Here is a 246,812-nt window from a genome sequence, read left to right on the forward strand (position 1 = left end):
GGAAGACCTCCTCATCGTCCGAGACCTGTACGAACCGATCGAAAATGCCGAGATACCCAAGGGGGTAATAGAGTCGGAGTGGAAGCTCCTGAACCGGAAAGCCGTAGCGACGATCCGGCAATATGTCGATGTAAGTGTTCTGCAGCATGTGGCGAACGATACGAACGCCTATGAGATGTGGCAGAAGCTGTCCGGACTGTATGAGAGGAAGAATGCTCTGACCCGGACCTCCCTGATGAGGAAGATAGTGAATCTTAAGTACCGGGACGGCGAGAGCATGGTCGAACACGTCAGCACGTTTATGGGATTCGTGAACCAGCTTGCGGCGATCAAGTTCCCGTTGGATGACGCAATGCAAGCCATCATGCTGATGTGTACCCTTCCGGAGAGCTGGGAGAACTTGGTAGTTACTCTCAGCACCTCCTGTAAGGAAGAGAACTTGTCTTTACAAACGGTAAAGACAAGTATTCTAAATGAAGAAGCGCGTCGGAGAGACAAAGAACCGGCCTCCGACTCGAAGGCGCTGCTTACCGAATCGGAACGGGGAAGACAACGGAACCGGAGTCCGCAAAGACGGGAGAAGTCGGGGACACGGTCACAGTCGAGGGGAAGACCTACATGCTTCTACTGTGGGAAGCCGGGGCACTTCCAGAAGAACTGTCGACATTTCCGGAAAGACAACGGAACCGACGGTACTGATTCGAAGAAGTCACCGGAGCGAAACGATGCATACCGGGGAGCCACGGACCGGAGAGGTCCGGATCGGCGAGGGCAGGACCGGAAAGGAACGACGGCACTCGCGGCAAGTGAAGAAGAGATAATGCTCATTACCGAAGAGAGGGAGCTGAACCTTGCCGGTGAAGAGATGACCTGGGTGGTCGATTCCGGAGCGTCGTTCCACCTGACCCCGGAGAAGAAATACTTCTCATCCTACACAGCCGGTGAGCACGGCTGTGTCCGGATGGGAAATGAAGGTACATGCCGGATTGCCGGCATAGGAGACGTGTGGCTGATGACATCAACCGGATGCAAGATGCTGCCGAAGGATGTTCGACACGTTCCGGAGGTTCGATTGAACCTGATTTCGGCCGGGAGGCTAGACGATGAAGGCTACACGGGTAGCATCCGGAACGGTGTCATGAAGTTCAGCAAAGGGAGCCTGATAGTGGCTCGGGCCCGGAAGGTCAACACATTGTACCTGATGAATTCCCGGCTATGTCCGGAGGAGCTGAACGTGGCAGCCGACACTGCCGGTGAGCTGTGGCACAAGAGACTGTGCCACATGAGTGAGAAGGGGATGAAGAGGCTTGCAGAAGACAACCTTATTCCAGTGAAGCATGTGCACCTGGAGAAGTGCACCGATTGCCTGGCCGGTAAACAGAACCGAACCTCCTTCCACTCAAGGCCACCGACGAGACGTAGCGCACCATTGGAGCTGGTGCACACTGACGTGTGTCAAGTAGAAACGAAGTCACATGGCGGAGCCCAGTACTTCGTGACATTCATTGATGACCACAACCGGAAGCTGTGGACGGCACCGTTGAAGACAAAGGACCAAGTGTTGTGCGTCTTCAAAGAACTCCACGCAAGAGTGGAAAGGGAGTCCGGCAAGAAGCTGAAAGCGATACGAGCGGATAACGGAGGGGAATACCGGGGGCAGTTCAAGGAGTACTGTCGCTCGAAGGGAATCCGGCTCGAGTTTACTGTGCCGAAGACGCCGGAACTGAACGGGCTGGCCGAGAGGATGAACCGGACCATAATGGAGAGGGTCCGGAGTATGCTGGCGCATGCGAAATTTCCCAAGGGGTTTTGGGCTGAGGCAATGTCGACGGCGACATATGTGATAAATAGATCACCCTCAGTACCCCTGGATGGAGACACGCCACAGAGAGTGTGGACCGGTAAGGAAGTGTCCTACCGGCATCTGAAGGTGTTCGGGTGTCTCGCATACGTGCATGTGGCAAAGGACCGGAGAGGAAAGTTAGATCCAAAGACCCGGCCATGCATATTCCTCGGTTACGGCGACGACGAGTTCGGCTACCGAGTATGGGACCCGGTCGACAAGAAGATGTTCAGGAGTCGAGATATCATCTTCATGGAGGACAAGACACTCGCCGACTGGGAGTCGGAGAAGAAGATGAAGAGCTCCAAGTCAACCGGTGAGAATCAACTCTACGAGGAGCAGTCCCGACCGGCAAGGGACCGGTTAGCACTCGAGGATCCGGCCGAAGACGGTGAAGAAACAGAACCGGCCGAGGAAGATGAAACTGATACCGGAACCAGCCCCGATCCCGAAATGGATTCGGATGAAGAGGAAACGGAGGAGCCGGTTACCGAAGCTCCGGAACGGAGATATCCTCTAAGAGAGAGAAGGGCCCCCCGGAGATTTCCGGAACCAGAGCACGTGCTGCTAACCGACGAGGGGGAGCCGGAGAGCTTTGAAGAAGCAAAGCAAGACACCCATAGCCGTAGGTGGTTAAATGTCATGCAGGAGGAGATGGATTCCCTGCATGAGAACCACACATATGAACTTGTGGAGTTGCCGAAAGGAAAGAGGGCACTTTGAAACAAGTGGGTGTTCAAGCTGAAACCGGGAGATGCCGGAAACCCCCCGAGATACAAAGCCAGGATCGTGGTGAAGGGGTTCCAGCAGAAGAAGGGCGTCGACTTCGACGAGATATTCGCCCCGGTAGTGAAGATGACCTCCATCCGGACGGTGCTGAGCATAGCGGCAAGCATGGACCTCGAGGTAGAACAGATGGACGTGAAGACGGCATTCCTTCACGGTGACCTCGAAGAAGAGATCTACATGCAGCAACCGGAAGGATTCGAGAAGAAAGGGAAGGAGCACCTGGTATGCCGGTTGAAGAAGAGCCTTTACGGACTGAAGCAGGCTCCCCGGCAATGGTACCGGAAATTCGACTCTTTCATGACCAATGAAGGGTACCACAAAACGCAGTCCGATCACTGCGTGTTTGTGAAGAAGTTTGAAGGAGGAGACTTTCTAATACTCCTCCTGTACGTGGACGACATGTTGATCGTCGGACGGGACCAGGTCAAGATACGGATGCTGAAGAAAGCACTTCACCGAACCTTCTCAATGAAGGACCTGGGTCCGGCGAGGCAAATACTAGGGATGCACATCATCCGGGACCGGAAGAAGAAGCAGTTGTGGCTGTCACAGGAGAAGTACGTGACAAAGGTGCTTCACCGGTTCAACATGTCGGAAGCAAGACCGGTCGGATCAACCCTCCCTGCAAACTGCAAGTTGTCCAGCAAGCAAAGCCCCAAGACAAAGGCCGAGAAGGAGGACATGATGAAAGTACCATATGCCTCTGCCGTCGGAAGCTTGATATACGCAATGGTGTGTACAAGACCAGACATAGGATATGCAGTCGGAGTGGTGAGCCGGTACATGAGCAATCCCGACAAAGAGCACTGGAACGCGGTCAAGTGGATACTCCGATACCTGAAGGGCACGGCAAACGTGTGCCTCCGATTCGGCTCCGGTAAGCCCGAACTCGACGGCTTTACCGATTCGGATATGTCGGCTGATGCGGATACCAGCCGGTCCACATCAGGGTATGTGATGACGTATGCAGGGGGAGCTGTTTCGTGGCAGTCGAGACTGCAGAAGACGGTTGCGTTGTCAACCACAGAGGCGGAGTACATGGCGGCTGTTGAAGCCGGCAAGGAAATAATATGGATGAAGGATTTCATTAGAGAGCTCGGTATCCGGCAGGAGGAGTACCGACTTTACTGCGACAGTCAGAGTGCCATCCACCTTGCGAAGAACGCGGCCTATCACTCCCGGACGAAGCACATCCAGCGTAGATATCACTGGATCCGGGAAAGGATAGAAGACCAGGAGTTCGTGCTGACGAAGATCCACACGGACGAGAACGGGTCAGACATGCTGACCAAAGTGCTCACACCCGACAAGCTGGAAGCGTGCCGGAAGAGGGTCGGACTGGAAAGACATCCCATGCCGAAGTGAAGGGGGAGTTTGTTGGGATTGCGGTCCCTCCGGATGGGATGGTCGGATGTCCGGGAATCGGGAATGAAGACCCCGGCTACGGAGCCGGATGACGGATGTACCCGGAGAGAGATCCGGATGCGGGGACATATTTGTGAATATGTTTGCCAAGGGCCCTTGAGGCTATATTTGTAAATAGCCCGTAAGTCATATGTGTATACATATGACTTAGGGCAAACAGTTTTATGTTGTTGCTCATTTTTCCTGTTTGCGAAGTGAGAGCAGCCGAGAGAGAGAGAGAGAGAATGACGAAGAGGTCGTTGCCTCTGTGTATTACCGCCGCCTGTGGCGAAGACAGTGAGCTCAAGGTTGTTGCCTTGTAGCTTCACCATTGTACATCTCTGTTTATAGTGATAGTTGGAGTTTGAGGACTCCCGTGGTTTTTTCCCATTTAGGGTTTTCCACGTAAAACATCCCGTGTACTCTTCTCTCTATTGTCTTCGTGCATTTTGTATTTCCTGTTTTCTGTGAGTTGATCCTATTCCTCGGTGGTGGCCGAGCGCACTGTTTTCAACAGTATGATTATCCCTCGTAAGGATCAAGGGGGTACACATAAAGAAAACTTGTGTAATAAGGTCCAACGGGTCAATATTAGCCTCTATATGGACGTTGGAAGAAGAAGAAATGTATACTTATAAATTTGGAACCACAAGGAAGGCCACATTATTATTTCGATGCAAACAATATGTGCCTATATTTATTATCAACAACATATAGACTTTGCAAATGTCTTTAGGCACGTTGTTGTGATGATTTATCATCACTTGATAGTACTTTGTTCACATATTCTCCATATAGAGAAAACCTTGTTACATTATGCCTTCCCGTATTCCGCAGTTCCATCCTCGACGCTCGCACATCGTCCCTTCCTCCCCCTAATTTGAAGTTTTGATCATTTGTCATCGCCCACTTCAATTTTCATTATTTCCTTAATACTGCTCATGTTTTGCACTTTCAAATCATGGGTTCAAGTCGTCATTTTAGGCTCGTGCATCACAAACAATGGACTTGATCATTCACTGAAACACAACTAGATCACATACATGTTTTCAATCAACACGTTGCTCTCATGTATCCAATTAGTAATATTGATCAAGCCACCACATTTGATGTTAGCTTCATATAATTGAGAATTGTGATTTTACCAATAATATGCGTGAACGAAACTTGCACATTTTTACAGATGACAAACACTTGATTGGATACCTCTAGGCATTTCGAACATGATCCTTTTACAACTAGTGCAAACTCCAGTTGCCTCTATTTCCCCATGTGCTTGCCCTCAAATATTTTGGTCCACCATATTATCCCTTGATGATGATATTCAACTTGAACATCAAAATAATTTATCATATTCTTGGCAACGAGAACTTATTTAATGCCATGAATCACACGACCATTACTTCCTCGAAAAGGACGTATATTTGATGCAACAAATCATGATAATATTTGTAGAAGTGGCAAACCAAACCCATACTTATCCAGAGGAGGGAGCTAGCTAGCACGATTCTTGCATGTCAAAGTGTTACTGGCATCGTGAAAAAGAGAAGTCAAAGGCCATTTATTTGCATGTTACACCCACCATTGCCACATGATTTGATTGTAGAACCACTTTATCATTGCCCGATGAATCATCACAAGCAATTGGGCGATTGACTTGACATGGAACTTGCATGCAAGAGCATTTGGAGTTTCGATTGCATAGTTCATGAGCATGGAATCAAGCATATGATACAACGATGAAAAATAACGATAGTTGATGAGCGGAACTCATATGATCCTCGTGCATGAGCAAAGAAATAGCAGCCAAGGGGAGGGGAACCCTAAACCCTAAACCCTAAAACCCAACTTCAAGGCTCTTTTTAAAAGAAGAGAGAAAGAAACAAGCAAATTGAAATACCCCCCAAAAAAGAAGTTACAAGTGAATTGCTTTTTTGCTTTTTTTTGCATGGATGGCTTTCTTTTTCTTTTTCCATTTATTTACATAAATGGACCCATTAGGGCTCTTCCTCCTCCTCCTTTCTCTTCCGACAGCTCAATCTCTCTGTCTGTGTCTGTACGTTCATAGCTATGGCGATTTGTTCTTCTTCCTCGTTTCTGCACTTCCATGGCCTTCGAGCTTCAGACCGTTCTTACCCTTCACCAAATTCTTCTTCATCCTCTTCCTTCCTGGATTTCGGCGTCGCTACTTCTCATTTGTATCCACGCTCTGCTCCAGGTACTTCTTTTGTTCCTTCTTCAGGAAATATTTGGCTTTATTCTGAAGAATTATTACCATTAAACAAATAAGAAATAAATGCAGAAAAAAACGTAACAGAAAATCGAAATAAATAACGGAGGGAACCATCCTTCTATGATGATGATGAAAGGAAAGAAAAATACTTTTTTACGATAGAAAAAAATGAAATGAAAGGAAACAGAAGAAATAGAAAGACAGCGAGAAACAAAATCCATCCTCTTATCACAGGAAAAAAAAATGAAAACCAATATAGAAACAAACACGAGTTTACTTGATGCATTCATTTACATGCCTTTGGATATGGGAAAGAAAAGCATTTTTACCTAATCAAGGAAATCATGGTTTTAGGGTTTAGGGGCTAAAAGACATCGTATGATTATCTGATGCAAATAACTGGTTTGCAACATCACTGTTCTTTCTAATAGTTTATGGTTGGTCGTATTGTGCATTATGGATTCATAATGCATGCATGCATTAATGTAGTAATGGTGGTCATGTAATTATAATTGTGGAAGTTAACTGTGATTATTTTCCGGATGTTGACGTTCTAGGGAGTAATGCTATTATGATCACACGAGTTGAATGTGATTATATGCTTGATTTACGTAATGCAAAATATTCCTAATTTAGTATCCATCAAATCTCCATCAATCTGTGCATCAAACTATAAGTATCGTTTGCATTCATGTTTGCATGTGACTGAGTGCAAACCCAAGTGGATTTTAATAATACTGTACTTAAAGTGTGAGGTTTTGGTTCCACATGCATTAAAGATATGTAGGAGTGTAAATTTCGTTCACTCTCATATCTTCTGAAGGTCAGAGAACAAGGTTTCAAAATTTCCCCCATTCATGTGTATTTTTCCACAAATACACTTTCTCTCTACACACACATGGCCATACCCATACAGCTCCCCAACAACACACACGATAAATGGCTGAGAAGGAGAACTATGAACAATGCATGCTAGATACTCTCATAATTTTCTAGATACTGGTACATTTCTACTATAGTATCCCTCACTACACTCTGGCCGCCCCATGCAAGAGATGTCATGCAACCTGATATGCATGTCATATTTGGAATCTGGATGAATTCTTTATGTTATAGTCGGCACACATCCTCATAGAGAACTTTCATACATAAGTGTGCCTTAGAAATAAATGTAAAATTTGGCCTTCTCAATTGGCCTGTTTGATAATAAGATATAGTTATGCTCCTGATGATTAGGGCCTGTCTCGAGTTAGGCATTTTGCATTGTGGGAGTGTGAGAACAATCTGACAATTTATGACCCAAGTATATCAGGTCTTTTAAAATTCAAATTTGGTATCTGGGAGCCTAAATTTGTGTTTGTCATGTTCTTGTTTCCTTTGCGAAAGTGGTAAAGATGCTAATAAATCTACCCTTCCTCTGTCTCAGTGGCGATTATAATGATAAGAAATAGCAGAAACTATGAGTAATTGAAAGGAACATTGAACATTAGGATTTCAGCTGACAATAATAGGTTTACTGCTGAAGACCAAATGAATAAAATAAAGAGAAATGTTTAGAGTATATAAAGCCAAATTATGTAAGAGAACACATATATGTTGGCAATTATGATGGTGGAAGAGGAAGAAGGTGATGGCAGGACCAGACGCGGCTTAAAGTTGGAACTAGAATATTTTAGGTGTTTAGTCAATTCACAAATTGTAATGCCATGCTCATGTTGCGAAGCAGGTCAACAAGATGTTTTTGTACTTAATAGAAACAGAGACATTTTAAGAGGATAAGGACATTAACAGAGACAGTGCAACAGTTAACTTAGGTTTTGATACAATTGCGGCATGCAACAATGTTACATAAGCAAGATGCTTGCTAGCATTGATACCACTGATGCTATGATAGAATTGACGACTCCATGTGTTGGAGTGATTTTATGTTGAATTAAGTTTGCAATTGAAATCTATAATATAACATTATTTGTGTTTTATCCTTAGGTAGAAAGCTGGTGACAAGGGCTATGGTTGCATCTGCACCCAAGAGAGAGAAAGATGCCAAAAAGAGAGTTGTAATCACAGGAATGGGCCTAGTTTCTGTGTTTGGGAATGATGTGGATGCTTATTATGAGAAGCTATTAGAGGGACAGAGTGGCATTACACTTATTGATCGCTTTGATGCTTCAAAGTTCCCCACCAGGTTTGCAGGACAAATCAAAGATTTCTCCTCTGAAGGTTATATTGATGGGAAAAATGATCGTAGACTTGATGATTGCCTCCGATACTGCTTAGTTAGTGGCAAAAAAGCACTAGAGCATGCAAATCTTGGATCAGAAAAATTATCCAAGGTAGCTATTTGGCTTCAAAATTCCATTCCTGGTTTCCGTTTGTCTGATGTAGCTACATTTTGGGGTTATCATTTTAGGCAGGATATTGGTGAGTGGTGGTGCTGACTCATGAGCTCAATTAATAATGGGTATCATTATAGGCACAATGTTGATACTTGTAATTGTTTTCAGGTAGCCCTTTTACTTTTTGTTTGGGTTTGGCAACAGGTTGACAAGGGGAAGATAGGCGTACTTATTGGGTCTGGTATGGGTGGATTGACAGTATTTTCAGATGGTGTGCAAGCGCTAATTGAAAAGGGATACAAGAGAATAACTCCATTTTTCATTCCATATGCAATTACAAACATGGGCTCTGCATTGTTAGCCATTGATCTAGGGCTGATGGGACCCAATTATTCTATCTCCACAGCCTGTGCAACATCGAATTACTGTTTCTATGCAGCTGCAAACCATATCCGCAAAGGGGAAGCTGATATTATGGTGGCAGGTGGAACTGAAGCTGCTATAATTCCTGTGGGTGTAGGAGGTTTTATCGCTTGCAGGGCCCTTTCCCAGAGAAACAATGCACCTGAAACTGCATCTCGACCATGGGACAAGGACCGGGATGGATTTGTGATGGGTGAAGGTGCTGGCGTTCTGGTGAGGTCTTGGAAACCTTTATTTTCTATAATCATACCTTTAGTATTAAATTATCTTTTCTTTTTCATATTTTCCCCTTACATGAGAATTGTATGGCAAATGTGTAGACTTATGCCAAAATTTCCTTGTGTGGTAGCATATGTGACCCCTAAGATATGGGATGGATATGCACTGTACATGACGGTAAGATTCAATGTAAAATATGTCTGGAGATTTAGGATGTTTCATGGGACTGTTAACATTATGTTTTTGCTTTAAAACTTCAACCATCATCAATTTCAGTCATCTCTAAAAATTGAAACAGGAAAATGACTCTTTTGATTGAAAAAGAAAGTCTGATTTTAAAGTTTAGAATCGTTGTTTCATGTGTGATGCATATATTTTGTCCACATGACATTATACCTGTAAAGAAAATCTGATTTTAAAGTTTAGAATCGTTGTTTCATGCGCAATTCATATATTTTGTCCACATGACCGACATTATACTTGTTTGTCTGTAAACTGCACACAACACCAACATTATACTTGTTTGTATGTGGCACCTCAATCAGCTTCATTTCCTTAGCTATCACTAAAACTCGAAGCAGGAAAAGACTATTTTAAATGAAATACAAAGTTCAGTTTTGTAGTGTTTTCCTACGTGATGCATATGTTTTCCTACATGATGCATATGAAATATATATATATTGCAAGGTAATGGAAAGCCTAGAACATGCTTTGAAGCGAGGGGCTCCAATCATTGCTGAATACTTGGGTGGAGCTGTCACATGTGATGCTTACCACATGACTGATCCAAGAGCTGATGGCTTGGGTGTGTCGACATGCATCGAGAAGGCACTTGAGGACGCAGGAGTTTCTTCTCAAGAGGTTTGTTAAGTTTAGACATTTTATTTAACTTTATTTCAGGTCATTTAGCCTAAAATGTTAAAAGTGCTTGGGCTGTGTTCTTTTTTGTAGGTGAATTACATAAATGCTCATGCCACTTCAACACAAGTTGGTGACCTTGCAGAAGTGAATGCTTTGAAGAAGGTTTTTAAAGATACAAAAGAAATTAAAATAAACTCCACAAAGGTGATTTACCTTATGCAATGATAGAGGAAATTCTACTATTTTTGTATGAACAATTTATTTTCAACTAAAAATTCTGCAAATTCTGTGTGGCCAATTGCGCCAGCTAAAAACTTTTGTACTTTCTTTAGTCGATGATAGGACATTGCTTAGGTGCTGCTGGAGGACTCGAAGCCATAGCCACTATTAAAGCTGTGACTACTGGTTATGTCCATCCTACTATCAACCAATTTGTAAGTGTCCATATGTTACAATCGCAATTAGCGTGTACTTCTAGGAGTTGCAACTATCTCATGAAATTTTGATGAGTAAAATGAACATATGCCATATGCCGCATAGGCATGAAGCACCTCTCTTTAGAGTGAACTTGGGAAAAAGCCATCTTAAAGCTTGAATTGATTTTTGACTATATTTTTTCAGAACCTAGAACCTGCAGTAGAATTCGATACAGTGGCAAATGTTAAGCAGAAGCATGACATTAATGTTGGTAAGTGCTCTTTAAGTAAATATATTTTAGCTTTTATACATCTTAATTTGTCTAAATTCACACTGATTGCTATGTATGCTGTATGCAGCCATATCTAACTCATTTGGATTTGGAGGACATAATTCGGTGGTTGTTTTTGCGCCATTTAGTGAATGAATTTGAAGTAACATTGTCATTGTTTCTCTATTCAGCCAATTGGCCAAAATTCATCTTGGTTGCTGTAGCTGGGTCGGTTTTCCTGAACCAATTTCGAGTGAGATGATTAGAAATATCCCAATTTTTTCTAGTATGTTGTCATATGTTGTAAAAGGAATTTTTACATTCTGAGAAGCCAGATTCAAGATCTATCTTCTACTTTGTTTTGCTGAAGAGCATAATCAACATATCAAATTCCCAAGTCAAAAATTTGAAATGTAATGATGATATAACTTTAAAGGCTCACAAGTTTAATTTGTCAGGTTCTCTTGTGAGATTGAGGTAAGTGGTCGAAAAAGAACTTAATACTATTGGAGGTTGAAAGTTAAATTTCCAAACTGACTTTGCTATCAATACTCATACATGACAATGTGAAATATGTTGTGAAACAGTGTTTAATATAACTACTAAGAGTAAATGAATAGAAACACAATTGGATGGACATGAGCCATAGCTATTTAGGAGCACTCATACTTTTGTTTTGTGTCAAGTTGTTTTCTCTGCTACTTGGTTGATGTTGGATTTAGAGCACCACATCACAAACTCAAGATTTTCAGTGGATATGAACTTGAAAAATGATGGTAACCTCATTGTTGAAATGGTCTTATGCTAACAGCAGTTGGCATGCAGAAATTACATCTTAATTTTCTCTCTTACTATTTTCAATCCCATTTACTGAATCGGGAAGAAACTGAAGCTGCGAAAAGTTTGTATTATAACATACTGGATTCAGGCTTTGTGGTAATTTGAAACACCGTGGATTTTCCACCTACTTGGATGAAGACTGTAGGGCAGGGTAGTGTGGGTTGCTGGTTAGATCCATCATGGACAATAGTTGGAGTCAGCGGCTCTCCCAGGGCTACTCAATCCAATGCGTATCCCCAGGGAAGAGAATTGCGCTGGCCCTTGCAAACAGCCTGAATAGCGATTTTTGTATATGAAAGTTATTTATAGGTTGTATTGGTTGCAAAAGCTACTCAATAATCAAGGTGCATCTGTGGAACACCCTCGCAAGAAGAGGCTTGTATGGGCCACAGCATGTATAAAAGCATACAATAAATCAACATGAGCATTAATCTAGAAAATTTGCACTGTCAGCAGAAGAGAATCAATACACAATTATATTGTGGAGTAAAATAAAGCATATTAAAACATTATTACATTAGATGTGTTAGTTTTAGGAGTATGACTTAGAAAATTAGCACTATGTCAGCAGAAGAGAATCAATGCACAATTATATTGTGGAGTAAAATAATGCACATTAAAACATTAGATGTGTTAAAATTTTAGGAATATGACTTAGAAAATTAGCACTATGTCAGCAGAAGAGTATCAATAGACAATTATACTGTGGCGTAACATAATTAAATTTATTGCATTAGATGTGTTAACATTTTAGAAATATGACTTTTGCATTCACATGATGGAAGAATACTGAGCGTACCACATAAATGAGAGAGAGGATGCATATACATATACATTAGAAATAACATAATAATCTCTGTATGTTCTAGATACTCTACTAAGAGTGATATATATTTGTGCAACTGACAACCATAACCACAAAATTATATTTGTGCAACTGAAAGAATACATGTGCCACACGATTAAGGGGAAATTCCATCCACAATAGCAAGTTGATGAGCTATATCAAATACATTGAAAATGATCATTCCATTTTTACACGTGATCAAGCATGGATCTACCCTCCAATTGCATTCAAATTGCCAGCAAGATTACAATTAGGCCAGTCATGATAGTCTCTCGAATCTTTCCATGGACACTGAAAAGTAGCTCAACAAAATATGTTAGCAAGGTGGCCTACTGATAGAATTATGCTCTATAGTAGCAGCAAAAGAAAATTGTTGTAAAATGCTGTTAAAACATACCGTAAATCCAACTGCATAAGGGCATTTTCGATAAACATCAAAGCACACTCCTCGACAAGTCTTGATGATAGTATAGTTGACATATATAGTAGGGTGTAATTTAGTGCCATATATTGCATGTTCTACATCAAAGGGTCCAAGTGCTGATGCATGTAATGGTGGCGATGGAGTACATTGTGGAAAAGAAACCGCACATACCTTAGGAACACCAAAAAATTTAGAATTTTCGAATATAATTGTGATATGTGAAATTCAGAATCTTAGAACATATTTCTTATGAGAAATAGAACAATAGTTTAGGGGCAAAGAACATATGATATACATGGTGTATAAGTATGTTTTTTGCCTTACCCAATGTTTGTATGCATCCAAACAATCAGTGCATTGCCAGGTATGCCGGTCTCGACAATTCATGAAGGTCAAAAAATCCTTGCAATACGAGTTTGGTTAGTAAACTGCTGAAATTGGAAACTCCGAAACACATATTGAGCATTATATAGATAAAATGCAACACACATCAAAAGTTCAAATCCTGAATTGTTGCCTATGATTACACATACAATTTAAATACCAAAATAGGATAGTCTTAACAAATTAGAATCCATCTTTACTAATCACTGTACGCAATATACTCAATTCCACACCTAAATGGGTCAAGCATAGAAATTAACATTAAATACCTTGCTAATAACAAACATAGAGAAGAATATCTACATTGTGCATGCACGATCATGATCAAACAGATGTGATATCATGACCCTTTAGAATAACTAATTTGATCAAGGTTCAATGCAACAAAAATATTTTTTTACTTCATTGTGCCCATATTGAATGGAATTTTCATACCATATTATTTTAACAGACTCCAAAACTTACTTTCAATCTATTATAATGGCATTCAGCAAATCGGTCCTCCTTTTTTCCAGGGGGGAGTCCAGTATTTACTTCAACACGTGCTTGGTAACTGACAATTGATGCTGAAATTTAGAGGCAAACAGTTAATTCTGTAACATCAGAGTCTGGTACTCTTGCTAGCTTTATTTGGCACGACATACAGTATGCATACAACATGACGACAAAAACCATTGATATTTATCAACTACTTCATGGACAGAGGGAGATTATGCCATAAAAATGTGTACATAGGTGAAGTGCATAGACAATGAGATTTTATATTTCTCTATATAACTAAGCAGCGGACTAGGTTTATTCATACAGATATATAGCCATCATTGTCAATACAGGCTTGATACCCAAATTTGTAAATAAAATACACTTCTTTGAAAGGATGACAATTTGAACCCTTCACACCATAGAATTAAAATGAAAGTAGAATCACAATGATGTATCAAAAGAGAAAGAAAGTTACCATCACAAAACCATGGTTCAATGGTTGAGGTGGTGAATGGCGATTGTGTGTCTGTCCATGAGTAGGATGTACTTACAGGACTAATTGTTATGCATTGATGAGCATTACAATCTTCCTGAAATTCAAACACCTGTATTGGTTACAATCTTATTTCTCCCTGAAACAGGTAAATAGTGCATGACTCACTGGCACTGCCAGTGTAAAGATATAATCAAATCTAACCTGTACACATAAAGTTAGATATAATCGAAGGGAATATAAAATGGTCGGTTCCCTAATAAATTATTTTAGGAATTACCTTCAGTCTTCTTGCCTTGAGAAATTTCAATACTCCCACCCCACATGGAAAATGCCACTATTCAATTTAATAGAAACCATGAAACCATAAGTGAATGAAAAAGGAATGGGAAAAGAATACCAGGTAAGAGTCATATCTATACTCTCCATCTGAACCAACAGATGGGATAATGGTACAAGGTTGAGGTGTCAATGATGAACAGTCCGGTGATAACACTGGAGTCCAGGTCTGAGCCAAACAATGCCATGCTGTATGCAGCAAACAGCAATCAAAATAATCAGTAACCAACAGTGATTTTTCTTTTAAAGATATATATGCAACATATACATACATAAATGCATATAATATATATATGTACAGACACACATGCATTTATGTTATAAGCTACTTGTTTTAGATATATAAAATGCAGGGCAAAAATACGAAATACCAGACTTTTTCTTTGCTTCCCAGATGCCCTTTGCTTTCATCGCAAGAGCACTTAGATGCACTTCTTGATCAACTATATGATCATTTCATCCCCTTTTTCTTTCTTTAGAGTGTTGACAAAGTGCATTTGGGGAACAAAGAAAAATCAGGGGCATTTGGGAAATAAATAAAAATTCAGGGATATTCCCTTAACTGTGTATGCATAAAATGGCTAGTTAATCAAATACAATTCTATTATTACTACTATCATTACAATTATCATTGACTGCATTTTTCCTTTATATTTTCAAAATTCTCAGTCTTTTCTAGACATAATGATAAAAGAAACCCATTTTGAGAGCATATCCTTTGTAAAACCTCTTATTGTTTTACGTTTCAAAAAGGAAATGTAAGTGTTATTTTTATCTGAACATTCTTATGAAATTTTCTTCTTCCCATTTAAGAGAAAGGAAAAACTATAGAATCTCAAATATCCAATAATCACATAACACACAATTCAATTATTCTAGGAGGCTACATATTTTATTCCGTTGATGAAAATTCTCATTTTTCGTCCATACAAGACTAAAAATGGAAAGCTATAGTAGAATCTTACAATGCTTAATGATCACATAATACACAATCCATAAGGCACTTGTTCTTAACACCATCATCCTTTTCTTCCTTTAATCTCATAATAACCATCAACACATCTTGATTGGAAAGCACTAAGAACCTGCCATTAAAGTCAATATTTGTTTTCTTGTTTATGTTTTCTAATAAAAAATCTTCCAACATAGTTATTCTCTATTTTTCTTGCCTAAACTGAACCTTCCAGATAATTCAGTCTTTATTTTCCTAATTCATACAAAAACATCGTTCTGATTAGCAGGAAGTAAAGGAAATACCATTTTGAATGAATCTGTTTTGTACTTTTATTTTCTGCTTTTAGTGCAAGAAAGAGAGAGATAGAAACGAGAAGTAGATCTAGATATAGATACCTGAAAATGAGGACGAGGATAGTTAACTTGATTGCAGAAGAACAGAACAGAGCAGGCAAGGCAATGCAAGGCAAGGCACACACACGGTCGATCGATCGATAAACAGTTGGTTGTTTTTTAACAAATACAATATATATTTCTATTCTCCATTTCTAACTCCATCTTCATCAAATAATTACAAATATAGCCCTCTAATCCCCCAACCTTCCCCAAATAATTATATCTTGTCCTTCATCCAAGAGAAGTTTCACCCACGCCATTCACTCTACAATAAAGGCCAAAGGTCCATATTTTGAACCAAAGAGCCCTTGGTTGGATGATTATTTGATTATGGAAGTTCCAATGGCATTGAAAACTCCATTTCAATTTCAACGAGATGATGTTTGTAGAAGGATCTACTATAGAACTTTTAATGAAACTCATTAGGTGGGAATCCATTCATCATATATCATGCTCAGCAAGTCAAGTATAGCTATCCATTCTTTCTCAGCAAGATCATGTTTGCAAAAGGATCTACTATAGAACTTTTAATGAGACTCATTAGGTGGGAATCCATTCATCATATATTATGCTCAACAAGACTTATGTTAATGGTTGTTTTGAGAGTGGATTGCATTGCTGGTATGACTACCAGAATAACCTACTTACCACCAAATTCTTTATCAATTAGAGGAGTAGGTATCTATATTTCATCGGTCCCTTTCTATCTTCATTGGTTCATCAATCACTCTATCTTCCTTGGCAACACATATAACCTATATTCAAGTTTCTCTAAGCATTTCTCATACATTTGTTTCCTCCTAGCATGAACACTTAGCTTCCTTATATGTCTATTATTATAGCCAACATCAACAACAAACTTGTGCACCAAGCCATGTTCAAGATAAGTGGCACATTTCAACGAATATAATCAAAGACAATCAAATTGCACAATTCTTCTTCTAGACTAAACTTGAACATGTGCTATTTTGCCAAACTAACCATTTGATCTATAGCCTCAACCAACATATGGGGGAATCTTTAGCCTTATGAGAAAGGGAATAGGAATTAGGAAAAGGGCGTAAGAGTAAATTAGATGGTATGCTTATGCCATTATGCATGGATAGGTAGTCTATAACAAAGAATTTGTCTCATATTGGCCCTGGGGGAATCTTTAGCCTTATGAGAAAGGGAATAGGAATTAGGAAAGGGGTGTAAGAATAAATTAGATGGCATGCTTATGCCATTATGCATGGATAGGTAGTCTATAACAAAGAATTCGTCTCACATGCTTTCAAAGATACCACAACATTTCCTAGTGTTACCATTATATTACCAATACAAAATGTTTACAAAATGCAAATAAATATGCAATACCCTTGACAAATTCAACTAGTGACATAATCCGTCTTTCCTAGGTAATCTTTTACGAGACACAATCATACAATGGAGTCAATCAGGAGATACATCCAGTAGATTGGTAACAAGGGTCTTCACAATGGTCATTGAGATTACTATTAGCCCAAGGCCACAGACAAGCTCCAATGGCATTTCCACATGCCAAGAGCATTTCAATTGGAGCTGGATTAGATCCAATAACATGATGAACTTGATTAGACACAATTACAACTGCACAAGAATTTCAAAAAGATCAGAACATAGATGAAACCAGTTCATCAGATCTAATATATTAGCGTGAAAGTTGATGAAAAGAGCTGCTTTGCAACATTTCCATGGATATAATCAAAACATTAACTAGAAGGTTAATACTGGAAAACTGCTGATGATATGGCCCTAATTATTTTTATCATTTAGAAAACTTTACATCCACATTTACCAAGAAGGTAATTCATCTGTCACATGAATGCATCATGAAATCATGATTTTTCATCTGGGATTTACCAATTCACACTAACACTCGTTTCTTTTCCTAATATTCTGCCCTCAATAATAAATTGATCTATTAAGAGCATTACCATCCATTTATTCCGTTTGCATTGACAACATCAAAAACGCATTTCCGGGAGTAAAGAATAGGATCCATGTGGTGAATAAAATGAAGTTATGGTGAGCATAAGCTTAGAATTTAGAGCTTTCTCCTTCGAAAACCCTTCTAGTTCAGCATTTTCTAGTGTTTTCTTATACATTTCACATTTTTTTCGTTTTCCTCATGTGTTCTAGAAAGCTTCAGCCATTATCAGAAGAATCAGAGATGTCCATCCTGTGAAGGGATGAGCTCCTTTGCCCTTTCCTTCTGCAGCATTGTCATATTGTTCCCATAGATAACCACTCTCATAGTAGGAATTCACCACATTCCTTCCAGTGTGAAAAGAAACAAGATATGTAAGGCAAGTTTAATAACCTTCACATGTAACTGAAGTAGAAATGTATATATAATATCCGTACTAACCTCATTAAATTTTCTCGAAGTTTTGTATATATCTCTAATGCTTTACCCTTGTATGGTCCAGGTTCTGCCGATATCCATTCAATAATTGAGAAGAATAAAACCGTCATTCAAAAAGTAGTAAGAAGGAATGAGAGATACCTTGAGAATAATGATACAAGGATCGAAGAATTAGATAGTTTATGTTTATCCATACAGCACCCCTCCAGTATGGTGGATCATGCTCAGTATTATGCTTCATGTATAATGAACTGTGCACAATATATTGAAAGATAAACTGAATATATTGACATCCTAATGAGCCACTCCCCTGGATAACCAATACGTCTTGCTACATTAATGTTTTTCTATATTTACCTTGTGGTTGCAAGTGACCGTAAACCAAACCCTGTCCAAAGTAATTTGTCATCCTCTATAAGCCTCAAATGCTTTTCAACTATTGGGGAATCCTATATAACATAATAACCAAATGTTTCTCATTTATGAAGCTAGTTAAGCGTGGATAAAATTAGTGATTTTGATACTCACAGCTGGTAAAATCTTGATGATGAAAGGAAAGAGGCTAACATATCCGAAGTGAGGGACAAATTGGGGCCGGGGCCGTCCCTGGACAGCTCTTACTAGCTCCTGTCTCATGTATCCATCCTTTGAATCCTGCCAAACCTTCCAAGACAAGCTGACCTGCAAGAATGAAGTATATTTTCTTAATAGATGCTAATATTTACATATATTAGATCAAAAAATTGAATAACTGAATATAAGCACCTTTTCTGTATGGTTCCCATAGTCATAATAGCGGCCTGTTGCAGAATTATAATGCAACTTGCATTTCCAACAAAGAAAAAAGAAACTATATCAATCCTGTATGCAAATGATCCTTTACCCTACATACGTTGTGAGAATACCTTATTTAGAAGATCCACATCCCATAAAAGCTTGGTTATTGTTTCATACTCCTGCTCATAAAGAAATTCTCAATTCATTACTCTTTGAGAAATGATTGTAGTTCTATTTGCTGCATAAGCCAGGTGTAGGAGTTTCAAAGCGCCATTAAATGACTAGCAATGAAGTCTACAAAAAAACTAAAAATGAAGTCTTACATTGCCATGTTCATTTAGAATTGAGGAGATGGAGGCCATTGACTTTGCTGCTAAAGACATCCAGCACCTGAGATCCAGATGTCTTTCATCTTGACTGGGGTGAGAAGCGCGGGGATAATCATCCAGACCAGAAGAGAGTGACTGCAATTATTGAATGAATTGCAAATAACATTAACTAGCAAGTTAGTGCAACAGGTCTTTTGGCATAGTATAAATTAAGCTTAGCCGAACAAATTTTGACTCTCACAATGTTTACAGTTTTTCACCTTTGGGTTAAGTTCACGGTTTGTAGCTCCATTTCTTCCATGCCAAAAGTAGCTTCCATGGATCTTACCTAAAGATGGGAAAATATAAATTTTACTGATCATCAGTTACTAACAAAAGCTAAATGACATTCTGTAAAGCCTCAGAAAAGAAAATCAACACAATCTCTTCATATAAATGGGAATTATACTCTACCCAGCTATATATATATATTTTCCTGTTGTTTTAAGTGTGAAAGTGCCAAAAGAACCTGAACTCACCACCCTAAACCCGCAACCCAAAGAATCACCCACTAAGTTCATCATATTCTCTTGAATACATTGCTTAAATTAACAAAGTTGAACGATGGCCATGTCTGTCTGCATTTTCTACAATATCTGATCCTCTGCGTTTTCTGCCAAATCTGATCCTGTGAATTTTCTGCCAAGTCGGATCCTCTGTGTTTTCTGCAATGTCAGACTAATCTGTGTCCTCTTTGCCTAATCTCTACATTCCTGGTTTCTACATTGTTCCCTCTACCCTCCGTATTTCTGATTATACCCTGTACCTGCTGTCCTAAGACACCATGGATTCTAAATGGACAGAAAATGAAGGTATGGATCTCAAAACGCACAAAGAGAATCCAAATCCATGGAAGATCCCAAGAAGATACCACAGAAGCAAAGGACAAGATGGAAGCACCCTGAATACTGTTAGAAGGGCACACAACGTACCCAAAATGCAGGTTCCATTCGACATTCCATTTGATGTTGAAGATGGGAGACATGATCTATGAAAATTATGCAAGAGATTAATCTTATCAGAGAGGATACAGAAAGGGCATTAAAAGAGGAAATGAAAAGGAGATGGGGAAACATAAAACAGAGCTGTATAACTCTCTCAAGATTGAGTTATTAGAAGAGCTACGAAAAGGGGTCAATAAATCAGGTTAGGATTACATGACGCTATTAATACCATAAGGATGACATGTCAAGATTGAGTTAGTAGCTATACAAATCGATTTAGAAAAAGGACAAGAAGAAGTGGAAAAATGCATCTCTACTGTTAAAGCCAATGTAACTAACGAAACACAAAAATGGGCAGAGATGGCCAAAGATGCCACAGCTCAAGCTGATCATGCCTGACAAGATAAAGCAAAAAGGAGCATCAGTGGATAGGATGGAAATGATGAACAATATTAGAAGAAAAGCCAAGAGGAAAGCTCGTGCATTGCATGTACGAGTGGTTGGTTTAGCCCACAAGAAGATGCCAAGAATCTCGGAGCAAAGATTGGAGCATCAGATATTCCAATTTCTTCAGCGTGGTGGGTGGGAAGAGATGGATATGGACAAGAAAATAGGTTTTCTATCTAAAAGAAGGGCACTCAAGGGTTAGAAAATATACTTAGATGATGATCTCACTCCAGCTGAAATGGCACACCACAAAGAAAACATGCCACTAGTGCTCGACACAAGAAATGAATGTATATAGAGATGGTAAGATCATTATTACAGAGAGGAGAACCACATGATGATGTATGCCTATGCGACCCTACGCATGACTATGGAATTGCAATGGATCTCTACCAACAATAGCCGGATATTTTGAAGATACCTTCAAAAACACAAATATTGCTATGCATAGAGAGAACCAATGCATTGTTAGCAAACTAGCTGCTATACAAGGATATACATGGCAGTCAGTGTCGTCCCCAACCTCGGACACCGGGAAGCACTAGAGGTTTGGGAGGAGTGGCTGTGTTATAAAAAAAGAAGCTCCATGATAGCGTGCATGTTGTGCGTAAGGATGTAGATGCACGTTACATGTGGTTATGAATCAAACGAGGGGATCTTAGGGAACTATATATTGCAGTTTTATGGATCTTACGGAACTATGTTTGACACCAATGAGGCTGTTTATGGAGAAGTTATGGCAGAAGAGGTTGGTCTAAAGCAACAAGCTCAAGATATAGGTGCTATAACTGAATATGGCAAACACTTTCTAGTCTTGGGAAGTGCACATGGATTTGTGATATATAATGAATTGTCAAAATGGCCTGGATCGGATGCTTTGACAGGTTGGAGCCCAAAAGGCGGTGCAAGCACAATCAATTACTTGAAATAAGAGAGTTCACTATATCTGGTAGACCATTCATATCTACGCTTTGAGGTGAAGGATGGAAGGGATGTATATGCTAAGGAGAGTGGGCTGGCTAAGAATCAATTTACTCGAGAGACAATTGATGTGCACAGTTGTGGAGTATACAATGGCATGCTAGATTTGGATCCTTTCCCACCCCTAGATGGTTACCCAAGGATTGTCAAAATCATCGCATGAAGCAGCCACAAATGGCTTTCCTCACACAACAACCAATCCCCCCAAACTTGGTAGTCATATAAAATAGTTGGCATGATGAGGAATGTCGTGATACAAGGAGATGCTTGCAATATGAAATAACTCGAAACATTTATACACACAAACAAGCAAGAGCAACTTCCCAACGCCTCATAAGGAAGAAGAAGGGATCATATTTAGCTAAATTTGAAGAACATTTGCAACCTACCACATAAGTCACCTCACCTCAAGTGTGGCATGAATATGCAAAGGTTCTATATGATATCCCGGGGCAACCTCCTCTTCCCCACCCACTTGGCTCACGCACACATGAATCCACCTTTTTCACTCCAAAAAATGTAGGAAATGCCATTGATCGATTATAATTTAGGCAAGGCCCAAGATCACGATAGATTGGTTGGTGAGCACTTTATCTATGCCTGTGACATCTTGCTCCCATTGATTGCACACATCTTTAATAGAGCCATGTGTGAATGTTTCCATACTAGATGGACTCAGCATACCATTGTGCCAATCCTCAAGAGTGGTGACCCCATGATGCCAAACAACTATAGAGGAATCAAGATTGCCATTACTTGGCTTAATTCTATGGCTCAATTCTAGAGTTAGAATTGAATATATGGGCAGAGCGGAATGGCTGCCACTCAGCCGGACAGGCAGGCTTTCGGAAGGGGTTCACAACTTTCAATCACATATTGACCTTCTGAACCCTTATTGAGGAGGGGAGAGCCCACAATAAGGGTTCCTACAGATGCAATGATGACTCTATGCACTCTATGAATCCGTGTTAGGAAACATGCAGTCTTCCAAGTTTTTGTCAGAGGCGGTGGCTAGCACAATCAGAGTGAAGCAAGGATGCCCATTATCGGCCACTCTCTTCAGTCTCTATATAGATGACATATCACATTACAATGGGGGATTCAGAGGTTCGGGAGCATGCCTAACGGGTATAGCTGTACACATATTACTATATGCTAATGATATTGTGCTGATTTCTGACTCTCCAGAGGGACTACAACGACATCTAAGTGCCTTAAAACTATTTTGTACGGACAAAGATTTGTTGATAAACATGGATAAATCTAAGTGATGGTGTTTAGCAATATTCGAGCATGGGGAACAAGATCAGACCCAGAATTCTTCTTGGGGGAAGAAAAGGTGGAATACACATGCTCCTACACATACCTAGGAGTCACATTTATAGGGCCTAGGTTCTCCTTACGGGAGGTTGCTTGTGCCTGACTTTCTCATGGATATGTAGCCTTTGGTGCTCTCGAAAGACAATGTGCACATTTGCAGTGCCAAGAGCCATGAACTAGTTGTGGTTATCTGATATACTGGTCACATCAACTCTTCTCTATGGAATAGAAACGTGAGGACCGAGTCTTAACAAGGAAAATCATTGGAAAGATTTAGAGAGACCTTTTGAGTCAATGATTGCCCGCATGATAAGGACCAAAGCATCAGTGTCCCATGATATAATCCAGGCAGAGATGGGAGCAGCCCCTTGAAAGACCTTAATATATCTTTCTTTATTTCTTTCTTATACTCCCTAGTTCTTTCTCTTCTTCTTCTTTTGTAAGAAACCACACATTCCTGTGCACATATTCATAACTCAACAACAATATCCTTTTCAAGTAGCAGAGTGTTTTCAACACAAGGATCAGCTTCAAAACAATTCATATCCAAATAACTTATTAAAATCTAGCAGGATTCAGACCTGACAGCAGTTTTCTACAGATTTTAATTGTTTAGATGTTTATCTTACTAAAACACATTGCCCTGCATTAGCATGGACCACTACTTTTATCAGCATATTTTTATGTGCATATTGTAATGATGAACAAAATCTAAATACACTTATTATAAATGTTCTAAGAGTCTATCCATGTGATTGCCACTAATCTCGTTCATGCAAGACATACCACATTAAGCAACATGAAAAAGTTAACCCTTTTGTAATCACCTGCCTGACTGGTGTTAAACCAGTTAAACCATGCTTCTAATCTCGGAAAGAGTGACTTCAAGTATATATAGTCAACACTATCTCTCAATGGTATTGAATGTTCCAACCATGCTGACAAATATTCTGAGGGTAGCAAACAATACACACATGATAAGGTAAATAAAACATATTAATAAATACGAAATAATCAGAAAAAAGAGGATAAATTAAAAGCAAAATGCACATGAAACATCTCGGTGTTGAGGAGAAACAAAGTTTTCTATTATAAGATATGAATAATATTATACATAACCCTAATGTGGCCTTCTTACATTTGGATATACCTAAGTAACAAATACATCCGCTAGTACGTTTACATGTGTATAATCAGTCCTTCCTCAGAAATATATCATCAAGCAAGTTTACATGTCAGTCCATCTTCAACACCTTCATCTTCCTATGTCTCTATATGCTCAGCATAGAGTGAACATTCATATAGTACCTTTAAGCATTAAAACCTCCCTCACTGGGCCACAAACTATGGTGCTCACTACTCCACTAGAGGTAGTTAGACGGCAAACGAGAAGGAAAGAAAGAAAATTTAAGGTCTCGAAGAGGGGGCCAGAATGACATAAGAGCCAACAAGAGATTACATCTTGGAGAACTAAAGAAATGAGTAAAAACTGTCTATGGTATAGTAGCTATCACACAACCATTTCGCTGAGGGTATGACAAGTTGAGTGAAATGCATAGAGAGAGATACCTTGGATTACTAGGAATAGAGTTGGTGGGTTTCCATTGTTTGTGTGTTGCAGAATAAATTCATCTGGAACCTTGCTGTTGAAATGAAAAAACAAATTAGATGTATATTTTATTTTACATGGGTATATCATATAGCAAACTTACCTGCGAGCCTCCTTCCCGAGAATTTGCTCACGTGGAATCCATCCATTCACATTTATCAAATCAAGCCAATTGGCAATAATTTCCATGCTTATATTCTTATCCCATCGCCTGTGAAGAAGAGTAAAAAATACACACTACCATTCCATGAAAATTTTGGATGTGCAAAACTCTTGTGGGCTCGAAGAAATTGGCAATGCAATTGGAATCATAACCAGAACTCATATTAGCACATACATACAATATATTTTATCTGCAAATAGACTTTGTATATGTACTGCATCATGACCTTCAAATTGTTGTTTTATGGACGATTGTTTATGAGTCAAACCTTATAACCAGTTGATGAAATCCCTCATCCCAAAGAAAGCCACGTGGAAACATAGAACGGCTTGGAACAGCAGTGTACAGAGATGCAGGCCAATAAAGCCAATACTCCTCAGAATTGCTCGCCTGCAAATGTAGAATCCAGAATCATAAGCAATTGAGCCTCAGTTTTGAGCTATTTTTTGATTAATTTACATTCTCAACTATCTCCATTTTCCATCTGCCTCGTCGACGTTTTCTCGAAGTTTAGAGTATTAGAGATTTCTCAAAATTTTAGTCTATCTATGTTAAGCGTCTTAAGTTCTTGGATATGTGCATTATGTTTAGTGGTATCTATTTTTGTTTGATGTTCTCAAAGACAAGAAAACATTGTCAGATGTAATCTCTTGTTTGGTCCTATTGGTCATATAGGCCACGTTGGCCTCTAGAGGCCTTAATATAGCTTTCTTTCTTTCTTCTATGAGATCAATGGTGAAAGCAATATTATATAGAAATATCTTTGGCTATTTGTGTATATGTGATATCGATATATGATGTTACATAATATTTAATTATATATGAATTGATACTTGTTTGCTCACGTAAGCATGGTAATTGGACCTAGGTCCAGGGTCGAATACATGTTTACTTGAAGAAATGCCAGAAGTAATGACATAGTTAAATTTAATCATTGATAAATTTCCATCTTGATATCAATATCAATGGTGTTTGTTAACACCTCAAAGCAAGTAACCAAAGATAAATGTCTGCTAATCAAGCTTCTTAACACTAAAGCTTAAAATGTAATTATGAGTAACCAGAACTCAGGTTTCGTTCTACTGAAAGTGCCTGTCCTATGAAAAGATCCACAGTATCATCCAATATAGATGGCAGCAGTGATGTCCTGTACGAAGAGCAAATGCTCTAGTTGCTGTCACTCCTCTAAATCATAACTACACTTAGGTCATAATTTTTGCTTGTACATCACAAGAAATGTTCTCATAGTATCTGTGCTGAAAAAAACAGTAAAAGTTCTCTGCAACGTGGGTCAATTGGGGAATACAATTGTCTTTATTAGTTCTTACTAAACTAATACAGAAATGGATGAATCCTTACAGTTAACATCTCCCCATGATATTGATTTGGCCTAAAATATGGGTTAATTGAAGTTGCAAAACATCAATTTTTGGAACTAAACAGCTTTTCTTCCTTAAAGGAACTGCAAAAGCAGTTTCCTCCCAAATAAATTTGTGTCATGCTTATAATGGTAAAGGATACCTTGTTAACCATAATGCTGAAAGTCTGGTATAGACATAGGTGAGCTGAAGTTGTAACCTAAGAATAAGCATGTAAGACAAAGATCCAGTGCAGGACAGAATTTCATCTTGGGAAAGACATTCTCAAGTTGATATACAGGATAAATTTTATTAATTAACAGATAAGGTATTGTATGGTTAAAATAAAAGGACCCTACAACATAATTTCTTATCTTCTATTTCCCAGGATGCGATATATAAAAAGTAATTACAGGGACCATTGCATTACTTGGCCACGCAAGTCTATTTATCTAGGAATCTCAATTTTATGAAATGCAAAACACAGTGATATGTGCAAGACGCTTCAAACATCAACAATTGGCACTTTTGTTAGTGGCTCTGTCTCTGATAACTGGTATAGATTAAATCTTGCTATATAAAATGTTTGCAATCTTTACTTGAAAGTCCGAAGGAACTGCAATGCGTGATCGACCAAAAAAATAACCAATCCCACCAAATAAATTGCTTAGTGCAGCTTTTCCAACCTCAATATACCTGTCATCAAGAGCCTACACACATTTGATTTAATACCAAAGACACAACATGATCTGTAACATAGCATGTTTTCAGGACCATACTATGCCATCTTTGTTTTACCTTGTCTCTAAGTCCAAAGGTTCTTTCAAATCGTCGATTGAAAGAAACCTCTTTTTCTTCTATTTCATGACTAAGTTCAATTCCTACAAATGCAATCTAAAAAACATTAGAAATAAATTCCTGGATCTTAACATAAATATTATGAAAGCTCATGCAAACAGCTAAGTATTTTCATCATGTTGAAGATATTTCAGCAAGTATAGACATTGTAGATTGCTAGAGGTCCTAACCTGTTTCTGGTCTCCATTGAAATAGATAGGCATCCATGAAAATTTGAAAGTTGTTTTAAGTTTCACATGCCTAGCTAAAATGCAAGCATAGAAACATCATATTAAAGTAGTGTACCTGAAAGTTTTACCACTCGTGCTTGGATTTCACTAATATTTACACTGACAGTAGATACATATACAAAGTCTATAGTAAATGGTACCCTGCCGTTGAACTGAACAAAAGAACTGAATAAGTATGAAATTACAAGTAACCAAACACAATTGACTTTTATTACTACACTTCCTCATTAGGTAAATATAAAGAAGACAGATCCAGACCTGAAAAACTGCAACATTAGGCGATATTTGAGCAGCATCAGGAAGTTGTGGGTTCCCAGTTCTTCTCGCCTGTTGTAGAAATATACAGTCTAAATGTAAAAAGTCCATGATTATTCAGTAAACAAACAAAACAAATGCTTGATGTATCAAGCATAAAATGATTGGCAGAATCACGTTACTAGAGGTGAACATGTTAAACATATTATTTACCTGATGCTGCAGAGTTTGAGAAACTAATTCAGTCATGTTATGCATATGTAATGTTGAATAACCAGCAAAATGTATCTCTTCATCACTCTGTAAAATCATCACATGCCTTAAATTTCATTATAAAATGTTCAAGAGGATACCTAAAAAACATAAAATTGGTATAGTGATAGAAATTTAAAAAAATTTAAGGCATCAAATTTTCCACCCAGTTTTGTTAAGATATCATAAAAATTTAATCATTATTAAATTAATCATGTAACCTCTCAATCAAGCCATCTAGACCCTAATAGACACAGAGTGTAAATCATAATTAAAATTATGTAGAGGAAACAGTTTTGGAGTCAATTCCTAATTTATGATATAGATACTTTACTTCATACAATAATACCAGTTACAATAACATTGGAGGCAAATAGAATCTCACGAATTACTTCTCCATTTTTACAACGGCCTTCCATAAAAATGTCATGGGAAACTTGCTTTGCAAAATACACATGAAGAATAAACAATCTCACCACCCCTAATGCATAAAGAGCCCAATTGCCCACGCTCTTTTTCTTTCCTGCAACAAGGCTGCGCTGAGCTCCAAATGTCCAGTCTTTCGGCCAGAGATTTAATGGATTATCAGCTTCATCAGCCATATAGAACAGCAATGGTATTACTCTTTCAGGAGCATGTTGGTTGCTGTAACACAAGATAAATACAGATTACAATGCAATTCTGTAAAAGAAAAAAATAAACCAATCTCCAAGTGTATAGCATCAAAAGTCAACGAGTTTTGACTTAATGGAGGGGTAGGATGCAGCACATTCTTTTCATAAGGACTGTGATGGTGCATTGGATCAGCTTAAGCCTGAACATTTGTCAAATGCTGCACAGAATAATCTGAATAAGAAAGTGGTTGCATACATTAAAATTCTTGTATCATATGAAATTTGGACCTTAAATGTCTAACAAAGTTTATGATGTATGGAAAACGTTCAAAGGCCAAATATCAGAATACTATTCCAGTGGATCAAAGTGCTATTGATGAGGGAATTGAGGACAAAGCAATTGGAAGAATCAAAAAGTGGAACAGAACATATTGCTTCCTTCTTTAGCATCCTTTCACAATTGCAAGATTCTGTTCTACATGCCTTTGATGCCATATTTCTGTTGAAGACATTTCTTGATTCTTGGGAGTCATTGATTGTCTCACTTCAAAATAATCTTAATCTCACTTTTGATGGTACTAAGAGGTTCTATTTTTAATAACAGGATCAGAGGCGGGTTAGTGGAGAATGTGGTCGATCAGCCATGAAGATTTGACAGAAAGAAATATATATCAACATCTTTTAAGAGGCCAAAATAGCTGAGATTACACAGAATAGGAACGAACGCAAAGGTAAACAATGTGATGTGAACATGCTATCAATGTGGTATAAAGGTGACAAGAAAGCAGGTTGTAGGTATTTTAAGAGGGGGCAAGGTAAGATGCACATCACAATGCTATGGCGAAAGAAAGAGTAACCGTTACCTCCAATATAGTCATTGAGGATTGGTTGGATGATGACAATATACTATGCACAAGACAAGAGGATCGGTAGATATGACGTGATTGATGCATTGCTCAGTGTGAATGATGGTTTCTCACAAACATGGATAGTAGATTCTGATGCACTGTTTCATGTTACTCTTCCGAAAGAGTGTTTTACACTTTTTGTGCTGGCACATATGATACAGTTTTCTCTTGATAATAACCATGCATGTTCCATTGATGGAACTATTCACTTCGCCTTCCCTGATGCCCAAAAACTTGTATTGCATGATGTTAGATATGAACCTGGTATAAAAAAAAGTTTGCTTTCTGTGGGTCAACTTGATCTGCATGGTTATTGTAGTGCTTCTAGTGGTGGTTAATGGAATTTGACCAAAGCTACATTGTTGATTGTGAAAGATGTAAAAAAAGGGCATGTATTGTTTACATGGAAAAGCCTTGCCTGCCAGGTGTTTCCTATTGCTGAGATGATTCTCACTTCAATCTTTGGCATGAAAGGCTTGAACATATATATGCACAAAAAAGGGCACAGAATGAGATATTTGGAAGGGACTAGGCCTAAATGCTTATGGAAAAGGTTCTTTAGAATTGTAGGATTATTGTGATTTAGACATGGTATGCCGGATGACATTGATACTCATAAATCCATTAATGACAGGTGATGCTATTTCATGGTGCTCTAGACATCAAAGGATCGCAGCACTATCCACTATGAGGCTGAATATATTTCAGTTCCTGAGGCTTCAAAAGAACCTATATGTTTAGCACACATGTAATGAGCTTGGATTGCATACGCAAGTGCCTGTAATACGATATGATAGCCAAAGTTCCATATGTTTGGATAAGAATGCCATGTTTCATGCCACAGAAACCATAGTGGTGCAAGATATCATTCCATTCAACAAGTACTTAATAATGACCTAGTATCATTAACCAAAATTAGTACCCATGAGAACCCTGAAGATGTATTCAGTACAGGCCTATCAAAGGCACAACATGAGCATTTTATTCAAATGGTAGGAGTCACTTCGATCAAAAGAGGTTCCATAGTCCTTTAAGTGGGAGGTTGGCACCAACAAGTGTAAACCAGAACGCCGTGCACCAATGTTACTATAATCCTTAACTGTGTGGATGATGCATACAATCAGTCATATCTTTTGAATCGCCAAATGATGTTATTTGTTCTACTTTTCAGTAACACGGGCCTGGAAAGGAAACAGAAAAAGGACCAAACCCCAACACATCATAGATTCTAGAAGTCACCAAATGCCACTATGATGAAAATATATAGCCCAGATTAATGTAAAAATACAGCTTGTTCCATAATACATTTTATTCACATGCATCCAACAGCTTATCTGAAACTGGAAACCAGTCAATCTGACTAGCAATGGGCACGGTTCGGGTTCGGTTCGGTTCTCCAAACCATTAAACCATTAAAAAAAATTGGAACCAATAAACCGTTAAACCATGTCTTAACAGTTCGGTTCGGTTTGAGCCGAAACCGTGCCCATGGCTAAATCTGACATGGTATGAAACTTAAATTTTATTTAATGAACAGCATACATGCTTGTTATTGTTTTGGTTGAAAGCATACATTATATATTGGCCTAGAAGCTCCATCAGGAAATGAAATTTATTTCATGCAGAGATATAAGGATTTGTTATGGGACCAGGTACAAACCTGATGTCCTCAACAGAAATACGAACTGCCCAATCACCACCATATCCACTAGATGGAAACGCTTTCTTCACAAATGTAGTTTTCAGCAGTACACTTTTATCAAGAATTTCCTGCAGCATTAAAAAATATCCTCAATACAGAAATGTGGGTTTTATTGATCTATGGTTGCTAAATCAAAGAAAATGAATCAAGTCAAGTGGACTGGGCTAGGGTGTGCTCTCTCTAAATTCTAAATATACTAGACTAAGATGTTTTACCATAGGTCACATTTGACAGGCAACTCTCTCTCTCTCTCTCTCTCTCTCTCTCTCTCTCTCTCTCTCTCTCTCTCTCTCTCTCTCTCTCACACACACACACACACACACTATAGTGTCTTTTATCAAATCAGAGGGAGATACCATTGCCTCTTTAAACAAGGCTTTGGCCCACGCAAGGTAATGCAATGTGAGGACCAACAGTGCCTAGGACTTTTCTTGCTAGAGCTCAAGCAACATCAGGAAAAGTTGTTGAAGAATACAGCCACACAAGCTCATCCACAAAGAACAATCACAACTTTCTTTAGCCCCATCACTCCTACTAATGCTACAAGTCAATCACGGGATACACAAATGGGATCCCGACCAAGACATAACAAAGGGGTTACATTTGATCGAGCAATAGCAATTTGCCGTACACGTAGGCCCTGACCCCATGGACCACGACCTCAACACCCTTGTTATCGACAGATAAAAGCCATTATCTCCCGCCACCGCCGGTGCTTCCCTCACTTCAGAGACATTTCCATTCTGGAGCGACCTATGCTAGAGATCTTTCGGAGACAAAAGATACAATATATCTAACTTGAGAATCTGGCATGTGCCGAAAACCTTCTTCTTTTTTGTTGTTGTTCTCAAAGACGAGACAACACTTAAGATGTAATCTCTTGTTTGGTCTTATAGACCATTTTGGCCTCTTAAAAGACGTTAATATTTCTTTCTTTCTTTCTTTCTTTCTCTCTTTGGTTGTGTCTGCACTCTCTCTCTCTCTCTCTCTCTCCCTTTGATTTGTTCTCAAAGACGAGAAAACATTTAAGATGTAATCTCTTATTCGGTCTTATAGGCCATTTTGGCCTCTTAAAAGACGTTAATATATCTTTCTTTCTTTCTTTCTCTCTGCGTTTAGGGTTTATGCTCTGCGTTTAGGGTTTTGGCTCTGCGTTTAGGGTTTTGGCTCTGTCTGTCTTTTCTGAAATGTCTGTCCTCTGTGTTTTCTGCAATGCCTGATCCTGTGCATTCTCTTCCAAATCTGATTTCCTGTATCTTCATCTGTTCCTGTATTCTTTCTGCCCAGTAGTAATTTCTATTCTTTCTGCCCTCAACATCTGACACCATGGAGTCCGAAGGGACAGACACTGAAAAGATGGATCTTAACACGCATGACGAGGGTCCAGATCTATTGAAGACCACAAGAAGATATCATAGACGAAAAGGACGGAACCTGAATAGCGTCAAAAGGGCGCATAAGGAACCTAGAACGCAGGCCCCATCCGACATTCCATTCGATGTCGAAAATGGGAAACATGATCTTTTACGCCATTTGATTGCGCAAGAGATCAACCTTATTAGAGAAGATATCGAAATAGCACTAAAAGAAGAAATGAAAAAGGAGATAGAGAAACAGAAATTAGAATTGCACGCCTCTATCAAGGCTGAGTTATTAGAAGAGATGCGGAAAGACATAATAAGCCATGTGGAGAAATCACACTTAGAGCTCAAGGATGACATGACACAATACCTTAAGGATGAAATATCCTCAAGTAAGGTTGAGTTAGGAGCTATAAAAGTGGATTTCGAAAAAGGACAAGAAGCAGATGGGAGTCAATATGTCGCCCCCAACCTCGGACACGAGGAAGCACTAGAGGTTCGGGAGGAGTGGCTATGCTATACAAAGAGGAGCTCCATGATAGAGTGCATGTTATACATAAGGATGTGGATGCACGCTACATGTGGATATGCATAAAAAGAGGGGATCTTAGGGAGCTATATATTGCAATTTGCTACTTTCCACCTGCCTATTCAAGGTTTGCACCTCTAGGTGAATCACCATATCTACCATTATACGATGATATCATAAGATTTGCTACTATGGGGGATATAATACTATTAGGAGATTTTAATGCACGAACCAAGGATGAACAAACAACTATATTTAACACCGACGAGGCTGTCTATGGAGAAGTTATGGCGGAAGAGGTTGGTCTAAAGAGAAAAGCTCAAGATATGAGTACTATAACTGAATATGGAAAACACTTTCTAGCCTTGGGAAGCGCGCATGGACTTGTGATATATAATGGCTTGTCACAATGGCCTGGATCAAATGCTTTGACATGTTGGAACCCAAAAGGGGGTGCAAGCACAATCGATTATCTAATGGGATCTCCATCTCTTATACCTGAAATAAAAGTGTTCACTATATCGGGAAGACCTATTGGCTTGGCAGCTGATCATGCATATCTACGCTTTGAGGTAAAGGATGGATGCACAAGGGATGTATATGCTAAGGAGAGGGGGCTGGCTAGGTATCTATTCATTCGCGAGACAATTGATGTCTATAGTTGTGGTGTATACAATGGCATGCTAGATTTGGATCCTTTCGCACCCCTTGAAGAACTTACCCAAGGTTTATCCAAATCATTGCATAAAGCAGCCACAAAAGCCTTCCCTCACACAACGGCTAACCCCCCCAAACTCGGTAGAGTAATACAAAATAGTTTGTATGATGATGAATGTCATGATACAAGGAGATGCTTGCAACGTGATGTAACTCGGGGCATTTATACACACAACCAAGCGAGAGCAACCTTCCAACGCCTCGTAAGGAGGAAGAAGAGATTGTATTTGGCTAAATTTGAAGATCATTTGTATCGCTTGTTTCTAGGACGAGAGAGTAAAAGAGCATGGAAACTGTTTAATGAGAGGCAACCCACCACACAACTAACCTCACCTCAGGTGTGGCACGAATATGCAAAGGTCCTATATGATATCCCGAGGCAACCTCCTCTTCCCCACCCGAATGCCTCACACCCACATGAATCAACCTTCTTTACACCACAAAATGTAAGAAATACCATTGATAGGCTACAACTTGGGAAGGCCCAAGATCATGATGGATTGGTGGGTGAACACTTTATCTATGCCCGTGAAACCTTGCTCCCATTGCTAGCACACATCTTTAATAGAGCCATGTGCGAAGGTTTTCCTACTAGATGGACTCAGCATACCATTGTGCCAATCCTCAAGAGTGGAGACCCCATGATGCCAACCAACTATAGGACAATCATGATTGGCCATTACTTGGCCAAACTATATGGCTCGATTCTGGAATCAGAATTGAGTATATGGGCAGAGCAAAATGGCTGCCGCTCGATTGGACAGGCAGGCTTTCGGAAGGGTTTCACAACTTTGGATCAAATATTCACCCTCCGGGCCCTTATTGAGGAGGGCAGAGCCCACAATAAGAGGATTTATTGCTGCTTTGTGGATTTTCGAAAACCCTTTGACACTGTGCCACGTGCTCGGCTTATGCAGCAGCTAGAGGCCATTGGTGTTCCTATAGATATGCAATGGGGAATCTATGCACTCTATGAATCTGTTTCAAGAAAAGTTCGGTCTCCTAAGGGCTTGTCAGAGGCGGTGGCTAGCACAATTGGTCTCTATCCCCCACACTCTTTGGTCTCTATATAGATGAGGTATCACAGTACATAGAGAGATTTGGTGGTTCCGGAGCACACCTAGCAGGTATAGCTATACAGATATTACTATATGTTGATGATATTGTGCTGATTTCTAACTCTCCGGAGGGACTACAAAGACATCTAAATGCCTTAAAACTATTTTGTACGGACAAAGGTTTGTCAATCAACATGAATAAAACTAAAGTGATGGTGTTTAACACCACCCAAGCATGGGTAACAAGATCAGAACCAGAATTCTTCTTGGGAGAGGAAAAGGTGGAATACACACGCTCCTACACATACCTAGGAGTAACATTTACAGGACCTAGGTTCTCCTTACAAGAGGCCGCTTGTGCCCGACTTTCTCGTGGATATGCAGCCCTTGGTGCTCTCGAAAGACAATGTGCACATTTGCAGTTCCAAGAGCCACGGACTAAGCTATGGTTATTTGATACACTTGTCACACCAACTCTTCTCTATGGAGTGGAGACATGGGGACTGAGTCTTAACAAGGCAAATCATTGGAAAGATTTAGAGAGACCTTTAGTGTCAATGATTGCTCGCATGATAAGGAGCAAAGCATCGGTGCCCCACGATATTATCCGGGCAAAGATGGGAGCAGCACCTATAATAACCGAGGCATTGTTCCGATCAGTGACATTTATCCAACGTCTTTGGGAGCTCCCTAAACGAAGGTACCCAAGGTTGGCACTTATGTCATCAAGACAACTGGCTGAAAATGGAGACACTCATTGTTGGTATGCTGAAATGCAGCAATGGTTCGAGTCACATGGCATGAGTATAAATGCACTACCCCCGTTCCAATATAGCTTGGATTGTCCCCATCTCAATATGACCAAAGTGGAAAAGAATAGAGTGATCCGAACTGATATTATTAACTTAGAAAACAAGATAACATGGATCAGCCCCAAAATACCACTTGGTACAAAGATGGCCCACTATAAGACACACTTCTTACATACGTCGGAGGATGGATTTGTCATAAGGCCACCTTATATGGACATACATCTATCCTATGCGCTGCGTAGTGTGATAGGGCAGCTGCGAACTTCATCACATCAGCTACAGATTGAGGTGGGCAGATATACACGACTACCTCTAGAAGAGAGAATTTGCCAATTGTGTCATCAAGGAGTGGAATCCGAAGAACACTATGTTTGTCATTGTAGTGTCTTTTATGAAATCAGAGGGAGATACCATTGCCTCTTTAAACAAGGCTTTGGCCCACTACGCAAGGTAATGGAATATGAGGACCAAAGATGCCTAGGACTTTTCTTGCTCGAGCTCAAGAGACATCGGGAAAAGTTGTTGAAGAATACAGCCACACAAGCTCATCCACAAAGAACAATCACAACTTTCTTTAGCTCCATCACTCCTAATGCTAGAAGTCAACCCCAGGATACAGAAATGGGATCTAGACCAGGATATAACAAAGGGGTTACGATTGATCGGGCAATGGCAATTTGCCGTGCACGTAGGCCCCGGGACTTTTCTTGCTCGAGCTCAAGAGACATCGGGAAAAGTTGTTGAAGAATACAGCCACACAAGCTCATCCACAAAGAACAATCACAACTTTCTTTAGCTCCATCACTCCTAATGCTAGAAGTCAACCCCAGGATACAGAAATGGGATCCAGACCAGGATATAACAAAGGGGTTATGATTGATCGGGCAATGGCAATTTGCCGTGCACGTAGGCCCCGGCCCCATGGACCACGACCTCGACACCCTTGTCATCGACAAATAAAAGCCATTATCTCCCGCCATCGTAGGTGCTTCCCTCGCTTTGGAGACATTTCCATTCTGGATCGACCTATGATAGAGATCTTTTGGAGACAAAAACTACAATATACCTAACTTGAGAATCTCGCATGTGCCAAAAACCAGATTCTCTCGTCTCTTTTCTTTTCATCTTATTTACTTTTATATTTACTGTGTAATATTTACTTTATTTTGATTTGTTCTCAAAGACGAGAAAACATTTAAGATGTAATCTCTTATTCGGTCTTATAGGCCATTTTGGCCTCTTAAAAGACGTTAATATATCTTTCTTTCTTCTTTCTACTAATGTTACAAGTCAATCAAGGGATACACAAATGGGCTCCCGACTAGGACATAACAAAGGGGTTACGATAGATTTGGCAAAATAAGGTTTTATTATACGACCAAAATATCTAGCTACATTCTGATGAGAATTGACTAGCCACAACCGGTTTCACGTATGCATTCGGGTGCACAGAAACGAGTAAGGCAATGCACAGACAAAAACGAGTGACACAAGATATTTAATGTGGAAACCCGAACTGGGAAAATACCACGTGGAGTTCAAAAACTCCAAAACAAACCATTAAGATAGAGGAGAAGTACAATGAGAAACTCAGAGGCAACGACCTCAAGTTCTCCTTCGTCTGACAGACGGCTACAAAGTTACACTCTCACTCTCACTCACAGTTACAGAGGCAACTCCGTTGTTCTAACTATGTCACAATAATAATACATCACCCAATTCATAAGGTTTGCCCTAGTTGTATTTATACCAATACAACTTTCTGGCCTATTTACAGATATAGCCTATAAGGGGCACATTTAGACTATTTACAATTATAGTCTCCCGATTTCGGTTTCGGTTTTCGATCTCGGCCTCGGCCGAATTCCACCCAATTCAGCTTGTACTCTTCTTCCCATCTGGAGGGACCTGTTTTCCCAACACATTCTTACCAAATGCACTAAGGGTTGCCATTGGACAACTTAAGAGTATCATCCCACCAACTTGAGATTGAGAATGGTGGTGCAAATGAAGTCCCCATAGAGAAAGAATTTCTTCATATTCTTCATGCGTGATATTCTCAATATTTGAGAATACAAAATGGCCCCAAGAATATTATAGAACCATTCGTTTTGCAAAATAAATATACAAAATATTTATTTATTTATTTAATTTAAATAAATTTAATTCACTAAAAAGAGAACAATCATTCATTAATAGATTATAAAAATATGATTAGTATTAACTCTCCTTTATAGTGTCAAATAAAAAAAGGGGGTGAACCTTTATTTTAATTAATTAATTTTTTTAAAAATCGAATATTTTTATATTTATTATAGAAATATGATTAGTGTGAAGTCCAATTTTTAATGTCAAGATAAAAATAAAATATCCATAAATTTTGAGAGAATAAAAAGTGAGGAATTAATGACCCTTTATTTTATTTTATTTATTTATTAAAAATAAAACAAATACTTTTACATTTATTATAAAAATTTATTAGTGTCAAAGGGGGATCAACGAATACTTGACCATGCATTCGTATGCGTATTCGTTCGCATTCGAATGGGAAACCCCACGAATGCAAATATGTCAATCTATGGATGAGCCTTTTCTAATGTTGACCATATCTTCACACTTAAAATCTTTGACACATTTTCTCTTCCTCAAGAGTAGTGTTTAAAATATTTTCTTCTTTTATCTCTTCTTAAATGTTTCATTTCACTACATCTACCCATCCTGTTTTAGCTAGTTCCATGTCATTCTTAACTTGTTTAACTTTTATTATCTCTTCCTTAATTTCTTCTAAAGAGGATATTTCGTCATCTTCTCTGCATACCTCAAAGTTATTGATTTGTTTTGTAAGGTCGATGTTTTCTACATTTTAGTTTTTCCATCTCTACTTCAAGTAAGTCTTTTTCTTCCTAACTTTTTTCTTTTATGTTTCCACTATTTTCACCCATTTTTTCATGCTGTTCTCAATTATCATTAAAGATTAAAAACATCTAAAAAAAATTCCTTATTAATTACTTTATCATGTATCTCGTTAGGTTCTTTGAGTCGTTTAGAAGTCATTTTAATGTACAAGAAACAGTAATTACAAAATAGGGAGAAAGGAGAGAAAACTTCGCGAAGCTTCTGTGGATGACCCATTCACTTTGGTGAGCTCTCAAGCATTTTGTTGGTTACAGCTGAGTGCAAATGGGGAAGAAAGAGAACACAAAGTATGGCAGCAGCAGCCGAGAGAGAAATAGCGATGGGGGAGCGCAACTGAGCAGGAGAATGCAAAGTGGGATAATGGAGAGAGAGAGAGAGCACCCTAGCCCAACCCACTTTACTTGTTTCCTTTTCTTTGATTTAACAACCATACATGAATAAAAACCACATTTGACATAATGCGGATTGTATTGATGCAGGAAATTAAGAATAGCCCACAATAAAAAAAATATCAAGAATTCCCTTAAGGTCAATTAATCAAATAGCCATACATCAATAAAACCCACATTTTGACATAATGTGGCCATACCTTTTACATAACATTTATTTATATAAATATAATTACATCTTCAAAGCCCCATTAAGCTCTATGCATATGTTTCACTCACCTACAACATGTCACAACACTCATGAAAATTGAAGCACGACTAGAAAATTGCCATTAGTGCTAACCTGATACCCATAAGCCCTGCCATCATGCCTCAACCATCCATACTGTCTCAGATTATCTGAGGCTTCGCATGTATGATGAACTTTAGGCAAGCCATTGTTGTCTGTACTAACCCACATCAGCCCTGCAAGCAGTGATTTTGGAATCCTGTAATCAATTCAACAACCAATCAAAAGCATGGAAAGACTTTAATTTTTATTATGTAGTATTGTACGCAATGAAGGATATCTCAGAATGCTAAATACCTTGAACGTATTCCTAGATACAGATTTGGCCTATATGTTCCCCAAAATAAATCCTCTTGATGTTCTCCTTTAAACTGTGCAGATATCAACAACAATATTTATAAATCTATAAATATCTGTATCTAATATATGCAAGCAAGGTTCAAATTTTATTTCACAAAAACAAACTGGTATTTCTAAGACATATTTGGTTAAGAAAGTACACAATGAAATGAGGATAATGTATGTCATTTCATTGAAGCATGTCCATATATGATGTGCAATCTAATAAAAAGCAACATGTGCACAATCCTCATCGTTATCAATGTCTAGCTTGGGTGAGGAATCTCATATTGCCTTTATACATCAGATATAAAGCCTCCTTCAGGAGTTCCCATTATCTTCATGGGATTGAGGTGTTATTTAAACAGGTGACCAGTCACTATGCTCCATTTCTAATCTTATTACATGTATTCCAACACATAGCTTCTGTAATTGGTTGCTTACCTCCTCTGCCCCCATTGATAGAGCATAAACCCACAATTGCTCCACTATCTCAACTGACGCCTCTTTGATAAAGATCTATACATCTATTTTTCCAGTTTGACAAATGACTTTCTTTTTAGATCAATCAGCAATAGATGCTTGCATTGGAATCTAGCCACAATGAAAGAAATCATTGTCAAGCCGCAAAATTACTCCACTTAATCCTGTAAAACACTAGAGATGCACCTCTGCCAGCACAATTCATAGTCATGACATGGGTTTTCTTGCCAAGTATCCCGAACCATGTGGATTGTATCTCTACTATGCACATTGAATTTACTCAAATGAACCATTACATTGTGCAGTCATGGCAACAACTCATACAATGTTTACATTCAACCTCTATCCACACACTCCTGAATCTTTTCCATGGGTTTCCAAGGAAAAAAATGTCTATATAGACCAAACTCTTATCAAAGCAATCAGTTCCACGATTTGTCAATTACTTATGATGATACAATACCTTAGACATCACTTCAAAAAACCTGTTGGGCCCATACAAATATCCTTAACACATTCATCCTCACAAAAGACATGAACCCATTGCTGAATCTAGAAAATTAATGGCATCTTAGATGTGATGATAAAAAGCATGGGTTTTTCAAATAGCATCATGAATGATTAGCATGTAGGCACCTCAACATCAATAACATCCTTTGAATTCTTCTTAACACAATATTCAAACATCATACCGACAAAAGTCATTATCTGATCCCATTCCATAATCTTCCTCACACCAACGTCATCTTACTCAATTATGTGATAGCCTAATGAAGCTAAATATTCAGATATATTATACTTACTTTGCTCCATGTTTTTCTCGTATCCATGCATGCATTTGAGTTTCTAATGATTTCAAACATTACAGATACTTTGCATAAAAATAATAATGCTCCCTTTAAATAGAGAACCGCATTTTTCCTTGCGTTCACGCATAGGTTCGTGTTTGTCCATGTCCAATATGCAAGATATCCATACACTTATGAAAAAGTATACTCTTTTTAAGGAAAGTGTCATATTTTTCTTCATCTCCAATCAAGTTTTGCAAAATATATATTTCTGCACCTATTCGCGTTTTCCAAGAGTTCAAACATTATATATCTTGCCGGAAGAGATATACACTTTCTTGCAGGGAAGAGTTGCAATTTTCCTGAATTCTATGGCTAGATTCGAGCGAAAAAATACATGAAAATATATGTATACAAGTATGCTTTCTTTCAGAAATGAAAAGAAGAGAGAAGAGAAGCAGACACCTACCTGTGGAAGATCTGAGACTTTAGGGCCTGGAAATGGTGTTATATGTGAAGGAATATCTGATGAAGATTTCCATGGCCAAATCGAGTAGATAAGAAGAGATGATAACACGATCAGGAGGAGAGAAATGAAGAGGAATCTTGACTCGAGAAATCTGTTATATTTCTTGTCTTTAAGAGAAGACCTTGTTGGTATTCTCTTTGAAGCTTTCTTCTGAGAAGTAGGTACAGAAGCTTTGGATGGCCTTCGCTCTTGCAATGAAGCCATGGCTCCTGCTGCTGCTGTATCTCTCTCACTCATGTGACATAGTTAAAACCAAAGAGTTTTTAGAACAAATTTCACGTGTCTAAACCAAAATCCTCATTGCACTTAATTTCGCTCTAAAACACTAAGCTCTCTCCGGGAAAGAAGACTTGGACACAACTTAATTACACTCTAGTATAACAATTGGCAACGGTTCGGTTCGGTACGAGAGTGTCCAAGCCGAACCGGTTTGGAACCGAACCGTTTGGTAAACTTTTAAACCATTAAACCGCTAAGACCCCGGTTTCGTGGTTCGGTTTCAGACTTCAGTTTTGAACTTACGTCAAATTTTAAATTTTTTTATTTTTTCAAAATTTTAAAGATTTTTCCTAAAATGTGAGGCTTAAAAATAAAAAAGGTTGTTTAAAATATTTTAATTAATTTTTAATTTAATAATAATAATAAAACCATCAAACCGTTTAAACCACAATTTTTAACCATTAAAACTGAACCGAACCGAACCGTTTAAACCATTAGCCCCGGTTTCACGGTTTGGTTTGGTTTGGTTTGGTTTGGAACCGAACTGTTGTCGATTGTCACTATACTAGCTCTCGCATAACCACTTCCAATTCATAGGGCTCATATCGACACGAAGAAACAAACAGAACTCCTCGACTCTTAAGATTTCTTGGAGCTTATCCCATTGCCTCTCTTTTGGCTCCTCACAACCCGTTTGTACTAACACACTTTAGAGAAAACTCCAATGTCATCATAGTCTAGAGGGATGAGGATGGTGCTTCACATTTTCACACGTCGTGGGGATTGTAGAACATAGTAACTAACATAATTTATTGCCAATTATGAAACCTCTTATTTGGTTTCATACGCCATTTTGGCCTCTTAAAGAGGACGTTAATATTATTTTTTTTCTAAGTGTTGGGTACATAATAAGTGGTAAACCATCTTTGGACTTGTTGTATGTTCATTGAGTTTCTCAATACGATCTTCATGTCTCCACGATAGGAAGTAAGATCCTTTGAAAAGTGGCATACGAGCATTAGCCTCAGACTTGTATAGGTGCAAAAACCCACATTGCATTACAAAAAGTTTTTGACATTCGTGTTAGGGGAAAGGTGTTGTCTTTATTTGTTTACAAACACTGTACATTGATTCAACATTTATTTTTACCACCTTGGAATCTCACATTGATACACGAGTGACTAGTTGACCTCTGCCAAATGGAAAATATAATAAGCACACTTGCAACAACAATAGCCGACCTTTTTTTATGTAAACAAGTAAGTTCTAACACAAACAAACTTCAAAGAACACATATATTACACAAACCAGTTGTAGAACAACTCTTAGTATTCTAACATAAACAAACGAATGAAAAAAGATGACGAGCTTAACCCTCACTCTCTAATATCATATGAAGATCTTATGTAAGGTCTACATAGGACCTCAATACAAATTACAATTGAGAATTTTACAAAGATATGTATGTGTGTGCACAAAAAATGTGTGTATGCGAGAGGAGGAGAGATGAGAGGAATGCTTATAACAACCACAAAAACAATGAGTTTGTATTAATAGATCGAAGGTGAAAATGGTATTGTGGTACAAGACATGTTTATATTCAACGTCCTTTGTGTATTTTACGAAGAATAAATTGTAGCCATGCATGATGAGAGAACAAGGGGAATATTAGTCAAATTTAATTCACTTAATTCAATCCATTGAATGTTAAGAATATTATTGTAGCCCATCATAAACTTATTATAGAAGCTAACCTTTTTTTTTTGGGAAAAAAGAAAGTAACCATTTTGGAGGTTGAAAGTGCCACTAAGGTGTGCCATGTGTGGATGTCATGAATGGAGTAGTTGTCCACATGCAAAGAAACTCACGATGTTGAGCAGTTTTAGCATCAGAATCTCCAAGTATACCGTCCCATTGACCCTTCAAAGTATGAACTATGTCCAACCAAATATTTATAACCAGTTCTAGTGTTGCTTTATAACTTGCTAGTTGTTTCTTCCGCAGATCGCATAGACTTTGAAATATCGTAAAATGTTTACACTAATGAAAGGATATATTTTTTATGTATATAAAAACTTATTATAGAAACTAGACAGACACAACACGAGTTTTCGAACAAGAGTTATCACACACAGAAGGTGCAATTGGACATGACTTCTCAACACCCCTGTTTGACCATTGTCACATGAAGTTGGCCACTATGAACGTGAAGGTCTCTTGGTGTAATCATGTAATAATGTTGTTTCTTTTTTCTTGTTTTCCCTCAAGCAAATAAACATGGCACACAAACACCTGTGCCATAACATGCTCGATCACATACACATGAACACTTGAACGCGTGGATACACATACATGCATGATGCAGTATAGGTAAACACCAACATGCATACGACTTGATGTTACGTGGGGAGCCTAGTGAAAGCTTCCTCTACTTCATAGGAATATAAAAATCGAGGAACGATCTTACAAAGTTACAAGCATCACATTTGTACAATGTCATTCCAACAGGACAGAGGTCCTAGACTTGCCAACATTGCATACATACATAATTTGCCAACTTTGCATACATTCATACATTGGCCAACATTGCATACATGGAAATTGCCAGCATTGCATACATTCGTACATTGCCCAACATTGCTTACATGCATACATACATGTGTTTATGAACAAATATGATATGACTCGTATAATGTTAAAAGACAATGCAGACATACACACACATGCATTAACCTTTTTTGTAATGTTGTTGCACGTGCTGGTGTTGTGAGAACAAATTGTTTTGTTTTGTTTGTTAGGCCAAGCGACGCATACGAATCCAATGGAATTGCATGCAATGAGATGAGAAAAAGGATCGAATCGATGCGCCACTACAGTAGTGCTCTTCCTCCCTTCTACCTCATCCATTATTCCATTATTCATCATCAATTCATTATGATCTGCCACATACAGCCTATGATCTGTACGTACGTCTATTACTATATATTCGGCCACATCTCTTCATTTTGATCTGCAGTGGAGAGAACATCGCCCCCCATCAAACCCTATTATAATTTATTAGTGCTTCATTCCATGTTGAAATGCTTGCTTCTGAACAGGCATCCTGCAGACCCCCCAAAATCCACGCTTCATCGGGGGCGTGTCTCTCTCTTTTAACATGTGCCCTTCCTTGATTCTTCATGAAAAAGCTCCCGCATGCCAAGGTCTTGATCAGAGGAAATGGCTATGACCATAGCCGCGATGAGATCCCATCCCCTTACCATTCCATGATGAGCCCATGGCCACGATCCGACCATTGCCGTTGCGGTGGAGTCGATTCATGAACGATTATGGGTCGCTGTGGCTCCTCCAACCTGATCCCGCTGTTGTTCTCACCCCCCGCTATGTCATCGGCCTCCTCGCCTTCCTCATCTGCATCGACATGGTACGTGTTGTTTTCAGTGTTCTTCCTGCTTACCTTCCTCCTCCTCCCCCTCCTTATGAACTTTGTCATGATGTCTACCAAATAGGTGCTCCAAATCTCTCCTCCAACACACCTGGTCTGGATCCTAGGTCTGTCATTGATCCTTATCCTCGTTAGTTTGTCAGACAATGTGAAGTCATTGCCAACTCAAGGGACCTCATTCCACCCGTGATTGGTTTGAATTCATCATTCGACCATTCCTTTGTCTGGTGGCACTCACAACACCACAAACTTTCAACATGTATGCATCATATTACTTTCCATGCATATTGATCTTAGAAAGTCCTAAGACATTCAAGAAGAAAGGGTGTCTGTGATTGCAGGATGGATGCACATGGACATGCATGAAGGAAGGTTTTTTTGTGGTGGTCGATCATAGTACGTATTTACGAAATTCATGAAAGAAAGGGTTTTGTTGTTGATTGTAGACTATACTAAGGCCATCATGATTGGGGTTGTGATCAATATATTCGTCCTTGGCTGGTTCAATGACAATCATGATATCACCCATTGTGCAAGTTCTATAGAAATCATAGAGGCTGGGACATTGGAGAAGGAATTGGGAATTCTCCATGAGCCATGTATGGTTGGTTTGAGGCATGCTTAGTTTATCGTTGATCCAATGTGCAAGTATGAATGCGCTAAAATTCAAGAATGGGTCATCTCATTATTTGATGGAAGTAGTTAGATAAGGTACCAAGGGACAAATAAGGCATTCTTGTATAGGTACCTCTGGAGAATGGAATCAACTCATTCCCCTTCATGGGTGCACAATACATTTCTATTTGTTAATCTTGCAGCATTAAATACTGTTGTGGATGCGTAGCTCCAATCTTATCATTGGGCTCTCGTTGTTGAAAGCTTACATTCAGTCTTTTTTGTAATGTTCTAACCAGACGCAGGTTTTAGGAGTTTTGTGCTATCAACTATTCCTGGGGACATATTTTCCATGGCACTTGTATCCCTTGATGCTTAATCGGGCAATCGAACTCCTTGCCTTGCTTTGTTCAGATGGCCATGTTCCCTCCGTGGTATAATTCTTTCTCAACTTATAGTTGATTCATTATGTTGTTCACAAATAAGTTTTGTTCATGCCAAAGCTACGTTCGTACTCATGAAAATTGAAATATATATTGTTATTCATGCCAAAACATGCCATGTCTTCTAAGATTTAATTCAATGTATGACCATCAAGAGCACTTCAGATAGAAAGGTTTCATCAAATCATGACATAAGCGATGGCTATGTTGTTTGTAGACTTCCAAACACAGGAATGCTATGGTTATCAAAATTGAGCGATGTTTCTTTTATGTGAATTTCTATTTAGAAAAATTGACGTGGTTTCTCTTGATCACATGTGACATTCTGGTACGGTACCTACGCACAACTCATTGGCTGTGGGTGAGAAGAGAGATCAATACATGATTGTAAATTGCATTTATTTTGTCTCAATAGACATAGGCACAGGGTTCTTTTATAATGGTTTTTGTTAAACTATACCAAATATTTTGTTTATTGAATGCTGTGAGAGATGCATCTCAAACTAGACAATTTTTTTAAATCTACAAATTCTCATTTCTTGACATCATTTACATGAGAGGAGGAATTCATTGACAAGAGGTAGGCTGATCAACATGAGATTAGGGTATGTTCCTAACTACAGTTAAGTACCGATGTTTGCTGAATCTCATCACTACAATGACATTATATGCATTTGGCACTGGGAAAATGTTCCTTGTTGGGTCAATTGGAACAGATATGAACCAATTATAGTGAGATTGTGCATGTGATCCTAACAATTTAACCATGTAGCAATGTAGGTAGTAGGCGACAATATTTGCTTAGGTTGAATCCTAAGTATGTGTTGGCGATTAGGTGCATATGTTTGCTCACATTTTATGCTTGTAAATTCCAAATACAGTACTCAATGGCACAAGTCTTCTTGACAATATTATCAATGGTGATATGTATCCAAAAAGAGCCATGTGGGAGATTCAATTGTGTTGCAGTTTTGGTCCTTTATGGACTTCTTCTCTCTTATGAGGTAGGTGCATCACACACATAACCCAATCAACAAAACAAATTCTGAAGTGGCCTTCAAATCCTCTTTGTTTGATGTATTTATATATGGTTTTAATGCAGTAATTTCACCCCAATTCGATTGTTTTGAAGATATTCGTTGCGGCTATGGTGATCAAGATCTCTCATATCCCAATTCTTGGATTGGGTGATGAAGGCAACAGGAATAGAACTTGGTTACAAGATTTTGAAAGACAACGAACGGTAATTATTATTAAACAAGATTAGTTTGATTTTAGGAAATTACCAAACATTCCTGGTTTGAACAAAATTCCCAGGATACCCTCTCATTTCATAAACATGATGGGTTATATAGTCAAGGTAAGGTGCCAAATCACTAGGCAACTAATTATAGATAAGCTGCCTAAAAATATATAGTATGAAGAACACAAATTTCTTCAATCATGATGGTTCAAATTTAAGCACCAATTATTGGTTTGACTAACAACCAATGACATGTGGCATTATTTACGTGATGATGTAGACACACCAATCCATAAATGAAGAGAATGAAAACATGCTCAAGGATTATGACGATGTGATTGTTGCTGTCCAACAGCCTGATGGTGAAAAGGTGTGTATGTGTATGGACCATCACATCCTTACTACTACAAAGAGTTTGTTCTCTTGTTGCAAACATGTTTACCATTATACAATGTGTATGCGTGCCTATGTCTTGGAAATGATAAATACTTGTTAAGAGCTTTGAATAACCTTCTATGCATAGCAATGTCTTTGCATGTCTATAATCTCATTGATGCAAGGCTCAGATCCAAGATATCTTCTATCACTTAAGTGTTTTCATTTGTTGCAAGATGTATATAAAGCACACAGTTTTTGGTTGCAAAGAAATGTATGAAGGACCTAAACCCTATATACATGTTTGGCCATGCCTTAAAGGCTGAATATATATGTATACATCCATAATCACGTGTCAAAATGGTTATAAACATGTTGCAAAATGCTGAAAATTTCAGATATGATGCACAATTAACTGAAAACTACTTTGTTGTTGGTGTGGGGAGTTTAGTACGCCATTGCAAGATTGTGCAAAGAGATTGACACCTTTCCAAAAGAAATACACTATGCTGAGACGTCTTCGAGAGTAATGCAAAAAGTGCCACCTTACAAAGTAATACAAGAACCGTCACAAGGAAAGCAAAAAGAGGTAGCATCACAAATAACGCATGATCCAAGCACGGAAATTGAATCCAATACTAATATATATGAAATAGGAAGTAGCACCACCACTATACGTGATGGCTCTCAAGGACTACAATGTTTAGAAGGAAAACCTAATATAGAAACCAACATTCATCTATTGGAAGGTTCAACGAGCATGGTTTCATCCATTATACACAAAGATGAGTTCGAAGATGAAAAATTCTTGTTAAATCTGACTGCTGAGATCATCTCCCTTGTGTTAGAGGGAGGAACTTCTCATGAAAACATGAGAATTGAAAATAATAGAAAAGAAATATGATGCCTAACATATTTCTTTTCACAAGGTGTATTGTACTAATTATGATAGTATATTGTCTAGTAGAATATTATTAACTAGTTGCTATATTGTGGCAATTTCCTGATGCCTAGATAGAATTTTAGTTCATATTTGCAATGCATCTGAAAAACAATGAACCACCCATATGACATACATAATTATTAATCGGTATATTATTCGGACTAATGTCAATAGCACTACCTAGCACTTTGAAAACAATAAGTTTTCAATCATTGTTGGTAAATGTCGTGAATGACATCTCTCTCGTCTTTGCTATATAAATCATATTAGTTATGACTAGCTCTACAACTATAATTCAAGTGTTTATTCTTTTAGTGAAAATTACCATACATGCTCAATGTACAAGAATTGAGTTTACACTTCTGAAGTCAGATTGACATTTACTCAAAGCAACAAATGACACAAATTTTCTGAAGATATTTTAAGCATTAAATATCAGCAATTACAATGTATCACGAACAAAACCGCCCATAAAAATATATGTACAAAACTCTACACAAACCATCTTTATAATGGAAACAAAATGATTTTGGATAGGCTATATATGCCTATAGCTGCGCATGTCATCAAACTACATAATATATATAAGTAATGTCTGCATAGCAGTAAACATACCAAGCTGGTACGCAATTCCCTCTTACTCCATTATTTCACATCAATCATGAAAGCTTATCTGCATCGATTCTTTCTGGCCTGCATAAAATTTAAAACAGCATATGTTTTATTCTTTCAGAATACCAACCAGAGAAACCCATAAATAACTTTAACATGATTCATGCTCACAGGATTAAGCAAAAGAAGATGGCAAGACAATAAATACATAAAAAGAACCAATACAAAACAAATCATTCTGCATGTTGAGAATAGATGAGTTCAATTAACTATTATTTTCTTGCATTAAAACACATCTTAAAGGTTCTTTTTTACTTTAATAATCAATGTATCATAGATCGACATTCGGAACTTTCAACCTTACATCATTGCAAACAGTAAAATAGCCATGTTTCTGTAACTTTAGAAAAACTGATATAGCCTTCAATAAATCTCTTCATGTTGCCTTTAACACTTTCAATTTTGTTTATATTTTTCACTTCTTGAAAATATCTTAAGTTGATCAGCACACAAAGATATTAACAGAACATGCCTATATCAATCGTTTAGAGTCTAGACCAAATACTACCGTGCCTCTGTGAGGTAGATATAAAATCAGGGGCTGTGCCCTGTCTAGTCTTTGAATGTATATAAAATCAGGCGCTTCAAATTTAGATTCTGCTTTAGCAACTAGGCCAGCCAGATTTGTACCAAACATCCTTAACAATTCATCAACACTGGGTAAAAAAAAGGCCAATGATCTGTTAAATATATTACAAGCTAGTGAGTGGACAATGATTGCTATCCTATACGGGTGGATGAGGAGTCATATCATAAGGAGAGATGGTACTCTGCTCTTGTGAGTTTTTGGTGTGCTAAAGTTCCTTACTGTAAAAAAGATAGCAGCTAATCAATGATATGATAATTTCTAATGAATAATTTCACATGAAACAACAATCTTTTAAATGACCATCTTAACATTTTAGTGTGCATGTCTACAAGAGTATTATCATCTCCTCCCATCAAACATTAGTTCCTTTGCTGCTGCTGTGAGAGGGAACTGAGGACTGTTTTAGTTATACCTTGTCAGATCAACAAAATTGATAATGTGCTCAAGGTCAGTCACATACTTCTTTCTCAGCAAAAGAGTTCAATATCAAAATTCCTTCCTGATGAATTTGACTGATTGTACAAGTTGCGCATCGGATACCTAACTCCAGTTTCTGGTGGCTGAAGGATAGCAAAAGACTATTGTATTAGCATAACATACTTTTCCCTGGCCATCAAAATGAACACACTAATAGCCAGTTAAACCTATGATACAACATGGTTGAATCAATGGAGACTATTATATGAGGCTCAATTTTCCTACCTGCTCAAAATGTGTTAAAAAATACATGCTTATCTTCAACTGTTGTACATTCTAGAAGTTGACAATCATCACATATGCTGAACCATAGTTCTCATCAAATGCCATCATTTCATTAAAACAGCATTTTCCTAACACTAGAGGTTGAAACATATTGAAAGATTTCAGCCATTTCCTTCACTATATGTATTCTCATTACTCAACCTTTATCTGCATAAGCATCAGCATATAGGTTGGCCATCATCACAATACGTATCCACTTTAGTCATCATCTATCTGCATAATCATCAACGTATAGGTTGGAAATCATCATAATATGTATTCTCTTTACTCAACCTCTATCTGCATAAGCATCGGCATATAGATTTGACATCATCACATACGCCGAGCCATAGTTCTCATCAAATGCCATCACTTCATTAAAGCAGCGTTTTCCTAGTTTAACATTCCCGTATGTCCTACAATTCGTCAGCAATGATGTCCAATGTAAGATATTATACGAAAATGGCATTGCCTGAAGTAAGTCGGTTGCCTCACTCAAGCATCCTGACCGGCCCAGAATGTCGATTATGCAGTTATAGTGCCCCAGAACAGGGAAGTGTTCACAATCTGAAGTCATCAACTGAATATGTTGACAAGCAGCTTCAATGAGACCTAAACGACTGCACATTGACAAAAGACTGATCGACGTCACATAATCAGGCTTAACTCCTTGTTGCTGCATTTCTTTGTAGAAATTCAAGGCTAAAGCATATTCATCATGCAGTGCATATCCTGCCATCATGGCATTCCATGTTACAACATCCCCTTTGGACAGACTTCTAAATTCTTTATCCGCATCTTCACGACTCCCACACTTGGTGTACATATCTATAGTTGCACATTCAACAAATTCATCCATTTGATCACTTTCAATCGCATATGAATGAAATAACCTGCCTTGGTCAAGAGCTGTTATACTCGAACAAGCTTTCAAGACGCTTGCAAATGTTAGATTATCTGGCTCCATTCCATCTTCCTCCATGAAACAAAAAAGCTCAATGGCTTCCTCACCGTGCCCATGTTGTGCATATCCTGCAATAAGTGCATTCCAAGTCACAATGTCAGGCCTTTTTCCGGCTTGTTTCATTTTCATGAAGAGATGAAGAGCCATCTGATAATAGCACTGCTGGGCATAAGCAGAAATCATTGCATTCCAAGTCACATGGTCTCGAACAGATAGCTTTTCAAACACATGATGTGCTTCTTGAAGATTCCCACACTTTGCATACATATCTATCAATGTATTGCCAATAGATGCTTCTAACTCAAAACCACAAATGATTATGGAAGTGTGCACTGATTTCCCATTAGTTACATTTGCAAAGTTGGAACATGCTTTTAGGACACTAAGGAACGTTACAGAATCTGGTGGACTGTTCCCATCATTTATTAATTTCTGATAAAGTTCAAACGCTTCAGCATTGCAACCTTGTTGTACATACCCTGTGATCATGGCATTCCAAACTACCAAGTTTTTTACAGATAAACTATCAAATACTCGACGTGCATAGGATAAACAGCTATTTTTACAATACATATCAATGAGAGCACTTCCTATATACATATTCGAGAAAACACCACTTTCAAGGACATTGTTATGAATACATTTTCCTTGATTAAATGTTTGGTCAGTGGAACACGCTTTCAGTATGTTTACCAGTGTAACTGTATCTGGCTGTATGCTTTGATGCCACATTCGCTGAAATAAACAAAGAGCATCCAGCCCAAAACCATTCTGCGAATATCCTCCAATCATTGCATTCCAGGTTACCTTATCCTGTTTCAAAATTTTGTCATACACAGTTCTACCATCGTTGACATTCCCACACTTGCCATACATGTCGATAAGTGCATTCCCGATCACAGTATCTTCTAAGCCGTTTTCAATAATATGGCTATGGACTACCATCCCCAATGTTAGACCTTTGCAAATGACACATGCTTTTAAGATTGCCACAAAAATGTGTCCATCTGGTGTTCTCCCTGAATGCTGCATTTGAACATATAATTCAATCCCTGCGTCTGGTTTCCCATGATTGACATGTGCTGAAATGATTGCACTCCATGTGTAACAATTATGTCTCTTTAAATTGTCAAAAACTTCATTAGCTTCTATCAAACTACCACACTGATCAAACAATCGGATAAAATAGCTTCCAATGTATGCATTACACTGCAACCCCTTCAAATCAGTGAAGGCATAGGCTTTCCTGCCCATTTCCAAATCCTTTTTCTCTATACATCCTTGTAGAAAGCAACCCCATACACTATCTGGAATATTCTGATCCAAATACTGCAGAGCCCTAAATGCATCTACGAGGAGCCCTTGTTCACACAATTTTATCACAACATTTAAATCTGTGGACAATCTATCTCTATTTAATCTGCATTTAAGATTCATTGGGTTGTCATGATTCGTACCCACAGTATCACAACTCCACAATTCATGATCTTTCATTCTCGAGATTTTGCAGGACTATAAAACCTTTCACAATTCCTCCTTCGGGTGCTGTACCCATGATGCTCCATCAGTTATAACTGAGATTCTTTGAATAAGAGCATCACTCTCCATAGCTGTAAGTGTGTCTCTATTGTTAATAACTTCATTCTACTAATGTCATAATCCCTTGACACAGATGCTATCCTTTACAATGGTAGGTGATGCTTCATTATGTCCTGTGAATGCATGTATGTGCTGATCACCTCTATGTGTGGAATGGACCAGCATAAGCTTCTCACCATCTACGGCTTTGGCTTAGGTGATATGATTGGGTTCAACAAACAAGTCTCTGACGTCTACCACTTAAGTTTCTGTTTGATTCTATGATAAGAAGAGGTATTCCAAAATAAAAACTGCGGTTTTCCATGGTTCAGTACCTGTTTGTGTCTTCTGTAGAGTAGTATGGTCAATGTATGAAAAACTATGACTGAAACAATTATTTTTTGACAAAGTAAACAGTTTGTGTCCATTCTTCTATGGTACATTACTCAATCTTCGGAGGAACATTAATATTTTGATTCAGATAATCCTACCAAATTCCACAAAGCTAATTCGATATCCTATATCTATCAAGAACCATGCAACAAGAACAAAGGACAAGAAAATAAGAAGTGGTTCAAATATTTAGGATATAGAAACAAAAAACTTGTTTGAGATACTTCATTATTTCATTGTAAGACACAGTGATAGGATAAAACGTTGGTGGATTGGATGCAAATGAAATTCCTATAAAAAATAACAAAAATCCAACAAGTCAGAAGATGATATCCTATGTAACTAATATCACAGTCAGTTCCAAGAGGAAGCATTATCATATCACATTTGGATTCAACGATGGCATAGTCTCCTCCAACATTTGAATGTTCACAAAACATCAAGATGCTTGAGTTCATGGAGTGAGTATATCTTATCACCATTTCATGATGCATCAAGATGCTTGCCAACAATAACAGTAGTCTCCACTTTGTTTACATTCCAAACCTCAAAGGGTTTTTTTTCTGATTTCACCTCACAATCAAAGTTTTTTTCCAGATTTCCACCAGCAAAGATGCCAAATTTCCTTTGTTTTGGATAAGATGAAAACTACAAACTGAGTTGACCTTTGCAGAAAATGAGTAAATAACTCATAGTCAAGTTTATTATCAAAAGTTCTATGGAGTTTAGACCTTTTTAGAATCTGTCCGTATCCAAGAATTAAAATGAAAGACTATACCTAAAAACATAAAAACTGACACAGTGAAAATCAGTTGCAGTCTACTTACCTTTGAGGAGGATTGCTAGTATATAGACGAGAGAGTGACCGTGTGATTGGCTTTGGTTCCTTTGGTTTTCGATGCAATCCAAATATCTCTTGCACCAAGGGTATGTGAACTAAAACCAATTTCCATGCCAAAAACCACCCTGCATAGATAATCAACTTTGAGATCTTAACATTAGTATCTGAACAGCAATTCGACAACATCCTTTGAAACCTCTCTGAGTATTGCGCCAAAAAACACAGAGGTTCTACATCTATCTTTCTCTCCCTCTCTCTCTCTCATAGGTCATATTTGACCTCCGAAGACGATAATATAATCTATCTATCTATCTATCTATCTATCTATCTATCTATCTATCTATCTATCTATCTCTCAGACACACACACACATATAACCCCTGCCTAACCTACCATCACAACCATAAGTTCACACCTGGAGCACGATCGTTGTGTGCTTCAATTACCGAGTTTCCACAGACGCAAAAGAAACAGAAAAACATTTTTTTCTTACATCGATTGAAAGAGGAGGAGATTCGGGAGATTACCGAGTGTTATGCAGGCGACGACAAGCGCGAAAGCGAGCACGAATCGAAACCCTAAAATGAACTCGGAAGCCACCATAGCTTGTTAAAAAGCTGGTCCTCCTGGTTCATACTTCAACACAAGCTTTCTTTCTGTGTTTTCTGCATCGACCATATACATACCATGTTGAAGCCAGCGTTCGCATGTTCAAGAAACTCGAAAGAGACACAAATTGGCCGAAAAGCGTTCTAAAGGCCAGAAGCACAATTTGTTATGAGACAAAGACACATACCAAAACACGATCGATAGGACACACCCGACCCATTTCAACAATCAAATTTTGGTGTTCGGTCAACTTCGGTACACGTTCCGATGTAAGCCAACAACCAAAGAGCATATCATTTCAATGTGTAGTGTTGTGACATTTTCACATTATTGTGAACATCTTGTGCAACTGTTGGCTTCTAAATTTGAGAGAGATTAAAGGCAATGACTCGATGACATCTAAATGCACTAACCTTGTCTTGTGCCACAAAAACTTGTTATAACCCGATTCAATATGATTGAACTAGTGTTGGGAATCGGCATTGCACATCTTGGATTGTCCAACCAAATGGCTTTGATTTTGGCTAGAATTACTTGTTTAATATATCTTTTAGTTGGCTCCAATTTTCAAATCTATTGTTTTGGTCGAGCCCTTAGGCTAAATTGGATTACTAAAACTAATTGAAGAGTTAGAAATATGTTTACCCAAACTAGTCCTTTATCATGGAAGTTGATGCATCTAATTTTGCACTTGCATACCTTAAAGAACCTTGTACGGATTATAATAAGTTTAGTTGCAGGATATGATGGCTTGTTGTTTCATAATAGTCTTTTGTATTTTCTTGATGGCCCCCTCCATCTTTGAGTCTTGCGATAGTACCATGACATGTGTATTTTTGACAAGGACAATGTTTGCACTTGCAATATATGTCCTTGATCTAAGATACCTCAATATACTTTATATGGATAGTTGCAACTTGCAACCATTTCCATCTCTTGATGATCCATGGGAATTCATTTCTTTGGATTTCATTACAAATATCTCATCTTCCAAGGATTTCGATGTCATTCTCACAAGCTTTTTTACTTAGATGAGGCATTTCCTTCTATATGTACATTAAGACCATGAGTATTAAGGAAACATCAAATTCAGTTATGGGAAAGGTATCCATGGATCATGGTTTTGGCATAGACCTTCACCATTAGAATACCATGTGTAAAGCTAATGATATTATATTATATTTAGTCCATGCAATTGATCTCTATCCGCTTATAACCCTCTTGTCCCCCACCTCAGCTAAGTCCAGGTGGCCCTCAATCCACAGGAGCGATTGATCTCTATCCGCTTATAACCCTCTTGTCCCCCACCTCAGCCAAGTCCAGGTGGCCCTCAGTCCACAAGAGCGATTGATCTCTATTCGCCTATAGCTCTCCTGTCCCCCACCTCAGTTGGGTCCATGTGGCTCTCAGTCCACAGGAGCGATTGATCTTTATCCGCCAATTGCCACCTCGTACACGATAGCCCTCTTGTTCCCCACCTTAGCCAAGTCCAGGTGGCCCTCAGTCCACAAGAGCGATTGATCTTCATCTGCTGGTTGCTAGCTCGTTTTCCGTCACTAGCCCCGTCCAATTATCAGGGCCGACAGTTCTACGGGGATGTCCTCAACGTCATTGTAGCTCAACTCGGTGTCCAACAGATGTTTACGTCCCCATACAATCCTCAAACAAATGCCCTCACCAAACGCCTCAACAAGACCCTCAAGAAGGAGATTGCCGCTTACATCGATCCATGCCACAAAACCTAAGATCAAATCTTGCATTTCGTCACCCATGCCTACAATACATTCATACATGAGTCAACATGGATCAACCCTTTTCAAGCACTCTATTGGCATAACCTCACCTCCCACCAAAATCGTCCATTGATGTCCATTCGAAACTTGCCAACATGGATAATGCCACTTGGGAGCTCTATCTCCAACAGATGCTCCCCCTCCTTTGACAAGTCACTGCTCATGTTCCCGTTCCCGTTCCCGTTCCTGCTCCTCGGTCTATTGTTTCTCTCAGGGGGGAAATGTGGTGTGCATGTGTTCCTTTGTGCCACCCTTTTAGCACACCCTTTTTAGGATGCATGTACCTAAGCAGACCCACCCTTTTTAGCTAAGCCAACCCAAATGGGTACCTTTGTATGAACTATAAATTGAGTAAGAAATAAGAAGCTAACTAGGTTGGTTTTGATCTCTTATGTGCATTTCACAATATATTAGGCAATGACTTTAACGTCTTAGTAAAATGGCAAGTTTTGATTTTTCTATTTTTATTTAGCCTATCCCTTAGACAATACACGAAGACAATGAATATATCTCAAATGTTTTTATTTCCCTATGAGTTCAACTTTTTCTTTTTCCACGTTTCATGCACTCAACATGATTGTAATGGACTACATGTCAATGGTAGGGACGAGGAAAACAAGAATCAATGTGTTGAGACAATTTCCCCAATAAAGGAATCCTCCATTTCGGAGTGGTAGTGTATGTCACAACAATAAGTTGGAGCTCTAAATCAGTGGATCTTGGATATCTATGAATTTATTCATGACATAAAAGCTTATAAAAGATCACTAAAGAGGTTACGGATGCCAAGTAAGAACTTCTTGCTAATTAAAGATTCGTATACTACAATGATGCGGATAGGATACAAGTGAGAGGCATATTTTTTCATGACAAGTATAAATCTTGGAAGAGTTCCATGAAGGATACAAAGAGGACATTGACTAATTCATTATATGATAGAGAAAATATCGCAAAGGCATCTATATTGGTCAACAATGTAGAAGGATGCACATTTTCATGCAAAAGGGTAAATGTGAGATAATGGGACAATCAATTGAGCAACATGAGATGCTATAACAACCAACATTATCATAATCACCATAAATTATGTACAAAGTGGTGAAAGTAAATGTCTAGTCACAATAAACCAACATTAGACACAAAATTTCCTTACAAATTGTGTGATATTTTGTCAACTCGAATAGTCATGCGAAGGCTTTTTGGAACAAATTGCAATTTCATTGATGGCATAATCCGATAGTTAGAGAAAAATTTCATAATAACACAACCTATTACAAATATGTTTGTAGGATTACAAAAAAATTATGAAAAAAGATGGAGGTTGCTTAATAACATCTACTTTCTTTCATTGGTGAGACTCATTGCACTTAATCAAACAAGCCATCATGTTATAAATGATGATAAAAAAACATTGTCTTTTTCTTAAGTATGAACATGATGGCATATTGATCAAGCTTGTGGCCTTGCCTTGTATGGTTATACTCGAGCAAAGGTTTTGATGTCATGCTCACTATGTGGTTGAGGAAATAACTCAATACGATCACTATCCACAACAAAAAGCATTCCGATGTTTTTATGAATCGTAATGGATAACTTACATCGTTATGGTGGAAATGCACGTATTGATTACACAAGCACATATCCAAAAGTAAGGAACAACAAATGAAACATCGAATAGTGATATACTTTTCAATCACCCTAGATACTATATAGAAGCGGTATAGTGTAAAACCTTACATGTTTGTATGTGGCAAATTGATTAGAATGACGTTAGATATAGTTAATTAGAGACAATAAAAAACAATTTTAGTAAATGATGAAATAATCCAAGTGTGTCTCTCATGTTTAAAATTTAAAACACAAATGAAACATCATATAGTGATATTACTTTTCAATCACCCCAGATACTATATAGAAGCGATATTGTGAAAAACCTTACATGTTGTATGTGACAAATTGATTAGAATGAAGTTAGATATAGTTAATTAGAGATGATAAAAAACAATTTTAGTAAATGATGCAAGTGTCTCTCATGTTTAAAATTTAAAATGCTTTTATTTCAGCTTGGGCATCAGATCATCGGTCAAGTTTTTTTTTTAAAAGTCAAGATTCACCGTGGTATTAATGAAAAGTTGCCCAAAGGCTAAAAAGTATCCATACAATCTATTACAACCCTCCTACCCACATCATCGGTCAAGTTAATGCATGATCATGTGAATAAAACGTGAAAACATTTGGAAATGGGCATGATAAGCAGAACCTTATTTATAAATACAAAAAAGTCCTAAAAGCTATGTAAAGAAGTTTCTTAGAGTTAGCATATTCAAAGCAATCTTTGGATTTTCTTTTTCCTTAGAAAGTAAATGTTAATAATTAGGTAATTAACTAGGGTTAATTAGGGTTTAATTATGTGATTATTCATAAAGCAGCGGAAGATGATGTTATTTGTGTGTGTATGTGTGTGAGAGGAAGATACACTTATGAACAATAATATAAATGGGGGATGATTAACAAGAGTATAGTTAAAGACGTTTCTCTATATTAATAAGCATCAAAATACAACGATATCCACAATGTGGTATATATACAACTCATGTGCAAGGGTGCACATGTGTGAGGAGAATATAGGTACAAGGATGTAAGTCCTATATTCAATGAACTTGGTAGTGGAGGATTTAGAATGTATCCCACTCAAGTACAAAATCCTATTTAAGGATTTAAGGTCAATGCACTAACTAGATTCTATCTAGGTAATTACTAAGTTACATGGTTAACTAAATGGCTAAACTAAGTTGAGCTTGATATCTCAACAATAAGGAAATCTACAACAATTTTCCAATTAGAAGCAATTAATATAGTATATTTTATGTGGTAAAGTTCACGAAATTGCCGAGCTTGAATCCAGACAAGGTGGTTGGCCCAACTCATCTTAGGATGTTCTTACATACGCCAATAATATCACGTGGTGGTTGGTCAAACCATAGTTTACAATATCTCCTATACATCATGTTATGAGTTGGTCACCTTAACAAGGCGGGGCATGCAGAAGTCACATATTTCGTGTTAACAATATGTATGTAATTATATGGTACTTGATACTTGGTATACTTATTAGATGTTAATACATATATAAATCAAATAGTTGATAATTACAACTTCAATAAAATAATGGCTACTAGAAAATTGGTGCAATTCATGTGTCAAGCCAATGGAAAGAATGGTTAAAACATCATACATCACTTCACCTACGAGGTTGTCCCGACTCCGAGGTACCTGATCCACATGCACATGTTCTCCTCATAGCACATATGTGGCCAAATTCATTATTTGGGGGGGGGGGGGGGGGCATAGCTCATATGTATATTCAAATGCACATTATTGCATTTGGTCAGAAAAGCATTTCTCGTTTGGTACTATTATTTGAGACCCATATTTTGCTTTTATTATTAGGCGAATCTCTAGTAGTAATCAATTTAAGCTCCCCCAGCCAATTTATGGATCCATGTTTGTTTCACTAATGGTTAGTTTAAAATGAACAACACCTCATTTTATTCGTAAATAGATAGCTTAACAATTACAAAATAAACTTACACTTTTGTCAAAAGTTGTGAAATTTTATGTCTTTTAAAAAGGAACTAGATGTATGCATATATCTATCTATACATGTCTATATTTCTTCATTACAGTGATCAATTGAATGATCATCAAGAGAGCTACCCAATCATCAATACTACAATGATCATCAGAACGCTACTCGTTCTAAAACTCACTGCCACAATGATTTTCCTAGTTTTCCGACTTTACAGTTGCTCGCATCCCCCCTTGTATGACATGGAGAGATGGGCATATTACTCGGTGTAATCATCGATTGATCGATCAAGCAATCAAACAAGCAAGTATGCAGCCATTTGTATAATTACATTTTGTTTTCACCCTGATCAAATCTTGGTCTCTTGCCATTCAATCTCTTTGCCTCTGCCTCCCACTCCTTTTGCTCCATGTCTCCCATGATTTTCAAACTACTTACTGTCGACATATATGCCTGATTGCATGTAGATCTGCACTTCTCGAACAGTCTTTAGGGTCACACAATTGTATAATCTGTAACTAGCAATGCTCAAGAAATGTTTCCATTCAGTTGATGCTTGCTTCATATCGTAGGAATCACATCCAATCTAATTTTATTGTAAACATTGTTTTGTTTTCAAACAACGATTTCAAATACCTGGAACTACTCGAATATGATACCCCTACCATTATTTCCTTCTAATTTATCGCTCTAATTAAACAGCAAACCCAATCATTTCTGCATAATTATGGGAGGCATCCGATCCCTTGATCTAATTAAACACCAACTGAAAGGCAATTACTCACAATTAATCCATATCAGCTACTCTATTTAGAAAATCCCAAGGTTTTTTACTGTAATGATACTTTCGGTGGATAGTTCTGTGATTAATCATTCTAATTTATCGCTCTAATTAGACGCCCATATGCGATTTTTTTGATGATGAATACATTTTGAGAACTGTAACTAAATACCCAAATCCATCTCAATTACTAGAATTAGAATTTGTATTGGACATTTGAAAACATAGACATATGAACCATTCTTTGTGGAGAAGTCATTGTGCTCTCGAATAAACCATTGCATTTTCCCAGAGAGAACGTACCAATAATACCAATAATATGACCAGCAAAAATTCAAACTAACACCATGTGAACCAAGAACTTTGCCATATAGTTTTTAGCGTATGATAACATGGAAGGTTTAATAACGCTACTATTCCACACATGACAAGAAATAAACATCTACTAGAGTCAGATTAAATCAACGCACAAGAGAGGAACGATGATTTAAAATACAGGAACGATAATGAAACTAAAATAAAAGCTTGTGGATTTCCTAAACGTCCATGATAATGATGACCAAGACACATTAGGTGTCTTTGCAATCCACAATGCTTCAAGATTTACTATGTTAGTTGGTGTGCTGGATCTGAGAGTCAATGATGATATGCATTACGATTGCATCTCAATTTCCTGGGTGAGTCCTCTGACATGTTGTATGTAGAGTCTGTATATAGGGATGCAACTATGGAAGAAGTCAGTCATATGAGCAACTTCCTCATGCGTTATTAATGTTGTCCAATTGATCTTGTCACTGTTCGTCCATCGTGAATCCTGAATAAATATTCTACCATCACTAATGTTTAGGGAGTAGCTTCTCATATACGGAATTTCCCTACAATCCTCGTGCTCAATTGTTTGCTTCTACTATCAAGAGGTTGCCTTTCACTCAAAATTTTGAAAATGGACATTGTTGGAGTATCAAATCTCAAGTGATGGGACCGCCATAGAGGCACGTGTAGATGTACCCAATCAAGTATTCACCTACATAGGACACATGAGCAACAACAGCCTAATTACAACAAAGTGAACCATATTTTTGCCTACACAATAATCTACATTCTTGATATGTGTCAATATATATATATCTTTTTTGAATGTCCTTAATTTTCAAACAACTAGGTAAATCCCATGGTCTTCTCTACATTAACATTAATGTTGGTTTTCTATTCACACTGACAGTTCATAACAATGCATTCAAATAATAATAATAGTAATAAGATAAGATATCATATCATCAGCAAAATATGAGATATCATCATATAAAAATAATAATACCATGTTGATTACAAACTAGATGACGTGCTAGCTTGAATTGATCCATTGGTGTGTCTAATGGCCTAATATAACTTGAATTTGTCCTTGTGCAGATTGTATAAAAAGAGCAGAATGTCATTCAATAAATGAAAACGGTCAACAATTCTTCTAATTCAATTAATGGCTGATTAGATGTGTGAATCGAACCATAGTCATGTTAGATAGAGATTCCAAATACTGGAATCAAAACTACATTCATTGTAATGAAATCCTTCACTTCTTTTTCGACTTGATTTGGAATGCTTGTACAATTTGTCTCCATGACCTCAAGGCAACCAAGGATGGGATAACAACCCATATATTATTCATGAATATGTAGTAGAACCAGAAGTAGAAGGGTCCAACAGCATACTCCACATTATCCAATAAAGGAGTAACAAAATAGACAATACAGCCATAGAGCTGACTCAAGCATATGGACAGCTGAAGCGGATGTGCGTACGGTTTCTTGGTCGCTATAGCAAACCTGCATCAAAATGTTTCTTAACTCTCTCTCTCTCTCTCTCTAGCTGTTGTCTTGGTGGTTTACACCAGAGCATCAAAGTCATAAAATTCACAGAACCCTAGTTCAATCCTCTGTATGGGCAAAGCTCCATCTCATAGATCACAATCAGTCTTCTATGGAAGTTAAAGGATGTAAAAAGATGTTGGCTTTGTGGTTGACAGCATAAAATCGAAGTCAGAAATTTTGAGATAAAATTGAGAGAACCCAGGTTCGATCCTCACCACGAATCATATATGGCATCCATAGGCTGCACAAAACATATGGTCAAAGCTGTTTCTATCCATCTAAACCTTCTATATAAAGTTAGACCAAGGGGTATGATTGTAAACGCACACAAAAAATGTCTAAAGGCTCAGCTCAGTTCTATCTTGCAGAAAGGCATCCAGATCATGATAAGACGATCATTCAGACTCCATTGGCAAACATTCAACATAATTGAGCTAGTAGAAAACTATCAAAAAATAGGTAGAATGTTTCATAAGAAAACAAATGAAGGAAATAGAGAAGAGAAAAGGATGATTTACACTGCAAGAAGACATGCTGGACCTAGAAGAACTGCAGTAATGCCCTCAACTGCCACCACAGCAGAATCTCTTCCAGCATATCTTGAGTCTCCTTTGCTGTATTCTTTCCCTTTGAATTCATAAACATCGGTGGCTTCAATAAGCATGTTTAGAGTAAAATAACATAAAAAATTCATCGACAATGTTTACTTACAGACTTCTGCAAGATACACAGGTGTTTTCTTCTTGTAAAAGTCTGGAGTAAAGACAAAATATCCTTCAAGGATTATGTGAGTCAGTCCACTAAACGTCAACCAACAAATCACAAGCCGATCTGAAGACAGTATGCGAGCCTTGCCTGAAAGGTCAAACGTTAATATTGTTATTGATTCTCATCTCCAAATTATGGTGTCTGATTCCGGCTCAGAAACCCTAAATTTAACTCTCTATCAAAACTCTCTCTCTCTCTCTGTGTTTGTTTTACTAGAAATCGATTAGTGATTCAGATGAATGTAGTTTTTGTTTCATAGGTCACTTTAGCCCCTTGAAAACATTAACATAACATTGCACTTCATTCCCGTGACTCTCGTTGGGTCACCATATGAATATTTCCACGTCCATTCTCACAGACAAACCAAGGAAGATCACAATGGACTGATATGATACACATTCAATAACATGAGGGAAGGAAATTGGGATCTCATTCTACGCCTTGGTGCATTCCAGAACCTACTCGATGCCATGAAAACACTCACCACTGAGAGGGTAGCAGGAGTGAATACAACGCTAAGCCTGCATAGTAGCCATCAAAATCACCACCAATTTAATCTTATGAGCCTCACATCCAAATGCAAACTATCAAAGGATTCCCACCCACATGGGATACCCTCTCAGTAACAATGATGACCAGATATTTTATCTAGATTGGAAGAGACCAGACATTTCATCTCCCACCCAGCATTCCAAACATCCTTATACAGAGTATCAAGTCAGAACACCTCCACACAAAGCACATTTATGTTGTTGGCCAAGTGTTGTTCCTTTCAATAACAAAAACATCAAATGCTACATGAATTCCACCTCTTCAAACGCCGATGAGCTCATTCCCAACGAACTTGAGATGAACACAGAGGACCAAGAACTCAAAGAGGAGACACCATGTTCATTCAGAAGTCAAATGGCCAATCCTATATGGAGACAGAAGCCAAACCAAGCAATCATCCAAGAGTTCCAGACTCCCAAGTTTTGGTCCACACCCCATCCTCAGGCACCACAACCCTTAGTATTTGATCTTCTGCCTCTCATTTTTTATTGATTTGATCCCATTGGTCAAAATCGGCCTCCTCGTGGAGGATAAAAATATAACCATTCAATCATAGGGAGAATGATGTGCACGTTTTTTGGGTCCAAACAGGTAATGTCTCTTAACCACTGGAGGAGACAACAAATCATGATCATGATTATCCTCTCTCTCTCTCTCTCAACAGTAATACAATGTACCTATTGTGAACACTAATTCACATGAATCCAGAAATAACCGTTCATATCCCAAATAACTTTTCATATCTGTTCATATCTTGTATCTGACTATTTAATAGTTCCATACTCATTAATAAAATTAACACTTCTATCAAATTGCTATTAAGAGCGATCAAATCAACAACAATCAGAGCATTCAGCAGCACCAGAAACAAGAACAAAAGAACAGCAACCAGAAACGATGACAAAAGAAATCATCAACTTGACAAACTACTCACAATAAGAAACACTAAATTCATAAACTCAAATTTTACTCCACAAATAAAAGAAAACCAATCATGGCCACAGTCGAAAACCCAGACATGGTTGCTGCCTCAACACCATCCTCCACATCAGTATCCAGATCTATTCGAATTGACAGACTAACCAGAACCGCAAATTATCATCCATGGCAAATATGGATGAAAATGCATTTGCGCAGATTACACCTATGGCCATACATAGATGGAAGCAAAACCAAGCCTGTCAATAATGATCCAGAAACTCAAGTATGGCAAGATAAGGATTTTGAAGCACAATCCGAAATCCAATTTCATGTAGCAGATTCACTAATGTACCTCATTTCAAACCAAGAAACTGCCAAAGAAATGTGGGAATGTCTAAGCGAACAATATGAAAAGACTGACACAATTCATGCCATTGCTCTGTTTCGACAACTCACAACCTTCCACATGCAAGAAGATGATAATTTTGAAACATTTCTACAGTCATGGCACTCACTTCTAGAACAAGGCACCACCACAGGCCTTCAATTCACAGACAAACAACATGTAGTCATGCTATTAGCAGCACTACTACCAACCTGGCGACCTTTCATCACAACCAAATCCTATAAAACTCAACCATTGGCTGTCCTCATCAACAAAATGCGCCAAGAATATACCTTCTCCAAGCTAAGCAACAACAATCTTAACCAAGCAACAATTCAGATCGCAATGGCAACCACCATTCCCACACTGAACCAACACCAACAACAACCACATAGATTCAACAAATCTATCAGATACAACCATCAAAACAATTACAACCACCAAAATCAAAGAACATCTCTGTGTAATTACTGCAACAGACCAGGCCACTGGGAGAAAGACTGTAGAACCAAGCAAAGAAACACATCTAATTATCAAAACACCAAAGTAATGACATGCAATTATTGCAACAGACAAGGACACGTGGAAAAATAATGTCGAACAAAACAACGTGAAGTAGGCCAACGACCTCAAGCTAGGATGGCACAACTTCAACAAAATCCACCACCATCAGGTGAAGAAATGTATTTATTCAATACCAATTTAACCAACACAACAGTTTTAGGTACCTAGTACCGGTGCCACCCATCATATGACATTTGACAAACTGTACCTAACACAATATAAAAAGCTTACCACACCCCTAGACGTCCACCTTGGAGATAACAGCACTAGACATGCCCAAGGATATGGTACCTTCACCTTTAGTCTACCCAACAACAATCATCTACATATCCATAAAGTTTACTTTGTACCAGGACTTACATAGAACCTCTTATCAGTAAGTCAATCAACTGAATGCGGCTACAAACTCACCTTCAAAGGCAATTCTTGTCTCTTCCAATCTCAACTCTCAAATGGCACATCACATACAATTCCTTGTTTCAAAACACAAAACATATATCCAATTTCCATCACACCCATCAAAATATCAAATGCCACTCATCAAATCCATGACGCTGGAATTCAAAACATCCTCAAATGGCATCTTAGGTTAGGTCACCCACATCTTCAAGCCCTTCTTAAGATCCGAACACACAACCTTGCAGGTCCTTTCACCCAACTAACCTTTTGTGAAGGCTACCTCTTCGGAAAAATGACCTCCAATCCATATCCTCGTTCAACCCAATACACAACAAATCCCCTCCAACTCCTCCACACCGATCTATGTGAACCAATGCCGACTCCCTCCCTAACTGGAGCTCTTTACTTTCTCACATTTATTGATGACTACACACACTACACCATCATCACTTTCTTGAGAAAGAAATCTGACGCCCTACCCCATTTCTAAGCCTACAAAAATCTTGTTGAAAACCAATTAAATCAAAAAATCAAAATACTACGAAGTGATAATGGATGTGAATTCACTTAACATACTACAATGAAAAGGAATCCTGCATCAGACAACCATACCTCATCATTCTCAACAAAACGGAAAAGCAGAGAGAAAGAATCGAAAACTCATGGATGCTGCTCGATCAATGCTAAAAAGTGAAAACCTCCCAAACAACTTTTGGGAAGAAGCCGTGGCAACGGCTTGCTATTTATAAAATAGATTGCCTACGACAACACTCAGTTCTCAAACACCATCCCAAAAATGGTCAGGTATCAAACCCGATCTTTCTCACCTAAAGATCTTTAGCAGTACAGCATACTCATATGTACCCAATGCAACCAGAAATAAACTAGAAGATCGAGGAACCAAGCAAATTTTTATCGGCTATGGTGACCGCTTCGGCAAGAAAGAATGTTGTCTTGACAATCCTAAACATACTAAACATATTAACTACAAGTATTTTTATGTAAAAGAACTGATAGACGCAACCAAAGGAGATCAATCAATCCTCGTCATCAATTATACTCTTACAAATCAACAAGTCGCTGATTTTCTCACAAAGGCAGTACCTAAACCCAAATTTGACTTTTGCTGCAAAGCTATTGGACTTATTAATGTAGCTTCAAATAGAAATAGCCATAGCTTATAATTCTAGCAAAAAATAAGGAGAATGTGAACACTAATACACATGAATACAGAAATAAACGTTCATATCCCAAATAACTTTTCATATCTTGTATCTGACTATTTAATAGTACCATACTCATTAATAAAATTAATGCTTCTATCAAATTGCTATTACCAAACATACATTATCACGATTCACACCGATATCTCAACAAGATAGAAACAGAACATGACAGTGGATAAAAAGAAGAAGAAATTCTGGTTAGAGCAAAATTGAAAGACATTTTACTGCTTACCGGACAAGTACCACATCAGCAAGAGGACTGCAACGCTCCCGATTCCATAGACTGAGAGAATCTCGAGGATCGACAGGAAATTCGGTTCAAAGCCTTGAAGCTGCAGAGTTTGAGGAACATACGGATGTTGAACCATTGGTAAGAAAACCTGAGACAAAAAAAAGGGGTCTAAATCAGCAATGTGGATCCGTGTCTGCAGAGATGGAGTTCGAAAGAAGAAGAAGGAGCAGGGAGGGACCTAACCTTTAGAAGACCTTGGAAGCTATATATGTATCTTCTTCGTGTTTTTCTCGGTGATCTCAGGATGTTCCTCTGTGTTTTTTCAGATCTGTTCGGTTAGTTGGTTTATCCTGGGTATGGGTATCAGGGTATGGGTGCTAATGCTATGGTAAGCCCACACCTTTGTCTGTCCATCACGTTATTATCTGTCAACAACATATATATATATATATATATATATATATATTCACATGATTATATGTTATATACATCTGGCATTAGCTTTCTTTGCGATCGGGTCCCACTCTTGTGTGTTATGTAGTAGTTAATCGCTCAAACAATGGGAGCCGTGAAATGCAAAAATAGACCGATGTCCTTGAATGGAATGGTGTTGCATTAAACCACCATAAAGAGGCTAGTTAAGTATAATCAATGGGGTTATGGAATCACATTAAATGCTAGTGCAGCACTTGAACCCTAAGGGAATTAAATGCAAATAGCTGGTACACTGACTGCTAATATGACAATGTCACTCACCCTTTTCGTGAACTTATTTAAAGATATTTGTCATTGAAATGCCTTTGGGAGTTTGTGCCATTGAAATTAGACGATTCAAGAATGTATCTATTCTAAACACTTGCGGCAAAATGTTATGAAGATGGATGTATTCATGCAAGATCCGTGTGTCATCAAGTTGTTTCGAAACTGGTAGCAATTTGATTGGACATTAATGGCTCAGACCACTCACTTGCCCATGACCAAGGTTGTACCCCTTATAATGGTTTAGAACTTCCTTGTGCAATGAGGTCTAATTCAGATGGTTTGTGTGCTAGAATATGTAAATAATCATGTGAATTTATGATTAAGTGCTCACCTTATATGTGCGAGTTCCTAAGTACTAATGTAAGTTTAACTATATATAATGTATCAACGTAAGTATAGGAATGCATGTGTTTAGGATAATATATGTTTGCTTAAGCGTGTGTCCACTCATATCATATATACGTGTATGTGTATGTACATACGTGAATGCATGTGTGTGCATCTTTAATTAGGGTTTAGGGTAGCAATGTAGGAAATAGGTTTCCATGTAAGTTATTACTTTATTGGCAAATGAGGCGTATTTGGGGAATGTATGCTTTATTATTATTATATTTGAGTAATTATTCCCGAATATACTGGACATTGCCAGGTCGATCAAGCGTCGGATTTTCATAGACTAAGTATAGGAATATACATATTGTACATTGCTTTCTTAGTTTACGAATATGAATATAAGAATGAGTAAAGATGAGGAAAACTATGGATATGTATAGGAATGAGAATCGGGCCTTGCATGAGTAAAATTTGTTGTGAATGGGAAGAAATTCAGTTTAAATGACACTGTATCTCATCAACATATATCGATTATGGAGGAAAGCTGAAGAAGTATGTTTATAACTCTTTCCTTGTAACCAATAAATCTCAAGAGAAGGAGAAGACAAAGACTGAAAGAAGGAGAAGGCGAAATCAAAGCTTAATGCTAAATGTTGTGAGAAATCATCAGCTCCTAGAAAAGATATTAGTAAGGATATAGATGCAAGAAATCATCAGCTCCTGAAGATGTGAGCAATTCTTGCATAATTTTCAGTCTCTAAAGTTCATTGCCACGATGTCATTCAAAACTCCCCCAAACATGTCTAATATTGTTGGGTTTTTGAACTTCCACATTGGCAATTCTAGCCATGATGGTGCAAAGGAGTCATCACAAGAAAGACTTCTATCTATTGAATTTTATCGGAATGCTTTCCCTTACAGCATTACAATGTGATTCAGACCCGCAAAGCATGCGGAGTAAAAGTGAGGGTGGATTAAGATCGGCAGTTCAAAACTTGGAAGTTGCATTTATCGGATCACAAGTCTCAGTTTCAGCTTCCCAAAAGGGATTGTAAAGCCGCCAAAGACAGGTATTAAAACATCTCAATCCAGAAATCTCAAAAGGGTTTCTAGTTAGTCTTGTAAAGAGTCGAAATAAGCACCCCAAGAATGTGAGGTCGATCCTGCATAATTATGGTTTAAATTTTTCCTTGGGACTATGTTATGATTTAATTTTGTGAAGTGGTCATATTTCCGGAAGATTACATCAGATTCATCAAATATATTCAAGGGTTTACAAAAATATCCCCATTACATGGGGTTAGGATAGAGATGGAATTGAACTAAAAAACATGTTGGGAAGAAGATCATCGAGTTTCGACGTGATCAATTTACGATTGACCATTTATCAACTTTTGTTGTGAATCTCTCATGCGCCCTCGTAATTCACTGCCATGTAGTAACATTCCCTTTCCCGATGAAGAGTCCATTGTAGACTTTTGGGTTTATAGGACCTTGTGCATATTAAGGACAATGCAATCCTTGAACTCTAGGAATTGAATAAATAGATTTTTTTGGCCAAACTAACTAACCAAAGTCAAACATCATGAGGAAATGCTAGCAAGATGCAATCCATCCTAGTGCATTGCTCAAAGTCCTGTGGTATACTATTGGTAAGATTAGAAATGTTGAATGTAGGACACCCAAGGCTTGTGGACACATGACCATCTTCATGGATACCACGACCATACCTAAGTTCAACTTGGCTAGCAACTCTATTAGCCACAAGGATCCCCTAAGAATATCCCCAACCACTAGGACTCCACTCATAATCCTGTGACATAACACCAATAACAGAGATGATGGCTCCAATTACTTGTGTACATAACCTAGAATTGGTTGTCACTTTCATTGCATCCAAACATTGTTGACATTAGTGGCATATTCCTTTCCATGGTCATGTGTATGACAACGCTAAGTTGACCTAGATAAGTAATCTTGTATATTGTTTAGCGGGCACATGCGATGCTTTTGACCATATAGAAAGGTTCAAGAAAATTATGGGAGCTTATGGAGCACTCTCAACTAGGACAATAGCTACCACCTTTGGTCTAATAAGACCATGCTAGAGTTTAGTTCTACACATTTTTAGACAAAGTCTAGAATGATTTCTGTTACGTCAAGGAAGACTTTGTTACCAACTTCACGAGATGAGGGATGAGTTGGAACCCCATAGATTGTGACATCTATCATGTGTATACCCGCGAGCCGTGACCAAACCGGAGGCCCCTGTGGCCATATGCATAGACCTAAAATAAAATGTTATAATTGTGTGTGTCCCCACATGGTTGGCAAGTGTCCCACCAAACACCACTACGACACTCAAAACATGAGTTAGCCACATTATGCCATTGTAATGACCTAACAAACTGTTTAGGTCCTGTCAAGACATCGTGCAAGACTTAGTTGTCTGTTGCCAACAAGACAACACATGCCATGGTCCTGATCACTTAGTACCTAATAGCCAACAAATGAATGGGAAGGCAAGTGCAAAATTGTTGTTTGTTTTACCACTTAAAGTAGGCATGAGTATTCATGAGACCCCAACACAAAGCTCAAAACATTCAATGAGTGATATGAGTAGGCCATTCAAAAATAGTTAAAGGGAAGAGGAAACATTTAAAGCCAAACAAAATTAAAAAATCCTCTAAATATACAATGTTAATACATGATTCCTTGCCTACAATGATGAATCACCTCCAAAAGAATATGAAACCCAACCAGACACAACATTACCAGCCCACTTAGGAGCTTATTGCAAGCCAAGATAAGAAAAACCAAGCTTTCATGACTTCAATTGAAACAAGTGTCAATTATCTTCTCCTTTGATCTAATTCCTTGTTGTACAAGCTGGCACTTGGCACCTAAGAAGTTATTGTGGCTTGACTAGATTTTTCGAGAAAGTGGGAATGTGCAAAACATTTTTTTATGTCCTCTTGTTGTTAATTATTATTCTTTGTTGAACAAAACATCCTAACGTGTCGAATCATATGACATGTGGTGTGGCCTCCTACCTCAACTTAGTTGGGTCACTCAAGTGCTCATAGACCATGAAACTATTCATCGTGACTTGTTATGTGATTGGACACATCGTTTCCTTTGCTTGTGGTCACCTACATGGAATTGGCCTTGTAATGCTTTATTGTGAAAATGAAGTCGTAATAAGATATCGTAATTAGTTATTTGCTTACTATTGGTGGCTTCACTTTTCTTTGTCAATCCACCCTTGATGTTGTCGTGATGTGATGTGTGCGAAGGGACAAAAGCATAAAAAAATGAAGTTTTGCAATAGATCAAGACTCTTGTCAATGTGATCATGGGGAAGGAATAGCGAGGAGACAAAATTAATACGATAGTCTAACTAAAGTGGCAAGAACTAACCACGTGAATAATAATGTTAAGGGATCAAATTTTGTTTAGTGTAGTGTAGGAAAAAAGTAATGGCAAAGATGCAAGTAGGAAAATACGAACATCTCAGTGACCATTTTGTTGGCATTAGGTGTCCATGTGAGGTTAACAATCAATTGGTGTTGACATCTGGAATTGGTATAGATTTTCGCCCCATGTTTAGATTCTTGCGGGAAAAGTTTGGTTGCAATCCTTAATGAATGTTGAAGCACAAGGTGCAATCAAAACCCTTTTCCAAATATGCAAACCTAGTATGAGGAGATTACAAAAACTTACAATGTGTTAGGGGCATGACCATATAATATCCCGTGGTGAGAATTTATCGTAGTATTCTTTACACTCTCGTTTAACCCTCACACTTATCCACGTGTATAGAATACTATGGTAAATTCTCACCACGGGATATTATATGGTCATGCCCGTAACACAATGATCCTCAAAAGATTGTAGCAAGACACAAATGAGTCTAAAATCCTCACCCCCGTTACATGGGGTTAGGTATAAGGTATGGAATAATAAGATGATGAGAGATCAAGAAATCGAAAGAGTGTCAAGAGGAGATCCTTGAGTTTTGATATGTAACGAGTCTACGATCAATGACCACGTCACCTTTTGTTGTCATAGGCCTCCTATGTGTCCTCGTGACTTGCTATCCCATGATAATATGTTAGTTAACAAAGCTAGGTATATTCCTCAAAATCTCTTTTCCTAGTATATCTCTTCTCCGTCTTTTATAGGTTTGATGAGCCCACTACCAAAATAATAACTTCCTTCTGTTGCAAAAAACATGTCTCCTTTTTTATTTCTTTCATTACCTTTCTCTCTTTTGTTACTCTTAAGGGGATTTGGATTGTACACTTTACCATCCCAATAATAAGTTCTTTGCCAATTGAGCTATATATTATTTAGTTTAATCATTTTCTATTCAATTTCTAGTTCTTTGACGATTGCATTAGCTTACAATAAAAAACTTGGGTTTTAGGCAATTTTCTCACCCACATCTCAAGTGTGTTGTAAACTCCCAACCATGTGGCAGGCTTCACCAATGCCAAAGGCCAACTAGGCCAAATTGTCTTGGACATCTTGTATATTTTGTTATATATCTATTTGTGAATATGATAGCCATCTCTTAGTGTTCTTTGAATCGATTCTCTGTTGCCCATTTCTCTATCTTTGACTATAATCAATTGTGTCATTTTCATGATCTTGCCTTTGTGTATGTATAACATTATTCCCTCTCGTAGTGTTGTTATAGGTTCATTACATCAGGTCATACAATAGTTTAGTTTGTTAGCCAATCTAAACACAATTCAAGCTTATGATTCAACTGGAAGGGCTAGGATACAAGGAACTGGAGGAGAAAAATAAGATGAGTGTTGGAAGACATGACAGGCATAGGCGCAACCCAAGGGCATGTGGTGAGAGATGAGAGGAATGACAAGAAGATCAAAGGACTAGGCAAAGTAGTGAGATATATGACTGAACAAAAATTAGCATTAAAATAACATGACAATGAATTAATGTCCTGTAATTGGTATTAGTCTCGTTTGTACATTACGCATGTACAATCAATGAACTATGCTTGTGGCATCTCGATACTTTATATACATGCAATTCTCAATGGCTTTCCAATTTCACGAGCTAGGTGTTACAATACAATCCTACAATCTCCGATACCTACAACCTTACAATCCTCAACTAGTTGGTGGTCATTACAAGATAGTATTTATGACCCCATTCAAATCTCACATCTTTAAGGGGTAGCAATATTTAAATGTCTCAAAGATGATAACCCAATCATGAGAATATTCTTAATGCCCCTTAATAGGTTGATGATATATGTAAGAAGAGGAGCCCTCTAATAGTAATTTCAAACTTTTGTTGAAGTTGGAAATAGACAAATTAATATGAAGTGAATTATGGCATAAAAGTAAACAACGTGGATATAGGACTACAAATAGCTAGTTTAGACTTTAGAATACAATATTAGAATATCAAAGCTTTTTTCGAAGAAAAACTATAGTGAAGGAATGACATTTCACAACAACATAATTTGCATACATTATGAAGAGTGATGGCAACCAAGTTCAGAATTGTGATCTATGTATCAATGAAATAAGCCATCACATGAGATTCATTCATTTGAAAACTTGCAAGTTTCTTCAAAAGTGCTACTATATGAGACACTTTCAAATTTGATGGATCCCATTGAGATAAACAAATCGAGATGGCACACTTATCACCATTTAGATAAACTATTAAGGTGGCATACTTGTCATTATTGTTGTGGAGTATTGTTGAAGATTTATGTATTATATCTTCTCATATGACCATGCTAATATGTAGAGGATTTGTAATGATGAAAATTCTACATTTGTTTGAATCAAATGACCCGATGATGATTATGGCCTCAAGGTTTTCTTTATTCCCAAATGTTCATTATTTTTCATTATTTCCTAAAATGTTCTTAGTCAACTCCTAAAAGAGAGAAAAGGGGGCTGAATTGGCGATATAATTACTTAGATAACACACAATTGAGAAAAAATGGTTGTGGGGACACGACTCTTCAAATGGTGTACATCCAAAGATTGTGTACATATAATTTGATGATTATGATCACACTTTATGTGTCAACATTCTCAAATATCTTGCAATTACCAATCTAGTAATTGCGTATCTTGTTGGGGATGTAATTGCAAAATTTACAGGCTTCATAACTTAGAATGTTATTTGCTAAATGGAGATTATGTGGATATACATATTGAGTGTACCCCCCTTTTCTTTTGTTTGTGCTTTGTAGTCAAGTGAAAAGGAAAATTACAAAATTGAATGACATCAAAACTATTTTGAACCTTGACTGACTTGGGTCGTTACATGCTTCTTCTTCTTCTTTTAAGTCAAGATTCACCGTGGTATTAATGAAAAGATGCCTAAAGGCTACAAAGAATCCATACAATAAATTATAGCCCTCCTACCCACATCAATTAGCATGTCTAGTAGCGAAAACCCTCATGCATGGTCCTTTCAAGGCAGGGGGCGGAAAAAGCCATCTTGGTGGAGCACATCTCCACTTTATTTTATCCCCAAAAAAGGTGAAGACCTCTTCCTTTTTCCAAATTTCTCGAAATTGTTGTTGCTTGCGAAACACAACATCAGGCTCACCATGTATTGCCTCATATGGACCTCTTAGAGTATGCAGGAGCATCTACCATATTTCCTCGAGTAACTCAACCGCATTCAGTTTGACTTTTTGAAATACACACTTACATCTTGCCTTCCATAATATCTAAACTACTAAAGAAGATATCATAGACCAAACCTTGTCCTCTTCCAAACAATGGATTGGTGTAGTACAAGTGGCCTCCAATACATGTTTTCCATCGGAGAGGAGACGAAAATCAACATAGTCTCTTTCATAATTGTGTATTTCTTCAGCCAACCTTCCCCATCTCACAAAACCTCATGTGTACACATTTACCATAAATAGGACACAAAATTCTCATCATTCTTTTCCATACTACTCTGGCTATAGGACATACCCATAAATCATGGTGAACCGTTTCATTGGGAAAACCACAACTGTCACATTTTATATCATGGCAATGTTAGTTGAATCCTCTTCCATCATCCAACTGGGAGTAGAGCATTTGACCATCGGGTGCATTGCTCCTTTTTTGACCTTCAATCGATACTATTGGTTGAAGAAAATCATGTAAAAAATGTGTGATGTAGGTGATGTTATGCAACGGAAGTGAACTATGTGTGAGTACGTAAGACGTGTAGAGAGAAGGAGAGAGAGGAACTAGAATAAGAAGTTGTATTAGTGAAAAATATGATTACATCGAACAGTAACTAAGTTACAAAAGGTTGGTTTAAATACCAACTAGTCTAGGGCAACTGCCCTTTTTATTATTTACAAAACTAGCCTAGTGTGTCCACTGCGTGTGAAAACACTTCATTGGGAAAGTTGGGTTTGATTCTCAACACCGGGGTTGCCTTTGGTTGTACTGACATTGGCTTGGTTGGCCCCTTCTTCCACGGCCTTGTCCTCTTCCGTCATCCAAGTTTGTGTAAAGCATTTGTCTGTAACATCGACTGGAGATTGAAGGAGGGAGACTTCTCTCTTGCGAGGACGGTCGATCGAATGGCACTGAAACGTGGTGCTAAGACACTGAGGCATATCTGCACCATTTCATCATCGTCAATATTGACATTGGTCGACCCGAGGGAGTCACACAACTCCTTGATATTCAAGATGTAGCTATCAATGGACATATCCCTTTGTTGAATACTATTCAACTCTTGGCGGAGCTGAAACTTTCGAGCAGTTGTGTTTGCCGCAAATATTTTCATGAGTTTCTCCCACGCCTCCTTTTGGCCTCTCGGATGTATCCAAGCATGTGATCATGGACGCATGATGCAAGACAATACAACACCTGACTCATTGCTTGCTCCCAAGCAGGATGGTCAGCATGTACTAGGTTGGGTTAATTTTCGTTTGCTCCTTCAACATAACTCCAATAACCTTGGCCGACAAGGTATTGATGCATCTTGTACTCCCAAGATGCGAAATTGTTTTTGTCGAGTTTCTCTGTAGGAAGAGTGCTTCACATCTTAATGTTCATGTCGAACTTCTTCTTCTCTTGATTCAAACTGTGCAGGTTGTTGCTACAACGATCAACCGGTTCTCTGTGAACATGGTATTAGACACAACACATGTGAAGGCAATGCGCTTGGATCAAGCTACCAAACACTCTAATACCATGTAAAGAATCGGTGATGATTTTGTGTAGCGGAAGATGTGTGTGTGTGTGTGTGTGTGTGTGTGTGTGTGAGAGAGAGAGAGAGAGAACACAAGACACGGTGCTTGTAGTGTTATCGACTTACCACTAGGGTAAGTTAATTACGATAATAATAAAAAAGAAAAAAAAGAGAGAGATAACACAAGAAAATACAAAAAAATAGAAAGTTGTATTAACACTAGCAAGAATGAGCCAATAACAACAGCTATTACAAAGAGAAGGAGACGGTGAGGCTTATGTAGTCACCTTCTCTCTAAGTTCTCTCACTGAAACGACCCCTTGGGAAAGAGGTCGACCCTTAACTACTTAAAGAATATGTGACATAGGATATTAACTTCTATGACACACTAGTTACTATACAAGGAGGTGGGGTGTTCACACACTTGAATGTCCTAGAGTGTGTTCCCACACATGGGAAGTTGAGTTTGATTCTCAACAAGATGTTGTGGAGAAAGTCCATTTCGTCTCTCCTAAAGACATTTGCATTGGTTCTTTCCATGATCTAGCACCTAATATTTTCCTACCAATCTTCACAGAATATTGAAATAATGGCACATATTTTATTTGATCTTGAACCCATACCTTCCAACACAATTATCCAAGATCCCAAGATAATCTAGATATTGGCCTCCTTTCCATAATCCAAATCCTCCAAAAAGAAATCACGTTTTGTGGATCCTGATCTAAGAACCAATTTGATCCATCATTTGTAATCACCCCCAATTCTTTATGCAAACAAAAACTAAACAACTTAGTTTCTTTAGGTGTGAAGAGTAACCTACCATCATAATGTACATAAAAAATCACACACTCTTGTTCCCCAATATAGGCTTTTACTCCAACCAAAACACCCAATAGAGTAAATAAACCCATCCACTTTTGTATGGCTGATCCAATTTGTATCTGAATATTAGAAAGGGTATTTTGTATTGAAGAATACATTATCTTTCAACCCCTTATATTACTAAGCAATAGTGCTCATTGGTCTATAAGTTTAGACAGAAATGTTGTCCACACACCTATAGATTGTGTTGGTCCACGATCTATATCTTCCATGCACATCTAGTACACCTTCCCAATATTTGTCCCCTTTGGTTAGTCAACCATGAATTCCAAATCAAAGGTTGTCTACAGATTTCAGATTCTGTTTTTGGCAATCTCTTAACTAATCAAGAGAAACATTTTTCCATGCATTAAGAATAGATCAAGCAAATATGTCTACCCAGTTTGTAGAAATAGCCAACTTGTTATGTTCCATAAAAGTCCATCAAAAACTAGGCCTCCAATCCCCACCAGTTTTGGGACAAAACTTTTGTAATTCGTATAACAACAATTGTTTCGAAGGTTCTGATCTTGGTAACATGCTTGTATGATATTATTTGGTATTAGATCTAACATTTTACGATTTGATTTGCTCTGTGAGAGATAAAATTATCTACATATATCCCCTCATTGATAATTATGCCTATATAAAAGTGACACCTCGAACATTGTGCATGCTTGACATGTGCGACCACCCACATTTGTATTTCATCAATTAAAAATGAATGTCCCACCAAAGGAATTCTCTATAATATTTTTGCTTATTTTTACACTCGTATTGTTGAACACGTATATCTTTAATTTGAGCGAGTTATCAATCACAATATGGGGATGCATGTTTCTATTTTAATTTATGTATCGATTTTAATTAAGCGGTCAAATTAGTAAACTTGTTCCATGGCATGTACTTTTACATATATAAAATTTGCAATTCTTGAACCGTATTACTATATACAAATACAAGACTTGTTCTTTAAATACGAATAAGACACTTTGTGTTATTCGGTGTGCATAGTCATATGAACTATTCAATAACATTCATTGCAATAACATGTCAAAACTTGTGGTTGAATGGGAACATAAGACAGTACCTTATAAAACACTAAAAATAGAAAATGGGTGTGCCTTTGGAATCTGGATTAAGTTAATGTAGTGGAATAAATTTTTTGTGTATGATATTTAGTCATAAAAGAATGTCACCGTTGTTGTCAAACGTACAATTGTACATTTCTCAAATGATGCCATGCTTATGACACAAGAAGGAAACTCATCAATAACATATAAGAAGATAATCTTGAGCTTCATGATATATTGCATACCTTTATTTACAAAGTCATGCCAAAATTTTAAGCATATTGATATCTTGGGTTGATGGTCTATACTAGCATTAACATAATTTTACCACACATGTGTGTCACACATCTCGAAGTAGTGCTTGAGACACAAACATATACACACGCATAACATTAAGATTTTCCTAGAACATTTTTGCATACAACATTTATAGCTAGTTTCAATAGCTTGTGTGATATTTTTAAGTTGCTTAAAAGCAATTAACAGTAAACATCACAACTCTTCAACTAGTGCTTGAGAGATTTAAGCAATACACCCATAACATTAAGATATTAGTCGAAAATATGCTGCATACACAATTTATAACTGGTGTCAAAAGCATGCACAGTATTTTAAAGGCAATAAAAGCAATAAAGTAGTATACTACACATGTGTGTCATACATCTCCAAGCAAATGTGCACTCGTACTCCTTTCAATAATATTATTAACATTGAAATATTAAATCACAAATTCAATGTTGGTGCAAATCCCAATGATATTGTGCCTTAATACAAATATAGTATACAACCTTGGTAATTTTAGTTAGTTCTCTTTGTAAGGAATGAAAATGAGAATCCATTATCTATGCTCCTAAGCATGCAAGAATGAGTTATTGTCGAAGCTTTCTAGAAAAAGTAAAGCGAAAGTCCGAGCAGCAATGATGCATGGCAAAATTTGCATGATGTTATGAATCACCTAACATGTATGCATGATAACTTTTAAAGGGTGTGACGAGCCCCACATCATGCTCTCAAGATGGTCCGTATAAACATACTTGTGTGGTGTGATGATTAAAGATCTTGTAAGGAAAATGAAAAAAGGAAGCATACATTGTATATGGAGTGTTGAGAAAATGTTTATTTGTTTATAATACATTTGACTTACCATCAATTCATTAAGTTTTGTGAAGGTCAAAATATATAGATGACGAACACATATCATTTTGAAATATGACATATTTCACACTCAATGTATCACTCAAAATACCTCATATTTTGTCATAAGTTGGTGGTTGGGGGAGTAGAAAGTCTAATGGCAAGAGCTACCCAAAGTAGAACATGTCTAATGAGAAGCATAAGATAAAACCAAATTCTATTTTAGTTTGACATATTTTTGTGTTAACAACCTTCTACCTCAAAATACCAAAGAAAGGAAAGAAGAATTGTGAATATACAAGGTTCTTATTTTCGCACATAAGGCAACTACCACAATTGTAGCAACTAGTGCCTAGGGATGATTTGTACCCATGTCATTGTTGGGATGTGGTCAATGTGACAAGATCATTACAATGAACAAAAATAATCATGCTAGTTTCTTGCATGCGTTATTAGGAATCTGAAATATATGTAGTTATTTTCACAAGTTAAACAAAGTGATAATGCGTGAGCATACTTGAAATAATACAATCTTATATTTAAAACTTGACTTGAACATAATTACTTGGTGATAGGCAATGTTTGTTACGTGTTAAACCTTACCACAAACGTTTAATCCATGGATCCTATTGCCAATTTCTTCCATGCTTACTTATAATGTACACATTTGTAATTGATGTAAAAGAAAACTGCATGAGCATACATTCATTGCGACATTTACTTAAATGTTCGCAATCAACCTATCTTATTGTAGCTATCCATCGACGCATGCAACTACCCATTGGAGACATTTGCAGTATTTCAAAAGATACATTATTGAATTAAGATGTGTGTTGTAACTACTACTAAGGTCAAAGTTACTATAATAAATAGGAAATAACTTACCTTGTAAGAGTTAGTGTCCTCAAATGACAAGAAAAACTAGTGGTTCGCTATACATAAAATATTAACCCAATGTTTAATATGTGAAAATTGTTTTTCCCAATATATAATAAGACCTTGAAGGATGCTTCCTAACAAAATCAATGTAAAAGAGCACACAAACATTGTTGAAACTCTATTAATTTCACACAAGTAATGGACCTAACGATGGTGTGTATACATTTAAGCAAGTTATGCCATCAACTTTTGTACATTTTCAAGACATTTATAATGTAGTTTCCTAAACTAAGCGTGGTTGGATTGTTAGTACAATAGCCTATGTTTGGCTATTTCCTTGTAAAGTTCTCTAATCATAACCCGCGCGCACTCTTGGTAGGCCCATAGCACATCAATTTCCAAGAGAACTGATAATGCCCCTTACATTGGGGTCAATCACAAAAACATAATATGTTGACTTATAACATGAAAATGCAAGAATTTTAATGATATGTAAAATCTATTATTCAATTGTATAATTTATTTTTTAGTGCCATGAAAATACTACTATTCATGATATGCAAAGAATCCAATGAAAATGTTCAAATGCTAGATGGCAAAACTTAAGGATGTCAAGATTAAAACAAATACCATGTCATAGGCTTTGAGGTTGTGAGCCTACATCTAAAGGACAATCTTTTGTCAAGATTTGATCCATGTAAACCTGAATCTTGGGGCTATCCATACTAATACAAGTTAATTATTCATCTGGGGCAATGTCCTAATGACATCCAAGTAAGAGATTAAATAAATGATAGTAATTGAGTATGAATTAAGGTATAAGTTTCTAAATTGAATGTTCCACCAATGTCCATTAACTAAAATGATGTAGTGGAGGGGAGGAGTGTTAATTCATTGAGCACTTACAAGCACGGGACTTACTATTGTTATCACTTCATGTTCCCCTCAAAATATAAGAGGAAATTTAAGTCAATCGAATGACGATAGTAGCTACGACATGAAATATTCCACCAATGTCCATTGACTAGGAGGGGATAAGTGTTAATTCATTAAGCACTTACAAGCACGGGACTTACTATTGTTATCACTTCATGTTCCCCTCAAATATAAGAGGAAAGTTAAGTCAATCGAATGACGATAGTTGCTACGACATGAAATATTCCACCAATGTCCATTGACTAGGATGATGTAGTAGAGGGTAGGGATTACTATAAGTGTTCATTCGTTGAACATTTAGAAGTATTGGACATGCTCTACTCAAATTATAAGATCAAAATTGAGATGATTGAATGACAAGCATGACCACTCAAGAATTTTGAAGCTTCACTAAAACAATGTGTAGCCTCGATAAGTGCAACCTTCAATTCTAAACCTGTGACATTCTACACTTGGTATAAAATAAGGAAGATATGAAAATTGCCCATGTTAATATTGAGAATATAAATTCTATCTTTGGTGAAGAAAATGTGGCATGCCTCATTGTAGGCTTCTACAAAAAGAATTGTTGAGGGCATGTTTTAGGCCAAATCTAGAATTCTATTTGTATTTAGCTCCTTTTCCTTCATACTGGATTTCGTGAGTTTGTTTGGAGGTGGCAAGATTATGTGATTCGTTGGCATTATAATGATTGAAAGTTTCTAACATTTGTCACTATTTCATATGCTTAGTGTTCCATGGATCTAGCTTGGTCATGCCGTTTTTTTATGAAGGCATCGACAAGCCATTTATTGGAGTGCTTGGAGAGGAAGTACCATCAACATGAACAATTATGGGAATAATATGGTGAGTCGGTAATGAATGATCATTATGGTTTGTAGTCCTCCATTGTCCACTTAGGTCCCAAGGTTGTTATAAAGGGAGTTTTGCACAATTGTCTAATGATGGATAACCTTCAATCTTCACTTTCTCGAATGCAATGGCTTTTAGAAGATGGAGCCCATGGAGCACCAAAGTGCCTTTGATGGGAATGTGCTCTTGGTTGGCTCAATGTATCCTAGTCAACTTCCCCTTGTTTGAAATTACAATTTCTACCATAAGGTCTCTCTACCACATTGCCTCACATCCTGATAGCTTATCATATTGGTTCCTTATCAAAGAAAATATCTCAAAGTGAAATAATATACAAATTTGCCCACATGCCCATTAGAAACACCGTATCATCTTGTAGTACACACATACAATAGGTTCTTAACAAGAGTATGGTATTTGATTACTCTCCATCTTTCCACTTCCATCCTTTATCAAGTTCAAATTGATCGCCAACAACATGTAAGCGGACTTGTAGTCCATTCCAAAAGCTTTAAGAAATAAGGGTGTATACTTATTCCCATGAAGAAATACTTCTTCATACCAAACAAAAATGTTGTACAACCAAATCCAGCATCTTGAATTCAAAAAGCTTTCACTTGAACATACCAAGATGCACTTAGTTAGATTGTAAAAGGCAACATGGATTGAAATATCATATATGGTTTTGACATTCTTGAATAGTTGTCAAAGTTCTCTTCAAATGTATTCAAATGACACCAATGGATTCATTCGTGTCTCTTCCTTCAATATTCAACAAGTGCAAACCATTTTTTATCTTTATTGCAAGACTTCAAACTCTCCCACAACCATGGTAAATTGGAACCTATACTCAAGACGACATCCTCCTAAATGACACGACAAATCATGACCCCTTATGAAGATCCAATGCTATCGCAAAACAAGATTGTCCCATGGCCTCTCTATCCTTTATCAAATACATGTTGCAACATTTATGTCTAGGCCATGTATTTCCCATCCCCAATGCGACTGAAGATTTGCTGTTATCTGAATATACCGATGATACGATTCTTTTCTTGCAAGGTGATGAGGAGAATCTGCAGCGGGCTGAACATCTTGTCGAGGACTTTTGTCAAGCGGTTGGTGCCAAGATCAATTGGAATAAAACCCAAGGCCTATGGTTCAGCGAACAAGAGAAACCAAGATGGCAACCCCATGCCGATTTTATGTGGGTCCCTAATGGGACGACGTTCAAGTACCTTGGATTTACGATGGGGAGGTCAATCCCCAAGGGAGCGCAATTGGCCCACGTACAAGCCAAAATAAACAGGAAGTTGACCCAATGGAGTAGATCTAAACTATCCTTCGCTGGTAGGGTCCTTGTTGCGAACCAAGTGTTGCTCGCTACCATGTGGCACTCAGTCTCCTGCTGGATTATGGACCCTGCAGGTTTGCACGCGATTAAGGCTGCCATCAGGTGGTTTATATGGTCAGGTAAGGACAACCCAAGGGCTGCTGCCAGAGTATCATGGTGTTGGTTAACGCAACCGCGGGCCAAAGGGGGGCTTGGCCTCATAGACCCCTTAATGCAAAGTCGTTCATTGCTGGCTAAAATGGTGGTTCGCTGCCTCCTGCCAGGTAAGGGGTGCTGGAAGGTACTACTTCGCAACAGGCTGCAAGCAGGGACTCCCAAGTATGGTAGGCCTTGGCCTGACTCCTTGAATTGGTGTTGCACGAGTGGAGTCCCACCCAAGCTAGCTTGCCATCCGGAGGACAGGGTCGCGAACTCCATCTTGCGGGCATGGTGCCATCTACGACAACATTTGGTCAAACACACCCCGGAGACATTGACCGAATGGACTAGACAACCACTATTCTAGAATCCTCACGTGCGAACAAGTGACGACACGATGCTAGGGCAACATAAGGGCCTAGCATGGGGAAAGATGGCACAAACAAGCCTCCTATCTATAGACGATTGGAGACGCATGGCTGTTTCAAGAAGAGCCCAAGAGGACCTTTTCCCTCCCCTCAAGGGAGCTACGAAAATGCGGAGACTGATAGCTGAGGCAGTTGACAGGGTTCCGATGGGGGAGGCGAGAGAACCTGCATGGTTCGGTCTCTTTGACGAGGTTGGAATGGTCAAGTCGCTAAAGGGTGTGAGCGGATCGGGGAGAGATATAGTTTTTGGGGACAGTCAGAGCAGGGGCTCTTGGCACCTAATCCGAGTGGTGGCACAGGTTGACAACATCTGGAAGACAGACCTAGATGTTGCTAAGGTGGAACCCTATTGGAGGTTAAGGGTATATGATTGTCGCCCCCTTGTCGATCTGGATTGGGACCTAGGGGATTTAAGAGGGAAACATGATGATAGACTCCATCACTTCTTCGATTACACCACTAAATTGGGTCGGACTTTGCAGCTGCAGCTGGGCAACCCCCTTCGCAATGGCTGGCGAACATTGGGCATCCCCGATGAGGCGCTCATTACCTTTTGGAAAGGTCTTTGGCACCTCCACATGCCTGAAAAGATCAAGCTCTTTTGGTGGCAGATCGGTCATAATGTGGTGCCCGTTGGTGAATGGCTAGGTAAACGCGGCGGCCCGTTAGGCTGCCCACTATGCTCTCGACCTATTGAGACTCTGAGACATTGTATGTGGGATTGCCCTCAAGCTCAAAAGATCTGAGATAGAGTGACTCGCCTCCTTGCGGCATGTGAAGTTGAAGGAATAGCCTCATGGAGCGCTGCGGCATGGATTGGTCACTCGTTCGAAGGGTGGACGGACACCGTCAATGCGGATAGTTGGTGCTATGTATGCACGAGAGGCAAAATCGTCAAGATCCGTTTCGAAAGAGGCTTGCAGCTCGCATCCCCTAGGTTTCCAGAAATCTGGATGCTGATCGCAGGTTTCACCTTGTGGTACATATGGAAAGCGTGTTGCCTCAAGGTTTTCCAAGGTACGGTACGGCCCCCGGAGGAAGGGATCATGGACATATGGTTCACGATTATCAACAGCCTACAAGGGCAATTGGAAGAGATTTGCAGCCACTCCAACGACGTGATCTCTGCCCGGTTGCGCTTTTGGCAGAAATGGAGGAACACACCTATGGTGATGCAAGGCGGGAGTGGCCCGGGGTGGAATTACCAGCCCCCACGCTGGTTGTTTCCTACTCACCTGCCACCCTCTCTTCATTGTAGGCCCCAAGAGCCGACTCGTACTAGGCAACATTGAAGGGCATCGCCTTAGATATAGGTAGCTTCTTACATTAAGTTAGGCCGCAAGGCATTGTAAGTAGGCTCATCTTCTTTTACTTGATCAGAGGAAGACTCCCCGATGTGTGTATAAGTCTCCTTGTAGACTCTCTATGTAATAATCCTTCCTAACTAATGGGAAAGTAGCTTCATTTTGAAAAAAAAAAAAAAAAAGTTCTCAATTTGTATGCAAAATACAAATTGTATCTAATAGTGTAGAGCACTAAACAAAGATTGTACTAATGGAATTATTCAACAAGGGCTGACACTCCTAATGGTCCTCCAAGTTGCTTTCAAATGTATCATAATGATAATAGCAATTTTTGTAACTCTATTTATGACACTCAACAATTGTTGGACTATTATTTGCCTTAAAGACACCTAGGTCTCCCATCAATTGTAAGAAAAATGGAATCTTGACCCAAATATGACATTGTCTAATGTAACCATTGAAGTTTATTTAGAAACAAAGATCATAGTGGAACTTTACATCAACATTTTCGGCATATTAGTACCATAGTGTATTACTTCCTCTATTTTCTTGCTTGTTGGAAACATTACTAACATTGAAACTTTCTACATACAATGATGTGGCATCCTGATCTTTACTAAATTCCCACTTGAGTGCCAATTGCTTGGATGGCTTATTAAAGTTCAATTGTTTGGGGAGAAGACAAATGCAAACCATGTTTACATTCAAGAGATTTCCTTGCAATTCCATGGGATTATGGAAGACTTAATATATATACAGATAAGGGTGACAAGAAAAGGATAACAAACCGACTCATTGAAACATCCTCGAGGCAATATTGTTCCTTCTTGCCAAGGAGGATAATCTAAGAAGAGAGATATGTACCCAATATGACCTCATTACTAGAATAGCATAGTGCCAATGATAGGTTTGCAACAAGCTTAAGGGTCTTGAATGGTTAACCACATGTCACTCTAGGAACCCTAACCTTTGTTTTGTAGATGTTTTGATCTTAACCAAGATGCTATGAGTTTATGATAATTGTTATTGGTACAAAATTAACCTTATAGGCCATGATACTTGAGAGTAAGGCTAGACATTTATCTATTCTATCCTAGAAAATAAGGCAATGTAGATTAAGCGAGATCTTGCAGAGAGCAATAGACTTGTGATTTGAGAACATGTCTATAATTCTAGAGGGAGGGGATGAAACATGTGACACCTAAGTTCAAAACATGCTTCTTGTCTGCAAGCTCCTGAAAGTGGAGCAAGCCAAAATGATCTTTCAACTCAAGTTCACAAACGACGGTGAACAAGTAAGAAGCATATATGCATCACATGGCTGAGAGACAAAGAGAGTCTATATTACCGTCTTCTGAGACCAAATTTGGCCCGTGAAACAATTGGTTACAATAATGGGATGTGTACCCAATCATCGAAAAATGAAATAAAATCAACATAGATAAAAGAGTTTTAGTGTGGTACAAAAGATGTTGTGGGGTGTGTGCTAAGACTCGTTTCATTTCCATCCAAGTCTCTCGAAAATGATTGGGAAGTCAAAGGGTTCGATGCAGGTGTGGCTCTTGGTTCCGATATAAAAGGTATCCCAACCATATCGTCTAAATGGGGTAACTCACGTTCCTTTATCTTCTTAATTGCTTTTGCATGACGTGTGACTTTGAGGACATATCCTGAGGGCATTTGATTGTTCTTTGGTTTTCTACTTTAGCGAGGGAGAGGCCGAGTGGTGCAAGTGTGTCCACGTTCATTGACCCCCTCTATTAAGTGGTTACACGTTGGTGAATATTAGAGAGGATATGGTTAACATTTTGTAGCTTATTCTTTCTATGTTGTTTTAGCTCTAAGATATACATACCTTCTTTATATTCGAGGTATCTAATAGTTGGGAGAGGGTCCTAATATCTCTTGGTATTTTCCCCTTGTCTCAACGTAAGTTGGACACTCTCATGTAAAGTGACACTAATCCTCTATCTCTATGTAATATAATCTATATATCCTTTCCTCTCTAGGAGTAGGGACTTCATTAGCATGACCATTTTCAATCTCAAGTTGGTGAGATGATACTCTAAATTGTCCAATGGCAACCCTAAATGCATTTGGTAAGAAAGTATCTAGATATTTTGGTTGTATAATAAACCTAACTTAGAGAAATGCATGAAGTGTTCCTTATTGTACAACATTTTAAATGGGAGTGGCTCTAGTGGGTTGATCCATTTATGTTGACAGTAAATTTGTCATATTTCTTGGCGTATCACATTTTATTATAGTCCTCATGAGAGATTAAAGTTTTATTAGTCTCGTGGTTGTATGGAGGTAGGTTATTAATGTCTAGGCCGTTAGCAAAAACCCAACTTACCACAATGCTATACTAGGAGCTAGTATTGTCAAACTCGTAAAATGATCGAGATGCCTCGAAAGCTTGACGAGATATCCTATCTTGTGATTGGCTATGTATCCAACTAATAAAAACTATTAATTGAAAAAGCGTTTCTACTAGCATAAGGAATAAAGTGAACTCTGCTCTAATGATGTCATGCGACATTGTTGTTTTGCTTTAGAGTTGACGTGATAACATCGTCACCAATGGTCTCTCTAATTGTGTCCACATGAAAGGTGGTAGTCCTAGAGCCCAAACCACTGCCACATACATGAGGGGAAAGTTTTATGAATGAGTCGAAGAGCCACCCCTTAGTTCGTGGCTCTTGGAAGTATGCCCGGTGGCATTGTCTCTCTAAGAATGAGAGGGATGCATATCCTCAAGATATACATATGATCCAACTACCTAAATTGGTCTATGAGAGAGTGTTAGGTGACATTTAGTCCTAACTTGAGCAGATATGTGGAAGATAAGGACTCAATTTTCCCTAGTTTCACTACCAATCCTCTTTGTGTGCAAAAGTCATCTAAGGCATTAAGGTGCCTTTGTAGTTCATGTTCAAACTTAGAGAGTAAAACTATGTTGTTCGATTGATTGTTTATTTCTAGCCTTGACAATCATTCAATGAAGAAGGAACATAAAAGAGCAAAGTGTGATTTGGTCGCTAAGTGACACATGCACGCATGCACACACACACACACATACATACATACATACATGTAGAGATACATGTTGGGTCCGAAAAAGAAAAGAGAGAGAGCTAAGATGGTAAGGTTGCCCAATGTATGTAAACTACAATAACCCCTACATTCCACAACGACATCAAGTAAATTAAGAGATATGTATGGAATAAGAAAGAGGTGAGAAAATAGGGTTTCGAACCCGAGACGTAGTGCTGTGATATTTTTGCTTGGAGCTTTTTATTCACATGACTTATTACTTGAGTCCAAATGGTTCATTCGAACTGTTAATTAATTATATAGATTTCATACACTTATCCATGTTTGAAAATAATTATTATAAAAAATAAATGAATTATTTTCATTGCATTTAAGTTTTTGTTTTTATTATTATTTTCGTGTGAGCGCTGCTAAAACACAGTCCCAGGGCAGGGCCTCTCTCTCTCTCTCTCTCTCTCTCTCTCTCTCTCTCTCTCTCTCTCTACTCTACTCTACACACACACACAGAGTGGGCGCAAGATCTGTGGCCTGCAGAATTAGTGACTCCATTTCTTCTCCTTCTTCAGTTCTTTCTTCCCCCCACCGAATTGCTCCATGTTTTTACCTTGAATTGATCTCCATTGCGGCTTCCTGCGAAACCCTCCTCCCACTAGATGAATTACCACCCAATGAAGCATTCTGTGCTTTCTCAGATCTGTAAGGTAAGTCCATAGCTATGGCACCGCTTAATTTTCTGAGACAAGAGGCAGATGCGTGTTAGTGGCCCTAAACAGAAGCTTTTCCTAGTCTGATGCATGAATTAATGACGGAGGAACAGCGCTGAATTTTGTTTTAATCGCCTCACGAGTGTTTCTTCATTTCGAATTATATTCTCTAAATTCTGAGTTTATTCTCTTTCACTGATTCACTGATTTCTGACTTTATTCTCTTTCTCTTTCTCTAAATTTGTGAAGAAATAGTAGTGGGGAATCAGTCACATTATATTCTCTAAATTCTGAGTGACTGATTTCCCATTACTATTTCTTCACAAATTTCTTCTCCTGAAGTACTGATTTCTCATCGCAGTATCTTCACTAATTTCTTCTCTCGCGGTGGTGATTTTCTTCACTGTTTTAATTTCTAATTCTTTTCAGTGACAGATGTCCCAAGTGAATTCTTCTCTTTCTGTCACAAATTTCTTCTCTGGACTTTAATTCTCCTTCATAGATCTCTTTTTCTCTTTCAGTAACGATGAATTTTTCACTGATTTCTGCTCTTTCAGTAATACATTCCTTCACCGTTTCCTCACTGAATTTTCTTCTGTCCTCGTTTCCAATTTCTTAATTTCTTCACTTCCTCTGATCTCTCCCCCTTTTTTGCTAGGTTTTATTCCAACAGGCTCCCAGATCTCTCACGCAGTGTTAATAAAGAAGCCATAGTTCCTGCAGAAACCAGATATTCCCTTTCTGTTATCACAGTTTCTCAAGGAAGAATGCATTACCGATCAAGAAGAAACAGCAAGAAATCAAATTCTTTTGTACACTTACAGTTTTTCAAGGAAGCAACCATTACTGAGGGAGCTCGAAGCTTTTGTTATATTATAGCTATTATCGAAGAAAAGTTTTTGATATAACAGTTTCGCAAGGAAGAATGAAGGAAATACATCGTTTTACTATGCATAACTCTCACGGAAGAAGCCATTACTGAAGAAAGAAAAAAAATTGCTAAGTAATTGCAACATAACATTTCTCAAGAACGAAGTCATCACTGAAGAAACTAAATCCTTTGTTGTGGCAACACTTCTCAAGTAAGAAGGAACGAAGTATATCCTTTTGTTATTAACGGTTCTCAAGGAAGAATCCACTATTGAAGAAACTAAATATCTTTTTGTTAGAACAGTTTCTCAGGAAAGAAGCCATTACGAAAGAAAATAACTCGTTTTCTTTTGATATATTGCCACGGAAGAAGTCATTACTGAAGAAAACGAAATCAAGATAGAATCGCCACTGAGAAACTATCAGCCCTTAGTTCCTATAATACTTCTCATCATGACATGAAAGCAAAAGGCCAGTGTTGTGTTGTTGTACTCGAACATCATGTGTTCTGTAATCCTTCATCCTTCCAATTGATATGAACTATCAGGAAAGCTTCTCATGGGGTTTGGACATCGAAGAATGGAAACAGAAGCATGTGGAAGTGGAAGTAGTGGTGAGGGGGATGAAAAGGTTGAAGTTATCACATGCCCTATGGTCATTGAACAAAAGGTAAAGAAAGAGAGGTCAAGGGAAAAAGAGAAAGAGAGAACAAAGTTGAGAGAAAGACACCGTCGATCCATTACCTCAAATATTCTCGCAGGATTAAGAAGATATGGGAATTATAACTTGCCTATCCGTGCCGATATTAATGATGTTATCAAAGCTCTCGCTCGAGAGGCGGGCTGGACAGTTGAAGCTGATGGAACTACGTACCGATCCAAGGTACGAACACTTGCTTTCCATCCTTATGCTTTCTTCTTCATAAGATAATGTCTTCCATTTACAGTGTGCAAGTATGAAACAATGTTATGCTTCCTTATGCATGAGATATGTCTTCCATTTGAACCGTGCAATTATAAGCATAGTTCTCCTCGATGAGATATGTCTTCCATTTGCAGTGTGCAAGCATGAAAAATCTCCTGAAGCTATTAAACTTGCATTTTTAAGTGGTTTGATTGCGTCTAACCTAAGAATGTTCCAGTATTGCTGGCTTGTTTTTTTGGCGAAAGCACAAAGAGGAGCACGAGAGAAAAAAATTGACGTTGATTTTATGTGCAGCAACATGTTCTTTAGGTCAGAAAAGGACTGTTCCCAATCTTCTTACGGCCAAATCGGAATCTAGACCTCCCAGCTTAGAGAAGAATGGGTAGCCTAGAGAGGCCAATTCCTAATACGAGCTTATAGGGGAAACCTACTACCGTTTAAGGGACGTGGTTTTTATGGGGCAAGAAATGTCATATTTTTCACTTCTATGAAGCATGGGATAAACCAATGTGCCAAAAATTAGAAAAACAAGCGTTATTATTCTGTGAACTAAAAGATTGCACTCCAAGTGCTTATTCAAAAGTTGAATCGTTATGTTTTCATTTTTGCTCTATGTATTTCGTCACCAATATTTTTTGCATTGATAGAGTTTCTTAGCTTAGGAGGGTCTGCCATATATGTTTGCTTCTTTAACCATGTGAAGATGGCTTCTCTCATTATTACCTCACTATCTCTCAATCTGCTCTTTTTACTTAAGAGATTTTCAATAGGATAGAGTAGAATGTTCTAAAACGTTAACTTGTGACAAAAAAAAAGAAGTTTTGAGATTGGGGAAAAGGAGGATGAAAGTTCCTCTGGTTGCCTTTTTTAGGGGAAGCTATAAAAATATGATTCTAACTCTGATATATTAAAACATTAAGCTTAGTGTTTCTCAAATCTATATATCCGTATGTTAAGTATGCCTGGTGTTTTCTCAAAACTATTTTCTTACGCTTGATAAAAAGAAACATATTGGTGACGAAATACATATAGCAAAAATATTTTCTTACGCTTGAGAAACAGTCTTCTATAATCTCATGAAAAAAGCATCATGCAAAACATTTAGGAGTTCCATCCCACCTGTGACTTCCTCTTTTTACAGATTTGTCACCGATTCATCAAATCGCATTGATTCTATAATCCACCCCCTTCAATTGATCGTGCATTCAAGTTACCAGTAACCACAAATATGCAAATGTAAGCTCAAGTAGAAGCTTTGAATGCAGTTTGATCTTTTTCTTACTACCACATCTTGGTAGCTTACATGCTGTGGGAAGGGGTATAAGTTTGAGAATGCTGTATTGATCATTGAACATTCGATCATTTTAGCGCCATGTTCAATCAATTAATCAAGATTAATAAACGCATCAATTGATTGATCAATTACCCTTGTGATATAACTCAAGCCATCGTGCTTATTATCTGAGTGATAGCATATTTCAATAAAATGCCCTTTTTGCTGGATCATATGTATTCGCATTGAATATGTTTACGAATCGATTTACACCAGATTATAGCTTTAATGTGCTAATCCTTTACTCTTTGTTTGATCCTACCGATTCCAACCTTACTTAAGCCTGCTTCGTAAAGAGAGCCACCTTGCTGAATAAGGATATTTTTTGTTGGATGTGCCTGGTATCGAATCCTACCTCAGTAATTTGTCTACTTTCAACCTTACTAGGCGCAGTTCACAAAGAGGCCAACTTGCAGAATAAGGATCTTTTTCGTTGGATGTGCTTGGTATCAAATCCTACCTCAGTAATTTGGCCAAATTCAACATTACTTAGGCACGGTTCACAAAGAGGCCACCCAGGTTTCAATGTAAAGACTATGTTCGCAAGGGTCTCTTCATTGGATGTGGTAGTTCCAATCCAGTTGCTAACTACGTTCTTTCTAATACGTCTTGCTTAGTTTAGTTTGTCCAGCCTTAAATCGTAGGAAGCTGAAGCTATTGCCACCCTTTTTCTTCAGCAAATATAATTTTTCCACATCAATATGGGAATACTTCCTTCCATCCCAGTATGAACCTGGACGCACACTTCCTTTGTGAACTTTTCTAGGATAGGTGCCTTCGAAGTATTTTCTACATAAGTGTTCCAAGTTGCAGCAGTTCTTGAGATGGATCTTCATAGATTTCATTAAGTCTTACGTTTACTTCATTAGTGTCTTCCAAAATACAGAGAGGATCCAGTGAAATGCATATTCACAGATGCCCCTCTCACACTAGATTGGGCATTTTGGAATTCAGATTTGTCGTGTATGCTCATTGACTTCTTTCCTGATGTATTCATGTAGATGTGTTTCACTATCGGTAAGTACGGAAGCTAGAACTTGTATCATGGAGATTGAGGATGCCATTCCAGAATCCAAGTTGTTTTTATCATATACATGCTTAATTTGAAGAAGTATTTTGTGTCTTCAGAGTTCAGCACAACTCAAAGTCCACCATAGTTTGTCAGATAGATCTGCCTTTGGGTCGAAAACATGTGTATCTGGTAATGAAATCTTCCTCTGCGTGGAAGAATTTCTTAATAGGCTCATATATGCCGCATTTTCTAGAAAGCAAATGGCTTTTTGAACAAAATTGTTTGAAATGTGTCCCATCCTAGCAGCCATATATTATATTTGATTGATTTGTAGAAAATTCCATAAGTTAAAATAAAGTTTATGCATACACCATCTTTTGGCGTTTACAATTTTCGTTTTCGTTTTCTTTGACATCCATTTAGGCATATTCTACATGGGTTTCCTCACCTGCAACTGGAAGTATGTTTTCTGCTGGTCAGTTCAGTACACAAAAGGGATTCCTGTCTGATATGTCAGATAGTGAGATGAAGCCATCTGAGCTGGTTGATATGAAAGAGAATTTTGTATCAAAAACTCAAAGCCAATTTAACCTGAAAGCTAGTCCAAGCCTTCTTTCAACTGGTTTTGACAGAATTCCGGGGGACTTCAAATCAAACACAAATGGGAAACAATTGGTACAAGATGAACAGGTGAGTTTTATTCTTAAAGAAGTCGTTACTATCCATTAACTCATCAATGATATGTTAGCAACTTATTTCTAACATGTCTTCTAAATCATGTTGCAGATTAAACAATTAGGAAGTGTGGATTCAAACAGAGATTACCTAGGAACCCCGTATGTTCCTGTGTACGTAAGCCTACCTGTAAGTGAAACTCGCCCATTTTAATCTAATAATTTCTGGTAACGATATATATCCATGAGTCGGAGAAATTTTGAACAGATTGCTTACATAATCATGACACAAAAACTAGTTCATATATTAGTTCTCCTATTCTGGAAATTCCTCTTATTACGGTATGAAGGAATTTCATGATTGAGATTGGCTGCGCTTTTTTTTTGGCTTAAAAGAGAAAACTAATATATGTAGAATATTTGTATCGTTTATTCTGCTCTCTAATTTCAACATGACAAGTGAGAAGGACAATTTTAAAGTGGATATGATGCTGATAATAGATGCTATGGGATGTGATAAAGTTATTTGTACGTCGCTGCAGTACATGCCTGGGAATTATCAATTGGTCTAAGAGGATTATCTCAGATATTCCCATTGCCATCCTAATTTAAATTTCATGAGTAGATCACCGAATGTTCCCTTAGTCCTGATTAATAGTATTTCAAGAATCCTTAAACGCCGATGGTCTCTACTCTCAGAATTCACAATTCTAATTTCTAAATTTTTCCTCATAAAGACGTTAATGCTTTGTTGTTGACACACGATAATATTCTTTTTGCATCTTTAGTTTAGAGAGGTGTTCAAGACGCACATTTTGTGGCACCTAATCTCCTTTTGTAGAACAAAAAGACCAGTACGCCATAGGTTGGAAGATTGTGCCTTTCCAAAATGGCCAAAGGTTACTCCAATATCCTTGAACAGTGTAAATAGTCTGTCCAGAGTCTCTTCATTATCAAGTTATGAAGATAGTCTTTTGGAAAGAAAGTTTTCCTGTTATTGTATTCTGGATATGGAAGTTTTTGCTGTATGTAAGAAACCAGATTATTCCACCTCATTTTGACCACTTCTTCCGAAAATTGGTATGCAGCTATCTGTCTTTAGAGATCGCAATCAATTAGTTGATCCAATTGGTCTGAGACGGAACCTTGCTGATTTGAAAACTGCAACCGTTGATGGTGTTATGGTTGAATGTTGTTGGGGTCTTGTTGAAAACGAGAGTCCTCATCAGTATGATTGGTCTGGATATGTAAAATTGTTTCAAATTGTGAGAGAGGTGGAGCTGAAGCTACAGGTATGTTTCCTCCAAAATACTTGTGGAAAAGATTTAGAACAACCTTGTGCTCAAAGGATATAATTCCATTTCCATCTGCACAGGTGGCTATGTCTTTCCATGAATATACTGATAATGACAATGATGTACATATATCCCTGCCAACCTGGATATTGGATGTTGGAAGAGAAAATCCTGATATCTTTTTCACAGATCAACAGGGTAGGCGGAATAAACAATGTTTAACATGGGGTGTGGACAAAGAACGGGTTTTGAAAGGGAGAAATGCATTGGAGGTATTGGGTTAAAATGCTTCAAAAGTTTGAAATCTTTGAATTTCCTGAAGTGCTGGAGTGCAATGTGCATAAATACGGTTATAGAGAAATATTTATTGCAGGTGTACTATGACTTCATGAGAAGTTTCAGACAGACTTTTGAGTGCTTTTTTGGAGATGGAACCATTGTATGTGTGGAAATAGGACTTGGAGCTAAAGGTGAATTTCAGTATCCTTCTCATTCGAAGTCACATGGATGGATGTATCCTGGAATTGGAGAATTTCAGGTTCTGCTAAGGTGTTTGCTTTCATCTTTATTTTTGCTGGTTTTGTTGGTTGGAGTTTCTGACTAAATTCCTTTTTTTATATCCAGTGCTTTGACAAATATATGATGAAACATCTAAAGGTAGCTGCAGACGCTAGGGGATGTCCTGACTGGGGTAGAGCACCACAGCACACAGGGCATTATAATTCATCTCCTCAAGATGCAATTTTCTTTTGTGATGGAGGTGAATATAATAGATTCTATGGCCGTTTCTTTCTTCAATGGTATTCACAAATGTTGATTGATCATGGGGATCAAGTTCTTTCTTTGGCAAATATCGTATTTGAGGGAACCGAATTAGTAGTTAAGGTAAGTTGTACTCTTTTGTGGCATTGGAAACTGTAGTCTAAAATTAGAATTATAAATCATGAACTTGCCTTGTAGATATCTGGTGTGCACTGGTCGTATAAGACACCAAGCCATGCAGCTGAACTAACCGCAGGCTTTTATAATGTTTCTAATCGTGATGGTTATTCTCCCATTGTACAAATGCTAGCAAAACATAATGCTGGTTTGCAGTTTGTGAATGTTGAGCATGGAACTGTCCCTCCACAGGACAGTTTCTTCAATGCATTAGTATGTCCCGGAGGACTTCAATGGCAGGTATAATACTCAATCTATGCTTCTGATTTGAAAAGATGTAAAATCCATTATTTTGATTGACATATTTTTTACTGTGAAAAAGTTGTATTATTGGGTTGCCAGAGTATGAATACGCAGATCACTAACAACTTGATATGCTGCATCAAGAAGGGAAGCTAAAACTTCCATGTATCTTGAGGATGATAGATGTCGATTGCTGAAGTTGTTAAACTAAGTTACCACCTCAATAATTCTAGGGTACATGATGGATATTGGACCCATAATTGGGTCTTTGGTACTTTCTGATAGTTGGGCATTCGGTACACAAGGGAACCTAAGACTTCCATGTGCTAGTGAAACTTCAAATATCAGGGATCTTGAGAATGATCGATGTTGATTGCTGATGTAGTTTAACTGGGTGTTTGGTACTTTCTGGTAGTTGGGCATTCAGTACTCAACTACCAGTAGACAAGGGAACCGAAGATTTCCATGTGTAGTGAAATTTCGAATATCAGAGAACTTGCGAGCGATGGATGTTGATTGCTGATGTAGTTTAACTTGGTAACCACTAGATCATTATAAGGTACATGATAGATATTGATGCCATAGTGACTTTCTGGTAATTCAACTACCTTCAGACCTTTCTGGTACCGGGAGTAGTTAGATATCTCTTGGCGGATATTGAACTCTGAATCTCATGGTAGTAAGATCGATACTTTTAACCATTAGTCTGAACAACGGAGAAAGTAACTTCCACTGAATTAACATATGGACTTAGCAACAAAAATCTTATTATTCCTCTCACGAAAAGGGTAATTATTCCTGGAAAGTTAAATGAATCACTTAGAAATCCTTATGCAAAAACCGAGTATGTAAATAAGGCTGAAAGGTCCTGTGGAAAGCCTAATTATTGCTGGGGAAACAATGCATGCTACTTTGGAGTCATTCTAAAAATTGGTGTAAATATAAAATAACTTCTGAAAAACTGAAGCCATGCCTTTCTTCGAGAGATACACTTTTAAAGCTTTATTACATGGCGAAAGTTCTTTTTATACAGGTTTTAAATGCTGCCTGGGATGCTGGAATCTCTATTTCTAGTGGAAATACACGGATGTGTCACGAAAGAGATTACTACACAAAAGTTGTGGTAGATTCAAAACCTTATGATGATCCTGAATCACATCATTTGGCTTCATTCACATACTCTAAGCTAAGCCCTTTCCTCATGGAAAGAACTAATTTTGAGGAGTTCAAACGCTTTGTATCATCAATGCATGGTAAGAGGTTTCTCCATTTTTCTCTTTTGGTCATTAATTTATTTATTTTTTTGTAAAATCGAATTGCCAAACTAGATTTCTGAGTTTTGGATGCATTGTTGACCTTTGTGTTTGAGTAATGCATATTTTTTTAAATAATAATTCATGCAATCTAACTCCACTTCAAAATATGGGAATTAGGATGAAAAGATTAGTTCTTATTTTACTATTGTTTAGATTGTTCTTGGAATGTTCAATGGAATGAAGTTCATTTTATTGCAAGGCTCCATTTCCCCTTCATAATGAGCATAATTTGGCTAAGTTATTTCTAGTGCATCTCCAGAGTTAGGGACATAAGAGAGATAACTGATCACCTCCATAGTCCAATTTCTTCATTGGTTTAGTTAGTTATAAAGAAAGATGGACAACAGAACAATCCAAGTGTTGAATTGGAAATTTGTGTTCTATTGTGGGCATTTCTTAGTTTCTCCTATGGTGTTATGTGCATTAACATTATCCTTCTCTCTCAATGCAGGGCTAGCTTTGGTGTAGATTTCTCTTTCTGGGATGGATTCCCCACGGTTATTTCCACCATTCAACTTTTTAACACCATTACATGCAGAAATCCAAAAGACGTCTCATTTTTTTGGGTGACTCAGTACAAGTTCATTTGTATTATAGTTTACATTAGCAAGCAAACAGGTCTGTATGGGATTGTGGTTTGTCAGATACCAGGTGCGGGGGGATGAAGGTTTTATTTAGGTGTCAGAAGTTAACATCCATGTAAGAGTTTTAGACGACTTATTCCAGCGTCTTCATTAACAAAATGTATGCCAACGAAAACAGACATCCAGATGGTAGATGAGATGTATACAAGCAATTTTAAGAATAATTTTGCTTTCAAGATTGAAATCATTTGAATTTTTTTGGTAGTTTATGGAAAGATTGAAAATGAAGATTAATTGCTGGCACAACTGTCCTGGAGAATTCATGTTTAAATCTATGGAATGCAAGTGAACCAAAACTTGAGAACCTATATTCAGTGCAATCTACTTAGACACAAATAGAAATGTGAAAATGCTCAATTTGTTAATATATTAGGGGCATAAATATTATGTGAACATCTAGCCCATTTGTAATGAAGGGATGAAAAAAGAATGTCCAATTTTGATGAATGAAACATGAAAATGCTCAATCTGTAAACATATTAGGGGCAAGAAATTTATGAGAAAACCTAGCCTGAATATAGTGAAGGTGAAGAAAAAACAATGGCTGATGGTTACCAAGAAAGTTATAGTTGTACAACTGCATAATCATTTTACATTTACCAAGAAATGATTGTAGTCTTGTAAACTTGATACCAATTAACTGCTAAACCTACCCATGTCATTAATACAATTATTGAACATTGTAAAGGCCTTTTCTGTGTTCCACACAAATCACTTTCTGGAAATTTATGTGCAATTCATTCTGCCACCATGATGAGTTCATTCACTTTGATAGAAGATTTGTTTGTTTCATTTCTTTGCATGTATATATGAGCAAATGGCCTAATATATGTTACAATAAATAAAATCTCAAATAGGCAAAACACCTTTCTCTATTACCTCATATCATCTACATTGATATAGTAATTTCTCTATTGAACTAGATCACAATTCGCAATAGAAATAACTTTTGTATTGAGCCAAGAATTCTCATATGGTCAACTTATTACACACTCATGAGGTTCCCTCTTTCTGAGCAAATGGCCTAATATATGTTACAATAAATAAAATCTCAAATAGGCAAAACACCTTTCTCTATTACCTCATATCATCTACATTGATATAGTAATTTCTCTATTGAACTAGATCACAATTCGCAATAGAAATAACTTTTGTATTGAGCCAAGAATTCTCATATGGTCAACTTATTACGCACTAATGAGGTTACCTCTTTCTCTTGCAAGACTAATAAACAGAGATCCTAAAGAGGGGATGCGTGATTACATCCACAGTAATGGATTATCTTGTATACATAGTCTCGAGGTTACTCTGGTCACATGCATTGGGTTTCTCCGTATTCCATGCCACGAAATCAAGAACTTAAATCCAGTAAATCAATTGTGTATCCTAGGTTTGATGCTCATGCTGATGTTTGGAAAGGCTCGAGAGACTACCAAGGTCTCTTTTAAAAGGAAACGTCTTTGAGAATGATCAATCGATTACTCCCACAGGCTAGTTTTAGATATTATTAGGTCAGTATAATTCATGCTTCACCATGATGACCTTCTCATATGAGCATGTATGATAAATATACAGTCAATTTATTCACCAACACCAACAAATGTATTCACACAGCCTTGTGCGAAGAAAATATGCAATGGGTGCATTTTAACATCCATATGAATCCCAATTTCTAAGCAGAATATAGAATCGTTTCTTCAACGTCATAATGGGCATTCTCTCCAACCACCACCCAAGCCTCTGCCACTCTTTGCACTTGTCCATGGTTCAAATCCACAATTGTGAAATTCCTTTTGGTGTGCAAACCTTCAGAATCATTGATGGTTAAATCAATTACCCGAGGAACTACAGCAGCATTTAAATAAATGGTCTTATCCATCCCTCTCACTAGCATTGTCCGATAACCTCCATAAGCTAATTGCTTGTGCATATGGCCAAAGATTACCAAAACGATATCGTGTGAACCTTGTTCTTTCACACTTTGTAATGCCATTGCAAGGTCTGCCCATAGAGAAACAAAAGCATATAAAATGCATTTAATACATTAAACAATTTACCTGTATTAAATATAAGTTTCGGATCAGTTTAGTAGGGTTTTTTCCATTTAAACGAAGATACATATCATTAAAGCTTATGGAAAGATAATTTAGGAAAAAACCTGGATCGCCGTGGTCTCCAGACTCATCCTTGATCCAATCTCTACCACAAATATCAGTGGAATCTGACCCTAATCCTGAAACACAAGAAATAAGAAAAACTTATATTACATCCTTGATGTACGACATGAGATCAGGAGTTCAACTCCTGCTTTTGGTTCCACAAAACCCATTGAGTAATGATAAAAACTTCACACAGGAATGGAATGATGAGTCCTTCAAGTATTGTCCGCTCCTTGGTACTACCCCCCCCCCCCCCCCCCATCCCACCCCAGTTATTTGTAAAACATTCGTTTATGTTCAGTGTGTATTGATCACAACTTCATACTCTAAAGTCTTACTCAAGTAATGATAATGCACTCCATATAATGCTTTTTGCCTCTAGTATCCTGCCAATATAATATATGCATGTCTTTGAACGTTAAGACATACCCCAAGCTATATATACTATTTGAGCATGAGCCATGCATATAATATGTTTCCTACCTGTTGGTCCATTGTGTGCGAGAAAAATCAGGGCATGTTCTCTTGGTGCCTCCATTGCCAGGGCTTCTATTTTATTGGCACTTTCCTTCATTCCTTTGACACCCCATCTGTATCCACATATTGATTGATAAATATCACAGTGACAAAATGCATGCTTCTACAAACAGAACACTATTTGAGATTTGCTGAAATTTGAGAGGTTTAGAATGTATAAAGAGTGAAGAGGTATTATAATGATGATCTCCTTCAAATCCAAATTGCACCACCTTTTACAAGAATCAAAATCATTGCTCTAGAAAAAACTGCAACTGTGTTGCGATCACATTGCCTTTCCTTTTCCTAATGACTTCTTTCTGCTACTTCAGCATGTTGCAAATATCAAAAAATGCAAACCTTTTAGAAACAATGTTAGTAGAACTGCCAAACGTGTCTCCCCCAGATGAGAGGGGACGTCCACCAACAATGCTTAATTTCAGTTCTGGAAAATCCCTTCGCTTGTAGCCAATATGAGTTTCTCCCAAACTACAGAAAAAACTATCTTTCAGTTGACTGCAGAAGGAGCAATTGCATATTACATATATAACCAACATGCATATGCATAATACATACATTATATATAGAGAGAGAGATGGGTAACATGGACGATATATTAGAAAGAGCTTCTAATGTGGCTATGCTTACTCATGGTATTTACATTGATTTAACAGTACCTTTGAAGCATTTGATCTAGTGGATCACGTTTCCTGTGAACATGAGAAACTGTTACTTGATTAGCACACATTTTTATGTATAATGAACACCAGAAAAGTAATATTACTTTTCGTTCATTAACTGCTTAAGAATAATTCTGCAGATGTTGGAAAGCTTCAGTGACAATAGCAATCGGTGATGGTCCGGTTCGGTTCAATAATGTCAAACTCAAACCATTTAAAACCGAACTGTTTAACAAAACTGAAACTTAAACTGAACCAAACCAAACCACAAAACCGTTTAAAGTGAAACTGTTCAAACTGAACCATTACAAAAAATCTAAGCTCAAACCAAACAGTTTTAGAGATCTTCAAACTGTTAAACAACAGTTTCGTGGTTTGATTTTGGTTTTCAAGTTAGGTCAAATTTCAAAATTTCAAAAATCAATTTTTAAGCTTCAATTTTTTGAATATTTCCTAAAATTTTAAGTTTTTTCAAGCTTCAAAGTTTAAAACGTTTTCCTAAAATGTCATAATTAGGCTTCAAACATAAAAGGCTGTTAAAAAAAATCAAGAAAATAAATTAATAATCAAAGTGTCAACTCTAAGCTGTTTAAACCAAAAACTATTAGGCTAATAACGGTTTGAACCAAACCGTTTACAAAAACTTGATCTTAAACCGAACCGTTAAAACCGAAACCGAACTGTTGCCAATTGCTAAGTGACAACTGGCTTAAAAGATTTCCACGCTTCCTGATGTTGTATGGAAGCGATAAAAATTTCTCTCCTCTAGTTTTTGCAATAGATAAAAATACAATTGGAACTACAGAGAACTACATGAAAACTGCAAACTAAAATTTCAACATTGAGGCAACAGCTGTTCTGAAAATGCTATGAAGAATATTACACCTATGACTCAATAAAACTTGGGTATAATCATCTACAACCGTAATTTCCAAAAACAACCATGTGACATGAAAGGGATTACAGATTTAGTGACAATCTTAAAATACTTGAATATTCATTTAGAGAGGAGAATTCATGGCCAAAAAGAAAATAACAATTCTTTCACATCTTTACCTCTGTATTGGATATGCAGATGGCCAGTAATCATGATTGCCAAGGATGGAAAGGTTTGGAATTTTTAACTTTCTAAGTTGTTCAACAAGCTCCACGTTTGAATCACCAAAATCACCTAAATCACCATATCATATATATCACTACAAAGTTTCAAAATACAAAAGAAAATGACTTTAAGCTTAGGCATTGAAATTGTAAAAGTTGAAGTCTTCTTGTAACAAACATGTTGCATGAATGCATTTTGTATTGTTCAAGCTTTCTTCTTTATTGTCAAAAACTACATAATACCACTAAATTTTTCTTTATTCCCCCAGATACGTATAAGTTTTTATATTTTTCTCAAATACCCTTTGTCAGACCCCTCTAGAGCAATCAGATATGTTTTTTGGGTAATTATATGTTGAATTCATCCTCTTTTTCTGAACTACATGCACACTATATTGAGAAATTATATCCCCTTTTTCTCTCTTTTAGGACTTGACTGTGGGCATTTGGGGAAATAAAGAAAAACTCAGTGTGATCTTGTATTTTAGAGATTTTCCCTTTATTTATTTATTATTGAAAACAGGAAACACGGTGGGATTGATAGTTCATTACCCGTAAACAGCACCAAATTGGGCTGCAGAGAATATACATTGAACATACAAATATAAGCACTTCGGATTTATTTCATAAAAGAAAAGATTATGTAAACAAGAACCTTAGCTTCAACCAGCCTTTAGGTACCTTCAGTTTCTGCAAAGCCATCTCATCTTTAACCGGATCCCATTGATCATGCTGAAACACCTCAAACATTTCTCATTAAGAGGAATTCCTTTTCATGGAATCATTGTCTTATATGCATCCATGCACACACTAGTATCCATAAGTTTGACATATTTGTTATTGGTCTATGTGTGATAGTTACATAGATGAGAAAATGGCATGTGTATGCACTCTACGTAATAACATCATGTCACAGAAAGGCATATGAAGGGGGTGTCAGAGGTTTATCACCCACTGGCTACGAGAACCTAAAGAGACTTTTATAAGTTAGTTTTCATGATCCAGCTTCTCATATTTTCATCATTTCTTGTATATTTGTGTTTTCTCACTCAAAAACCTCATCCCAAGGTCCCTTTTTCTCTCTTTGTCAAAACTTTCCATCCCCTTCCAATATCCTCCATTACAACTACTTTTCTTGGTTTTTTGGGGGAATAAGAATGCATTTTCCCTATCGTATTCATATGCATAGCATTAAGGAGTCAATATGGGTCAAAAAGTCCACTTCTAGCCTCACTCTTCTTGCTTTAAATTCTTTATCAATTTCATGGACCAGCAGTTTTCAGTTCTTTTATCAGAAAAAGACACCAAATTCAAATGGCAGCAACTACTCTTTCGAGGCCAATAGCATACTTGGATCTCTTTAGGTATTTGAATTTTCAATCGCAAATCTATGCCAAAAGGTTCCATTCCTTCCATTGATCCATCCAACTCATTGCTCCTCAGAGCCACATTCAAAGTTGATTGGATAGTGCTTAACCCGTTTGGTTGTATTAATTAAGGCCAATGAATATGTACGATTGCTAATTATGCCATGATGACAATAGTTCATCAGGTTAATGCTTAAACCTCTAATTGCACTAGAAAAAATGAAATACACATTCAATATTAGGTAATGAATTCCTTGATTGAAGCGTGTATGATATTTTTGGATGACTTTGAATAGCTGAACAAATCATCAAAATGAACAATTTAAACAAACAAAAATAGACATAAATCAAAGGAACTCAAAAAACAGAATTGCTTCTAATGAGTCACCCAACATGGTATATTGAAAAAGAAAACAAATGCAAAAATCAATAGAACCCAAAACACATAGAAATCCAGTAAAAGAAACAGAAATCATAGAATTACTAATTGTAAATCTCCCAAATGAAAATTTTGACAATAATAGTATTGAATAATGATCACAGAACTGTTTTTAGAACGATGCAACAAAGTATCATCGATCAAATCGTCCAAATGGAAATTTTAACGATAAAAAATAAATAAAATAAAAAGCAAAAATCAACAGCGCTAAAGATTACTGATCACATCGGCCAAATGGAATCAGAACAGTAGAAAATAAAAACGACACTGAGGATAACTAACCACATCGCCCACCACAGCGATTCGGAAGAGATGTGGAAGCTCCATAACCAATCTCCTTCTTTGGTCGTCAAAAAAACATCTGAACAGCGAGCGAACGATAGGAAGGGGGATTCTCCCGACAAATTTTCGAGCACACGTCTTTCCGACTCAATTGTCCAAAGGATAGAAAAATACTCGTTCGTGAGTTCAAATCTGACTTTATTATGTTGTGGTAATTTGGTAGAGACTTCATATTATTCTTCAAAAGGAATTATTGCTGCTTTTATTTAGGATGTGGTATTTTAGTAGAGAGTTCGTATCATTCTTCGAAAGGAATTGCTTCTTTTATTTAGGATGCACCAAAAAACAAAAGATTAATAAGAGTCTCGACCAGTTTCACGAATATGTCAGACTCCCTCTTTCACGGGAAGATCACTCGTAACATTGGTGGCGTGTCAACGTCTACAAGGGCTCAACAATGATGTTATGTCGTGGAACCAACCGTATGAATGTAAAAGGTACAAGGAAAAAGAAGAATGGACAAATGTTGTTTTGATTTTGCAATTCAGTTATGAGCAAACAACATTCTTAATGTCATTGCCAATGGTTTTGTCCTCGTTAGGACTCGGGAGTTTATTGAAGCTTATATGGAACAATGAAGCTTCAAATGTGTCATGTTTTATCCCTCACATTGGGCTTCACTCCTAGGGGCACAACTTGGCCCTAATTTGGAATCGATATTAAAAGTTATCTACTCAAATTGGAGCCACTTCAAAAAAGCTATGCTGCAAATCATCTCTATTGTTAGAAATGTACGCATATGAGTCCGCTTCGGGTTCAACGCAAATGGATAAAAAGCTCGAAGATTGTGTGTGAAACAATCACAACGGAACTTGACATGTTATAAATGGGTAGAATAGCTCTTTCATTGTTGGCATTCATACTCTAACCCTTGAAGCATCCACTGAAGGATTCAACAAATTGTTGGTCCTATATAGATATAGTATTGGATCATTAATCAATAATGAAAATATTAAAAACAGCATAATGTTAATTCCTCTCGCATTAACCCCATTTGTTCCAATTGTATGGTATTGATATAAGAGAACTCCACTTACAATTGTTTTAATTTGTGAATTATGAGTCGTGCATTATTTTTTTGAGTATCATTAGCGTAGGATGTAGCATTTAGGCTTAGCTTATTATGTGTTTATTGTTATGGTATGCACCAAGGAATACAAGAATGTACCACATGTTAAGCCCAAATTTAATTGTTCACACGATGAGAATAAAAAACTATCGGTATTATTGAGAATCAAGCTCAACCTAGTCTAGTGTGTGAACACACTCTTTGAGAATCTATGAACACTCAAAGGTCAAAAGTCACTAACTCACCACTACTCTCTACACATTAACTATGTGTTATATAATCATATTCTATGACACATAACTAATGAGTTCCATATTCCCCATGACTAATGAGTCTTCGCATTCCCCAAGGTTCTAAAGAGAAAGTGGGCTTTGTAATGAGTTAATGAAGAGAGAGGGTGACCTTATATAAAGCACCCTCCTACTTCATATTGTGTCGGTTGTTGCTCCTTGTAATGCTACATTTTTGTACTTGTTGTTCTCCTTGTTAATATACATATTCTCGAGTGCTTCCTTTTCTCTTATCTATCTTGTGTTTCTCTTTTCTCCTCTTTTCACACACACACACACACACATAACACACATCTCTTCTATTGCACGGAACCATATCCGATTCTTTACAGGTATAAAGGGATTCATTTGCAATGAGGATTTGAACAAGATGTTAACTTTAGGAAGCAAAAGTTATGTCTTTTTATTTGTTCATAAGAACTTCGTAAAGTTTGGAGAAAACAATATGCATTGGGAAATAAAACAATGCGAATGCATAATATTTGGGTCGAAGAATATTTAGGCTTTGAGAAAGTCCAACCTAAATAGGTCAAATCAAAATGAAAGAACAACAAACAAAGAAGATGGATCAATGTTTTGAATCGATGAAGATCTCTTAATACATTAGAAACATGTTATGGATTGTTTATATGAGTTCTTGTATCTTATGAGTTTTCTTTTCCTTGTCTTTTCATACTAAAACGATGAAGAGTCAAACTCTTGAAAGACTCTACATAATGTTGATTCACATAAAACAAACTCAAAAAATAGCTAAGAATCGTAAGAACATGTCAATTACAGAAAGAAACTTATTCTCTTTCCAGTGTAAAGTCACTCCACGAGGAACCTTAACATGCATAAATTAGTTGATAGATAAGAAAATTATAAAATGTAGCTATAACAATCTTAAACATAAGAGCACTCACCATCGCACATATTCGATAGAAAACATCATTTCAACATTCGTTAGGAGGACGTAATCAATGTAGAGATAAAAAATGGCTCTACATAAAGTGAAGCTTGAGCATGATGTAAACTATGCAAAGATTGGAAACTTTGAAGGGAGAAATGAAGGCATGTAGAAGATATGTCACCAAATCATATTTCATGTGCCTCTAAAGCATTTTGAAAGAGTTGTAAATCCAAGGTCTCGAGCTATGGAAGTGATATTTGAACAACACATTTGCTATTTGATAGATCAATATGTTTTACTTGGGAATTGACTACACTTCTCTTACGAGTCTCGAATTGTTTCATTCAATAAGTGAGGTCATTCATGAAGTTTCAAAATCTCCCTTGATGTTTAATGTCTCATGAAGAACTAAAAAGCATGAAAATTACTACCATGCTACCTCATAAGTTGTAATGCATTGACCATGGATAATATTAACGCACAATCTACTTTTGACACAACACAACTCAATGTCACTCTCAAAGGATTGAGTCACTACCCTCGTTGTTTTCTCCGATTAGTTTGTATTTGCCTTGGAGATGTATGGATGTATTCATCATTGAGCAAAGATTTAGGAGGTCATAAGCATGGAATCCCACAATGTTGTGTCTCGCATATACATGTGGTTGCCTTTATGACACTTGATTCCAACTTCACACACCATCGTGCTTCACATAATCCCAATCCAATCATGGACCGAGATTTGGGGGTTCTCACATCTTTGTGTTTTGTACAACCCCATGGTACACTTGACATAGAAAGTGACTTTCACCATGAGATTGGTATTAAGTTGATTGCATTGCATGTAGCATGCGTGGACACTACAATTTTCACAAACAGGTGAGATAAAAGGGGTCCATACATGTGCTGTACATATTTCAGGTTCACGTTTCTTGGTGTTTTTGCCTATATGTGCACGTCGTAAGCCTAAAGAAAGTGTGGTCGCTCGTCTAGGAGCAGTTGGTCACATGCTTTTAGTTGATAAGAAGTCAACAACTTCATGAGCTCCTAGGACATACACGATTGTTGGTCTTTGTCTCTCTGTGTCTCTCTCATAGGTCATATTTGAACTCCGAAGACGATAATATAATCTATCTATCTATCTCACATGGGTCATGTCGGCCTCCATGGGCATTAATATATACCATAATCTCAAGCTAACAACTGCCAACGGACCGTTCTCATATGGCTCTATCGCCCAAGACTCACACACCCAATCTCTCGCTCTAGGAAGCCATATGTCCATTTGTCTGTCTATTGAAGGCATACATATGGACAAAGACTCTCTCTCTCTCTCTCTCTCTCTCTCTCTCTCTCTCTCCACACACACATACACACACAGGTAGATTGAAATTAGTGTATTGCAGTCCATCCAAAAGACACTATTTTGTCTGATTTTCTCACCAAGAAAATACACACACACACACAAGTGGGCTGTTTCATTTTCAAAAAAGTATTGGTGTAAGATTTAGTCTCATCATCTTCTTCTCCTTCATCATAAGCAGAATCAGCAGCGTCGTCATCGTCTCTGTGTGATCGATCTTTCACACACACTCACACGAATCATTCAAAGATAATATTGACAATCTAAATCAGAGAAGAATCCGTAAGCCATAACCTAAATGTCCTGGTCTCTGCAGAAAGTTACATATGCGTAGACGAAAATCTATGCATATATGAATATATATATAAAGAAGCAATGGCCTAAATCCTATCTATCCTAGAACAAACTGAACTGATCTGATCGATCTTTTATTTATACTCGCTTTAAAGCTCTATTTCTTTCTTTCTTACTTCTTCTTTTCCGTTCTTTTCTGATGGGAACCATAGCTTCTAAGCCAACAAAGGATGAACTAAGAGAAGGAAACAGTAGCTCATGGTATGCCCCTGTCTCTAGAAGCATCTCTGCACCTATCCATTTCAAAGCAGACGAAGATGAAAATGAAGAAAGAGAAAACTATCAGTTTGCTTCTCTCACTACAAGCTCCCATGGATTTCACACTATGGAGGAGAAAACCACATCCAACGAAGAATTGGTCGTCACAGGAGGCTTTGCTCACATTCTTCACCATAGCTATTCTTATTCTTCGTCAACTGCCTTGCCAAGTCAGGAACATCCTTCACAATATGGAACTTTCCATGAAAGCTCTAAGCTCAAGACAGTTGAAGAAGCTGAAGAAGTAGAAGAGGTTAGTATGGCGTCAAAAGTGGAAAGTTTAAACACGCAGGTACTCATGGAAGGACTTCAATGCAAAGAAGAAGCAATGCAAAAGCAGTCGGATGCATTATTCAGAAGAAGCCCTCTTAGGAGCCTAAGTAATAGGCTTGACTATGACTATAAGCATGGACATAGCTACGGCGATGGCAGAAAAGATGTGAAGAACACATATTTTGATGCAGTGCAAAGAAGCCCTCTTGGGAGTGGCCTGTGTAGGAAGGTTCTGGAAGCACCTAAGAACGGTAATAATACATGGGACGGATCAATGCCCCCTTTTGATCTGCAACCGGATGCAGTCACATGCCTATCCATCCCAAGAGCATCGGGGGACAAAGCAGTCCTCTACTTCACAAGCCTCCGGTGCATCCGACGAACGTTCGATGAATGCTGCACTGCCAAACAGATATTGCGGGGCCTCGGTGTCTTTGCGGACGAGCGAGATGTGTGGATGCACTCCAAGTTCAGAGATGAGCTCACCCAGCTCATGGGTGGGATCAAGGTCCCTGTCCCCCGGCTGTTCATCAAAGGGAGGGATATCGGGGGATTTGAGGATTTGAAAAGGTTGCATGAAGAGGGGGTCTTGGCAACATTAATCATCGGCTTGCGTTCATCTGGCCTCGGCCTTCGAGAAGCATGCCCAGGCTGTGCTGATGTGAGATTCGTGCCTTGTCTCACTTGCAACGGTAGTTGCAAAGTCTTAGATCTGCTCAACCGTGCTACAAGGTGCGATCAATGCAATGAAAATGGGCTCATCATGTGTCCGATTTGCAATTAGCATGGTGGTGTCCTTCATCCAAGATCAATCCTCTCTCTATCGCATCGAAATGCAAATATGTTTTGAGATTTTACATCATGTGTTGTTTCTGCATCAAGGAATCATGCATGGCCTATGAAGAATATATAACTAATGTAACTATATCAGGAGGTTTTGGGCTAACATTCATGGATAGCTGATCAGTTGCTTGGTCTGCTTTGGGAACCATGGAGAATGAACGAAATGCATCTTGTTGGTTTCTGGGGACACTATTGCATGGGATCTAAGGTTCTCACCAGATTAGGAAAATAATGAAAGACATTGAGTATTGCAACTTTGGGATAAAATCTTGGAGTTACCATACATGTCAGGTGAAAAGTCTCTCCATAAGTTTTATGTGGTGTTATTTCTGATCACAAAATCCAAAACCATTGTGAATCAAATTGTTCTCCTTATCAAAATTGAATGTGAAGAAAAACCAGGAAAATCAAGGAAGATAATTGATCAATTTGAATAATGATGTTTGAAGTTTGAGGCTGTTATTGCGTTATACTTTTGCATTGTTTGTATAATTAGAAGCCAATATTCCCATTCAAATACCTGAAATTTGGTTGTAATATAAATACGTGTGTAACACTAACAGTTGGTTACTTTGTCTCGATGCAAATCATGGTGTTATCAATGCATTGGGAATATATTGAACTCATTTTCTTTTCTTTTCTAGAGTGAGTTTGTTGTGCTTAATGATTATTCTATGAATGATGAAATATATGTTCCTTTAGCGTCTTCTGAAGATTTCAAGTAGAGGCATTACATGATCTCTGAATACCATGCTGCTTATACTTTTGTTGTCGTCCTTTGAAATTAAAATCTTTAGGCATTTTATACCAGTACATCATAAGATTGATGTAATCCTACAATACCATAATATCTTAAGTATTAGAGAAGAGATGTTAAGAATTTTTCATGTTTTTTTGTTTGGGGGAGAGAGAGAGAGAGAGAGAGAGAGAGAGAGAGCCTTCATAGAAACACCTTTTCAAGTCGAATTCAAGTTTACGGCTACTCAAATGGAAATATAGAAGCAGGAGTAACACTTAAATTTGAATTTCTAAAAACCATGTCAAAACCGTACTAAGAAAAACTTATCATTGCAATACAAATTTGCAATGATAACTCCTAGATTGGAGGTGGTACTATGAGAATTAGATAGAAGATCACTAGTATCATGAGAACTAGAATAGCATGCTCTACATGCGTCATGAGTATGACACTTTTTAAAAAAGGAAAGCAAGAGGTTATCATGGGAACTCATGGAAAAAGCAAATTGTCAATACCCATAAAATTCAACATAGGCACACATGTTGGACCATAGGACACTACGTTGTGATGAACTGTAGACTCACAATATTTGACATACTAGCGCAAATTTTTGGACCATTGGAGGATGTTTCAACTCCATTACAATCCATAAGATTCAACATAGACACATCATCATGTTGGCCCATTCAACAATGTTTGTCCACATGATTTAAGCTCATAGCATTTGAGTGACACATGCTTGGCCCGTTGCACAATGTTGCTCGATTTGGATTATTATTGAATGCATATCTTCTCCACCTAATGTGAGGCATGACCTAGAACCAGGAAAAAAGATCGCAGATACACATACATAATGAACATCCACAAGGAGATCGATGGAATGATGGGATCAAGCCATTGGCCCGAGGATCCAACTTGGGTTTTGGCCGAATTTATGACTTTTAATCCACCCCCAAATAACATAATCAAATCTTTAGAATACTCTAATTTTGAGTTCTTTGAAAAGTTTGAAAAATAGCACGTGGCATCACAACTTGCTCCATATAATACAATCACATGAGTTTTCTTCCATTATCAATGTTGGTGTTGATGATGGTAATTAAGACTAGAAGCACTACTTGCATGAGCAAAGTAATTGGAATTAGCATGATGATTAACACCATGGTAAGTATAGCCCGCAAAATCATGACCATAGTAACCATAGTTTTCATCAGGGAGAATCAATCGACCACGTGATTCTGGATAACCAGTATCTCGGCGATGCATGATGTCGGGAGACAGAGGAGGAGGAGTGGCCGATAAGATGGTCAATGGCGTCTCCAAAGTGTTGTGCACGAGATCAGTCCACGTGGACGATATAAATATGCTTATTCTTCCGACGATAAAGGTAATGTTAGGGTTAGGGTTAGGGTTAGGGTTAGGGTTAAGGCTAGGGTAAGGCTCAATGCTGTAGTTGGGATTAAGATTACGGACAATGTAATCATTAGAGTTGAGGTTAGGGTCAGCGCTATTATTAGGGTTTTGCAAGGATGGTGGGCAAGGCTTGGGGCGTGGGGGGATTCGCACCTGATTCCGCAATGCGTCGTGGTGGTCATGATCATCACCATCACCGCGATAATTTGCTGCATCTGATGCGTCACGATCTGGACCGTCGGATGATGGAGTGGACGATGAAGAATGGCTGCCACAGTAGATGGGCGTAACGTGAAGGTTAGGGTCTGGAAGGTAGGACTTGCAGGCAGGGCAAGAGGAGTGAGTGCGAAGAGGGCGATGAGAGGATATGGGTGCCCATGCCCATCGGAAGAGGCATGGCCAACAGAAGACATGTCCGCATCGAGTGACCACAGGCTCCTCTATTTCCTCTCGCAGACAGATGCTGCACTCCATAGCTGAACAAAAAACTCTGTCTGCGTAAACCTAACGAATGAAATCGTATAGATGTCTTCTCCTCTTTCTCTGTGCTTTCTTCCTCTTCTTCTTCTTCTTCTTCTTCTTCGATTATCTACATCTCCATCCTTCTTTATATTTATGGCCTATCAGAAACGCAGCTTTTTACGTTTCGATTTTCTTTTCTAGCTTTTGCGTTTCTCATCCATCTGTTTGTAGCTTTTGCGTTTCTGGCTTTTCTACAACGCCAGGGTGCCTGGCTATGGGATCACCCACCTTACATACCCCTCCCTCGCCCCTATTCGATATTTCACTCTCCATCAACTCATCCACAAACCACGATCTCATTTTCATAGACTATTGATCTTGCCTCCTACCTATGGTTTCACGAATTCCGTGTCATTCGTGGATGAATCTAGTCTCCTTGTTAATGTTCTCGTCGTCGTTATTATTATAATGAATCTCCAAACACATATTAAAATGTTTGCCATTCCGACTAATTTTGACATCTAACTAATGTTTTCAATAGTGTACTAAGATTCTCTTTTTAGGTTCAAGTCAATACACAGACAAAATTGAAATACTTGCATTGCTTTATCATATTGATATGTGGTAAGAGTTATTTCACTTAATCAAACCTACAACTAACCATGTTATTAGGTAGCCTACTCATAAGTATGGAACCATTGCACGTGAGTTCAAGTGAAGGAGGCAAGCTAAGCCCACTTGTTTAGACATCGTATATTTAAGGTATAAGAGATATTGTGTGGTTAAAGAGTGCATCAATTATTCTTGAAAACCATTCACCTGGAAGGGTGTTAAGAACTCCCTTCCCTCGATCATTTACTAGTTGCATGCTTCATCATTATAATTTATAACTATGCACTACTTGCACTTGTTCACAATATATAGCTAGATTTTTGTATATCAATTCAACCATACCAAATTATGAACATTGATCGAGTCACCTTCTATATTTTATGATTACTCACAGACATTAACATTTATTTTTTGGCAACGCTTAATAATGTTGGTGGGAAACCTAAAATAGTTTGTGCTCCAAAGTACTAAAAGAAAATTTGAAAATTGTCAATAGATGTATCATGCAATTGACAACATCATACAGTGATTGCCTCAATATAGTGTTTGAAGGAACTCACTTTGTGAAAAAAGGGTTGATGGAAGTCCACATGGTTGTATTATATCATAGAGTCTGCAATCCCCAATATTTTACCCAATTTAGAAATTGGATGCCTTTGAGAATAAGATCATATGTATCGAAATAAACACTGGAGCCTTAGAAAACGATGGCAAAGGTATCACCTTGACCTACCTCCCCATCACACTATCACCAACCGAATGACGTCACAAATATTAAGATGTACTCAATCTAATTTCTAGAAATATGATTCAATGAATGGGCCTCATATTAAACCACGTGATCTCATCAAATAACTTAAAATGCACCATTTACTCATTCTTCTTGTGCCTAGCCCCATTGATCAATAATGGATAGTGAGATGGATTAGGTTCGTAGCATAAACTTCGTTTACATAGTTTGATGCAAGACACAATTGTGTTGAAGAAACATGGATGAAGGGAATATAAATCCAAGAAATATATAATTTGGTTGAAACTAGTAGAGTACAATGAATGTTAGTTGCACATGTGCTCCTTGATGGGTTGAGCATGATCTCTTAAATGACATTCAATAATATAGTGCTCATATAGAATTTTTATTCATAATAACTATACATGAAGAATGGGGCAAACCTTATGCAAACAACTTTTGTGCATGTATAGAGGGGTTTGCTACTTAAGGTTGATTTGTGCACCGGTTTGGGGACAAGGCTATCCAAAATGTAGAATTGGATTCATTGGCCCCACCAAAATGTGCAAATGTGGGAAAGTATAGAGCTAAATACTTTAGCATTTTACTTTATCATCTCTTGTACGACAGAACCAAATCCTCTTGTCGTCGTCAAGCAAGCATTTATGTACTTTCTTGTGAGGTTCTCTATTTATTTATTTATTTATTTATTTATTTGGGGGGGGCTCAAATCCTTGTGTAACCAAGTTCGTGATGCTACTACCACGTCTCTTCCATACAAAAGCAAGAGTCAAATGTGTTTGGATAGATCATATATTACACACGTGTGTTAGATTTCCAATAATGGATTGAAGTCTCACTTTTACAATGAATTAGCTATAAGGAACACCAAAAGAGTGAGACCCGATGTATATCTCCAAGTCAAAATTAGCGTGGCTAGCTAACACAATAAACTACAAGGCAAAGCAATGACCAACATTCCAATAAAAGAGTTCAAATTTGGGATGTTTGGCAAACACTCACTCCAATTTTGTTTTGGTCTCTACCCATTTGGATTCTCTCAAGTATTTTATGTGGCAGCGGACTATGGGTGATTCACTTGAGAGTTTTGATCAATTTTTTACTTGTTTTTCTCTCTCCCGCTCAATATACAAGATATACATATGTTATTCACAACATGTTTCTACACTTATTTTTCCCCATGGGTCTAGTTAAGGGAATCCTCCCTGGTGGATTATGGACTCTTCTAGGGTGAGCTAAATTAGACTATCTTGACTATGGACTCTTCTAGGGCGAACTAAAAAAATTAGACTCTTCTAGCAAACTAAAGTGGACTATCTCGACTATGAACTTTTCAAGTGAACTACATTGGACTATCTTGATCTCTACTCAAGTTTCAACCATACTATGAAACCATCTTGACCTCTTTGACTCTCAATGGATTGCATGCTCACCCCCCCCCCCCCCCCCCCACGCCTTCCCAACCAAAAAAAAAAGAGCTGGTAAAAAAGAAAACACCGTCCTCATTTTTTACACGTCTAATTAAGCTTCTTAAGCTTCCTAAATGCAAATTCTTAATTAGGGCTAAACGCCTTCTTAATTCCGTTCATAAATAGCAGAATCACCATATATAAGCATAATAACAATGCGAGAGGCAAGAAAAATAGAGTTATCACATCCGGACAAAACTTTTTCCATAACAAATATGTATACATACATGTCTTGTTTCTGATTAATGGTTTCGGATTAGAGTTTATGGGTAGGTCTAATTAATCACTAGCTCGGGAAAAAAGTAATGTCATCATTAGCCTCTAGATACTCAGCATCATGGGAGTAACGGAGAGGAAAGGCAGTGTTGGAATTCTGCAAGGTGGAGCTGGAGCTGGTGGGCGTTTGCGGAGGAGGAGGTGCGGTAACAGGGATTCGGGTGGGCCTGGGATGTCCAGGCACCCCAAAACTCCTATTCCCATGAATCCTGTTATGATGATTAGTTTGGACTCTTCGGAGGAAGGATTCCCGCATTATAAAAGTAATGGCCCAATCTTCTGAATCGTCGTCTTCAGAATATTCAACATAATCACGCTGCTGATGGGTGGCGTTCGGATTCACCACATTGGAGTTACTAGGGTTAGGGTTAGGGTTGGGGGTAGTGGTAGTGGTAGGGTTGGTGTTAAAGGCGTGATGATTACGGATAGGATGGGGCGGCGGGCAATTAGGGTTGGGGTTAGGGAAGGGTAGCGGGCGGGGTTTAGGGCGTGGCGGGATTGGGAGGGAGTGGTCCCCCTGGGGAGGATGATGAGGAGGGAGGGCAGCAGGGGAATGGGCGGAGGAGGCATAGATGGGCGTGACGTGGAGGTTGGGGTCGGGGAGGGGGGCCTTGCAGAGGGGGCAGGAGGAGCGAGTGGTGCGGATGAGGGGGTGGACCTTGCCGCAGGCAGGGCAGGGGGTGGCGTCGTAGTTGCTGGAGACGTAGGGTGCCCACGCCCACACATACAGGCACGCCCAGCAGAAGACATGGCCGCACCGTGTCACCACCGGCTCCTCGGTCTCCTCTCGCAGGCAGATGCAGCATTCCATTGCCAATGCCAAATGGGGATGGTATGGATCGATCGGGTTCCTAGGAGCCTCTCTTTCTTTTTCTGCCTGCTCTCTCTGTCTGCTACGTCGGGAAGCTCTCTGCTTCTTACACACACTGTTTTGTTTTGCTCAGTCCTCTCGATTTCGCTCCCTTTTTATTATGGTCCTCCTGCTTCCTTCCTGCGTTTCGCGTTTGCGTTTGCGTTTGCGTTTGACCTTTTGCGTTTCCCTAACCGGATTCCAAAGCAAATACATAACATACATACAATTTATTTTTATTTTATTTTAAACTCTAGGGCCAAAATATTTTTTTTAAAAAAAAATTTATTGATCTTTGTAATGGAATTTATGGCTGCACCTTTCACGTTCCATTTCTTCGGTAACTCGTCCCCTTGCGCCGACAAACGTCGATACAAATATTGGCACCAATGAACCAAATAAACTTTCCATGTGTGTGTGTGTGTCTAGAAGCTTGGACATGCTTGGGGGTAGACAAGTGAAGTGTCTTAATGCCTCACCTCATTGTGGATTAAATGGATATACCCTTGGGTCCATTTGCCTCCTAAGGCTCCCCATTCGGTTCATGTTTCAAAAATTTTAAATGGTTTGGACCCTCTCAAACCGAACCGAACCGTTGTCGATTGTTAACTATCACTAAGCTTCCTACAATACATTGATTTCATTGAAGTCGATGACAAACTCATAAATCGATGTTCTTGTAGCACATTAAGTTGTAAACATTGCATTAACTACACAAGTGTTGATCATGATCATAATCATGAAGTTAGTTGGCACTTATTCATACCAATGCGATTCCTCGAGCACTTTACCCATGACTCCAGAATTGTTGGGTCTCCTAAACTCACAAGTCATATTTTCATACAAGGAACGCTTTTGTACTGTTGTTTGGTTGCCCCAAATTCCTACATCATCCACCTATCCTACTAAATTTCATTGGTTCACTTGGCATTCATCCACTACGATGCTCTACACCAACTTATTACTTTTCGCATTGGTTTAGATTGCCAAGCTAAGAACTTCACATTCTCATCGAAATTAAGCTCTTGTATGAATCAATATCGCATCGCACCATGCATGGAACACTAGATCCATTGTGATAACAAATCAACTTACGACGCCATAGGCTATCCGTGCCGACTCCCCCGCCCCCCTCTCAATCAACATCCTACTTTCATAGTCACGCTCCATGGTATCCATCATAGTATGATTGACACCCCGACAAGGACACTGAGATGGTGGCCATGTGTCATCATAAGTCAACAAGATTCGATGCACCACGAGGAGGAAACAGATGTAGTAGTTAGAACCCATGGACGCTTAATAAAGCCCCCGATGAGACGGACAATTTTGCCCCCTGGACCACACATTTAGGGTTTTTTGTATTTTAGGGTTTGCATATAAATTCATCACATTTGGCAACACTCAAACTCTTTTGCTGTGAGCTTTGCTGCACGCAGGGCGAGGATCAGCCGCAGGTCTTCTGAGATTTTAGGGTCTACCGTTCTGTTTCATACCTCGGGGATTTAGGGTTTAGGGTTAGAGCTTGGGCTAGGCTATTTGTTTTGTCCTGAGAATTAGGATTAGGTTTTTCTTCTTCTTTCGCTTGGAAGTTTTTCATTAGATTAAGCTTCGCATTGTGCGCAGAGTCATCATAGCACGGAAAAACGTATGGACATGGAGAACTCTGTAGAGAACATGTATTTAAGTAGAGAGTCGATGAAGGATCAGAAGAATAAGAAGGAGAAGAAAGAGAAAGGATCGAAAAGGAAAGCTGGAGAATCTCCATTAGGTTCTAAGAAGAAAGCTTCTAAGGTTTCTAAGGTGGAAGCAGAAGAAGGGCAGAGTGAGAGGGAGAGCGAAGAAGGGAGTGAGATTGTTAACAATCCCTATTTAGTGAGCAATTTCAGAATCTCAGAAGGACTGAAGCAGAAGTTAAAAGCGAAAGGAATAGAAGCTCTCTTCCCTATTCAAGCTCTCACTTTTGATGGAATCTTTGAAGGAAATGATCTCGTTGGCCGAGCTCGCACTGGCCAGGTACTTGTTTTTCTCATCGAACGCCTATGAGTTCTCCTATTTCTCTCAACTGCGCACACACTTTCTTTATTTCTCTAAAATGCCTCTAAGCTGTCGTGATTTCCTCTAAATGCCCCTCGTCACCCCCCTTAAAGAGAGAGGAAGGACATCGTCGATTGGCCATATAATTGATCAAATAGCATGTATAATTTCTTGAGAGTTGTTGACCGAGGGCATTTGAGGAAATGGCAAAAGTCTAGAGGCATTCGATGGAATATAGAAAAAATTGTGTATTTCCAGGTTTTGTTCATTATATTTTCCAAATCTATATTTGTAGCTCATTATTTAAGAATCGGTTAAATACTTCTTTTTTCTGCATTCGCTTACATTTGTTGGCCTTTACCTATCATAAAGCTTCTTGTGTGATTTTGCCTGAAAGATATTTTTGTACGTAATAAATGTTATTGTTAAATATATTCTCGTTTTGCATATATTAAAGAAATACTCTTCTTTGTTTCCATTTTCATATCCATTCATATATCGAAGAACTTACACTATCTGTGTTGCCGTTACATACAAAAAATAGGATTTTACTGACCTTACGTACATGTGAGAGCTTTTCTGTATATTATTATTCACGTAACCATTGATTGCTTAATTTCCAGATTTATATATTTGTAGCTCATTATCCATTGACGTTTCTACATATTGAATAGAGGTTTATCTGTTTACACATGATATGCATACATGGAGGTGTGAAATGATTGTTACTTGTATATGTTTGTTTTGTATACATTGGAAGCGGCATCGTTCAGTTCTGCCTCGTTTTTTGCTGCCATGATGACAATCATCTGTCTTTTTAATGTAAAGAAAGTCATTAATTAATTAGAACATATAGAAATCTAGACTGTTAAAGGTGAATCAAACAGCTACCCATCTGACAATGTGCAAAAGATAGCATTGCATTTATCAAAATGCCCAAGTGGCCTACTTGAAGTGATTTGAATTTACTGGTCTGTCAATGCAAAGTCCCACGTGATGCATTTCAACTTTGGGATTTGGTGTGCACATCACGAATGAAGCAGATCTTCCTTATCCATAAAGTAGCGAATATATAGTGAATGATGAGTAGAAGAAGTTGATATATTATAGCATTAGGATAAAGTAGTTTTTTATTAAACTTGTAGCTGGATACGGTTTCTTCACCCAATCATATAGTTCGTAGTGAGGCCAAGTTCATACCTTTTGGGCATGTAACCAGTGTGCTTTGTGCATATTAGAAATGATCAAGATGTAAAACATCACTGAGGCAGACTGTCAAAATTATTCATAGGGTATTAGAGAATAACACAAATGGAGCTAGTCTTTATATAACGAAGAACCCCAAGTTTTGCATTCAGGTGGCAATGCCTACTTAAATAAACTCTAGTAATGTAGTTGAATATCTTGTTGACACTGTTATTGAATCATAGAGTAACCACTTGCTCAAGGTATTTTCCTTATCATGCATGTATTAATAAGGCAATTCCGTCATATAAGAGCTTCACTATGTCGTCTGAATATGGATTTGCTATTTTGGCCAACCGATCAGAACTTGATGATGTGAGATAATTACAGGGAAAAACTTTGGCGTTTGTCCTTCCTATCCTTCAATCGCTTAGTTTAAATGAGAGCTTCAAGTCTACCAACAAGCAGTATGGCAAAGCTCCCAGTGTCCTTGTGCTTGTCCCAACACGAGAGCTTGCTAAACAGGTACAAATTACTAGCTACTTTCATCTATTTTGATAGATTGTGTTTGGCCAACAGTAGATGGAAGTTATGTATATAGCTAACTTAGCAACCATTGAAGTAGGTAATTGTTCATTCAAAACAGTTTGCTTTTGTAGGTGCATGCAGATTTCGAGTATTATGGAGGTGCATTTGGTCTTAGCACAGTTTGTGTATATGGTGGTGCACCTTATGGGCCACAACAGAGTGCGATGCGTAAAGGTGTTGATGTGGTCGTAGGCACTCCAGGTCGTGTCAAGGTGACTATAATGAATGAAGTCACATTTAGAAATAGTGTTAACACACAAAATTGACCAACTAAAGACTGCTGTTTTGTGTGGTGTAGGATCATCTGGAAAGGGGTAGCTTGAATTTGAAATCTTTGAAATTTCGAGTTCTGGATGAGGCTGATGAAATGCTTAACATGGGTTTTGTCGATGATGTTGAAACTATTCTTGGTAAGGACCCAAGATATACTTCTACTTAAGTGATGAGAGATGTATCTTTATGGATATTTGGCTGTGTAATGCTGATATTGAGACGTATGAGATTCCAGTAGAATATCTGCATGAAAGTATTCTATTGTTTTGATGTGGGTATGCATGTATTATTCTAACAAGGCACGTGACGCCATTTTTGAAATCAGTCTTACCATTCTGTTTATATCTACTTTGTGGCTATATGAACTTATCATTCAAATGCAGGGTCTATCCTATCAATCATCCTTTGACTCTCTTGTTTTCATTGCTTTATAGGTTATGGTGAAGATGTCACTAAGGTTCAAACATTATTATTCAGTGCAACAATGCCTGATTGGGTGAAAAATGTAAGTTTGCATAATATGCACGGATTTGCTTGAATAAGGGTTTTTGTTACTTAAGTATTTCTTGATTAGTTTCTCTTGTAACATTGCTGTGACTAGTTTTTGGTGTTACCTTCTACAAGTATCTTTTGATAATATTTGATGGAGTTTCTGGAATAAAGCTTTTCATGCTACTTCTATAAATATGTTTTGATCAGTGTCTCATGTTATTTCGAGATGTATGTTGTGATTATTTTTTCATGCTACCTTTGATAATTGTCTTTTGATTAATCTTTCAGATTGCATCAAGGTTCTTTAAAACTTCAAAGGAAACTGTGGATTTGGTTGGGGATGAAAAAATGAAAGCAAGTTCAAGTGTTCGACACCTTCTACTCCGATGTATGAGATCAGCTCGGTCTCAAGTTATTCCTGATATCATAACATGCTACAGCAAGTATGTATTCTTTATTGCTCATAAATTAGCTTGTTCTTAAATATCCCTACTTGGGTGATAATGATTTTGTATGATAGCGGTGGTCGCACTATCATTTTCACCGAGACAAAAAATGATGCTTCTGAGCTCGCAGGCTTATTGCCTAATGTGTCTCGTGCGTTGCATGGAGATATTGCACAAGCACAGCGTGAGGTAATTATATATATAACTTGCTTCTGCCTTTTCAAGTCACTCTGCTTTGGCTTTCTTCTAAGAAGCCTTTCTTTTCAGGTTACTCTTTCTGGGTTTCGTTCTGGAAAGTTTTCAGTGCTTGTGGCAACAGATGTGGCTGCCCGTGGTCTCGACATTAATGATGTGCAACTTGTCATTCAGGTAACTTTTATATCTAAATTCCATTTATTTGACATATATTAATGAAGTGAAACATGTGAAGAAATGCAACCTTTTCAATGAGGTAAATGTTGTAGCTGCCTCATGTTAAAATAAATATACGGATTCTGTTGACTTGAGTGTATGTCTCATCACAGTGTGAACCACCAAGGGATGTTGAGACTTATATTCATCGTTCTGGCCGAACAGGAAGAGCAGGTAATGTTCCTGACATATTTAATGAATGAAGTCAACTCTTATGCTAGATTAGAGTGACCTATATGCCTCTCAACCATGTGGATTAGGTAACTGCATTCTTAAATATTAGTGGGAGATCATGAACTGTGTGACATTTAAATGAAAGCGAATTTATGCTAGTTTAGATTGATTTTGTGTAATGTAATCCTAACAAGGCGTTCTTAGAAAGACAAACCCCTTCTTATTTCTACTTGGTTATGAGGGATTGTGTTAAATCGGAATGAAGTTCATTCTTATGCTATCTTAAGTTGGCTTTTGTGTGTGCTGATTTTGAACATCTCTCTCCTCTCTCTCTGCCCCCCCCTGCCCCTTCCCCCAAGCGAGGCCCAGACCTTCTCTATTATGGATGGAAAGTTCATAAGTTATGTTAACTTGGAATGAAGTTGATTCCTATTCTAGCTTCGGTCAACTTTTTAGTACACGAAATCATAACAAGTTGGAATGCAATCTTCGTGGCAAGCACGTTATTCTTGTAGTACCACTAGAAGATCATGAATTGTGTTCAATTGTTCTATGTACAGGTAAAACTGGTATCTCTGTGCTCTGTTTCGATCGTTCAAAAGAATATATTATACCCAAGATTGAGAACAAGGCTGGTTTCAAATTTGAGAATATATCTGCACCACATCCTAGTGACCTTGCTAAATCATCTTGTGCAAGTGCTATTGAGAAAGTGATGGAGGTCTCAGACAGGTAAGGCTTCATTCTCATATTCGTTCTTCATGTAATGTGTAATTGATTTATAATTAGCATGGTTCATGTCTGTTTGAAGTCAAATGGAATAATAATTCTCAAGTTCTTCCTTGTTCAGTTTGCTCCCCATATTCCGAGCTGCAGCAGATGAGCTATTGCAAAGGAGTGATCTCTCTCCTTCAGATCTCTTGGCCAAAGCACTTGCCCGAATTGAGGTTTGTATCCATGTACTTTATTAACTCGAATCTGTGCATAATTTGCTTAACTTCCAGTTGGAAGAAACTGGAGCAAAAGTGATTGGACATAAATAAATTTCTACGAGATTCCTAGAAAAAGGGTGACATTCTCTCATAATATTGTATCATTTCATGCATCAAAGTAAAACTTAGCTTATTGGCACAGGAATATTTCTCGAATACTCAGAAATATCAGAGTAAGTGTTCATATTTTATGATTGAAAGGAGTTAATAGTTTCTCTATGATATTTTACCAGGGCCATACTGATGTAAAGAAACGATCATTATTAACGAGTCATACCGGTTTTGTCACTGTCAAACTTCAGTCTGGCAAGCCCTTCTATACACCAACGTATGGACAACAATGCTCTCATCATATAAAAATATTCCTGAATGACTGATGAATTTAATAATTATCTTAGCATATGATGACCCTACTCTTCTTCTAATGGTGGACATTGTTCTATAGATATGCTTTCAATTGTTTGAAGAGATTTCTACCAGAGGATACTGTTGAGAAGGTAAATGCAATGTCGATAACAGCCGATGGGTTAGGTGCTGTCTTCGATGTTCCATCTGATTTGCTTAAGACGTTTCTTGCGGGTATATATTCTTGAACTCTCAAATCACTCTTGGCATTTATCATCTAAATCCTATTTCTTTGTCTCTCTTTCACAATCATAATCGTTTTTAGTTACTCTTGAAATGTAATATTTAAAATCTGTCTTTGTAAGGTATTGATATTGTTTTCTTTGTTAAGAATTTTGGGTCTCAAGTTGTCAACTGTTAGTACTTGAATTTTATTGGAAAACTTGGAACCTATCGTATAGCTATTTTTGTAAAGTATAGTCTTTTATTTTTGGATCTCTTCCTCTGCATAGGCTTCGGATTTATCATCCAAATCCTATTTCTTTGCCATCATAATCGTTTTTTGTGACACTTGAAATGTAATAGCTGAAATCTTTCTTTTGTAAGGTATTGATATTGATTTCTTCATTAAGAATTTTTGGGTCTCAAGTTCTAAACTATTAGTGTGCTTAAATTTATTGGAAATCTTGGAATGTATGGTATAAACATTTTTTGTAAAGAATGGTCTTTTTACTTTTGGATTTCTTCCTGGGCATATTCAATACTTCTGGAATTTTCATTAATCGTCTGTTTTCAGCTGAATCAAATGGATCAGAGGATGGCCTTAACATAACCCAGCTTGAGAGTCTTCCCGAACTTCAAGCTCGACCTGAACGAAGTAGTTTTAATGGAAGAGGGTTAGCTCCTGACTTTGTGGATAAGTTTTTCTGAACACTAAATTTTTATTGCCATTTGTAGCCTAAAGGGGGGAAGTGCGGAATTAGACATGAGACAGCATGGGAAAAAATAGGGATCTCTTTATCACCGTCTGTTTTATTTGTTTGGGAAAGTGTGGAATTAGACATGAGACAGCATGGGAAAAAATAGGGATCTCTTTATTACCGTCTGTTTTATTTGTTTTCAAGAATTTGGAAATTTTTGGCCTTATTTTGATGACCAGTTCTTTTGAAAGATTTACTTTGTAAATTCGTAAGGTTCACATCAAATCCAGCATAGAAGGCAAATGAAGAATAGGCATGAATAGTTTTTCTTTTTTGTAAAATAAGCAAAATGCTAAATTCTATTGACTTTATGGTGCAGAGGTGGTTATGGGGGAGCTAGAGGTAATGGAAATGGTCGTCCTGCTCGTTTTGGCCGGGGAGGTGGTGTTGGAAGTGGTGGTGGACGAGGTGGTTTCGGTAGAGGCCGTAGAGGCCGTGGTGGCTCTAGAAGAGGTCATTAAAATGCTAAATCTTTCTTGTATTTATGCCAATCTCGTTAACAATGATCAGGAATAATGTTTTTAATAACTAAAGGTGTAGTGGAATTCAGTTGCTCTAGAATTTTTGCTCAAATTTTTGCTCCAGTAAACACAATCAGGTATTTTATATATGGATTCATTTGGCTTTGACAAATTGGAGTCATTGGCAGATGGTCTATGTTGAGATCATTTTACAAAGCATATTGACTTTATTTATACATCTCAAAGATGGATGGATTATTATTTTCTTCTAAGCAGTTAGCAGTTATTGTTGTACAATACTATTTTATAATTAATATTTATTATGCAAGAAAATTTTGTTTTCTGGGATCGTTGATTGGAAAACTATTGCCTAAATTTGTTGGTAAAAGGATAAATTTCTTTTTTAGGAGAAAGAGAGGATCTTTAATAAAAAAGAAGAAATGGAGAGCACACTGACTGATTGTACTGAATTTGTGAGCATTTTTGCTGTCGTTGGTTGTGAAATACTAACTTTGAATCTTAAAGTTGATTGTTAAACCTTGAAATTGATAGCACCTGGGAGTGTAGATTGTGGTAAAAGAATATGTTATGGATCATGGTGAGATTTTCTGGCAAGCGTAGTCATTATGATCTACGTTGGATGCAATTGTTGGAAGCCAATATGGGGTGGGGTCTTCTCATCTCAAATATCGGTACACAACCCTGTTCATGTCTATGAATCTTGTAATTAATAAATTTACTAATGATAGCTATTGCAATTGGGAGTGCGGATTATGATGGGGCTTGGGGATGTGAATATTTGAATGGCATAATTAATTTGATCAAAGTTCATTGGGGGTATTTTAAACTAGGTTTTTTTGAGTTTTAAGTAATGTATGAAAGGGAAATCTTGACATCGAGAAAGACCAGAGTAGATGATAAGTTTTGCCTTTTTGGATTTTCTGTAGGTAATGTTATATCGGGTAGGCACATGTTTAACATTGTTGTCAATGTTATAATGATTTCCTGGGAAGTAGGAAATTATTGTGAGCCGTGTCCCTACAATGTTGTAAAAGCCTGTTAAAATTATGCTCCATGTCCTTAAATGTTCACCGTTTCAAAGATGAAGTCACATGTTTCCTTTTATAATTTTGTTAAGGCAAGTTTAGTCTTCTATCCTCTTTTTTTCCACAACATTCAACATTCTATAGACAAGGGGTACTTGGGTGTAAGCATGGGTAGGGCAGTTGCCTTGGGTGATACTATTGTATACACCAACATTCAATATGTGTGAAACAGCAATAGTACTTGGACTAAGGTCCATACTTGAATGTTCCCCAATTTTGCATGTGAAAATGGCGTGCCTTGGTGTGATGTGAATGTAAGCCATTACTTGAAAACATGTGTATTGGAATGAAATTTGTAAGTGATGGATTGATTGAGAATACATCACATATTCAGCTTGCAAACAAAATCATGATGGTGATCTTAGAAAGGTGACCAAATTCAAAACCAATTTATGTGGGGGAGCTTAGTTGACCTAATGAATTGAATGGCATAATGGATTAGTCTTGGCATATATCCTATTGGTAATATGTACATAATATGAAAGTCAACTTCTGATACATGTTATCAAGGTCCTATTAATGCTTTGTAGAGTTTGTCATAATTTGAGATCATTGTAGAGAAAATTGTTATAAGAAAATCATTAAGCATAGCAAAATTGTATCAATGTGTATGGTACTATAATACAAGACATATCCTAATGACCCCTTGGCTTTACCTCATGATAGGTTATCTAGAAGATATCCTAATGTGTAGAGACAATTATTTAGTTGAACTACGAAAGATGTAGGTTTGAACTTGCATATATGTTTTTTGATAATTCCAATGAATACTATATTATAATACTCAATTCCAATAAAGGTACATTTCTTTTCATTACTTTACATGCTGTATTTTGGGAGATGACACACTTTTTGGTATCGAGTTAATGGTTTGAAGTTGAATGAAATTGAAGTTTATTCTACTATTAAATATTAAGGACAAACTAGCATATTTCTATTTGAAGGAGTTGGTGGATAAGTTGAGCTCTTATATGCACATTTATATTTATATGTAGGCATCGAGTCTTTCTCTCATCTCTATGCATAAAGCATATGTTATGTAGGGTCCCGATAACTAATCAAACACTTTAAGAAGCTTTCACAATCATGCAAAAATTATTGAAGACCTTATGATTTTTGCAAAAGTTGGAAGCCATAATTGTTTCAACATGTGTCATATACATCTTAAACCTTTCACCCATATTGTTTGCAACACATCCAATTTAAATGTCAATGCAACCTTATGACATTTATATTTCACATTGCACCTCGAATTTCTTTAATAGCTTGTAATTTGTGGCACGAAATTTCTCCTACCTTTTATAGCTATCTCTTAACTACTTCATTTGTCTTTAGTAATAGTGCATCAACAAATGATAGTGCCTTTACACAATGCCACACCTTCAATTATCCGACGTTCCAATCATCATGATAAAAATCTCACAGGGCTTGTTAAGTGGTTAGTATTTGGGATGTTAAGTGGTTAGTATGTTCCTCAACATTCTTTTGGTTATATGTAAATGTGCACTACATGCCAAAGCGGAATGTTGAGTATGTTCCTCTACATTGTTTTGGTTATTTGTAAATGTGCACATTTTGGGCTCTACATGCCAGTGGCAAAAACCCTTATTCTTAGGTTTTGTTTGGCATTCCCTTGGTGGTCCATCACTCCATCTTTATATAATGACTCTTCTATTAATGGTCAATGACTAGAACATGTTTAATGATGTAGGTGTGACCATTGTGTTGTGAACACCATAATAACTAACTTACTTACATGAGGGGTATTGTATAAGTGTCATGAGGGGTGCTATTAAGCTCAATGGTTGGTACATGGATCACATTCTTTTTTGGAAAAAGTAAAAGAAAAAAGCCTAAGCATCTTTAAATAGTAGCTTAATGATAGTATTTGAACTACTCTTGTGTTCAAGCATGTAAAGTTTACATAAGGGATTCTTAAGTTTTAGACTGTGCAATTCCAAAAAATACAACAAAATGTATATCAATTACTGTTTTAAATGAATAATTGATTAGCAGCTGAAGTTTGTATTCTAGTCTTCTAAATTTGTGCCATTTGCCACGTTGATTAGAGTTTACATATTGGTATGGATGAATGCATTGTAATGGAATCTTATTATGTAACCATATATGGAGTTGAGCCAAAACAAGAATCTAAGTGTGATATTGAGTCTACACATGTATTATTATTATTTTGCCAAAAAACATGCACGTGTAATGCGTAGTACATGACATTCATGTGATGTTGTTCGAAAGTAGAACAACTATATCCTTGTGCAATCACATGGACATTTGAAACTAGAATATTTACAACTTGAGTGTTGGACATATGCTAAATTACAATTTGAGTGTTGGGTGTTATGAATGGTCTTATATGCTGCAAATTCATAACACCAAACTTATTTATATACAATCCTCACCTTAAGTCCATGGGCATACATCCTTATTGATGCTAACATTATATCAAATTAGGCAATGTGAGTATTGTGAATAGATCATACAATTATTGACAAGGAAATGTGAAGAAACCTTTGGAAGCTAAACATTCTATAACCAAAACATTTGTGGAAGGCCCCAAGAAGTAACCATTATAAGGGCGATGTACTTATTTGCAAATTATCCCTTGAATGAAATTGTATGTGTTGGAAAGGGGACAATGTGGAATGTTTGGATGTGGTAATTCGATAAAAGATGGTTATATTCACTTTGATGTATTTTGATATGGATATTACCAATTTGTATGGTAAGAGAACCAAAGTATAGCATGCGAAGGAGACAACATATCCTCGCTTTCATGTGTGGATGGATTTATGGCATGCACATATATTTGAATTTGGACACGTTTTTGTAGAGCTAGGATTGCGATTCAATGTGTTCCACGCCATTCATTAATTGCGGATCTCAACGATAAATTCGAAATGAGATCTTTGTGAGTAAGTCTGAGATTGGTCATTGGTGAATTGTTATGGTTCCGAAGCCAAGCCTTAATGGGATCACGTTCGTAAGTGAAGCCATCAGCTGCAATGCAAGGGTCCTCCATGATCTCCTGTGATAAGATATTATCAAAAAGATTACTTGGATCAAGTGTACCATCACTATATAAATAAAATATTTTAGTTCATTGGCAAGTAGAACAAAACCTGGGTAATTGGACATAAGAAGTAGCTTGGAACACTTTGTTCACTCCCATGTGGTGGTTGGGGGGAGATTTGGTTCTCATGAGCCATTATTTCACCCACAATAGCTTTGATCTTTTCCAATGTCTCCATCAATTTTTCCATCCAATCATCTTGATTCTTCACCCTCAATTCTACGAGTTCTAAACTTAAACAAGCAAGTTCCATGGCTTCGACAAGAGGCCATTCCCCTGCTGAGACATCTAGAATGTTGTTGAATTGGCCATTATCCAATGCTTCACCCACGAAACCAACAACTTGATTAGCCGGCAAGCCAGTCAAGAGCCGAAGCATTGCAATTCCGAGGGCATGTGCATCAGATTCATGATCTATCGAGGCTAGAGGCTCAACAGTTCCGATGTTTGATAATCGAGAAAATAATTTGGCTATGCCGACATTGCCGATTTTGCTAACGAAGCTCTGGTCTAGGAAAATGTTCTTGAGGCTGAGATCGCCATGTGAAATTTTCTCAGGGAGAGAATGAAGGAATAACAATGCGGTCGTGACTTCAAAGCAAATCCTGAATCTGACATACCATGGCAAAGGAGGAGCTCCACTTTTACGACTAAGATGGTGCTCAAGGTTACGATTCGACATGTACTCGTACACAATGGAAGTGTTATTAGGGCAAGCACCCAACATCATCACAATGTGCGGGTGATGGATGCGGCTCAAGAGGCCTACCTAGAAGTTTCCATCAAAGACAACATCAAAGTGTTTCCCAAACTAACACCCACATTAAAACTTGTGCCTCCTTTTATTTACAATTTTTAATTAAGTGCAATTGACATTGGAAACATTGATATGAGTGAAACCTTGGAAAGAATATTAATCTCTAAAATGTCCTCGGACAATATGCATGCTACTAGTCAATACAACGTCATCCTCATCATCACATTGCATAGAAATAATGCAAAATTGAAATGTTGGAATGGAGTTTGTGAAATGCAGTCTTTGAGATACGCTAATCATGTCCAACTTGACATACTTATTATAGGCACATTCTATAAGAGTAAGGAGTGAAGTCAGATTTTGGACCAAGAGTGAAAACTAGTGCATTCCCATGGTCTTGTACTACCCACGACAATCAAAGTGCAATGCCATGACCTTGACACTACTTTGCATAAATGCTATCCTAAACAATGGAAATCGAGAAAGATTTGGACCCCATCCGATGGGATATGATTGAAGTAAAACACATCAATTTTTGATCCTAGCATTGCTTACCTCGTTCCTGAAGGTGTCACGACCATCAGATCCATGCAGATCAAGGACCCGGATCACAACTGGGATGTGATGCAGTTCTCCTTTGTAAACAAACCCCCATTCATCAGTTTCGAGCCTTTGTGACACATGGAAGTTGTTGCTTGCCAAAACAATCTCTTGGGAGCTATACTCAAAGAAGTACTTCTCTTTACCCTTCTTTATGGCCTCTTCTTTCTCCAAATTGACCTTGAAAGCCTGTTGTTCCAATTCAATCCTTTGATTTCTCTCATTAGAAACCTTCTCCTCCTCCACTTGTCTGAGTCTGGACTCTGTCAAAGCTCTTACCTCGGCTTCTTTCCTTAATCGGACCTCTATTACAAGTTTTTCCTCTACCTCCTCTCTTCTTTGAGTCTCTCTTAAAGCTGTCTCTTCAGACCTGGATCTAAAAAAACGCTCCGTTTCTAGGGTTTCCTTGCATTCTTCAAGGGCACGGACAGCTTCCTCGCATCTCTCTTCTTGAAATGATAATTGTCGTTCTGCAAATTCTACCTCCACAATGTAACTTCCAAGCGTGGATCGAAGATTGTCAAGAGAGATTTGAGTCTGTCGATGGCTGATTATCTCGTTGGATAGCTCTTTTTGAAGGGATTCGTGCTTTTTATTGAAAGCCTTCAACAATTGGAGGAAGAGAGAGAAGTGCAAGGTCCAGAAAAGGGAAGCAGAGATGGAGGTCTCATGATTACGCTTGTTGTGTGAGTTATGGTGGCTTGGGCATGGCATGAATAAAGGATCAAACCAATAGTTATCAACAGAGCGTGCAGGATTTGGGCTCTCATTGGCCATCATATCAGGTCAAGGAAAGTGATCAGAATGAGGATGATGAATGACCATGGCCATATGGCTTCTTTCAGAGAAAGGGTTGACATTTTCTCTAAGTGGTAGGATGTAATATGTACTAGTGAGAAGAAAAAAAATATAAAGTAAAGGTCTCATAATATTCTCTCCTTTTGCAAGGGATCATTCAATTATGTATTCAAATTAAAAGATTGGATTGTACCATCCATATGGTCTGGCAATAAAAAGTTCCACACCCAAAAAGATGTATGTAGTGAGTCAATCAAACCAACGTTAGGGGATCCAATCATCCATGCTGGGAACTTTATGATATAACCAAGGTTTCCCATGGCTTTAAAAAGGTAATCTTTTTCCCTAGATTTATCCCAAACTTATGAACTTTCAATTTTGATCATGGCAAAGGTTTTGTTGCGCTTTCATATTACGAGACTTTATACACCCCCGGCCCCTGTGGTTTAAACGTGGAAAAAAAACGAACTAGATCAAATACTTATGGGCCCCCAACACTTTGATGACGAGAGATCAAGTGTGCTGTTTTTGTATTGCGTCTACTTTGATGACGAGAGATCAAGGTTTCCGTGTTGATGGGCCTCTCTATGAATAAAATATGTACAAAAAATAATAATCGGGTCAAGAGGCTAGGAGCATTTGAATTCTATGTCAAATGAGTACAAGACTAGATTATCGTGGCACATTGGTGAAATGGTGATATCTTTCCACAAATCGTCTTATTTATGCTCTGTCTCTCCCCCCAACAAGTGATTATTCTCAACAACAAAACTTGGATGTGCTTTTTACATCCAATCCAAATGTTTATTTTCCTAGATACAATTTTTTGCCTTTTCAATGATGTATTGCTTCCTCTACCTGCGAATGTGTCTACCCACTACTTGACAAGTGGAAAATCCATTTTATTCTATTGAATACATGTATGAATATTCCTTGACAATCAGGTTCAAATATAAATATTTTCGTTGATAATAAGTTTTTATTGTTGGGGAATGTAATGGGTACTTGAGGTCAATCCCACCAATTAAGGAATCCAAGTGGAAGTCAATCATAGGCTATACTTAAAAATGTACAACAATTACAATCCCTAAATAGAGATGAGAATGTTAGTCGTAAAAAACATTACTTCACATTTTGGTAACCATGATTAACAAGGTGTACATGTTTCTTAGGAGTTGTTGCAACCCATGAGGATCCACAAAATAGACATACAACATTGCGTGAACCACACACAAATATAACATAAAAGTAGACCTCTAGATCACTTGTGAACAAATGTGTCAATATGGATCCACAAGTAGACATACAACATTGCGTGAACCACACACAAATATAACATAAAAGTAGACCTCTAGATCACTTGTGAACAAATGTGTCAATATGGTATCTAACAAGTTGGGTTGAGGATGACCCTAATCCTTGACATCTGACATTGTCGTCTCATACTGAACAAGCATGAGGTAGCCTAAATATATAGTACAAGAGTTTGATCAATCTAGAAACCAAATCAAGTGCATTTCCATGCCTTTGAAGTGCACCCACATTATATGGCCATCCTGGTGGACCATGTATCATTCCATAAAGGTGAGCATTTTCTATACAAACGTTAAGCAAACCAAAATAAATCAACGATCTTGATGATGAGAGAGTATCAACCAACAATGAGATCCTCTCCTCCCTCCATGTCTAAAAGCAAAATTTTGGTTCCAATTGGTTGCAAGATATGAAGGAACTCTTTGGGAGATCAAATGCATTTCTTTCATTTTCTTCTTTGGATGATGGAAACCACATTCAGGATTCCTTTTTTCCCCCCCCCCCTTGCATGTGGACAATAATCCTGCACATTCCCACCACAAAATAGTTCCTCTTCACAATTACAATGTGGGCTTGATATTGCAACATTTTCGTTAGTAAAAGTTTTCGAGCTTAAGATGGAGGCTTGGAAGGTGGGTGGGGGGTTGACTAGGTGCGGGTCCGGAAGGTTCCGGAGGTTTCCGGACAACTTCTTCTGGACACGGACAGATAGACACGGAGTGTGCAGACCGTGGAGAAAGAAATGCTTTGTGGATGGATGGCCTTTTGTTTTGTTTTTGTGGTTAGGCGTCCTTTTCACATTTTTGCATTTATTGAAGTGAAGCTGGACTCTCCTCCCCTTTCCTGTTCCTGTCCTATCTATTCTATTATCTAATAGCAGCAGTAAAAGCTGGAAGGAAAAAATCTTCCTGTCAATTCTGCGTGTTTGAAGTATGTAAATAAATGAACGCAGAAGAAGAAGAAGAAGAAGCAGATGAAAGGAAGAAGGAAGAAGGAATTAATAAGGAAGAAGAAGAAAGGAAGAAGGAAGAAAGGAAGAAGGAAGAAATAAGGAAGAAGGGAAGAAACAAGGAACAGAATAAAGAGTCATGGTGAAGAATATTATAGGGGTTGCTGTGGGTAAAGGTCCAAGTGGGTTGCAAGCTTTGAGATATGCTGTAGAGGATGAGGAGATCTTGGAAGGTGGAGATATGATGGTGTTCCTTCTTCATGTTTACCCTCCGGTGCGTTGGGTCATTGGCCCATGTAAGTCTCTCTCTCTCCCCCTCACTTCTCTGGTTTTTCCCTTTTGCTTGTAGATTTGTCTTGTAAGTCTAATCTCTCCCTCTCTTCCTCTTTGCTTTTTATTTCTTACATATATGTTTTGCGTGTCACGAGAATTTGCTCTGTTTTCCACGAGGAATTTGCTGTTTTGGCCTATTTAACTTCCCTGTTTCATTTAGAAATTTGTTCTGTGTCTATTGAAGTTCCCTGTTTCGTTAAGGAAATGCTCTGTTTTAATTGATTAGCTGCACTAGTTCGTCCACAAAGTCCTCTGCTTCATAAAATGTACTACTTTTCATGAAGAAATTGGTCTTTTCCATGAAGGAAAGGCTATTAAAGAGTTCAGATTGTTCAAGAAACTGGCCTGTTTTATCAAGAAAAGGTGGCGGATTTCTTTGAATTATATCAAAGGAAAAAAAAGCCTATAACGAATTCCAATGGATGATTTAAACTGCCAATGAAACAGACACACACACACACACTTACCACTTGATTTCATGCTCTTTAATAGCATAATTGTTTGGTTTTGTGAAATGTAGTGGGTGATCGTGTTCGAGCCGAACATGCAAGTGCCGCAACCATCAAAAAGTTCAAAGATGAACGTAACCGAAAAGCTGAGAAATTAATCAATCAATATAAAAGCATATGTGACAACAAAAAGGTAAAATCAAAATTGTACATACATGAGATGATGATCCATAAAGGTAATTAAATTAATGTCTAAGGTTGAGACCTTATAAAGCCATGCTTGTTTCTTCCAATCTGGTGTCTCAAGAGCTCAAAAAAGACGAGCCTCTTGCAATTGTGTTGTGTTGAGATGCTAGAAAGCCTTGATTTTCTTTCAGTGTGTTGTCTTAAGAACTTATGAACCCTTGTTTTTCCTTCAATGTGTTGTGTTTAAGACCTTTTAATACCATGTTTGTCTTCTAATGTATTCTGTTCAGATTTTATGAATCCACGTTTCCATTTCTTCCAAATCTGAAATAACCTATGTTTTTGTTTCTTTTTTCAGGTCAAGACAGAAGTGCGTTGTGCTGAAGGTGAAGAAGTCCAGAAGGAGCTGGTGGAACTAATATCCAAACTTGGTCTGACTAAGCTTGTACTAGGAACATCAAAGAAGAATTTGCTCTCAAGGTATCAAATTAAAATAGTCCTTTTCTTTGTAACTGATGGCTACCCTTATTCTTTGAAAAGAATCAAAAGATGACCTTTTCCTACATACAAGAAAATTGTAGCCCTAAAAAAAACTGTAAAATTTCTTGAAATATGATTTTAGGGCTTTAAAAGGAGAAAGCATTGCTACATATGTGGCAAAAAATGCGCCAAATTTCTGCACTGTTATAGTTATATCCAAAGGAAAGATTATATCTGTTACTGATGCAATGGATAGCTCATCAATTTCCCCATCGAGTGATACCAGTAGCATAAGGAGTGAATTTCGGACTGAAGGTATGTGCATATAGCATGCTGCAACATATTGCCTTTCCTTGTAGAATTATGAAACTTCTTTGAGGTTTGAATCCTTTTGAATCGCTGTTCACATTTGAGCTTTGGGATTTTCGTAAAGAAGGATAAAACTCATTTGAGCCTTGGGGTTCCTTTATAGAATGTTAAAACTTAAAACATTGTGGTCTATTTTGCATGATGCAGATGACGCACTAAGTGAGTATGGAGGCACACGGAGTGATGAAGCTCCTTATTCTCAAATTGGGTTTTCGCCAATGGATTACTCGATGAACCCAACTACAGAGTGGATTATTCCTTCAATTCCTCATACACGAAATGAAAATAATAGACTAAGCAATCCTCCTATTGTCCCAATGATCGATACTGGGTCATCACATGGTTCGCATAGCCTAGAAGCTGCATCATACCAAGACATTTATGTAGTACCTGATCCCCAACTAAGTAGAGGACATAGCAAGGCCCAATTGATCCATCAAATGTCATCTCATGGGCGCATCGATGCAGTTATGGGTGAAGTAAGAATATTTCCCTTCTTGCATATCGATCATACATTTTATTTCTAAAACATTTCAGCCAACTAAAAGTACTTTGTCAGGCCTGTTAAGATACATATAAAACACATCAAGCTTTAATAATCTTCAAAATTTATCTCAAATGTTTATTGAATACAAGTCAAAAAGTTATATGAAAAAACTTGCTGACCGACTAGAAACTGAAGAAAAATAAAGAAAACATTGATGTGGATGGTTTACATACCATGTATACTAATATAGATAATGTATTCGCCCTTGTTGTAACTGTCTGTCTTCCCAGAGTGTTGTGGCACACAGTGTTGAACTTTTGGAAAAGGAGCTCACTGAAGCTAAGATGTCTGTGGAATGGGCTCAGCGAGAAGCAGAGCAACAATCGAAAAGCATAACCAATGCGGAGCGAATTGTTGTGAATGCGAAGAAAATGGTATATGTGCATTTAATCTTTAATATTGACTAGATGGTATTACCCTTGAAGCAATATGCCATGAGTTAATTCATACTGGTGACAAATTCAGTACTCTCCATGTTGGTGACAAATTCAGTACACCCCCTGTTGAATAATTTACCAACATACCCCTCAGTTTACAGAGTTTTCTCTCTACAAATCTTCTTATCTCTTATCGTCCCTCTACAGAAAAATTTCGGTGAGAGACTAGAGAAAAGAGAGGAACTGCAAAGTGAGGTGTATTTTGGGAAGTTGAGACGGTGAGGAGGTTTTATGGAACCTCATAGGGTAGAATTCCCCCTAATTTGGAACATAAAACTAGCTTCTTTGGTTTGTAGACTGAGAGAGAATCTACCCATTTTGTGTTTTGGCAGATTACGGAGGCCGAAAATAAAAGAAACAATGCTTTGAAAGATGCCCAGATGGCAAAGCTCCAATCATTGGAAGATGCGAGAAGACTTGAAGAAGCCATTGTAGCACTCCAAAAATCCTTGAAAGAACAAGAAATTTTCAAGAAAAATAGCAAGATTACTATTGATGAATTAACAAGTAGACTAGATGCTTACGAGAAAGATCTCAACATCACGCAGAGAGAGGCTGAGAGAGTGACGGAGAGATATCGAGAAGCCTTAACAAAGCTAGAAGAACTCACAAAGGCATTGGAAATAGAGTCACAGAAACGAAAAGATGCCGAAAGAAGAGCTGTGGAGGAGTTTCTTGCAAAGCAAGAAGCACTCAAAGCTTTGAGGAAGCTGCAACAAAAATATACTGAATATACATTTGAAGAATTAAAAGCTGCGACTGATGATTTTGATGAAAACAACAAGCTGGGTGAAGGAGGGTATGGACCTGTATACAAAGGCAAATTACTTCACACCCCGGTTGCCATTAAGGTTTTGGCTCGAGAAGGAGTCCACGGCCGAGAAGAGTTTCAGAGAGAGGTAAAATATCTAGGGATCGAGTTAAAGAATTCCATTTTATCAAAGTCTCGTTCCACGTAGGCCAAGTATCGAAAAATATTCTTGAATGAAATTGAAGTTCATAGCCCATTCTTGAATGGTGATGTATTGTCTTCTAGAAAAGTTTCTAGGACATTCTGGGATGTCCTAGCTTAGGAAGTTTCTAAAACATTCTAGATGATATTCCCTAGCTTATAGATCATTCTAGAATCATTCTAGCATGACGGTATTGCCTAGCTTATAGATCATTCTAGAATCATATTTGCCTAAGTTATAGCGATGTTTCTAGGATATTTTTGAGAATGATAATGTGGAGTTAATAGTACCTTACAAGCTTCTAGAGAAGTCAAAGGACGTTTTTAAGCTAGACCATAGGTGCACATTTCAACTCCTATTCTTGCCATGGTTGCCGCAAGTGACAATCACCCCATTGTGAGAGATTTACTTTTTTCCTTCTACAATGTACAATATACACTAAATTCTCATCATTTTAAGCAAATGTGTTTTTTTTTTTGCTTAATTACAGGTAGAGCTGCTTAGCCACATCCATCATCCACACTTGGTGATGCTACTTGGCGCGTGCCCAAAGGAAGCTTGCATCGTATATGAGTATATGTCCAATGGTAGCCTTGAGGATTGTCTCAAAGGAAAAGGTGGAAGGCCACCGCTTCCCTGGTATGTCCGGTTTCGCATTTGCTTCGAAGTGGCAACTGCATTGTTCTTTCTCCACTCTCGACCTGAACCCATTGCCCATCGCGACCTCAAACCTGGGAACATTTTACTAGATCACAATTATGTTAGCAAAATTGGTGATGTTGGCATAGCAAAACTAGTTCCTCCCAAGAATGATAACCTCTCTTATAGTATAACTATGTATAAGGAGACAGTGCTCATGGGAACTCTTGCTTACATGGATCCTGACTACCAACGAACTGGCGTTGTCAGTTGTGAGTGTGATGTATATGCACTTGGGATCGTTATGCTTCAACTCTTAACTGGACGGCCTCCACTTGGCGTTGCAGTTTTGGTTGAAGATGCAATTGATAATAACAGACTGGTTGACATTCTTGATAAATCAGCTGGTGACTGGCCGATAGAAGATGCGAAAGCGCTTGCTGATTTGAGTTTGGAATGTATGGAGCCACGAAGAAAGCATCGGCCTAGTTTGGAAATGAGAGTGCTTCCTTTTCTTGAAGAACTTTGGGGGAATGCGGATTGTGTTGCATCAAAAATTGGCTGTATCGGATCATCTGCCTCATGACCAATGTCTCCCGAAACAAACCCATTAACATCATCATTGGATTGTTAAATCTCACATGTGATATATTTGTAACAAAGAATCCCTTGATAAAAAATCTTTTAAAAGATTAATCATTCAACCAAATGTTTGTAATAGCTAACTATCTGATTGAATGTTTATAACAAATGGCTGACATAAAAGCATTTTTTTTGTTCTTTTGCCTAATTCTTGTGGATTATGAGAAAAATGACCAGATGACTGAATTGTATAGTGAAGCCAAATATTTGTTGGAAACTATGATTCTAAGCACGTGGTACTGAATCAGAATTATTGCTTGGTTTTGTTATCAGTGTTACATTGTAAAGTTGATGCTACTATTTTCACTTGTGTGGTGGAGAGAATGCCACATATGATCTCAAACTAAAGTTATGAGTAGTTTACATATTGACTAACGTGCATGTGAAGGTGATTACCTTACTCAAGAGTCAATGATAGAGGGGTGAGAAGTTGTGGTGGCGGTGTGTCTTTTCTTGTAGGTGTCCCAACATATTTGGTTAATGTTTGTCTACTAGTGTTACAATTTTCTATTCTTTGCAGCATCATTCCACTTGAATATGATTGCACCAATAGAGCATGATTTGATGTTTATCGTGAGTGTATCATGGGGTAAGTTGTACAAATAGTGTTTCTACATGTCATCAATCAAAACTATCAGTATTTGTCCAAGCCAAAAGGAAGGATTTAGCTAGCATCCTAAGGTTGGGTTGATGGGCAATGTGTTTTCCTATCCTTTGCTTTTAGCCACATGCATGTGGAATCTTAAATTTCACAACTATTTTGAGAGAGAGAGAGAGAGAGAGAGGTGATGACGATCATAAGTTGGTGTCCTTTGAATGCAAGTATATGGGCTTTTGTTACTTGTGTGTAGTTGTTGAGTGATTCTATGTTTGAAGGAGCTGGGTTTGTAGAGAAGGTGGTTTCCACTTGCAAAAGAGAGACAAAAATAGAGCTTATATGGTTATACCTTATTTGGTAAGATTGTTAATCGAAGGCTTGGAATTTAAAAGAATATAAAAACCTCCTTCCCTCTTACTGTCTTGCTTGGGTGAGCCTTGTGTAAACACACACATTATCCTTCAACTCTATGTGAGGCTGGCATGGTACACAATCTGACAAGTAGTGAATGTAGGGAACCCACAAGACGTCAAAACTCATTGTCAAAACAGTCATAGATTAGCAGAAAACATAGGCAAACCATGATGGGCAAATGGAGACATGAAAACTCATCTTTGAAATAACCAAACCCATTTCTAAGGGCTTTGCAATGGCATCAAAATGCGAGTCAATACTATATCCTGTTGCCTTCTATGGCAAGAAGAAGAAGAAGTGGTTGTAGCGATCGTTGAACTGTATCTTTTTCCTCTCACTCAAACCAATGTCGAAGCCATGGCTACTCGCCCATGTCAGACACTACATGTGTTCTTCGAATTTCAAGACGATAAATTCACGCATCTTCCCCAGACAAAACAGAGATTTCTCCATTTCCCCTTACATCGACCAGTTCACTTCTCAAACACTTTATGAGAAATTGAAGACAACTCACTTCACTGTTTACAGATTTATGTCCGAAAAAGCTCGAAATTCGGATGAAGAGATGGATCCGGGTAACGGACATTCAAATCCCACCAGAAATGGAGACCTTTTAAAAGAGATTTGCAAAGCTACAGAAGGATATAGATGGACTCAACACACAGAAGATCTCCTCAAACCTTATGAAAACAAGATTTCTTCTCATCTTGTCGCTATGGTGATTCTTCAAAAACCGCTTGTCATGGCTAGACGCTTCTTTGAGTGGGCAGATCAAAAGGTACTTCTTGATTTCTATGCTTACCATGCTCTATTAAAGAAAATGGGCGAATATAAACAGTTTGCCGAGATGTGGTCTTTGTTAGAAACCATGAAAAGACATGGATGTGAGATCAATTCTACCACTTTTTGCATTATCATTAAAGCTTATGGGGCAGCCGGTATGACCCATGAATGTATGGTAGTGTTCTCGAGAGCACATCAATTCGATGTTGATCTCAATGTTGATATGTATACCACTCTTCTCAGTATGCTTTTTAAGGCCAAAATGATCAATCAAGCTAAGTATACATTTGAAAGAATGTTGCAAGATACTTCGAATGTGGATTCATCAGCTTGGGCTGCAATTATCCGCGGATTTGGTACAAATGGATGTGTCCGCGAAGCTGAAAAATGTTGGGATCGAATGATTGATAGTGGATTCAAGCCTAAATTAGTTCATTACAATTGCCTTATTGAAGGGTTCTGTGAATCCAAATCGATGAATAAGGCATTATTTACACTAGCAGCAATGCAAGATGAAGGTTTGAAGCCAAATGCATACACATTAAACCCGATTCTTGGAGCTCTTTGTAAGACAGGTAGGTTTTCTGAGGCTCTAAACATATTCTTTAGCATGAGAAACTTTTGTGCACCGAATCAAGCCACTTGCAACATACTTTTGGAAGGGTTGTTCTTGAATAGAGATGTGGAGAAGGCATGCGAACTCTTTGAATTGATGGAAGAGGAAGGATTAGTTGATACTAGGAGTTATTTTCTTATCACATCAGGTCTGAAGAAGGCTAAGGAGACAGGTAAGCTAATGTCTGTATGCAAAGCACTGCATGCTAAACATGGTAATACTTATGAAGTGATATTTAATGCACTTCTTCAATGCTTGTGTGAGGGCCAAAGTATGGATGAAGCTGTAGCATTTTTCAATGGATTGAAGCATCCGAATGTTGCATCATTTGCCATGATGATAAATTGTTATTGCAAGTCAGGAAAGCTTGATGAAGCTATGGTGCTTCTCACTGACATGGATAAGAGAGATTGTGAGCCTAATGCATTTTGCTATACCCCCCTCTTAGGGGCAATTTTGAGAGCTGATAGAATAAGCGATGGGTTAAAATTATTTGATGAGATGGTTCGAAGAGGTATCGAGACAAATGATATCACTTGTGGGTTTCTTCTTAGGAAATTAGGGCAGGCGAATATGGTGGATGGTATTATTAAGGTTTGTAGTCATGTCATGGATAACAATATATCTATCAAATGGCATTTTTTGGGTCCCTTGATAAAGAGTTGGAAGAATACAGGAAGAGCAGAAGAGGCTGATACACTTCTAAGAGCATTGGTGAGACAAGGATGCATAAATGAACAAAGTTTAAAAGAGCTAAAATCATCACCAGAAACATTTATAGGATGGTCTTAGATGGTCTACCTTTTTCTCCTGGAATTAATACTTAAATCCTCTAGGATAGATGGATATGTAAGCTAATAAAATGATCAAAACGGCTTTGGCTTTGATATTGGCCCAAGCTAGGCAGTTGAGCTCATTGAAATTCATTCAATACAAAAATCGAAAAACCTTTTCAACAATAATTCATTCAACATTCTTGAACTGTTGTTTATTTTTTCTTGCATGTAAAATATTGGGAACAAAAGCAGTGGTTCCATGTATAACCAAAGTGATTGGATTGGAGAGGTACTCTGAACTTTGACAAGGTTTTTAACAAAGAATATCCTTGTCAAAAAAAATATTGTTTCTCTTTTTGATAATTGTCAAATATATGGGAGTTCAATTTCAATTGTTTCAGATGAGAGTAATTATAAAAATCCGAACCCTCTTGGTGTTTTTGGATTGCCATTGGTATATTTGGTTCAAAATAATAACTTTCATCTGAATTTCTGTAACCAAATAACAGTGTTATTTAGTTGCTGTTTACTCTTTGCAATTCATTTTGTTCTCTAAATGACGGGGTCATATACAGAAACAGTAAATCAATCGGTAAAAGAGTGTTCAAAGCACCCCATTGTTCACATTGAAAGTGATCCCAATTAAACACAACAAACTCACACAACCTTCACCTCTCTACGTATATTGGTTGGCTGGATGCATGTGAAATTAGAATTATTTTTTCCTAAAGGTTCACAATCTATGTTCTTTGTGCAGTAAAATCATCCACTACCTTTGTATGTAGCAGAAGGCCTATTTGTGTAGTAATTATCCAAGGACTTGGAGCAAAACCTTGAGGACATATGACATGTGCGAACAAATGGTGTTCTCGGAACCTAAGGTAACTCACCACTACCTTAATTATGACATCTTGAGACATTGTCAAGTCTCTATTGGTGAGGCCAAGCTCTTTTCTTTCAAATACCTTTGCATCAATATTCAGGTGATATTCAATGGCATGCAACACTGATGGTATCAATATCCACCATATAACAGAAGGTAACATTTAGTGGTATGAGTTTCCACCTTGTCTTGAGATTTTACATATGCAATGCAATGTATTACGTACATAGTACCCTCATTAATTATGTATTGTTATTGTAGATTTTTACCTTGTCTTGAAGCTTTCCACATGCAACCCATTGTATTTACATGGATTGTTCTCAAAATTATCGTATTTTATTTTTAGAATACTTTGGATATTCTACACGTATTCTACAATTTAGAACTACCATTTAAAAAAAAATTAAATATTATTTTTGAAAAAGAGTTTAAATTTTAAAAAGTATTTAACATATTCTACATGTATTTACGACATTTTATATATGGAATATGCATTCTAAGTATTAAAAAAAAGGGTAGAATAGATTTAGAGTACCTCACATATGTATCATATGCTCATTGCTAAGTATTCTACAACTATAATTACATGAAAAAATATGTAATGGCACAAGCGAAAGCTATGAAAACTGAACATTAATAGTGCATTCACTTGTCCGTAGCCCATTTACAACAACCTTTGACTTTCATGTATTGAAAGCTTAATTTTCTACCATTTTACCAGAACATTCCTCAACTCTTAATGATGTCCTTGTAAATACCTAACTTTCATCATTTGACTTGTAAAAATTCTTACTCCCCAAGTATCAGAGCCAAATTTCCATCCTGTGTGCATGTGTGTGGTAACAAGATGTTGTTGTTCTTGTGCCGATTATTTCAAAGAGAGTTATTGCAAAGCAAGTTTTTATTATTGACGATATTAGCATGGCTGGTATCGTAAGTTCCATTTCGACACATTTCTCTATACTTATCATTCATGAAAGAGAAAAAGAAAGAACCCAGAAAACATGTACAAGTGCTTCTTTCTGTATGTACAATTCCATTTGGTTTTCATAAGGGAATGCTTTGTTTTGCCTCCCCATCTACTAGAAAGTGGATGCTTGGATGTTGTCATCCATCCAAAAGCTTTGGTTTCATTGCCTCCTTTTTTGAGTGGACTTGCCCCTTGTTTATAACAATCACATCACAAAATTCTGGAGCGTTTTTTGTGACAACTGATGCAATAGGTTGCCCTTTGAAAGCCCTGAAATGTCATGTTTTCACACAATACGTTATGGTGGCTTGAAACAGTTTTTCCATTGAAAGAGAAGTTTTTTTAGATGTTCACTACTTTTTTAGTCGACTTCGAGACGAGATTCCAAGAACCAACATGGGAATGCATCGTCTGCTTATCTCATCAACAAGTGCCTTCTCCACTACCTCACCCTCTGTACATATCACTTCACACTTTACCTAAAATACAATAACCAAATGAAATAATCGTCATAATCAGCTTCGAGAAATATGCATGATGTGTTCATTTTGCATGCTCGAACAGAAGACTTTTGCATTATATTTCAAATAATTATGCCTAAGTATTCGTTCTATAGATTTGTTCATTGCAATACTGAAGTGACAATAAATTTAACAATACATGGCTGAGGGTTACCATTCAATCAAACTTTAGAATAAAATTAACTCAGCGTTGTATTAAGTAAAACACTTTAAACAATGTACATGCATTTCTTGGGGAGACATATTCTCAACTTCGTGGTGCATGCCTCTTTCTCTTCACACATTTGTTGATATTGATAAAGCAGTTTCTCAGTCTCCACGAAACGTTGTAATTTGCATTTGTTGACCATGTCAGGGCTGGCTTGTCCAATTGGAATGCTACTGCCCACTGCAATTTTTGTCAAATTTCACAACTAAGAGTGCCGGAAACAAATGAAAACAAAGAAATTACATACAAAGCACAATGGGTCAAAATGCCTTGTTACACATTGACGAACTTGAGACGCTAGTTAAAGAAAGCAACAAAGTCATAGGGAAAACAATCTATAATCAAGTGTTATGTTTGTGGTTGATTAAAAATAGTCCCTATGAAACATTAACTAGAGTAATCATGTTTTGTTCTCTTTTTGAGACTTCTCAAGCTAGGGTTTCAAAAACAATAGTTTGCCTAGACGAGGCAATGCAAACCAACAAACTATGACCTAAATGCATGATGCCCCAAATAGCACAACTAGTGCAAGTGTCATTTATTCCTTGGATCAAAAGGGAAGAAACATTGCCAACAAATTAGCAAAACTTATGGCAAGGTAATTGGTAAGCGACTGTTGGAGCCTCACTACACATTTATACTATGTGTGCTCACTCATCACGAGACTCTCATAACTCTCATGATCCACAGCAACCATTATTGCATTCACAACAAGGGTGCCTCGTTATAAGACTTATAGCTCTCCTATGTCAAATAGCTAGCATCACCTCCCTCCACTTCATATCAATTTTTATTGCACCTCCGGTGGAAAGTTCCAAAACATATATGTCTCATATACCCCCACACCCAATCTATCAACGTCCCATAAATTCTCGCCCCCACCCCCAACAAAAAAAAACAACACTCAATAGACCTATCTATCTATCCATAAATAAAGTGAGGTATAAGAGTGAGACTTTGATCTTGTCCCAGTTCATGTCAACCAATGTTTTTGGACTCAAAAACTCTACTCTGAAACGGTATAGGAGATAAAAAAATACTAGCAAGCCAACAAAAGCAACACATACGGATATTGTATCCCTAGAGACAAAGAGGGGGGAGAGAGATAGATTTTATTATCATCTTCGGAGGTCAAATATGATGTACGAGACCAAAATATTATCATGTAAGGAGAAGAGGATTTGAAACGATAACTTCCAAACTTTTTTACCTTACCATTAAGCCTATGTTCATGATATGTAAGAGAGAGAGAGAGAGAGACTTACATGGGGTGGGGACATAACGGATGGGTGATTGAACATGAAGGAGATGAATAAGGTGGTGGTGGCCATGACCATGGGACACTTCATTTAGATTCTCCAATGCCCATCGGAGCGCTTGTGAGCTACTAGAGCTCCTCCCCACAGCCACGGCAACCTCCACTTGTGTCTCTACTTCATTTACTCCTGAAGCCCATCCATGTTCATCGCCACCATGTCTTCTCTGTCTTTCCACATTACTTGATGATGATGAACATTCCGCCTCTTCTACCACCTCAATCTCTTCCATCCTTTCAGAATTACTCACATCTCTCTCTCTCTCTCTGTCTTGCGCGTCTCCTTCTTTTCCTTTGCCTCCATTGTTTCTGTTCCTCCGGAGAAAGGCATATTTTAAGAATCTTTTTGGAGTATATTCAAAAAGTATCAAAGTATATTCATTGTCACTATTATTTGGGCTACATCAAAAGTCAATGGTAAAGGTTATTTATTTCCTTGAACCATTTCAAACAGTGTCTAACCAACATTAACAACCATCACATGATCATAAATGCCATCGTAAAGGCATACATATTTGTGTGAATGTGTATGGACATGTACACCGATGTTCCAACTACTCTTTATACACACTTCATTTGATCAGCTACAAATACCCATACTATGAAGTCTTTTTTTCTTTGTAGAGTTCGTTGTTAAGTTCTCACACAAACAATGACTATAGCTTATTATGCCCTCAACATTAGAAAACACCCTGAAAAATTAAAGAGCATAGCCTTCCACAAGTCATGTACTCAATAGATTACCTCTCTTGCCAGAGTTGTATCCCATTTCTTTAACATTAAAATCAACACTTTGTATAAAGAACCATTTATAAAAAAGAAGAATCATTACAGAGGAACCATCCAATGTAAAAGTCAAAATGTTGCAACACTAGAATATCTTTGTACATAAAAGTCTTCTATTGTCAGTGAGTGACCCGTGGTTTTCAATTGATAGGGCTCATTTGTTGATTTGCATTAAAATTATACCAAGAGGTACTAATAAAAAAGCAAGCCATCCTTTTTGGGATCTTTTCACTTACTTGACACTATGACTAGTTCATGGAAATGTAAAACTTGCTTTGGTAAAATCCCTGATAAGATTTCCTTAGCAGAAGAAAACATTATTTAGGATGGTACGTAGTGTAATATAAATATCCCCGCCCGCTCCAATTATCTTGTCATGATAAAACAAAAGAACCTTACATAAACCAAAAGCTTTCAATTTTCAATATACTTCACAACCATCTTGACAAGAAATCTATCCAATATATATATTGAGAATGACAGAAAGATATGGCATTGAAGATGATAGAAACAAGTCCCCCCCATAAAAGCATTTCTCCATCCGTCAGTGCCATCAAATCTAGGACAGTGTGTTTGTCACATATAGCCATTTGCCCTATATCTATATAAAATTAATCCATTTGTTGATCAAATCTACAACACTAATGTGGTCTGGCATGCGGTGATGACGATGAAGAATACAATCCATCATGACCATTGATAGATGAGGGAGTGAATGTTAGATCAAGGTTGTGGAGCTGTTCCATAAGTTGTGAGCGCCTCTCCTTGAAGAAATCCAATCGAGAACTTAACTCTAGAAGAGCCGAAGACGGCATCACTGAATGGCGCTGATACATTATGGAATTCGTCACCTGACAGGACAAAAATCTCAATCTCTCTCTCTCTCTCTCTCTCTCTCTCTCTCTCTCTCTCTCTCTCTCTCTCTCTCTCTCTCTCTCTCTCTCTGTGTGTGTGTGAGTGTGGGTTTCAGGGTTTCTTGCTGTATTTTATATACCTTTTCGTGCTTTAGGGTCACTGTGTTTTAGAGTTTCTGCATTATAGGCTTCTTGCTACATTTTAGGGTTTCCTCTTGCTGCATTTTAGGGTTCATGTTGAGTCTTTAGGGATTTAATGTTTCTTTTTGTCTGTCCCTCATAAGGACCACCGAACCCATGACAAGGATTGACAAGATTGACCAACATGTAACAAACCTTAAGAAAGAAAGAAGTACGACTACAGGGAATCGAACTTTGCACACTACAATTGAAGAAAAAGCAGATGAGCCATGAGATACAACTAATTGAGCAGTTTACACGTGTCCCTGAGTCACTAAATGCCACTCCCGATCAAGAAGGGCATTGTGCACCAAGCTTGTGTATAGCAAAGAAGAAGCAACCCCATTCAGTAAATTTTGGCGAGCGGGAAAAGACATCAATGAAGCTTAAGCACTCATACTACAACCCTAAACCCTTTTCTCAAAAAGTGGGTCATATAACAAACCCTAAACTCTTAACAGCAAGGCTATTAAATAAAATAAAATAAGAAGAATTGCTTTTCTAAAAAAGTGGATTTATTGCAAGGAGAACGCCTTCTATAGGCAGTAGGCACAGCACAAGACAGCAAAGAGAACACTTTATAATAGGTACACCCATTCACAGGACAGCAATGTTGGTGTTGGAATCTTATCCAAGTACACAATGATTTCAACAGCAAAAAAGAGCTCAAAATAAACCTAGGAATGCTACTCAATGACCAGCTGCCTCCACACTAAGAAAAGGGCAAGTTAAAGCAGTGGGTTCGTAAGTGTACGAGTCACACCTGCAAGCACAAATGGCACTTTTCTATGATCCTGGTTGCCAAGGATTGACTCACTCAAACATAAGACATTTGAAGCACTGAGGCAAATGTCAACAACAGAGCACACAGAAGGATCATGGTACTTACAGGTGATGAGATGGTTTACCAACAATGGCCTCACCATTGAGTACATAACTCCAAAATAATGAACAGAAAAAGGTATTGCGGCAAGATCAATGGCAACTCTTTATCCAAAAAGACCTATTCCCCCAAAGAGAATTTATGAGCTTCTCAGGGGATGGACTCATATAGAGACTAACGTACATGGACATCTGCATGCCAAATAGTGTTCTCAAAGCATTAGGCCAACTGAGAGTTTCCTCCGACCAACTAGGTCCTGGAGCAAAACAAACACTTCACATAACTAGAACCAATACATTTTTCAAATTATGTGAAAACAAGATTGAGAGCAAGATTAGGACACCGAAATAGATGCCTCCACCACACCAACCAACCCAACACACTAGCCATGCACTTCATGCTTTAACTAACCATCTCCAAATCATTCCACCATATGTGTTAAGATCATTATCACGATTCTATTGGAAACCTAGAACTTTCCTTTTTGTTTCAGCATCGATAACATGAATTCATCCATATTGGCAATCGTGATTTTATAGGACGATTTGGCCTCTAGTAGATGTTAATATTTCTTTTTCTCAGAGTCTGTAAGGCATAATATTTAGGTTCTGGTTCAAAATAGCATGGGGCTGAATCCCACTCTCATCGAGACTTCTATACATTGCTCCCCATGGGTCATGCATGGAGGCCCCCAGTGGACATTTCATCACCATCTCGCTTCTTCATTACTAACAACTCTCCCTTTTTTTGATCCCTCATTCACTAAAACGCTAAATGATTTTTGAACATCCCTTGTCTGTGTGTAAATTTTTTCTTTTATTCTGTATCACCAATCTCCTCCGTTTCTTAGTATTTCATTCACTAGAACACCAAGAAATTTTTGAACGTGTTGGTTTGTAACATTTAGGAGTGACATGAAAAGCATAGGCCATATATAACGATTCAGTAATATCAACTCTACATTTTTAAACAAAAAGACAAGCTTAACTACCAGTATTTAGCTTTTATGAGTTGATTAAGACCTTGATCCAATCATTAGTACTCTACCAGACATTTCCCTAAATGGAGTAATAGGTCTATGCAATAATCTTAGTGAACTTTGTAAAGATCTCTCTGACAGAATAAAAAGTTAATAATTAAAATATTAGCAGTAAAAAGCTAAAAATTAATATTTCAACTCTTGTTATGGCAGGGGTCATATTATCCTAGCTATAAGGAGTACTTTTTTTATTGTTCTAAAACAACATGAAGGAATCAATAATTCAATAAAAAGACAAGAAAACATTCTGTTAAATTCCAAAGGATTAAAAAATATTTGTCATATGCTCAGACAACTTCCTATTTAGTTCATGCATGCTTGATCAATCAATATATACTTGATCCTTACCATGTCTGAGGAAGGGACAGTTATATAGTTTGTCGATGTGTCATATGACCTTGGACCATCCATACCATGTCTCCAGGCAAACTGTCTTCCACTCGAAGATGGTCCAGCTGGTAATTGTAGTTGTCTCCAATCACCTGGGGCCACAACCTCTTGTTGCATTGCTCTTCGACGTAATTCCATCCCTCGTGCCCTCTCTACTTTCAGTGTCTCCTGAATAAAATGTTTGAAGGAATGAAAACATATTCAGTTTGTTGGTTATAAACAACACATATCGACAAACTATATACGGCTGCAGGTTATAAGCAGCATTAAGATGTGAAAACTTCATTCAGTTGCTCATAAACAACAGAACTAGAAAAATGGAAAATCTTCAATTCGTTGCTCCAAACATGAAGAAAGATTAGAAATCTTCATTTGGTACTTCAATTTACTGAAAGAAACCTTGGCTTCTGCTAATGCATTGTGTTGGTGTAATATAGCATGCTCTAGGGTTGTTGATGAGTGTCCTGACCCATTACGGCCTTCAAGCTGAGAAAAATATCAATAAATGTAAGTTTAGAATACGTACAGTAATACCTTCATAGCTAGAAAAACAAAAGAAGGGGCTGACAAGACCTCATAAACACAATGATGAAGCTCTAATCAATAAATGGCTATGTTAAATAGGCTTAAGAATGAACAAGTATGGAAGCATTTAGTGTTTGGTACAAAACAGAAAGTGAAAAAACAAGAAAACACCAAAACCTACAATAGACTTCATTCAAATTTCCCAACCTCATTATTTTTCTGTTTTTCATTGTGACAAAGTGCCAGTGTCCGCTCCATCTCTTGCTGCAAAATTTTCCTGCAAAGTATACAATAAATCAAATCAGACATTCACTGACAAGTGTTGCCAAACTTTGCCAGCAAAAATAGCAGGGCAGTATAGCAATCAAAACGATCTTAAATAAACTGAAATTAGCATTTGGATAAACGGTGTTTCCATACTGTTGAGCTTGGAGATTTTTTACACGTTGATATCTTTCATTTGTCTCTGCTATCGAACCACCTTGTTGTTGTCGTTGCTGGGTTAACTGTAAGTGAAGCTCTGTAACTTTCTGTTTTAAACGTGCTACATCAGCTTCAACTATTGCAATCTCCTCTAGTTCAGCCCTTGTCTAACCTATCAGAAAAAATACACAGTCACTTCACATTATCTTAACAAACTGCACTACATGCAAATCATGCAGTCTAAATATTAATTAACTCACAGGCATTCCTTTCTCTTGTTTTAATGCATTATAACATGGAAGAAACGGAATATAATGCCCAAACATGTCAACACCAAAACAAAGGGAAAAGGGAATGCATCAACCAAAAATTGCTGAAATAGCTTACATAACTGAGAAAAAGGGCATGCAGTGAACATATAATTGCTTTTTGGGGGGTTGAAAATGGGCATCAGGCAATTAAAGAAAAAACCATGGGTATATCAGAGATTTTCCCTTATATCAAAGGCATTCCTAACAAATTGTGTCCTCTCTATGGTTCCATTTCCTTCCAATATTTATATGACAACCTTGCTATCAAGAGTTCCTGGCATTTGTGACTGTGAAGAATGAATGCCTAAACCAAGCTCTAAAGTTGCACGCAAGTCTCTCTCTGTCTGCAACTGTTCTTGTAATCTAACCACCTGCAAAATTCAAATCAGCACAGTTAAAAAGAAAAAGTTTTAAATTGTTACATATGATCCAGACTTTAGCAATAGCATTTTTTCTTGTCCCAGTTATAGAGGAAAATGTTTGAGTAATTATGTAAAATATTGACACTGCAATATCATATTATATCTCCAGTTAGAGAGGGAAAATGTTCAAGAAGTTGGATATGATGCAGGGTTTTTAAAAAACAATTTTCTTTTCCCAGTTTGAGAGAAAATTGTCCGAGCAATTAGATATTATTCAAAGAATGAAAGAGCATTTTTCCTTTTACTAAAAACTGGGCTTTCAGTAACTTTACATAAATCCCCACCAGAATCACCATGTGGCATAATGCTTAAGGGAATAAAAACTACAACTATTGCAAGAACTTGAATATAACTAAAAAAAGATTGCAGTCAGACACCCATCTGTTAGACATCATCACCTACTTTAATACTTGGCAACAGAAAAACGATCTATTATAATAATAATTCACAGATTTCCCCAAATCAGTTGTTTACTCAGACTTAGAAACCAGTCGATTCATTACTAATTGACACTTTTACTTTAGTTTCATAATCTAGATGTAAAGCCTGAGAACCAGAAATACTCCATAAATATCTCTCTAAAGATTGTAGTTCCATGTTTTGCTGCTTTCTTGATGCAGGAAAAGAGAGATGAGTGGGCAGCAACTAGATATAACCAAACAAGGAGCAACAGGCCTAACTTTCCTTTCTATTGCATCAATGGATATAATGTATCCTTCCTCCATTCAGCTCTCTGCTTGTCGCCTCTATTTTTTCAGGAATCCTTCAGCTACCTTTAAATATTCTGGAAACATGATCTTTATAATAAATACTAGATAACAATCTTAGATTTGTATTCATAGATCACGACTGGTCATGGGGTGAGTCTTGTATGATTTATTTATAATCTCTTCCACACATGTTTCATACATAAGTATGAAATGAAAATATATCTGTTAAGGGGTTTTACGAAACAATGAATTTTCTTGTGACACTGCACTCACTGTCTGTAGCCAGTAACATACTCTAAGAATCCTATGCAAATGGCTGCCAGGTGTACATGCACCAAGTTTTCTGATGATGGAACTATGGCATGTCAGGGCCCATTCATAACTATAGTCTCAACGAATTAGAGTTGATCGTTGAGAGTCTGATCTTCTTTGTCTTTGATGACATCATTTCTTATCACATCATTTCAAAGCAATCATAAAACATGAGCTATTTTTCAAATGTATAAAGCATGCAGTGATATCTGGATGTATGAAGTTGACATGTCCAATGTGGATTGGGGTAGTAAACACAAACTAGCGTAAACATCAATATGGCTAGACATTAAGATACACATGGAAACTTTTTGACCATATACAAATAGAAATTTGCATACGAACAATTTATGAATTTGCAATATTCCAGATACTCTTTAAAAAATGCAAACAGACAAATCCACATTGTTGAAGCTAAAAACCATGCACCATCCCAAAATTCAAATAGAGAAATTAGATTGCAAACCCACATCCTGTTCTAATGCAATTCGCCGCTCATGGAGGGCTTGTTTTCGCCTTTCAAGACTTGCTTGTAATGCCGCATTCCCCTTTGCCTGGAAAATAAGCGAAGTTCCATCACATGAAAAAAAAATGATCCACTCTTTAAGAAACCTTCTTAAAGAGCAGTTTTTCAACCTCTTTCGCAATTTTATTGCAAAGCTCTTCTCGTGCTGCTTCTAGTCTTTGTATCGCAAGCCTGTAACAAGAACCACACAAATATTATTCAAACCTTAAAGTGCTGCCAAGATTTCTTGAGATGACTTTCTACGATGATAGAAGCATTATAAGGCTTCATTAGCAAGGCATGAGAAACACAGTGAATGTCTATACTTTTCCCTTTTAGTGAGAATCTTCACTTTTCTTTTCATGCTTAGATTAGTCATGATAATATCATAAAAATATAATGCTCAAACTTCAAAAAGTGTGATATTCCAAGAAACAAACAGGTGAAGAGTTTATTAAATCACACAAACATAAGGCATAGCAATATCAAAAATAGAAAGTGACTTGTAAGTGACTCACTCTTCATCTTCTGATGAATCCATCCCACTTGTCCTCTTACTAATCTAATCACAAATCATACAAATAATTAAAAGAGTGGAGAGGTCCAAAAATATCTTTCATCCAATTATATATATAGTTTAGTTTTAACGAATTATGGCTGCATGCTTACCGATGGAAGGCCCCAAACAGAACCCCATTTGTTACTAGGGACAGATCTATGAGCCCCTGGCACTAGCTTCTCGCCTATATGACCATTATGGTTTGTTATATTTGGGCTAGCTGACGGTGTTTCTGAATCTGCCCATGACACTATGCTTTCAGGAACTGGCGTGTTAATCCCATTATCTTGTTGCCTCTCTTCAGATTCCAAACTAATATACTGAGACAGGCCTTTCATCTTCTTCTTGCGTGATGAGCTAATCGTTAAGTTAGAAGAATCAACCTCAGAGTCACCAGTTTCAAAAACCTTCATTTGAAAGACCAGAGTCCATGTTGGGTTATATATTATTCAAGCACCATCGAAAAACCGATAAGAATTCATATTGTACATTACATATAGAGCCCAGAAGAACGTATACTCACCTTTATATCGTAGATGTCACTCTCCTCATTACCACTGCTCTCACTGAAGGTCCTACTAGCAAGCTGATTTGCATTGTCTCCATCGATATGAAGTTCATTGTGATCATCATTATAACCCCCATTATGCACTTGTGGGACATCATCATCCGATAGCCCTTCGCTACTACTATCTTCCACATGTGGATATGAATCAAAACTTGTCTGATTTGCATCAACAGTACATGCCTAAAAGGAGGAACTTTATAGCGTTATGCCAAACAGCCAAATTTATCAAGAATAATTCACTAGACATAATGATATTTGAATTTTTATACCAACTGCGATATAGATATTTCGATGTTCTATGATGGGGGGATTCTGTCATGAAAAACCATCCACCTAATCTATGTAGTGCGAATGATCGTCTTAGGTTTAGGATCAAACCAATCGTAACCTAATCATGTGAGTGAATGGCATCATGAAAAAAATAATCACAAGTTATGGCATGTGCTCCTGTTATTAGTTTTGTGCAAATGAACCCCCTATTCTTTAGGTTCAAACCCCTAGTTTGTAGGATCAAACCAATCATAACCTAATCATGCAAGTGAATGACAAAATTCTGTAAGGAAACTATTTTCTCAATAATAATATTGATAATTAGATATTACAAAACTAGATCCTAAGCTAAACATAAATCATTGAAAATATGAATACCTCAAAGATTTTACCATAATCTTCTAAGAGAGTTGTGATTATGGCTTGAGCGCTATTCGCGGCCGCAGCGGCTGCTAGAAGCTGAGCAGCATTATCTCCACTAATATCTGACTCATCTTCAAGTCCACATTCACCCGCCAAAAGAGGTCTCAGAAGCAGTGGAGCCATACATGCTGCAACAGCTGATGCTGTCATGCGATTTTCAGAGCTATGGTCGACGACAGCTCCCATCATTTTAAGCACTCTGGAATATTAAGTAAAAATAATATGCGTATGTTGTTAGCTTCTTTAGAACTCAAAGAAGCATGCAATCTTATTATTCCTCTCTTGTTTCATGTGTACAAGTTGTGTTGTACAATTCCTATCTGGAGTTTGTCTTTATGATTTATACGTAGCATTTTATAGGAACGAAAAATATAATTTATTTTTAGACAATCCTAATTCCTGTTTTTGATCCATTTCAAGATGACTATTTATAGGATATTACTTGAATCTTGTGGTTTGAATGAACGCTATTGGTTTAAGAGTTCTTGTTCTCAGTAAGTTGACAGTGTAGGAAATATCTAGCCAGAAATGTTTGGAGATTGGCACCTTGGTCAGTAGGACAGGTGATCAAATGACAATTAAATGAGATTGTTGAATAATTTCTTGAGTGTAATTCTGTTAAGAGATGATGATGCATTGTGTTGTTTTGTATGTCCTAAAAATCTGAAAGCAAAGCAGAAATCCAAGATTGGTAATTTCAAATGTGTGCTCCAAGGATCACAAGATGTAATTAATATTTTCTGCCCACCAAAGTGCCAAGATAACATCATCAACATAAACTACAAGATTGTTATTAGGTCAATAGATTCAGCCTTAGAACATGACCATTAGATTAAGCCTTGTGCAATGCATGCAAATGCAAAAGAGGAAACCAATGCACTGATATATACAACAGTAGTAGATATCATAATTTGCATGTGATGATGTGGATACTATCTATAAATATGTAGGTAAACCATTTGCATATAGCCAATAACCATTTGGAGACAGTATACAGCCAATAAAGATTAATGTTGAGACTTTCAATCAAGTGTTTGGAGATGGTAAACAGGTCACCCAAAGATGTCAAAATGGGAACCGATGGTTTCTTACTTACCATGGGAAGTTGGAAAGCGTGTTGAACTCTGTAAGGCTTCTATTGGAGCATAATCACAGCAAAAATGCAAAAATGCCATTGGAATTTTAAGGAATCACGTGATTCTTTTGTTCTGATACGCCATTGTGCAAGTGAATGTAGGGAATGCTAAGTTGTCAGCAGATGCCTCAGAAGTGCAAGATCGATCAAAATCATCAGTGCTGAATTCACCCCCCATCCTCCTGGGTACAGAGCTGTCTTTTACTTTTCATCTATTTTCAACTTTGGTCATTGTTATCCATGAGCAGAATTTTTCAAAAGCCTCAGATTTGTACTTATAAGACTAAAGTAATCTCCAAAAACAAAAAGAGTGAAGAGGATTTGATGCATGAGAAGAGACCGCTTTCTGAAATAAAATCTAGTGTTGTTTCCCATGCTGGCAAGGTCAAAACAGCAGCAGAGTCAAACATTGAAAATGATGGCTTTGCTGTCACCAATAGTAATTTAGGCACTTGCTCTGTATAGGACGGGACAGAAAGACTATTAAAAGAGAGTTCATGCACATATTGAGATTATAGCTAGCTATCTAAGATAAACGAAAAATTGGAATGTGTCAAACCCCTGATAACTGAGACGTAATTAGAGTCACAATGTGTGACAGGCCGAAGACATGATGAATAAAGAAGAAAATTAATCTCGAAAAGATCTCATACATGTAGCAGATCCACCATGTACAATCCAATCAGAGGCTTATACAGAATGTAGAAAATAACTGATAGCAACAAAGAGTGTCCTATACAATGTCGTGTCTGAAGTGACAGATAGTTGACTGGGTTCCTGAAACAAGCTTCATCACCCTTCTTTTTCTTTCAGCACCCCGACTCCTACTGCCCTAATTCTGCGACATTACCAGTAATCAATATCCTTTTTCATTATTTTCCCTTTTGAGCCTACTGCAGCAAACAGGGGCCTGAAGTGATTCAAAGTAAGCTATGACCTCCGAGTTAAATTAAACAAGACAAAGCATATTCCCATAGTAGAAAGTTAAATTGACGGTTAGTGATTAGGGATTGATGATATCCTTCAAACTGTTCCAGTATTTTCACCATTATGCTGATCATTCTCTTCACATCAATTTCTCCACTGCTACAATGATGTCTCATAGTTCCCACAATTTACAAGCTAGATCAGCATAATGAAGCAACCAAGGAGCTGAAGTGTTTCAAAGTAAGCCATGAGTTCTGAGTTAAATTAAACGAGACAAACCATCCTTCCAAAGTAGAAAGTTTAAGTTGATGATCAGTGATTAGTGATTGATAATATCCTTCAAACTTTTCCAGAATTCACCATTATGCTCATCATTCTCTTCAAGTCAAATCCTCCACCACTACAAAGATGTTGTCCCATAATTCTAGCAATTTACAAGCTAGACCACTGCTGAAGCTTTATTGTGAGTAATGAATGTCCCAAAATTCCCTTTCCCATTGGAGGAACCAAGCATAGGATTTGATATGGTACCGGTCGTTGAATGGCTGTCATACACCATGCACATGTCATATTGGCACACTCTTGGAGAACAATGTTGGTAATGTTGAGAACAAGAAATAGTACATTTTGTGGTTTCTTCCCAGGATGGAAATTCAACAAAATTAGTGGGCTTCACTGCAATTTATGCATTTTTAAGACAATTACAGATATGATTGCCTATCAGCATAGCACTTTTGCATGCCAAATAGGGTAGATTGTTTCAGGCAGTTTTGCCGAATCTGAGAAGAAGACACTAAAGGTATTGTGACATCCAGAAAAAGTGGATAAGAAAGGATCACAGAAAGGAACCGAGAAGGAACAAATATTAATTTAAAGTTTTAGTAGATCAGAAACATTTGATGATGAAGTAAGATAATCACAGAAAACTTAATGAATAGAGATGACTAGCTATAATAGGACTGGAATCCCCCAGTAGCAGAATAAGTGATTAAGAGTGCAAGACTGATCAACAGAAGAGAATGCTCTCAACTAAAGATGGCTGATAAGAAGGAACAGGAAACTGAGAATGAATAATGCCCACAGAAAAGAGAAATCAGAGATGTCCAACTGATTGTGAGAGAATGATGTGCCGCTATCTATAGAACCACACGTAACATATTCGCAAAATTCTCTTAAAGAGTTTAACTGATTTGGTTGACAAAGTAGGTGAGTGGTTACATAAAAAAATAAGAGGAGTATTTAAAGCAACTGTAGGAGAGGATTTATATGTCACAACCTACCTTGATGACATGGAAATGAGGCAGCTAAAATGTCGGTCATTAATATATGCACAACGATAAGTTTATATCCTCTCTGATTCACTACACTTGACTTCCGGCATTTCTCGCTCACAAACCCATGGAGATAGTACATAATATACGGCGGAGTAAATCTTACAACTAATCATGATTAAATGGTTTATAAAATGAGTTGACCATAAGAAATTGCCATATGAGATTATTGCAAAAACATATAAATTTGAAGTCACAACTATCTAACTGATGTCTTTTTCTGCACAAAAACAGAGCTTATATCAGCTGTACAAGAAGTTCAGCAGAATGGTTAGATACATGCTTACTTCAGCCATTCCCATAACAATGCATAAGATAAAGAAAGAAAATACCTTTGTAATAGCCTTCTGTTTGGTTCAGGAAAAGTTTCAGCTACAGCCAAGCGAAGAGCCATGACTCGGGATTCCTTGCCTTCCATCCCTACCAGCAATCATATTTATGGAAAACGAGGTTTACTATCAAACTGCAAAAATGATTATGAACATGTAAAGAAGGCTTACTGTGGGCTTCAAGCAGGGCAGTGCAGCAAGGAGTGGGTACAGGTGATGAAGGCAACTCTCTGAGAACATGCTGCCAGACACATGGAAATTTATTCTCGAAAATGTATGATTGCAAGAGACAGAGCTCAGTGTCAATGAAAAGATGAAATGAGAAAGTACCTTCATGCAATCACTTATAATATGAGCATCTTCATCTATTCCAAACTCATTTTTCCCTGTATATTTGTGGTGAAATGAATCAATTAAGTTTCGAATGAATTTTTACATCATATATATGGTTAACAAAGAGACTTCAACATTTTTCTTGACGTTAACATTATTTCTATGACATTGTCTGGAGCTGGGGCATGCACTTTGGTTTTCAGCTGCAGTCTTCATAAAAAAACAAAGAGTCTGTGGAGCTATTTACTATTTAAAACAAGTGGATGAGTGCCATTTACTGCCATATTCTTGTAGTTAGTTTGATCACTTACGGTGTAACATAACTTATGACTGCTGAAACATAAACTATAATCATTTCTATTTGTATCTCACATAAAAAGGGCATTGTTCAACAACACATATGACACTCATGAAATGGTTACTGTAATATGGCATCTTTACATAACAAATAAAAAGTACCCATTGAGCTAATTTCAACTTCTCTCTCAAACATATATGGAAACTGAACAATGCAAATACTTGGATATTTGGCGGAATAATATGTACCTTGTTCATAATCGCGTATCCGTTGATCCACATCATCAACATCAGCAGACTGTCTAAGTACACCCTCAACTTTCACACCTGATATTTTCATTGACCAAAGAACATGTGTTAAAGTTATCTAGGTTAAGAGTCAAGCTAAAGAAATTATATCTTCAGTGCATACCATATTGCTCTATGAAGCACAATGCTTTTTCCAGAAAAGAGGGACTTCCATCTATATCTTCTAGAGCAAGAAGTATTGGTCTTCCCACAACTAAAGATTTCACCGGTCGCCGTTCCCTACCTGACACACGAAAAAGAGATGAAAATAAGTGAGACAGAAAATAAGAAGTCGGGGCATCACAACCCCAAAATGCACATATACCACATTTACAGTAGTTGTTGATAAATACCTTCGCCAGCATCTATTGAATCATGCCTGAATATTCCACCTTGGCCTGCAAGCATAGGGCTGGGAGCTGCAGCAAGGGCTTTTTCTAAAGCATCCTTCCAGTCATCTAGGTCCTCTGTGGTTTCCGCCTATAATACATGAGATGTGATATCACATATCCAAGATGAAAGTTTCGACATCTATATAAAGACATTCATAAGCACAGATCATGACAGAGGAAGTTCAAGTTGACGTATCCTGCATAGTTGGATCAGTGAATTCAATCATCCATGAATGTTACCTACTCATATCATCAGTTCATAAACAAACTAATGAGTCTAGTTATTTTGACATTCTTATCCAATGGGGAGATTTGGCCTGGTGAAACCAAGGATTAAAAAAAGATAGAAACCAAAAATTTGTATTGAGGATTACCAATCTCTGAAGAGAGAGAGCAAGAAAGAAAGAAAGGATGTATTAATGCCTTTTAAGAGGCCAAAATGGCCTATAAGACCAAACAAGAGAGACTTGCCAAAACAAAAGGAGAATCAAATTACATAAAAAATAATATAAAAAAAATCCAAAAGGACTCAAGATTAAAACGTCATTAATATTTAAAAATGTCTAGAAACCAAAATAAACATTTTCCTCTCAAGAAGCTCCTGAATCTATTCATAATTTAACCAGAACACCCTCGTTTTTATTAGGTCCTTCATGGAAAATTACCTTAAGGGTGAATGCTCGCCCGTCAGGAAACAAGACAGTCAGCAACTTTTTGTCTTCCCGAACAAGTACACTAGGTAACATACACAACTTTAGTTAGAAAATCCAAATACATGACTGCACAGAACTGTAAGAGAATCTGTCTTAAGAAAGAAAGAGAATTGCACCTTCCTGAATTGTTCAAATCTATCCCACCTAAAGCCAAATTTGTTTCGGCTCCCTTATTTGATGGCACATTCTGTATGACAAGTATCAGATAAATGTCAATAATTTATACTGTAATGTTACATGTTACTGTACAATCGTCAGGATCTCATCTGAAAGAAATAACAGGGTGCAATTGTACAAATAATAGTTCCCCTTAAATGGCTACAATGAGCATGCACATACATAGTTGGCCCTTTTCTAATTCGGATTTTTCCAATTAAAATATGAGATCATCAATTGCTTACCCATTTGGTCTACAGTCAGCATCTTTCCATAGCATTCTCTAAATAATGTCTACAATAGATAATAGTTTGTGTGTTTAATCCTTAGGAACAGAGTTGGCCATACACAGAAAGCTCAAGCTTAGGTGCATTACATGTACATTATATACAGTAAGGTCTTTATTTCAAAGCATGAAGCAAGTATAATTTTGTGTTTATTTCATTTTTAGTAGAATAACTTCCATGTGGAATATACTTTCAATCCTTTAGATGTTACACATATTTCTCTCACAAGATTCATAAATTCCAGATTCCGACATATATAGTTCTTCCTAAAGAATACAAGTGATGTTTCAAAATTCTATCCTCCAAACTAGACTTCGGAATCATTCTATCCCAAATGTATATTCGTTACAGTGGTCTGATTGACATTTAATCAAATCTATCAAGATCTCAATATAATGAATGTCAATAATGGATCAAACTTGTGCGACAAACATGCAGTGAATTGTTACCATGGTTCTTGATTTCAGATTTGCGCACATCCACAAAAGTATTCAAACTTCAAACTTGTTACACATTTGTGAAATTAATGAGTCAAAAACTGTTTCCCATAACTTTACAACTTGTTCAGACAGTTTAATTGTGCATAGTATATAGGTGGAGCATGTACATCTATGTGTTCTAATAATTTGTTAATTAGACACAATTACTTTAAAACATCCTCTGAAGTCCTCGGTGCATATATTGTATTCTGAAGGTGTATTTACTTATAATTTTGATCACTATTGACTAGAAATATAAAGTCATACTTTAAAATTTTAAGTGGATAACTCACAGGGTCACTTTTGTAAAAGAACAGAGAGATGCGCGTGAGTATGAACCAGCGTCTCTTCCATGACTTCCACCCCAGACCTATCAGAAATTATGACAACCTTTAATAGTTCCACATTTTCAACATATATACTTGACTCAACACATCACTAGTTGCTGCAAGCAACCATTTACTTTCACGTTTTAATGCATTAGAAAACATTAAACTTTAAAGATAGGAGGAACTTTACTGCATCTTTCTTTTTATCGTTCAATGCCAAGACAATTTTCCAAGAGAGCATTTCAGTAAGCACGTACATTGTCACAAAAAGTTTCTTTTCTCTATAGTAGCTCATTCAAAAAAGTTGGAACTAGCTCAATGAACTAGTAGTGCTGCAAGCTTTCAGCATCGCAGGTACAAAATATATTCGGTCAAAGCAGATTAAGATTCAATATACACTTAATTACTCTCACTGAAACAATTTATCCATTCAGAGTTAGTTTCTGTGGAAGTAATTCATGATGAACCTTATGTATACCTTCACAATAACATAGCAGCACTGAATTACAAGCATAAAATGTGTTTTCAAGTAAAACTTGAAATACATGTGCTCTACAAGTAGCAAGTGCAAATCTGGATTTTATTAAACTCCATTAAAATTAACTTTATGTCAACTTCCCAATCATTCAGTTCAAATACCAGATAATTCTTGGCCTTTCAGATTAATCATTCTAGAATCTATTTTACTTTATTTTATCCCCAAACCTAAAGACACCAGTGCAAGAGTTTAATATCTTCTTGGTTCAAAACATATTTCTGGTTTGGCTATCTACATTTAAATAGGGTTTTCATGTCACATGAATAGCAAGAACTGATTGTGCATATCAATAAACAGTTTCATGCATACTGCATTTACGACAACTACCATCAAAGAATAGTTTTTGTTATTTTTCTGAACTTGAATTTGAGACTTTTTAAGAGAGAGGATTCTGCAATTTCAATTATCCACACAATGTACCAAGCTTTTCACTATTCTCAGTATATCTATAGTGTTTAAATGTAAAATTGCATTCTGAGGCATTAAAATAGTGAACTATGGACTTGTCTTTCAACCTCTGATGTGTGAAAGATGCAGTAAAGGTCAGAACATATATAAAAATATTTGCTCTTGAAGAAATATAGAAGCAACAGACGAAATGGAAGTTGAATATATCTTACCTTTCGATGATATGTATAAAGGTCCACTTTTGAAGACCTACAGAAACAAAGATGAAATGAAGGCTGTTAAATATTGAAAAATCATCTTTACTCAGCACACATTCGATCAGTAAACCAATCATATTATTCAGCATATGAAATGAAAATTGTTACTCATGCAAACAATCATCATTTTCACCATATGGAATGAAAGGTAGCATGTAAGTAACCAGAAGTTTCCTAATATCATAGTAAAAATTAGATTCATTTTGATGTGACAGAATGTGAAGGTAAAATGTGTTCAACATGCTAGCTTAATTTGCAAACAGTGAAACAATACAAGCACATTCTGAAGAAAATTTTCATGAAATTCGAGAAATGCAGGGAGAATGAATGTATATAATGCAGTAGTTCCTTAAGCGGAGAGTATAGGTACTTAGATGGAAATATAGGTCCTTAAATGGAAAGTGTAGGTTGTTCATTCACGGAGGAAGAAAATGCGGATTGATGAAACTCGCCACTGAAGAGATTTGACACGGAAAACTATTGCAGTTTTGCAATGCAGTGCTTAAATATCAAGAGATGAACAGAAAGATGCAAAGCGTACCAGGTTTGATCTTCGGATTCTGGGACGTTCGTAAGGTGTGACAGGAGCAGACATTTTGATTGCTTCAGGAAAATGGTCCAGAAGCCATATAAACTGTGAGTGTTCCCTGCGAGCTCATAATCTGGAAGCATGACCGTTTCTCCCATTTCCTTGGATGACTCCGGCAAGCTTCTCCTGTCTCCTCGTGCGTCTCCCCATTTATGGCACGCTTCTCCCGCTCCCTTAGAGGTTTCTCATTTTTCTCATACGTTTTTCCTGTTCTTCAACGTCTCTTCGTAACTTATGTGATCTCCTGCTGCTTTGGCTTCACAGAAATGGTTGAGATGCCGTGGAGTCTGCGATCTTTTTCTGTACTCTTAGAAGCTCGGAACATGAACACGTTTCGCCCGTGCCTTGTGTGGCTAGGTTTCTTCGTTTCTGAAACGGCGGGCAGCTTATGAACATTAAAGAAGATGAAGATGAAGATGATGGTGATGGTGACGACGGTGAGGAGTGACGAAGAAAGTAAGCTCACATTGTGAGAGCTGATGAATTATGGGTGAAAAGTCAGTCTGAATGGCGATGGAGAGAATCAGACGGTGGCAATGATGAGAGAAGAGAATAACGTGCAAAAGAAAAAATGCAGATGGAAACGTGGGGTTAGATGAGCGATGGCGTGGAACAGAAGGAAAGAGAAGAAACAGGCTTCGGTGTGTGTACAGTGTGTGTATGTGAGAGAAGGAGGGGGGGGGGGGAAGGGGGGGGGAGCACTGTAGAGACAGACAGAAAAGGATCGACTGTAGAGAGAGAGTGTGCTGTGAGCGTTGTTAGAGAGAGAGAGAGAGAGATTGTGTCCTCCAGTGGAGGTTTCTTCACACCAGGCTTTTGCTGCTGCTTCTTCTTCTTTTGAGTACTTCGCCTTCTTTCCCTTGTAAGTTGTTGTTACGAAAACATACGGTAGAGATGTAGCTTTAAGAAATTGCATACGCTTGTTTCCTTTGGAGGCTCCCACGACAGTGGCCCATAAAACAAGTCACTTCCACTTCTCTTTCTTTTCTTTTCTTTTCTTTTCCTTTCCTTTCTACGTGTACGTAAGGCCATTTTTCTCCCCTATGTGGGTGTGGAGCCTTTCTGGACGTATTCTCACAATGAATTTTGGTTGCAACAAGTGAGCAAACTTCTACATACATATGTATATGCTTCCATGGCTTTCCCTTCATTGAATGTGTTAAGGATATACATATCTATTTCTAGGGAGGATGATTCTACATATATGCTTCCATGGCTTTCCCTTCATTGAATGTGTTAAGGATATACATATCTATTTCTAGGGAGGATGATTTTCATGCTTTATTGCAAGGTGGAACATGCTTTATTCGGCTTTGATTATCACGAGTCTCTCTCTCTCTCTGCTAGGGACTGTTTCTATAGATATTTGTGATAATGGAGGAAAGATTATGCCTCCATTGTCTACTCCATACATTCATTCCCTTGTATTCTTACAACACACTGAGAATCATTTACATGTTCCCACGTTGATGACCACCCCTCGTGGATGCAAACAGGTTTTCATGGGATATTTTTGGCCAATTCAACTTGATAGTTTTATCCTTTCAATTGCTCAAAATTAGGAGTTTGGATACTCACCAACCACATTGATCTACAAAGGCCTTTCAAGTTTCACCTTAACTCTCTTTACGCCCTTCGCAACCTAGACATTGAGATCACCAAATGCAAAATTATGGTTTAAATACAAAAGCAAAGGAGCTCATCTTATCAAAAACTTATATTCACCATTCATTGCCCTCACAATTTTCTCATTTACCCCCTACAATGTGTGTTCTATCATTCAAGCTACTAGTAAGGACTATTCTCTTTTAGTCTGTGAACTTTATGAAAAGCTTGAGTCCAAGTGAGAGAGGAAGGTTGGATAAATAGAGAAATAAACCAATTGCAATAGAGTCTACGCACATTGATTGTTGGTTTGTTGAGGTCCCTATATGAAGACAAATAAAGACACCATGCATCATCATATTTCTCTTTGCTTTGGTCCCTCCTTAAAAAACATAAATTCCATTACTTACAATGTAAGTACATCGATCCACCTTTTCAGATTGTTGTCTCAACATGTTCAAAATCATGGAAGTAACAACACCATCATCAAAATCTCTTAAACAACAAGATATCCTCAATACCAACATGAACAAGAGACAATATTTGAACTAAGGATGTGTTGTCAACAATATGAAATTGAGTATTGGAAAAATATGTCTTCTATTGTGAAAGTTGATTTGTCATCATTAATGAATCTTATTGGTGGCACACAATGCAAAGCTTTAACTCTTTTGTAGTTCCAAAGCATGTTAATGTAGTAAAGGTGTTCTCTTTTCACGCACCTAAAATAAAAAGGTGCGAATGTGATGACTTGGAGGCCATTGATATTGCAACAACTCTTTCTTAAACATGGCAATCATTTCGATAAAAATTCTCATTGTTATCCTAGTGTTAGTTTTAAGTTCACATTTAGGAACATATAGAACATTCATTAACAAACAACGGCATACTCCACATGGAAGCGAGACACAAATTTCAAACAAGCAAGTTTGTGTTCCTACATGAAGAAATCAAAGAGATTGTAAAGGATGACAGGTCAATGTAATTTCCCTCTTTCCGCAAATATGTTAGCCCATTCACCCTTCTATTCTTTATACTCCCTCGTAGGCCAAACATGGTTTATGATTTTATCGTTCTCCATCCACACGAGCACAATATTCACCCTTCCGTGTGTCCCTTTAAGTTAACATGTTGGCCATAATTGGGGATGCATATCATCACTTTCATGAACGAGCACAAGGAATAATGCAATTTCTTTGTATTTGTAGACAAAGTGAATAATGATTTCATATTGCCACGAAATAAAACTTCCACAAGGATGTGCTTGAAATATTTTTTACTGGAGATCCAAGTCCTATATTATCTACTGGGGACACTATAAATTTAGGTTTTGTTTGCTCACATTTCAAATAGTTTTTCAAATCCACAAAAAACAAAAAATGGTGACAATGCAAGTTGAATTTGCAACATTTTCATTGCGCACACTATGACACCATCAATTTCAACAAAATGTCCTTGTTATTATTTTGTTGTTGAAAAGCTATTTCCACCTTTTGACTTCTAAAAGTAAGATGTTTCTTGTTTCACAATTCTTTTTTACATGTTTTAACATTTAAGTAATTTGTACATGCCAAAACTTTGACAATAAACTTAGTTGGCAAAATCAAATGGCTACTCTCAAGCTAGAGTTTCTCAAATCTTTGAAGGAAAAATTCATGACTCATTACCATCGCACATGAATTAACCATTGTCACCAAAGGCATGTGATTATACTCCTAAAGCATTGCATCGGCTCCGCTCATATTATACAATATCACGCATGATGTTTTTCCATTTTTCTTTTTAATCATTCAAACCATGCACTCTTCCATTAATGGTTCTTGAAGTAAAGTACACAATATTTTTTATAATATCATGATAAAATGCTTTGATTTCCCATTCATCTGAACATATTGGGCGCACACCATCTAAAGACTTGTGCCTTTTATTGTTGCATAATAAATCAACCTAACAATATACTATGTTTCCAAAACACACATAAATCATTGTGTCGGTAGCATGTGCTCTTTTTAACCTAACTCAAATAAGTTTTTGAATATTGGAACCTCTAGATGTTGTAGAACATAAAACAAACTTGCATGCATAATACACGCCATCCTCTCCACCTAATTTTACTAGATTTGAGTTTGATTTCTTACACAATGGAGACATTATTATCCCAAACTTGTTATAAGGAGATTTATTTTCACCTCCCAATGTCATCGACCAACCTAGAAAAACAAGTGACACAAATGTTTGCTTATGTTGAACTACATGGATTATTTTAATTGCGGCATATGTGTAGATGAACCATCCCCTTCTGAAGACAACTTGGATTGTTTTCATCTAGAAACATTCAAGCAATGATGATGTAATCAAGTTCGACATACATTTGCGGAATCGAAGCCAACACTCATTTACACGTTATCACATGATTTTGTTATCTAATGCACCTACATGGTTATCAATTGGCACACACTAACCACCTTCGAGAGCCCAGGTTGTCATTTGCGATATCTTCTCCTTCAGTGTTGGCTCAAATTCTGATAATCATGTCATAACTTAATTGAATCTTGTATAATTGTAAATAAACCCAAAGCCTAATTAAAGTGAACTATATGTGCATACTTGTGTTGATGTACAAATATTCATACTGTCATAAATGAACATCCACGATCATGTTATTTAATTCCCCACACTCTATTGGTCTTCTTCGTTAGAAACTTTACAAGATGTTGTGTAACCACGCTAGGCTCATTATCGCCACTTATCTAGATAAACCAAATATCATTGCTACATTGCATCTCAATCTCTAAACTTGAATCTCTGGTTGCACCAGGGAAGAAACCCATTGCCTCTTGCTTTCCACATTGGCTCCAACGACCACCCTCATCCTCCCACCAAGACATTAGCAAACACAACCAACTCCATTGACTTTATTGTCAAACCATGTTACAGTGACACTGGACTCTCCCCAATCTTCTCTAACACTTTGTCATATCCATTGCCTCCAACCTCACCCTTGTCGCCACATCCTTTAACTTCAATGTTACCAACTTACCCCCACCCTTACACCTTTATCCCCTACTACATTTAATCATTATCCATGGCCCTCAGCTTACCCTTATCCATACTACCACCATACTTGTCATCCAATACACTATTTCCGTGATCACCCCAATCAATACGTTTACCCCAACCATGAGGACCATCAACCTTGGTGAGCCCTTGTACCTTGATTAAGAGTTTTTTTATCGGGGTCATGTTGCATTTATTTGTTAATACAAATAATTGTCTTTGGTAGAATTAGTCTCATACATATTTGTTTATCTATTTCAGTTGGGTGAGAACTACCTATGTAGTTCACATTGAAAGACATGTACTAGACTTGAGGTTATATGTCCAAGTGCTCTTGTATTTTTCCAAATTAATTACAATTAATTGCATTTATCATAGAAATATTGGATGACACAATGTCACTGGGAGGCAGACCTTGTGGGTCACCAAGAGTGTGTTTCTAGTTTCTCAAAGACTGTTTTCGCATACCTAAGCTAAACCTTGAACCACAACGCAGTGGTTTGTTGGTTGACACCCTCCATGTTCTCGTACATTCATCACCAAATATTTGAGTTCCTCTTGGACTCAAGTTCCAAGGTTTGAATATGAAATTGGCGACAATTGAACAAGGAGGGGTTGGTCAAAAGATGATTCTAATTTGTTGATGTCTACATGTAATGCATGAGACCAATCTTCCAACATCAACATAACACCATATAGTCTTTTTATCTTGTCAAAATCCACAACATAATAAGTGATGACCAAATTGATACAATAGAGTAGCCGATGACTATAAACAATAATGCAACATTGAGTAATCTAGGACTGATGAAAGGGAGTCTAAATGCGCAACAACTATTGGGGGCAAGATTATAACATGAGTTGTGGGAATATAGAATAGCGTATCTTGATGTAGATAGCATTTGCCCCCAAGATGTAGGCCAACCTACAAAATACATCACATTTGAAAGGGAGTCCAATTGTACACAAGTAATCCAAAATAGGCGAAATATATGAGGAGTGATTAGATTTCATTCCTCATCCTTTTGGATTGGTTTAGTGAATAAATCCACCACATTGCTAACATACATAATTAAGTGAGAATTGCATGTATGATGACATGAGCCCTGAATGTACTCATCCTATTTGTGTAAGATATGGTCACTCGGATTCTAAGATTCATATAAAATGTAAAAAATAACTAATTGTTCATAAAGCATGGTATTGTTGGATTAGGTAAGGCAATTAAGTTGGCGATCAAAATCATTACTTTTATGGATTCATAAAGGGCAAAAATTCTCTCTTATTTTCATTGAATTTTCTATCATTATGTGAGATATTTACATGGCCACAAAAATGTAATCCTAAAAAATATTGAAGCTAGCGATGGGATTATGTGTGGCATTGAATAAAATGGCTAGGTAAGGAAAATGGTTGGTGCTTGGAAAACAAGGCCATAAAGATTGTTTGTCATGCCATCAATTTCAAGGTCACAAAAAACGAGTAATGTTAATGTCGAACATCAATTTATAGGGCTTTTTATACTTATAAAGGTGGAATGAACAATAGAAAAGCCCAAGTAGGATTACATCATATGTAAGGGTATTGGTTGCAATAAAGAAAATGTATTGTAATGCACATAAAATAATGGTTGAGAAACACAATTGTGTTCATATTTCGTCTAACTAGGCATCATTGACAAACTTGTGACGATGAAGGTCAATTGATGTGTATCTAGAGTGATTGAAAGAATGCTTGAGTTTTTCACTTAAAAAACTGATGAAAAGGAACATATTAGATCATACACTAGACTTTGAGACAACTATGGGTCATGAAGATGAGAGTTTTAATTGAATATATTAACATTTAATCTTAACTTCTAAATATCGTCCGCCTCTATAGCTCAGTGGTAGAGCGTCAGTCTTGTAAACTGAAGGTCTTGAGTTCGATCCTCAGTGGGGGCACGCGTTGTCATAATCGCTTAAGAAAGAAACAATGTTTTGTTTGAGGTTTTCATTTGCTTGTAATATTGAGATGAATAGTTTTTCTATGAATTTATAATGTCAGACATGAACATATGCAGATTAAGAAAGACACAAAATTGTGAATATGATAACCGCTTAAGAAAGAAACAATGTTTTGAGATTTTCATTTGCTTGTAAATTGTAATATTGAGATGAATAGTTTTTCTATGAATTTATAATGTCAAACATATGAACATATGCAGATTAAGAAATATACAAAATTGTGAAATCTTTATTTGCTTGCAATCTTGAGATAAATAGATTTTCTATGAATTTATATATTACGCATTTGAGCACATACATAGGTAGATTTGCTATGAATTTAAGATGAGCAGGTTTAACAAAGAGACAAAATTGTGAATTTTTTTTTTGCTTGCAATCTTGAAATAAATAGATTTTCTACGAATTTATAATGTTAGGCATTTGAGTTTATATATATGTAATGTATAGAGAGAGCCACACATGTATGTATGAATGTTCTCATGTATTATTATGTATGTAAGTACTTTTTTGTCATTATCTAGACGTGTTAACCATGTATGTTTTTTGACATTGATGGAGGTTTTAATTATGTTTATGTATGTATTCTTTCATTTAACAAAATACATCACGTGACTAAAACCTCTAGATGATGTTAGATTGGTTATATATGCATGAGTACATATACATGTACATACATGCATTGCCTGCATACATATTACATTCAGCCACTCAGATGATTTGAGGTTGCAAGGTTCATGAACAATTCACAAAGGAAATGCAATGACATTGTTATATCCAACATCCATGAACATTATACACATCACACAAATTTGTTTTCACTTCTGTATTCTCAATGTTAGGAGCATCATTTTCATCATTTGTTGGGTGATCTAATACAATATTATCAAAATGCATTATTTAATGTAATTTAATTTCATCTTTCATTAGGATGTATAAGAAGTTTCTTGAAGATTTGATATAATACAAGAACAACTTTCAAAGTGTAATGACACTCCCAAACCTTGCCTCATGTTTGTGAAACATTCACTTTCTCATGACAAGATAAATTGACTATATAGTCTCATGACATGTAATGCATTAGCTTATATTTGAAGACCTCACCTCTTTGTCATCAATTCATTTTCCTGTGAGCGTATCAATATATGATTATCTCTTTTCAAGCTGTTTTCAATCAAATTCGACCACTAAGTCTTTGTGACTAAACTCAGGTGTCTTTGGCCTCCTTTGAAATCGAAATAAAAGAGTGACAAATGAATCCGACATCACACTTATGGTTGATTCTATCTACATTACTTATAAACATTCTCTCTTTCCATTGCTTAACAGAGTTCTCTAAAAGATAGTCGGATTAGGTTCCAACTATTTATACCATAAAAATAGAATAATAATTTAATCATAGTGAGTTGTTATTTCTGCTGTTGTCCTTAAAAATGAGGTTATCTTTTCAGTGTCAACTGGGTCAAATATCTCTTGGGCAATCTCTACATTACCATGTGTTTTACAATGACTCAACAAAGACCTCAACCCCACCACCTGTGGTCCAATGCAAGGCATAGAATGAAGAATCAAATAAGCTTGGAACAAGCATCCGGATCGAGCAAGAAGATCAGCAATGCAATAATAATGCTCAACTGTTGGTTTCATACCATGATCAAACATCATAGATAGGAAGATATCATTGCCCCTATGAACTAAACCCAAATGACTACAACACGAAAGAAGAGAAGTGAATGCCGCTTCATTGGGCTTGAATCCTTCCTTTTGCATATGATCAAAGCATCCTAATGCATTGTTTAGATCACAATGTTTGGCATAACCACTGATGATTGATGTCCATGTGACCATGTTTCGATTTGGAAAATACTCAAACAATATGTATGCATCCTTAAACCTCCCATTCTTTGCATACATATCAATCAATGCAGTGCCTAATAACGTATCTGAATCTACACCTTTTTCAATAAGACACATATGTACAAGCCTTCCCAAAACCATCGATTTTGATATAGAGCATAGTCGAAGAACATTGAGATAAGTTATGTGATTCGGTTCTACTTCACTTTGCATTAGCTGGAAAAGCTTGATGGCATCCTCCACGCATCCCATTTGTGAATATCCATCGATTAGGGCTGTCCAAGTTGTCACATCTCGATTAGGAAAATGATCAAATATATACCGTGCATCTTTGAGATACCCATCTTTCGAACATAAGTCAATGAAAGTATTTCTAATAAACATGTTTTTCTCGAGCCCCTGCTCTATCACATCTGAGAAAATCAATCTTCCTTGAATTGATGAAGAACATGCCTTCAAGATGCTAACAAAGGTGACATCATTGGGTTCAATGCCTTTCCCTAGCATTTCATGATAGAATTGGAAAGCATCAAGAGTGAGTCCTAGCTGAGCATATCCCGATAATATTGAAGTCCAAGATATAACGCTACAGAACGATGATAACCTAAACACTCCAAGAGCGTCGGATAGATGACCCAGTTTCACATACATATCAATTAAGACATTATGCATGACCACATGATGGGAACCCTCATCAAATCCAGCATCATGAACTATATGGCTATGTATGACCTTTGCCACATCAAGAGCATCAACATCTACGCATGCTTTGAGCACCGTGATGTAACAATAAGCATTAGGTATGACCTGATTCCATTCACGCATACGGAAATACATTTCAATGGCGCGGATTGACTGACCACAGTTTGCGAGTGCTAGGATGATGGAAGCCCATGTGTGAGGATTAGGGTTTAGAACCCTGGCAAAGGTTTGGCAAGCTTCCTTCAACTTACCACATGATGCAAAGGCTCTGATGAGGTGAGTGGCAAGGAAAGCATTATCATGGAGGCCATAGTTGATTAGGAGGTATTGAGCTTCCTGGCCCAGAACGGGGTCTGCCCTGTTCTTGGCTTCTCGAAGAAGATGATAAATATCTCTGACACAGAGGTCGCAGCATGTCTTCCTGATCTGAGTAAACAGAGCCCTTTGCATAACTCTTCATGACAGGAAAAGGAACCCTTCTTATAGTCAGTTAATTCCCTTTCTATACATATTCATATAAGAACTATTTCCTTCTTTAGGATCTTATAAGCTGTTCTTTCCCTTAATTTGGAGCGTTATAACCTCCAATTAGTCTCTTTTAATGAAGTTCTCACATCCACTTAGGTGGTGTTATTACCCAACGTTGCGTTACTCCCTCGCCCGAAGAGACCATCCTCATGTCATCGTTAGTGATTATTCAACCTCTTGGCACATCTTAATTCAGACCCCCACATTAATTTCCCTCTACCATGGAACTTAATGCAATTGAATGTTGGAAGTGAGACCTAATGCATTTTCATGCATGTACTTAGTGGTAATTTAGTACCATCAAACCTAATGTAATTGAGCATAGTTTCACATCTTAGTTGAGACCCAATGTTCTCATTTGTGAGCAACTTCCATTTGTAATTGAGACCTTGGAAGTTTTGCCATTATGGAGCTTTGGTAATTGAGCTAGAACCTAGTATTAAGTTGATTGTCCCCTTAATGCATAATTTAGTACATTGGAGCCTAATGTAATTGAACATAGCTTCATATCTGACTCAAAACCCAAGTTCTCAATCATGTGTGACTTCCATTTGTAAATGAGACCTTTAAGTTTTGAGCATTTGGTGATGGCTCTCTCTAAATAGATTGACTTTCAAGCCATTTTTATCATTTAGATTTGAAGCTTTCTTGTACATGACCCTACAAACACTTCATGTTGATTACCTCAATCAAGAAAAGTATAAACATTGATTTTCTACTTCCCTTGCATGCGAAATTCAATTTAGCTTGAATAGTCATAAACAATAATTTACACTTCTCCTATATAACAATAGGTAGTTGTTGGGCAACTTTGTAACCTTGAAGTAATCAACCTTCTACAATAATCTACAAAACCCCTTGATCCTATAAATTTGGAGACTTTCTTTCGCAAGCATTATAAACCTTACTTGCAATATGTATCCTCATATATATTACAACAATCCCAAGCTATGCTTTAAACTTATGTTGTTGAAGAATTGAGTAATGTATACAGTTTCATATAAACATGTTTAGCTCGAATTTCTTGGTTGCTTACTTAAATCATATTTTTGCATTGACCTCATAATTTACAGTAATGGCCTTGAAAAGCAATTGTAAGAAACATATCAATAGCTGTCCTCATTAGTTTCCGGTCTTCTTAGATAATATTGGAAACAATTTGTCATCACCTGATTAAAAGAAAGTAGATGTTTAGAACACCGGCCAATTGGGACCAAAAATCCTCTGGAAAAACGTAAAACATACACAAACATATGAGTAGTATGCATGTATTTGCATTTATTTGAACATATGTATATATCACCTGCTTCATGGGCGGATTAAGTGCTGCTCCTCGGTAGTTCACATGAAATTTGGCCTTTGCCACTAATCCCTTTTTCACATGAAAAAGGGAAGAATATATGAGTACCAAGATTCAAGAGTATGAAAACCATCCATCCACAATTTCATACTGTATTATACCTCTGTATCAAATTCACCCGATTCAAATGCAATATTGACATCAGCAATAACCTTAACTATATCCCGAAGTAAACCAGGTCTATCAGCTGTTTCCACATAGAGCAAGCTGTCATGTCAAACGGACAACCTTAGATCATTGAGCCCATAAATCCACTGCATGTTCAGTAATAACTTGATAATGTTCAGTAATACCTTCGATTTGGCCCTTCGTCAGTTATACGAATGCGAGTTGCGATATCTACATCCAACTACATAAATCCATAACATTGTGGAGCCATTATTTATTTTTCCATACCAGAAGGGCATTTAAAATAAGATTTTTAATCCTCTTGTTTTGCACATCACACTGAAGAACACCTTTAAAAGGGGCTATTCACAGGTTGTATAGGGAAAGGAGAAATTTATACACATAAATTTTGTTATGAGGGCTTTTTAAATAGAAAGGGAAAAAGTGTAAACATTATTCATGAAAAATTGATATTAAGGTTTTCTTTATTTTAAGAATGAGCTGGATTGCCCAAAGCCACAAAAAATGTTGAATAATATTGACTAAAGCAATCCTAAAACATCTATTGAAAGTTGAAGGATAAACCTAATATCATACGATATAAACTTGCCCAATGATTTATGTTTAGGAAGTCAGGGAGGTTCCTTGGGTTTTAATATTCTCAAGAGCCCTTAACACAAAGCTCTTGTTTTCATCTCAGAAAGACATTTCTGTAAGTTCCTTGACAATTAATATAGCATCATAATGCTTGCACAAAAAGAAGTCACATATCACGCACCTTGGTTGGGGGTTTTACACCAAAAGCATTACCCATTGCAAGCAGTGAACTTGATTCCTGAATCCAATAAACATACATAAGAGAAGAACAAAGAAATTAAAACAAGTTTACATATATACATAACACAAACACATACACACATGCTTTTCTTCATTTGTAATATGTTATATTACTGGTGGGAAGAATCAATGTGAAGAATCCGCATAGAAAGGATTACAAAAAAATGACCAGTAGGTCCTGTTATCTGTCTTCAAACTAGAAACAGTCAACACAGAGGCACAAACACATACAGCCAAACAGATACACAAGCACGCTGCACATAGCACTCATATGTGCATGCACAAACCCAAAAGGACACATATGCATGAGCCCGTACACACAGGCAACCCCATCTGCCTGCGGACACATGTATGCCTACACATACACACACACACACACAATATATATATATATATAATCATAAAACATTCCAACGTGATATACATACCGGATGATACTCAATCATGTTACTTATTATCGTGAGTCTTATTGCCTCGAGCAACTCTGGATCCTCAATCTTGCGACCAGTATCTCTGAAAAGTGTTACAAATATCATTCAGATAACAATATATCATTGTTCTGAGATCTGATTGGGAAAGGAAAGAAAATAAAAAATAACATACACTCTGGTAATGGTGAATCGTTTCCGTGTTATCGGACCTTCCACTGAAATTCTACTCTTGACAACGTTTAAACCCAAGTTCTTCAGTGCTAGCATCTGTATACACCGTTCCACCACTGTAAATTCTGTTCTGAGAGAGTATATATTAGTTTGGAACAACTCGAGAACAACTTTCATGTCTATATTGGTTGATCTTAAACATATAGATGTGATTATCTGGAATAGTGTGGCAAAATCACTATATCCAAAAATTCAAGAGGAGAGCATCAAAACAACATTAACTTCTGCATATTTCCCAGAATATTCCCCTCTATAGTACAAAATTTACTACTACATAGGGTAACCTTGTAATTTTTGCAGACTTTACTAACAAGGAATAGTGTTTTCCCATCATATTTGAATAATTGGAATAGTGCAGTACCTTTCACTCTTATGTGGCTATTTTACTAGTGGAGACATTGAAAACCTAAGACAAAACAAAAAACAATGCTCTAAGATCAAGTTTTTAAAGAACATTACTGTATCAAGAAGAGCACCGAGGCGATCCCCAAAGCTGAGTTCCACTACAGTGGCATTCGGATCAGATTCTTGATCAATAATTACTATTGGTGTTGGAAGAGTTTCGTCCTGCAAAAATCATCTTATAAAGTCAACCCACAACAGTGCATACGACATAATGTAACAAAAAATTATTTCACAGGCCTTACCACAACCACTGGTTGACTAAGACTCGCTGTATCACCCACAGCTTCACAAGAAATTCTTTTTCAATAACAAGAAACTAAATTAGTTAAACACGACATTGACAAAAGTTATAAAATGAGCCTCATATTATACATGTTTAAAGATTATCTTCCAACACAAAAAGAATACAGACCATAATTGAGAAAGCACATTGTAAAATGTACAGAATAAGTTGAGTTTGCTTGATATACATCTTAATAAAGAGATTATCTTCCAACATAAAAAGAATACAGACCATAATTGAGAAAGCACGTAGAAAAATGTACAGAATAAGTTGAGTTCGTTTGATATACATCTTAAAAAACGAACTCAAAACCGCATCCTTTGAGGCAAGTTTTTTTCTCAGATAATACCTAAGAAAGGCTGCACTTGCTAGTGTATGCAGCCGTTGTTAAAACTGCCCTTTAGACTAAATTTTGTTGTCTTTATTTTTATGCCTGCCCAGTGGGCAAAACCAGTAAAGAGTTGGAGTTATATTTCTTTAGCAAAAAGTCAGTTTCTATTACTGGAAGAAAGCTCCAATTCCTCAAATCTATACCTTCTACCTATTAGACTGATATTCTTCAGACGATCTCTTTTAAGTCACAGAAAGCATCCCAGAGGATGGCCTTCTGAACTCTACATTCCAAATCCATAAGGATTATTTTCTAACTCTACTAAATGAACATTGCTAACGAGTCACAGGACCTCTTAAGGCCACTGATCAGACACCAGTGGATCAAATTCTCAGCTTTATAAATTCCTAATCCATTACTGGAAGATTTCTCCAGTAACAATTCTGAATCTACTAGAGTAAGATTCCTCACAACCTCTTAAGGTTGTCTGAACTCCAAAACATAATCACAGATACATTCCAGATTGCAACCAAGCCTTCAAAATAATAAATTTAGCAAAAAACAGGCTGTGTTTGCAAGAGAATCTCCTCACAAACGCAAAGAAAGAAAGATGCATGATGGGTTCATAAGCGTATGATGTGATGGGTTCAAAGGGAAAATAAAAGCCCATGATGGGTTCATAAGCATATGATGTGATGGGTTCAAAGGGAAAATAAAAGCCCATGATGGGTTCAGATGCATACTATATGCTGCAACAAAGCAAAACCAAAACGACACATGCTGAGTTCAAATGCATACAATATAACGTACGAAAAACAAAAGCAAAAACCCATCATGTGTTCATATTGTTCCCAACAAAGAAAAATAAAGAGGATCCATTATGGGCCCATATCATCCAACAAAGGAAACAAAAATTACCCAGGATGGGCTCAAAAGACCAATAAAGGAAAATATAAAAGACACATTATGGGATTGTAGGACCAACAAAGGGAAACAAAAGAGCCATGATGGGGTTGAAATGACCCAAACAGAGAGAGAGAGAGAGAGAGAGAGAGAGAGAGAGAGCTATATTGCATTTGTAAGCATACGATGACACCCAATAATGGACTAATTGCAAATCTATTGCAATGGTTATATAGGCTCTTGCTATTGCATGATTTTCCATATTCAGTATACAAATTAGATTCATGAGAATGAATTTTGTCATATTAACTATAGAGCACGAACCAAGAATAGCCACGTTTGCAAATCATTGTGGGAACCAATGAGCTAGGCCTGAGCTAAGGGTGATCATGCTCATGTAATAACGCCCAACAGAACATTTGAGAACCAATGAGGTAGGCCTGAGCTATGTATATATGCGTAAGTATGTGTGTGTATTGTGACCGAACAAAAGTATTAAATGAAGCTAAACCAGAATGAAAACCCTCGTGATTATTCAAATGCTTTGGTAGAATAATAGACAGGGTAGATCGCATGCCTAAAAGAATTAAATGAAGCTAAATCAGCATGAAAAACCTAGTGAATTCCAAATGTTTTAGTAGAATGAGAGATTAGGAAAGGCCACCATACCTGTGACACGTTCCTTTGCGATGAAGAAGACGGGGGGAGCCTCTTCCTACTGGGTTTGAAACGTGACAAAATGGTCGAATCGAGAGAGACGCAAACATCAGAGAAGATCTCGAGACACACGCAGGGATCTCCATTAGAGAAGGAAGAGAGGTCAATGAGGTTGCCATTATTTTTATAAGTACAAGTGTGCTTGTGAATAATATGTGTGTATGTGTGTGTGTGTGTGTGTGTGTGTGTGTCTGTATGTCCCTCTAGGGTTAGAACAAACAGAAATCCATGGAAGCTTGGAAATTTTGTAGTGTTTCTGTCTGTTATTGTTATGGGCTATGGTGATATTCCCTTTCTGCTTCTGTGATTCTTCTTCTTCGTCGTCGTCTTCTTTTCCTTAATATCATCAGAAGAGATATTTTCCTGAAAATTCAGAAAGCTCAGAAATCTTATCTCTCATTGCAGCCCATTTATGTAAATAAACAAAACCTTTTTGGGCCTTCTCCCCCCGGGCCCCCACCCCTGCTGCATATTTGTTTTTTAATAAATACATAAATAAATGCTCTTTTTATTTAATATAGTTTTTTTCCAACTATAAATATGTAAACAAATAAGAATTAGGTCACATGTGTGTTATTTGTGTGTGTGTGTGTGTGTGTGTATGTGTGTGGGCCGATACGCGTAAAACTCGAATGATTCATTCTGAGTTGGAACTAAAGAAATATCATCACAAAGAAACAACTTGTCATCCACAATAACGTCACATGGTGAAGAAACGAAACATCATAATTTGCGTAATTGTTTCTGTTGCAAGCAACGACATAATGTTCACAATGAGCGTCTAAAAGGTAAGTATATTCCACATGGATTCGTGGATCATGTTGGTTTAGTCCGCAATGTTAGGCCAGATTTGAAGCCACTTGCCTACACTAAGCTAAATTGGTGGTGTGCGTCAACTTCCTCTGACGATGCAAAAGCAAGATCATACATATCTCCATTGGCAAATGTAAGGATGAGGATTCACAAATGCTTTCTGGGAGAGTCGTTTAATATCTTCATGTATGCCAATCAATGGTGTGAGTGCAAATCATGCGACGCATCGTTTTGAATCAACACTAAACACGAGAGAAAAGGGGGGGGGGGGGGTGTGATTTATATAGAACCTCCCTCAAAGTACACAATGACATTAGGAACAATTTAGTAACAAAGGCAACACCCATTCATTAAGCAAATGGTGGGCCTTAACATATCTATGCCCCAAAGAGTGTTGTACACACACAAGGTGTGTGTGGTTGAACTTCTTACCAAATAGAAATAAAGAATCAAAAGAGAGGATAATGTCACCCTTTTCTTATAGCATAGGGAAATGCAGTTTTCAACCATACAATGACAAATAAGGTAAACAAATCAGAAGAAAATCAGTCTCTCACAATATGAGCATGTGTCTAAACCCCCTAACCACCAACTTGATGTGGTTGACTGATAAAATTTATCCACTTGATTGTGAGCTTTACCAAGGAAATTGCCTTGCCATCTTGTCCCTATAATTGAAAATACCTTTGAATGGATGGCCATACAACAATTTCTCTATTGTTTAGATGATTCAAAGTGGAATCCAATTTGGCAAACATGTGCTTTTCTAACATATGGTTATTTCAATCATAACCAATCACTTTGCAAATGTCATGTATGATCTATTGATTTCCAACATCCTCTTAGTGTCACATCATCACCACTCTTATCATAGCCTTGCATTCATAAAGCAAAACCAAACACGGTTTTGCCAAACAGGTAGTTTATACCATCATGGATTTTCTATGGCTTATGTTTTTGAAACCTCCTATAGCTTACACACACTGCCACATTTTATCTACTATTTAGTTTTTCTTGATAATCTTGATGTTGGCCGTTACCTAAAACATATTGGACATGCATAGCAAAATAGCCTTCAAAAAACACATTCATAAAACTAAAATTTGTGAATATTTGTAGCAACTTTCAAGGACAGAGGACTTCTAACCATCACAACTTGTAATAAGTGTTTCTATTAGAGAAAACAACATGTACAAATGATTAGTTAAAGTGACTTGCACACAAACTAAGATCATGCTTGAAATATGTGTGCGAGTAAAGAATCAAGGATTCTTTTTAATACGTTAAAATGTAAATGTTCATTCATGTACTAAGTACAAAGAAGAAGCAATAACAATATAAGTTTATTCAATCTCAACACAAGAACAAAATAGACACAATCTAAAGGATGGACATTATGCATATACTCTTGCTAAAAAACTAAATCACGATTGATACACTACGATGAAGACGTGGACGATGAGTTCGCATGTAAGGATTGCACTTAACACAAATTTTATGCATGATAGCTAGCATGATGAGCATAATACAAGTCAATGAAGCCATTGTTTTCAGTTAAGTGCTACAATCATAGCCAAAGAAATTTGAGGAGTGCCCTTAATTAAGAGTCAATGATTTTTCGTGGCATATTAGACCTCATGAATGCATACACCACAATGCCCATTGCCTTGTATCTGTATGTATCCATGTTATATATCCACATTCCACCTACTCTAGAGACCATGCGAACACCTAACAATAAATACCCTTGTATGTAGATTCAATGGCATGAAATTTTGCGGCATTATAACATGTTGATTGTAAACCACGAAAGCAATCAGTTGCTTATCTTCACTCTTATTATGAGTTTTTTTTTTTTGTAGAGATATATACGAAAAGGAGTAGAAAGGTATGGACAAAAACAAAACAAGAAGAGAAAAGGGAAGGTGGGGAAAATCTTTAGAGGTCAACCTCATAAAGATGAAGCCAAAGATATCAACCCACCACACAAAAAACAGGAAGCATAGATAATGGGCCATAAAAAAGACAGCTAATTCTCGATGTCAAGCTCATTAAGAAGAAGCCGCGAGGTCCAGCCACCGCATGAAAAAGAAGGAACATAAATAATGGGCAAATACAATAAGAAATGACGAGAGTGGGATTTGAACCCACGCCCTTTCGGACCAGAACCTTAATCTGGCGCCTTAGACCAACTCGGCCATCTCGTCATTTTGAGATACCATTTTTAATCATAAATATTGGTTCGAAAATTCACCCAACATCCAAAAGCTACCAATTTGGACAAATGACTTAATATGGTACCCAAAGTAACAATATTTAGACTAAAAGCTATAATCGTGCGGTAACTTGAAGAGTGATTGCTTTGAAATGCATTGTTATTTTACATGAACTTATTGAAGGACAAAGTTGTAGATAAAATTGGAAGTGGCATTGTAACTTATCTCAACCCACCGCCACATTTCAGGAGGAAACATGTTGCTTTCTAATCTTGCCTTAGATTGACATTACCCACAAGTAAGTTCCTTCCAAAATTGGAAATAGCATTATAAGTTGCTTTCTAGTGTTATGTTACATGGACATTAAAATTCCAAAAACAAAAAACGGATACATTCTTGATAGTATATCTATAGGAGGGAATCACTTTCTCTAGTGGGAATGGATATACTTTATAGTGCATGTACCTAATTTCAAAGTTCAGGACGTAGGAGATAATATTTTGCCCTCTCAGCAAGAGCAAGATTAATATAGATAACGTGGCAAGATATGGACTTGCTTCTAGAGAGTTATGATAGTGAAATTGACAAGACAATTCTGGAATTATAAGTAGCTCTCTTTCCAATGCCATTTTTGAGGCTCATGTGCTGCAAGTATGCTTTAACTTGTTTATCGAACGATTCTTTTAACCAATTCTGTCTTGCATCTTTTTATCCTAAAAAGAACATTTTAAAGTCTGGGACAATACTTCGTACTATTTTATCAAATGATTATAAACACTGAATTATAAGAAGCATGCAACAAAACACTCGAATTACAAGAACAATACAAAATATATGACCATCTTACACAATGGCAACATTGAAGTAACAGAACGATATCAATTATTTAACCATTCTCTTCAAATTATATAACAATTCTGAAGCTTCCTAGGCTGCACTGTCTAATTATGACTTATGACTGGTAGCATGCAAAACATTTGAGTTACAAGAAGAATACAAAATATATGATCACCTTACATAATGACAACATTGAAGTACAAGAACAATATCAATTATTTAACCATTCTTTTCAAACTATATCACAATTCCGAAGCTTCCTATGCTGCACTGTCTAATTATAACTTACGACATTATTCTGCTGGACGGATATGGAGAAGCGAGAAAATAAGGGAGTTTCTTTACTCATGAAATGAAAAGGTCTTTACTTCCGATTTCCAGATCTTTATGTGCATGTAGCAAAAAGAATAATTAGATACATCATATGTCAATGTTATCTACAGAAGAAGAATTAAAAGAAAAAACGGACATATGAGAATTTTATTACACAAAAGGAGATCGAAAATCAAATAGCATTTAATCTAGAGCTGTCTTGAAACGATATGTCGGCTTAGGAGGCATATCAGAAAACCCTCTTGAACCAGCCTGGTTTAAGATCAATGAACTTGCCAATTTTTCCTCAACCTTGGAAACAAACTTGTGGATCCCTAAGTTAACTGGTAAACTTGTTTGGTCTTGCAAACTTGAAGTACTTGATGACTTTCTCACTTTACTCATTGCACTTTCTTTATTCTTGCTGGTTCCATCCAATGCTTTCAGCATTGTGATAGGCACACCTATAGACGAAACCTCACTTACAATTGATAATAACCCTATATTTGGTTCAGTTTTATCAGGAACATCAAAATCTTGTTTACTCTCGATCTCAGTAACCAAGGGGAAATTCGTAGCTTCTCCTTTGAATCTCCTTCTAACCGATCTCTCATTATTGCTGTCTCCAATACATGTTGGTGTTGCATCAGTTAACAAGATCTGCTCATGGTTCACATCTTCCCTCACGGCATATCCATTGCCCAGTTGGAATGTAGATGAAGATTTTGTCCCATTGGATTCTCCATTATTGTGAAGCCCATTTGGAATAATGGGGTCGTGACTATTCCCAGTCAGAGGGGGTCTTTCAAGAGGGGAAAATGGCAAATCATCTTCACTCTCTTTGAATTCCAGCACTGCATCATTATTTGATGTTTGCTTTGATTCTAAGGACAAACCATAATAGCCCCTTAACAATTCCATTGCTGCTGAAGTAGATCTCCTGTCTCTGCTCTTGTGCTCCCATTTATTTGCAGAATCAAACTTGTCCACAATGCCTTTTTGTGCTGATGAGGAATGCGATGAACTGGAAAAACAAAAGCAGCAAAGTATAACTAGTGTAAATAATCTGACCAGCATTTTGCAAACTGAATCAATAACATAATTGCAACTTTAAATTTTCTAGGTTTTGAGAGAAGGGAAACAGAAGTCATGTGTATATCTATTAATACTATCTGTATATGGCATGAGGATTTGAAAAATCTTTAGAAGGCAAGAACATCAAATTCAATCAGTAAGATTAATGGACACAATCGAAGTATTTTAACAATGTTTCACGCCAAAGCTTTCCAAATGTTTTTTATGGTGTGTCTTTCATTTCTTTCTTCAATTCAAGAAACTTTACTAATCCTTCATTCCAATTTCCGCTGCACAGCCTCTTTCATTTCTTTCTTCAATGTGAAAAAACATTTATGCTAATCCTTCATTTTTTGAGCTTTATCTCTTCTACAAATCATCTTTGGACAATCTGCAAAGAAGAGAAATATTTCATCTACAAGCATAGAGGGCCTCCAACAAGAAATTCTCCAGAAACACCTGCCTTACTTAGAAATACACACAAAGAACGATCGTCACAGAAGAAATAATCTGAACTGGTATTTCAACCCCCACTTCGCATAATACTGACAATTTCTGTAACTTTGATGCAGGGAAGTTTGTCAACTTTGCCCTCATGTCTTGGAATCTTGTTGTACTTTTGACAACCCAATGAGCACACGGCAATGGAATAATTGATGTCCTAGGCTTCAGATGGGATGGCATCCATATATGTGACAGGTTACCTCATTCTCTTCTGGACATTTGTGCTTTTTTCCATCCAGCATGGGCTTATTGCCGATCTCTCTTTTGGTTGCCTATATAGATTATTGGGCTATTTTAATGTGTTGTGTATATAGGTACAGAAATATAGATGTCTCTGTATGTACATTTTTTCTGACCTTCAATATGCCATCCCCATAAGGCTTTAAATTTAAACTTTTGCTGCTAAATGAGCCCTTATTTGCTGCATGTTCTACTGTACAGGGGGTTCTCATTTTTCAATCGATGCTTGTCAGCAATTTAAACTGTCCAACTTTTAATTCTCCACTGTCGCATACTTCTAACAAGTTATTAGATATTGGAGCTCTCTTTCGGCATTTGCACCAGCTGCGGTTATGGTTTCCCTTTTGATGCATTTTAAGTTCCGTATCAGTTCCTCAGCTAACACAAATTCAGTGTATATTCATCAGGATTCAGCAATCTTATATATCTGTATGTGTTGTCATGGTTGACAAAACCTCTCCATCAGATGCAATTCTAACATAGGAGAGATTTGCACTTGTATTTTAAGGTTTGTTTTAAGACCTGCCAGGAGCCAGGACTGGAGTGACATTCCATGGTGTAACTATATGCATTAGTGAATTTGTATTTTTGGGATTTTATTATACTTCCTGAGTGCACTCTTCATACAGCTTTGGCGGCCTCTTATAGAGAGTTTAACGCCCCCAAGGTAGTTGTTTGCAAGATTGTTTCAGGAGTCCTGTACTCAGCTTCACTACAGATGGAAGTGCCATGGAAGATTACCAATGACATAGGATATAGACCCAAGCTAAAGATGTCCCCAATTATCTACTCTACAGTTTGTGTGTTGGATGCAGTGTCATCATGAAACATGTTTTGAAGAGACTGAATATCTATGACAGCGGAAAAGGCTGAAACATGAAAAGCTGAAATAGTTGAAACATGTCAGTGCACAGAGAGACAGAAGAGGAAGTCTGAAACCAGTCGTAAAAATAGGACAGCATTTTCGTTTCTTTTATTGTTTGACGATATATATAGGTATATATACTGCCATACAAGTAGCCATTTTGTGGGGTTAGAAGGACTTTGAACCTTCCAAATTTGCCATATCTTACGTACATACTTTCTTTGAGAGAAGTTCTATTTGTCTGGTTCATATATTTCCAAACCAATGGATTGGTGCAGAAGCATAAGATGTGTAATGTCGAAACAATCACCATGGTCTATATGCAAGGTACTTTCTCCTCCCATAACCATGCAGATATCCGGTCATTGACATGCATAGGAAGGTCAGAAATGCAACACACCAATTTCCATACAAGCACCAATGATGAATAAGTCGATTCAACTTTTCATGGCATGCTGTTATGCTTACTTCAAGGTAATCAAAAATTTTGTATAGCGAATAGGCATGCACCTCCTTGTCTTGAAATTAAACGGAGGAGTTTCAGGAAAAAGGAACAAAGCACGTTGATGACAAATTAGGCAGGTGTAACGTAAAAAGTAGATTATTCTCCATTCTTTCCAGAATTGAACCACTTGTTTGGACTCATAAATGCATCTATGCCCATTTCTGGGGCTTAGATGGAGCATAAAGTTAGCTAGCTTCAGACATACGATGATCTTATATAGTTCTAAAGGAGGTTGCTTGAGAGGGATAACATATACTATAAATTTATTTTCAAGCTAAACAAACATATTAAGAAGTCCCGCTGCAAATAACCATATATCTAACCTTGCAATATCTATACTGGTTACATGGAGATAACAATGACTGACTCAAATCACTAATGACATGCAAAATGAGGGAATTCATAACAGCTCAAGTTATAGAGTCTTCCAGGATACACAAACATCCAATAACGATTTATACATAATTAAGGAATTGGCAAAGGGATGGCACCTTGGGTTAAACAAAGCTGTTGTTCGAAGATGCTTCCCATGAAGGGGAATTCTAAGTATTTTATGTGCAAACATTTGAGAGTCTGTTCCAAGTCCATTAAATCGCTTGACATCAGCAACCTAAAAAAAAGCCCTTACATTATGAAATGGATGATGCATTATTAAAAAAATTGAAAGTGAAAGAGGTTCAATATATCCCTATATTTTATGGGTTATTCTTCATACATTACAAATCAGTGTAAATCTGACGCACACTCTGTTCTGAGGTAGTATTCGCACATGAAATGTATACCAGAGTTATGTACATTGAATATGTCCCTGGTATGTTACAGATAATTCATCATACATACTAATCTGCTAAAATTCTCTAATGTTAATGCATTTATTGCATAAGAAATTTAGTGTCATGGCACTATACAAGTATGACACGTAAATACATCCCTTGTAACCTACGATAATCCTAGTGAAACATTGTAGTGCTGAGACAGTTCTTGCATCACAAATGTGCCACCTGACTGTATAATGGATTTATGAAAATAATGCACAAAATGTATATCAGAATCCTAAATCATGTGTCAAATGACCAAAAAGAACACATGGACGAACATGAATGAATATTAATCAGATTTTATATAGATAGGTCTTACAGGAGATTTACCTCAACACCATACTTGATGGCAACACCTGGGAGAGTGTCGAGCTTGGATACATAATGTTCTATATAGTCATAATTTGGGCGACTCGATCTCGAACTTGATATAACAGGCTTATCATTGGGCATATTGGCATATGAAGAAAAAACAGGATGAGAGATTTTGCCTGTGCACGATCGTGCAACAATGTCTTCTATCAACTTTTTGGATTATAATATCGAGAAACAATGAACCAAGGTTTTTTGGTTGATGAAGCCAGCAATGGAAGAAGCTCAATGAAGCACCAGATATATTGATTGATCATCCAATAAGATTAGACCCTTCTTAAGGATTATATTATCGACCAACAATTAATTGATTTGGGAAATAATAAGCTAAGGTGTATTGACCAATACAGCAACATTCAAAGAAATTTAACAGATTACAAGCTGTATTGATCTTCCGAGAAGCTTTTGAACCTTTCTTAAGGATTATATTCATGAGCTGAGGTATATCTATTGACAGAGTAACAATGTAAGAAATGTAAAGAAAATATGAGATAATCTCAGATTTGAGACCTGTTTCTTCACAATGATCTTTCAAGAATTCCTTCTAAGAACTTTGTACGAGGAAATTGGGCATATCAGGAGTCCATATTTTCCTTTCTTCCATGGACGACAAATTATTAAGCAGCTTTTTTCTTCATTTTCAAAAGGAATAAAAACTCTCAGTGTCCGACGCAGAAAAAGAATAGAAAACACGGATTCAATTTCTGATATGCGTCACAGATCAATCTTGCAAGGAGAATGTCATGCCATAATATCAAGGAAATGCATTGGTAGAAGGTTATTGATTCAATCCAGAGAAGATACTGATATGTAGCTTTCCTTAAGAAAGTTCTCACGACCTAACTGTAGATTGACAAAAGATTGAGAATCTTCTTACTGCATTTGTAGCAGGAAAACCCTAGAATCTCCTCTGAGAAGCAAAGAGAACACAGATCCAAGACCCGATATGGTGTTCATGGGGAAGAGTTGATGCTCATCATCATTATCATCATCTGTCAAAACACCAAATGCTTCGTTTGAAAACTATACCTGAAGATTTCGAGATCCAATCGATCACCAAGATCTGATTATGAAAGTTTTGAAGGTCGATCCAATCAACCAAAAAGGGTGATGAAGGATGAAAGAAGGAACAAAGAAGGAAGGTGACGATCAAGCATCTATACGGGGAAGAAGAAGAAAGAAAGCAAGACGATGAAGAATGATCAAAGAAACATGACGAAGACCCTGATGATGACTGAAGAAGATGAAGAATAACAAAGATGATGAGAGAGAGAGAAAAAGATAACTGCGAATGAAGAAGACGAAAACGATGAATGAAAGACAGTAAAGAAACAGATGAGTGAGCAGAAAACTCTCGAAAGTCTCAGAGAACTGTCTTACTGGGGATGGATCAGATGATCTCTCTAAATCAGATCCGACAGAAAGAAGGCGAGCGGAGAGAGAAATCTCAGATCTGAGAATGTTCTCTGATGGCGACGGTGGATCAGAAACACAAGCTTAAGTCCTTGCTGCCTCTCTTCGTGTGTCCCTCTTCTTGGTTCTGCCTGAGAAAGGTTTCGGGGGGGGGGGGGGGGCGATGGCGGATCAAAAAAACAGAGGCTTAGGGTTTCTTTCTGTCTTCTCCTCCGTCGTCTTTATTCTAGACTGCTTTTCGGAAGCTTGAGCTAAGCAAGCTTTTTAATCCGTCTGTCTGTCTGTGTGTCGACCTGCCTGCTTGAGAAAGGTTACGAATGGGGGCGATGGTGGATCAATCAAAAAAAGACTTTCTCGCTTGCGTCTGTGTATGTATACATACGACTGACTGTGTATGTCTCTCTGTCTTCTCTATTTTCTATTCTTATTCTCTCTTCTCTTCTCTTCTGCTCTGTTCTGTTCTCCCTAGACTCTCTCTTCTCTTCTTCTATGTACATATTTCCTTCTTCCTTCACTTACGCAATCCAAATGATCACTCAATCACATGACGATATAACAAACAAAAGCAATGAGCCCAACATTATGTGGTCGGTCATTCATTCACTCATTCATTCATTCGGGCAGGCGGACAACCAAAATGCTCCATCTTCAACCCCCCCCCCCCCTTTTGGAAAACCTGGTTACATATCGGACTCCAAATTGTTCCACCTTAACCTTCCTTCTGCTCGAACATGTTGATTGTTGTTGGTTTCATGGTTTGTGTTGCAACTTCAACATCATACAGTTGCGAGAACCTCGGCTCGATCCTCAGCACCCCATCCCATAGATCGTGTTTAAACTTTGTTTTTCATCGTTTTCTACATCGCAACCGCCGCCGCCCAAGAGAAGGTGTGATGTTCTTCTACCCGATATTGAGGCTACACTCAATGGCAATAGTCAGATAACTCATTACAATTAAGAATAAATGTCGTCTTCCCTTCCCATGTCACATTTATAATATGAGCTTCCCCATTGTACTAATGTTGAGTTTCTTATATAATGCCGTATGAGATTCCTCGTTAGACAAAATGATGGACCGTTAGGAAGTAAAATAACATTGTTATCTCACAACTAAATTGGTCATAGTCATTATCTATCTTCCATGTTATGGCATCAATAGTTGTGGTATATGTCTATCAACCTAAGAATAAGGGGAGATTATTATTCAGCATGGATATCACACCAACTAATAATCCAATAACAACTACATGTGGCATGGCTAGAAATGGCCACTTGCTTTGTAGGTTAGGGGCATGTTGCCCAGATTATGATTGGGTGGTGAAACATATCTATTCATTGGGGTATATGAACATGTATCACCGTAGTTTGGTTGTTTTGTGCACCACAAATGCTCACTATTATCCTTGCTTTTGCAATGGAAAGAAAATACATGTTACAACTCATATTAATACTTGCTAACATGTTTTTATGCACTTATAATATGAATAACCACCTTGTATATAGTTATTATATGCAACGAGTATATCAATCATATCCTCGTGCATCTCCCAATGGTAACAATGCATGCTCCCTTGCAACATTATTTCCCATAGTACGTAAAATTCATGTTCGTCTAGTATAACATTCGTTTTCCTACATTGGAAAACGAAACCGAATGTTATTCAAACATTCTTGTGTTTTTTTTTGTTTTTCCCCAAAATTTTTAATGTTTTTTTCCATTTTTTAGGCCTATTTACCTCATAATAAACAGTTAATCCAAAAGTATGGTATTTATCATTCTTTGAGGGTGTTTTTCTTGCACAATTGATTGAAACACTCGCGAATGCGAATACGCGTATGGTACGTAGTATTTCCTTATGTGTGATATCATTTTGTTGGCCTATGTGGCACCTTGAGAATTTTGCATTCATAATATACTAATTTGATTGTTGTCTACAATGCAATGTTTGCATTGACTATTAATGTTTAGTTTGTTAACTACCTAATAATTATCAATGCAAGCTCTCATTAGTATTTCGGGCTTAATTTGTTCCCATGTTCAATTGTCATTTGTGTATTTCACAATCAATGTAAGGAGATATCTATTCATCTGGTCATCACAAACAAAATGGATATATTAATGTTTGTGGTTGTGTAATGCCCAAATGTTCATAGATTATTGATATATAGTTTTCAACCCTTGATCGCGGAAAATGTCCCAAATTTCAAGCCATTCCTAATAGTAGATTGTTAGAGTGGAACGAACTCTATGAAGTGTTTTTAAGAGTGAAGACAAAGCAAACTTGGTTCTCAGTTATTTAATCTATAAATTGAATACAATTGCCAAGCACGAGGTTAACCACAAGTTTTGTCAATGCAAGTTAAGAAATAATACATGGGGATGTCTTAAGTAGCAACATTCATTATATATAATGGCAATTGTAAAATGTCATTGTTAAATAATATCGGAATGAAAAAGTGGAGGTTCTCAATCCGATCCCATCATTCCATGTGTCGTTTTGATCAGGGAGCGCCATGGAAACTCATGTAAGCCATTTGGTTTCCTATATACTTAAGCTAGATGCTTCTAATAATACCAATTATGTCATCGTTGGTGCTCATTTCGGTGTATGCTAATTGACAATCACAATTTATTTACCTTTTTATCAAGTATCTGGTCATTTGACATGTGTAATCGACAATATACAAATCTAATCAATTAGAATGCTCAAGCTCAACAACTAAAGTTTCAATATGTATTCTATAAATATTTCAATATATGATAGTCTTCACAAATTTGAGATGTTATTGTCCATGAAGGCCTGTCATGTTCGAACCACCAATGACTTTTTCTTGCAAGAAAATAAATGAAATCAAGGTGCATTATATAAATCTACAAAGTGAACATATAATGTTCGACTAATGCTTCATCTGGACCCACATGGTTACTTGCTAAGGAATTAGTACGTTATAAAACTCCCCCATTTAACACTTTATAGTAACATTGTCCATAAAAATCTATATTTGCACTAATAATAAAAGGCAAATATATTGCAATGGTTGTTATTTAAATGGAGGAAATATTCAAGAAGTTGGTATTCACATCATAGGAATAAAGTTTTCGGCTTAGGACAACACGCACAACACTAAGCATTACCACTCTACATGTATTGTCTAGAGTCAATGAATACAAGCAATGAATGACGATGTGAATCCATAGTTATGGTGTCATAACTAAAAGAGACATTCATAGAAAAAACCATGGGATAGTCACAAATCGAAGACTTGCTAAGGGAATATAGATGGTGTAATGTTGTGTGGTGGTAGTGATGAAGAATGTGGATTGTTGTCAACATGATGTGAACAATTTAAATGTGTAAGGAGATCTAAACGGATTAACATGATGGAGCCATCTATAGGGACGCGCCAACTAGAATGTTTATTTTTCTTGATATATTAAGTTGTCTTAAAGGCACTTTCAAATTGACGAGATGGCCGAGTTGGTCTAAGGCGCCAGATTAAGGTTCTGGTCCGAAAGGGCGTGGGTTCAAATCCCACTCTCGTCATTTATGGAGTCATCCTTCTAGGGATGAAGAACACATTATGATGATTTGTGCATGGCAACAAATAATAGTTTAGCTCGTCTTTTGAATGAATATAACCCTTAAATCCATATGACATGACTTACATATGGGAGTCCCTAGTCTACTACAACATTGGCATTTCATGGATTGTATTGAGTAGGGAAAAAACTATATTGACACTTTGTACACTATATGTGATTCTCTCATGTACTCGAGTAGTTGTGATGACGATGACATTGTTGTTAGAACATTTGATGTCATAAAAGTTTGATCGAGTAGGATTTTTTTTAAATATCCTTCATTCATTGATCGAGTAGGATTTTGAGTGATCATTGCTAAATTCTATAATATTCATGTGGCAGTAGTCACCTTATTAGAGTGGGAATGTTTCTAGAAACTCCGATGCATCAATTTGATGTTTAAGCATTTGCACATATTGTTATGTTAGGATGAATGGTTGATGTAAAGTATACAAAACTATGCGATGGGTCATTACTAGCTCCATGGAATTGCATTTGGCCACAATGACGCCATTTCACAAGCAATGTGAAACTCGTATAGACCATTTATTTTTCAATGTAAGAAGATTTGACTTTATATTGTATTTAAGAGAGGAGGACCCAACAAATGGCCGCGCTATGTACAACTTGTCATTTTAGCACAAAGGACGTCAAGGTTCCAAAACACTTAAAAACAAAATTTGGCCACCATATGTCGATTGCGTGACTAAATTCTTTATATATTCCCAAATCCATAGTTTCCGGAGAGGAGAGTTACGAGGTCATCCAAAAAAAGTTGTCGGTCATAGAGCACAACATCAAAACCCTCATGCACAGGAGGCAAAAGTCGAGAGAGAGCAAGAATGTCACGACCAGTTTGTTGTCAGCATCGACACGCAGGATGCTTGCCACACATCGACCGTCCAATGGTGATCGCCTTGCCTGATGGAGGGCTAGCCAATTCCTTGCATTATTGCGCACCCCCCTAATCAAATAGGGACAATCACATGAAGGTGTATAAGTCAGGCAAATGTGACACACATTCCTCTTTGCCATTGATCGTGCATCCAACCGGGCAACATATGATTATATGTACTGATTATATGCCATTAGAAGTAACCTTTCAACCCCAACTACTACTTACTAGTGTATTAGTAGTAGTATGTAGTGGTATGAGAGACCAATGTTTGAGAAGTGCCATCGGAAGTAACCTTCGAACCTCTTCTAATATGTACATACATACTTACTAGTACATAGTAGGTAGTAACTTGTAAAGTTGTAACTAGAGTATGTACTAGTAGTGTAAGTTACAAGTTACAACTACAAGGCTAGAAAGGAAGAAGCAAAGGGTTTCTTTCTATAGCTTTCTCTTCTTCGGTTTCTCTGCTAAACCCTAGCGAGCCACACCATCGCCATGGCTGTGGACGAAGCCAAGGAGGTCGCATCCATCGTTGCGTCTTACCTTCGGAAGCATGGGCTAACGAAGTCTCTCTCTGCTTTCCTCGCAGAGAGTGGTGTGGTAAATACATATCTTTATCATCATCTCGTCACGTAGTGTACTGTTTGGAGACGCAGATATATATAACAGAGAGAGGAGAGAGAGAATTTGTTTTTTTCTTGATAGATAACATGTAACAAGAGCAATGCCTTAGATTTGGAGACGATCTACAAGTCTTACATTTCCACACAAGTCAAGTATGTTTGCTTCCGATTCTCTCATATAGTCAAATCGCCGAGATAGTTTATCGTTTTTAACAATATGCAGAAGACATTGCTGTTTATTAGCATTTGATGCAAGAATAAAACAGGCATTTTTTTGTGAAGAAGTAATATTGATTTGATGAAGTTCACCTGGTAGTGGATACTTTATTCTCATTCAACATTGGCAATCCTGCTGTAACAGTGGAATTACAAAAGCTGAGAAGAAAAAGCCTAAAGCAAAAGATGGATCTCCAAAGGATGTGAGTAATGAGGTACTATCCTATCTTTTTTTTTCCTGAAATCTGAGCCATTTTTATTTTTGAATTTGTACTGATTATTTAGCATAATACAAAATTAGCATCAAAGATTTGTATGAAAATAAAGGTTAGATATAAAAGTTTAACTGTTACATGCTTAAACATCTGGTCAATGCTGCAAGATTGTAGTGCTGAAATGCATAGGAATTTGTATTCTTTTATTGGCTTTTGGAAATAATTAGGAATTTAGGAGAGTATGAATTTGACTTTATACAAGAAGGTTTTTACATAAAAAACCTTGTACATTACCAGTTTGAAGCTATATTTGTTCTTGGGACATGATATAGGAAATTTAAACTATAGGTTTCATTACATTTGGGCAGATAACAAACTATGAAGTACTTGTCTGTAAAAAATTACGCCTAGTATATTTGGGCAATGATGCAAGCTAAATACGATGAGAACTTTCAAAATACTATTGTATGGGAGTAATGCACCTTTCTTTATTGTTTGTCCTTTTTGTAGCCTTCAACACTTGAGGTCGAGGAAGACGCGAAAAGAAGTGATAACACTTCCTCAAAACTGTCAAAGAAAAAAGGTAACAAAAGGAGTGCAGACGACTTAACTATTGTGCTTGAGGCAAATCAAACCCAACAAGGAAAAAAGGAGGTAAGGAATATGATACATCATAATGGAAAGCTCCCTGAGTTTTTCTTTATTTTCCCAAATGCCCCTGAGATTTTGTTATTTCCCCAGATGCCTTTGGTACAACTTCTGAAAAAGCATTTATGATATTTGAGCAACTAAATGGCCAATACATCCCCTTTCATGCAATTTGAGCAATTATATAGTCAATTCATCTTTTCATTCTTTTTTATTCTCCTAAATGCCCCTGAAGTTTTTTTGCCCATGAACATATTTAAGAAACTATATGGTCAATGCCTCCCCTTTTATACAATTGGAGCAATTATATGGTCGATTCGTGCCCCTTCTTATACATAATTATATGTGCTATTTGAAGAATTATATGCAATTCATTCTCTTTTCGCTGCTATTTGTTGTGCGATTTGAGCAATCCCTGTTTCTCTGTTTCCTATGCTAATTTAGCAAGTATGTTATTCATTCATCCCCCTTCTCTCTTTTCGGAGGAAATAACAAGACATCAAGGCAGTTGGGAATTAAACAAAAATTAGGGTTGTAGTATTTTACCATACATAGTATGAACAAAAGAAAAAAACTTTCACTAGCTGATCCTTTGTCTTTTTGGTAGTTCAGAATATAGGGGAGGAAGAGGATACTACAAACGAGTTGAAGAGGATGAAGAAGAGCAAGAAGCAAAAGATAAACAAGGATAACTGTAATCGTGTTATAGAGACTGACCAAAATGAGAAGCCCTCAAGCAAGAAAAAAAAGGAGAAGATTTATGAGGTCGAAGAGGAAGAAGAAATGACCAAGATAAACAAAGAGAAGGAAAAATCAAGCAAAGAGAAGGAACAATCAGGCAAAGAGAAGGAAAAATCAAGCAAAGAGAAGGAAAAATCAAACAAAGGAAAGGAAAAATCAAACAAAGAGAAGTCTAATGGAACGGTAGAGCTATCAGAGGATGGTCAAAATGTAGAGCCTATTGAGAAAGTATCAAGTAAAAATAGTAAAAAGGAAAAGAAGATTTCTGACACTGATGAAAAAGGAGAGGTGGTAAATGAGACAAGCAAGAAGAACAAAAAGAGCAAGAAAGAAAAATTAAACAATGAGAAGATTGATCAAATAGACGACACATTGATCAATACTGTTATTTTGAAAGCAGATGAATCAACTTCTGCTTCAAAAAATAAGAAGAAAATGAAGGGGAATTTAGTTCAGGAGACATTGCAAGAGGATGAGAACATGTCTACGCCTAGTAATGGGGCTATTCAGAAAGAAGATAGTGTATCTGTGGAGATGAATGGATTAAATTCGACTGGGACCAAAAAGCGGAAAGATACTCCCGGAAAATCAGATTTGGTGAGTAATGCACATACCATAGACTTAAGTATAATTTGTGTAATATGTGGGTTTTATGTATGTTTCCTGTTGTGATATACATACAATACAGGTTTTTGTATATAATTGTGTGTGAGAGAGAGATTTGACTTTGAAAAAGAAGGTGAGGATAGATATGCTATCAGAAAGATGCCAGAGTGCTCTAACAATGATAAATACGTCTAGAATGTTCTAAAGGACATATTCTTGAATGTCCGTGATGCATTATGTTTCTCAAGGGTTTTTAGTTTAATAGGAAAGCAAATATTACATATACAAGAGTCAATCACACGATTGGAAAACATGACAAAGGCCTCTTAAATGCTCTGAAGGACATACTTGTGAATGCCGACAAGGTATTATGCTTCTAGAGGGATTCCTAGTTTAATTGGAAAGCAGATACTACATATACAAGACTCAGTTACATGATTATAAACCACGGCAATTAGAAATGTATGTCAGATGAATCTGAGGGATTTGCACGAGTAATAACCTTTAGGCCATTAAGTTCATTTATACTTTGCATAAGGTGGTTCGGTCAACAGGACTTGGGATATTAAACATTCTAGAGTTCTTGTCTATAATATTTTTCTAGCGATAGATACCAATGCAAGATAAAAGGGCCATAGAATACAGGCTAACAGTAAAACATGAGTGGGGAGGAATTTTCTCATAGGTCAGGTAAGAGATCCCTGTATCTGCAAGTGTCTAGGGCATTCTAACAGGTGTGCATAATCTAGTGGTGTCTAATCCTTGTTTACATGGTGGACATCATCATTGGGACCTCCCAAAAAGTGCCCATGTCGAAAGTTTAAACTTGAACCTTCTGTGTTTTTGTCTATGGAGGTGTGCAATTTGTCTCTTAAAATAAAGTCTTCAGTGTCCTCCAATGCTATTCTTGAGCGGGGTTCCTTGATGCAGCCTGCTTCCACTGATATCAGGATAGGTAACTGATTGTTAGCATGACAATAGCCGTGTGACAAAAGTATTCACATATGTGGGATGTAGTATAAAATGGATGACATACAGAAACACCTCGAAACGGCACTCACCTTTGTGATCTGGAGGAAAGGCTATTCATCTTGACAGAAAACTAATCTTCATCTCTAGCTCGCCTGAACTAACCAACAAAATCCATTGGTGAAAACCTTGCAAGATAGTTCTGCTAATCTACAAATTACAATGTATCTATGGTCGTAATCTTATGTAGACCGTAAACTGAAACCAATATGTCATCATTTCCAAACTGTTGGGGTTATTTCCATATGCCGTATGACTGTAAGGTCTGGTTCAGTGTTCTAATATCAGATATGAAACCAAAACTTTATGTTATATCTATTGTATCTTAATATTTGGGTTATCGTTATGCTTAAAAATAGTTATTGGATTTCCTTGCCACCTTGTTTATCATATTGTTAAATTTAAGTCTTAAAATATGATAAATATGTTGTACATGTACTTTTCTGATGATGTCAGGACTTGAGAACTAGTGTAATCTAAGGTTCCACATGTCCACCTTGTTTATCATATTGTTAAATTTAAGTCTTAAAAGATAAATATGTTGTACATGTACTTTTCTGATGATGTCAGGACTTGACAACTAGTGTAATCTAAGGTTCCACATGTCCACCTTGTTTATCATATTGTTAAATTTAAGTCTTAAAATATGATAAATATGTTGTACATGTACTTTTCTGATGATGTCAGGACTTGAGAATTAGTGTAATCTAAGGTTCCACATGTCATGGATTAGCAAAACCAAGCATCTACCACAGTTGATGTCCGTCAGATAAGTGCATGTATTGGAGCCTTAGCTTAGATCATCCTGAAGATGGTGGATACAAAATGCTTGCCCATCTATTGATGTGTGAGCTCACTCTCTCAAAGCTTCTGAACGTGCAGAACCCCTTGTCAATCTGGCTTCTATAGGCTTTCATGCTAAGAGGATAGGACCTAGGTAGATATAGGAACCTACAAATTATACCTTACCCTATCCATATGTTTTGTGACTTTAGGTGCCAACGAATCCTTTGCGAAAGGGAGTAGATCATCAAGGTGCATTACTAGAACCCATGCATTATCTGAAATGAGATACAAAGAATACTGAAGTACCTGAAACCTGTGCTCATTTGTCCTCTTTTTGCATGTATTATGGAGCACAATAAAAAACTTTGTGATGCATGGATTGTACAATTTCTTAAGTGTTATGAATTTGTCTTTTAAAAGCAAGAGACTCCATGCTGAATAATCTTTATTTACAGCCCAGTGGAGCTTTGGCTTTCAGGAGGGTTGAGGCAGAAAAGGTGAGATATTTTTCAGCTTTCCGACTGCTTCCCCATTCTTCCACTGTATAATATATGCTGATATTCTTATTTTGGCAGGTGGAATTCTCAGATCCACGGCTTTCTGATAACTCATATTGGGCGAAGGTGATACATAGAAGCCAACATAATTCATTATAATGAGTTAATGAGATCTGATTTGTTATTTGTCATTGCTATTTATAGGATGGAGCTGAAGTTGGGTATGGTGCTAAGGCACAAGAAATTCTTGGGGTGGTTAAAGGAAGGTAATTTCAATGGAAATATGTTTTTTTGTCACTTTAAGAATTTGACTTAGTTTCATTTCTTTTTGGAAAATTAGTCTAAAACGTGACTGAATGTTCAGAGATTTTCGGCATGAGAAAACAAAAAAGAAGCGAGGATCGTACAGAGGGGGACTTATTGACTTAGAATCTCATTCAATCAAGTTCCAAAATTCTGATGATGATGAGGATTAGGGGGCTTCCATAGTATTCCATTAATACATATGAGATGATATCAAGACAAATGAATTTGGTAGCATCCCATCGACAATTCGTGACTATCATTTTATACATCAATTGGATGTGAGGTGTATCATAGATTGTTCTGAATTGGGTTCATTTTTGGAAATGCATTGATAATTTCTAGATATTAAGAAATAGTATGGTAATTTCCTTGATATTATGTAGCAGCTTATCCCAATGTGGCTGTAATTTGCCTAAATATGATTATAAATTTGGGCTAAATGGTTTTCATTTTTGTAAATGTATTGGTAATTTTCTTGATATTAGGAAATAGTGTTCATTATAGTTTTCGAAAAGCATTTGTAAATTTGACCAAATGTGATTATAATTTTGAACTCGTCACTAAGATTTGAATTTATTTCGACTTTAGTGTAGTGTTTTTTAGTGAGAGTTGTATGTAATGTCGCATATGGTTGAGTTTTCCCAGGCTAATCTAGTAATTGTAGTGGTTCCTGGTGTCATGCTGTATGTGCGACTTATGAAACAATGGGAACACTTGGGGAAGATTAAGTAAAGGAATTTGTCTATAGATTTAATTAGATGTAATTCTGGAAATTTGAGGAAGGGTAGCTTTTGAGTCTACAATGGCTTTGGTTTTTTCTTTGATCTTTTAGAGAAGGGTAACTCTTGCAGGGGTTAAGTTCTGCAATAACATTAAATGTCTCAAAATTGGATTCCCTCCAATTTTATGAAATTTCATGGTATGGTATGAAATTGCGAAGGATACAATTGACAAAGATCAATGCATAGAACTAGAATTACGCAAATTTCTCCAATGGGTTTGAGTATTGCTCAAAAGACTTTAAATGATGTAAGGCTCTTGAGCTTAAAACACAAATGTCAATTGGCTTCTCAAAGTTACTTGATTTATGTTGCAATAAGTTTGTTTAAGAAGGTTCTAGGGCATGACCCAACCAAACCACTTCATATACACCATATACCTCAAAGGAGTATGCATGAGGTTATGTTGTACCAAGCATTCTACGAACCTAGCGAGGACTTATCTCCGACAAATAACTAGTCAAGGGTTTTTGTAAGGCATCTTACTGACATTTACCAAGGTATGATTAGTGCAAGGGTACATTGCATATGCTGAGAAGGCATATATGGATGTCTACATACAGGTGGTGTATGTCACTACCAATATCATAGGAGGGAGATGGAAGTGGATTCAAATTGATCTAGGGAGTTTGGTTGGTGTTGGGGGCACCCACTTTCCGGTGGTAGACCTTTGGAGACGAGGATAGACAAGAGACTTAGGATTGGGTTTCCTTATCAAATAATTTTGCCCATCATTCAAACTAGAAAACACATCTTCTCTCCGAAAAGCTTGTGCTGGGAAAGACAAATGAAGCTGCTTCCTTTTACGAGATTTGTTGGTTCTAGAGAAAGTGGGTGGGCTCCTTATACATCGCCCAATGCCAGGTGAACCTTGAAAAACCATAATTTGACCACAATTTGGAATGACATTCTCACTTGGGCCAGGAATGGCACTTGTTGATGCCCCATCACTTACTTTCTTGCATTCATCATCTATTAGTTTCTTCACTCTTTTTACATTGCTTTTGGGTGGTGGTGGATCATAGAGGAGATTGGAATGCACCTCTAGTGGGCTCTCCTGCCCTTTAGATTTCTTGAAAAATCGTGGGGATAAGCTAGGCGAAAGCCTCTTGCATAGATTAATTTCCTTCTCGTGTCTGTACTGCTGTTGCTCTATATAGCTCTTTTGTTGCTCCTCTTCCTCCATGATTGCTCTAATCAATGGTGGGATGCCACCAATCTCATGATCAACTTGTTCAATAATATCTCCAGATTCTTGTTCACCTTGAGTTTGTGAATCATCGTCTTCAGAAGCTTGTCTTTTCTTCTTATGCCTCCGACGAGATCGCTCTTTTAATCTCCGATTGCTCACAAAGAGCAAAGATGGGCTCAGCACCCTACCCATTGAAGACTCGCAAATCTCCAGTTGGGTTTTGGTCTCTACACAAGATGGTCCAGGGGCATTATATGGTTTCAAGGTCTCTTCTATTGAGAATTTCGGCCAACCCAGAGGTGAATGCGTATTTGCATCATGTGGGGATAGCATACTAGATAGTTCACTTAAACTTGATAAATCGGAGACATCTTTGTAGAGCTTAGCATCTAGTGCTGAAAACCCTTTCTTCTTGAAGACACCTCTCATAGCATAATGCCTGATCCAAAGAGAGATGAAGATAATAAGAGGAAACAACACAGCAGCAGGTGTATTGGTCAGTACAAATAGAGCAAAAATGAAGCTAATTTGTGTCGCTGAATACACACACACTGCAATCCTCTCTTGTGATTTTAATTGACTTTTCGTGAGGAAAGTTCTTATGAAGATTATTACACTCCAACTTCCCCAATTCAGGAAAGAAAGCTGAAACAAAAAAGAAAAAATATCCTTACAATCATGCTTTTCTATGAACTCTCGTTAAAGCTGAAACAAAAAATGCAAGAATTAATACAGAGGATGTTTTGCTTGCTTTAATGTACTGAAGACAAAAAAAATACCTAAATCAGGTTAAAAAATTTCATTTTTTCTCCACCTGCATCAGGTTTCTGTGGGTTTACTTATAAAAGATGAAATGAACGATTCCTTAAATCAAGATAGGACATAATTTTTTCCCATTCTAGTGCTTGCCATAGGATTACTTAAACAAAAGTCTCTTAAGAAGAGTTTGTTTTCCGTATGCATCAGTTTGTCATAGCATTACATACTAAAGGTAAAACTAAAGTACAATCACAATCAGGTTTCAAAAGAAATGTTTTCTGTTCTATATGCATCAGTTTGCAAATAGGCTACTTATTGAAGCTGAAGCAATAATTCCTCAATCAAGTTCTCTTTATGTAACAAATTGATTGCTTATATTACCTGCAATAGTAAACCTATTAGCACAGCACATGGGATTCTGTTGATAACCCATCTCGAGGGAGGTAAGAAAAATGTAACTGAAAGCAGCGCAGCCCCCGTGCTCGATATCCTTTGTACTGCTACCCTTTTAACCATCCCTCTTTGCTCCTCCATTTCAGAATGCTCATGATGTTTCAATGTTAGCGCTCTCAGATGGACACATGTCTGTCCTAAGATACAAATTTTGTTAAGCTAACATACACTTTTCGAACCCCAAAACCATTGTTAGAAACTACTACACATAATTAATCTAATAAGCAAATGATTAATGAAATCACACACGTGATATCGGGGTGATCTATGACTTATATGCTAGGAAAGTTATAATATTCATAGGACAGTCTTAACAATTATAATGAAGATGATAATGCACAAGGGTAGCTAGCCCTTTTATATATCCACAAATCATAAGTCTATGTCCACATCCAATAGATCTAGCCTTAATAATGTAGTGAGTGTTATGCATATGCTCACAATAACTATGTACATGAAGCATGACCCATACCTGATGTGACATACCACATGTAAAAGGCAGACCAAATAGACCACAAAGAAGAGTGAGGAAAGCCAAAATGCATAGGTCCCATCTCTGGGAGCTCTTGTATCTAATGCTTAATCCAGCCTTGTCCTTAAAAGAAAAACATTAAATAGCTATGAGCATTTAATCTGAAGATTTGGAGAATTATTATCTTTATGTTGATTTACCTGCAATCTACCTAAATGATATATACCTGGATAAAGGAAGCCATAGCATTTTGATACACAAAAATCATTCCTGCCAGTAATATCCCTGGAATGATTGACAGTAGAATTGCCCAAAAGGGTAAGATTCTCAAAGTGATAATGCTTATCCTGGTGGTTTGGTCTGTGTGGTACACAGGTTCCGGAAGACTGACCTGTACAATGTGGGGTTGAGTCAATCTCGGAAGATGTGAAACCCCTGCAAAAACCACATAACAAAAAATAAGGTTTATTATTTGCTCACAATTCATGCAAGAAAACATAATTCCAATATTTCTAGAACATTCTAGAATCTCATTGAAGGAACCAAAAATTTCCTGATGATCCAGATCCAGATCTGAAAAGCAAATCTAGAATCTCTCTAGAATGTTCTAATGCATTCTAGAATCTAATGGAAGGTCCAGAAGTTTCCAGAACAGTCAAACTCAGCCACAACATCTCATAGTCACAGATTAATAACGAAACCACTAACCTGTGAAGAGCAACAACACAAACACCATCCCATAGTCAGCCACAGCACTACGAGCTCGATCAGAGAAAAGACGCCATCTCAGTGCATTGCTTAGAAATGCTGATACAAAGAAAGTCACTGTCGCAAGCCACAATGATAGCAGCGCTGAATCTAATGTAACAACACTCCCGACAAACAAATGTATCAATTGCTCAAGTGCTGCCCATAGGAAAGTGAGCCTAATGAAGACACATACAACACCCCAGCTGAAAAGAGTCATGTGTCTTATGATGAGCTTAGATGCATTTGATAGTGCAAGAAGTAACAAGAACAATGAGGCCCATATACCAATCCACCCCATCCATGGAAGAGCTTCTATTCTGAGATTTTTAGCTGATGTTGAAATTGCCACAATAAAGATGAGACAAGGAGAGCTTGACCCCACGATGAGAAGAGATTGCCCTCCTAGAAATTGAAATAAGCTTCCACATACAATATTGGCAATCACAATTTCTACTATCCCCCACTTCTTTTCTGTCTTTTGCTCTAACCATGTGCCTAAAACAAGACACCATATGAAGTTTGAGCACAATACGCGAACACATGCTTCTGTAACACCCCATTTTGTTTGCAGAGAAATGCCATCCTTCCACTCTCTACCATATTCTTTAAGCTTTTGTTTTAGTATGTTTACTGCTGAACCCATGGGCTTTCTAGTTTCCTCTTCTTCGTCTTCATTTTCTCTCTTCCATCTCGAGCTCAAAAACCTATTGCATTTTTCCAAGCTAGGAAATACTGGTTTCTTGTTCATTGTATTGCCTGATTCTTCTTCTTCTTTGTCCTTGTGTATCCAAGCGTAATCTAATCTTTGTTGTTTCTCTGATGATTTTTGATGGATGTATACAACGCTCTTATTGAGAGATGGTTCCTCTTCAAAATCCTCTGAATTTGGTGACGTGGATTGTGATTGATGATTGGGAGGAAAAGTAGATGCGGTAATCTTTTTCGAGTGGTTCGATCCAAAACTTATATTAATGTTGTCCGATTCAATCTCTCTTTCTTTCATATACATTGAAGGATCCATGCTAAGATACCCAAATCGAGTAATACTAACCAGCTAACTACTACGCCTAACAGAGATTGGATGGCATTGATGGTCTGAACATTCAATCTCTCTTTCTTTCAGATGCATAGCTTTGTCCATTCTAAACCAACTCAAAGCAGAATTAAACAACTACATGTATAGCAAGACTAATAATATTAATAAATGAAAAGAAGGGACAAAAGTTTGTCAAATTCAACTCTGATTCGGTTAGAATAAATGGCCCTGCTGATGCGAAACCCCCTAAAATCAAACCATGTTGCAAAGAACTAACTAGCTAACTACAGAAGGCTATTCATACAAGTAAATGCAGATATGACATTAGGATTTTTTGATTATCTGTCGGATGCATAGCGTTCTCTATGCTTAAAAAAATCAACCTACCTAGCAAGGAACAAATTATAGTAAATGTTAACTATTAACACAGCTAGATGTAGAGATGGGATTCAAGCGCAAGCAAGATTTCTAGACTACTAATAGTATAGTGTTATTTGCAAGCATTGAGGAATGGCGGAGCAAAAGAAAAAGAAGAACCATTTTCTTTAACATGAGCTTTTCTCCAATTTTCCACAAGAAGAGATCTCGAAGAAGAAGAAGAAGAAGAAGAAGTTCAAAAAGACATAATACAACTTTCTGCAAAAAACATGTTGGCAGAGTATATGGAGAGGAGAATCATGAGCTTTTCTATCACCCAAAAAATAAGGAGTACTATAGTAACCAAACTGCATTGCTATTACCTTTACAATATATATATTAGAGACAAAATCCAGAGACTGTTACGTTAATTTTTTGTTTTCGGGAACAGAGATCTCTCTGTGTATATATGTGAACCAGACACATATACAGAGAGAGAGAGAGAGGATAGAGATATGGAGGTTGTAGCCCTAAAGAAGCAAGCTGTCTCCTCCCATTTCTTCAGAAAGACATCATATCAAGACTTTCCCTAGCTCTATGCTCTGTCTAGAGAGAGAGAGAGAGAGCAGGAGGAGGAGGAGCAGCGAAATGTGTATTTTTGTGGATCGAATTAATCTTTTGTTGCGTAAGAAACAAGTGTTTATCTTTCTCTGTCCTTTTCTCTCTCTTTCTCTGTCTCCGCCTTCCAAAACAGAATAATGGCGTAAAAAGTTCCTTCTTTTTCGACAGTGGGAGAGTGAATGAAATATTTACCGTTCCCCTGAATCTGATCTGTCAGCATCTTTCTCTTCTCTGCAGCTTTCTCTTACAAAAACCCACATGTGAGAGGGAACAGAGCCAGACAGAGTCGGAAGTATGAACCATACTTTGCATTCGCGCAATAAAAACACCCTCAGCGAATGATAAATATTAAATACCGTACTTTTGATTAAATATTTATTATGAGGTAATTTGGTAAAAATATGTAAGCCTAATAAATGGAAAAAAAAAAACATTAAAAAATGGGGGGGGAACCACGAATGTTTGAATAGCATTCGCATTCGTTTTCTAACGTATGAAAACGAATGTTATGCTAGATGAACACGAATTTTATGTACTATCTGACATACAGAGAATTAGCTCCTCTTTCTCTCAGTTTTCTTTCTCTTTCTGTCTCTATTTTTCGTATTTCTTCTAAATTACCTTACCCTAGTGGTAAGATCTTACACTACTACAACTAGGTCTTGGGTTCAAAACCTCATTTCCTCACCTCTCAAAACGATGGGGTGGGTAGAGCTCTAAGACCATCAATGAGAAAACCCACTTAAAATATCATAATAACGAAGAAAACGATTCCTATTATTGATGCCCAAATTTGTGATGTAACCATCCAAATGTGGGTAGACCTCTAACTCCATCAATGAGAAAACCCACTTAAAAGGTAAGAAAGAAGATTCCTATTATTGATGCCCAAATTTGTGATATATAACCATCCAAATAGGCTTATTGCTCTAACACCATCAATGACAACCCACTTAAAAGGTGAGAAAGAAGATTCCTATTATTGATGCCCTTATTGCTCTAACACCATCAATGACAACCCACTTAAAAGGCGAGAAAGAAGATTCCTATTATTGATGCCCAATTTTGTGATATAACCATCCAAATGGGCTTCGCAACCAGGCATGTATGTATTGAACCTATGTATGTCACCTTTGTCAACCATTATACAAAACTAAACATGTCCCATTTCGAAATATGCCTTCATTTTAAAGCCATCGCCAAAGGCAACCCATTGACCAAACTTTTACACGAACTCGAAGATGAGAATGTCATCATGCATCCAAAACTTGACACCACCACTTTACATGTCAAGTCTCGACCGATGTGCCATGTATCCAAAACCTTATTTACTAACGAAGCATGTAGGCCATCAATCAAGCGAACAATTGATGAAGTAATCAATAAATCAGGATAGTTAAATGGTATCTCGTCTTTCAAAATTGACGTTCTAGTTTGAGTTTGGCAAAGTTAATAAAATACCATATTGCAATCAAGCATTGTAACTTTGCTAAAATCTTGTATGCTCGGTTAATAAAGCTCGTGCTTATAATATACTATTGCTTCTTGGATCATACACTATATCTATCTATTGTTTGTGCTCGTTTCTCTCACTTTTCGTTTCACAAACTCTCCTCATACAAAACCCCGACGGTTCAACACATCAAGCACGAACTTTATGACAATGTGACTTTAACATAGCATCTCCCATAATTACCAAACCAAAACTTGCCATTCAATTGAATTATGATTTCAAACTTTCTTTTTCCATCCCAATGTAATATCCTCGAGGCTCTTAACACCTCTATTGCCAATGAATTACTATATTTTCTGTACTCAAGGGGTCTCCAACTAAGCAATTTCAAACATCACTGCCAAGAAAGCACTCATTGTTGTACCACAATAGATTCTGATCTCACTCAATCACTTGTGTTTCAATTACACCTTGTATTTGGTTGTTCTAGTAAGTTTCGAAAGGCCCACGAGGAACCCCTCCACTAGTTCCTTCCAAAAAGTAGATTTGCATCATTCTATGGTCACTGTCTACGATCCATTTTAAATGATTGCATAAGGGTCCTCCTCCCACTGGAGTGGTCTACTTATGATCACTTGAAAATCTCCCTATGATCAACACAAATGTGTGTGCACAATCCCTTGATGGGACCAATAAGGTTACATCCGTGAGTTGGAGGTCATTCATCATGAAGTTTAGTCATGAATGACAATGTTATTGTAATTGGATTTCTACATATGGAATCAAAAACCTTTTGTAAACATGGTGCATAAAATTAAGAGGACATGATATACGTTACTTGGTGTCTAATGTGGTTTGGAATGGATGTTGTTAGGGGGAATCTTTACTCCATAAATGCATGGGGCCCATAAGGACATCGATATTTTGTTAGCGAAATTAATTAATATGTTAGTGACATGCCCCACTCTATTTTAATTTATTATTGCCACAAATTTAACCATGATCCGTTCTTATACTCTCAAAATTCTAAGGGCTATTTTTCTATGTCAAAGAAATGAGAAACGAATTTTAAACAATTCGTTAAATGAAAACCAAATATCACATCACACGAACATTATGTATGTTATTCTCTTTGATTATTTCAGGGTACAATATAATTACTTATGCATCTTTCATAGGGATACACGCAAAGAACATCATGTTATATTGAGTATTCTAGGGTGGATATACAATTCAACCTCAAATGAGATCATTATTAATAACATATTTTCAAGATTATATCCCACTCCCTCTAAAAAGATTAGGTATGTCCCATATTCGAGTGAAGCCCCTTATCATGAGCTTCAATTAACATCATATCCATCAGTTGGTTCACTCATTTCACTTGCTTTGCTTTTTTTGGCTTTATGTACAAACAAAACTGTTGAAATAGTGCCACTCCATTACCAAACTCTTCATTGGGGCTTGTACGCCTGAAAACCTTTCGTAGACATTGTGCATAAACTAAGAGGAGGAGAGAAATTTATAAATATGACCTTATGATGGCGATGTTTGCTTAAGTTGTGCACATTGTACTGTGTACATTCCTCTTGTGAATCTCAACATGCCCATACTAGGCAATGCTTATTCAATGCACCTTGATTCATAAAACTAGGACATAACTAATGCCTTCCTCCAACACATATATGCATTTATATATCCTTTTGAGCTTATAGTCTAGAGTCTAGACCATGCATTTGAAATGAATTTTAGCATTTATGTTAATTGAAATTATAAATATTTGGAGCTTAGAGTGCGCTCAAGATTTAAGAAATGAGCAATGTTAAGTGTTTATGTTGAGTCGTGGTTACTCAAAAATATGTTCAAAATATCAAAAGTTGCAAAGGATGTGATTTTCATTTGTAAATAGCTTAAAGAATTGCATATTAATTAAAACATGTTAGTGACAATTTTGTGCATGAATATATTATGCAACAAATCGTGTCAATTTGTATGTTCCAAATTATATGTTTGTATTTGTGTCACCCATAGTATATGTTAGCAAAACAAGATTAAGAGTATATGTATACTAAGGAGGACCACGATAAAGAGTCATTTACTTGAATAGAATAACGATTCTAAAATATCATGTGTATAGTCATATGTTGTGTATGAATTCATATAAAATATAGAATTTGGCATGATATTGAAATTAAGATTCATTATAGAGTTTGTATATACAATACAAGTTTAGGGATGAGTACCCATCTAATGCGCTTGCTAACCATGTCCATATTTCGAGAATCGGATTTATTAAGTGAACTAATTATGGTCATGTGAAAGAAGATGGTCCCCAATTATAATTTGCAATACAAAATCACTTATTTCCATACGAATTCTACCTCATGTTATTGAGCATGTCAAAATTCAACATACTCGTATTCACTTGTTCATTTCCAAATCTAGTGAGTTGCATGTTGCAACCATAGAAGAATGCCAAATTACTTCACAAAAGTAACAAATTTTTGCATGTTACACAATCACTTGAATGAAAAATAATCAGGTCCATTAAATAATCTTTGTGAAGTGTTAAGTTTGATAAATAGTTTTTACATGAGATAAATCGAGGAATTTAAATATATAGATAAACAACTTTACTACACGTCAACCGTGAAATACGATAAAATAATTCTCTTGTAAAAATGTCCCTATGTTTGGTTAGTGCAGTAAAACAATATAACTAACATTCAATTTCTCCTTTAGGAAATCTCATCACTTTTACTTTATTAATTGTGGTGTAAATATTGATAGTAGCTTGCATTGTTGTCTCATAGTTGGGTTCTAAACATATCCAAGGCACGTGGGCCATATTTGCAAATTGCACTTCATTTCTCTCTTTTCGATCACCTACCATCCCTCGATTTATAACTGGTGTTACATAGCATCAATACTAAAATGCACAACAAATGCAATTTAGATATACATGTCACGTATTGGTCACCATAGGAACAAGACACAAACAAAGGTAGTTAGCAATCACCATCCACGCATGTGCGAAGGAGGAATATACATGCATGAGATATGTTGTCGTGACCATCAATAATGCCATCGGTCGGCATGGCCATCTCATGGGCTCAAACATGGGAATGTACATCTTAAGGGTTTGAGAGGGGTTTGCACTACTTCCTCTTTCGAGGTAGGTTCGACATGACATGGATTGGTTGTGCCCCAAAAATGTTCAAGAAATACTTGTGTAAAGGAGGGAATGTAGGCCAGATTGGACGGAAATGGGTTGGAAGGTGGCAATGATCATCTTGAAAGTGAACACCATGACTAAAGCAACATATACATCTCATTTAAAAAGGAAGTTTGTTTTTTCTCGTGGTACTGGGCCACCATGCCTATTTGATTATATGTGCTAGTAAAGCCGTCCAGGAAACTATATAGTTCTTTGGGCCCATGATTAAGAGGTCTCGAACATAAGGGCCATGGAAACATGTCTCGCATTGAGACGTGCCCACATTGAATTTACAAATGCCAATGTAGACCAGTATATTGTTCTTGTTTGGGGAAGACAACTATTTAGACTTAGCAATGTTTCCTTCTTCACCGAACAAATAAAACCAACCCTTGAGCGCTTTTCAATCTCCTCCTTTATTATCAAGGTAGTGCAATCCATGTTCGTGTGGTAATTGCAGCTGATTAATCTAGGGTCCAAACAATCTCAAGATGACTCTAATGTTGGTAGAATTGTGGATCTAACCTGTGCATATTCGCATACAACCATGCGAATCAATCTAGTTAATTATGGAAAATCTCAACTAGTTCCGGGTTTAACAGTTGGAGCGAGCCCCTTGCCAATGTAGATCGGCCTCTCTGCCTGAGATTTACTTTCTAACACCTTGATTATCTAAATGCATTTTGATGCGGTTACTTCATTCTCAAGTGTTTCTCATGTGTGTGAGCGAGTGGGAATGGAATCTTGGAGACAGTTTTGCCGAGGGAAAGCATGCTAATTGGTTGGTGTGGGTTGTTGATTAAAAGGTTGGGCAATATGGAGAATGTCGTCGAGCTTCAAGCACGGAATGATCTTCGGATAATCCCATGGAGTCAAGTTGAGGCTTCAACAAATTGTCTCACTTCATAACATTCCCCAAGCCATGGTCGACAATGTAACAATTGATTTGCGGTGTGATTCTCCGGGATTGCTCAGTTCATGATCTGTGGATTGGTGGGGTTTGATTGATGAATGGAACCATTGGCACAAGCGACGGGATCTGATCATCCCCCCGAGGGCAATTGCATGTATACAATGGCTCATCATCTTGCGGTGTTGCATTTACCGAGTGCAAATGCGTCCTACTCCCTACTTTCCATCGCCATCCACTTGCGTATTCTCTCCTCGATGTTTGCTTAGTGAACCAAGTCTTGCGGTTGTTGGCGGCTCCGATCGATTGTGACCTATCTAGACATTCATTTGCCAATGACTTTGATGATCACCTGTAGCACATATGTAGGGGAAATGCTTCTAAGTTGGTTGGGGTTGTAAACTGGCCTCGGGGGCTCAATGTGCATACCATGATGTGGAGGCTCTTGCTAGGTTGGTGAGCCATTGTGGCAAGGTCTCCAAAAAACAGCACTAGTCTTGCTAAGGTATATTCTTCCTTTTAATGTATTTCTAGATGGATATGCACATTTTTTGAAAGTTATTGTGGTGAATATGTCAATGGTTCGTGTTCCATTTCTAGTGTCAATGACTCGAGGTTTATGTGTGACATGATACCTTGGATTAATGGCACCACCAGAGAATTGTACTCTTGGTCTATCACGACATATTCCCCTTCTTTAAATCACATATAGCCTTTTCATGCCCAAAGAGACTCCGTGGTTGGATATCAAATGGTCATGGGTATATGATGAATGTTCAAGGGTGTCACATGCATGGATTGTGGAAGACCACAAATAGGAAAAATCACACTATGCATAGCTTTCCTTTGATGCGGACAATTAACATACCTCGCCTACCACTTGCTTGTAAATGAATACACTTAGTTTCATTAGTGGGCTTTTTTGTAGAACAATACATTTGGCTTTGTTTGTAGAAGTGGGGTTTGGGCAAAGATGGATCACTTTGTTGATAAAATGTTATCTTTATTGTTGATTATTTTAATCAAACAAATATTTGGAGTTGTGATTTGTACATAACAAAAAATATGGTTGGTGATACCAAATTACCTGTGATGGCTCCATGATCTACACGATTATTAAAATGATTGGTGGCTACAAGTTTGTTTAAGCAGCCAATGGCCAAAAGGGAAGAACAAAACTCATCACCCATTTGTGAAATGAATGAAGATTTGGAATCTAAAGTAACGAATTCAATCTTAGTTGTCTACTTAAAAAAACAGTTTGTACATGCTAGTTGACAGTTGTAATCAATAAATTTTCATAGTATAAGTACACAACTTTTTACTACAGTTTCATAAGCATTATAATTTATAATCAAGTAAGCCAAGAATAATAAAAATATAGAGAAGTATTCCAGCCTATGCTTTTGTGGAACCATCAACTTGTGATAGATCATAGGGGATGTTGGTAAGGGAAATAATAACAATATGTGGAACTATGAGCCAAATGAAGAAGGATTTTCAAGTGTTAAAGGACACAAAGGAAGAGGTGGAGAAAATGACAAAGGAAATAGCACTAGAGATACATGAACCTTGGTTGTCAACTGTAGTATATTTGAATCAATGAGATGAACTACATGGTACTGAGGCAACAACAAATTCCAACCCCTAAAATGATTAACTCAAAGTGAACTATGAATTCAAGGTATTAAGTCAAATGTTGGAACATAGAACTAATAAGAGGAGCAACAACAATGAGGTAAATAGTTTGTTTTCCAAATATCAAATTTTATTTTGAGGATTGTTTATCTTAGGAGCCGGGACCAAGGACACATGGGAACATATGGAGGTTGATGAGCCTAAAGAGTTGTGCTATGTAAAGTGGACGACCTACTCCCTTCGTTAAGAGATCTTGAGACTCTATTTGTGAGGGATGACCCTCTTACTTTGGACGTGATATGGAGTGTGGATGGTAATTTGTGTTCATCTCTTCTCCATCACTCGCAGTTTGTTTGTGTGGTTAAGCACCCTTAAAACTATTATTTTCTTGATCATAAAATTCATTACTTGTCATTATATTTTATTTACAATATCTAAATTATGATTAAACAATCCTATATTTTTGTCACGAACATGACAACGGTCATCGTTGTCATGTCAAGATTCAAACTCGTGACCTCTTTTGTTATAATCAAGTGTTTGGGTTAACCAACATGTCCAATCTATAATCATATATATAATTGTTCATTGCATAATTGCTCCATTGTATTATTCACACTTGGCACATGCATGCGTACATACATGCTCTAGTGTATCACATGTGCGCAACATGCATGCATGACGCTTAGTATAAATATTTGAGTTCACCTTGAATGAATTAAAGGTGAACAACACCAGTTAATGATACTTGCCCTTAGCTTGTTAATCGTGTCTCGCTTGTTAATCGTGTCTCGCTTGTCAATAATGTCTTTGTAGCGCTTTTAGGCTTGTCGATTGCATCCTTATAGTATCCTTGTGGCTTTGATTCTTCTGTCCTTAAACATTTGTTCACCTTCCTCTTCACTCTCTCCCCCTCTTCGCTAACCACACATCGTCCTAGAAGGGTCGTGCCAAGTTTGCATTCTAACTGAATGCCACGATGGTTCACTTGTGGGCCATTTTGGGGTCACCAATACTTTAGAACTGATCTCTAAGACCTATTGGTGGCTTCAAATGTGGAAGCTAGTGAAAGACTTCATCAAGACTTGTGATATCTTTGCTTGATCTAAAACAACCTATCATCACCCGTATGGATTGCTTCAACCTCTCCCACTACCGAATCGGCCATGGTCATCCATTTCTATGGACTTCATCACCGACTTGCCACTATCTGAAGGACATGACTCCATCTTGGTAGTCGTGGACCGATTTACCAAAATGGCACATTTTATACCATGTTCCAAAGCCATCTCAGGCTTAGAGACAACGAATCTAATCTTGGCGAATGTTGTGCGCCTCCATGGGTTGCCTGATGACATCGTCTCCGATCGTGGTGCCCCATTTATTTCCCATTTTTGGAAACGTCTCTTCCATATTCTGGGTACCACCTCCAAGTTATCGACGACATTCCATCCACAAACTGACGGGCAGACAAAACGCATCAATCAGGTACTAGAGCAATATCTTTGATTGTGTGGTGAGTTACAAACAAGATGATTGAACTATGTTCCTCCCATTGGCTGAATTTGCTTATAATAACAACCTTCATTCATCCATCGACGCCTCCTCATTCTTTGCCAACTTTGGTTCCAACCTCACTTCAACATATCCCTCCCCTCTGGTTCGGTGAACCCCTCGGCTGAAGAGCGGGCGCGTCGTCTAAAAGAAATCCACCAAGATCTAACTCTTGAGCTCGTTAATGCGCAAGACTGACAAAAGGCAACGATCAACCATCTATAGGCTCCGGCGTCCAACTTTCAAGTAGGTGACAAGGTTTCGCTACTACGATGCAATATTACAACCACTCGTCCATGTGCCAAGCTAGATTACACAAATTTGGGCCCCTTTCGCATCTCCGAGTGTATCAATCTTGTGGTATATCGGCTCGACCTTACTCCCCACTATCGCATCCATGACATTTTTCATGTATCTCTCTTGGAGGTTTACCATCCCTTTGTACTTCCCGGTGTCACGGAAATATGCGTGAATGTGTCGGAACGAGCTACGACCACCAGGGTCTCGAACCAAAGAGCCGGCGAGAGAAGAAAGGTTGTCTGGATCTTCCCGGATAACTCCTCCGGATGAGTTTCCGAACATGAACCCAATCCGGTCTGATCCCTAGATGCCAAACGGTGAATGCATGGCTCGAAGACACGTATCGTTCCGAACTTGTCGCCGGATAGCAGCAATGAGATCACGGGCTCACTCGCTCGAGTACACAAACTCAACAGGAACAAAACAAAGACAAGCACACGGAAACCCAAACGCACAGAGAGACTCAATAACTAATGATTAACGAAGAACATAAATATTACAACCGAACGCGGTCGGCAAGAAGAGCTTCACGCTTGCTACACGCACGCACATCAACAAGCCTCCGATGGAGATCACACATGCTACCTGCACGAAACGGAGGCCTCATAGCACGACGACAGGAAAACAGAAGATAGAGAATGGAAGGAAGCCTACAGAGCTCGGTCCGGCAACACTTCATTCTCCAATCGATGGATCCCCAAAACAGTTCAAAGCCTCCCCTTTTATAGAACAAGGGGAGGCCATTACATCATGTTTAAGATTGTTGAGAATCAAGCTCTACTTGGTCTAGTGTGTGAACTCACCTTGAGATTGAAGAGACACTCCAACGGTCAAGAGTCACCATTATGTCACCACTTTGTATTCTAGCATTTAGTATGAGTCATAGAATCATATTCTATGACACATAACTTATGAGCTTTCACATTCCCCATGCTCCATGAGCCTTGTAGTTAATGAAGAGAGAGGGTGACTACATAAAGCACCCTCCTCCCACCTTGTAAAATGTTGAGTCTTTCTCCATTGCTAATATACTTTATCTTGCGTATTCTTTGTGTATTACTCCTTGTCTCTCTCATTCTCTCTCTCTCTCTCTCTCTCTCTCTCTCTCTCTCATACACACACAGTTCACACCTATTTCCGCTTCACAAGAATCCATCTCTTGATTCTTTACAAAGACAACCAATTCTGTCAGCAATTCTCCCTCAGTTTGCTCCCCCACACATGCTTTATTCGTCTCTTTTCATGGGACATTAAAGTACCCATCAAATCCTACTACCTAGTACTTACCAATCCTATGTTATTTACATATGTTTGTACATAAGGACAACTTTGTGCGCATCCATGCACACCCCCATTCCCGCGCTCTCCGGCTCCCTTTTTCCCAATAGCTGGAGTCCGGCGATGAGTATGAAGTTGAAGAAATCCTCGATCCAAGCTTCTACGTCGAAAACTCTATTATTTGGTATGTTGGAAAGGATACACCTGATATTTGAAGCTAATTGGGAACCTCACCAAGGCAGTTCGTGATTTCCGTCTTCATTATCCACACAATGGAATTCTAATGCATCTAAACAAGATCTTGAAGAGTTAAAGGACACAATGGAAAGGGTAGATAACCGGACTGAAAGAAAGAGGAACACTTGCCTAGGTTGTATTATGTCCAATAAATGAAATGGACAATCTGATTTACAAGCAAAGGTGAATTGCAACCCAACTAGGACTAACTCATTGTAGAAGATTGAATTCTATTTCAATGATCATTGGGAGGATATTCTATGTTGGCATTTTGACGATTGCACCTTACTAATTAGCTAAACTTAAAGAGGAACCATAGAAAACAAAGAATTTGTTGCTCTTACAAAGTTGGTCCATGGTGCATGTCAAGTGTTAACCTATGAATTAATGTATTTTGAACTTACAATGTAAATAGTAGGTATGTAAATACAAGAGTATAACAAACACCGAGTGATTAGAACATCATACTGTTTGAATGGATTGAATTATTAGTTGTGACTCATGAATTTTCATTTTGCAAAGTTACATCAAGCATGTTGAAGACATGCAAGTCACAACCGAGATTACATCAAGAAATATACTAACAAAGTTCTTATATTATTTATTGTGTCAATATGATGTACTAAACAAGCAAATTTGTTATTAGAGATTATAACGACAACACTTGGTTCAACGAATTTAATTGAGCCAAAACCTCACATTCCAGTTATGTATGTCATTATATGACGTTGTCGCGGTATTCCGCGTGCACGTGTCGGATCGGGTGGGACCACCAGGACGAGATGGATGCTGGGAGACCGACTGTTGGGAGACAGGTCCCTCCGGATGGGAAGGGAGAAGAACAGTGCCGACGAACAATCTCGGCCGAGGCCGAAATCAGAAGAGGAGTACCCGGCTACGGAGAGCCGGATGATACAGACCCGGTATGAACCGGATGAGGAGTACCTGGCTACGGAGAGCCGGATGGTGCAGACCCGGTATGAACCGGATGAGGAGTACCCGGCTACGGAGAGCCGGATGATACAGACCCGGTATGAACCGGATGAGGAGTACCCGGCTACGGAGAGCCGGATGGTGCAGACCCGGTATGAACCGGATGAAGAGACATATTCGTAAATATGTTTCTGAGAGTCCATCGAGGCTATATTTGTAAATAGCCGAAAAGTCATATTAGTATAAATATGACTTAGGGCAAACTTTTAGTACAATTGTAGTTGTTATTATTCTTGTTGGTGCAAGAAGAAGAAGTGTGAGCACGTAACATTGTACAGAGAGAGAGAGAGAGAGAAAGAGGTCGTTGCCTCTGTTGTAACCGCCGCCTGTGGCGAAGATCTGTGAGCACGAGGTCATTGCCTCAGTGAACTCACTGTTGTACATTCTTACATAGTGACAGTTTGCAGCCTGTGGGCTGCTGTGGTTTTTTCCCCTAGTTTGGGGTTTTCCACGTAAACCTCCTGTGTATTCTCTTCTTCTTTGTGTCGCGTTTTATTTCCCGTTTTCTATGTATGAAAAGAAGCTCGGTTGTGGCCGAGCGTTGTGCATAAAGAGCGTTGAGTTCCCGACACCGACTTTGTCCAAAACGGGTTGCACTGGATGTGGCGCAAGCTGGTGCGATTCTGGACACGTTCCAAACCGGAAAGAGAGAGAGAGAGAGAGAGAGAGAGAGAGAGAGAGAGAGCATACGCACGACACCCACTCAACACACGCTACTTATGTACAAAAGCAAAAAGAAAGAAAGGCACCCAACACCAACAGAAACACAAATATGCACAACTTCTTATGAATGTATATACAAGACCACAAATTTACAATGCCGGTTTCGAGCCGGTCCAGTACCGAGCATGTACAACAATAGTCCACATGCAAGCACCAGTCGGGGAGCATTTGGGCTAGCTTACACGAGTGGAAGTCTTGTACTGAAGACGGGCCTTCTTGCCGAAGTGCAACAGTTGTCTGCCGCCAAGCCGCTAGTCGGGGAGCACTCGGGCTCGCCTATGTGAGTGGGGACTTGCATTGGAGATAGAGCTACGAACAGAAACCCTCAGAGCATACGAGCTCTAAACCCGACTAAACCCTAGCCAAGAAGAGAGATAGGATCCCAAAGAAACCCTAAATTGCCACTCCAAGAAGAACACCCAAAAGAAAGAAGAGGAAGAAGAAAGCTACCAAAATGAAACCCTAAAACGAAATAGGGTGAAGGAGACCAAAGTAGAAACCCTAAGAAAATAAGAATAAGAGAAAACTGCCTAGCCCTAAATCTAACGGTATACCCTCCTAACTTAAAATGGGCAACCCCTTTACAAGCGACCCCTCCCTCCGTTTATAGGCCAAGGAGGGAAGGACATTACAATGTGGGATAAATCCCCTGTTACATGGGATACTCTGTCCCGTTTTTACTCCTATTCGGTGCCTTCAAGACGCCCACTACCTTTGTACAATTTTACAAGAGGGAGTGAATCTTCCCTCGTTTTCACACTGTGGCCGTGAATCCTCACGACAACGTCAACCATTCATGAAAATCACCATCACGATAGGAATGAACTAGAAACTTGTATTTGTTAGTCTTATACTAAACATTGCCTCCTATACTTATCCACCATGTTGAAACAACCCCTTGGTCCATAACTCAAACTCATTCTACAATCACGATTCACATCATTTCTCATTAATGTTATGAAAGTGTTTCGAGGTCACATCCATCACTACTGGTTGTATCATGTGCAGAAGAAGACATTCAAGGATATATGTCAAGAGACGGTGATTCAACAAGGGGACAAGCTACAATTGGAATTTGTTGATGAGTTAATGCAATGTACATTCGATACAAATGGTTCACGTGATGTTGAAACTTTAAGGACCCTCATCGAGACGCCATGAATCCTAACAAACACCACATATCCTCATCGAGACCCCACGAAATAGTTTTGAACATTCACGATCGTCGTCCAAACCTCATGAAACATTTGAGATCGTCATCGAAACCCACGAAACACTATTTAGACATTCGGGATCCTTGTCTAAGCCTTGTGAAACATTCAGGATCCAAACCCCCCATCCCATGAGAACATTCAGGGTCCGTGTCCAAACCCCATGATTTTGGACAATCGTCATACTAAATGTCCAGTCGGATCAAAATATGCATGTCCATCCGGTCACAGGGGAAGATCTACGGAGGTCTTGATTTGTCCATTGATTAGAACGGAAAAAGAATGAAGCCCCTTCTTCATTGATTATATGTATACATACATATACATATATGTTCTCTTCATACATACTTCATCAATCTTATCCGCTTTCTCAGAAATACACAGCGGCAACGAAGGAGCTCCAGAGCTTATGGCTATGGCGATGCCTGCATTTTCTTCCTCCTCTCCCTCCTCTCTGTCCGAGAATCCCCCTTCCTCTCTGCGCTCCTCCTTCTTCACCTCTCCATCTTCTTCGTCGCTGTGGTCTCAACATCCGTCCTCGTCCTCGTCGTCCTTATGCTCTCCATCCAGGATCCTGCGCGTGGATATGGCGATCAACAGGAAGAAGAAAGAAGCTACTGTGGAGAAGGTGAAAGAGAACCTCGAAAGTTCATATCTCGTCGCAGGTATCAAATTCACAGGTCTTACAGTTAAGCAGATGCAAGAGATACGAAGGAAGCTTCCCGAAACAGTGAGTTTGACAGTGGCGAAGAACACCCTGGTAGGGAAAGCCATAGAAGGAACGCCATGGGAGGCATTGAAGCCATGTCTGAAGGGGATGAACGCATGGATGTTTATAAAGACAGAAGAGATACCTGCTGCCCTGAAGCCATACAGAGATATGCAGAAGGAGATGAAGCTTGACTCGAACGATTTCACAGGAGCCGTGTTTGAAGGGAAATTCTACCCTCCTGAGGACATGAAGATTCTTGAGACCATGCCATCAAGGGCAGAGATCTATGCGAAACTTCTGGGTAGCTTGAAAGCTCCTGCTTCCAGCCTCGTTACAACCCTTCAAGCTCCATCAAGAGAGCTCGTGCTCACTTTGAAGGCTTATGTGCAGAAACTCGAAGAAGAAGAGAAGAACGCTTCTAGTGCACCCTCGTCTTAAAGGCTACACGAGAAGTCTTGAACTTCATAGCGTTTCTTCTATGTTTCCGGTTCCTTTTTTCCCCTTTCTTCCTCCCATCCTTTGAAAGCCTTGTTCTAACTGTATTTCTTTGATTATTACCAGAATATTGTTGTGGCTCTTCGGTAATTGGAAGCCTAGGGTTTCTGCGAAAGAGTGTGCAAGCGAGAGAAACAGACAGACAGAGAGAGAGAGAGAGAGAGTGATATGCAGAATTCATTGTTTTTTAAACCTTGTTTGGTGCTAGCTAATGGATGTTCCAGGAAAAAAATCGCAGTTTGTGCACACAAAAGGTTTGTCTAATGGAGTATCTATAAGAATTGACTGTTAAAACTGTAATCGTGATTGATGCTAGCAAAATGCTTCATTAAAAACCCTCGGAATCCGACATCTGTCTGTGAGGGAAGCCAAGTCTTTGTGTTGCAGAGGAGAAACCAATCCAGTCTTTTGCAAAGACCGTAGCCTATATCTGCAAAGTTTTTTTTTTTTTTTGTTGAATGAAGGGTTGAATTCACATAGCTTTTTTTCCAGTCTTCTGGAATTTACATAGTCTTTTTTTTCCAGTCTGCTCAATATTCAATTAATCCCAAGTTTTTTAGTGCCTATGAGCGTGTGTCCATCAATGTGATAGCACATCTAGCTTGCATAGGGTATTAGCTTGTTTATCGATCTCTAACACCCCCATTTATTTTCCCTATATTCAGATATAATACGGCTTCAATAGTATGTCGACTTCACCCAATCTTGATCAATGTGATTAACACTTCTAGCCCTCTTTGATGTGGATATGAGCTTGGGCATCTACCAAATGCGCCTTTATTTTCCTAATATTGAGAAGTAACATGGCTCCAATGGTACTAAAACAACTTGTTTCTATGTTGGATTATCCTTAATTTCATATGAATGGCTTTCAATTGTGTTGGTAATCTGAGTTTTTAACTTCACCCTTTGAATTGTGTTGGAAGTCTTCTTTAACAACGACAATCCGACTTCTTTAAGTCGGCTTTCTTTCATTATTACCCACAGAGAAAGGAGATTATCAATGCTATTGTGTTTTGGTCGGTAGGTTGCCTGTCCCAGAGCCTCCCTTCCAGTGTTTTTCAACCTAGTCTCTCCAATCTGATGTTCAACAATGCTACCAGGAAATTCAGCCATACATGATCTAATCATGATCATGTGGTCCTTGGTTGTCTGATTTCTATTTCCTCCTTTGTATGGCATTTTGGCTCATTTATCTCACCAATCTTGAGGAATTATTTGTGCTACTGCTTGCTGCTTGATTAATCTAATATTTGTTATTTAGCCATTGGACTAGTCTATTGCTGTAGTGTTGAGCATTGATATTTTATCTACAACATTGCCGTATTAAGTTTTTCATGCTTTTTATACTTCTTTATACTTGAAAAGTATTGTATGTGCATTAAGGTAGACAAGTTGGTTATGAGTCTTTCACCCTTCACTAGGACAGGTGTGCAAAGGAACGACGGCTTCTTATATGTGATGATAACGATAACGAATTCATATATGTTGATATGTTTACACACTCTCAACGTTAACAAAGTGATTAGCCAACTCGAAAATGTAAGTTGTTGGAATTATCAACTCCCAAGACAATCACATCTCAATTAGAGATTGAAAGGTTAGCATGCTTGGTTTACAATAGTAGGCATAGAAGAATTACTTAATAAGTTATAGCATAACCCTAACAACTTTAACTCTTGATTGATGGAAGAGAATAATCATATGATGATGTGGTTGTAGAGTAGAAAACAAGGTCTTGACAGCTAGGATAATATTTTAACTCAGGGTTTTCTTAACACTACCATAACCAAATGTGAAAGAAGGGGGCCGCTTCACGTCTTATAATCATTGCTTCCCACCTTCAAATTAATTATTGGTCTCTAGTACAGTCTCGTGCCAATAAGTGCTCCGATTAGTACTTCAAAAGAAAATTTAGCCACTTTGTTAGTCGTTCAATTATTTCTTCTAATTTTGGTTGGAATCTAGTTGAAATATTTAAGCTTGTATTCACACCTATGTTGGACATATAAGGCAGCGTGCAAATATGTGTTTGCTTATCGAACAATACACATTCCTTGTTTGAAGGCTTACAAAACACATCATTTATGTACATTTTCTGCTTGACAAACCTCCATTTTGTTTAGAGCTTCACTTTGTTGAATCCATGTCAATGGAGGGCAAGACACAAATATGGCAACTTTCAATGGTAAGATGCTTTCAAAATCATGTATTTATAAAATTGCAAGCTGATTGAGAATGGCCTTTGTAATATCAATGCAACAGAAACATGCCAACTCGAGAATTGTTTGTAGGCCCTCAACTCTAAGACATGGTACATATAATTGCTACATCTATAATTTAAATGGTCCATTTCCCCCCCCCTCTATGGGGCAAGAATCAAAATTTTGGAAATCTCATGTTTCAATTACTATCATTGAAGATAATGATTCTCTATGAATTCAAGCACCTTCTCCTCATATGTGTGGAGCGTTCCTCGTGTTAATACATGAATGACGTGAACATTATGATGGCTAAAAGGAAACAATTTGATTTTAAGATGGTTGTATGTTGGTTTAAATCTACCAGTTAACCTTAAGAGTGTTCTCTTTCATGTAAATACGTTAATAAAGAAACTGAAAGGTGGATCTAAATTCAAGAAGAGAATCAAAACTATTGTTGTTATCTTGACTCTTTAATCCCACCTTACAAGCATTAGAAAACCAATAATCATAAAAACAAGTGACAAACTTTTGGTTGAACTTTGCTCTACGAGTCATCGAAAGTGTTTCCTATTATGCTCAACATGTTCTTGGTTGCATCACCATTAATTATAGTATATGAATTATGAGACTAAAATTGTGAGCACAAGGTTGGTTGATGCTCCACCACATGACATCTTTTATATGGTTTGAAACTTAAAAAAATATCCACACTTATTGCATCGTAAAAATAATAGTAGTGAACTCCAAGCATGTAATGGAAGTTATGTTTATGGATAAAAGGCTTATGTAGTGATCCAAGGTCAACTGGTCTTAATATAGTGGAATGTATAGTGATGAAAGGGTTAATAAGATGTAAAGATAGAAGCGTGAAACAATATTGTTGAAAGTACAACACTAGAAAAAAAAAACAATCTCGATTGATCTAGGTTAGGTTGACTTTCTATTGTATTGTTACACGAGACTTGTGCAATTTGCATAAATCAACGATGAAAAGACATTGCAGATCTAGATGCTTGTCAATACGGGGTTTGCTATCCCATCATCAACTAGCAATACCCATAAGTGGCCAAATACCCACGAGTGGCCAAAAAGCTTGGGATGTTGTGCACCAGCGAAGAGTCATGGTCAAGTGTGAGGGGCAGAACCAACCGATAACCGAGATGCATGATCAGGGCACATGGGATTTTTCATTATTTGCAAGAGCCAAAGAAGCATATATGGTGGGCAGGCATGCCATGGCAATGGCAAGAGAGCTACGAGACACGAGACACGAGACACAAACATATGGACACGGATACAGACGTTATGGGCAATCCAATGGATGCCCCACAATTGTTGGAGTTGGGCAGGCAAGCCTCTCTCTGTCTTCTCTATTATATATGTACAGCTATTTAACTGCTCTCTACTTAACTTAACAACTCTGATGATTAAATGAAGCCAAGAAGGGAGACCATCTAAACTTTCTCTCTGTGTTTGTCTGTGTGTGTCTGTGCCCTAATAAAAAGATTAAAAAGATCTCCTTCTTCATCTATTTCCTGTGTCTGAGAGAGAAAGCCTTTCTCTGTCTCTGTCTATGGATGTATGTATGTATATTACCGGATCTGCTTCGAAACGTTAGAAGACCCGCGACAACGACAACGACGACGACGAAGAAACAAGACAGAAGATAGGCGATTTCTGAAGAAGACGGAAAACGGAAGAAAGCAGAAGAAAGACGGTAAAGAAAAAAAATTATTCATCTTAGGTTTAGGGTTTTTTTCTTTTCTTTTGTAACCTGTATGATTTCGGCGAATCTCTTCTGATACCATTTCTTTCACGCGCTCACAGAAAGACAGGAAGAAAGATATCCATGGCTGAACCTTCGAGAGTTCTTCATCTTCGTAACGTTGGCTCTGAGATATCTGAGGTAAGCAAAACCTCTCCTTCAAATTAGGGTTTAGTAAGACGATTTTCTTCTTCTTCTTCTTTCTCCCTTCCTTACTTCAATAGTGTATGTTTTTCTTTCATCATGTACACCCATTGCTTCGTTTCTCTGAGTTGCGTCTGCATATTCTTCCCCTTCTTCTCCAATTCAGGCTTTATCTCACTCTGAACATATGTTTTCGTTCTGTATGTACTATATTTCATTATTGGAGGATTCTCCGCATATGTTTTCCTTTGAAGAGATATTTGGCTTGAAAAAAAGATAGTCTTGTGGAGTGCTTCTACAGCTGCTTCTATTCCAATTTAAGAAGGGAGAACAACACTCAGCAGAAAGAGAGTGTATGTGCAGAGAGAGAGAGAGAGATGATAGCAAGGATGATGATAATGATGATCTATTATTGTCCATTTGGCGAAAAAATATCTTCACAAGGAGAAATGATGATAATGATATATTATATTATGAAGATAGGGGGAAAGGACCCATGGGACCTTCAGGTTTTTCAAAGTACCATCCACAAGAGTAATATTGGAGGAAAAAATAGCACCGGAGCAGGGATGAAGTAAAAAAATATAAAAATGTACTATCTAATTTCAACTAGGCATAGGATTTGCCAAGTCAAAGCTCTACTCAAAACTAACAACTCTGCCAAAAAAGTGCAAAACTTGCCTATCAATTGCTTGTCATATCCCAAATAGTAAGAAGTTTATGTGATATCACAAGTATTTGAGCTTTGACCTATGTAGTGGTCTTCCACTTAGTGTGCAAGCTATGTAATATGGGCGGATCTGTTTTTTATTCAATGGTCAATGGCCGTAGCTTTCCCAATGTAAATATTGAAGACCTCTTTCACATTTCACTGTGCAAACCGTTTCTGAAAGTCAATAACAACTTGACTAAAGAATCTTGCGTTTGTGGTTTTTTCTGATTTATCTTCAATTTTCGATTCTTTTGAGATTGATAGGCATACATTTTTATTGTCCTTGTAGGTCAAATATGAATTTATGGGACTGTCAATGAAACATTATCATTAGTATGCATGAAGTTGAGTAACGACTCTGATCCTCAAGAATTTTACTGATAAACATTGCTAGTGAGAATGAACTTTGCGATTGTGTGAGAAATGTGTCTAGGAATCGAACCGGATTATCAATGCGTGGAAAGGAAACTTGAGTGTGATTGATAATCGAACATTGTAATAGAGTGTGAACTTTTTCAAGGCAAATACAGGTATGTATGCAGGATAAAGGGAAAGGGATGAGCTCTAGCCTGTATGGATGAAAAAGAGATGTTATGATTTTTGGAGGTCAAATCTATTACATAGAACCAAAAGACAAGTTTCACTCCATAGTTCTCATGAACCATCTAGGAAAGACTTTTTCTGTCTTTAACCTGTATCTTTTATGTTGGTGAGAGTGGGTCACTGTTGCTTTCATGTCGGGACACACGTTTTCCATTCTTTCCTATAAATTTGCAGTTGGTATTTCCCATTTGTGTGTACATCCTTTGTAAAATATATAAAAAAACGAGTGAAATGGCTGTCATTTTATTACATCTTTCCTCCATTACGATTCCTAGACATATGAGGTGATCCGCCCATTTACTTTGTTGATATTCAAGGATACTTTCTTGAAGTTTATTGATACAAGGTCCCATCATAACTGTGCTATGATTGATGATTGTTTTCTTATTCCCTCTTTTCTATAGTTTCTGGATCCATTTACCTTGCCAATCTTGAGGAAAGTCTTGTCTATTTGTCAAGTTCATATGAAGCCCATTTATCATAGCTTAGTATAGATGAAGTCTATCGACAACCTTGCCGTTCTGAACTTTCTTCATGCTGTTGATTAATGCCTGCACTCAAAAATTTCTGTGAGCATTCCAAGAAATATACCCATTATAGCTCTCTGTGCCCCCTTTGGTATTTTTTAAGATGCAATGCACCTTTTGTCTCTTTATCAAGTTCACACTTGTCTTTGTTTTCTCTTGGGTGTATTGTGTTCTGTTGCCACATGTTTCCATACATCTCTTGATTCTGGGATGACTGAAGTTTGCATTTGTGTTTGATTACTGCCTTACACTAACCATTAAAACCATACATTATGAGGTTATCCTTTTATATGACTTTGCTTTTCTGTTAAAGCCTACTGTACTGTGTCTTCATGCACTACAGTGTTGAAAAACAATAAGGCATTCTCAATGTTATCCTATTCTGTAGATCTAATGCATCATGTTTGGCTGGTATACTGAGTACTGCAAAGAGCATAGACTTCATCATACTTATCATGCCTCATCCTTGTCCACTTTGGGATTTGGGATCTATTTACATGGAAGCATGTGTATTAAATGGCTTTTTCTAGAAATCTATGGCTTTCTTGCATATGGTGAACCCTTGCGTTCATGTCTCCTATTATCACCACTTTCCCATGATTAAAATATTTAGCAATGTCCATACATACATATCCAAGGCATTGCTTATGTAGAATATTGCAACCTGCTATAAATATTGGTTCATCGGTGGTTGTCCATACGTTTGTTTTGCAAATAAGTATTATTTCTTATAGTTCTTCTTTATCCCTAATTGCTATCCCTCCTTAACCTCTTATTTTCATGCTTCACATCTACATAGAGTGAGTTACGTACCTGAATATATGGGAAAGGACATATGGATTGTGTTCCCATGTTGTTTTGAAGAATAACTATGAAGATGGCCTCATTTAGGCCTCTATAGTTTGAATGGAAATCTCTGGAGTTCCAGCTTGTAACTCATTCTGAGTCGGTCTCATGGGTCCTGTATTCCTATGCTTGCATGTTGCATTTCCATGCTTCATAATCTTGCCATCTTTCTGCTTGTTGCGAGGCTTAATCCCTCATTTTCATGCCTGGCATCAACTGCATAGAGTGGGTTATATAAAGGTGAGTATATGAGATAGTACATGGATTGTGCGCGTGTGCCCATGTTGTTTGAAGAATAAGAATGTCAGCCCACTGGGTTTATAACTCATTTAGGCCTCCTTCTTTCTTCCATGGGAAACCTATAGTGTTCCAACTTGTAACTCATTCAGTCTTTTGTCCCATGGGTCTGGTACTCGTATTCTTGGTCTTTGCTTTTCCATGTTTCATAAGCTTGACATCTTTCTTCTTGTTGTTTTAGAGTCTTATCCGCAGTGATGAAGTTCTGTGTCCTGGGTAGGTCCGAATGTTGTCTTTTATGCCTGAGATGTGGATGTTTTTAAAATCCAAATGATGAGACCAACATCAAATTGAGATTTGATATAATGTCTGAATTCTGATAAGCTGAGAGAGGAAAAGATGAAAAGAGAGAGGGAGAGATCTGTGTTACAGGTTGGGAACACAATTTTATATTTTTAACCTACCCAAATTTATTGGTTTCTCCATCATTTGGAATGGTTCTTGTCTAGGTGGAGGAGATTTATCAATCCCATTTCTCAGGAAACTCGTGCAAGATTTTCTATGCTGGAGTTTCAATAGTGGTTTAAGCCTTTTAAAATAATGATAAATATTGCTACATCATTTGGATGTTAATTTAATTCACATATATTTTGGTGAGATGGGCATTATCACCAGATGTAGATCAAGATAGCTAGTTAATCACGAGATTTGTCAATCCCATTTCTCAGGAAACTCGTGCAAGATTCTCTATGCTGGAGTTTCAACAGTGGTTTAAGCCTTTTAAAATAATGATAAATATTGTTACATCATTTGGATGTTAATTTAATTCACATATATTTTGGTGAGATGGGCATTATCACCAGATGTAGATCAAGATAGCTAGTTAATCACCAGATGTAGATCAAGCTATCCAGGTAATCACTATATGTAAATCAAGATATCTTGTATGAAAGTTTTGGGCCTAATTTAGGACATTACGCCAAAAAGGCTCATTTCTTGTCTTGTGCCTGGCGTGTGTGAACGGAAAACATTTGCTAAGTTATATTTAATGATAGGTTGAAAAACATGCCATGAGTTCACTGAAATAAAGAAGAGGAGAATGTTTTCAATTTTTGAGTCTCAGGCTTGATATTGATAGATATTGTGATGATCTCCTATGATAATATTCCTTTGAGAACTTCCAGAACCAATGGCACTTTAGATATGGAGGATTATACAGAAGGTAAAATATAAGGACAAGACTGAGACTAATATAGCATACCAACTAATACTTGTTATGAGAGCATATGCCTAAAATAAATAGTAGTAATAATGATAGAATCGTGAAGTAGCGCTGCAGAGATGGTGCTCATTGTAACAATTTGGACAATTTAGATTATAGTGCTCAAACTCCATCTAAAATAAGGTCGCGGACCATCAATTAAGGGCTTTAGAAGGATTATTCTTTGGTATTGACTTTGATTTGTGTGGCTGAAATCCAGGAAGATCTCTCACAACTTGTTAGACACTTTGGAAATGTCACAAAGATTGTTATGGTCAGGACCAAGAATCAGGTAAGACAATAATACACTATTTGAGGAACATTTTATATCTATATCTGATTATTGAACCATGATTGTTAGGCTCTCTTGCAAATGCAAGACTTGGCGTCTGCAATCAATGCGATGCACTACTACAAAGATGTACAACCAAGCATTAGGTAAGATGTTATCTTGAAATGTTTCTCATAAAGTGTTCATATATGGATATTTTTATTCTTGGTAGAATTGCTCAGATGTTCTATTCGTAAATATGCATTCTTGCTGGAATTGGTCATCTTGTTGCGCTTATATATCAATCTTACTACAATTGCTCAAATTCTGCATTTGTATGTGTTCATTCTTGCAGAGTTGCTACGGGGTTGCATTCATATGATATTTGTTAGATTTGCGCAATTGTTGCATTTGACATTTCATTCTTGTGAGACTAGTTGTAAGTGTCGATATTTGTTTTTCCTCATTCTTGCAGGGGAAGGAATGTGTATATTCAATTTTCTTCCCACCAAGAGCTCATCACTTCAGACATGTCTTCATCGATGCAATCCCGGAAGCTATCTTCCGAACAACAGGTATCTGCTTTCTCACTCCCTTTTGCATCGTCGCCTACTTCTTTTTGTCTCTCTCTCATCTATCTTCTTTTCTATTTCCTCTCACTTCTTTCTCCTCTCTTTCTTGGGGGTCTGGATGTGCCTATGTTTGCATATGTTATGTGCATCTGGGTGGCCTCAGGATTCACAGCCTAATCGAATCCTTCTAATCACCATTCACAACCCGCTGTATCCTATTACAGCGGATGTGCTGCATCAAGTATTTTCCTCTTACGGAGTTATCGAGAAGATCGTGACCTTTCAGAAGTCTGCTGGTTAGCTTCTCTTTTCTTCTGTCTTCTCTATAGATTTCAGTATACATATGTACATACATCTATACATATATTAAAACAGGGCAGGATCTCGTGCAACACCTGTAATCTATGATGAAAACACATCTTAGCATATTTTCCTTATTTTGGAGTATCTCGTTCTCTCATTCTCATCCTCTCTGGCTGTTGGCATGGTGTTTTACACCATAGTATTGAAGTCATAAAAATGTCAGAATCCAAGTATGATCCTCGGCATGGCTTTGGCCTCGTCTGATAGATTGTATTCGGTCTCCCATGGACGCTAATATTCTCTCTCACTCTCTCTCTTTCTCTCTCTCTCTCTCTCTCTCTCTCGTTCCTATTTGGTTAATGACTGGATCATAATATGGTATGCCTGTGTAATTAAACATCCCGAGTGGAACTGCTTATCGTTGGATGAAATTTCACTTATAATTAATTTTGGTTAACTAAAGATTCATATGTTTTGCAGGTCTTCAAGCTTTATTGCAATATTCTTTGCACCACAGTGCTCTACAAGCAAGGACGAACTTGCAGGTAGAATCATTATCTTGCCATTGAAATGAATTGTCTTTGCGATTAATGTGATTGAGTCAAGAGTTTCTCATTTACAATGCATGAATTTCAGGGTCGCAACATTTATGATGGCTGCTGTACCTTAGATATTCAGTTCTCAAAGTACGATGACATTTTCTTTGCCTCTCGGGTATTATTTGATTTCTTTGATGTGATTCACAGTAATTATATATTGGTTCTCTGGTATGCAGCTTGTCAGAGTTGCAAGTTAATGCCAATAATGAGAGGACCAGGTATACTTCTTCTGTGCATATAAACATATAAATATCATCACCATGAAATATCCTCCTATGCTTACTAGTGATTTGTTTTGGATTGTGAAGGGACTATACAAATCCGGGGCTACCACCTGATCTTCATGGATCTCAAGGAAACATGATGGTACAGATTGCTACATTTGTTTCTCTAATCTTTGCATAGTTATACTGCTAGGCTTGTATTTACTCATTTCATTATTACAGTCCCTGTTTGGGGAAAATGGGAACATGTATGGAATGCAGTCTGGTGGCTCCAGATCAGGTATGGTACACACTTTAAGCAATAATATGGGTTGGTTTTTTCGTTTTTTTCTTTCATGTATTATGTGTGACCCTTCTACTCATCGTTACCTTATGATTTATTCAGCTCCCTATCAGCAAGTGGGACCGGCATCACTAGGAATGAGTTCTTACCAGGTAAAGTCAATTTCTGGATTTTTTATGTATAGATTGTTGGGTCTAAATTCCGTGAAGAGGATCTCTATGCTCTCATCACTGAGATAAAATTACAGTATATCCATGAAGATAACATATATCTAGAGAGAGTTCTCCTATATGGGTGGATAATTGATGATAATAGTATTTTCACAAGCTTACATGTAGATGTAGATATTTGTAACTATACTAATTCAATTCCTAACATTAACAAGCCTATTATTGAGAAATTAGATGAGAGTAGCCATCAACACATGTTGAATATTTCAGAGCGGAGTGAATCATTGAACATAGATATTGCTTCTGTTATACATTCAGATGTCAATGGGTGGTAGTGGTCCAACTGGAGATGCTTTTGGGGGACAACTCCCACCAGGTATTACAGGTACCAATGAGAGGACCACACTTCTAGCTACCAACATAAACTCAGAGGTATATAGATACAATTTTCATTCTATTGTAGCTGAAATGCAATCAAACAGTTCATATGCTAAAATTTGAGTATCACAGCAAGTTGATGCAGATAAATTATTCAATCTCTTTTCCAATTATGGGAACATTGTGCGCATAAAGTTTTTACACAATAAGCCTGATCATGCACTCATTCAGATGGGTGATGGCCTTCAGGCTGAACTTGCAGTTAGCTACTTGAAGGTTAATGTTTATACCTGATAATATAAATTCCTCTTTCTGTCCTTTGTGTATCTCTTTACATGAATGTTGCCCCCTAACAGATGAGTGTTTTCTCAAAATATTTATTGCATAGTTGCCTGTAGTCGGTTATTCTGCTAACCAAATGTTTGCACCTTTGATTTACATTGGAAATCTTATATCCAGGGTGCAATGCTATTTGGGAAGAGATTGGAAGTGAACTATTCCAAGCATCCTCAGATTAATCCCTCAGCTGACACCCAGGATTACTCATCTTCAAATTTAAACCGTTTCAATCGCAATGTTTCAAAGAATTATCGCTATTGTTGTGCTCCGACAAAAATGATTCATGTCTCCAGCCTTCCAGGGGATGCAACGGAAGCAAAGATCACAGCATATCTTGCTCCACATGGTAATATACTTGAAGCAAAAATCTTTGAAGCAAATGGGAAAAAACAGGCTTTGATTCATTTTGAAAATGAAGAACAAGCTGTTGAAGCTCTTGTTTGCAAGCATGCAACTCTCTTTCAAGGCTCTACAATCCGCCTGGCTTTCTCAAAATCTACATCTCTGTAGCTGGGGCAATTTTTTTTTTGGCTTTGTGTTTGCAATCTATCATACTGTATTAGATCATAAACTTCTCCTTTTTTGAATATATATTTATGAGGTGGTTGAAAAATATATAGGTTGTTTTACATATTAGGAGGTAGTAAATTGTTGAGGTCACGTTAGTGTCTAAGATGATGTAGATGTATATTTGAGCAACAAAGTGCTGTTTATGAAACTCTGACTGAGTTCTCAACATAAAAGGTGGGTGAAACTGAGAGCACCATATGAAGAATATGAGAATGGTCTCTATGTTTGAAATAGGGTGAAATAAGAGCACTCACAAAGTGCAATGTGAAGAACTGACCTCTTATGAAAACCTGTTATAGGTTTTTGAGGAAATGTCCGATATCTGTTGTACTATCCGGTGCAAATTCAATTCATCGTGACTACTGATAAGTAGGTTAGTCTGATATCTGTCTTAGTATCCAGTGCAAATTCAATTCATCTTATTAGGTACCATGAAAGCTAAATATTCAGTTATTCACCATAAATCGGTATTTTGTAAAACTTAAACTGAAAACTAGGTATCATGACAGCTGAATATATTGTTATTCAACATAAATCCATATTTTGTAAAACTTCAATACTGTATGGTTATAGATTGGGATATCCTAGCCACCCTTGTTATAGATTGGGACAATTATACAGCCATGCAAGCTCATACAAGCCCTTGTCATGCTCAAAAGTTATGCAAATAAATCTGAACCAAGACAATGCAAAGGTGTTAGAATAGATTGGATACTAGCAATTTTGTCTAGCATGCAGGATCTCACCACCCTTGTCATTTACAGATAAAGGCCAATATTATCTGCTGTCATACACATGCTTCCCTTGCTTTGATAGATTGAGAGATATTTTGTAGATAGTAGAGATCTCTTGGAAACAAATCATTCCCAAATTGCTTCCCTTGCATATGCATGTAGAGGATGACCTAAAGATAAGATAAACTAAGTTTCCCAATGATAAAAAACTCATCAAAGCATTCTATACATTTTAATAAACTGGAGATAGAAATACACTAATGAACAAAGCACCTGAAAATTTTTGCTGCAATGTTGCAGGTACAGTGACATAGGTGTTACTTGTACCTTTACATTGAGAAACGGTCTTCCATGTTATTTCCCTGTGGTTTTTTAGGAAGAAAAATTCCATCGTATGAATTTAACTTTTTTGGCATTTTCTTGCATGTCAGAAGCTGCAAAAATGTTATCTAGGACATACTGTGGCACGACTAATATCCAGTTGTAATACACGATCAAAAGCCAATCTTCCAAGCTTAATATTTCCCCATTTTCTACAAGCACTTAATAATGCGACCCAAATGACAAGACAATGAGAAGAATCTGGCATCACTCTAATCACTGACATTGCCTTGTCAAAGTCCCCTGCATATCCAAAAGTGACCACCATGGAAACTAGGTGCTCTAAAGTTGGTAGAATATCATACCTCTTTATCATATTCCAAAACATTATTTCAGCTCCATTAGAAAGTCCTGAGTGGTTACATGCACTTAAAACACTGAGGAATGTGACCTCATTTGGTGAGAGGCCTTCACTTTGCATCAAGTCAAGGGAATTTAATGCTTCATGACCTTGCCTTTGTTGAGCATAGCCTGAAATTAGGGAAGACCATGACACTACATCTCGGACTGGAAGTTCTTGAAGTACATTTTGTGCCTTTGTCATAATACCACATTTGGCATACATATCCACCACAGCATTTCCAAGCACAATATCTTTCCCCAATAGTCCCCTATTTACAACCTCTCTGTGAATTTCTCTGCCCTTTTGTACGGCTCCCACGTTGCCACAAGCCTTCAAGATGGAGGAAAAGGTCACCCTATCGGCAAAGATCCCTTCTAATTTCATGGAGTCAACACAATTTAGAATTTCATAAAGTTGACCATGCGCAGCATATCCCGCAATTAGAGTATTCCATGCAACTAAATCTTGAATAGGACAATCCTCAAGCACTTTCTGTGCTTTTTGAAGTGAACCACAATTTGTGTACATATCCACCAAGGCAGTGACAAGCATAATATCTTTGTCTAGCATGCCACTAGTTATTTTCTCATGAATTTGCTTACCCTTATCAATATTTTTTGTGTCACAACAAGCCCTCAAGATACAAATGTATGTGACTACATCTGGAGAGATGCCCTCACTTTGCATCAATTCAAGACAAACCATTGGCTCATCATAGCGTCCCCTTTGCACATAATTTCCAATCATTGTATTCCAAGAAACTACGTCTCTGATAGGAAGTTCTTCAAGCACTTCAAGTGCTTTTTCAGGCCTGGAACATTTGCTATACATATCCAACAAAGCATTTCCAACTCTAATATCCTTCTCTAGAAAACCCCTACATAGAATGTCTTGGTGAATTTGTTTCCCTCTGTCAATCTCTCCTATACAAGAACAAGCCTTCAGGATGCAGACAAAGGTGATTGTATCTGGAGAGATTCCTTCACTTTGCATGTATTCAAAACAGTCAAATACTTCATTAACTTGCCCATGGGTGTTATATCCAGTAATCAATGTATTCCACGTGACTGTGTCCCGAACAGGAAGCTCTTCAAGCACCTCTTGTGCTATTTTGAACACACCACATTTAGCATACAAATCAACCAAAGCATTGCCAAGCACAACATCTTTCTCGAAAAATCCCCTATTTACGATGTGCTTGTGAATTTGTTTTCCCTTTTCTAAATTGCTTGCACTTACACAAGCCTTCAAGATGCAAAGGAAGGTCAACAGATCTACAGATAGGCCCTCACTTTGCATTTGCTCAAAACAGTTAAATGCTTCCTCACATCGGCCATATTGGGCATACCCTGTAATTATTGAATTCCACAATACTACATCATGAAGAGGAAGTTCTTCAATCACCTTTTGTGCTTTTGAAAATCTACCACATTTGGCATACATATCTACTAACGCCTTACCAATCCTAAACTCCTTCTCAAGTAAACACCTACTGACAATTTTTTCATGAATTATTGTCCCCTTAACTATGGATCCGGTATTTGCACAAGCTTTCAAACTGGAAATAAAGGCGATTGCATCTAATGAGAGGCCCTCCAATTGCATCCGCTCGAAACAATCTAGTGCTTCAAAATATTTTCCATGCTGAACAAATCCTGACATTATTGCATTCCAAGTAACTCCATCTCGATCACAAATCTCCTCAAACACTTCTTGTGCTCTTGCAAGCATACCACATTTGGCATACATATCCACCAAAGCATTTCCAAGCAGAATATGCTTCCCCAAAAAACCTGCGCTTTTAATCTCTTCGTGCAGTAGCACACCTTCACCTATAGCTCTTGTGGTGCCACAAGCCTTCAAGATAGAAACGTAAGTGACCACATCTGGAGAGAGGCCTTCACTTTGCATAAATTCAAAACACTTCAGTGCTTCATTGCATTCCCCATGTTCTGCATACCCTGCAATCAGAGCTGACCAAGTTACTGCATCTCGGATCGGAAGCTCTTTAACCACCTTCCTTGCGCTTTGAAGCATCCCACATTTTGCATACATATCCACCAAAGCATTACCAAGTATGATATCCTTCTCTAGCAAGCAAGTACTCAAAATCTTTATGTGAATTTGTTTGCCCTTCTCGATAGCAATTACACTACTACATGCATTCAACACAGATGTGAGAATGATGGCATCCGGTGAAAGACCCTCACTTTCCATGCGTACAAAGCATTCTAGTGCATTGTGACCTTTCTCCATCTGAGCATACCCTGTAATTAGTACTGACCAAGAAACAACATTTCGAATTTGTAGTTCTCTGAGAACTTCCTCTGCTCTTGAAAGCTCGCCACATTTAACATACATATCAACCAATGCAGTACCCAGGACAACATCCTTCTCCAACAAGCCCCTGCTGGCAATCTTGTCATGGATTTTCTTGCCCTTGTTGATATCTTGTATATTGCCATAAACCCTTAAAATGCAAGTGAAAGTTACTGCATTTGGACAGAGACCTTCACTTTGCATTTGTTCAAAATAGTTTAAAGCTTCATGGACTTTTCCTTGGTGAGAATAAGCTGCTATAAGAGAATTCCAAGTCACTACGTTTTGAACTGGAAGTTTGTCAAACACCTCTACTGCTTTTTCAAGATCGCCACTCTTTGCATACATACTTATCAAAGTGCTACCTAGATAAGGGTTTTTCTCAAGTAACCCTCTATCTAGAATATGTACATGCAGTCTAGATCCTTGAAAAAGGTCCTTCCTCTTGGCACAAGCCTTGAGTAAGACTACAAGATTGTACTCCTCGTCATTAATATCCTTCCCATGAAAATCCATGAACTGTTGATGTTTTGATGGAAAATCTTTCCTTCTTCTTAACTCTTCTTGAAGCCAAGAAGGATTGTAACATCCATAAGTTGTAAGAGATTCATCAGTAATTTTGTTTCTAAAGTTTGAAGATTTCGAAAGATTCTGTTTCAAAACAACAAGTATTAATGTCCCATCGACAAATGTGTGGAATATATGCTGTGAGTCTAGACTTTAAGCGGGTAGGAATAGTTATTATATTTTTGAGAGTCATGCAACCAAAGTGATACCTGAGGATGGGAAGCGAGATTGATGCTATTCAACCTTATGGTGGTCCAAGTGTTGCTTTATTGAGTGGAAGTGTTGCTTTATTCTCACTTAGTGCACAGAATGAAATAGAGAAAACCCAAAAAAATGTTCTTATCTAGCCAACCTGGGATAAATCCCTCAACATCCTATCCAATCATGCTATTAGAAACAGGTGCTTCAGTCATAGAGGTACTAACCATGCAAAGAGTATACAAGTATATCGCAAAAGGCAAGAATACGCCTGATCATAAATTGTCCAAACAAGCTTGGAACATAGGATGCAAAGTACAAAAAACTAACAAGAGCAAAACCCTCTTATCTGGCTGTGTGCTTGACAGTACGAAATGGTTTAAGAGATGGAGAGTAAAGGATCAATTGGAGCTCTTTGTTGATGTTATGAAGATGTAATCATCAAGAATAGATTTCTAGAGGCACTAAGGATGAATATATTACACTGTAAATACTAAACCCTGACACAAGGAAAAAAATGCCAGAACATATCCACCTGTATATCACTACCACCATGAACCTTGGCTTTAGGAGAGTCTTGACACTTCTTCTAACTCGCTCACACAAGTTAGGTGTTGAGGTAGCACCATGGGATCATCACGCAAACATGAAGATATGCAATGACAAGATAGTGGAGGATGAATATCACTTACTTATTGCACGCCCAACATATAAGGTAATTTGTGAGAAATACAATGACTAGTTAAACGGACATGATAATGTGAGTGTCATACTTTAAACTCCACCAAGAAAAGTGAGCACATATGTGTGTATATTATTTTCACATTGAAAGGTTTCACTACAAAGTAGTAACCCAGCATGTACCTGATATTAATCACTACATATAAAATCTGTATGGCCTCAAAATAGAAAAAATATTCGGAGAACAAGAGTGGCAAGTATTTGCCCAGAGGGTTTGGAAAGTTACACATGAGTATGTAAGTATGATGAATACAAAAGATATATATGGCTTGAGTCCAATCACTATAGTTTGTATGAGCTAGATCGTAATGATCTTTTTTCCAATGTGTGACATTCTTAGAAATCAGAAGATTGGAAAAGTGCTAGTTGTGGAAGATTCTAATGCAAGAGTTGGATCTTATCAAAATTTGAAAGTTGATGATAATGAAATAGTGTCAGATTTGACACATGACTTAAAATATTGTATTATACTTACACATTGCAATCTCCTGATTGGCCTTATTTTGGCCTCTCTCTCTCTCTCTCTCTCTCTGTTGCACCTAACTACAAAACCATATTCTTCACAGAACGGGGAAACCGTACACAACGATACATGTTAGAGCCCATCCCATTGTTTGCCATTTGAACCATTGCTTCCATGCGACTTAGCTCACATGCATTGCGATGTGAGACAGGGCGTTGAGGCACAAGTAATGAGGGTTGTTGACTATGCACACTTTGCCCTAAACAAGTTCGAGAGTCTGAGTATCACACTTTGATACAATGCTCTGCCTTTGATCTTATTCGACCAAGCCCAATCCTTGCACGAATTTCTCTCACAAACACAATCAGCACTCTCAATTGCAACATTCATTGGTAAAGTTCTTGAACATCGAGAGTCGCTACTCACTTTCACATGTATCATGTGAATTGTAATATCTTTGGTCTCATAGGTCATATTAAACCTGTGAAGACGATAATAGAATCTATCTATCTATCTACCTATCCCTCTCTCTCTCTCTCTCTATATATATATATATATATATATATATGGGCTTGGGAAGACAAATAGTTTCTAGTCTTGGGAAGTGCACATGGATTTATGATATAGAATGGATTATCATAATGGCCCAGATCAAATGTTTTGACATGTTGGAACCCAAAACGAGGTGCAAGCATAGTCCATTACCTGATGGGATCTCCATCTCTTATACCTGAAATAATAGAGTTCACTATAACTATTCGCTTGATATCAAATCATGCATATCTACGTTTTGAGGTGAAGGATGGAATATACCAGTCCTCTTGATGAACAGAACATACCATGGTGCCAATCCTCAAGAGTATACTGGTCCCCTTGATGTTGAGAAACTATAGGACAATCATGATTGATCATTAATTGGATAAACTATATGGTTCAATCCTAGAGTCAGAATTGAGTATACCAACAGAGCAACTGGAAAAAGAAGGCTGTTGGAAGGGGTTCCAAAAAGCCTTTGACACTGTGCTGTGTGCTTGGCTTATGCAACAGCTAGAAGCTCGTAGTGTCCCTATAGATATGCAATGGGGAAGCTATGCACTGTATGAATCTGTGTCAGAAAAAGTGCAGTCTCCCAATAGTTTGTTAGAAGCTGTGGCTAACACAATTGGAGTAAACCAAGGATGCCCACTCTCACGCACACTCTTGGGTCTCTATATAGATGTGGCATCACATCATATAGAGAGATTCAGGGGTTTGGGAGCATGCCTAACAGCTATAGCCATACAAGTATTACTATATGATTATGATATTGTGCTGATTTCTGACTCTCTACAGGGACTAAGACATCCAAACGCCTCAAAAGTATTTTGTATGGACACGCTTTTGTAAATCACCAGAATGGGAAACAAGGTCAGAACCAGAATTCTTCTTGGGAGAGGAAAAGGTGGCTTACACACACTCCTACACATCTTAGGAGTAACTTTACGGGGCCTAGGTTCTCCTTATGCCCAACTTTCTCATGGATATGCAGCCCACATGATAAGGAGCAAATCTGCCCCATGATATACTTTGGGCCAGAGAAAGGAGCAGCCCCTATTATCATTGAGGCATTATCCCGATCAGTGACCTGTATCCAGCGGTTTTGGGAGCTCCCTAAAGGAAGGTACTCAAGGTGACCAAAATATCACTTATTTGGAAGATAACCCACTATAAGACACTTTTTACACACATCGGAAGATAGATTTATCATCGTGCCATATTTATTATATGCACATGCATTATCCTATCAGCTGCACAATGTGATATTTCAGCTGAAAAGTTCATCACATCAATTAGAGATTGAGATAGGCAGATATGCATGAATACCTCTAGAAGAAAGAGTTTGCCAATTGTGTCATCAGGGAGTGGAACCTGAAGAACACTATGTCAGTGCAGTGCTTTTATGAAACAAGAGGCTTTAGCCCACTACACAAGGTAATTGAATATGACGACCAATGGTGCTTGGGGCTTTTCTTGGTAAATCTCAAGAGACACAAGGAAAAGTTGTTGAAGGACAACAATATAGCGACAGACGCTCATCAACAAAGAACAATCACCACTTTATTTAGCCCTATCACTCCTACTCATCCTATAAGTCAATCAAAGGCTACACAAATGGACTATTGACCAACACATAACGTAGGGGTTACAATAGATCGAACAATAGCAATTTGTCATGCATGTAGGCCTCGGTCCTGTGGACCATGATCTCACCATCATTGTCATTGACAAATAAAGACCATCATCTCCAACCATCGTAAGTGCTTCCCTCACTTCGGAGACCTCTCCATTCTGGATTGACGTATGCGAGAGATCTTTCGAAGACAAATTACAATACATTTGACTTTAGAATCTTACATGTACCAAAAAAAGGCTCTTTAGTCTCTTTTTATCTTATTTACTTTTTTTACTTGGTAAAATTTACTTATTTTGATTTTTTATTCTCAAAGATGAGTCAACACTTAAGATGTAATCTCTTGTTTGGTTTTATAGGCCATTTTGGCCTCTTAAAAGATGTTAATATATTATTAATATAATTTTCTTTCTTTCTTCCTCTTTCTGGGTATTTGGAGATACCTTGAAAAACACAATTATTGGTATGTATATAAAGACCCATGAATGCATGGCTAGTAAACTCCCATATGTATACGGATATAGATGGGAATCAGTATGTCATCCCCACCCACGGATGCCAAGAAGCATTAGAGGCTCTAGAGGAGTGGATCTATTGTATAAAAAGGAGTTCCACGATAGAGTGCAGGTTGTGCATGAGGATGTAGATGCACATTATACGGGGATATGAATAAACAAAGGGTAGGTATGCATCGAATGAGACAGGTAGGTATTGGCGCCTTTCTCTCTATAAAGGAGGGGAAGAGGATTCATTTAGGAGTATGACAATTTTGTATTTTGGGAGCTTGACTCTAGGAGCTTTGTTGTCGAGGTATATTTTTATTTAGTTTTTACTTCTTCTCCATCACCCTCTTCTACTTTGAGGGTTTTGTTGTCTTCATCATAACCGAGCTCATTGCACGTTGACGACTTTGCTAATCTCACTTCATTGACGCTTATTGCCTGTTAATTAACCTAAGCCATCGTGTGTGTATGTGTGAGACCATTGTGTGTGTATGTGTGAGCGTGTCATGTGCATTAGTGCTAATCTTGTGTGATTGACGCCTATCGCGTGTTGATTACCCTAAGCCATTGTGTGTGTATGTGTGAGAGTGAGGAGGGTTATGTGGTTGCTGCTAGGCAAGCCTTCGGCTCTCTTCGTTCACCTCAGGAGTCTCCACCTCCCTCCTACGTTCACCTCTGAATGTTTGCCTCCTTTGTTTGCCGAATCAAGTGATTTGCCACGTAACCCTGGTCTAAACTATGGCACATGAAAGGAGCGGATTTTCATAGGGAAACTTACAGAGGGGATTTAGAGGCCCTTCTCACACATCTTCATATTCCCCTTGGTCCAAGACCCTAGTGGTCTCGCTCGAGTAGCATACGCACACACGTTTATGCGACACGTTTAAGTGGAGTCCATCACCATTTGACAAATGATGGACAAGGCTTGCCAATGTCAGTTTAGCCGAATGTTGCTTGAGCTTCAAAAGCATAGGGAACCAACCCTTAAATTAGCATGGGGGATGAAAGGACTATCGCACATCATCAGATTTCTTCCGTAACTCTTCATATCCATTTGCAATATGCCAAGGAATCACAATACAATGAGTAGAGGAATGCCAACAACAAAAGAAACTGTGACTGCCAAGATATATGGCACACAGGTCATAGTATAATCAAATCATCAAAATAATGGTTTGCCACGTCCGATCTGCATGAGTATACTGTGATGCACTTGTAAAAAATTTTCATAGCATCTTTATACCACCTACTCATTACTACCCATTACATGCTTGCAAAACATCTCAAAGATAATTCCATCTCAGTATGGCAGACGAAATCACCAATATTCGTAAATGTGATTTATCTGATAGGATGATGTTGGCCTTGGGGAGAGATTAATATATCTTTCTTTCTTTTTCGTCTGAGGTTGGGTCAGATGCATACCTCCCTCTAGATGGAACAACTTTCAGAAGGTTCAAGCAATGTTCCTACAATACCACCTTGGGGTGATGCAAACACTCCATAGTCAGTGATGATCCTTAAAATGGGGTTGCAATTCATTGAGCTAGAGAGTTTGATGAAAGATCGAAGTACATAAAGTGAAGAATATGATTGTATCTTGCCTATCAACCCAAGATACAAACAGGCAAAGTTTGCTCTTCCAGTTGGGCACATACAACTGGTTTAAGTTATGTGACGTGGATACACTGTTTGAGCTATCACCTGATGACTTAATGATATGCTCATGATGGACATCTTAACATGCCTGGCAGAGACATTAATTGTCCAATGGAATGGGGACGCCAAAAATGGAAATTTGAAAAATGTTGCACTCATGTAAACCCTACATGTTGGAACGACCTACAAGGAAATAATGAGAAACACTGAACCACATATCATCAGGGTCATGCTATTCAAAACGAGACGGACAATCACTCTCCACCAACGCTGATAGCCATGATCATGGAATTGGGAATGGAGCATGGAGATGCCTAGTAAGATCCGACCACATCTGCACACACTTCACTCCAAGCTACAGATCAAAGACAGGGAGCTTCTCACACTACAATTTGAAGCAATCACAGCCATTTGCCAATGCTTCCCATCATCAATTAATATTCAAATCCACCAAACCTGTGCAACTTCTCCAAGTCGGACACACAGCTGGCCCCACCTCTGAGGCACATGTATATGCTTTATACTTATAGATAGAAGAAACCATAAGCAATAATCATTACTAATACATGCCTGAACCCTTTGAACCATCTCTCTCAGGTTACTCTTTCTGAATTTATAGGTTCTCATATTAGTCTTTCAAGAAAAAACACAATATATCATCTTTCTATCTAATGTATCTCGTCATTTTCTTTCATTCTTGACACCCATAGAGATTTGTCTCATAGGTGGGTTCGGTTTGTAGTAGAACAAACAAAAAAAATATTTTCTTCTATTTTGTTATTTCTCTTCCTCACTCCGATCCAATAGGCAATACATATGCGTAGAAAAGAAGGATTTTCCATACCTTAGTATTTTTGTGATACCACATTGAAGGATCTCTGAAGTATTCCTTCCACAAGAGTTCCACATTCTGATAAACCCCATTTGTCTTGATAAATCTTTCCATTTCCTTGCCATAGAATCATAAAATACATATGAATTATGCGCATAGCCAAATATGGATTTGATTTCAAGTTCGTTGTTCAGAACCCATTGAAACTTAGGGTTCATAAACTCCATCTCTTCAATGGAAACATCTTCTGCAGTTAATGCAAGGAAGGGAAAAAAGTATCGGTATATCACTATCTTCATCTTTCAGAAAACCCCATCTCTATGGAGGTTAGGACTGAGATTCAGAATAAATGAAGAAATCTGAAATAATTCCACCTGGTTTTAGAAAAGGAAAATACTTATATTTGACTCTTGAGTTCCAATAGAATAACTCTATTTCAAATCTTACTAGTGGGAAACTTCTAGCAACAATAGGACAAGCACTCCAAGTCAATAGTAATTCAAACTCTCCAAAGATATACACAAAGATTCGATCGTTGTTTGAATTAAGGCATAGAGTCTGCAACATGTGTGAACTCATTAAGATTGGGTACATTAAACTTAAATTAATCCCAAGCTATGTGTATCCATATCATCAAACTCATCACTCAATGTGAAAAGATCAAAATATGCTCTATGGTTGCTCGAAATAATGATATGTGCATTACCAAGGAGTGCATGGTTCTTGCAAAGTCATGGTTGAGATCCCATGTTAGGCTCTTAATTTATATATGACTCATTCTCAATCATGGTTGCCAATAACTCTACAATGTGTGCTATTTCTTTCAAATTATTCCAATGTCACTAAGATCTTCTTATGACCAGCACATGTGTTTGATAATTTACCCATGTATTAATATGTCATGGTGAGAATCTCATGCATGTGGTTGAAAATCATAGCTTCACCACCAATGATGTGGTAGATTACAAGGATCATTGTTCAAGCATCATGGACAAGGCAATGATGATATGTAGCAAGTCGTAAGGAGACCTTTTCAAGTGGCTTCAACCATACGTTGATAATGTGCACTTAACCACAATCGTAAGTTCATATCTCCACTACTATGAAGGTTGCTCACATAAATGCCATTTAAATAATCATGGCTTGCCAATGACATGGGCAAAACCACACTTATACAAGTAGATTGTACTATGTACCTTTGTTCCTTTCAACTTATTCCAAGTTTCCTGCATTTTCTTTTACCTACTCCAATTATTGATATTTTGCACATGGAGTCATACAACAAGGTGAAAATTACAATGTTCTATGTCAAAGCCTTACAGACCAATTATGTGTAACAAATCATGTTTCAAGAACCATTTAGATCATGCATCAACAAGGTGTTGTAGATTATAACCACATCAAGGTCAATTGAGAACAAGGAGAAATTGTGTGTCCCGCATAGATGCTTATCAAACTCAGACAGAAGATTTTCATTACTATCATTTTAATTTGCTATTCTATTGGGATATTTCATCAGCACAGTGTTGTAGATTACAACCGCACAAGACTGATTACAAACAGTGTCAAGACTAGTTAATATTGGAGACCGCATACATGCCTATCAAACTCAGATAGCAAAAATTTCATTACTAGAATTTTACTTTGCCATTCCAATAGGAACTTTCATTTGTGGCCAGAAACAAAGTCCAAATTGTCATACCAATTTGTTCGATGCTACACACCCATGTTGCAAATTATAATAATCTATAATGATGACAATCTATCCAACAGAACTCTCCAACTAAAGACTATTTAGGACATCTATTGGCAAAGAAAGTAAATTAAATATCATAAAATGGACATAGAAGTTAACAGTGATAAACATCATTGGCATAGTAAAAAGGAACAAATTAAATAATGTTACCTCTCAAAACATGCAAAGCAAACCACTATCATATCACCACAATTGGTGTAATCAGAAGGCAACAACTAATCTCATGATACATGTCACTGAAACCAAATTTGTAAACAGATACAATACATTACTAGGCATCAGGAGTCCAAGAAAAGTGTTTAAACAACAGGGAAAAAGAACACAAACAATTCTTTTTACCATAATTGATCAGGAGGAAACTTTTCAAAATGTTATTTACAATAGAAAAAAAACCACAAACAAAAGAAAAAACTTGTGATATGGTCAGTCAGTCTCATCCGATCCCAATTTGAATGCCACTGACGCATCAATTTTATGCACCTACAAAAAACGAAAATGTGATAGAACTTTAAGCATTGGAAAGATATTGTTAAAAAAGAATCCAAAAATGTCTACTGTGATTTCTAAAGTTACCAATGAT

General features: G+C 37.6%; 25 protein-coding genes, 1 long non-coding RNA gene and 3 other non-coding genes across 35 annotated transcripts; 14 read left to right on the forward strand and 15 right to left on the reverse strand.

The window, feature by feature from the left end:
* Nucleotides 1-6,040: 6,040 nt before the first annotated feature.
* Nucleotides 6,041-11,159, forward strand: LOC147863428 (3-oxoacyl-[acyl-carrier-protein] synthase I, chloroplastic-like). The gene is made up of 8 exons (XM_087319211.1): nt 6,041-6,254; nt 8,256-8,602; nt 8,810-9,241; nt 9,935-10,108; nt 10,199-10,312; nt 10,441-10,542; nt 10,730-10,796; nt 10,885-11,159. The coding sequence occupies exons 1-8, from the start codon at nt 6,107-6,109 to the stop codon at nt 10,950-10,952; spliced, it is 1,452 nt and encodes a 483-aa protein (XP_087175337.1). The 5' UTR covers nt 6,041-6,106; the 3' UTR covers nt 10,953-11,159.
* A 1,349-nt stretch (nt 11,160-12,508) lies between these two features.
* Nucleotides 12,509-16,053, reverse strand: LOC147863429 (stretch-activated cation channel yam8-like). The gene is made up of 8 exons (XM_087319215.1): nt 15,957-16,053; nt 15,572-15,691; nt 14,668-14,795; nt 14,250-14,364; nt 13,757-13,857; nt 13,232-13,309; nt 12,881-13,078; nt 12,509-12,774 (listed from the first exon to the last, which is right to left on the reverse strand). Exons 2-8 carry the CDS (start codon nt 15,627-15,629, stop codon nt 12,694-12,696), a joined length of 759 nt encoding a protein of 252 aa, XP_087175341.1. The 5' UTR covers nt 15,630-15,691; nt 15,957-16,053; the 3' UTR covers nt 12,509-12,693.
* Nucleotides 16,054-17,702: 1,649 nt separating this feature from the next.
* LOC147863430 (alpha-glucosidase 2-like) lies at nt 17,703-41,619 on the reverse strand. Of its 2 annotated transcripts, XM_087319204.1 has the most exons (23): nt 41,279-41,613; nt 39,497-39,570; nt 39,254-39,398; nt 31,087-31,196; nt 28,381-28,549; nt 27,866-27,952; nt 27,656-27,724; nt 27,453-27,549; nt 27,108-27,190; nt 26,909-27,019; nt 25,220-25,341; nt 24,892-24,999; nt 24,749-24,822; nt 24,007-24,129; nt 19,709-19,776; nt 19,443-19,583; nt 19,248-19,298; nt 19,108-19,164; nt 18,871-19,023; nt 18,700-18,791; nt 18,484-18,593; nt 18,346-18,409; nt 17,703-18,251 (listed from the first exon to the last, which is right to left on the reverse strand). In XM_087319204.1, the coding sequence occupies exons 1-23, from the start codon at nt 41,573-41,575 to the stop codon at nt 18,113-18,115; spliced, it is 2,544 nt and encodes an 847-aa protein (XP_087175330.1). In that variant the 5' UTR covers nt 41,576-41,613; the 3' UTR covers nt 17,703-18,112. The 2 variants fall into 2 exon arrangements, 1 of the variants encoding a protein (XP_087175330.1); XR_015529751.1 differs by lacking the exons at nt 17,703-18,251; nt 18,346-18,409 and having other exon boundaries at nt 18,700-18,778; nt 41,279-41,619.
* LOC147863431 (uncharacterized) lies at nt 33,064-34,808 on the forward strand. Its single transcript, XM_087320091.1, has one exon. It carries the CDS (start codon nt 33,069-33,071, stop codon nt 34,806-34,808), a length of 1,740 nt encoding a protein of 579 aa, XP_087176217.1. The 5' UTR covers nt 33,064-33,068.
* A 3,109-nt stretch (nt 41,620-44,728) lies between the features above and the next one.
* Nucleotides 44,729-48,741, forward strand: LOC147863432 (uncharacterized). The gene is made up of 6 exons (XM_087319214.1): nt 44,729-44,981; nt 45,917-46,051; nt 46,942-47,064; nt 47,193-47,303; nt 47,584-47,673; nt 48,130-48,741. The coding sequence occupies exons 1-6, from the start codon at nt 44,835-44,837 to the stop codon at nt 48,580-48,582; spliced, it is 1,059 nt and encodes a 352-aa protein (XP_087175340.1). The 5' UTR covers nt 44,729-44,834; the 3' UTR covers nt 48,583-48,741.
* A 286-nt stretch (nt 48,742-49,027) lies between these two features.
* LOC147863433 (uncharacterized) lies at nt 49,028-55,065 on the reverse strand. 3 transcript variants are annotated; one of them, XM_087319217.1, is made up of 3 exons: nt 54,927-55,065; nt 54,386-54,524; nt 49,028-49,314 (listed from the first exon to the last, which is right to left on the reverse strand). In XM_087319217.1, exons 1-3 carry the CDS (start codon nt 55,000-55,002, stop codon nt 49,281-49,283), a joined length of 249 nt encoding a protein of 82 aa, XP_087175343.1. In that variant the 5' UTR covers nt 55,003-55,065; the 3' UTR covers nt 49,028-49,280. The 3 variants fall into 3 exon arrangements, with proteins under 3 accessions (XP_087175343.1, XP_087175344.1, XP_087175342.1); XM_087319218.1 differs by lacking the exon at nt 49,028-49,314 and adding an exon at nt 51,519-51,655; XM_087319216.1 differs by lacking the exon at nt 49,028-49,314 and adding an exon at nt 53,381-53,513.
* On the reverse strand, nt 50,346-53,081 carry LOC147863434 (pentatricopeptide repeat-containing protein At3g16610-like). Its single transcript, XM_087319207.1, has one exon. It carries the CDS (start codon nt 53,079-53,081, stop codon nt 50,913-50,915), a length of 2,169 nt encoding a protein of 722 aa, XP_087175333.1. The 3' UTR covers nt 50,346-50,912.
* A 7,380-nt stretch (nt 55,066-62,445) lies between the features above and the next one.
* Nucleotides 62,446-68,450, reverse strand: HYD1 (C-8,7 sterol isomerase). Its single transcript, XM_087319969.1, has 5 exons — nt 68,330-68,450; nt 68,087-68,234; nt 63,751-63,894; nt 63,558-63,666; nt 62,446-62,994 (listed from the first exon to the last, which is right to left on the reverse strand). Exons 2-5 carry the CDS (start codon nt 68,220-68,222, stop codon nt 62,742-62,744), a joined length of 642 nt encoding a protein of 213 aa, XP_087176095.1. The 5' UTR covers nt 68,223-68,234; nt 68,330-68,450; the 3' UTR covers nt 62,446-62,741.
* Nucleotides 68,451-89,907: 21,457 nt separating this feature from the next.
* Nucleotides 89,908-99,546, forward strand: LOC147863436 (beta-amylase 2, chloroplastic-like). 2 transcript variants are annotated; one of them, XM_087319223.1, is made up of 11 exons: nt 89,908-90,109; nt 90,771-91,864; nt 94,675-94,941; nt 95,038-95,115; nt 96,014-96,217; nt 96,301-96,492; nt 96,594-96,758; nt 96,845-97,105; nt 97,181-97,399; nt 98,436-98,655; nt 99,170-99,546. In XM_087319223.1, the coding sequence occupies exons 2-11, from the start codon at nt 91,541-91,543 to the stop codon at nt 99,184-99,186; spliced, it is 1,947 nt and encodes a 648-aa protein (XP_087175349.1). In that variant the 5' UTR covers nt 89,908-90,109; nt 90,771-91,540; the 3' UTR covers nt 99,187-99,546. The 2 variants fall into 2 exon arrangements, with proteins under 2 accessions (XP_087175349.1, XP_087175350.1); XM_087319224.1 differs by lacking the exon at nt 89,908-90,109 and adding an exon at nt 90,458-90,668.
* A 1,272-nt stretch (nt 99,547-100,818) lies between these two features.
* LOC147863437 (Calcineurin-like metallo-phosphoesterase superfamily protein) lies at nt 100,819-183,710 on the reverse strand. Its single transcript, XM_087319236.1, has 10 exons — nt 183,703-183,710; nt 105,907-105,980; nt 104,500-104,550; nt 104,371-104,392; nt 103,774-103,888; nt 102,715-102,747; nt 102,398-102,526; nt 102,005-102,111; nt 101,521-101,595; nt 100,819-101,363 (listed from the first exon to the last, which is right to left on the reverse strand). The coding sequence occupies exons 2-10, from the start codon at nt 105,949-105,951 to the stop codon at nt 101,035-101,037; spliced, it is 906 nt and encodes a 301-aa protein (XP_087175362.1). The 5' UTR covers nt 105,952-105,980; nt 183,703-183,710; the 3' UTR covers nt 100,819-101,034.
* Nucleotides 109,772-111,946, forward strand: LOC147863438 (uncharacterized protein At3g28850-like). The gene has a single exon (XM_087319089.1). It carries the CDS (start codon nt 110,074-110,076, stop codon nt 111,247-111,249), a length of 1,176 nt encoding a protein of 391 aa, XP_087175215.1. The 5' UTR covers nt 109,772-110,073; the 3' UTR covers nt 111,250-111,946.
* Nucleotides 113,122-113,941, reverse strand: LOC147863439 (uncharacterized). Its single transcript, XM_087319266.1, has one exon. The coding sequence runs from the start codon at nt 113,932-113,934 to the stop codon at nt 113,122-113,124; it is 813 nt and encodes a 270-aa protein (XP_087175392.1). The 5' UTR covers nt 113,935-113,941.
* On the forward strand, nt 119,279-126,536 carry LOC147863440 (DEAD-box ATP-dependent RNA helicase 7-like). The gene is made up of 15 exons (XM_087319282.1): nt 119,279-119,896; nt 121,493-121,627; nt 121,762-121,902; nt 121,989-122,100; nt 122,398-122,468; nt 122,744-122,898; nt 122,976-123,090; nt 123,169-123,270; nt 123,426-123,486; nt 124,047-124,218; nt 124,337-124,433; nt 124,712-124,806; nt 124,924-125,057; nt 125,620-125,719; nt 126,123-126,536. The coding sequence occupies exons 1-15, from the start codon at nt 119,531-119,533 to the stop codon at nt 126,262-126,264; spliced, it is 1,998 nt and encodes a 665-aa protein (XP_087175408.1). The 5' UTR covers nt 119,279-119,530; the 3' UTR covers nt 126,265-126,536.
* Nucleotides 127,716-128,184, forward strand: LOC147863441 (uncharacterized). The gene is made up of 2 exons (XR_015529763.1): nt 127,716-127,832; nt 128,037-128,184. It is a non-coding gene; the product is annotated as an uncharacterized LOC147863441 (long non-coding RNA).
* LOC147863442 (U-box domain-containing protein 35-like) lies at nt 129,850-132,625 on the reverse strand. The gene is made up of 3 exons (XM_087319228.1): nt 131,771-132,625; nt 130,508-131,227; nt 129,850-130,413 (listed from the first exon to the last, which is right to left on the reverse strand). Exons 1-3 carry the CDS (start codon nt 132,593-132,595, stop codon nt 130,234-130,236), a joined length of 1,725 nt encoding a protein of 574 aa, XP_087175354.1. The 5' UTR covers nt 132,596-132,625; the 3' UTR covers nt 129,850-130,233.
* On the forward strand, nt 134,932-140,048 carry LOC147863443 (U-box domain-containing protein 52-like). The gene is made up of 8 exons (XM_087319226.1): nt 134,932-135,172; nt 135,730-135,851; nt 136,203-136,324; nt 136,467-136,639; nt 136,841-137,172; nt 137,471-137,614; nt 138,010-138,576; nt 139,121-140,048. Exons 1-8 carry the CDS (start codon nt 135,016-135,018, stop codon nt 139,853-139,855), a joined length of 2,352 nt encoding a protein of 783 aa, XP_087175352.1. The 5' UTR covers nt 134,932-135,015; the 3' UTR covers nt 139,856-140,048.
* On the forward strand, nt 141,087-143,547 carry LOC147863444 (uncharacterized). Its single transcript, XM_087320034.1, has one exon. It carries the CDS (start codon nt 141,270-141,272, stop codon nt 143,112-143,114), a length of 1,845 nt encoding a protein of 614 aa, XP_087176160.1. The 5' UTR covers nt 141,087-141,269; the 3' UTR covers nt 143,115-143,547.
* On the reverse strand, nt 144,865-147,292 carry LOC147863445 (U-box domain-containing protein 35-like). Its single transcript, XM_087320608.1, has 4 exons — nt 146,946-147,292; nt 145,739-145,860; nt 145,309-145,430; nt 144,865-145,221 (listed from the first exon to the last, which is right to left on the reverse strand). Exons 1-4 carry the CDS (start codon nt 147,226-147,228, stop codon nt 145,089-145,091), a joined length of 660 nt encoding a protein of 219 aa, XP_087176734.1. The 5' UTR covers nt 147,229-147,292; the 3' UTR covers nt 144,865-145,088.
* Nucleotides 148,184-165,604, reverse strand: LOC147863446 (rho GTPase-activating protein 7-like). 2 transcript variants are annotated; one of them, XM_087319233.1, is made up of 23 exons: nt 164,896-165,603; nt 164,310-164,346; nt 163,116-163,192; nt 162,017-162,087; nt 161,853-161,922; nt 161,149-161,275; nt 160,920-161,039; nt 160,757-160,834; nt 160,208-160,263; nt 160,049-160,118; nt 159,881-159,968; nt 156,111-156,354; nt 155,418-155,642; nt 155,005-155,301; nt 154,854-154,897; nt 154,467-154,527; nt 154,301-154,384; nt 152,644-152,757; nt 152,073-152,242; nt 151,860-151,929; nt 151,527-151,613; nt 151,086-151,295; nt 148,184-148,632 (listed from the first exon to the last, which is right to left on the reverse strand). In XM_087319233.1, the coding sequence occupies exons 1-23, from the start codon at nt 164,947-164,949 to the stop codon at nt 148,423-148,425; spliced, it is 2,664 nt and encodes an 887-aa protein (XP_087175359.1). In that variant the 5' UTR covers nt 164,950-165,603; the 3' UTR covers nt 148,184-148,422. The 2 variants fall into 2 exon arrangements, with proteins under 2 accessions (XP_087175359.1, XP_087175360.1); XM_087319234.1 differs by lacking the exons at nt 148,184-148,632; nt 151,086-151,295; nt 151,527-151,613; nt 151,860-151,929 and having other exon boundaries at nt 152,073-152,247; nt 164,896-165,604.
* Nucleotides 171,477-171,548, forward strand: TRNAT-UGU (transfer RNA threonine (anticodon UGU)). The gene has a single exon. It is a non-coding gene; the product is annotated as a tRNA-Thr (tRNA).
* LOC147863448 (pentatricopeptide repeat-containing protein At2g03380, mitochondrial-like) lies at nt 172,541-174,776 on the reverse strand. Its single transcript, XM_087320603.1, has one exon. The coding sequence runs from the start codon at nt 174,615-174,617 to the stop codon at nt 173,001-173,003; it is 1,617 nt and encodes a 538-aa protein (XP_087176729.1). The 5' UTR covers nt 174,618-174,776; the 3' UTR covers nt 172,541-173,000.
* On the reverse strand, nt 175,422-180,601 carry LOC147863449 (ACT domain-containing protein ACR11-like). The gene is made up of 10 exons (XM_087319237.1): nt 180,254-180,601; nt 178,310-178,364; nt 178,122-178,229; nt 177,604-177,698; nt 177,429-177,513; nt 176,942-176,998; nt 176,349-176,404; nt 176,157-176,262; nt 175,999-176,067; nt 175,422-175,864 (listed from the first exon to the last, which is right to left on the reverse strand). Exons 1-10 carry the CDS (start codon nt 180,418-180,420, stop codon nt 175,802-175,804), a joined length of 861 nt encoding a protein of 286 aa, XP_087175363.1. The 5' UTR covers nt 180,421-180,601; the 3' UTR covers nt 175,422-175,801.
* On the reverse strand, nt 183,241-183,321 carry TRNAL-AAG (transfer RNA leucine (anticodon AAG)). Its single transcript has one exon. It is a non-coding gene; the product is annotated as a tRNA-Leu (tRNA).
* Nucleotides 183,711-184,515: 805 nt separating the features above from the next.
* On the reverse strand, nt 184,516-190,445 carry LOC147863451 (uncharacterized). The gene is made up of 4 exons (XM_087319235.1): nt 190,238-190,445; nt 188,816-189,849; nt 188,159-188,277; nt 184,516-185,503 (listed from the first exon to the last, which is right to left on the reverse strand). The coding sequence occupies exons 2-4, from the start codon at nt 188,936-188,938 to the stop codon at nt 184,684-184,686; spliced, it is 1,062 nt and encodes a 353-aa protein (XP_087175361.1). The 5' UTR covers nt 188,939-189,849; nt 190,238-190,445; the 3' UTR covers nt 184,516-184,683.
* A 3,289-nt stretch (nt 190,446-193,734) lies between these two features.
* On the forward strand, nt 193,735-193,815 carry TRNAL-AAG (transfer RNA leucine (anticodon AAG)). Its single transcript has one exon. It is a non-coding gene; the product is annotated as a tRNA-Leu (tRNA).
* A 1,344-nt stretch (nt 193,816-195,159) lies between these two features.
* Nucleotides 195,160-200,871, forward strand: LOC147863453 (uncharacterized). Of its 2 annotated transcripts, none has more exons than XM_087319864.1 (9): nt 195,160-195,351; nt 195,457-195,527; nt 195,736-195,805; nt 196,316-196,459; nt 197,066-197,791; nt 200,071-200,112; nt 200,191-200,238; nt 200,317-200,378; nt 200,477-200,871. In XM_087319864.1, the coding sequence occupies exons 1-9, from the start codon at nt 195,247-195,249 to the stop codon at nt 200,586-200,588; spliced, it is 1,380 nt and encodes a 459-aa protein (XP_087175990.1). In that variant the 5' UTR covers nt 195,160-195,246; the 3' UTR covers nt 200,589-200,871. The 2 variants fall into 2 exon arrangements, with proteins under 2 accessions (XP_087175990.1, XP_087175993.1); XM_087319867.1 differs by having other exon boundaries at nt 195,160-195,348.
* Nucleotides 200,872-201,679: 808 nt separating this feature from the next.
* Nucleotides 201,680-206,673, reverse strand: LOC147863454 (putative transporter C543.05c). The gene is made up of 5 exons (XM_087319634.1): nt 204,782-206,673; nt 204,300-204,508; nt 204,074-204,196; nt 203,530-203,733; nt 201,680-203,034 (listed from the first exon to the last, which is right to left on the reverse strand). The coding sequence occupies exons 1-5, from the start codon at nt 205,842-205,844 to the stop codon at nt 201,808-201,810; spliced, it is 2,826 nt and encodes a 941-aa protein (XP_087175760.1). The 5' UTR covers nt 205,845-206,673; the 3' UTR covers nt 201,680-201,807.
* Nucleotides 206,674-220,707: 14,034 nt separating this feature from the next.
* Nucleotides 220,708-221,770, forward strand: LOC147863455 (large ribosomal subunit protein uL10c-like). The gene has a single exon (XM_087320254.1). It carries the CDS (start codon nt 220,761-220,763, stop codon nt 221,499-221,501), a length of 741 nt encoding a protein of 246 aa, XP_087176380.1. The 5' UTR covers nt 220,708-220,760; the 3' UTR covers nt 221,502-221,770.
* Nucleotides 221,771-225,342: 3,572 nt separating this feature from the next.
* Nucleotides 225,343-233,611, forward strand: LOC147863456 (polypyrimidine tract-binding protein homolog 3-like). Its single transcript, XM_087320050.1, has 15 exons — nt 225,343-225,479; nt 225,590-225,668; nt 230,078-230,149; nt 230,219-230,295; nt 230,604-230,703; nt 230,864-230,996; nt 231,484-231,548; nt 231,640-231,689; nt 231,779-231,820; nt 231,911-231,968; nt 232,049-232,106; nt 232,212-232,261; nt 232,598-232,711; nt 232,790-232,933; nt 233,117-233,611. The coding sequence occupies exons 2-15, from the start codon at nt 225,612-225,614 to the stop codon at nt 233,504-233,506; spliced, it is 1,410 nt and encodes a 469-aa protein (XP_087176176.1). The 5' UTR covers nt 225,343-225,479; nt 225,590-225,611; the 3' UTR covers nt 233,507-233,611.
* Nucleotides 233,612-246,812: the final 13,201 nt, after the last annotated feature.

Source organism: Azolla caroliniana, unplaced genomic scaffold (assembly GCF_043228905.1).
Source record: "Azolla caroliniana isolate FFs.n. ecotype wild unplaced genomic scaffold, voAzoCaro1.0.p SCAF_5, whole genome shotgun sequence".
Taxonomy (NCBI): Eukaryota; Viridiplantae; Streptophyta; class Polypodiopsida; order Salviniales; family Salviniaceae; genus Azolla; species Azolla caroliniana.

What these genes read in the sequence shown, in the direction of transcription:
- LOC147863443 (XM_087319226.1), top strand. Translation starts at nt 135,016, where the DNA reads ATGGTGAAGAATATTATAGGGGTTGCTGTGGGTAAAGGTCCAAGTGGG. An exon ending in AAGAAGAATTTGCTCTCAAG is followed by an intron (nt 136,325 to 136,466) that starts GTATCAAATTAA and finishes ATATGATTTTAG; the next exon opens with GGCTTTAAAAGGAGAAAGCA. An exon ending in TCGATGCAGTTATGGGTGAA is followed by an intron (nt 137,173 to 137,470) that starts GTAAGAATATTT and finishes CTGTCTTCCCAG; the next exon opens with AGTGTTGTGGCACACAGTGT.
- LOC147863448 (XM_087320603.1), bottom strand. Translation starts at nt 174,617, where the DNA reads ATGCAAAGGGCTCTGTTTACTCAGATCAGGAAGACATGCTGCGACCTC.
- HYD1 (XM_087319969.1), bottom strand. Translation starts at nt 68,222, where the DNA reads ATGGTTCAACATCCGTATGTTCCTCAAACTCTGCAGCTTCAAGGCTTT. An exon ending in GCTGATGTGGTACTTGTCCG is followed by an intron (nt 63,895 to 68,086) that starts GTAAGCAGTAAA and finishes TTGACCTTTCAG; the next exon opens with GCAAGGCTCGCATACTGTCT. An exon ending in CCAGCATGTCTTCTTGCAGT is followed by an intron (nt 62,995 to 63,557) that starts GTAAATCATCCT and finishes ATTTTGATGCAG; the next exon opens with GTTTGCTATAGCGACCAAGA.
- LOC147863453 (XM_087319864.1), top strand. Translation starts at nt 195,247, where the DNA reads ATGGCTGTGGACGAAGCCAAGGAGGTCGCATCCATCGTTGCGTCTTAC. An exon ending in TACATTTCCACACAAGTCAA is followed by an intron (nt 195,528 to 195,735) that starts GTATGTTTGCTT and finishes CTGCTGTAACAG; the next exon opens with TGGAATTACAAAAGCTGAGA. An exon ending in CCCAACAAGGAAAAAAGGAG is followed by an intron (nt 196,460 to 197,065) that starts GTAAGGAATATG and finishes TTGGTAGTTCAG; the next exon opens with AATATAGGGGAGGAAGAGGA.
- LOC147863444 (XM_087320034.1), top strand. Translation starts at nt 141,270, where the DNA reads ATGTCGAAGCCATGGCTACTCGCCCATGTCAGACACTACATGTGTTCT.
- LOC147863430 (XM_087319204.1), bottom strand. Translation starts at nt 41,575, where the DNA reads ATGAGTGAGAGAGATACAGCAGCAGCAGGAGCCATGGCTTCATTGCAA. An exon ending in CTCAAACTCTGCAGCATCAG is followed by an intron (nt 27,725 to 27,865) that starts GTAAATAATATG and finishes TTTCTACAACAG; the next exon opens with GCGAGAAGAACTGGGAACCC. An exon ending in CCTTTGGACTTAGAGACAAG is followed by an intron (nt 27,020 to 27,107) that starts GTAAAACAAAGA and finishes AAATGTGTGTAG; the next exon opens with GCTCTTGATGACAGGTATAT.
- LOC147863434 (XM_087319207.1), bottom strand. Translation starts at nt 53,081, where the DNA reads ATGAAAGATCATGAATTGTGGAGTTGTGATACTGTGGGTACGAATCAT.
- LOC147863433 (XM_087319216.1), bottom strand. Translation starts at nt 55,002, where the DNA reads ATGGTGGCTTCCGAGTTCATTTTAGGGTTTCGATTCGTGCTCGCTTTC. An exon ending in CGTCGCCTGCATAACACTCG is followed by an intron (nt 54,525 to 54,926) that starts GTAATCTCCCGA and finishes TTATCTATGCAG; the next exon opens with GGTGGTTTTTGGCATGGAAA. An exon ending in ACTAGCAATCCTCCTCAAAG is followed by an intron (nt 53,514 to 54,385) that starts GTAAGTAGACTG and finishes ACTACTCTACAG; the next exon opens with AAGACACAAACAGGTACTGA.
- LOC147863455 (XM_087320254.1), top strand. Translation starts at nt 220,761, where the DNA reads ATGGCTATGGCGATGCCTGCATTTTCTTCCTCCTCTCCCTCCTCTCTG.
- LOC147863432 (XM_087319214.1), top strand. Translation starts at nt 44,835, where the DNA reads ATGGCCACGATCCGACCATTGCCGTTGCGGTGGAGTCGATTCATGAAC. An exon ending in TCCTCATCTGCATCGACATG is followed by an intron (nt 44,982 to 45,916) that starts GTACGTGTTGTT and finishes TGTTCTAACCAG; the next exon opens with ACGCAGGTTTTAGGAGTTTT. An exon ending in ATGGCCATGTTCCCTCCGTG is followed by an intron (nt 46,052 to 46,941) that starts GTATAATTCTTT and finishes TTCCAAATACAG; the next exon opens with TACTCAATGGCACAAGTCTT.
- LOC147863428 (XM_087319211.1), top strand. Translation starts at nt 6,107, where the DNA reads ATGGCGATTTGTTCTTCTTCCTCGTTTCTGCACTTCCATGGCCTTCGA. An exon ending in CAGGAGTTTCTTCTCAAGAG is followed by an intron (nt 10,109 to 10,198) that starts GTTTGTTAAGTT and finishes TCTTTTTTGTAG; the next exon opens with GTGAATTACATAAATGCTCA. An exon ending in TTAAAATAAACTCCACAAAG is followed by an intron (nt 10,313 to 10,440) that starts GTGATTTACCTT and finishes TACTTTCTTTAG; the next exon opens with TCGATGATAGGACATTGCTT.
- LOC147863439 (XM_087319266.1), bottom strand. Translation starts at nt 113,934, where the DNA reads ATGGAGTGCAGCATCTGTCTGCGAGAGGAAATAGAGGAGCCTGTGGTC.
- LOC147863438 (XM_087319089.1), top strand. Translation starts at nt 110,074, where the DNA reads ATGGGAACCATAGCTTCTAAGCCAACAAAGGATGAACTAAGAGAAGGA.
- LOC147863440 (XM_087319282.1), top strand. Translation starts at nt 119,531, where the DNA reads ATGGACATGGAGAACTCTGTAGAGAACATGTATTTAAGTAGAGAGTCG. An exon ending in GCCGAGCTCGCACTGGCCAG is followed by an intron (nt 119,897 to 121,492) that starts GTACTTGTTTTT and finishes AGATAATTACAG; the next exon opens with GGAAAAACTTTGGCGTTTGT. An exon ending in ATGTGCAACTTGTCATTCAG is followed by an intron (nt 123,271 to 123,425) that starts GTAACTTTTATA and finishes GTCTCATCACAG; the next exon opens with TGTGAACCACCAAGGGATGT.
- LOC147863445 (XM_087320608.1), bottom strand. Translation starts at nt 147,228, where the DNA reads ATGGAAGAGATTGAGGTGGTAGAAGAGGCGGAATGTTCATCATCATCA. An exon ending in CCGTTATGTCCCCACCCCAT is followed by an intron (nt 145,861 to 146,945) that starts GTAAGTCTCTCT and finishes CAAAAATTGCAG; the next exon opens with TGGGCAGTAGCATTCCAATT. An exon ending in AAATGTGTGAAGAGAAAGAG is followed by an intron (nt 145,431 to 145,738) that starts GCATGCACCACG and finishes ATTGTATTTTAG; the next exon opens with GTAAAGTGTGAAGTGATATG.
- LOC147863442 (XM_087319228.1), bottom strand. Translation starts at nt 132,595, where the DNA reads ATGATGGCCAATGAGAGCCCAAATCCTGCACGCTCTGTTGATAACTAT. An exon ending in GTGACACCTTCAGGAACGAG is followed by an intron (nt 131,228 to 131,770) that starts GTAAGCAATGCT and finishes GGAAACTTCTAG; the next exon opens with GTAGGCCTCTTGAGCCGCAT. An exon ending in TCTTATGTCCAATTACCCAG is followed by an intron (nt 130,414 to 130,507) that starts GTTTTGTTCTAC and finishes ATCTTATCACAG; the next exon opens with GAGATCATGGAGGACCCTTG.
- LOC147863446 (XM_087319233.1), bottom strand. Translation starts at nt 164,949, where the DNA reads ATGTCTGCTCCTGTCACACCTTACGAACGTCCCAGAATCCGAAGATCA. An exon ending in GCAATAAAATTGCGAAAGAG is followed by an intron (nt 154,385 to 154,466) that starts GTTGAAAAACTG and finishes CTTATTTTCCAG; the next exon opens with GCAAAGGGGAATGCGGCATT. An exon ending in AAAAATCTCCAAGCTCAACA is followed by an intron (nt 151,930 to 152,072) that starts GTATGGAAACAC and finishes TATACTTTGCAG; the next exon opens with GAAAATTTTGCAGCAAGAGA.
- LOC147863456 (XM_087320050.1), top strand. Translation starts at nt 225,612, where the DNA reads ATGGCTGAACCTTCGAGAGTTCTTCATCTTCGTAACGTTGGCTCTGAG. An exon ending in GATGTACAACCAAGCATTAG is followed by an intron (nt 230,296 to 230,603) that starts GTAAGATGTTAT and finishes TCATTCTTGCAG; the next exon opens with GGGAAGGAATGTGTATATTC. An exon ending in GACCTTTCAGAAGTCTGCTG is followed by an intron (nt 230,997 to 231,483) that starts GTTAGCTTCTCT and finishes TATGTTTTGCAG; the next exon opens with GTCTTCAAGCTTTATTGCAA.
- LOC147863449 (XM_087319237.1), bottom strand. Translation starts at nt 180,420, where the DNA reads ATGGCAACCTCATTGACCTCTCTTCCTTCTCTAATGGAGATCCCTGCG. An exon ending in CGCAAAGGAACGTGTCACAG is followed by an intron (nt 178,365 to 180,253) that starts GTATGGTGGCCT and finishes TTATTGAAAAAG; the next exon opens with AATTTCTTGTGAAGCTGTGG. An exon ending in CGGGTGAATTTGATACAGAG is followed by an intron (nt 176,068 to 176,156) that starts GTATAATACAGT and finishes CATGTGAAAAAG; the next exon opens with GGATTAGTGGCAAAGGCCAA.
- LOC147863454 (XM_087319634.1), bottom strand. Translation starts at nt 205,844, where the DNA reads ATGGATCCTTCAATGTATATGAAAGAAAGAGAGATTGAATCGGACAAC. An exon ending in CTATGGCTTCCTTTATCCAG is followed by an intron (nt 204,197 to 204,299) that starts GTATATATCATT and finishes TTTTCTTTTAAG; the next exon opens with GACAAGGCTGGATTAAGCAT. An exon ending in TAATAGGTTTACTATTGCAG is followed by an intron (nt 203,035 to 203,529) that starts GTAATATAAGCA and finishes TTTTTGTTTCAG; the next exon opens with CTTTCTTTCCTGAATTGGGG.
- LOC147863431 (XM_087320091.1), top strand. Translation starts at nt 33,069, where the DNA reads ATGTGGATATGCATAAAAAGAGGGGATCTTAGGGAGCTATATATTGCA.
- LOC147863451 (XM_087319235.1), bottom strand. Translation starts at nt 188,938, where the DNA reads ATGCCCAATGATAAGCCTGTTATATCAAGTTCGAGATCGAGTCGCCCA. An exon ending in CCATCAAGTATGGTGTTGAG is followed by an intron (nt 188,278 to 188,815) that starts GTAAATCTCCTG and finishes GCTTTTTTTTAG; the next exon opens with GTTGCTGATGTCAAGCGATT. An exon ending in ACAGCTTTGTTTAACCCAAG is followed by an intron (nt 185,504 to 188,158) that starts GTGCCATCCCTT and finishes TTGTTTTTCCAG; the next exon opens with TTCATCGCATTCCTCATCAG.
- LOC147863437 (XM_087319236.1), bottom strand. Translation starts at nt 105,951, where the DNA reads ATGGAGCTTCCACATCTCTTCCGAATCGCTGTGGTGGGCGATGTG. An exon ending in CAATTTGGTGCTGTTTACGG is followed by an intron (nt 103,889 to 104,370) that starts GTAATGAACTAT and finishes ATGGTGATTTAG; the next exon opens with GTGATTTTGGTGATTCAAAC. An exon ending in TCTGCATATCCAATACAGAG is followed by an intron (nt 102,748 to 103,773) that starts GTAAAGATGTGA and finishes TCATGTTCACAG; the next exon opens with GAAACGTGATCCACTAGATC.
- LOC147863436 (XM_087319223.1), top strand. Translation starts at nt 91,541, where the DNA reads ATGGGGTTTGGACATCGAAGAATGGAAACAGAAGCATGTGGAAGTGGA. An exon ending in CTGTGTACGTAAGCCTACCT is followed by an intron (nt 95,116 to 96,013) that starts GTAAGTGAAACT and finishes ATTGGTATGCAG; the next exon opens with CTATCTGTCTTTAGAGATCG. An exon ending in CCGGAGGACTTCAATGGCAG is followed by an intron (nt 97,400 to 98,435) that starts GTATAATACTCA and finishes CTTTTTATACAG; the next exon opens with GTTTTAAATGCTGCCTGGGA.
- LOC147863429 (XM_087319215.1), bottom strand. Translation starts at nt 15,629, where the DNA reads ATGATGGTGTTAAGAACAAGTGCCTTATGGATTGTGTATTATGTGATC. An exon ending in TTATGTGATCATTAAGCATT is followed by an intron (nt 14,796 to 15,571) that starts GTAAGATTCTAC and finishes TGCTGCATACAG; the next exon opens with CATGGCATTGTTTGGCTCAG. An exon ending in CTTATGCAGTTGGATTTACG is followed by an intron (nt 12,775 to 12,880) that starts GTATGTTTTAAC and finishes GCTACTTTTCAG; the next exon opens with TGTCCATGGAAAGATTCGAG.